Source organism: Myotis myotis, unplaced genomic scaffold, assembly GCF_014108235.1.
Source record: "Myotis myotis isolate mMyoMyo1 unplaced genomic scaffold, mMyoMyo1.p scaffold_m19_p_5, whole genome shotgun sequence".
Lineage (NCBI taxonomy): Eukaryota > Metazoa > Chordata > Mammalia > Chiroptera > Vespertilionidae > Myotis > Myotis myotis.
The window spans coordinates 89,059,174-89,347,531 of NW_023416357.1; the positions used below are offsets into that span (position 1 = coordinate 89,059,174).

Below are 288,358 nucleotides of genomic sequence, written 5' to 3' on the forward strand. Positions count from 1 at the left end.
CCGTGTTTAAATGTACAGTTCTCTGGTTTTTAGTATAGTCATCACCACTGTCTAATTCAGAACGTTTTCATGACACCCAAACAAATATCATCCCCATCGGTAGTCCTTCCCCGCTGCTCCCTCCCCCAGCCCTTGGCAACCACTAATCTACTTTGTGTCTCTATAGATTTGGCTCTTCTGGACATGTCATACATGTCACATACATGGAATCAAATATTCTGTGACTTCTTTGTGTCTGGCTTCTACCACTTAGCATGATATTTTCAAGATGCATCTATGTTGTACTGTAACTAGTACTTCATTCTTTCTTATGGGTGAACTAGAGGCCTGGTGCACAAAAATTTGTGCACTCGGGGTGGGGGGGTCCCTCAGCCCGGCCTGTGCCCTCTCGCAGTCTGGGACCCCTCAGGGGATGATGACCTGCTGGCTTAGGCGTGCTCCCCGGGGGATTGGGCCTAAGCTGGCAATCAGACATTCCTTTGGCAGCCCGGGAGCCCTCAGGGGATGTCCACTTGCCAGAGGGGAGCAGGCCTAAGCTGCAGTTGGACATCCTTAGCGCTGCTGAGGAAGCGGGAGAGGCTCCCACCACCACCACTGTGCTGGCAGCTGGCAGCCTGGCTTGTGGCTGAGCAGAGCTCCCCCTGTGGGAGCACACTGACCACCAGGGGGCAGCTCCTGCATTGAGCGTCTGCCCCTGGATGTCAGTGTGTGTCATAGTGACCAGTCATTCCCAGTCTTTCTGCTGTTAGGGTCAGTTTTAATATTACCCTTTTACTATATAGGATAGAGGCCTGGTGCACGGGTGGGGGCCGGCTGGTTTGCCCTGAAGGGTGTCCTGGATCAGGGTGGGGGTCCCGCTGGGGTGCCTGGCCAGCCTGGGTGAGGGGCTGATGGCTGTTTTCAGCCTGGCCACACCCCCTTCAGAGTGGGGGTCCCCACTGGGGTGCCTGGCCAGTCTGGGTGAGGGGCTGAGCACCATTTTCAGGCTGGCCGGTGACTGAAACTCCCAGCATCTCCTTTCTTTCTTTCTTTTTTTTAATTCTGGGATTTATTTACCTTCTATAATTGAAACTTTGTTGCCATCACTGGCGCTCCCAGCTCTGAGGCCGCGGTTGGCCGAAAGCAGGTGTCTGGGGTTTGTTTGACTTCTATAATTGAAACTTTGTTGCTTTTGGAGCTATTGCTTTCAGAGCTTAGAGCAGGCCGCGGCAGGCGGAGAATCTTGGCTTCCTCCATCACTGGAGCAAGCAAGCCTCCTGCTCGCTTCAGCTGCATGGCTGCCAGCCGCCATCTTTGTTGGCAGTTAATTTGCATATCTCGCTAATTAGCCAATGGGAAGCATAGCAGAGGTATGGTTAATTACCCCTTTTGTCTTTTATTAGATAGGATGATATACCATTGTATGGATACATCACATTTTGTTTATTCATCAGTTGAAGGACATTCGTGTTGTTTCCTTTTTTTGGCTATTACGAATAATGCTGCTATAAACATTTGTGTGCACGTTTTTATGTGGACATATGTTTCCATTTCTCTTGGGTATGTACCTAGAAGTGGATTTGCTGGGGCAAATGGTAACTCCATGTTTAACCACCAGGAGCACTGCTAGACTGGTCCTAACCTGGCTGTACCATTGTACAGCCTCACCAGCGGTATCCAAAGGTATCAGCTTCTCCACATCCTCACCAACACTTGGTATTGTCTTTTTCTAATTATGGGAAAATATTTATGAAATAAAATGTATCACTTTAACCACTTTTAAGTGTGTAGGTCAGTAGTATTGGTGCATTCATATTATTGTACAACCATCTCCACCATCCATCTCTAGATGTTTTCATCTTGCAAAACTGAAGCCCCGTCCCCATTAAATAATGCTCCATTTCACTCCTCTCTCCCCCTGGCAGCCACCAATCTACTTTCTGTCCCTATGATTTTGACTATGATAAGTTGTCATATTAGTGAAATTATACAGTATCTGTTTTTTGTGGTATGTGTGTCTGACATTTCATTTAGCATACTGATTTAAAGGCCCAGTTATCTTGTCGCATGAGTCAGAATTTACTTCCTTTTTACTGCTGAATAATATTACATTGTATGTGTCATACTACATTATGTTCATCCATTCATCCGTGGATAGAAACTTGAGCTGCATCCATGTTTTTGCTGTTGTGAATAATTCTGCTATGAATATGGGTGTGCAAAATATCTTAGAGACCCTGCTTTCAAATCTTTCAAAAAAATGAAATTTAGAATTTCAGAAGTAGAATTTCTGCATTATATGGTGATTTTGTCTTTAATTTTTGAGAAGCCAATGTACATGGCTGCTCCATTTCACCTGCCACCTTCCATGCACAAGTGTAACAATTTCACCTTATCTCCACCAACACTAGCTATTTTCTGGTTTGGTGTTGGTTTTTATTTATAACAGGCATTCTAATGAGTGTGAGCTCGTATCTCATTGAGGTTTTGATTTGCATTACCCAATGATTAGTAATGTTGAGCATCAGCATCTTTTCATGTGCTTATTACCATGTGTATATCATTTGGAGAAATGACTATCCAAGTCCTTTGTCCATTTTTAAAAAATATGTTTTTCTTGATTTTTAGAGAGAGAAGAAAGGAGAGGAATAGAGAGATAGAAACATCAATGATGAGAGAAAATCATTGATTGGCTGCCTCCTGCACGCCCCCTACTGAAGATGGAGCCAGCAACCTGGACGCGTGCCTTGACCCAAAATTGAACCTTGATCCTTGGTTCCTGGGTCAACTCTCAATCACTGAGTCACACCAGCCAGGCCTTTGTCCATTTTTTAATTGGGTTGTTTTGTTGTTGAGTTCTTTACATATTCTACATATTAATTCCTTATTAGATATTTGCTTCATAAATATCTTCTCCCATTCTGTGAATTGCCTTTTCACTGTATTGATAGTGAGGTTTTTTAAAAATATATTTTTATTGATTTCAGAGAGGAAGAGAGAGAGGGAGAGGGAGAGGGAGAGAGAAACATCGATGAAGAAAGAAAATCATTGATCGGCTGCCTCCTACACTCCCCCAACTGAGGATCGTGCCTGCAATCCAGGCATGTGCCCTGTCCGGGAATCGAACCATGACTTCCTGATTCATAGGTCGATGCTCAATCACTGAGCCACATCAGCAGGGTGATCCTTTTAATGTGTCATTGAACTTGGTTTGTTTATATTTTGAGGGCTTTACATCTATATTCATTGATATTGGCTTATAGTTGTCTTTTCTTGTAATGTCTTTGTCCAGCTTTGGTGTCAGAGTGATGCCAGGCTCATAAAATGAGTTTAGGAAGTGTTCCCTCTTCTTCTACTTTTTGGAAGAGTTTAAAAAAGATTGGTATTAAGTCTACAACACAGATGAACTTGGAGGACATTGTGCCAAGTGAAATAAGCCAGACACAGAAGAACATATACTACATGGTCTCATATCAGGAAGCTAAGACACTCAGACTCATAGAAGCAGAGGGTAGAATGGTGGTTTCCAGGGGCTGGATGAAGGGGGAATCCAGAGGTGTTAGTTAAAGGGTATATAGTTTCAGTTATGCAAGATTAATAAGTCCTAGAGATCTGCTGTATAGTGCATGTAGTGCCTAGTTAATGGTACTGTATTGTATTTTTAAAATTTTGTTCAGAGGGTAGATCTTAGGTTAAATATTCTTTTTTTTTTTTTTAAATATATTTTATTGAATTTTTACAGAGAAGAAGGGAGAGGGATAGAGAGCCAGAAACATCCATGAGAGAGATCGATCAGCTGCCTCCTGCACGCCCCCCAGTAGGGATGTGTCCGCAACCAAGGTACATGCCCTTGACCGGAATCGAACCTGGGACCCCTGAGTCCGCAGGCCGACGCTCTATCCACTGAGCCAAACCGGTTCGGCAGGTTAAATATTCTTATCACATACATACAAAGAGGGAGGGAAAAAACTTTTAAGGTGATGGTTATGTTTACAGCACTATTTATGGTGACAATTTCACAGGTGTGTTTACCTTCAAACTCATCAAGATGTATACATTAAATATGTTCATCTTTTTATATGTTTAAAAAAAAGTCCATGTCAGCCCTAGTCAGTTTGGCTCAGTGGATAGAGCATTGGCCTGTGGACTGAAGTGTCCCGGGTTCAATTCCTGGAAAGGGCACATGCCTGGGTTGCGGGCTCCATGGGCCATGCAGGAGGTAGCCGATCAGTGGTTCTCTCCCATCATTAATGTTTCTATCTCTCTTTCCCTCTTCCTTCCTCTCTGAAATCAATAAAAAACATATTTTTTAAAAGTCTATGTCATTCAAAAAGTAGATGACATGGACTTTTTTTAACATATAAAAAGCTGTACATATTTAATGTATACATCTTGATGAGTTTGAAGGTGGTGGTTGCCTGGGGCTGGGTGGAAAAGAAATAGGGAATTATTATTGTACTAGGGGCCCAGTGCACGAATTCATGCACCTTGAAAGGAACTGTGGGATGCGAGGTTGCAGTAGGCACAGGGGCGAGTCTCGGCTCATCATCTGCACCCCTGCCCGGCCCCTCCTGCTGCGGCCCCTGGTTCCATCTACTGGCAGCCCTGCTCCCGCCGCTCGCACGCACTGATGGTGCCACCACGCTCATACCCGCTGATGGCATGGAGCAATTGGAGCCGGCTCCCACAGCGGGTGCGAGTGGTCGCCACTGCCCTGATCACCCTTCAGTAGCAGGGGAAAGTAGAGAAGCCCTCAGGAGTGATCAGGGCCAGCAGCTGCCGCTTGCACTTACTGATGGCACCGAGTGATTGGGACCGGCACCGGGCACTGGCAGTGGGTGCGAGAAGCGGCTTCGGCACTGGCTGCAAGTGGGGCCGGTACCGGCAGTGGGTGCAACTGGTGGCTCCGGTGCCAGCAGAGGGTGTGAGCGCTGAGTGGGACCATGGCAAAGAATTTTCAGGAACCACCAGAGGTTGCCCCAATGACAGTGACCAGTGCCCCGCCTTGGTCTGGTGCCCCTGCTCACCTGTTCCACCAGCCAGCTGCAGCCAAGACCCACTACTTTCCACACACACCCCCTGGTGGTCATAGCACATCACAGCGACCAGTTCAGTTGTTTGGTTGTTCTGCTGTCCAGTCTATTTGCATATTAGCCTTTTATTAGATAGGATAATGGATAAAGGGTTTCAGTTCTGCAAGATGAAAAAGTTCTGGAGATGAGTGGTGGTGATGACTGGACAACAATGTGAATGTACTTGATACCACTAAACTGAATGAACACTTAGAGATGTTATGTATATCTTACATAATTAAAAAAAGTCAATGCCCCCCTCCCCCAAAAGATAGAAAAAGATGAGAGGTCTGTTCTGAATAAAAAGAGACAACCATACATGCCAAACATGAGTTTTAATGGTATCCTGGTACGAGAAAATGAAGCAGTCATGAAAGGCATTCTGAAATGTGAATGCGGGCTGGACCTTAGGCAACAGTATAGAATCATTGTGAATTTCCTCAGGTGTGATAATGGACTTGAGATTGTGCAGGAGCATGTCTTGAGTCCTACAAGACGCATGCTGAGTATCTAGGAATGAACTGTTCACAATGGCTGCAACTACTTTCAAATGGTTCAGAAAAATAAAATAAGTCAAATAAAGCAAAATCTATAGATATAAAACCCTAATATGCAAATAGATCAAATGGTGGAACAACCGAACAACTGGTTACTATGACGTGCGCTGACCACCAGGGGGCGCACATGAAACATGGTGGGCATTGGCTATGGCAGGATGGTGGAACAGGTGAGCAGGGGCACCAGACCAAGGTGGGGCACCACCAGTCGCTCTCATGGGGGCGAACCTCTGGTGGTTACTGAAAATTCTTTGCTCTCATGTACTGCGGTCCTGCCTGGCGCTCACACCCACTGCCAGCACAGGCCCCGTGCGCACCCGCAGCCGGCGCCAGAGCTGCCACTCGCACCCACTGCCCTGGTCCCAATCGCTCAACGCCATCAGTGGGTGCGAGCAGCGGCTGCTGGCCCCGATGGCCCCTGAGGGCTTCTCCACCTCCCCCTGCTCCTGAGGGGCGATTGGGGCAGCAGCCACCACTCACACCTGCTGACAGCACCAGCCCCATTTGCATCTGCTCCAATAGCTCCATGCTGTCAGCGGATGCGAGCAAGCGGGGCCTGCGCCATCAGCACTCGGGAGCAGTGGTGGCGGGAGCCGGGCTGCCAGGGGACCGGAGCCGTGGAGGGAGGGGCCAGGCCCGGACGTGGAGGATGGGCCAAGACTGGCCCCTGTGCCCACCACAGCCTTGTGGCCCACAGTTCCTATCAAGGTGCACAAATTTGTGCACTGGGCCCCTAGTAAATAAATAATAGAAGGCAAAAACAGCAAAATGTTAAAAATTGTTGAATATACATGGAAAGTGTCCTGGTGTTCATTATATCATTTTTCCAGCCTTTAAGGATGTTTGGAAGTTTTTATAAATAAGATGATAGGGTAGAATGATTTCTTTCTGTCATTTTCTTATGTAATTCATAATAGAAACAGAACTAAGTGCTGGGGACAGATATATAGGTGAATCACAGAGGATTTTTAGGGCAGTGAAACTATTCTGTGTGATACTGAAATAGTGGCTACATGGCATTATGCATTTGTCAAAACGCACAGATCTGTATACCACAAAGAGTGAACCCTAATATGTTATAAATTTTCAGTTAATAACAACATGTTGATATTGTATCATCAATTGTAACAAATTGGACCATGCCAATGCAAATTGTTAATAATAGGGGAAGTATATAGTGGAGGGAACATGTGGAAACTCCCTGTATTTTCTGCTCAATTTTTCTGTAAACGTATTTCTATAAAACAACTCTAACAGTCTATTAATTAAAAAAAATTTTTTTTAAACCATAGTATAGTTAAGCTTGGAAAAATGGCAAAAACATCAAAAGGAAAAATAAAGGTTAAATAATAACTTGTCAAGTTAGTGGTCAGAAGTGTATGCACTGTATTACTATATAATTATAAAATATGGGCTACAATTTTAGCTTCAAACTTTATGGAAATTAGGCAAAGAGGAAAACAAGATTAAAAAAACATAAAGTTACTCAATAGAGGTTAAGATGTTTTTTTAAAAGGAAGGGAAGAAATATGAAAGAGATTTTTCCCATGATCCCTAATTTTAAAAAGCTAATACAAGTTTACGTTGAGAACCAAGATGGCAGCATAGGTAAACACTAGTACTTGCCACCTCCCACAACCACATCAAAATTACAACTAAAATGCAGGACAATCATCATTTGGAACCATCTGAAATCTGGTTGAATGGAAGTCCTACAACTAGAGAAGTAAGGAAAAACGCACACTGAGACTAGTAGGAAGGGTATTGGGGAGGAAAGGGCTGGTCTGACATGCACCTGTAGTGTGTTTTTAATCAGGAGGGATACCTCAGCTGCGGAGGCCTCCTGTGAGGAGCAAGGGGCCCCGGCCCAGGGAAGAGAAACCCTCATAACTTCAGGCTGTAAAAACCAGCAGGGATTGTGGCTGAGTGACATGAAAGCTGCTGGAGTCCCAGGCAGTTCCTCTTGAAGCGCCAGAATGTGAACTGACATGGTCCCCGCTCCCTCTGAGCTCCAGCACTGGGGCAGCAGCTTGTGGGGATCATATGGGGAGGAACTGGATTGTTTGACATCAGAGCAAGCACTCAGGGGCAGCTTTCTCCCAGACAGGGGTGCTCACAGGGGTCATTGTTCCTATGCTGAGACCTCCCGCTTCGCAGAGCTGACTGGCAGCCATATCTGAGTTTCCATCAGCCTGGCTCACACTGTTTGCTCTGCCCTAATGATTCCCTGAGACTCCACCACATCCAATTTGCAGCCCCACCCAAGCTGTTTGCAGCAGCTTTCCCATATGAATGGCCTCGGGATTCAGACTTTCCTAAAATCTCTCAACCAAGCAGTAGCTGGCATTAGTGTGCCCCATATTTATCAATAAGAGGCCCAAGACCCAGCACTAGCACCAGCCTGCCTTGCTTCACCACTTGACCTCACCTGCACATTTTCAAGCTCATTGTAAGTTGCAGCCATCTGCAAATCACTCTGTAGCTCCTGCCAGGTAGCCCCAGAGCCAGTGCACCTGGTGTCCGCTTCAGACCATACCAGATTACGACTCTACACATTCACAAGCGTCACACTTAAGGGGCAGAATCAGTGAGCACCAAAGCCCCACTGAAACAAGTCCTTCTGCATAGGGGTAGCTCCTGCTCAGCAGCTCTTCCACTATAGTCGCAGCTGATCCTCACAGCCAATTGGCATGGAGGTCAATTCTTCCCAATGACACCAACAGCAATCAAGGCTCAACTACAACAAGACCATGCACACAGCCCACACAGGGGCACACCTAGAGTGCCCAGCTCAGGTGACTGGGGAGGCTGAGCCACTGGGCCCTACAGGACACCTACTACAGAAGGCCACTCTACCAATTCCAGGAGACATAGCGGCTCTACTCAATACATAGAAACAAATACAAGGAAGCATCCAAAATGTGGAGACAAAGAAAAATGAAAGAAATGGGAGCAAGCGAACTACTAGATACAGAGTTCAAAACAGTGGTTATAATGTTACTCAAGGATCTTAATAAGAACTTCAAGGGACTTAGTGACACTTTCAATTATGTTAGTGAGAATTTCAAGAACATCAAAGACATGAAAAAGGACCAGTCAGAAATTAAGCATACACGACTGAAATAAAGAACAGGGATTCAACAGTAAAATAGAGGATTCCGAGAATCAAATCAATGATTTGGAATATGAGGAAGCAAAAAACACTCAACCAGAAGAGCAAAAAGAAAAAGAATCCAAAAATATGTAGTGTAAGGAGCCTCTGGGACAACTTCAAATGGACTAGCAGTTGCATTATGGGGGTGCAAGAAGGAGAAGAGAGAGATCAAGATATTGAAAACCTATTTGAAGAAATAATGACAGAAAACTTCCCCTACTTGGTGAAAGAAATAGACTTACAAGTGCAGGAAGCACAGAGAGTCCCAAACAAGAGGAAGCCAAAAAGGCTCAAACCGAGGCACATCAAGATCAGGGGCCCAGACCACATGAATTAAAATGCCAAAGGTTAAAGACAAAGAGATAATCTTAAAAGCAGCAAGAGAAAAGCAATTACCTACAAGGGAGCACCCATATGACTGTCAGCTTATTTCTCAACAGAAACTTTGCAGGCCAGAAGGGAGTGGGAAGAAATATTCAAAGTGATGAACAGCAAAGACCTCCAACCAAGATTACTCTACCCAGCAAAGCTATAATTTAGAATTGAAGGTCAGAAGAAGAGCTTTACAAACAAGAAGAAGCTAAAAGAGTTCAACACTGCCAAACCAGTATTACATGAAATGTTGAAGGGTCTTCTTTAAGAAGAGGAAGAAGAAGAAAAAAAAAAGATAAAAAAATATGAATAAAATGGCAATAAATACATATCTGTCAACAATTGAATCTAAAAGTCAAAATAAATGAACAAGAAATCTAATAACCAAAATAAAACTGATGAATAAAATAGAACCAGAGGCATGGAAACATGGAACAGACTGATGCATCTCAGAGGGAAGCAGGGCTGGGCAGGAAGAGATTAACCAAAGAATTTATATGCATAAATGCATTGCTTATGGACTCAGACAATAGGGTGGTAAAGGCCTGGGTGGAGCAGGAACCAGGTGGAGGGGAGAAATGGGGAGGAAAAAGGGGGGCATCTGTAATACTCGCAACAATAAACATTTAAAAATAAAATTTTTATTTTATTTTGTTTTAGCCCTAGCCGGTTTTGCTCAGTGGATAGAGCGCTGGCCGGTGGACTGAAGGATCCCAGGTTCGACTCCAGTAAAGAGCACATGTCCGGGTTGTGGGCTCGACCCCCAGTGGGGGGCGTGCAGGAGGCAGCCGGTCAATGATTCTCTCTCATCATTGATGTTTCTATCTCTCTCTCCCTCTCCTCTTCTCTCTGAAATCAATGAAAAATAAAGGTTTCCTTTAAAAAGAATCTATAAAAATTAAATAGACAGAACTACCATAAACTACTAAAAAAGTTATGTAATTGTTCATATCCTCCATATTCCGAACATTTATTAAAAAACAAGTTTCATGGGTCAATTTTTACAAATAAAATTGAGAACATAACAATAGGGGGTAAAGCCTAGACAGCAAAAGGCATGAAAGGAAGCTCAATAAAGTTTTCATTTCCTCATTGTCTCAGAATGATGACTTCATTGCTTTTATCCAACTATCACATACCAAACCCTTTCCCAATAGTTTGGGGAGGAGGGTTTCCCTGTTTCACTACTGGCCCTAAACTGTGCTAGGAAATCTGCCCCGATGTAGCTTTTTTCTTTAGCAAATATTTATTTGCTCAACGAATACTGACATTTTTATTTCTGCCAAGTGCCAGGCATTACGCTTGGTTCTGAGATGACAATGGTTAAAAACTAAAACTCCTGTCCTCCAGGAATTTACATGATGGGGGAAGGTAGGGGGCTAAACAACAAATCTCATCCTAAGGCCATGGTCAGCAAACTGTGGCTCGCAAGCCACACGCGGCTCTTTGGCCCCTTGAGTGTGGCTCTTCCTAAGCCTTAGGAGTACCCTAATTAAGTTAATAACAGTGTACCTACCTAGATAGTTTACGTTTAAAAAATTTGGCTCTCAAAAGAAAATTCAATCGTTGTACTGTTGATATTTGGCTCTGTTGACTAATGAGTTTGCCAACCACTGTCCTAGTGTAATGAGCCCACAGCATCAAGTAGCAGGAGGATATGTGGCAGCAGCCAGGAGGCTCCGCTACCTAGGCAGTGACTCCGGAGGCTTGAAGAAGAGGAGCCACCTGCCAAGTAGGGAAGGGGAGGGAGGGAAGAAAGGAAGTGTGCCTGACAGAGGGCAGGGAGTACCATCGAGTGCTCAAGGTTAGAATGTAGGCTGCACTAGAATTAAGGCTGGAAAGGGGCCGGGACCAGGTCTGGGGTGCTCCAGAAAGCTTCTTAAATTTAGACTCTAACCTGATGGTGACCTGTTACAAAAGAGGTTGCTATGCAGGGAGGTCTCCTGGTCAGAAATGGGGTGTTTAGGGACATGTCCCCTGGCTGCTTTGGCGGCCAGACTGTAGGCAGTTAGACCAGTTCTGGGTTGTTGCCTGACCTAGGAATGGAGCCGGATGAAAGGGCGGATTCACCAGGCGTTCTGGAATAGAACCAAAAGGACTTACTGAAGGATTACAGGTTGGGGCAGATGAGAGGGAGTGTTGTAGGTGGTACCGGGTATCTGACGGGTGGGGTCAGACCAAACTTGGGTTCAGCAGCCTTGGTACTTGTGTTCTGGCTAGGAAAGAATTCAGAGCAAGACCCGAACTGTAAGAGAACATGTATTTGGTAAATTACAGAGGTAGAAAAAGTAATTCCTGGAAGAAATGGGCTTAGGAAACAAGTTATGGAGGTAAAGGAAGGGCCCTGGGGCTTGGGAAGCTAATGGTAACATGTGGAGGTGAGGGTCGGGGGAGTATGAGGTCGGGGAGGGGAGAAAGGGAAAGGCAGAAGGCAGCGGGGTGGGGAGCAGGCATGTTCCAGGGAGGGAGAGCACACTGGGTCCTCCATCCTAAGGATTTTACGGGCGGAGATTTTAGGGGAGGTCCCAGGGGAAGATCTCAATAGAGTATTCAGCAGTTTTCCAGGTGTGTCCATTCACTGATTGGTTGGCTGTGGCCAGGGCAGGAGGTCATTATTCAATGTCCCTGGTCCAGACTTCTGCTGTGGCTGGTTGCTTATCTGGGCCTGGAGCTGGAATACAACTGAGGCATAGATGTTATCTCTAGGGAGGAAAGGTCAGGGGTCCAAACCACGTGGCCAGCTATATGCTAGGGGAGGAAAGTCACCCTGGGGGCTCGGTCCCACCCTACAATTGATTGTCTATTGCTAGGCACCTGGGGCTTTCCACCCTGATTACCTTCTGTACCTGGCCCATGGTCCTTGCTATGCTCATGTCTGTCTAACTGCCTACAACATTCCAGCTGGGGCACTCGGTGGGGATCCTGGGTGAGAAAACCAGGCAAAGAGCTGCAGGAGAAAGGGAGGAAGTGACCAGTAGGTCTGGGACATGTTGAGTTCCAGGTGTTGCCAGAACAAATAGGATTCTTCCACAGCATCGCAGGAAATGCATTTCGGGGATATACCCAGAGGAGGATTTGAGGCATAGTGGCAAGATTTATTGGAGCAAAAACAAGGAAAGGGCTTAGGCGATGTCTCATCCGTGACCAGGTGGCTCAGCTGTCTCCCTGCAGAAGTCCAGCCTCTGGGGCCGCAGGCCCGCACTTGTCCCCACCAAGCCCAGGAGGAGGGGCAGGACCCAGAGCTACTGTGCCATCAGCCCAGCATCCGAGGCTCCAGTAGTCCAGCACCATCTCTGTTCCCATGCAGCCTGCGATAGGCATCGAGCTTCAGCCTGAATGGCTGCTGAAGAGAGAGAGATGGGCCTTTGTTAAGCTTTGATTATATTTCCTTGGGTTTGGGCGAGAGTAAGCTTCCTTTCAGACTATCCAATCTCTTTCCTGGCTCTTCCGGGGGCTAGGCTGGTGCCTCCCCCTATTCAATCCCTTTCCTAGCTCTTCTCCTCCCCTTTATGGTCACCATTTTTGCTCATAGTAAAAGGACCTCCCCCTGAGCCATCTAGGCTTCTACTGCGCATACCTCAGCAGAGAAATTTTCCCCCTCGCTGTTTACCCTTCCTTCTCCTCCCCGTTAATCTAGGGGAACTGGCCAGTTGTTCCCTGGGGTGATTGGAAAGCCGGTCTTTCCTGCCCACTTGGACGTTAATTCATTTGGCCGGTGATTCTGGTTATTCCCTGGAGTGTCTGTGAAACTGTAGTTTCCTGACTTAATCAGGCTTAGCCAGTTTTCTCCCTTCTCTTTGGTTAATACCTAACTATCTCACTACCTACTGTAGCTCAGGGACCTGGGGGTGTCCAGGTAGAGATAGTGAGTTGACCACTGTGTGGGCAGGTCTGGAGTTAGAGAGAGGATGGGGCTGTGATAAGACCAAAGAGTGTGCTGTGGGCTTGCGTGTCCTAGCAGGGGGCTGAGAAGACTGCGCCGGCCCCTCCTCAGCCGTGTGTGCTCACATCATCAACAGCGACTGTGCAGACACCCTCTGTGTGCAAGGCCTGCCCAGAGGATGGAGGTTGTAGAAACAGACAAAGACTATCCAAAGGAGAACAAATAGAAGCTATTGATTCAGAGGTTGCTATAGCAAGGACTCAGCCACCATCATTTGTGTTCTGGCAGCGACTCAAAAGCCGGCAGAAGAGTGGGAAAGTTTTATAATGGAAGAAAGGAAGGCTCCCCGTGTGCCCTGATTGAGGCTGTCAGCATGGGGTTTCTGCAGGCGCCTAACTAGAAGTGGGGCATCCCAGGTGACTTGTTTGGAGTGCACATTTGGCTTTCTCTGGTTGGTGCTAGGTTTCTGGCCATTTGGAGCTGATTGCTACAGGGGTTCCTAGGCTGGTTGTTAGAGATAGTGGTCTGCCTTCCTCTCGGTCTGGCTTGGAGATAGCAGCATGGCTCCCTGGGTTGGTTACTGTGGATAATGGGATGGTTTGCTGGGCTGGCTAATGTGGATTGTGGGTCAGAATTCTCTTTTTATGTGTGGTCAGGCCATTGTCTAGTTATGTATTCAGGCTCTCAAGGTGCAGCAGTGAACATACCAGATACAGTCCTGGTCCTCACGGCGCTTGCTTTCAGGGAGGTAAGACAGGCACTAAGCAAGCAAACAAGTGCGTTATCAAGACCCTTCCATCCAGGTCTGAGTCTTTTCCTGAACCATCAACCAGTTCATGTTTTTCTTTTCTTTTTTTTTTAATATATTTTATTGATTTTTTACAGAGAGGAAGGGAGAGAGATAGAGAGTTAGAAACATCGATGGGAGAGAAACATCGATCAACTGCCTCCCGCACATCTCCCACTGGGGATGTGCTCGCAACCCAGGTACATGCCCTTGACCGGAATCGAACCTGGGACCTTTCAGTCTGCAGGCCGACGCTCCATCCACTGAGCCAAACCGGTTTCGGCAGTTCATGTTTTTCAAAGAGACTTCGCACTGTCTGAAAGCCTCTCGATACTAGAGCTCCAACAGGTTTTCAAACAAAGTCATGTACCTGAATGTTCATCGCAGCACTATTCGCAATAGCCCCAAATGTCTATCAATGGGTGAATGAAAAAATAAAACATGGGCAATCCATACAATTAAATATTATTCAGCCACAACACAACATAGATGAACCTTAAAAATATGATGCTTAGTGAAAGAAGCCAGGCACGCAAGGCCCCATATTGTATGATTCCACTGAAATGAAATATTCAGAATAGGCAGACTCAGAGAAAGAGAAAACATATTAGCGGTTGCCAGGGACTCAAGAGGAAGGAAATGGAGAGTGACTACTTAATGGGTGCCAGCTTTCTTTTTGGGGTGATGAAAAAAATCTGGAACTAGATAGTGATTATGGCTGTACAACATTGTGGATATACCTAGTGCCACACAATTAAACACTTTAAAATGGTCCATTATATGTTATGTGTATTTTAAGTGCATGATAAGTTCTGATGCTTTAATTAGATTAAAATACTTCTAGCCAAGTCTCTTATTTGGCCAACTTTGATTAATCAGAGGAAATGAAAATTTTTTTTTATTGATTTCAGAGAGAGGAAGGGAGTGAGAGATAGAAACATCAGTGATGTAAAAGGATTATCAATCAGCCACCTCCTGCACCCCCCCTACTAGGGACCAAGCCTGCAACCCAGGCATGTGCCCTGACTGGGAATTAAACTGTGACCTCCTGGATCATGGGTTGACTGATGCTCAACTACTGAGCCACACTGGCTGGGCAAAAATTTATTTTTTAATGAGAATATCAGCTCCTGGATAATTAATAAACTTCAAATGTATAATATAAAGTGATATCATAGAAAAGACAGCTTTCACTCAGTTCACTCTCCAATTGTTGATGCTAAAGACAATGATTAATGATGAGTAAAAAGCTGATTTTGTATTTGGTAAGTATTACAGTTTTCACATTTAGAAGATATCTAATGTAGAATAATAATTCAACCTGAATTATTACAAAGAGACAGTTAAAGAGTCCTGGTTCTTTTTATATTATTCACTGAAAACCACTATCAATTTCAAAAAGAGTGATTTTTGGTCTCACTCTTCCATTGGGTACAATTTATTCTGCACTTTCTAGGCACTAAGCTGTGGGCCACACATAGTCATTTAATTTGCATCATCACAGTCCCCTGCATTTTTAAAAATATATTTTATTGATTTTTTACAGAGAGGAAGGGAGAGGGATAGAGAGTTAGAAACATCAATGAGAGAGAAACATCAATCAGCTGCCTCCTGCACACCCCCTACTGGGGATGTGCCCGCAACCAAGGTACATGCCCTTGGCCAGAATTGAACCTGGGACCCTTCGGTCCTCATGCCGACGCTCTATCCACTGAGCCAAACTGGTTAGGGCAGTCCCCTGAATTTTATAGAGAGGTGACATAATTTGCCCAAATGCTCTCAGATGTTAATAATGGATCTGAGGTTCAAACCTTTCTTCAATTCTAAATCCTATTGTCTTAGTTGACAAACTTGTTCTGTAAAGGTCCAGTTAGCAAATATTTGAGGCTTTGCTGGCCATGCCTTCTCTGTTGCAACTACTCAACTTTGCCCTTGTAGTACGAAAGCACCACAGACAATTCATAAACAAGCAAGCATGGTTATGACCCCTGTTTCAATATGGGCACTGAAATCTATCTAATTTTTCAAGTGTCACAAAATATCATTCTTCCACTTTTTCTTCCAGCAATTTCAAAATGTAAAAATGGTTCCTAGCTTGCAAGGCACACAAAACCAGGCAGTGAACCATATTTGGCCCAAGGGCTATCGTTCACTGACCCCCGCTTTTGACCCCGTGAGGCCCCCAAATCCAGTGTCTTCAGTGGATAGGCAGATAATAAAATGAGTGAAATGGGCTGGGCAAACATTAGGGGTTAGTGGAGACTGTGGCTAATGGAAGAGCCCATGGCTCCCTCAGGGAAGCGACTGCTCAAGCTCTTAACTGTTGTTGCCACATGAGAATGTGGGCCTGGGATTGCCAATCCTGCCAGGTTGTCAGAGAAGAGAAACTAGAAGTTCAGGTTTACATTTACAATCTCCCTGTTTCAATATTAGCTTTGGATTCAAATTTCTGGAAGAAACTACTGTCTATCAAAACAGTATTTATATCAGATGTGGCCCGTGGGTCCCCCTGCTTTGTAGCCTCTTCACTATGGTTGTATGGGTTCTCAACCCTGGCTACTTTGGGGGATCATTTTTGATGCTTAAAAAAAACACGAATATGTCTGGGCCTCACCCCTAGAAATCAGATTGAAATGGCCTGCAGTGGAGCGACGGTATATTTTTAAAGCCCTTGCTGATTCTGAATCATAGCCACAACTGCCTCCTTCAGCTGGAGCTGTGCACATACAAACTGAAGGAGGGCAGATTTCCAGCTGCTCTGGGTCCAGAAGTCAACTCATTCAACCTGTTCCTGTGCCTGCCCCAAAGCTTTTGCACATAAACACCGCCACAGAGGGCTGCAGTCTTTTACTCATTAATCCTACCTGTTAGATACAAACAACACCTCTTCTTGTCCAACTGAGAAGCAAACTCATAATGACCGCTTGCCAGTGAGGTAGGAATGCACCCGGAACCTGGGGCAGATTTGGGAAATAGTCTGATGGCATTTTTTTTCTGCCTAGTGTCCTGCCCTGTTCAGAATATGGGGGGGGAGGGGGTCTTGAATCCTGGTGGTATACTGAGGAGCCCCAATCATAGATATAGACCAAATCGCTGGTTTAGAGTCTTCAATAGCTTCCCCTGGCCTTCAACTTGGCCTATGTGGTATGGTCCACTGCCGTGGTCGGCAAACTGCGGCTCGCAAGCCACATGTGGCTCTTTGGCCCCTTGAGTGTGGCTCTTCCTAAGCCTTAGGAGTACCCTAATTAAGTTAATAACAATTACCTACCTATATAGATTAAGTTTTAAAAATTTGGCTCTCAAAAGAAATTTCAGTCATTGTACTGTTGATATTTGGCTCTGTTGACTAATGAGTTTGCCGACCACTGGTCCACTGTATCAGTCAGGGTTCAATGAAGAAACACTATGGGTTAGGGCAGTGGTTCTCAACCTTGGCTGCACATTAGAATCACCAGGTGATTCTAATGTGCAGCCAAGGTTGAGAACCACTGGGTTAGGGGATGAGAGATTTATTCTAGGAAGTAGATCTTGCAGAGCTGTAGGAAGAACCAGAGAATGGACAATCTGAGAGGGAAGCTGGAGGATCAAAGGAGGCACTAACCTGACCAACCAAGTATATTTGGCCACCAACATAATATTTGGCCAAGGAAAGGCTCTATGGTAAGCTGTGCCTTCATGTAGTCACTGCCACAAAGCATCTGGGGGTGGGACAGGGGCCACTGTTGGTCAACAGGGTCAGCAGTCAGGCAAAGAGCTGGACGCAGAGCAGAGGAGAGCAAGGACAGGTGGAACCTGCAGGTGTCTGACCATGATGATCTTTGGGGATGGCTGCTGCTGCACTCACCTTCCTGCTAATCTGACAGGGAAGAGGATTCTAGGAAACATTTCCAACTTAACCAGGCGCACTCCGTACACACCACACCTCCCTGCCCTCCTCTCTCGCCTCTTCTAGCTGTCATCCTCTGTGATGGTTCATTTCATGTCAACTTGGCTGGGCCACAAGATGCCCAGAAACCTAGTTAAACACGCTTCTAGGTGTTTGAACAGTAGACTGAGTAAAGTAGATCGCCCTCTCTAATGTGGGTGGGCCTTATCTATTCAGCTAAAGGCATGGGGAGAACAAAAGGAAAGGGGAGGGGAGAATTCCCACTTTCGAGCTGGGATGCAGTCTTCTCTGGTTCTCAGGCCTGCAGGCTTGAACTGGAATTACACCACCGGCTTTCCCGGGCTTCCAGCAGACTTGGAGACTCGGCCTTCATAATCACATGAGCCAATTCCTTGTAATGTCTTTCTCTCGAGAACTATGACTAATCCATCCTCTTTCCTCCAGGGTTCTTTCAGTTCCCAGAGGTTGCCAAGTTCTTTCCCACCCCAAGGACCTTTCACTTCTAGCTGAAATGTTCTTCCTCTCACCAACTCCTCACCCTCTAGGGCCCTGCTAAAGTCACTTTCCCTGGACTTCCAATATAAATGATCTCCTCTTAGTTTTCTCTTACATGTGCAACTAGGGGTTGTATCTCTGCAACAAAGCAAGCAGTCTCAGTGTCCTGCACGCAGTTGTATACTTGCTCGTACTCTCTCTTCTGCAGGCTCGGAAGCTCTTTGAGGACAGGGGTGATATCTATTATGCTCACCATTGTAAACCCAGTGCCTCCCATGTAGTAGGTTCCAAAATATGCCTATGAAATGAATGAACATAGTCATTTTCAAGGCCAATGTTTGGTTTATGTTTTTATTGATTTTTAAAGAGAGGGGAAGGGAGAAGGATAGAGAGATAGAAACATCGTTGATAGAGAAACATCATCGATCAGCTGCCTCCTGCATGCCCCCCACTGGGGATCGAGCCTGCCACCGTGCATGTGCCCTGGCTGGGAATTGAACCAGTGATCTCTTGGTTCCTGGGTTGAAGCTCAACCATTGAGCCATGCCTGCCCAGCTCAAAGCCAATGTTTGATACAGTATGTAGGGGAGGAGGGGGAGGAATTAGTCCCTCGCCTTATTCATGGCTTTATTTTGCTATATAATTTATGGTTTACGTGTAACAAAACAAAACAAAAAAATACTTACAGTCTCTGCCAGCAGGCAAAAATTAGCCTTACCACCCACCAACCCTTCCTGGGCCCCCCTAGGCCTGGGAACCCATTAAAAACAATTGCTAAAACTTTGTGGTGTCATTACATAACCAGCTCTCAGCAGGAGGCTTAATGGCTACCATGTGAGGCCCAGAAAATTTCTATGGCTTAATGGCCCACATACATTCCCGGCTCTTCATGCTTCTTCAATATCTGCATCATTTGCTCTGCGAGAATGTTTTATCTGAGTAGGCTATTTTGCTTAAAAATATATTTTTCCAAAAAAATCCAGACAGTCATACTTCCCAGTGATAACAGAGCTTTATACTGAATTCCTGATCTGATGAAGATGAAGAGGTTTGTCCCTGAGACATAGTAGGTGCTTAGTAAATGACACTTTCCACATCTCTGGGGTTATTTTCTCCTAAGGATTAGTCAAACTTGTAACAAACAGGAAATAAGTGCTAGAGATCTAATGCAACTGTAGTGAATATAGACAACAATATTGTATTATAATCATCAAACTTGTTAGAGACTAGATCTGAATTATTCCAGTCACTAAAAAGAAATGGTAATTATGTGACATGATAGAGGCGCTAATTATTACTACAGTGGGCATCATGTTACAATATATGGATATACTAATTACCATGTTATAGACCTCAAATTTATACAATGTTGTACATTAAATTATATTATTTTTAAAAATATATAACTTTATTGATTTCAGAGAGAAAAGGAGAAGGAGAAAGAGATAGAAACATCAATGATGAGAGAGAATCATTTGTGCTTCCTACACATCCTCCCAATGGGGATTGAGCCTACAACCTGGGCATGTGCCCCTGACCAGAATTGAACCCGGGACCCTTCAGTCCACAGGCCGATGCTCTATCCACTGAGCCAAACCGGCTAGGGCTACCTTTTTTTTTTAAGTGCAGTTTAACTTAGACCACTGATTATGAAAATATCCCTGAAAGAAAATAAATAGGTAAATAAAGAAATTTTCTTTGGGGAAGATAAAAATAGATATTTAAAAAGATCTGCTGGGCCTCACCTGTGCTTCATCTTGAAGCTTAGTTATAAATTTATCACATGCTCTTTGCTTATTTTTAATGTAAAACATGAATTAAAAGCTGGAGAAAAGATTACACCGATTCAGAAAATAACTCTTTGGAATAAAGAGCTCAGTGTTTCTTTTAGAGACAATTCTGATTCTTCCATCTGGCCTCCGTGAGAGACTTCTTACTCCTTCTATCATATCTCAGTGTCCCTGTGGTTACAGTGAAGCCCTTCTACCTTTTGCCTAGGGACCAGGGTAGTAAACCGTCTCTGTGGATGGAATCATGGGCTTTTCATGAAGCAAGGGTGGATGGATGTTCTACCACCATCCAGACATGGTAGGCGATCTCCAGCTTGCCCACGACAGACATTCACCCTCCCATCAGCACCACTTCTCGGGGGACAAGGCCACCACCCTCTATTGTAGAGGAGCTACAACTGGCCTGAACTATGGCAAAGGGGGTTGTCCACATGGAGTGGACAGGTGCAGAGCTGGCAAGTCTTATGGCTAAAGTAGGGGCCACCAGCTGGCTGTTGGTGGTGGGCAATCCTCTCCAGGTGGCAGGAGAGCAGCCAATATAGCTTCTTTGCACTGACAGTTCATGCTTATGTGAAGATCAGTGCCTCCCCTTGGTGACAGCGGCGGTCTGCATGGTTTCTCTTCTTCACCAGCCTACTGGCAGCGATTCTCCAAACACGATCCCTAGACCAGCAGCATCAGCACACCTGGTTGGAATGCAAATTCTCAGGTTGTGCACAGACCAACTGAAACCCTGCCAGGTGGGTCACAGCAATCTGTGTGTGTTTTTTGTCTGTTTTTTAATATATTTTTATTGATTTCAGAGAGGAAGGGAGAGGGAGATAGAGATAGAAACATCAATGATAAGAGAGAATCATTGATCGGCTGCCTCCTACATGCCCCTTACTGGGGATTGAGCCCACAACCTGGGTATATGCCCTTGATTGGACTCGAACCCAGGACCCTTCAGTCTGCAGGCCGACACTCTATCCACTGAGCCAAACTGGCTAGGGCGTAATCTGTGAGTTTTAACAGGCCGTGCAGGTGACTCCAATGTACACTACAGTTTGAGAACTACTGCTCTAAACAACTTTTTAAAAAATATTCACCTAAGGACATGCTTAGACAGAGGAGAGGGGGGAAGGAAGAGAGAGAGAGAGAGGGTGAGAGAGAGAAGGAGAGAGATTAGTTGCTTACCACATGCGCCCAAATGGGGGATTGAAAGGCAACTCAGCTAAGTGCCCTGACCGGGAATCGAACTGGCAACCTTTGGGTGCACAGGACAATGCTCAATCAACTGAGCCACTGCTGCTCTAGTGCTTCTCAAATTGTGTTTATTACTGGCATTTCCTGGGAAGCTTTGAAAAATCCCAATGCCCGGGCTTCACCCACACTTGTTAAATCAGAGTCTGGCGGTGAGGCCCAGGTATCAGTAGTTCTTAAAGATCCCCTAGGTCAGCGGTTCTCAACCTGTGGGTCACGACCCCTTTGGGGGTCGAACGACCCTTTCACAGGGGTCGCCTAAGACCATCGGAAAACACATATATAATTACATATTGTTTCTGTGATGAATCACTATGCTTTAATTATGTTCAATTTGTAACAATGAAAATACATCCTGCATATCAGATATTTACATTATGATTCATAACAGTAGCAAAATCACAGTTATGAAGTAGCAACGAAAATAATTTTATGGTTGGGGGTCACCACAACATGAGGAACTGTATTAAAGGGTCGCGGCATCAGGAAGGTTGAGAACCACTGCCCTAGGTGAGTCAGAGGGGCAGGCACGTTTGAGAACCAGTGCTTTGCTCTGGGGCCTGGCTACTCAACAGTGTGGCCTCTGGATCTGCAGCATCAGCATCCTCTGGGGGCTTGTTACAAATGCAGAATCTCAGGTCCCAGCTCAACCTGCTGAATCAATCTGCACTTGAGCAAGATCCCCAGGGACTCGTAAGCACAGTAAAATGTGACCAGCAGTGGCCTGGGTACAAGAAAACGCCATCTGAAGCATGTGTCTGAAACGTTCTGACTTAGAGATCAATGATTGACTGAATCGGGTCCAGAGGTTGCTGCTTTTGTTTTCCCGGTTTTCTGGTGATTCTCCCCCTCTTTCCATCAATGGAGGCTCTGGCTGGGGGAGGGGAGAATGATGAGAAAGAGGAATTAAGTTCAGTGAGCAAGTCTCAGGGGAGGGAGGTACAGACGAGTAAGGGAGGAGGAAACACTTTCATTCCCATTTGGATATATTCTGGACAATTCTGTTCACCATGTTAATTACCACATTGTCTAATAGCTGCTCCCAGGAGGCCTCCTTATAAACCAGCTCTTCTTCTTCTCTGTCTGCTCCACCCTCCCATTTCTTCTTTCATTCACTTCTCATCAGATCGCTGCCCGGTGATTTAGAAAGTGAAACCAAGGCCATCTCAGAATTGGAATATATATTAACTTGTGCTTGCTATTTTCTTAAGGAAGTGAAAAGAGCCTCAGATTAGAATAGGCCAACTTTGTGACGAAAGAAAATGGAATCTTTATTGCCTTGGGATTTGTTTAACTGACAAGATCTTTTTTTAAAAAATACCCATCCCCATAGTGTGTCTTTTTCCTCATACTGAGAATGAGATGTGGCTGCACACTCATCTCTGTACCTGTGTGTTTATGTGTAGTCTTGTCAAATAGGACTTTCAAGATGCCTGCGCAGGGGTGTGTGGAAAGGGCCACCTCTGGCAGTGAGAACACCTGGGTCCCGTGTGGCAGGTCACCTTGCTATGCTGGACCTCAATTTCCTCACTTCTATAATAAGGGAGTTTGACAGTTGAGGTTGCAAATTCAGATGCCTCTAGGAGCCAGGGAGGAGACATAAAAGGACTAAGGGCAGCCCCCATTCTGCTCTCCTCTCCCTGTTAACCTTGGGAATGTGGGTCCAGTGTTGCCAGATGTCAAGGGAAGCAAAAAAGAAAATCTGGATCTTTGTTTGTAATTTCACAATTTTTGAATGTTGAAAAGTAATACAACTTTTTGTTGTTATATATATATATTTTTTTTTTTTGCAGAATTTGAAAACCACACAAAACACTCCTGAGGCCATAGTTCACCTGGGGCCAGCCAGGTAATGACCCCTAGACTAAGTGATGTCCCAAGACTCTTTTAGAATTTGAATTCTACCCCTTTAATGAATCTGTTGCTTTTTTGTGTAATCATCTCTGTGTCTCCAGTTTATTCTTTCAGTAAATATTTGAGTGGTCATTATAAGCCAGAAACCATAGTTGGTTAAAAAAAAGAACGAAACAGCCTGGCCCGTGTTGCTCAGTGGTTGAGTGTCAACCTATGAACCAGGAGGTAACGGTTCTTCGGTTCCCCGTCAGGGTTCAGTCCCCATTGAGGAGCGTGCGGGAGGCAGCCCGATCGGTGATTCTCTCCCATCATTGATGTTTCTATCTCTCTCTTCCTCTCCCTTCCTTTTTAAAAGAAAATAAAACTATTTTCGTTTAAAGAATGAGATGGAATTTCTACTCTTAGGTGAACAAAGAGCTAAGTGAGATGCCCCAATAAATAATAAGGCTTCCTGAAAAAAATTGGACTTGTAGAAAAGCCTAAGGAAAGGCAGATCAGATTCTTTACCGCGACACATAATCTTTGTGATTTTTTGGTAGTTTCATCTGTGAAATAGGAAGAATAATACCTCCCATCAAGCCTATGTGAAGATCAGAATTCTGTCTATAAAGTACCAGGCATATAGTAAGTGCTCAATAAATAATGGTATCTAACACTATTACTTTTATTATTATACTAGAGGCCCGGTGCACAAAAATTTGTGCACTCGGGGGGAGGGAGGGCGTCCCCTCAGCCCAGCCTGTGCCCATTCACAGTCCAGGACCCTTTGGGGGATGTCCACCTGTCAACTTAGGCCTACTCCCCGGGGGATATCAGGCCTAAGCTTGCAGTCAGACATCCTTCTGGCAGCCAGGGAGCCCTCGGGGGATGTCCGACTAAAGGCTTAGGCCCCCAAGGGATTGGGTCTAAACCGTTAGTTGGACATTCTTAGTGCTGCCACGGAGGTGGGAGAGGCTCCTGCCACCACCACTGCGCTGGCCAGCCATGAGCCAGCTTTTGGCTGAGTGGCACTCCCCATATGGAAGTGCACTGACCACCAGGGGGCAGCTCCTGCATTGAGCATCTGCCCCCTGGTGGCCAGTGTGCATCATAGCAACCGGTCATTCTGCCGTTCAGTCAATGTGTATATTAGCCTTTTATTATTATTATATAGGATTATAAACTCTTTGGAGTTAGGGGTTGGGTCTGATTACAATCATGCAGTGGCACTGTGTAACTTGTAAGCAGCAAGCAGATTGTGTTCTCAAAGTGTACCCCTCAGAGTTTGTTTCCCATGGAGACGGCATCCGTTGGTTGCTTCCCCAAGGCAAATCTGGAAAAGCCTATGTAAACTATAGGATGGTCTAAATGTTGCACAATTGCAATTTTTTAAAAATAAAAAAAGCAGCACTGATGGGGAGGCAAGTACAACTGAAGAACTCTTTCAGGTTCCTTTTTTTTTTTTTTTTTTTTTTTTTGACAAATGATGTTACAAAGCTTTTTGCTTGTTATGAGTGGTGCTTGACATTCCAAGACAGGTTTATTTAGAAGACCAAGATCAAGAGTCACATACTTGATGATCCTGAAGGGGGCTTCTAGGGAAGTTCAAGGGCCTTTAGGATGGATGACTTTAGGGTTTTTAATTTGTCTAATTGCACTGAAAAAGGTATTCCTTTTCCTTGAGCCAATTATCTCTGACATTGTTTTCATACTTATCTTTCAAGTACCATCTTTAGGTTGATGACTCTCAAGTTTACATCTTTAGGCCACATTTTTTATATTCAGCTCTCAGCTTGGCGTCTCTACTCAGAGATCTCATCCACGTCTTGGACTTAACATGGTCAAAACAGAACTCTTGACCCAAATTTGACTCCTTTCAAGCCTTTCCTAGATCAGTAAAGGACACTGCCATACAATGGTTGCTCAGGTCAAACCCTGGGAAATAGTTTTATTTTTTTCTTATTCCCATCATACCCCACATCTAATCCCTCAAGTAGCCCTATGTACTTAGGCACCAATATTCCACGGCATTATATGCAAAATGTGATCACTTCTCACCACGTGCATACTCTCTCTGACAGAGACTTCTAGTTCTCCCTCTTTCCCTCAAAAAAAAAAAAAAAAATGGAACCTCTTATTTTTAGCTGAGTGCAAAATAGGCCAATCCCCCTTAAACTGTTTATGGATACATGGCTAAGTTCTGGCCAAGGCAATATAAACAGAAACATAATATGACAGCTTCCAAGAACCATCCTTAAAAGATAATTGGCATATACCCTTTGCCTCCCCCCACCTTCTATTCATTCTGCTGGCTGGAATGTGATGTGATGGCTGGAGCTGGAGCAGCCATCTAAGATCATGAGGTAACCTTGGAAATGGGGGCTGTGCAAAGCAGAGCAACAAAATAGGAGGAGCCTGGATCTCTGAGGACTTCATGGAGGATTACTTGCTTCTGGACTTCTATTTGTGAGAGAAAGAAACTTTTATCTTATTTAAGCCACTGTTATTTTGGATCCTGTTACCAACTAAATTCCAAATAATAGACTATTCTAGCTAAAGCATCCCTCTTTCTTTCTTTTTTTAAAAAATATATTTTTATTGATTTCAGAGAGGAAGGGAGAGGGAGAGAAAGATAGAAACATCAATGATGAGAAGGAATCATTGATTGGCTGCCTCCTGCACGTCCCCTACTGGGGATCAAGCCCACAACTTGGCAGGTGCCCTTGACCAGAATCAAACCGAGACCCTTCAGTCTGCAGGCCAACTCTCTATCCACTGAGCCAAACCAGCTAGGGCAAGCATCCCTCTTTCTTCAAAGCACTTAGCACCTGAAATTACCCTATATATTTACTTATGCTTTTGTTTATGTTTTTTATTATGTGTCTTCCCCCCTTTGGCATGTGAACTCCTTGAGGCCAGGGATTATCTGATGTTCACTGCTGTACTCCTATTCCCCGGAGGTGTGCATGGCACATAATAAGTGCTTAATAAATATTTTTGAAATGAAATTGATGAATGAACACTTATTATGTGCCAGGGAGGGAAGATAGATGATTAATACATGTTTCCTGAGAAGCTTACTGTCTAGTGGAAACTGACTCTCCAGTTAAAATAGCAGTCATCCTCAATGAATTCATCTAGAACAGTGGTTCTCAGCCAGGGGCAGAGTTGCTCCCCAACAGGCATTTGTCAATATCTAGAAATATTTTTAAAGTATATTTTTTATTGATTTCAGAGAGGAAGAGAGAGTCAGAGAGAAGTAGAAATATCAATGATGAGAAATGATGGGAGAGAATCATTGATTGGCTGCCTCTTGCACGCCCCCTACTGGGGATTGAGCCTGCAACCTGGGCATGTGCCCTGCCTGGGAATCAAACTATGACCTCCTGGTTCATAGGCTGATGCTCAACCAGCCCCACTGGCTGGTCTAGAAACATTTTTGACTATTGCAATCTGGGGGATGCTACTGGTGTCCAGTGAGTAGAGGCTAGGAATGCTACAAAACACCTACAAGGCACAAGACAGCCCCCACAACAGAGAATTATTCAGGCCCAAATGCCACTGTGTGGAGGTTGAGAAATCCTGACCTAGTGAAGGTCAGTGCCAATTAGCTTTGCCAGGGAGAAAGCTGCTTGGGCTATATGAGAGTAAACGTCATGGAGTAAGGGGGCACGTGCTATGTGGTCTCTACGATGGTATCAGCAAGAATATGGCATTAAGTCCCAAGTGGAGGTCTGCTGAGTTGTCCAAATTCTACTAAGCTTTCCATTGAGAGGCCAACCCCAACCATTAACCTTACGTGGCACAGGGCCCATGTTTTGAGGACAATGTGAAATATTATGTCCAGAACTCTAGAAACCAAGCTAGAGAAGCTCTTTGAGTGGTATCATCGTTAATATAAAGAGCTCCAACGTGAACTTTCACTTTGCCTGGTTTCCTCGGGAAGGCTGAGAGCGCTCCGAGGCTGCACTGCTCTCTGCTGTAATAAATCTCTTCTCTATATTTACAGCCCTCCTGCAAAATGTAATTTTCTCTTGCAAGTAAACAAATGATAGATGAGGGCAGTCTAGGGATAGGAGATTATGTAGGTGAGCCGCTTCATGTTTTAACTTCTTTTTTAGCCTTCCAATATCTTAGACACTGATACGCTTGGTGACTTTGGGCAGGATGCTTAATCTCCTCGAGCCGCAGTTTCCTCATCAGCAAACTCAGGGAGTTGGATCAGGCCGTGGCTGAGTTGCCTTTCACTCTAAATAATTATAATGATTCATCGCTCACGGGCTACCATCAGATAATTGATGGCAATAAATGCCTGGGTTTGAAGAAATAAATTTGAAAATAAAGACTACAATGATTCCTACCATCAATGTAACCCCCTCCCCATTTCAAAAAACAACAACAAACAAGCATTAGTCTTTGGAACAGTATTTACTAAGATATGTTTCTTAGAACATAGCTCCTTAAGATATGAAAATGGGACTCCATGTTGAAAAAATTGGGGAGCACACTAGATCCCTTTCTCAGAGAGTAACAATAAATCATTTTAAATTTTTATAAATAAATGAGAAACCTGATGTTTCTCATTTATTTGAATAGAGAATCCATTTTTTATTGAATATTTATTAATAGCCTACAGAACCAGTGTTCCTTGAAACTCACTCTTGGAGACCCTGCCTTGATGTATATAATGACATTACTCATTAGGAACATGGAATTACCCACATACCTGATATCAGACAATGATAACATACTTGGACACATTATTGATAAAATCTACTTATCAGCCTTATTTTGTTGTTACATAGCCTGTGATGCAGAGAGAAAAATTTAAACTTGTGCCTCTTTGCTAAATTTACTCTGTCAATCCTACCCACTAAGTGACTCTATTAAAAGGATGGCAAATAGGTTTGTTTTTTGTCTCATGGTAACTTTGATCAATGGGTAGTAGCTGCCTGGAGCTCTGTATTGAAATTGATAATAAGACCTTCAATGGGCTTGGAGGAAAAATATGCTGTGATCGATTCCTAAGTTCTGTCATGGGCATAGTGTGATTGATTATTGATATCAGTTGTGGTGGTAGACTAGCCAGAATGTATAGGATGCTTATTGTGTGTTTCCTCACCCCAAATCAGAGACTTCTTACAAACTACCCACATTGGTTTGCTTGGGGAATTAAGAACTAGTAATACACGTTAAGTGCCTTAAATGAGTGGTTAAGTTAATCCTATAGGGTCAGAAAAGGGGGAGTTTAGGTATGAAGGTAAAGATAAACTTTATGGAAGAGTTGACTTGGGCCTTGAAGGGTAGGAAGGTTAGGTCTTGTAAGGAGACCCTGGTTCATAATTGTCAGCAGAGACTATGAATGAGCCGCCCGTGCCTCAGGAACAGCTTGTAGCTCTGGAGCTGCCCAGACACAATGTAGGCATCACGCACACAAAGAGAAACAGGTGACATTGATTTTAATAATATATTTTATTTAACTCAATATATCCAAATATTATCACTTCATATACTCAGTATAAAACTTGTCAATTTTATCTTTGCACTCTGTGTTTGGTAATAAGTCCGACAGTGGATGTATATTTTATTGCAGCATATCTTGATGGGAACCAGCCACACTTTAGGTGCTCAGTAGCCACAGTGGCTAGTAGCTACTGTATGGGATAATGTCAGTCTAAACTGCAACTCTTGTTCATAAAGTTTAAATACAGTTAATGAGGTTCTCAGCAGTTTTTCCCAACTCTATTCTGTGAACAAACTTGTACTAGCAATAATTTTTAATCTAAAAATTATTTCTGTAAATAACATGTAAGAAAAAATATTAATTCATTATTTAAAAATGATTTTAAAATATTGTTATTGGGACGGAAAGGGGGCCGGGGTGGGGGAGCCGCGCGCGCGGCCCGCCGACCGTCGCCGCCTCTCCGGGCCTCGGGCTGGGACAGGAAAGTGGGGGGCCGGGGGGGGGGGTGGATGGATGGTGGCGGACGCGGCCCCTTTCCCAGGGGGGCTGAGGGCCCGCTCCCTGCCCATTTTATTTTTAAATATATTTTATCGATTTTTCACAGAGAGGAAGGGAGAGAGAGAGTTAGAAACATCGATGAGAGAGAAACATCGATCAGCTGCCTGGTGCACATCTCCCACTGGGGATGTGCCCGCAACCCAGATACAAGCCCTTGATTGGAATCGAACCTGGGACCCTTCAGTCCGCAGGCCGACGCCCCATCTACTGAGCCAAACCTGTTCCAGCCCTACCCATTTTTTCCCCCCGAAAATCCTGGTCGACCAGCACTCCCCAAAAGGGGCGGCCATGGGAGATGGTTGCTTGGTGGAGGGGGTCGACCAGATGGCCCGGCCCGGACTTGGTCTCTGAGTGGGGCCCTCACCATCCACAGAGAGAGAGTAGGGGTCGACCAGATGTCCCGCCGGGACTTAGTCTCTGGCTGTGGATCAGAGTGATTGGGTTGACTGGGAGTGGGGGTGGGGCCGAAGAGCAAATAAATGACAGAATACTTTTAAAAAATATATACAGTATTGTTATTGTTTCCTGGTATCATTAGGAAGGCAGTTATTAAGTAGAGAATAGTAATAGCTCCTATGACTTGTACTCTCTCTCCCTTTACCATTTTTCCCATTGTGGCAAACTATCTAAATATATAAAAAGGCAGCGACCCAAACACCATAAGGACCGGTCACTATGACGCCCACTGCGGCCTGTAAACCTGTCCAATGGGGAGGGGGGGTGTGCGGCCAGCCAGCCAACTCTCCTGTGGTCCTTCCCCCGGCCAGCCCCACCCCTGATCGCCCCCTCTACCCCAATAGGGGGTGGAGCAGGCCAGCCAACCTCCCCCCCCCCCACCCTGATCAGTGGCAGGGCCAGCCAACCGCCTGTGGCCCCTCCCTGCAAGCAGCTCCACCCTTGATCAGCCCCCCCAACTCTTATCAGGGGCAGGGCCTGCCGGCCAACAATCCATGGCCCCTCCCCCAGGCCGCTGGCCCCCAATCGACACCCCCCCCACCCCATTTGAGGGCAGGGCTGGCCAGCCCACCACCCACAGACCCTCCCCACAGCCAGCCCCACCCCCAGTCAGCCCCCACCACCTTGATCGGTCCATGGCCCCTCCCCCCAGCCAGCTCCACTCCTGATGGGTCCCCCACACACCAATCAGGGGTGGGGCTGGCCGGCCAACCTCCCACAGCCCCTCCCCTGGCCGCTGACCCCAGATCAGCTCCCCCACTCCATTCGGGGGTGGGGCCTGCTGGCCAATCACCTGCAGCCCCTCCCCCTATCCAGCCTGGCCCTAATTTGGGCCCTGATCAGGGCGGGCCAGCTAGCCAACCTCCCGCCATCTCCTCCTCCTGACAGGCCTGGCCTCCATCTGCCCTAATTGGGGCCGGGCCGGCCAGACCCCACCTGTGCACGAATTCATGCTCTGGGCCTCTAGTATATAATACAAAATTGACCATTTATGTATACAATTCAGTGGCACTAAGTACTTTCACGTGTTGTGCTACTAACACCACCAACCATCTCCAGAACCTTGTTCTCCTCCCAAACTGAAACTCTGTACCAGTTAAACAATAACTCCCCTCCAGTGGTTCTCAACCTGTGGGTCGCGACCCTTTCACAGGGGTCGTCTAAGACCATCGGAAAACACATATATAATTACATATTGTTTTTGTGATTAATCGCTATGCTTTAATTATGTTTAATTATGTTCAATTTGTAACAATGAAATTGGGGTCACCACAACATAAGGAACTGTATTAAAGGGTCGCAGCATTGGGAAGGTTGAGAACCACTGCCTAGGCCAGCCGTGGGCAAACTACGGCCCGCGGGCCGGATCCTGCCCGTTTGAAATGAATAAAACTAAAAAAAAAAAAAAGACCGTACCCTTTTATGTAATGATGTTTACTTTGAATTTATATTAGTTCACACAAACACTCCATCCATGCTTTTGTTCCAGCCCTCCGGTCCAGTTTAAGAACCCATTGTGGCCCTCGAGTCAAAAAGTTTGCCCACCCCTGGCCTAGGCCCTGGCAACCACCATTTTACTTTGTCTCTATGAATTTGACTACTCTAGGTTCCTCCTATAAGTGGAATCATACAGTATTTGTTCTTTATTATATGACTTATTTCACTTAGCATAATATCCTGAATATTCATCTATATTATAACATATCTCAGAATTTCCTTCCTTTTTAAGGCTGTATGACATTCCATTATATGGGTATGTCACGTTTTGTTTACCCATCCATCCATTTTTGGATACTTGGGTTGCTTCCATCTTTGGGCTTTGAAAATGCTGTTATGAACATGGGTATAAATATTTGCTGGAGTCCTTGCTTTCAATTCTTTTATCCCCAGAAATGGAATTCTAAATCATATGGTAATTCTATTTTTTAACTTTTTGAGGAACTTCCATAGTGTCTACACCATTTTACATGCCCACCAGAATGCACAAGGGCTCTAATTGCTCCACAAGCTCACCAACTCTTATTTTCTGTTTATTTATTTGCCTGTTTATTTATAATGGCTGTTCTAATGCATATAAAGTGGTATCTTATTGTGACTTTTATTTGAATTTCCCTAATGATTGGTAATGCTAAGCATCTTTTCATGTGCTTATTGGACATTTGTGTATCTTCTTTGAAGAAATGTCTATTCAAATCCTTTGCCCATTTTTAAAAAATATATATTTTATTGATTTTTTTACAGAGAGGAAGGGAGAAGGATAGAGAGTTAGAAACATCAGTGAGAAAGAAACATGAATTCATCTGCCTCCTGCACACTCCCTACTGGGGATGTGCCTGCAACCAAGGTACATGCCCTTGACCGGAATCAAACCTGGAACCCTTCAGTCTGCAGGCAAACGCTCTATCCACTGAGCCAAACCGGTCAGGGCCCTTTGCCCATTTTTTAAAAAAAACATGTTTTTATTGATTTTAAAGAGAGAGGGAGGGAGAGGAATAGAGAGAGGGAGGGAGAGGATGAGAGAAACATCAATGAGAAAGAAACATTGATCGGCTGCCTCCTGTACACTCCCCACTGAGGATGGAGCCCATAACCCGGGCATGTTCCCTGATTGGGAATTGAACTGGGGACCTCTTGGTTCATGGGTTAATGCTCAACCACTGAGCCATACTGGCTGGGCTTTTGCCCATTTTTCAATTGAGCTGTTTGTTTTGTTGTTGAATTGTAAGAGTTCTTGTATATTCTTGATATTAACCCCTTTTCTGGGATATGATTTGCAAATATTTTCTCTCTTCCGTGGGTTGCCTTTTCACTTGTGGATAGTGTCCTTTGATGTTCATAAGTTTGGTACATTAAAGGATGGTCAGAAAAATGTTCCTCCTCAGATGCCCCTCAGGTGGTTTTCAGGTAGGGGGTATCTTTGATATCAGAAACCGAAGGTTCAAAACCAGTTTCTGCCACTTATCAGGTGGGTGGCAAGTAACTCGCTAAATTTCCTGAGTGCCGTTTTCTCCTATGTGAAAATGAGGATTTGATAATATTTTCCTCCCAAAGTTTGAGGAATGGTAGTGGTTAGAAATTAAAATATTCATTAAATGTAATTAAAATTTTCAGTAAGTAGTCATTATTATTTTAACAAAATGGTGGAAAAGGTGTTATCTGCTTTTAAATTGGGCAGCACAAGGCCAGGCTTTGTCATTTATTAGCTCTCTTCCATCCTGGTATTTGCTGTGAATAAACACTTCCCAAACACTTGCTGATAATTTGGAGATTAGGCTATTATTTTTCTACAATCCTATTATTTTCATATTTCTGTTTCCCTGACCTGAGGTGATGTCATACTCGGCCATCTGCTTCCCCTGCATCCACAAGTCACCTCAAGTGTTTTTCCGAGAATCTTCTTCCAGGGCCCAGCGGGGAGGGTCCCCTGAGAGGTGGCATGCCTGGAGGGTGGTTCAAACACCATGCCAAGCGTGGTGACCTTCAAATAATTTTAGCATAAAAGACCTTCCAGAATAAGCCTTTATTTGCCTCCTTGGCATGGGGCAAAGGGATCATTTTAGTTATGACATATAGCAGATCACCAAAGAGGCCGGACATTTCTATTTTAGCAAGAAGCTCTGGAGGGAAATATTTACCTTTCCCTTACTTGGTGGGCTCTTCAACTCTTTAACTGTAATGAATTAAACTCGTGACAACTGATTGCTTTTAAGAACATGGGCTACTCATACCATTGGATAGATTGCTTGTTGGCTAAAGTAAATTATAGGGGCAGCGTGGAGACAGGCGAGACAACTGCATGTGAGTTTAAACTTCAGCTCTATTATTTACTGGTTATATCACCTTGGGCAAGTTGTGTCCTCTATAAGCCTCTACTTCATAATCTGTAAAATGGGAATAAGAGGAGCAACCAATTTTATGTAGTCAGTTTGAGGATTTAATTAGCAATGAGCTAGTTATGTAAAGCCCCTTAGCACCATGCCTGGCTGGTAACAAGAGCCCCGGAAATGTTAGCTATTGTTAATATGAATTGTGTCATCATCATCATCATCATCATCATCATCATCATCATCATCAGATTTGGGTGACTTCCAAGTAGTGACAGCAAATACTGAAGGCACCCCCCTCCTTTACCTGGCTTTAACTTCACTATGCATACTTCCTCTTTCCACCCCCACCACACATTAATATCTTTTCTCTTCAGCCCAATCCTGGAGGGCCCTGACTTTCAGCAAGATGTTTAAGGAACTAGAGTTGGGTAAGAACCCAGGGAAAGACACTAGAAGCCATAACTTAAAAGGACAGCATAGAGAATATAGTCAGCAATCCTGAATAATAAAAGCTTAATATGCAAATCGACCGAACCAGGAATGACTGGTAGGGGGGTTGGGGCTGGGGAGCAGGTGGTGCCAGGCCAGCCAAGGTGCATGCCAGCAGGCAGAGGGAGGGGACCACAAGGGGGGGCAGCAGCAACTAGTGGCAACAGAGGGGTGATGGCAGAGGGAGGTGGGAGGGGGGGGACTGGCCACTCACCAGCTGGCGCCATCCCCTGATCGGCCGGCCTGGTCACCTCCCCCATGGGAAGCGGGCCTAAGCCATCAGTTGGACATCCCCTGAGGGCTCCCAGACTGTGAAAGGGCACATGCTGGGCTGAGAGAACGCACCCCCCACCCCTCCCCGAGTGCACGAATTTTTGTGCACCGGGCCTCTAGTGTTGTAATAACTATGTATGGTGCCAGGTGGGTACTGGAAATATCAAAACACTTTGTAAAGTGTATGATTGTCTAACCACCACTGTACTCTGAAACTAATCTATAATAATAAAAGTGTAATATGCTAATTAGACCGGATGTCCTTCTGGATGTCCTTCCTTCTGGGCAAAGCTGCAGTGGGCGGGGGGCCAAGGCAGAGGCAGCAGAGGCCCCCCAGCCATGGCGGCAGGCAGGGGCTGGGGCCAACGCCCTTGCATGAATTTCGTTCATCGGGCCTCTAATACAAAATAATGTTGAATGAAAAATAATATTTTTAAGAAATGAGTTAAAAACCAAAGCTACACTGCTATATAAAAGCCAGATGGAAAGGAAGATGCACTCTCTCTGGCCAAACAGTGCTTGTCAGTTAGCATTCAAAGTAAAAAGTCTGGCCCTAGCTGGGTAGCTCTGTTGGTTAGAGCATCTTCCTGATACACCAAGGTTTTGGGTTCAATCCCTGGTCATGGCACGTACAAGAATCAACCAATGAATGCATAAATAAGTGGAACAACAAATCTGTTTCTCTCGCTCCCTGTGTCCCACCCCTTCTCTCTCTCTTCCTCTCAAATCAGTAAATTAAAATAAAACATTTATTTTTTTTAAAAAAAGTAAAAAGTCTAACCTCCATAAAATTCAATTATTCATAAAGACATTTACTAAGTAAAGAGATATGCATGTGTTAAAAGGTAACTACAAACAGTACATGGCAATGACTTGCTGTTGGAGCTGTCATTTACATAATCTGCATTTTATTTACACATGTCCCTGATATAGCTTTAATCCTGGGAAGCAAAGGAGGTGGCTTCTTTAGAACTGCCACGCAAATACTTGGGCATCACCGAGGCCAAGCCTGGGGGAATCTCACCCCTCTTTTTCTCCACATTATAAGTCTGAAATAACTTTGACTGGACGTCACCACCCTCCTATTTTATTGTTTGGAGAATGCATGAGCCACTGGGCAGCACGTCTTGCGTCCTGATTCATAGAAGCTTGGCCCTTGCCTCAAGCTGAGGCAGCCTGAGTGGAGGTTTCAAATGTGTCATGAGGTTTCCCAGCCAAATTCTTCCAGCACCGGCTTGAAAACTGGCTATAAAAATAGCCCTTACCAAGGGAGCCTGACTGTGACAACGATTTCCTATCTAGGAGCAGAAATAAGAGGACTGCTGTTTTTCTTCTTTTTAAATCTTCTGTAATGTCTCTCTGATGTAGATTTGCTTTTAAGATTGTGTTTTAAAGTCACTCTTGTACTCAAATCTCCTGTTGGAGGGTGAAGTTCCTCCATGCTTGGTGCCTAACTGGGGTTAATCCAGTGCCAGGCCTGGGGATTAAAGGGAACAAAAGAGAGAACCTTATCTTTTGTTTATAAGGATGTAAATTTGAATATTTATCTAGGAAATTTGGAAGATCTATCTGGGAAAATCCTGGTGGTTAAGGACTCTGGGTGCCAGGGTCTTTCAAAAGTTAAGAAAGGTTCAGGTCAACTCTTAGTGTTTGAGGCTCTGAGTATGTTAAAATTGTAAGAAATAGCAGACAGGGCACAAAATTTATGGTATATTTTAAGAATTTTCCTTTTTATAATTGAGCACTTTTTAAAAAATATATACTTTATTGATTTTTTACAGAGAGGAAGGGAGAGGAATAGAGAGTTAGAAACATCAATGAGAGAGAAACATCGATCAGCTGCCTCCTGCACACCCCCTACTGGGGATGTGCTCGCAACCAAGGTACATGCCCTTGACTGGAATGGAACCTGGGACCCTTTAGTCCACAGGCCAATGCTCCATCCACTGAGCCAAACCGGCTAGGGCACAACTGAGCACTTTTAACACAAGGTGGGGAACTACAGTGCAATATGATGATCTATTCACCAGGTAATAATATCTTTATTATGAAGCGTTCATGCAGAGCCTCTACAGGTGCGTGGGCCAATAAGGGGACACAATTTTTAAAATCCAGACTTCTTTCCTGTCACCATGCCCCTGGGACTCTGAATAACCTCATTAGGCAATAATGTCAAAGGTCTAGATCTGTGGCCTTTGACGAATGTGAGGTCCGGACCAAATGTCCCTTCTGTCCCTGCCTGTGACAGTTACTGCCTACTACCAGCAGGTGACCTTGGGCAGGCTGCTCAGTACCTCCTGGCATCAGAGGTACCCAGCTCATAGTGTGGTTTTGGAGAATTCCATGAAGTAGCCCACACAAATCATTTGGCTCAGTGCTTGGCATTAGTAAATGCTCAATAAATATTAGCTAGAGTTAGTCACTATTATTAGAGTTAAGACTCAATGCCTTGGCCAAAGTTTATTTAACTGGTTTATGTGGGTCAGTGCCACACCCTGTGAGTACTCATTCTTTGTCCACTCATTCAACACATATATACTGAATGCCTAATTTTAGTTAAGCTTTTTTTTGTTTTATAACTACTACTTCTGTATTAGAAAATTAGCAATAATCAGGAAAAAAGTCAACCATGATCCCACTTTTCACAGGACACCAATATTAGGTAAATTGAATATATTTTCTTCTAACCTTTTTTTCTATGAAACTTCCCCCTCCCATTTTTAACTCAGTTGAGGTTCTAGCACACGTTCATTTCTAAATCTCATGCTTTTTTTTTTAATAAGTTTACATAATATTTTCCTGATTTCATTAAAACTTCTTCATACATATAATTTTTAATGGTTGCATAAAATTCTAACTATGAGTGTACTATCTCCTAATTAGTTTCCTATTGTTGGACTTTTCTTTCTATTAATAAGTAAAACTGAGATGAACACGTTTGTATTAATCTTAGTCTATGTTTTCATTCATTTCCATTTCATTCCTCCCATTAACAATGATTTTTGAGTGCCTGCTCTGGGTCAGGTTGCTGTGCTATATACTGGGGATCGAAAGGATGGAGCTGGGACAGGTGTGGACTTTGCTTTCTCAGACAGAGCCCATTTCCTAAGGGTGTGACAGATGAATGGGGTGGGAGGAACCTTGTACTTGCAGCTGGTGGTGAGTGTTACCAATGAAAGAAGTAGGGTGTGTAGCAGAGTCCCTGGAAAGGGTACTGGCCAGCTTTCTTGGGCTGGGAGGTCAGGGAAAACCTCTTAGAAGAATTAAGATGGGCCCTGGAAAGGGTACTGGCCAGCTTTCTTGGGCTGGGAGGTCAGGGAAAACCTCTTAGAAGAATTAAGATGGGCCCTGGAAAGCTGCCATGAGCAGGGTGAGAAAGGGTTGGCACACACACAATCCTGAGAGTGAGTGCCTCCTTGAATTTGGCACCATAAGAACTTCACTCACTTTCACCCAGTCAAAATTAATGACAAAGACTTCAACCTGGACAGGAGTTGGGAGGTCTAGGAGGAGGAGCTCACACACCCGTTTCAAAAGCACTACAGGAAGAACTCTTTGGTTATAACAGCCGCCTCCGGCAACTTCCTCTTCCCCTCTACTAAAGAACTTCCTCTCCTTTGGTTTCCCAGGACTTGACTATGGCTTGCTAGAGCTAAGCATGCTGGATTGTAATCTACTACATGCCTTACCCCCTGAAAAAATCCTTTTTTGCTGAAGGAATATCTTGGCTGACTTTTTGTTGGCAGTCAACACAACTCTGATGGAAAAAACGTAGGAAGGGCATTGTAGGCAGAGGGAACAGCAAGTGCTAAAGCCCAGAGGCTCTGGCTTGGTGTGTTTCAGGAACAGAAAAGTGGTCCTATGGAGTGGAGTAGAGAAGTGCTAATGGAACCAGTGAAGCAGAACCACCAAAAGAAATGAAGAAAAAAAAATTTTTTTTAAGTTTTGAGACTTGACCATATTTGATATATACATTTCAAAGTGTACAAGTAGTTGCCATGGGAAAAACTGGGCTTTCAACTATTATTTTTTACTCAATGGTTTGGAATTGTCTTTGTAACCCACACTTGCTGGGATTTGAGGTTGGAGGAGGCACGGAGATCATTTTCAGTGCTTAGGGACTTGAAAGTGGTGTTTCTAAACCTTGAGTAGAATCCCTTGTGGAAGTCTTAAAAAAATACTGATGCCTGGGCCCACCCAGTGGTCTGGGGAGCAGCCTAGGCATAGTGAAGATAAAATTGAGACCCACCTTTAGGATCCTGATCTGGATATGAGCTGCTGTGGAATATTTGCAATGTAAAAGGAACCAGCTTTTATAGGCTCTTAGTGGCGACAAGTCTGAATTTTACTCTAAGAAGAATGGCAAGCCATTGATGGGTTTAAAGTAGGATGGTAACATCTGATTTTTATTTTAAGAAAATCACTTTGACTGCAGTGTGGCAAATTTTCTTAGGGTAGATTCCCAGAAGTGGAATTACTGGGGGATGCACACTGTTAAATTGCTTTCCAGGAAGTTGTGCCAAATGACACCTATCTTTGGTGTCCTTACACCGCCCCTTTGCCAACACTGAGTGTTTCTAATGATTTCTGTGGGAGAAGTACAAAAAGCAATGATAAATAAGAAGCAATTGTTTGAGCAACCTGCCAGTGACTTTTTTTTTCTCCTTCATTGGTCAAATATCCAAATAACCATGTGTTTCACCGAAGTTGTAGATCTGATATTTAGCTATCATTTATTGATTGCTTATTGTGTGGCAGGCACTGTGCAAAGAACTTTACAATCTCTATTAATTCTTTTTTTTAATTTATTTTTTATATTTCTTTATTGGTTTCAGAGAGGAAGGGAGAAGGAGAGAGAGATAGAAACATCAATGATGAGAGAGAATCATTGATCGGCTGCTTCCTGCACACCCCCACTGGGGATTGAGCCTGCAACCCAGGCATATGCCCTTGGCCAGAATCGAACCTGGGACCCTTCAGTCCGCAGGCCAACGCTCTATCCCCTGAGCCAAGCCAGCTAGGGCTTTATTAATTCTTAAGGGATTGGCACTACTGTTATCATCTCTATTTTACAGATGAAAAACTGGGGCACTGTGAGAGTCAGGAGGTTGCTGACATTCCCTCAGTTTCTAAGTGAAGGACTTGGAATTTGAATCCAGTTCAAATTTCTCAAATTACTCTGCTGTTGTTTTATAATTTGGAAAGGTTAGAAGACTCCTGGAATTTTTCTCAGGGGTCTAAGGTTCTAGCTATTCGGCTGCAAATCATTTTAGAACATGAGTAATTGACATAATTTGTTCGCTGTGTCATTATTGCAATCAACTATTTAAGGAAGTAAACAAGCTTTATCGGCCACATCAACCATTTGCTCATGGGTCTGAGCAAAGAGGAGGGAAGCATCAACTCACCTGGTGCATACAAAGTAAAGGATCTGAGGAAAACAGGTCCAAGGACATTTGGAATTTAAAATTAAGAAACGGCTTTGGGAGAGGGGGCATTGTAGTCAGAATGCAAGACAGGCTTGCAGGGTGGTGGAGAGAGGGCAAACCTAAATATTTCAGTCATTTCTTATAATAAATCTATCTTTCTGACCCTTACTTCCAGAGTTCTTTGAGGACAGGGATTAAGTCTTGACCACTGTCCATGTTCCCAACTACTTGGTTAACAGATGCTCAATAAATTTTGCTGAATGTTGAATGAAAGAATAAATCATGACTAGGCTGTACGTTTAAATCATACATGAGGATAATGTATTCCTTATTGCTTATGTAGTGAAACATTAACCACAAACATACAAAACCCAAATACCTTGTGGCAGAAATAACAGTCTCCCAGAGAGGACCACACTAATGAGGAGACCCTAATCTTGGGACTTGATTCAAGAGGGACTTTTTCTCGTCACAGAAGAACAGGGAAGAGGAAATAATAAATCAAGAAGAAAGGACACCTCTTGTAGGACCTTTTTTACAACTAATAGGACCCTTCTTCATATCCTCCCCTTAGCAAAAGGCGGTGGGCAAATGTGGAAGTAGGAGGGCAAATTTTAGGATGGAGTTGTACCTGTGGAACATATCTCTCTTAACTTGGGTGTATTATTACATTATTTTTTTACACATGTGGATGACGATGCTTGGGTCTGACCTAGGGGGAATTTCTGCATTGAGTCAGGTATCAGCTCCAGTTCAGAGCAGTTTTTTTTCCCCCTGAATGGGGAGATGGGTGTGGGGAGAGAGGGCTCATTTGAAAATCTAACTTTCCATCCTTTAGAATCAGCAGAATCATAGTTTAGTGAGGGGTTGGGGGGATAAGCAAATTGAAATGTGGAGATACCAACATTTCATAATCTTCAAGTGCTTTTGGTAATAATTTTAAATCACACAAAGACTTTTCCTTGCAGCATAAAACAATGGATTAAGATGCTCTGGACAGATAAGGTTAAGACCCTTTGACTATTCTTCCAAAGGTAACTCTGTTACTTGTTTGATGTGAATCTTTTTTTTTTTTTTTTTTTTAAATCCTATATGAGAATTTATTCCAATACTGCCGGCAGTATGGGAGAGCAGCAGGTCATCCACAAAAATCTGCCCTGCGGCCCCTCATAAGCCAGCTGCTTATATAGGGTAAGACAAAGATTACATGGGAAGTAAGGATTGATGTGAATCTTATCCACTTTTACTCTCTGAATCTGCAACCACAGGGTGCATTGGGTGCTTTAGGAAAGAAAGTCTTTAGGGGAGACTGTGGGAGGGGTTAGGGAGGGAGAGTTTGACACTCTTTAGCCAAACCCTTTCTGGTGGCGTAGGTGGGCAAGTGCTAGGGTGAGAGGACGTCAAAGCACAGTTCATGTTGTGAGGACGGGTTGGTGGTTGCTCGCCTTTCTCCCTCCATTTAGTTTAGTGCTTACCAATGTGAAGAAATGGTCAAGGTGTCAGGACTCCAGGGCACACTTCAGGTGGGGGTTGGCTAGGTGGATACCACGCCCTTTCTTTTATATTATTTTTACTTTTCCCCGGACAGGGTGAGGAAGGTGAGCGCGCGCGGGATCCGGAGTGGATGCCTGTTGACCGCTGACAGTCCGGCTCTCGAGGGTCAGGTGCCTTCCGGGGCGTGCTGGGAGGGGGTGCGGGCAGGGGTGGCAGACATGCCCTCTCCCAGGAGCCCAAGCTGCGGGCCCAGGGACCTTGGCGAGGTTCGCTGGGAGTGGAGGCGTGCCCCGGGCGGGGGAGCGCGGCCCTCTAGCCACGCCCTCCAGGCCCCGCCCCGCCCGCCAGGCCCCGCCCCTGTGCCCTGGCTGGGCTAGCGCCCGCCCCGCCTCCCGCTCCCAGCATGCCGTGCGGCAGCGGCGGGCGGAGTCGGGAGGCGGGGAAGCTGTGCCTGTGTGTGTGTGAGCGTGAGGAGCTGCCGCCACCGCCTCCTCCTCGCCGTCCTCCTCCTCCTCTTGGGTCCCGGCGTCGCGGGCCGCGCGCGGGCCTGGAAGAGACGTCGCCTCCCCTTCCTCCGCCTCCCGCTCGCCGCGCCGCTCCCTCCTCCTCCTACTGCGCTGTGAGCTCAGGCGGAACCCGGAACGGCCGTCTGCCTCCCCCGCCCTCCGCCGCCTCCTCCTCCCCGGCTTCCTCCTCATCCCCGGGCAGGAGCAGAGTCTCGGCAGCGATCAGTTCGGGCGGCGACTGGCGCTTCTTCGGGCGGCGGCGCCTGGCCATGTCGTGTCGGGGAAGGTAATGAGCCGCAGAGCCCCAGGGTCTCGGCTGAGCAGCGGCGGCGGCACCAGGTACCCGCGGAGCTGGAATGACTGGCAACCCAGGTGGGTGAGCGCAGTGCTGCCCGCCGCCGCGACCCCTGGGCCCGCCTCGGGCGCCGAGGCCTGAGGCTGCCGGGCTGGGAGGCGCGGCCTAGGCCCTCCACCCCCCGGGAACCGGGCGCGGCTTCCTGGGTCCCCTCCCGCCCCGGCTCCGGGAGGAAGGCCGCGGGCAGGCCAGGCCTAAATGCCTCTCCTCTCCCCGAGCTGGAGCCGAGACCCAGCGCGCCCGGCGGAGGCACCGGCCTAGGAGTTGGGGTCAAGGGTGGCGAAGAACGGGGCCTCGGTGGTGGGGACACATTTTAGTTCCCATCTTCTCCCCAATTTGGGGTGAGCGTGGGAGGACCCTGAGAGTCCAGGACCCTCTCTGTACTTCCTACTTCCTTGGCCCCTCGCCCTCTCAGCGCCCATAGGAAAGACCTCCTTAATTGTGAGCTCTTCTGTGACACCACCCCCCACACCCCACGTGTTAATAATTTAAGAACCACCACCCAACTCGAAGGCTTTGCTCTGACTTCAGGCAGGGTAGCTGTGGGGCATGGGACGAGACTGGGAGTGCGCTAGTGAGGCCCACCAACTCTGGTCCTGGGAGATGAAGTTTTGGTGGAGAGCAGTTCACACCTGACCACTCGCTCGGAGGAGCAGCGAACTGCCTCCTGTGTGGAGGATTCGCTCGCAAACCGCTTTGGGGCCTAGCTGATGCTGAATATGTTAAATAGGAGCATCCACTTCAATGTGGTGTCTTTCTGATTACTCGTGGGCCGTTGTGCTTAGTTTAGTTAATTTGGGACTGATTGGTTGTTACCTCTCTTATTGAATTAAGTGCCTGTAATATTCAGAGACCAGCACTTAAGAATTTAGCCCGGTGCCTGGAATTCCCTAAGTGTATGCAGTATTTAAGGATTAGTTGATTCATGGAGCTTTCATACTCTGAAGCACACTTACGTTATGATTGTCCAGGAACTGGCCAAACACATGTAAGTTACCCAGGTTGTTGGGACAACTTTTGCTTCCTGATGTGAATTCCAACAGTTTGGGAAGAAATAACTGAGTAAGATGTTAGCGTGTAACATCTTAAGACTTGATAGAAAAATAAAAATAATCTTTTGGCTAATGGGTGGTATGCATCCTATTCCATTTAATATGCCTTACTAAATTGGGTGTCTGTTGAGAACTGATGCATCTAACTAGATGACTTTAAAAGTCCATTTCTGAATCTGAAATTGAGATGTTATGTAGTTTTTAAAAAATTGGAAAAGTATAGCCAGGGAGGGTTTGTGAGTGCTTTAAATAAAATCAGTTGACTAAGTGTTTTTATCTGTAATTAACATTCTTAGTTGTTTTGTACTTTCATTGAAATGTGTGATTTTTTTTTTTTTTTTTTTTATCTAAGGAATTGGATGATAAAATTTGACGTTTGAGAGCTCTTTGACAATGGATTTTTCATTATTTTTCAGTATTGTGGTCAGCATATATAAAATAATGTAATATCCCTTTAGAAGACTATATAAAATGCCCTTCTCAAAGAGTCCTAGAGCTTTTGGAAAAGAATAAATTGTAGCTTGTAATTCTAAATAAATGGATGAGCAGAGTTGCATCCACCTGATGGGATCACCTGACTTTTATTTGACCAATATGAAGCAGAATAACTTACACAGTTATGGACTATGTACATGGATTATTAATATTATCCATGTTTTTTTTGTTTAAAGTGTTATTTCCTGGATATGTGGGGTGGGCGGGGGCAAGGCAGTATATGCTTGCTTTCGAGCTATGCTCTGTAATAAATCCTCAGAACTTAGGCCTAGGTGGACAGATACTGTGAGATATACTTGATTACACAGAGGAACAGTTGGTTAGATGTTGGAAATACTTGACTTTTATGTAGAGGAGGGAACAGAGAAGTATGGACAATACACTGTAGCTTTATTTGCATGGTCACCTCAGTTGTTTTGTTCAATAGCCAATAAAAAACCTCAGATGTTTGCCAGGTCATAAATTTTGGTAAGTTAAATTTGAGGTTGTCCTGTCCCCACTTCACTTCAGGAAAGGTGACAGTCTCCAGTTAACTGACAGAATGGAGCTTGATCCCCCCCCTATTTAAATGGGGTTTTCTTTTTTCAGTAAATTTTTTTTTAATATATTTTTTAATTGATTTTTTTACAGAGAGGAAGGGAGAGGGATAGCGTGTTAGAAACATCGATGAGAGAGAAACATGGATTCAGCTGCCTCTTGCACGCCCCCCACTGGGGATGTGCCCGCAACCCAGGTACATGCCCCTGACTGGAATCGAACCTGGGACCCCTGAGTCTGGAGGCCGACGCTCTATCCGCTGAGCCAAACCAGCTAGGGCTTCAGTAAATATTTTTTACTTTTTTATTTATTGATTGATTTTAGACACAGGGAGACATCCATTTGTCAGTTTGTTGTCCCACTTATTTAAGAATTCATTGGTTGCTTCTTGTATGTGCCCTGCCTGGAGATGGAACCCACAACCTTGGCATATCGGGATGACACTCTAACCAACTGAGCTACTGGGCCAGGGCTTATTTTTCTAAACATCTTCAAATGCATGCAGATTCCTGTGGTTCATCTGAGTCACTTTGGTTTTTTAAAACATTCTTTGCCTTTCTGTACCATTCCTCCTTTGCTTCATTTGGTTCTATTTCCCTAGATACAGGCTTTTGTCAGTCTGAAAACCGACTGTTGAGTCAATCATGGCCACACATGCTACTTCACACATATTGACAGGAAGTGTTCCAGATGGCTGAAGAGACAGACTAGTGACATAGGGCATCAGAGCAAGCCCACCTTTGCTAGAAGCATACCTTCAGCAGGAAGCATGTGTCTAGCACTATAGTCTTCCTTTCCACTCACTGTACTCTCAAATAAGAGTGATTAGGCAAATATTTGTTTTTTTTTAATCATTGCTGCTAGCCAAAGCTTTCACTTTTCTTCACTTTATTTTGGGAAGTAATCTAGTACCAATCAAGATAGAGATCAGCATGATTTGTTTTTAAAATTAAATATATAATTAGTTATTGTACATTTTAATATTCCAAGTGACATGATTAATTTGACATTGAAGTCAAAAATAGATTAGTTCAACAAGAGGAAGCACCCAGGTCAATGGAAAATAAATAGATTTTACTTCTATACTTGGAAATCTTAAGGCTTGATTCGTTTAACAGATAGATAACTAGGTGCCTTACAGTGTCCAGACTTGCGATCTTTCATAATTCTAAAAGGATGCAACTGTATATTAAAAATATCTTCAATTTTTGGTAAAATCTAGAAAGATTAAAGTTCTCAAAAGTACAAATACCTTTATTCTCCATTGTCACAGACCAAAAGACAAGGAAGAATGCTGGGAAGATAGAAAAGCCAGAAACCAGTATATCTGACATTGTGAGAAGTTGGATTTTTGAAGTCAGAGCTGTCTATTCAGCCTTTTATGAGTCTGTGCTGTCTAATATCCATAGATACATAATATAATAAACTACATAAGGGAAAAAATTAAGTTACGTATTTTATAACTATAGAGTATTAATAGGATTTAATGATTGCGAATTTTGTACCGCAGGTTTCCAGGTACACTGTTTTTCAGATAATTGTGTATGAGAGTTTAATTTTGGGAGGAAATATATTTTTTCCATTATAAAATAAAATATATGCCTTATGAAATAATTGGCAATTGTATGTTTAAATTGAACCTTAGTAGGTTAGTATGGCAGATAAGAAAGGAGTGTGTAAAAGGTAAAGCATTATATGGATATTAATTGTGATACAATTCTTGGTATAATTATTTCTATATGTGATTAACAGATTTTAAAACCTGGAGTCAGTGGAGGGAAAGCTATGGTTGAGTGGGGGGTGGGGAAGCAGTGGGGCTATGAAATTGATCTCTACTATTTTGACAGTAAATGGTGTGTGTGTCGGGGGGAAGGGGGGAGGAATCTTTAGATCCCAGAGTTCTCAGTGGCACTCCCCCCCCCCCCCCCCCCCCCACACACACACAGCTGAGGTATCTCTCCAGGACTTCAGTTGCTGTCTGTGGGTGCCCAGCCAGCCCTTTTGCGCCTCTGCCCCTAATACCAGTCTCTATGAGGTCTCCACCTTCGGTCCTCGGGTATCAGGGTTCTTTCCTGTGAGTTTTCTGGAAGCCTTTCCATATTTCAGTTGTAATTCCAGCTTGATCCTGAGAGCATGTCCGTGTAGCATCCACCTGCTCTGCCGCCATTTTTAATCTTGGGGGGCGGGAATCTTAAAACACACACACACACACACACACACACACACACACACACACACACACAAAGTAGGGAGATGGAAAAATGTAAGTTGTCCTTGCTAAAACATTTCTAGTTTGCTTAGGATAGTGTACTTGTGAGGAGTGATAGAATAAGAAATAAAGCTCAAGGGTTGGATTGGAGCTGGATTGTAGGCCTTGAATCGTAGTTTAAGTTTATTTGGGAAACCATTGACCTTCTACCAGCAGAAAAGTGGTGCAATTTAGGAAGATTAAAATTTGGGGGGGGGGGTGTGCTCTGACACTGAAGTAGGAGGTAATTAGAACAGTCTGGACAAGACACTGCTAAGGACCTCAATATTCTGTTAATAATTCATGATTTTAATTCAGACAAAAGTATTCAGCCCAATACTGTATATGGGCATTTCCAGTCTTTTGTTATCTGGTTTTGATTTTGAGGATGGTCACTAAAGTAGTACTTTTTTTCTGCTCACACTTCAGTTCAGGTTAGGACACTTACATTATATGGAATGGTCATACACATAAAATGGAATGTGATCCATGGTGTCTTTTGGGAACATTGACTTCTCACAACTTTTTAATTTCAGATGTCCTGCCTTCACTGCCTGGCATATAGTAGCACTTGCTTATTTGCTTTTCTTTTCCTATTCTAACCACCTAAGATAAATCCCTGGGGCTCCTTATAGTGTACTTCCCTTTATGAAGTCACACAAGCTGTTGTTTATTTGGTTTCTCATATTATTATTTTGGTTATTTGTCTTTGTCTATCTTAAAGTTTTCTCAGAACCCATTTTATTTTGGGGACTACAAAATAAAATGCACACACCCTCTTATATAGAGGCCTAAAAGTAAGGACTGCAGACAGTTTGTGGTTTAATTCCTATATGAAACACTCCAGCTTTTACTACATTTTAATTTTTTAAAATGTAGAGTGTTTCTCATTAAGTTCCTATAGTTTTAGTTTTTTGATGTAGAGATGTTTGTGGGTTTTTTTTTTATATTTTATTGATTTTTTACAGAGAGGAAGGGAGAGGGATAGAGAGACATCGATGAGAGAGAAACATCGATCAGCTGCCTCCTGCATACCCCCCACTGGGGATGTGCCCGCAACCAAGGTACATGCCCTTGACCGGAATTGAACCTGGGACCCTTCAGTCTGCAGGCCAACGCTATCCACTGAGCCAAACCAGTTAGGGCTACATACCTACTCTTGTTAGCTCTTGTTTTTTATACTCTCAGCAATATAACCCTTAAGACTCTTACCCTGCTACCTCTGCCCTCAGTGATCCCTCTACTTTCTGATCTTGGACAGATCTACAATGAAAGCTAACTGTGCTTATCACTTCAATGATTGATCTCATGTTCCCCAATTAGTTTAAGTCCATAAGGGCTGAGCCAGAGTCAATTCTCCCCTGCTTCTGTGTCTTCTTACCCAAAGCACTCCTCAAGCTCATTTCTGCCCTATGGCCTTCGCATGTGCTGTTCTTGCTGCATGCTATTGCACAGCTTGCTCTTAGCATACTTGACCCTGGAGTACTCTCGTGCTCTCTCGGCCTAAATGTCATTCTTCAGTGAGAAGCAGCAGCATTCTCTAACATTTCACTGTGTATTCTTCCCCAATAAAATAGAACCTTCATTTGTGCATGCATCTTGTATAATCATTTTACCTCTGTATTCTTTCGTCTCTACTGCAGTGCATCAAGTAGTTTACACTTTATTTTGTATATTTCTGTTTTCTTAAGTAAATACATGAAAATGGAATGCTGCAAGTTTGTTTCTGGAGAGTCAACTCTAGAGTTTATAACTCTTAATGTAGGAGGCACATTGAGAGGAACATTTTTTGTACAGCAGCCCAGTTAGCCAGAGACAGCAATTTAAATAAGCTGATGGAACAGGTTCAAAGGAACAGCGTTCTAGTGGACTGAGGTGGCTAGATCTTTTACAGAAGAAAGAACATGGTCCTTTAAGATTTACAAGCTTTACCCATCTTGAAAAAAATACCTTGCTCTCATATTTAAAGTTCTTTTACACATTGTCTTATCCTGTATCTATTGAATCTGCTTGTACATTCTTTAAGCTAATCATTTAAAAGTTAAGTGCTGAGTTGAGCTTTCTGGCTTTCTTTCAGAATTACTTGAAACAAAACTGGCCAGTTGTATGCCTGCTGAGTGGGGAAGGACTGAAACCCACAATTTTCAGATTCAACAGATTTCTAAACAGTGAATTACTTCCCTTATATTAATTTTTATATTCTTTCAAAAAAGGAAATTGTAGTCCTTTTAGAAATTATTGCTTTGGAGGTTATGGTTGTTATTCATATTATTATTCAGATAATGTCTAGGACCCTCATGTATAGTTGAAAACTTTTCACAGACTTTTTGTATTAATTATTTAAAAATATTTTTTTCAGAGGGGTTTCTGGTATCAGAATTGTAGATTTTTTTTTGGTATGGAACTTCCTAAGTTATGCTTTTTCTTTGTTTATATATAAGAGAGGCACTACTTTTTCCCTTTACCTTACCCTTTTTATTGTAATAAAGAACCAAAATTATTAATGGCTCTGCAGTGGCTTGAGGTAATTGTATACTAATGTATGTCTACAGATTTTTAAAAATTGTTAAACTACATATTTACTACATCTTTATTTACATTATTTATTTTTACTGTATCCAATATGTTAATGCCTTTTCTGTTGATTAGGAAAAAGGCTCCACTAGTACATACATATTGGATTTTATAACAAACATAGGTTAGTTTTTTCCTTCATATTTGATAGTATTGGTAACATTTTATTTTATTTTCTTACTGAATTAAAATTTTTCCTCTTTTAAATTTATTAATTGAAAATGTGTCTTTCTTCTTTAGCATTTTAATCTTGTGATTTTAAAAGAATTGTGTTATGTGCGTTTGAAATTTTAACTTTCATCTTGAAATATTTAGTTCTTTGAAGCAATCTATGACTCCTGCTATTCATCCTCTTCAGGGTCTCCTTGGTTTATATTCCTGATAATATGAACCCTGGAATGTCTTGTCTGAAATGTCACACTTTCTTTATTTCCAGATTCCTTGTTTTCATTCTAACCCTGGAAATTCGGATTCATTGCCCTAATGGCAGATTCTATGATAGTGTGCTGCTAAAAAAAAAATAATGCCTTTTCTTCCACCTTCTAAATTCTTCTAGCTGGGCTAATAACCAAATTAATAGAGACAGGATAACAGGAGAAAATCAAATTTCAGTGTATGCTCATGGAGAATTAACATGAGAATTCACATAAGCATGAAAATTCCTAAGACAGTTTGGCAAAATTGGGTGTATATATTTCTTTTTGGGCAAAGGAGAAGGGGATGGTTAGTGATGGGATTTTAAAGGAAGAAGGCAATTTATAGGTAGTTGAGAAAGAGCTGAACATACTGCAGGTAAATTCTTGCTTCAGTGGGACACAGGGGTATGTAGCTAACCCCTGCTTGGTGCCTTCTATCTGTCTTAACTCAAATTAAGCTAAGGTGAATAAGCTAAAGTTTCTTTCCTGGAGCAGATTTTTCCATCTGAATCTTTTGGGCAGGAAGGTGGGAGGGTCTTTTGTTTCCTAATAACCAACTTAAAATCAATATCCCAAAGGCAGGACTTTTGTCCCCTTCATTGGCTTCCTGAGATTTGCCAGAATTTAGATAGAAAATCCTATTAATTTGAGGAAAGATGTAAAACTTTGTTATCTCTATAGAATTGGACTGTTTTCTGATTAGATGATTAAAAAGATCCAAAGATGATCAGTATCACATAATGTGGCACAGTTGACTTAATATATATTTAATAGGAAAGAGAACACATCCTGGATTTTCTTTCCTAACACTCTGGTTGTTTTCCTTGCCTGTCCTTATATTCTTTGGATAAATGTGAAGAAAAGTGAAAATATAGCAGGTTTCCCAGAGCAGGACTATGTATACAACTTGAGATTTAGTGTTTATTTATTAGTTGGGTTTAAAAGAATCCGAAGACATGGTTTGTATTGTTTTGGAAGGGTTTGAGTTAGAATTCTGTTAAAAGTGATTAATTTTATCATTATTTGAAATATTGATAGCATTTTAATATGTGATATCTTGTCCCTTTTTGGAAAATATTGAAATTAAAAATTAATTTAGGCTTGCATATGGGCATAACCGATTGACACAGACAGTAGGGGAGTAGGGCATGTGCTGGGGGTGGGAGCAGCTGGGGAGAGTTGGGGGGAGGCGGGCGGGCAGGGGAAGGAGACTTATGTAATACTTTAAACAATAAAGAATTTAAATTTTAAAAATCCAATGTTCTAAAAAATTTAAAAAATTAATTAGGCTTAATGTGAAGGATTATCAGTTGATTGACTATAAGACAAAGCTTTGTAAAAGAAGCCTTTTATTTAAAGTGGCCCATCTTGTATAGTTACTATAATGCTAATATTTCCTGCATTTTTATTGTAATCTTACTAAGGATATAAAAATTACACCAACAGTGCTATTCTCCCCACTCCTTTAGTCCATTTAAAAATTTTCTGCTTGTTTTCTTAGTAGAATTGCATTGGAGAAGATAGAAACTAGGGTGTTTCAGATTCCTCAAGGTTTACTTATTTTTAAGAATGTGTGCATTTTTAATATTAATCCTTCACAAATATTTACCTTAGTAGAGGCTGGTGTCATGTAAATAGCAGTGGGCTAAGAATGGGATGACAAAGGTCTTTTGTACTGTCCCTGTGAGATCATTCTTGCCTTCCTAAGATGTAGGGTTAGAGCTGGTTAAAGAGAAGTTGGGGATCTTACTTTCGAAACTATTAAAGTGCTACACAGATGCTACTATAGTGCTATGTCTGAATCAAATGTTGGAACTTTTTCTCTTATCTCTTCCTCAAAAAGTTTTAGAATTATCTACACATGTACACATACTCTAGGTCAAATTTCATTTTTCTCTTCTAGAGTGATTGTGTATGGGTGTGTGTGTAGTAACTTATAAAAATGTCATAAAGGGCCTAGCTGGCATGGCTCAGTGGTTGAGCATTGACCTGTGCACCAGGTGAAGGGCACATGCCCGGGTTGCGGGCTCGATCCCCAGTGTGGGGCATGCAGGAGGCCGATCCATGATTCTCTCTCATCATAGACATTTCTCTCTCTCCCTTCTTCTCTGAAATCAATAAAAATTATTTAAAAAAGATTTCATAAAGGGTATTTATGTCAGAGTATATATGAGTGGAAGCTCATAATTGTTAAGTTTTTGTTAAGTATGGAATATGACATTTGTAACATTGTTCATATTCATACTTAAAAAGTATGTTGGTGGAGATGCAGTTAATTGCCCTCCAGTATAGTAGTGGTGTTCTTTCTACATTTTCTACTGTGCTTTCATTAGCCTAAAAAATCTGTTTCAAGTGGCCCATGAGGAATTTGACTATAGATCGCCATTATTCTTTTTTTTTCTGTATTTTTTTATTTATTCACATGTTAAGAACTTGATACCAATTGAAATTGTGACCTAGGAAACATGATCTTTGTGAGTACATATATTGGAGGGCAGGTACAAATGGAATTAAATAGAGAAAGGGTAGGTTAAAAGGTAGTTTGTATCTTTCCTTTTTTATATCATGGGAATTTTTTAAAAATAAATCTTTATTCAGATTATTACAGTTGTTCCTCTTTTCCCCTCCGTAGCTCCCCTCCAACCTGTTCCCACCCCACCTCCTTCCCTTACCCCCTGCACTGTCTTTGTCCATAGGTGTACGATTTTTGTCCAGTCTCCTCCTGCACCCCCCACACCTCCTTCCCCCGAGAATTGTCAGTCCACTCCCTTTCTATGCCCCTGATCCTATTCTATTCACCAGTTTATTCTGTTCAACAGATTTTTTATTCACTTGATTTTTAGATTTACTTGATGATAGATATGTATTTGTTATCACTTTGTTGTTCATAATTTTTATCTTTACCTTTTTCTTCTTCCTCTTCTTAAAGAATACCCTTCAGCATTTCATGTAATACTGGTTTGGCGGTGATGAACTCCTTTAGCTTTTTCTTATCTGTGAAGCTCTTTATCTGATCTTCAATTCTGAATGATAGCTTTGCTGGGTAGAGTAATCTTGGTTGTAGGTTCTTGCTATTCATCACTTTGAATATTTCTTGCCACTCCCTTCTGGCCTGCATAGTTTCTGTTGAGAAATCAGCTGACAGTCGTATGGGTATTCCCTTGTAGGTAACTGACTTTCTTTCTCTTGCTGCTTTTAAGATTCTCTCTTTGTCTTTTGCCCTTGGCATTTTAATTATGGTGTGTCTTGGTGTGGTCCTCTTTGGATTCCTTTTGTTTGGGGTTCTCTGTGCTTCCTGGACTTGTAAGTCTATTTCTTTGACCAGGTAGGGGAAGTTTTCTGTCATTATTTCTTCAAATAGGTTTTCAATATCTTGCTCTCTCTCTTCTTCTGGCACCCCTATAATTCGGATGTTGGTATGCTTGAAGTTGTCCCAGAGGCTCCTTGCACTCTCTTCATATTTTTGTATTCTTTTTTCCTTTTGCTTTTCCAATTGGATGTTTTTTGCTTCTTTGTATTTCAAATCTTTGACTTGATTTTTGGGATCCTCTAGTCTGCTGTAGGATCTCTGTATATTCTTCTTTATTTCAGTCAGTATATGCTTAATTTCTAATTGGTCCTTTTTCATATCCTTGAGTGTCTCACTATATTTCTCTGAGGTTTCTAGAAGATTCTTGAGTAACCTTAAAACCGTGGTTTTGAACTCTATATCCAGTAGTTTGCTCTCCTCCATTTCTTTTGTTTGTGACATGTTTCTTTGTCTCCGCATTTTTTATGCTTCCCTGTGTTGATAGAGTGGCTTGTGTGCCAGGTGTTGTATAGGGCCCAGTGGCTCAGTCTCCCTAATTACCTGAGGTGGACACTTTGGTGCACCCCTTTGTGGGCTGTGTGCACAGTTTTGTTGTAGTTAAGCCTTGATTGCTGTTGGTATCACTGATAGGAATTGATCTCCAGGCCAGTTGGCTGTGGGGACCAGTTGTGTCTACAATGAGAGAACTTCTGTGCTGGAGACACCCTTATGGGGCAGGACTTGCTTCAATGGGGCTTTGGCGCTCACTGAGTCTGCCCAGGTTTTTAGGTGGAGAAAGGCCAGGCCATTCATATGCAAAAGCCTCTGGGCACAGCTTGGGTGGGGTTGTAAATTGGGTGGGGCGGGGTCTCAGGGAATCACCACAATGGTTGCCAGTCTGCTCTGCCTCCTAAAGGTCCGGGGGTCTGTGTCCCACGCCCCGCCCGTGCAGGAATAATGACCGCTGCAAGCACCTCTGCTAGAAAGCCGCCCTTACGTTCAGGCCCGATGCCAGACAGTCCGGTTTCTCTTCATATGAGTCTGGGTCCCCAGATTCTCACCCGGAACTAGAGTTCAGAGCAGTTGGGAGCTTGTATCTCCCAATTGAAAAAGACAACAGCATACCCAGCTGCCAGCCTCCTTCGCACTCACCTCTGTACTTCCACACCTCTGCACCTCCTACTGGACTCAATGCGCTTTTCTCTTTCCTTCTTGTTGTAGAATTTCCACTCAACCAGCCTTCCCGTGGTTCTGGATGATATTCGTTTTTGTATTCTAATTGTAATTTTAATGTGGTTGTGCGCAGCAGCAAATTCAGGTGTTTACCTATGCTGCCATCTTGGTTCCCCGAAAACTAATTCTTATAAGAATACCACTTGAATGCTACATTGCTTTCCCCCAGCCTAGTATGTGTGTACGTTTGTTTTTAAAGGGAGTAAGTAGGGAGATGGATCCATGGGATCGTGGAAAAGGTATACTCTGCCAGTGCAATAGTTTGAAGTACTACTTAAAAAAAAAAAGCAAAACACCCCACATGTATCCTCTAAAGAAATAGGAATTAATGAGATTTCATATTATTATAAGAGTATATAGTAGTATATATAGTATTAAGCTATCATGAGATTTTGGTACTTTTTTATTTTAATCCTCACCTGAAGATATTTTTCGTATTGATTTATATATAGAGGGTGGGAGAGAGAGAGAGAGAGAGAGAGAGGGAGGGAGAGAGAGAAACAGATGTGAGAGAGACACATCTATTGGTTGCCTCCTGCATGTGCCCTGACTGGGGCCAGGATCAAATCTGCAACCCATGTAGTGCCCTTGACTGAGACTCAAACCTCGTTCCTTCAGTGCGAGGGTCGATGCTCTAACTAGCCAGCAACACTGGCCAGAGTGAGATTTTGGTGCTATTTTAAATTATGGCACTACAGATTGATTCAAGATGAGTAAATGATGTTTCCTAAGGAACTTTATATCTAGAAACTTTGATTGTTTTTCTCTTTTGTTGTAAAAGGAAATTTTAAAAGGTTCTTATTTTAAACCACATAAATCAATCTGATTAAACTGTGTTTTGTATATCGTATAACAAAAGAAAACGATAAGATTCATATAGATCTTGTGGGTTTAAAATGGCCTAAGTGATAATTTTGAAGTGATGATTTTGAACTGTTCCATAGCTTTCTTAAACTTAAGACTAATTACTTTAAATACCTCAGTATGTTTCTAGCTTCTGTTGAGCAGAGTGGGAGCATTGTTTCTTGGCTCTTGGTTGCTGCTTACTTGTATATTTCAATAACTACAGAAACTGTCTTCATTTATTACATTTTCCTATAGTTAGAATAGTGTGATTATTCTGAAAAGTATCTTTCCTATTAGATTTAGGAGACCGTATCTTCTGAGATTTACCTACGAGACATTTTTATTTCTTTATGTTTTAGTAGTAGGAAATGGTTATTTCAAGAGCACCTCTTAAAAGAAATTCCAATGCTTAAGTAGGAGGAATTACCATACATATTTTACCTTTGATTATAGATAGTATGTTTCTTTACCAGTTTGCTGTTTAACAGCATATTTCCTACCTCAAGATACCTAAGGACATAGGTCCTGTAGGAGTTATTGAGGATGTTGAAAGGAGTCAGAGTCCATTTAAAAATCCAATTATTGTCTTAGTATAAATACACTAATTAGTAGAGTTAGAAATAGAAACCCAGGTTGTTTTAGATTTTTTCCTAAGGTATATTTCTTTTTTAAGGAAGTTGTGGTGGGGGCCATGTGTAATTTGAGAATTCCCTAAAGATATTTCTAATAATGTACTCATCTTTGTTCAGAATCACTGTTATGGAATATGAGATTCAGTTAAATGTCTTTTCTATATTTGTCATTATTTAACATGTGTTACATGTTAAGGGATGCATGCTAGAATGTTGCTCTTATTAATGCCCCAAAACCTTGACTGTGCCCAAGATTTGTAGGGTGTACTATACCTTTGTGGCAATGTAGTGCCTAGCTTGCTATTAGTTTTCTTTAAAAGTGCCTATGTCTGAATTGCATGATATTTGTTTTTTCTTAATGTGCTATGAGTGATTTTTGGAACCACATTTTTCTGATCACTCTCACCTGTAAAAAAAAAGAAAAAAGAGGTAATATTATCTGTTACACAGTACATTTATTTTTAAAGGTGCACACAGTGCTTTTTAAGATTATCATTTACTATTATCATTTAATCCTCACCCGATAGAAACATCTATTGATTACTTCCCTCCCACACATGCCCTGAAACCATAACCTAAATGTGTGCCCTGACTGGAAATCGAACCAGCCACTTTTTGGTGCACAGGACCCAGCCAGGGCTTTAAGATTCTTTTTTAAGAGGAGATTTAAAATATGTAATTGTTAGGGAATCTCACATGCATGTCAGTCCCATGGGGATATGCTTGAGTCTGTTTTCTAGAGGAATTTTATCAGAATAACTCTATAGTCATTATTTGACTGTTTTCAGGGCTTTTTAAAGGTAGTTGTATACATCCTATCCTACATAATAAAAGCCTAATATACTAAGGCTGCTCAACCGCTCGCTATGATGTGCACAGGCCACCAGGGGGCAGAAAGTTGACAGGTCGGTCAGTTGCCATGACGTGCACTGACCACCAGAGGGCAGATGCTCCGACTGGTAGGTTAGCTTGCTGTTGGGGTCCAGCCAATCATGACTGAGCAGGATGGGCCAGAAACACCCGCAGGGGTGGGCAAACTTTTTGACTCGAGGGCCACAATGGGTTCTTAAACTGGACCGGAGGGCCGGAACAAAAGCATGGATGGAGTGTTTGTGTGAACTAATATAAATTCAAAGTAAACATCATTCCATAAAAGGGTACGGTCTTTTTTTTCAATAGTTTTATTCATTTCAGACGGGTCGGGCCGCGGGCTGTAGTTTGCCCACAGCTGCCCTAGAGCCCTCCCATGGTCTCTCCTGGCTGGCCAACCTCCTGCATTTCTCCCTGCCCTGATTGTGCACCAGTGGGGTCCCTTCGCCTGGCCTGTGCCCTCTCGCAATCTGGGACCCCTCGGAGGATGTCAGAGAGCCGGTTTTGGCCTGATCCTGCAGGCTAGGCCAAGGGACCCACTGGTGCACAGATTCATGCACCGGGCCTCTAGTTTCTTGCCTTTTCCTTGATTCTAGAGTCCCAGTCTGGTTTCAAGATTCATTCTTTTAGGATTCCAGTAGTGCAAGCATGTCAAACATGCTTGCTGTAGTGTATATAGCTCTTAGTCTTGATTTCCTCTGTCCTTAAGGTGTTTGGCTTTAACTGAAGAGCCTGGCTTTTGTCTTTTTATTCTTCCTGTGCTAGGAGGTCATGGAATAAGAAATTTCCTTTCAATCTTGGCCATTTCCCAGCTGAAGTGGATGTTTCTAAAGTACTTCCAGGACTTGCAGACAAAAGGGGAAGATAAGCAATGCGAAAGGGACCTTAAGCAAGGTTTCCTTTTGTTAAATACTTAACATTGAATTCACATTTGTATTGGAGATAAAAAGTGTACAAGATTTTATAACTACCAATATACTTGATACTTAGTAAGATACGAATTTATGCCAGTTGAGGTTCAGGACTTCAGAATACTTAAATTAGCAGTGGATTTCATGTCTCTGTCTTAGCCAATGATTTTCTGATTTTACCAGCCTTAGTGCTTTGACTCTAAATTTTTTGCATTGTCTCAGTCGTTAGTTAATAAGACTTCAGCTACAATTTTGAAAGCTTATCAAAATGGCTAAGCGATAAAATACGGTGCATTTCTTTTTTAAAAATTAAGTGCTAGCCCCGGCTGATGTGGCTTAGTTGGTTTGGTCTCTTCCTGTGCATCAATGGGTTGCCAGTTGATCTCCATTCCAGCCACTTGCCTGGTTTGTGGGCTTGATGCCCGTTGGGGGAATGCAGAAGGCAGCGGATCTATGTTTCACTCTCACGTCGATGTTTCTCTCCCCCCCCCCCCCCTTCCTTTCTCTAAAAATCAAATAAATAAAATTTAATTAAGAAAAATAAAATAAAATTAAGTCTTAAAAGACTGTGAGGTATTTTTTGGGCATTGATACAGAGTAAAATTTCTTCTTATGCTATAAATTTAAAACTTATTAAAAATATAGGTAAGAGTTGTCTTTCACTGTATACGTGCACTGTTTTGTTTCTTTGTCTTGGCTAAGATAATCCTTTTCAAGCTGTAAATTCTAGATCTTCTTATAACTGATTAATTAATTCAGACACTAACAGTCTTTAGTTTCATTGGAAAGCACAATGACTTTAAGCCAGTGCTATGCTACCTTTATGCTTTTCCATTTAGAATGGCTAAATATGGTAGGCAATACAAGACATGAAATACTGAATTATTAAAAATAAATCAAGTCTTTTATTTTTATACCTTTACTGTAAAGAAATGTATTTCCTTTAAAGTTAGGTTTATTGAGGTACAATTTATATGCTGTGTAGTTCTTTGAGTTTTAACAAATGTATATAGTATTGCCCTGGCCGGTCTGGTTCAGTGGATAGAGCATCAGCCTGTGGACTGAAGGGTCCCAGGTTTGATTCCAGTCAAGGGCACTTGTCTGGGTTGTGGGCTTGATCCCCAGTAGGGGCATGCAAGGGGCAGCCAATCAGTGATTCTCATCATTGATGTTTCTATCTCTCCCTCTCCCTTCCTCTCTGAAATCAATAAAAATAAGAAAATATATTTTAAAAAATGTATATAGTATTGTAACCATGACTACTACAATTAAGCTATAGCAGCAATTTTCAACCGGCGTGCCACAAGAATTTTTAAAACATGCAATACCTGGTTATTTAGTCAGGGGCACTGACCTCTTTCCCCTTAGACTGTCAACAATAGCCTTTCAATGTGAATGAATAAAAATTATGTCTTTTTGGGTATTTTTTTTTTCAGATTGACAAAAAGTATATTTTTTGGTGTGTTGCAGAATTTTAGTAATTAGTTTATGTGTGCCATAAAAGGGTGAAAATCGCTATAGAACAGTTCCATTATCCCCTCAAATTTCCTTGTGCCTCTTTGTAGTCAACTTGTACTCCCACCCCTTGGTAACCAATGGTCTTTTCTCCCCTATAATTTATCTTTTCAAGAGTATCATAAATAAAGTTCTTTAAATTGTGGTAAAATGAATGTAAAATTTGCTATTTTATAATTTAGTGTTATTGAGTACATTTATGATGTGCAACCATCACCACTATCGAGTTGCAGAACTTTCCATCACTCTAAATGGGAAACCTGTACCCATTAAACAGTCACTGCATTCTCCCCTTTTCCTAGCCCCTAGCAACCACAAGCCTACTTTCTTTATGGATTTGGCTGTTGTGTATATTTCATATAGCCTTTTGTGTCTGGCCTGTTGCTTAGCCTGATCTTTTCAAGGTTCATCCATATTGTAGCAGGTATCAGTGCTTTATTCATTTTTATGGTTGAATAATATTCCATTGCATAGATATACCACCTTTGTTCATCCATTCATCCTTTGATGACATTTAGGTTTCTGCCTTTTGGCTATTGTGAATAGTGTTTTGGTGACATTGGCATACAAGTTTTTGTTTGGACACCTGTTTTCAGTTCTTTTGGGCATATACCTACGAGTGGAATTGCTGGGTCATATGATAATTCTATATTTAACTTTTTGAGGAACTGCCAAACTTTTCTAGAGTGGTTGTGCCATTTTACATTCCCACCAGTAATGTATAAGGGTTCAATTTATGGTTATCCTAGTGGGTGTGGTTTGTCATTGTGGTTTTGATTTGCATTTCTCTAGTCACTAATAAAGTTGAACAACTTTTCATGTGCTTAGTGGCCTTTTGTATATTTTTGGAGAAGTATTTTTATTCAAGTATTTTGTCTATTTTTAGATTGGAGTGTTTGTCTTTTTTGTTGAATTATAGAAATTCTTTATATATACTAGAGTCTTATGAGATACATGATTTGCAAATATTTCCTCTGATTTTGTGAGTTGTCTTTTCACTCTCTTGATAATGTCCTTTGATGCACAAAAATAAATAAGGTTTAAAAAATGTATATTGAGTAGATAAATTCAGAATTTATAATAATAAAAGCATAATATGCTAATTAGGCTGGTCGACCTTCCAGATGAAGCTGGGGCTGCGAGGGAAGCCTGGGTCCCAGGTTCCTGCCGATGGCCGGAGGGAAGCCCAGGTCCTGGGGGCAGAGGGAAGCTGGTGCCAGCAGCCGGGGGAAGGAAGGCCTACTCTTGCACAAATTTCATGCATTTAGTCCTCTAGTTTAAATATATTGCTGAAGCCAGCCCCTTTTATTGCTGGCTTCTTTTTCTGTGTTCAGAAAAATTACTCTTAAGATCATATGCATAGACCAAATTTTAGTTAGGGAAATATTAACTTAGAAGACAAAATTTTTACTTAATGTAAACAATGACAATGGTCATCTTCTAATTGGTTGCCCTCCTCTCTGCATGTAGCAACCACTATTTGTTCTCTTTTCCCTGTGAAAGGTGTGTGGTATAAGTTAGTACCTCCTGCCTTCAATAGTAACATCTCAAACAAATGAGGAAATTAAAGCTAGTATACATCCAGTAAATTACAATCTAGTGTTGTACATGCTTTTTGAGTGCTATAAGAGTTTAAAGGATGAGCTGAACAATGGGCTTTTCCCGCCTAAAATCACAGCATTTTATACTCCTAACTAGAGGCCTGGTTCACGAAATTCGTGCACTCAGGGTAGGGGGGATCCCTCACCCCGGCCTGCACCCTCTCGCAGTCCTGAAGTCCCCGGGGGATGTTCGACTGATGGCTCATGGGGAGCGGGCCTAAGCCGTTAGTCAGGCATCCTTAGTACTGCTGTGGAGTACTGCATTGAGCATCTGCCCCCTGGTGGTCAGTGTGCATCATAGTGACAGGTCATTCTGCTGTTCGGTTGATTTGCATATTAGCCTTTTATTATATAGGATTGGAACTAATATTGACTTACAATTTTTTTCTTTCTAGATTGTAAATTAACAGAGGGTCGCAGTTCACCATTTGGAGTTGCTAACTCTTAATTAATGCCCTTGTAGAAATGATCAAGAAAGTATTGATTTTAATAAAACATTTTGGAGAGGAAGTGTGGGTTGCAGGTTGAATTGTGAAGAAAAGTTAGTATAATCTTGAAGAAATACAGAGTAAAACATCCCATAAGCCAAAGGGTTAGCTTAGGGGACTGCATTCCATGGTCAAGAGAAAAGCCTCAATTATGAGAATAGGCAATCATTTAGTCAACAAGTAATTTATGCCGAAGCCGGTTTGGCTCAGTGGATAGAGCGTCGGCCTGCGGACTGAAGGGTCCCAGGTTCGATTCCGGTCAAGGGCATGTACCTTGGTTGCGGGCACATCCCCAGTAGGAGATGTGCAGAAGGCGGCTGATCGATGTTTCTCTCTCATCGATGTTTCTAACTCTCTATCTCTCTCCCTTCCTCTCTGTAAAAAATCAATAAAATATATTAAAAAAAAACAAAAAAAAAACCAAAAAACAAAAAAACAAGTAATTTATATGCCATCTAGTCAATGGATATAGTGATAAGCAAAATTAATGGGCCCCTGCCCTTCTGGTATTTATAATCTCCTGGCAGAACATAGTTTTGTTTTGTTTTGTTAATCCTCGTCCGAGGATATTTTTCCATTGATTTTTAGGGATAGTGGAAGAGAGGGAAAGACAGAAGCATCAGTGTGAGAGAAACAAACCAATTGGTAGCCTCCTGCTAGAGCCCCGACCAGGGCCTGGGCCAGGGAGGAGCTTGTAACTGAGGTCCGTGCCCTTGTACGTGCCTTTTACGTGCCCTTGACACGAAACCGGGAATCAAAACCGGGACCCTTTGGTCCACAGGCCCACGCTCTATTCACTGAGCAAAACTGGGTAGGGCCAGAACATAGTTTTAAATAAGTTTTTCAAATGTTGTAAGAGCTAAGGAAACTATTAGGTTCTCTGCAGCACATGTATATAGGCAGGGACTCCTAGCCTGTTCCAGGGGAATCAGAAACTTTCCAAAGGATAGCTGAAGCTTGAAGGATAAAGAGAAATTAGGCAGGGTTTGCGAGGGACCAGGACAGGCTGTTCCAGGCAGACAGGGGCTGAGCAAGGTGGTTCTTTCCATGGCACTGAATGATTAGGATGATGGGGTATGGAGTGTACAGTATAAGGAGTGGTTGGTAGAAACTTAGCTTAAAAAGGAAGTGAGATACATAGGATAAGGGCATGGGGAGATAACAGATTTGTGTTTTACAAGAATTATTTTTGTTGCAATGTGGAGAAGAGATGGGATAGAGGTGAGACTTAGAATCGGGGACACATACCTGACTGATCAAGTAGTGCCGTTTATTAGAAAAATATTTATTACAATGGGGATTCTGGGAGGAAAGGAGCCAGTTGTGTTTGGGAGTTGATGGAATACAGGTAGGTGATAAATACTGCCACTGGCACGTATTGAGGGAGAGTACAAAGGAAGATGAATAGAGGGCCTAAGCTTGGAGAAACTCCAAGATTAGTGGATTGGTAGAAGAGACTGAGCAAACATTTAAAGGCTCCTGAAATAATAGGACCAGAGAGGTGGGGAGAAATAGAGTATAACATCCCATAAGCCAAAGAAAGGGAAGAGTCCAGTTACTTTAAATCCTCAGGATCTGAGCATAGAGGAATCTTGTAAGGATGTTTTAAAATGGTTTTTATTCGGCCCACCTCATTCCCCTCTGAAAGGCACCTTTGTGCAGGCCACAACCTGCTCAACTCTGCTCAGCAGCGCTGTGAAAGCTGCTGAGAGGATGAGTAAGATGATGCGTGGACGATATCTTGGATTTGGCAACCTGGAGGTCATAGATGGTTTTGCCAAAAGTGATGGAGTAGATTAGAAATTGGATCAGTGAGTATTGAGGAGCTAGTAGAAGTGAAGAAATGGGAGTGGAGAGTAGAGACAACTCGTTGTTTGCAGATTATTGGTGGAGGGATATGTGGGATTGATGAATTTTTTATGGTGTTTAAAAATTTTGGTTTTTGTTAATCTTCACTGGAGGAGTGAGGATATTTTTCCCATGGATTTTTTTTTTTTTTTTTTTTTTTAAGAGAAGGCTGGGGGGTAGAGGAAAGAGAGAAACATCAATGGGAGAGAGAGATACATTGATTGGTTGCCTCCCTCATGTGCCCTGACTTGGGGTGGGGATGGAATCTGCAACCCAGGTATGTGCCCTTGACTAGGAATTGAACCCACAACCTTCCAGTATGTTGGCCAGGGCTGTTTTTGTATTTTTAAAGAAAAGACATTAGAACGTTTTATATATTTAAGGAGAGGATTCAGTTTGGTGGGAAAACTTAAAAGATGGAAGTAGATGAAGTTGTAATCAAGGCCTCTAGAATTGGGTGCAGGTGAGAGTTTGTGAGTGTGTTTGAGACAGAATGTGTGGGGGCAGTTAGAGTATTTTGGAATCTGAAGAGAATGGGGAAGTTCTGGATAATGCATGTAGCAAATGGGAGATTAACATTGAAGTATCTAAGAATGTGGTGCTTACTGATGGATGATGGATAATTGATAATTGGGTTTATCCATGGTTGGATTTTGCCAAATTGGTGTGAGGAAAATATTAAAGGAGGTTTAGGGGATTGGCAAGAGTGTTATTGAAATGATACACTAGCCCTACCGGGTTTGGCTAAAGTGGATAGAGAATTGGCCTGCGGACCGAAGGGTCCCAGGTTTGATTCCTGTCAAGTGCACATGCTTGGGTTGTAGGCTCAATCCCCAGTAGGAGGTGTGCAGTAGGCAGCTAATCAATGATTCTCTCTCGTCATTGATGTTTCAGTCTCTCTCTCCCTCTCCCTTCCTTTCTGAAATCAATAAAAATATGAGAAAAAAAATGATAGACCATGAAATCTATGCTGTTTAAAAGGGAATGAAGAAGGAGCTTAGACTGGGAAAAAGTAGAAAGAACCCCTGGAATTAAAGTTACTAAAAAAAATTTTAGAGTGGTATTGAGAAACACTGTGAGTAGACAATTGTCTAAAGCAAGTCATTGGAGCATTGAGCAAGGTGAACTGAAAAGAATGTGTGGGATTTTTTTTTTTTTTTTTTTTGATTGGCTGATTGATTTTTTAGAGAGAGGGAGGTCGATGTGAGAGAGCAACATTGGCTGCCAACTGTATGTGCCCCGTGAATACACAACCTAGGCATGTGCCCTGACCAGGAATCGAACCTTCAGCCTTTCAGTGCATGGCATGACGGTCCAACCAACTGAGCAACACTGACCAGGGCGGGTGTATGGCATTTTCGAGACAAGTAGGCCATAAGTGAAAGTTCCTACTTTGGTAGGAACAGTTTCAGTGGAGTGCTGATAGTGGAACACAGATTACAGATAGTTGAAAAATGAGTGAAGGCAAAGAAGATAAATTTTTCTCAAGAGGTTTGTCTGTGAAGAGTCTAGACTAGAGACAAAGGAAAGACTAGAGAGTGCTTATTATATGCTGATGATGTGAGAAAGGAAAGTGGGAGATCCCAGGCATACCTTAGAAGATAGGGGGAATGTCTGGATCCAGAGGGTTGCTGTAGATACGAGGTGTACCTGTTCCATTATGTAAGGGTGATGGAAAGGCTGTGTGTGCAGATGTAGGTGAATTTGTGGAATATTGGAAAGAAGTTGGCAGCAATGGCAGAGTGTTGAAGAACTCTAAAGTTAGACAGACCTGAGTTTGAGTTCTTCCTCTGCCTTTTACAAGCTGTGCACCTTTTAGGTCAGTAATGGAATGATAGTTACCTCATCTGTAAGATGGTAACTGATAGGATTATGTTAAGGATTATAATAAATGTATGTAAACTGCTTGGGTAAGTTGCCTACCAGACTTGTAGGAGCTCAAAATTACTAGCTCTAATTGAGAATGCTATAGAATGGTTTGTTCACCAAGGGTTTTCTTATGAAGCAGGGATCTGTAAGTCCACTGGCAGTGCTGGGAAAAGGAGGAAGAAGGTACAGAAAGTTTGAAAGCTGTTTTGGAAAGGTGAGACCCCCTGAGTAGGGAAATGTGCACAGCATTGAAGACCCAGTTGTTAGAACTACATAGGAGTGGTGTGTTCACCAGCCTTTCACTGAAGACAATCGTGCACCAGAAGCAAAGGTTAAAATCCAATGTAGTACCCTCCTAGAGTTAACTTGCTTTGTTTCTCCCTCTGGTTAATTTGATTAAAGGTCTGCTAATAGAGGGTGCATGAGGTTCCTTGGAAGGGAAATAAACTACAGCAGGTCCTTGAATAATGTTTTGGTATAATGTCCATAAGACACCATAGGATCTTATCTCTTATTTATATCAATTAGGCAATATTGGTTTTGTTATACTAGTATGTCATTTCACTTAAAGTTGTAGAACTTATTGACAGTGTTAAATGAGGACTTACTGCACTGAAAGTCAGTTCTTTATTATGTTCACTAAAGATATTATTAAAAAACAAAATTTAGTCTTTTAAATTTTGGATTAGAATATATTTAGTGATTTTAAATATACTGGTAGGTGCAGAGTTAGAGGGGGCGTGATCCATAAGACCACCTATATTCTGACACCAGTTGCAAGTTGGGAGGACCCCAAGACTGTTTTTAGGTAGGATAATTCACCAGAAGAACTTAAAGAACTCATTGAAACCTTATACTCATGGTTACAGGTTTTTACAGCTAAAGGATATCGAGTAAAATCAGCCAAATGTAAAGGTGCATAGGACAGAGTATAGGAAAGTTGTAAATGTGGAGCATCCAGTTGTTTCCCTGTGGAGTTGTGAACAGTATTACTTTCCTGGTATGGATGCATTACAATAAGCATGGAGTATTAACCACCCATGGAAGCTTACCCCAGCTTTGGTGTCCAGAATTTTTATTGGGGCTCCATGATTGACTGCCCACATGGCTGAACTTAGTCTCCAGCCCTTCTGGAGATTGAGATGATTCATGTGACTGAAATCCTTTACTATAAAGTGACATTTTCTGGTGTGGCCCTAAACCCTGGTGAACAGTAACACTCTTATTAGGTATGACGTTCCAAGAGTTTAGAGATTACCTTCCAGGGTAAAGGCTAGACCTCTCTTTGGGAAAGGTAAAAAGTCTTACAAGTTTACAATAAATGTATTTTCATATTTTGAGTCCACAGTGGCTATTTAGTTGAGAGTTTGAGTAATACTTAAAAATTGGTAACAACCTATTTATAGACAGTTAATACTTAAGGAGCTAAGGAAATTTTATCAAGAATTTATATATACGTAATATTTTTTAATGTTGTAAAACTGATGTTTCATTTATAAGTTTGGCATGATGGTTCAATTCTGTTTCATTAAATTTGAACTTACTATTTTCTCCTACAAGAGGAGTTTCACATAATGAAATCCCTGAGTCTCCAAAATGAAATTTTTAGCCCTAGACTCATTTTAGAGTAGTGTTTCTAATGTGAAAGTGATGTACACAAGGCCCAAGGTTATGCATAGTTTCACCTTTTTTCTTATTCCTCATGAAAGCGTGTCTGAATCCAGGTGAGTAAGAGACATCACAGGGATATACTTGAATTTATTTCTAAAAAAGGTAAATCATTTTCAAGTGATATTAACTGTTAGTATGAAAAACTCGGCATATCCTACAACTGCTTTGTGACAGTGACACTATCTGAGTTATCACTGCTTTAGCTGGGGTGGGGAACCTTTTCTCTGACAAGGGCCATTTGGATATTTATAACATCATTCACTTAATATAATTCCCTTAATATAAATTTATGTTGCTATGAAAAAAGCTTCTAGATTTATTGAATTTTAAGTCACACCTGTGGTTGCTGTGGCAAGGCCAGACCAAATAATTTCTCGGGCCTTATATGGCCTGTGGGCTGCACCTTCCCCACCCCTGCTTTAGAGAACAAATGCATTCCCACCTCATTGGCTTTAGTATAATCTTATTTCCTGGTTGATACCCATTACAAATTAGATCTCACCATAAGAGCAAAATTCCTTAATAAGCCTACTTAAAAACAACTTGAAGCAATATGATGCTTATTCCCCTAGCACCACCAGGTGTGGTGTTTGCATCAAGTCATTTCAGGGTGCTTTATGGAAATGCTTCCTGATAGGGAATTCCCTGACTTCATACTTCCAGAAAGACTCTTTTTCTTTTCCTTCTTTTCTCTTTTCTATTCTTTTCTTTTTTTTTGTTATTTATAATGCTTATAAAACCATCTGGACCACAAGACCACATTTATCCAGGAGGTACTATCCTCTAATATATGGTAGATTGTTGATTTGAGGTCTAAGGATTTGGGTCATTCAAAAATGACTCCTCAGATTTGTTACATTTTCTATATACTAAGACCACTAAAATGAGCGGTAACTATATTTGCATGTGATTTGTATGTTATAAGGAACATTTAAACTTTTCTATATATTAAACTTTTTTTTTTTTTTGGTTGCCCCCTTAAGCCTCTCTATCCTCTAAGGCACAGAGTGGCTTTCCATTTCAGTTTTTGCTTCAACATATGAAACCTAGAGGGCCATAGTTTGACTAAAAGCACCTAATCCATGAATGATATTTGCTTCATGTGTGAACAACAAATGTTTTAACTCGCTGCCTTCACTAATATTGTAACTACTGTCTTACAGATTGACTTGATGCAAAACATCACAAAGGCTCCATATTATACAGTATGCGATTTTTGAGGTATGAGCTTTAGAAACTTACCTCTCGTGTGGCATGTACATCAGGCTTTAACTTCAGTTTAATCATTTTGGGGAAATTTATGCATTTCTTTTTTTCTCTCCATAATATTTTTAGAGTATTAAAGGGGCTATGGAGGTATTTTTGGATCCTTGCTCTAGAGTTCTTAGTCTCAACAGATACATTTTCTTTTATCACTAAATTGAGACACTAATTCTGGCAGATGATAGCTTTTTCAGCCCTTATAACTAGCTTAACATTTATGCCTGCCTCTTTGAGTTCAAATCTGCATTTCCTATTTTGTGCCTTTGATTGCCTCATTTTAAGTGTTCATTTCTGTTCTTTAACAGTTTTCTGTTTATTGGACTGGGATAATCTTGTTGGTGATTACAGCCTGATACTGACTTTTTTTTTTTTTTTTTTGAGACCTAAGCAGTCTAGAAATTATAAAATGGAGATCTTGTGTAAATGCTGAACCATTTGTGCTTTCTGTGTTCAGAATACCAGTATCTTGAATTCTGGTTGGAAATGTTTTAATCAGTTAGTATTAAAAGAACTTGGCAGTTAGGGAGTTTTTAGACAGTGGTTCTACCCTAGTGAAAATTTTGATTTTCATCTCTGAAAACCCAAATTATGGAGGTGGTGGGAATCTTGATGGTCCTAACTCATGGAATTTTAAAAAGCTGTATTTCTAACAAATTGGGAAGTCACTCCTGTTTCTTGTTGTGTTTTTTTGTGTTTTTTTTTTTTTTTTTCAATTTAGTTTGAAATCAGTACTCGCTAGTCAGAAATGTATTTGTTGGTAGGAATAGATTGCTTAATTTCTTCAATGAAGAACTTAGAATCTGCTATATATTGAGCATAAGAACTTATTTTGATTGTCTTCGTATGTTCATGAACTACTTATACATTATTTGTTAGACTGGAAACGAGTTAATTTAGTACTATGATAATGTACGCTATAAGCTGAGTATTTTTAAGAATTCATCATCTTATTTAAGCCTCACAACAACCGTTCATATTAGATAGATATTACCCCCATTTTAAGCCAGAGACAACCAAGGCTTGGAGATAAGTAACCTTGTGCAAAGTCATATGTACTTTTTCAGTGCTGGAGCTGCGATTTGAGACCAGATCTTTTTTTTAGATCTGTTTTTTCTGCTGCTTTAAGTCTACTGCTATGCTACCAGAAAATAATACAAATATTTAAAAGAGAAATATATGTGATATATAAACATAATGAAAAAGGAAATTTCGATATTTCAATATTAGTAGACTTCATTTCAACACCTAGATTCTAGGTGTTGCAGAATTATTTTACTTCACTCATTCATTCCTAACATCTTTCTTTCCCAGGTTGTGTTAGATGCCAAACATACAAAAAGTTCAAAACCTGTCAGGAAAGCTCATAAGCTCTTTTATTTTTCAATTCCCTTTAAATTAATGGTATGTTATGGATTATTATAGGTGAATATTTAATGTGCTATTTTTGGATACATGGGGAATATTTTTACATTAGTTTTTTTTTAAAGTCCTCATGCTCCACTTAGAGTTAATGGTACTTAAGTACTTATAGATTTAGTATACTTAGAAAATATCCTCATACATTTTTCTTGAAATTTCATTGATTTTATTTTCCCCTATGTTGAAAGTATTGAGCTTTGTCTATCAATTAGTGAACCCTGTATGTTTGAAGGAGATACTCCATTATGAAGTCTTAGTTCTTCTAGTATGCTAGGGTTACGGAATTTTATCAAGTTTCAAATTGAGAACCTTTAGGAATAATTTAGACTTGTGACACTTAGGGATCCAAGTTTAATTGGGCTTATTGTTTGTATTCTGTATCAACAGTGGCTACAGAAGTACAGATCAGGGTGTCTGACTGATTGAGCCTGTGCAAGGTTTCATGTTTAGTATTTTTGTGGGTGAGGGCAATGAAAGGATAACTAAATTAAATATACTTACAAACACTGTAGTCATTTTATATATGGGGTAGGGTCATGGGGGTTGAGGAATAGAGTAGCTTCTGCTCTTGCCAGTGTCCTTAAGTTTTCCAAATAATTATGCATTCAGAAGGTGTTTTCAGTAAGTATCATAAAAGTGATTTTTCAAAAGGCCGTTTTTCTCATAAGAAGTATCCGTAGGAGAGGAACTTTTAAAAATGTTGCCATATGGTATGTAGTGTTGTCTTATTTCTTGATACTTTATGATCAATGCTTGGAAGAATAAGGTTCATGAGAAATTATGAAGCTTAGCTCTCTATTTTACTGATGAGGACATTGAGGCATAGAGCTGCTCCTTGGATAAGGACACTAATTTTACCCTAGAACTGCACCCCTCATTTATTTATTTATTAATTAATTAAATATTTTATTGATTTTTTTACAGAGAGGAAGGGAGAGGGATAGAGAGCTAGAAACATAGATGAGCGAGAAACATCAATCAGCTGCCTCCTGCACACCTCGCACTGGGGATGTGCCTGCAGCCAAGGTACATGCCCTTGACCGGAATCGAACCTGGGACCCTTCAGTCCGCAGGCCGACGCTCTATCCACTGAGCCAAACTGGTTACGGCCCCTCATTTATTAATATTCAAGTGTCCAGGATTATCCTGAATAATGCTTGATTTAAAAAAAACATTTATTGATTAATTTTAGAGAGATATAGGGAGAGAGAGAGAGAACGAGAAACATTGATTTGCTGTTCCGCTCATTTATGCATTATTGGTGCCTGGCTGGGGATCAATCCTGCAGCCTTGGTGTATCAGGACGATGCTCTAACCAACTGAGCTACCCATCCAGAGCTGACAGTGTTTGATTTTTTAATAGATTATGAGCTGCAACCTTTAAACTGAGCTTTATTGGGTTCCTGATATCTTTCATTTTCCTCACTTTTTAGAACTTTAATAGATATTTTTTATAGTTAAGGAATCTTTGGTGTAACTTTCAGTATTGCAGTTCATTAGAATAATCTTACTTTGCAACTAATGTGTTCTTTCCTTATATCCCACTGAACTTGCTTTCAAATATCATTCTATAATTTATTTTCCATCAAATAAGTTACACATTCAAGTGAGAGAGAGAGAGAATGCTAGATTGCCATGAGGCAGTACATTAAAAGTAATTTGGGCCCAGCTGGCATGGCTCAGTGGTTGAGCATCGACCTATGAACCAGGAGGTCACTGTTCTGTTCCTGGTCAGGACACATGCCCAGGTTGTGGGCTCGATCCCCAGTGTGGTGCATGCAGGAGGCAGCCAATCAGTGATTCTCTCTCATCATTGTTGTTTCTCTCCCCCCCCCCCCCCACTCCTCTCTGAAATAAAAAAATATATATATTAAAAATAGTAATTTGGTAAAACTTTGAAACTGCCTCATATGTTGCCAGTGTTTTTTTACAACTGGGAAGATTAATTTTTCCCACTGATAAATCTCTCCTGGGAGAAAGAACTACTTCTTTTACCTCCTGCTCCTCCCTCTCCCTCTTCCTCTCTCTCTAGGTGGTACTCTATGGTTGACTTGGTATCACCTTGGCTTTCAGGGGCCATGTCTTCCACGGAGTTCATAATTTAGGGCTCTACTTCCAGCTATGCTCTCAGATTAGCTTTCCTCTCATCAAGTAGTCTTGAAAGCAGGATCACAGTCCTTTAAAGACTTAACAGGAAGTCCTGAGTCCTCTCCATGAAATGCAGGATCCAAAAGCTACTTGGAACACTAAACTCTGGCCCTCCTTCTGCCATATCACTCTGTGCCACTGTGTACAATTGACAGGGTCACTTCCCAGATAGGCAAAGGTAATGGGCAAATGAAGATAAATTCTTCCATATTCTAAACATGAATCAGACAAAAGCCTCTTTTTTAAGGCATTCTCCCTAAGGAACTTCTTTTATCAAGTCATGTGAAGAGAATCCTGGACCAGGCTGACGAAGTGTCCCAGTTTGCCTAGGGCTGAGGGACTTCCTAGGACAGTGATGGCGAACCTATGACACGCCTGTCAGAGGTGACATGCGAACTCATTTTTTTGGTTGATTTTTCTTTGCTAAATGGCATTTAAATATATAAAATAAATATCAAAAATATAAGTCTTTGTTTTACTGTGGTTACAAATATCAAAAAATTTCTATATGTGACACGGCACCAGAGTTAAGTTAGGGTTTTTCAAAATGCTGACACACCGAGCTCTAAAGGTTCGCCATCACTCTTCTAGGACATGGGACTTTAGTGCTAAAATCAGTTAAGTCTTGAACAAAGTGGGATAAGTTGGGAATCTTAATCCTGTAATTACTCATATTTCTAAATGGATCCTTAGAATAGTAGTAGAAGGAGCTGAAAAATGAGCATTTCATCCATTGAAACTTATTAGACACTGGAGTGCTTATTTATAAGAGTAATGATTTAAAAAATATAAAAGGTGGAGAGAAGAAAGAGAGGCTTATATAAAAGAAATATTTATTACTTGGGCCAGTGATTTTTTAATTTCAAGGAACACATAGACTAATTAGTAAAATTCTGTGGCACACCAATCTGACCAAAAAATAAGGTATAGCCCTGGCCAGTTTTGCTCAGTGGTTGGAGCGTCGGCCTGAGGACCAAAGGGTCATAGGTTTGATTCTCATTGAAGGTCATATACCTCAGTTGCAGGTTCCCAGCCCTGGTAGGAGTGTGTACAGGAGGCAACTAATTAATGTGTCTCTCTCCTGTCGATGTTTCTCCTTCCACTCTCTCTAGAAATCAATGGGAAATAAAAAAGATATTAATTTTTATCCATTCACACTGGACAGCTATTGTTGTATTGGCTGTTGCCATATTTTTTATTTGGTAATCTAAGAGAAAAGAGGTCAGTATTACTGACTAAATAGTCTGGCATTACATGTTTTAAAAATTCTTGTGGAACCACTAGTGTGCCCCTTGCAGCACACCGGTTGAAAATTACTATTGAAATATTTGTTTAAAGTTCTAATCTTATACTCTTCTCTCTTTACAGAACTGATAGTGCATCAGCCGACCCAGATAATTTAAAATATTCTTCATCCAGAGATAGGGGTGGGTCTTCCTCTTATGGACTGCAACCTTCGAATTCAGCTGTGGTGTCTCGGCAAAGGCACGATGATACCAGAGTCCACGTTGACATACAGAATGACGAAAAGGGTATATATATATATATTTCCTTATTGGTAGGGGCATGCTTTTTATGTTTTTAAACCTACCCATCCCTCCCTCCCCTTTCTCTCCCTTCTGCACCTCTTTCTTCTAATATGCTTAGAATATAGCTATTTTATATTTAATAAAATGTCAAAGCAAACAGCAGTTCATAATAGGCAGCACACCATGGTGCAGAGGCAAGAAACCCTGGGCTTTAGAGCTAGGTGGTTTAAAAAATATATGTATATAAAATACAGTGAGATTTTTGAAACTTCATAAGTTTATCCCCTTAACTTTAAAAAATTGAAACACTTTAACTATATATATATAATACAGAAATGCAGTTTCCTTGCCAAAAAAGAAAAATACAGTATCACTAAGGCTGAAGTCTCTGTCGACTACCATCTCTTCTCTAGACTTCTCCAAAGTGCGTTTTATTTCTATTTCTATTTCTATTTATTTATTTATTTATTTCTTTATTTATTTATGTTTAGAGAGGAAGGGAGAGGAGGGTGGAGAGAGACAGATTTGTTGTTCCACTTATTTATGCATTCATTGGTTGATTTTTAAAAAAATATATTTTATTGATTTCAGAGAGGAAGAGAGAGGGTGAGACTGATAGAAACATCAATGAGAGAAAATCATTGATTGGCTGCCTCCTGCACACCCCCTACTGGGGATTGAGGCTACAACCTGGGCATGTGCCCTTGACTGGAATTGAACCCAGAACCCTTCCTTCAGTCCACAGGCTGATGCTCTGTCCACTGAGCCAAACCAGCTAAGGCATTAGTTGATTCTTGTGCCCTGATTGGGGATCAAACTCACAACCTTGGCATATCGGGTTGACGCTCTAAACAACTGAGTTACCTGGCCAGGATTGTCCCAAAAGATTTTTTTGTTTTTGTTTTTAGGTATTTTTATTGATCTTTTTAGAGAGAGAGGAAGGAAGAGGTAGAGAGAGAGAAAAAAACAACAACAACATCAGAACATCTATTAGCTGCCTGCCCTCCTGCACTCGCCTGCAATGGGGTCAAGCCCGAAACCCAGGCATGTGCCCTGACTGGGAATTAAACCTGCAGGCTTTCAGTGCTTGGAATAATGCCCAACCAGCCAGGGCCTAAAAGTTTTTTTAAATTTATCTTTATTGTTGAAAGTATTACAGACCCCCCCTCCCCCATCCCCTTGACCTCCTCCACCCTGCTCCAGTCCCTTACCCAGGCCGTGGGTTATGCATATAAATTCATTTGTTAATCTCTTCCCGCCCTGAAAATCTGACTTTAGTTTGCATTTCTCTTATCTTCTATTGAAGTTATTAAAATGAAATTAAAAGATGGTTTCAAGGCCAGCAGCGCAGGGACAGGTAAGAGAAGCAAAGGCTGGTTGAACTGTAAAGTAGGTAATAAGATCCTGAACTCTCAGGAATTCATTGAGTGAAACAAAGAGCCTTATTTAAATAACGTAAATATTGCTATTTTTAGGTGGTTACAGTGTCAATGGAGGATCTGGGGAAAATACTTATGGTCGGAAGTCGTTGGGGCAAGAGCTGAGGGTTAACAATGTGACCATCCCTGAGTTCACCAGTGTTCAGCATGGCAGTCGTGCATTAGCCATCAAAGACATGAGGAAATCACAGGGTAAGACTGGGCACACTGCGGACCACACACGTGTTCCACAAAGACCTGTATCTCCTCTTTTCCTAGATACCTTATTTTGTACTAATACCTTGCATATGTGTGAATTGGTTAATTTACTCTGAGTTGAAAAACCTGTGCACGCAATAATATTTTTACATTCCTTTTCCTGTGAATTGTTTAAGAGTAAATTCCTGCCAGAAAGTTTTAATACTTTTTAGAAGAGAATTCTGTTAAAATAAGATTGGAAGACTGGGTAAGATTTTAAAGAAAGGGTTTTCCTGATTATTGTGGCTATTGAATGTGTACAGTGGGCTCTTATTGCTGCAAGTCTTTCCCTAATGCCTACGGGGGATATGAGTATACATGGAGTGGACCCTTTCTGAAGTTAAATGCAATCATGCCTCTTTCTGCCTTATAACACGAGCCTCAGTGAATATAGATAAAGTACCCTGAAAATTCAGGGGATTAGAGGTAAAAAAAATCTTTTTTTTCCTACAAGAGAAATTTATTGTATTGGTAAAACTGAGTGTGAAATCAAGATTTCTGATTTATATACTTTGTTGGAAAGAGTTACTCTTTGGACATTTAGTTTATGACTTGTTCCATTGGGGGGTGTGTATGTATGTGTTATGTGGATCTTGGTGCACATCTTTGTGCATATAGCTTTTGAAAAATGATTATTTTTGGATAAGTTTCCAGAAGTAGAATGCTAAATAGGAGGTTGTACTGTTTCTAAATAGTGTTTGAAGTCTTAGACTTACGTATGATAGAAATTGGAAAGCGACTCTAACGCTCTTAGTCTAATTTCTTTCTCCTCCCAGACTCTGAGTTAGGCAGTTGGCAGAATTGTAAATAGAATCTAGGTTTCCAGTCTGGTATCCTAATGACATATTCTGTATTCATCCTTACTGAAATATTCAATGGGCTAGGGATTTCAGAAATTCTTATTTCTTGTCTCATATGTTGTAATTTATTGTAGTTTTTCTTTTGTGCCTTAGAACTGAAACTGTCAGACCCTTCGATATGGTTTGTTAATGTACATTGGTTAATTATAATAAATAGCACAGCTGAAACTTCAAAAGAAAATTTTAGTATTTAAATGCATCTTTATTATTGTCAAACATTATTTGAGCATTCCCACTTGTTCTTGTCATTAAAAAGTAAAGGGAAGAAAGTTTCTGATTTGCCACTTTCTGACTGGCAGCATACCTTGCACATAGTAGGTAATAGTGTAACATGATTTCAATTCATCAAAACTTTGTGCTAGGAAAATGATCATAATGTGAACAAGTGGCTCTGAGCCTCCCAGTGGGATACCTAGGTGAGAAATAGAAGCATATAGCCTGTATTCTCCCTGGTTGAGAATTTACCCCTAACCTATTGAAGTCTTTTACCATACCCATGCTCTTTACTTGGAAGTTGAAATCAGTTTGGAACAGATCTGAAGAAAACAATTTCTAACCCTTTTTTAAAATCTTTAAAGTCTTACCCAGTCTCCTAATCTTATTTTAACAGAATTCTCAGTTAATCCTCTAGAACAGCGGTTCTCAACCTGTGGGTCGCAAACCCTTTGGTGCTCAAATGACCCTTTCACAGGGGTTGCCTAAGACCATCCTGCATATCAGATATTTACATTACGATTCATAACAGTAGCAACATTATAGTTATGAAGTAGCAACGAAAATAATTTTATGGTTGGGTCACAACATGAGGAACTGTATTTAAAGGGCCAGAAGGTTGAGAACCACTGCTCTAGAATGAGGTTTTTCTCTTCTGAGGGTCTGTCATGTTTACAGCTGTCTGCTGGGGCTTGGTTTATATAGTGATGAACAAAAGTGTGATGGGACCTGCTTTCATTGTCCAGCGGACTATAATTTTTTATGTACTTTAAAATATTTGGGATATAATTTTACCCTTATTTATACTCGATGGATAACAAAATGTTTATATTCACAGAGCGATCGATGTCTTACTCTGATGAGTCTCGACTGTCGAATCTTCTTCGGAGGATCACCCGGGAAGACGACAGAGACCGAAGACTGACTACTGTAAAGCAATTGAAGGAATTTATTCAGCAACCAGAAAATAAACTGGTAAGTATAGCGTGCTTGGAAATGTTGGTAATTTTTGTGTTTCCATAATAAACTAGGTAAATGCTATCCAGAGTGGTTTAAGAAGGGAAAAGGTTTGCTTCTAAGGAGCAATAACAGGGATTTCTTATTCCAGATAAATTTGGCCTGTATTATGATGATCTAGAATTTGATGCTCCTATTCTGTAATTTATCTACTGTTGTTGGATCCACATTGGTTCTGCAGTAAAGTGCTTTTTAATACATGTATTGTGTTGTCCTCGAATTTTTTTCTGTGTTTCAGAACAGAATATCTGTTGTTTTTCATATGTGAAATTGGGGTAGGGGTTACATATTTTGTTCATGGGTAAGTTTGGTCTGGTGACCAGGACCAAATAAATGGAAAAATTCTTTCAAGGACAAAATGTAGGAGCAGTTACATATTTCTCTCTACCTCAAGTAATTCTCCTAATGTTAAATTAAGAATTTGATATGAAGTAAGAGAAAAATTAATGAGAAATTGTATGGTGAATCAAATAATATTTGATTCAAAGCAAGCTTCTCCCCCAATCCCCAAATTTTATTAAATTTTATTATGAAAAATTATAAATATACAGAAAATTGAAAGAATTTTATAGTAAACATCATATGCCCATCATCTAAATTCTGTCATTAACATTTTACCATATTGCTTTATTATATACTCATCTCTCCCTTCTAATTCATTTAAAAAAAATGCATTTCAGAGTAAATTAAACAAGCCTTTTGAGTTTTTTACCCTCATTGATGATCATGGCTCTGTTTTATATGGATAAATTTTTTTCATAGTCTGAAAAGAAACTTGTAATATTCCTGAAATATGCTAATTGGGGACTGTGAGCTGTTGTCCAATTATAATTTGGAAGGGGACACAAGAAAAAGTACACAATGTTGTTCTTAAATGTACAGGAATTTGAAGTTTTTATAATTTTTTTTTAAGGTACTGGTTAAACAATTGGATAATATCTTGACTGCTGTACATGATGTGCTTAATGAAAGGTAAGTAACAATGGTTAAATTTAAAACGTAAGGTATATTTTTTTGAAATCATTAAAAAATAAACAAGATAAACCCATTGGTTTCATTTATGAACATCTGTTTAATGTTTCACTGGATTCTCTTGTCATCTTTATCTGTGTTAAAGTATTTATATGTTAATAACCATTGACTGACTACAAATGGAATACTTGAAAGGGAATATAATTTTTTAAAAATTTGTTAACTGAATAATTGAGGATTGACATATAGAGTGACATAAATTCTTAATGCAGGCATGAATGAATGAATGCAATTAACGTTTATAAACTAGAGAATTTTGAAATTGCTTAGAGAGTAAAGGTAAAATGGATCTTCCTTTTTTGGGCAGCTCAAACCTAGTCTATGAGGCTACTTGGGGTTCTCCAAAGGCATGCAATCATTTATTTGTATGGTGGCTTCCAAAGAATTGCAGTGTTGGAAAGCACCCACAATTTATCTCAGCAGGTCATGAACCTTACTGTTTTATTTTATATAGTTACCTATTATACTTAAATGAGTGTTGTTATTCTTTTAAGTTTATTATGTTTAACTTAGGAATTTCCTATTTTTATAGCCCTTACATAGTGAACATTATATAGTATATAGTGTGTTTTATCTAATCATTTTTTGCTGCCTTTTTCTGTGAATCATTTAGTGAAGCTTGAGATGGAATTGAAAGCATGAATTTTAGTATTTTTTGGTTTTTCCTTACTGTTTGTAAGTAATTGAATATGTAAAAGAAAGTCCAGTGTCTAATTAAGGTGCTTTTGGGTACTGCATGATAGAGAGAATAGAGAATATTTAAAGTGAATAAAATCTCAACCTTTTATGTAGTTTGAATAGAATTTTTAAAAAAATCATTTAAGACATTCTTTTGTAAGATATTGTCATTCTTATCATCCTTGAAAGCTTAAGCTTTTTGTGTATTTTGTTTTGTTTGCATAAAATAAATACAGTAGCAAATTGCTTCAGGAATTGAGACAAGAAGGCGCTTGCTGTCTTGGCCTTCTTTGTGCTTCTCTGAGCTATGAGGCTGAGAAGATCTTCAAATGGATTTTTAGCAAATTTAGCTCATCTGCAAAAGATGAAGTTAAACTCCTCTACTTATGTGCCACCTACAAAGCACTAGAGACTGTAGGAGAAAAGAAAGCCTTTTCATCTGTAATGCAGGTAAGATTGGGGGAAGGGGGTGTTTGATGATGTGCTTGGAAAGAAAATTGTCTTTAATACATGTCCTACGAAGGGGAGCTTGAAAAAAGGAAATTTAGAATAGAGCTATCTACTGATAGTAAATGTGATATAAGTAAAATTCCTCTTTTTGAATTTGAGTAAAGGACACATTAAAGATAGCCTTAAAATAAGTTAGGTTTCCCACTCCCCACCCCTCTGCTTTTTAGAAGCTTTCCTTTGAATTTGTTTAGTACTAGAATTATTTGCAGGTTTTAAAATAGGAACTTCATGGAATAGGAGGGGCTTCACATTTTTTTGAGGGAGACAAAAAAGTATGAACATCACAAGTCATACTAGGCTTTTTTAGGTTTGATAATATGTCAAATATTCTTATTCCAAGTGATGTAAAATAATTGTGTATAAATTAATATCAGTCCTACTTTATTCTGCCTTTTTAAAGGATGCATTTTTTTCCCTTGATTATAGAGGTCATGAAGAAAATTTTTGAAAAGATTAGAAAATTATCTGTAACTAAACAGCATAACACCAAAAGGGCTTATCCTACTTGTTTGTTTGTTTTAATTGATTTCAGAGAGATAGGGAAATGGAGAGAGAGATAGAAACATCAGTGATGAGAGAGAATCATGGATCTGCTGCCTCCTGCACACCCCCCAGTGGGGATCAAGCCTGCAACCCGGCATGTGCCCTGACTGGGAATCTAACTGTAACCTCCTGGTTCATAGGTCCATGTTCAACCACTGAGCCACGCTGGCCAGGCTATCGTATATAGTTTTTATATTATGAACTTTCCCCTAAATATTTATTTTGAAACTTTTAAAGTCCACAGGAAACTTCAGTATAGTGAACACTATACATCCTTTACTTAGATTTGTCACTTATTAACATTTTGCTACAGTTATTTTATTTTTATACATACACATATACTTTTTTGCTGAATCATTGGAAAATAAATTACACATATTATGACAATTTATCCCATAATGCTTTGACATGTATCGCCTAAGAATAAGGCTATTCGTATATAACAAAACTATAATTAATTTTATTACATAATACAACCTATATTCAGATTTCTACAGTTACCTCTGAGATGTCTTTTATATCTTTTGTCTTACCTGACCCAGAATCTCATCAAGATTCATGCGTTGTGTTTGGTTTGTGCCTCTTTAATCTTTCTCAGAACAGTTCTTTGTAACTTTTTGTCCCCCTTATTTTGTAGAATGATCTACTTTCTGGGCTTGTCTGATTATTTCTTTCTGATTAGATTTAGTTTAGACATTTTGGTCACCAATACTTCATAGAAAGTTTATACTTACTATTGCATCACACCAGTAGGCACATAACTTCAAGTTGTCTTATTCTCTGAGATGAAGAGTTTGATTACCTGGTTGAGATGAAGACTACTAGGTCTTTCCATTGTGAAGGTTTATTTTTCTCCCTTTGATTAATCTGGGCATGATGTTTTGAGACCTCCCGGGTATCCTGTTTTTTGGTAATATTTCAATGATTTTTTAGCATCCATTCATGTTCTGTCTATAGATTATATAACATTGGCTGTTGCATAATGTTTGTTTTCTAATTCTAGCATTTCTATATTTATAACATTCTTTTGTAAAGACAAGCTTTCATTTTTGGGGGAAAAAAGTGGCTTTAAATAGCTGCAAAATATTCTATGAGTAGTATGCCATCTATTTATTTAAAAGAAATATGTAGTGATAATATGAGCCTGTAAGTCACTCATGAATTGGGGCCATGTTAATCTCTAAGACATTCTAGTTTGAAGCATGTATTAATATTTTCAAGCATAAACTGCTCTCTTTTTTTAATTAGAAAGTAATTGTGGTATTTTTTAAATGTTCCTAAGCACATATTAGTTTTTGTATTTGAAATGTAATCACATCAATGCATTAAAGAGAGCACTTAGGAATAATGTAAATAGACGTTACTTAGAAATAATTTTAACAGACATCAAACAGGAGAAAACAGTATTTGTTTCCAGCCTAATACCTTAGTGGAATGAAATGTTTTCAACTTTTTTTGAGCTAAAACTATAGAACTTATTTTCTTTGGTATTATAGTCAGATTTGGATACAGTCACTATTAAATAATGAACCTAATTTGCTTGTTTTCTTCCTGTTTTGTTGAATGTTCATGGCTTGCAAATTTTTTTTTTTTTAGCTTGTAATGACCAGCCTGCAGTCCATTCTTGAAAATGTGGATACACCAGAATTACTTTGCAAATGTGTTAAGTGCATTCTTTTGGTAGCTCGATGCTACCCTCATATTTTCAGCACTAACTTTAGGGTGAGTATCCCAATCCCCTCTTTTTTGATGATGGAGTGAGAGATTGATTGCATGTATAAGGACCTGGGAACTCAAGTAGAATACAAAGTTTCTGCTCCTTTGAGTATAATTAAGTGATATTCAAGGATCCAGGATTGAATGGTGCAGCATTAATGTTTTTATAAAAAAATACTATCTATTTTCTGACACTCATGCCCTAAGATATTTAAAGAAAAATAATATTTTATCAGTGTCATAAACAAAGTTCCATTTTCCTCTGGCTGCCCTCTCCCTTTTTCACTTTAAATGTCAAGTAGGTAGACAGTAGATGTCCTTTCTAGGGCCACTTACTCTGAAATCATCCACAAGTGCAATAGTAGTAAGACCTTAAATTTAAATTGCTTGGTGCCCTTCTCTGTTTCCATCCAGGATACGGTTGATATATTAGTTGGATGGCATATAGATCATACTCAGAAACCTTCGCTCACACAGCAGGTGTCTGGTAAGTGGTGCAGCATATACCAATTATGTAACTATTGTGGGAAGGAGCACTGATCCCTCAAAGACTAGCTATTAATTGTTTCATAGGTACAGTTTGGCTATTATAAATGAACATTACTTGTTAGGTAATTTAGCTTTTTAAAAGAAAATTGTGTACTTTGTAGTAGATAGGGAGAGTCCAAGTAGAGATTATAATGCTCCAGTAAGAAATTGAAAGGACTTAACTAAATCCTTTGTGGCATGTGCTGGTAGGAGGGGATATAATAGTGGTCATATCCTGAAATATAGAACAGAAGGTCCTAGATATTTGTGACTTGTGTTGTTTTGTTGTTTTTTTTTTTAAATTAAAACACACACAAACATGGATTAATTTAGAAAATTGTCATAAATGATAAAGAAAAAAATTTTTTGAGTTTAAGTGAATGACTAGCAAGACTCACTTGGGCACTTTAGCCCATTCTAAATGCTATAGTTTCTCTTATTTGGTGCAGTAAAATTTTGAAAATAAGGTGCAGGTGAATCTGGTTCTGTGTCATTTATTCTGGGGAAATCAGTGCATACCTTTGGTGGCTAGCTGTGGCCCTAGGATAAATAACCAGGCTGGTTGTTGGTAGGTTGTGGCATTTTCGTCTAAGCCAGTGATAGCGAACCTATATGACATGCGTGTCAGAGGTGACACGCGAACTCATTTTTTTGGTTGATTTTTCTTTGTTAAATGGCATTTAAATATATAAAATAAATATCAAAAATATAAGTCTTTGTTTTACTATGGTTGCAAATATCAAAAAATTTCTATATGTGACACAGCACCAGAGTTAAGTTAGGGTTTTTCAAAATGCTGACACGCCGAGCTCAAAAGGTTCGCCATCACTGGTCTAAGCGATGTGTATAGTGACAATATGGTTATTAAATCTGCTGAAAAATAAGGACGTGAGATACATATTCTGGAGAACATTTATTTTTGCAGCATTTAAAAGATGTTGGTTAATCATGGTTAGCATGCTTAATAGTTAGTAGTCCTGGTTTTGTGATACAGGTCGTGTTTTAAGAGTTGGAAAGTTGAAAACCAGAAAATAAGGCTCTCAAATATATTTTTTATTTGGATTTTTTTTTTTAAACTTTCTTATATGATTCTTAGGGTGGTTGCAGAGTCTGGAGCCATTTTGGGTAGCTGATCTTGCTTTTTCTACTACTCTTCTTGGTCAGTTTCTAGAGGATATGGAGGCATATGCTGAGGTGGGTATAGACAAAGTTATTTCCTAAAATTTTGGTTAAAAAAAAAAAACATTAACCAATGTCACCCCAGTAAATTCAATAAAAAGGAAAAAAATAAATTGCTACCAAAACAAAAAAATCTTAAAGTGCTATATTTATTTTAAAATAAGTCAGACCACCTGACATTTGAACAGGAATTATAGGCCCATTGCCAATGTATTATTTTTCTTAGATGAGTTTTTAAGTTACCAGCAGAATTACTGAAAAGACTGAAAGAAGAATTGTAGGCCTGATTTTGCAAAGCTTGAAATCATCTTGGTAGCTGGTAGCTTTCTGAAGACATTTTCTGTAGTTCACTCTTATTTTTTGTTAACTAAAAGAGACTTAAAAAGTGAGGTGAGGCCTGGCTGGTGTGGCTCATTTGATTGGAGCGTTGTCCTGTGCACTGAAGGGTCACTGGTTTGATTCCCAGTTGAGCAAGTACTCAGGTTGTGTGTTCTTCCCTGGTGGGGGTATGTATGAGAAACCGATTGATCTTTCTCTCTTCTCTAAAATCAGTAAAAACATATCCTCTAGTGAGGATTTAAAAAAAAAAAAAAAAAAAAGGTGAGGTGAATTGTTAAAAGTATAAAAGCCCCTGAAGACTTTCCTCTTACATGATTGGAGATTGTAGATTATACTTTGGAGGACAAGACTTGGTTTCTTCCACCAACTTTTGCAGCTGTACAAGTGCTTGTAGCAGTTTTAAGGGTGCTGCTGAAGTCTCTGTTACTGGTTCTTGGCTTTCCTGGCCCTACTGTTACGGCTTAAACCTGCTGTTATTTGACTGAATCTTTCTGGGTTTCTTCCCTACTCAGATCTACAATAATTCTTTTTTTTTTTTTTTTTTTTTTTTTAAATATATTTTATTGAATTTTTACAGAGAGGCAGGGAGAGAGATAGAGAGCTAGAAACATCGATGAGAGAGAAACATCGATCAGCTGCCTCCTGCACATCTCCTACCGGGGATGTGCCCGCAACCCAGGTACATGCCCTTGACCGGAATCGAACCTGAGACCCTTCAGTCCATAGGCCGACGCTCTATCCACTGAGCCAAACCGGTTTCGGCAGATCTACAATAATTCTTGTTTGGTGTTCAAGCTTCCATTAAGATTTAGCTTCATATTTTTGTTATACCTTGGCTACTTCTAGCCAATAAGAATTCACTGCATTTTTTAAAAATATTTTTTTAATTGATTTCAGAAAGGAGGAGGGAGGGAGCAAGAGATAGAAACATCAATGATGAGAGAGAATCATTGACTGGCTGCCTCCTGCAAGCTCTACACTGGGGGTCAAGTCCGCAACCCCAGGCATATGCCCTGACCAGGAATCAAACCGAGACTTCCTGGTTCATACGTTGACACTCAACCACTGAGCCATGTTGGGCAGGCAAGAATTCACTACTTTTTTTTTTTTTTTAAATATATTTTATTGATTTTTCACAGAGAGGAAGGGAGAGAGATAGTTAGAAACATCGATGAGAGAGAAACATCGATCAGTTGCCTCCTACACATCTCCCACTGGGGATGTGCCCGCAACCCAGGTACATGCCCTTGACCGGAATCGAACCTGGGACCTTTCAGTCCACAGGCCGACGCTCTATCCACTGAGCCAAACCGGTTTCGGCGAATTCACTACTTTTAATGGCACCAGTCTACTTGCCCCCTTTCAGAGAAAAGCTAGGGAATATTTTGTTTCCACATGTTTCTTTGCCCCCCATACATTGGAAGTCTTTGTTCCTCTCCCACCTTTCAAACTGATCTGCCTCTCTGAAGCCACTTATTCTAGTTTGCAGAGACTCATCCCTTTAATATCCATAAAATCTAATTCTCTTTTATTATGTGATTGTTTAATTATCAGTAGTGCTATATTGGTTCTAGTATCCCATTTTTTACTAATCTTTTCCTTTTGAATATATCTTATTTCTGCAACTAGATTATAAATCTGGGAACCAGATTTTATACTTTTTACCCCCCCCCCCTCCTCCTTCTCTCCCCCCCCCCTTCTCTCTCTCTCTCTCTCTCTCTCTCTCTCTCTCTCTCTCTCTCTCTCTCTCGTGTGTGCATGCCTCGTGTGTGCATGCATAATGTTGGTGTGGGGTACTTATTATTTAGTTGAGTATTTTGAATACCTGGAATGAGATTTTACCAAAAAACAATTTAGGAATGGCAACAGTTTTGGCTTCATTTATACCAACATAAAACTATAATATATGTACTACAATTCATTTTTTATCAATACCTCTCTGAATTGGTACAGAGGTTATTTCCTTAATCTACTGAGGTTAATATTGGCTTATTTAATTAGAAGTAAAATCTACTTTTACAACTAGATTCATGTTTCCTTTTCTCATACCTCTTTATTTGTAAAAATCTATAAAGTGTCTTACTTAAATAAGAATGCTGTGAATTCACTTCTAGGACCTCAGCCATGTGGCCTCTGGGGAGTCAGTGGATGAAGACATACCTCCTCCTTCAGTGTCATTACCAAAGCTGGCAGCTCTTCTCAGGGTATTTAGTACTGTGGTGAGGAGCATTGGGGAACGCTTCAGCCCAATTCGGGGTCCTCCAATTACTGAGGCATATGTAACAGATGTAAGTGTCTTTAGGAGTTCTTAGTATTATTCAAGAATAAAATTGTTTTATATTATAAATGCTTCTGTTTACCTGGTATTCTGTTATTAACCCTTAATTTATTTAGCATGTATGTATTTGGCTGCTTTCTTAAATAGCCAGGAAAGTTGGGAATTCTACTATATTCCATCCTACTCCTACTTCCTCCTTTCTCCACATGAAAAAAAGGCCACTGTGAATTTTAAAATGTCCATGAACTTTTTTCTGTTAGGAGATCCTTCATTGATCCCATTTATTCTTGGTTTTGAACATATATTAAGATTTTTTGTTTTTTAATAATTATTATTTTACTTTTAAATTACTGAGTCTCCTTTTAGTTTTCAACATACTAAAAATAGCACACTATAGAGAAAGCCTCAAAAAATAATTTTCTGTGAATATGACAGGATGAAACGACTTGATAGGCTGACATTAAAGGATATAAAGATATAAGGACTTAAAATGTGTAGAAATCTGAGGCCAGTTATAAGATTGCCACACTTCTGCAGCCCCCAATATCAGCTGCACTATATAATGTCTGGTGAGTGGGTCAGCATAATAGACATAAGACATGAACCCCATCATTATACTCTACTTGAATAAGAAGGGAGAATTGTGTGATACAGCAAAAAAAGTTAAATAATTAAAATTTTACTGTTTGGACAGAACTCTAGTTTTTATGAGCATTTACTTTTGGTGAACATATTGCTAGATAAAATAGGACATTAATTATGTTTGTAATTCTTGGTAAGTTATTTGTGCATTTGAGCAGAAATGACTGATCTTGAAGATAATTAAAACGAGGATGTTGATAGTTTAAACCTGCTCAAAATGGTTTAATCTTTGTTTCTTTGTAGCTATCTCAAAGAGGTTGTTTGATGACTACTTCAGTGTTGAAATATGTTAACTCAAATAAAAAACAAAAGGAATATAATAGTATTCTAGGATAGTTATAGATTAAATGTATTATTTTATGAAGGTCTTTTAGTCCTTTTTAACCTATACATAGGTTTTAAAAACTTATGGGTAGTGGTTGTTGACTATTACAGAAATATTTTAGAGCTATCTTTGTGTCAATGTGTTGTTTTTCCCCCCAAAGTTATTCTTATTAGAAATTTAGTACATTAATATTGATTATTATAGTGGGGGTTTTGATTGTAAACTACACGATTTTCATAATCTTCATGTAGGTATCATATGCTATGAATGAGAATACTTTTCTTTCAAAAGAGACCATCAATACATGAACTTTCATAAGCTAAAGGTGACTTAAATGTTCCATTTTAAAAGGGTCTCTAGGAGTTCTAAGTATTGGTATTGATTGTCCAAAGCCCAGATGCTAAATTACAAAAAGTTATTCTCATGGCAGATTATTCCAATGCTGTTAATACTGTTCTAAGTTCTGGTGTGTTTTCATGATTATAAAGATTCTGAACTTCAGCCATTTAGTGATATTGGGTGCATAGGAAGCTGGTAGAATGGAAATAGAGGATGGCAAATTCCATTTCCTGTCACAATAGTACTATAGAATTTTTTGGGCAAGATCATTTTTGTGTATTGTACTAAAAATACCCTTATTATTATTCAATCTCTGAGAACTAGAATATTAAGAGACTACTGACAAGACAGGCAGTTAATTTTCAGTTGAAACTGCATTAAATAGAAAATATTTTTTTGCTCTGTGGAAGCATGTGAATTTTTTTAAAAAGCTGCTTGTTTTCCCCATTTGCAGGTTCTATACAGAGTAATGAGATGTGTGACGGCTGCAAATCAAGTGTTTTTTTCTGAGGCTGTGTTGACAGCTGCTAATGAGTGTGTTGGTGTTTTGCTCGGCAGCTTGGATCCTAGCATGACTATACATTGTGACATGGTCATTACATATGGATTAGATCAACTGGAGAATTGCCAGACTTGTGGCACAGATTATATCATCTCAGTCTTGAATTTACTCACATTGGTATGTGAATTCTTTTTTGTTGCTTTTTAATATGTTTTGGTGTATTCAGGCCCTAAAATTTAAATTGATATGGTTGTTTGGGGGCTTTTTTGAGCATATTAGTCTTATTTATATAATCTAGTTTGCTTTTGTCCCTAGTATCTATTTACTTTTGGTGTTTGATGGCTCATCTCAGTGTAGATATATTCCTTTTTTTTTTTTTTATGAAACATCATCCTTCACATGAGATTATCTATAATATCTTGATTAATACTATATAAGAGAAGGTACTTGGTAGCTATTTTGAAAGACCTTGGTATGTTTTGTTTCCCATATGAAACTTATAGTTTTAATTGTTAACCATAAATATTCCCCTTAACCTTTTATTGTTAATAATATAATGAATTTCTACATAACACTACTTACTTTCTGTCATTAGAAACACATGGCCCATCTAGTTTCATCTAGGCCTTTGACTTCCCCCTCTTCCTTGCTGTCCCTCCATCCCCAACTGGATTATTTTAAAAGCAAATTCTATATGATATTTTGCTGAACACATCTACCACAGCTGCACTTCCCTTTGCCAGTGTAAAAAAAAAGAGTCTTAATGTTAAATTGAAATTTAAAGTATAGGAGATAAAGCCTTGGCTGGTATGGCTCAGTTGGTTGAGCATTGGCCCATGAACCAAGAGATCGTTGGTTCGATTCCTGGTCAGGGCACAGGCCTGGGTGTGGCCTCAATCCCCAGTAGAGGGACGTGCAGGAGGCAGCCCATCAAATGTTTCTCTCTCCCTCTCGCCCTTCCTCTCTCTCTTAAAATTAATTTTAAATTTTTTTTTTTTTTTTTTTAATGTATACCATTGCCTGGCTGTTGTTGCTCAGTGGTTGAGCATTAAGTTATGAACCAGGAAGTTAAGGTTTGATTCCCGTTCAGGGCTTATGCCCCGGTTGTGGGCTCAATCCCCAGTAGCAGGTGTGCAGGAGGCAGCTGATCAGTGATTCTTTATTGATGTTTCTATCTCTCTCTCCTTCTCCCTTCCTCTCTGAAATCAATAAAAATATATTTTTAAAAATGTATAGCATAGCTAGATATAGATATATTATATGGTATTTTTTAATAAATGGATTTTTTTTCAGAGCAGTTTTTGGTTTACAGAAAATTTACTAACTAAATTTTATAGTTTAGGGTTCACTCTACATTCTGTGGGTTTTGACAAATGTGTAGTGCCATATATTTACCATTATAATATCATATAGAATAGTTTCACTGCTCTAAAAAATCCCATGTGCTCCACCTACTCCTCTCTTCTTCCTTCCTCTTAAGACCCCAACAACCACTGACATTTTTACTGTCTCCAGGGTTTTGTCATCTACAGAGTTGGAATCGTATAGTATATAACCTTTTCAGATTGGCTCCTTTCATTTAACAGTATGCATTTAAGGTTCCTCAGTGTCATTTTGTGACTTGATAGCTCGTTTCTTTTTATTTTATTCACTTAGATTGTTGAACAGATAAATACAAAACTACCATCATCATTTGTAGAAAAATTGTTTGTACCATCATCCAAACTACTGTTTTTGCGTTATCATAAAGAAAAAGAGGTAAGTAATACGTTCATAATTACTCTTTTTAATTTAGGTCATTAAAGAGTTTGGTTAATCTTGTTTATAGGCTATATAAATGAATTGACAAATATTTGATTTAGAATATAGTGATTATAATGATTGTTTTAACTTGGTATTTGTAGATTACAGTGCTATATACCTTGATGAATGATTGCCAGATATTCTTTTTAGATTTTCATTAGTTTTCATTAAATTGGTTGAGAACTATTGTGTAAAACTCCATTATTACTTTCTCAATTGACTCCATATCTAAACCACTATAGACTTTCTAAGTAGATGTAGTGAAACCAATCTTAATAAATTCTGTTTGTATATGTGCTTTGACACTGGCTGTTTTTTTTAAAATGTCCTTTTAAGAAATTTCATATGGCCAGTTTTAATTTAAAATTTCCTTTCTATATAGTAAAGACTTATTACAAAGAAACTTACTGAAGTGTGTAGGTTCCCAAAAGGTTGGGTTTTTTGAAATTAAGATCTTTAGTGTTCTGTATAGTAAATTTACCAATCTTAAATTGATTTGCATTATCACCATGTGTGGATAGTAATTTATTTTCTATATAATTATAGAAGATTTGTTTTCCGTTGAATCGTTACTTTCCTGAATTCTCTTTTTCAGGTTGTTGCTGCAGCCCATGCTGTTTATCAAGCAGTGCTCAGCCTGAAGAATATTCCTGTTTTGGAGACTGCCTATAAATTAATTTTGGGAGAAATGACTTGTGCCCTAAACAATCTGCTACATAGTCTACAACTTCCTGATGCCTGTTCTGAAATAAAGCACGAGGCTTTTAAGAATCATATATTCAATGTAGACAATGCAAAATTTGTAGTTATATTTGACCTCAGTGCCCTGACTACAATTGGAAATGCCAAAAATTCACTAATTGGGGTGAGTCTCTACTTGTAATCACTTTGTTTATCTACATTGAATTCTCTTCTTATTGCATATTTATGAATTTCATTTAATGTCATGTCAGTGCATCTACAGAATCCCTATGGAACAAATGGCCATATTTAGGACATGCCTGAATAATTTAAATTAACGGGAATATTTTTTTGCCATATTTTTAGCTCTCTCTCCTTCCTTTCCTTGACAACTTCTTGATAAGATTTCTAAAATATTTGTTATATTTCATAGAAAACTTTTTTTATGAATTTCTCCCATTTACTTTAACATGCTTATAGAAAAGTTGTCAACATTTTCCACAGCTCAAATTTATATAGTTCTTTTGTGTGCAGCCCTTTCCTCCCTTGGTACTTTTCTCCCCCTCTTGACTAAAATCAGTGCTTACATATGGCCTCACTTTTTGGCTGCTTTTTAGGAATATATATGATTTCTTTGGAGAAAGAATAACAGTTTCTTTCCTTTTAGTAATGTGAAGTAACCCTGTTTTTTCTTTGTAATTATTGCTACAGTTTATAGATTTTTTCTAGTGGACCTTGCAGGATTGAAAAACATTATTTCTAATAAAGAGTAATGGCATATAACTAAGATTATGCTTTCTAAGAGAAGGGAGGGAAAAAAAAAATCAAGATTTGGATGTTTATACTTGCATGCTGTTCATATTGTTAGGTCAGATTGCCTCATCTCTATCCTTCCATAGCTATTCCTTCCCTCACTGCCAGTTATGGCTTATGTTGGAAGGCTACAGTAGACTCTTCCTTTCTTTACACTTTAAAAATTTGTTGTGTAATTCACATTGTATACAGATTTGAGGAGGTTTATGTCCTGCTCTCTGGGAACAAGGAGAAGGGGATAGAGCAGTCAGGTGGAATGGAGCATTTTAGCATGTAAAACGCTTAGGGTGGCAGTATGTTTTTTCTCAGTGGGCAGGGCATTTTGCCATTTGCAATATATGAAAAATTGAGGAAATCCAGTGTATTACAGTAAAGGGTACAGAGGGCTTTGTTTAGGCCAGGATCGATAAACTATAGCCCATGGGCCAATTGTTTCCTCTTTGTAAAAAAAATCTTTATTGAAGCATAATTTACATACCATACAATTTCCATTTAAAATTTCAAGTCAATGAATTATAGTATATTTGCAGAATGCAGCTATCACCAAACACCTGTTTTTGTAAAGAAAGTTCTATTGAAACACAGCCACTCATTTGTTTTGTCTATGTATGTCTTCTTACTCCATTGGCAGAATTGAAGGGTTGGACATTGCAATGGAAGTGTCATATGGCCCCAGAGTCTAAGATGTTTACTCTCTTATCTTCACAAAAGGTGTTTGCTAACCCCTTCTTGAGTGTATTAGATTGTTTCCAAATTTAAATGTCATTTTAATTTTATAATATGTATAGACATATTTACCTTGGTACATGTATTCAATGAGTCAAACACTTTCTTTTGTACATCATCAGATGTGGGCGCTGTCTCCAACTGTCTTTGCACTCCTGAGTAAGAATCTGATGATTGTGCATGATGACCTGGCTGTTCACTTCCCTGCCATTCAGTATGCAGTGCTTTACACTTTGTATTCTCATTGTACCAGGTACTGTATGTACAAATATTCTTAAGAAGAAAAATTTTTTAAAGGGCTAGATAGGCCCTTTAAAGTACAGTTTTAAAAAAATATGTGCTGATTTAACTTTGGAATTGCTTGTTTAAAAAAAAATTTAGAGATGAAAAGATGATCCGAACTTTGTCTTCCAGGCACGATCACTTTATATCTAGTAGTCTTAGTTCGTCATCCCCGTCTTTGTTTGATGGAGCCGTGATTAGTACTGTAACTACAGCTACAAAGAAACATTTCTCAATTATATTAAATCTCCTGGGAATATTGCTTAAGAAAGATAATCTTAACCAGGACACAAGGTAACCGAGTAATATTTTATGTTAACACTTCCTAACTTTTTACTTATTTTTTAAAAATATATTTTTATGAATTTCAGAGAGGGGAGAGAGAGAGAAAAAAGAAAAACATCAATGATGACAGAGAATCATTGATGGGCTGCCTTCTGCACGCCCCCTACTGGGGATTGAGCCTGCAACCTGGGCATGTGCTCTGACCAGGAACCGAACCCAGGACCCTTCAGTCTGCAGGCCGGCGCTCTAGCCCCTTGAGCCAAACCGGCTAGGGCACTTTTTATTAATTTGACTTCATGATTTGAGAGTAAGGAATGAAAATTTTTGAGTTGGGGTAGAGCAACTTCTTCATTATGAAGCACTTCAAAATTTGGTATTATTGTTTAATCTGGGATTTCTTATTCTTTTTCAAAAGAATTATGTGAACCCCAACATTTTATGGATAAATATTTTAGATTTTTTAAAGGCATGCAATTTTTGACAAAGGGATTTCTAAAGTTTTAACTCCTGTTTCCTGTTGCTTGAGATATTTTAAAAAAACACAAAATAAAACTAACGTAAGAAGAGGAGATATTTAACATTGATTTTGTCTTTCGTAATGTAATATCACTGTATATTTTGTATTTCAGGAAACTGTTAATGACTTGGGCTTTGGAAGTGGCTGTTTTAATGAAGAAGTCTGAAACATATGCACCTTTATTCTCTCTTCCATCTTTTCATAAATTTTGCAAAGGCCTTTTAGCCAACAGTAAGTTTCTGTGCTTCTTTTAATTTTGTCAACACTTAACAAGGGATCATTGGTAATGGGAGAAAGATAGTCATTTAGTACTTCCATGTCCTGAAATGTATAATCCCTATTTTAGTGAGCGATGTATAATTTTTTTTCTTCATTCTTAATATGTCAAAAATAAGTAATTTTAGGTGTTTAAGTAGTTGTCACATTTTAAAACTTATGTGATGTTATGTTTCATGAACTTTTGAAATTTTCCTCAAAAAAACATTTGGGTAAAGACTAGCCACTTTACTAGTAAGTGGATTTTGTTGAACTATCATTTTCTCAAACGTTAGTGCCAGTGAGAATTCTAGGCAAGGGCAGAGCCTACTCCATAGTAGGCCCTCACTGTTTGTTGAATGTCAGAAAATTATGATATGCTGGCATAGAAATTCTTTTGGCAAGATGAAAATAACTATCTTTTAATTTTTAATAGCTCTTGTCGAAGATGTGAATATCTGTCTGCAAGCATGCAGCAGTCTCCACGCGTTGTCCTCTTCTTTGCCGGATGATCTTTTACAGAGGTATGGACTAAAGATCCTATCTTTTGACCCTAGCCCTAGTAACTTGGAAATATTGCCACACCTGTATCATCTGTTTCATTTTTTCATAGGTGTGTTGATGTTTGCCGTGTTCAGCTAGTCCACAGTGGGACTCGCATTCGACAAGCATTTGGAAAGCTGTTGAAGTCAATTCCTTTAGATGTTGTCCTGAGGTATAACAGTTTTGTTGGGGCAAAGACATTCCACTATGTTTTTACTGCCTAACATAGTTTAGGAAAAGATAAGTCACCTATTAGTGAATTAATGTCGTATCTTGTATGGCCCTTCTCAGTGATTGAAGAGAGATAAGCTCACGATAATTAGTGTAGAGTAATTCATGTAGTGCCAAAATGTGTTTCTTAGTATTTCAGTTACTTGAAAAAAACTAAACTGCGATCGTTTATTGTTTTGATTAAGTTAATTTGGGATGTTTAAGTACCAGAAATTTAATAGTTGTAATAGCATTCTGTGTTTTAAAGCCTCAATTTTATTTTTTTACTTACAAATTTAGTTATCAAAGAGATGGCCCATTTATAGTATGTACTAACCTTTTAACTAAACATTTTTCATGACAGTGACTTTATTTTCTGTTTACAGCAATAACAATCACACCGAAATTCAAGAAATTTCTTTAGCATTGAGAAGTCACATGAGTAAAGCACCGAGTAATACATTCCACCCGCAAGATTTCTCTGATGTTATTAGTTTTATTTTATATGGGAACTCTCATAGAACAGGGTGAGGTATTTCTTTGACTCTTTAACTGGGGAAAGTAACATATACTTGAATATCTTGGCCCTACGCCTACTTTTAAGGAGAAAATGTCAGGAGTGGTATAGAAAATGATATTATAAAATGGATTATTTTAGTTTTCAGTAGGAACCATTGCTTTGAAATTAGCATCTGGATAAAGAAAAATGGCCTTTGAAATTGAGAGATGAAATGTGGTTGACAGTTAACTGATCTAAACTTGTCATCAGTGCTTTGAGCAGGGTCTAGGGGAATAGACATTCTGGAGATGCTTAGTTGGAGAGAATGTTTTAGCCTGATAACCAGGTTGTCTTTGAGCCTTTTACCCTAATCATCCGTCCATACCATACCTCCATCCTGTTTTGACTGTAACAGACCTCTGCAAAATAAGAGGTGGGGGTATAATGCTTCTCAAACTTGCAGTTTTTGCCTTTTTGGATTAGGAAAAATTGTAGTTCCCTACTTCCATTCCCCTTGTAATTTTATTATTATTAAAATGAAGTTGTCATTGTCTGTTAAATATGAAACTACTTTTCCCAGGAAGGACAATTGGTTAGAAAGATTGTTCTATAGCTGCCAGAGACTGGATAAGCGTGACCAATCAACAATTCCCCGCAATCTTCTAAAGACAGATGCCGTCCTTTGGCAGTGGGCTATTTGGGAAGCAGCACAGTTCACTGTCCTTTCTAAGTTGAGAACCCCACTGGGCAGAGCTCAAGATACCTTCCAGACAATTGAAGGTAATTGACTAGTTCTTTGGCAAACATTGTGATGTAAATACTTTCAAGCCTTATATTAAGAAATTTGTCTTTGTTAAAACAAACATTTGAGAGTATGATATTTTTCCTTTTAAGTTTATTTTTTAGACTATTTTGTTAGAATAAGCTTTCATTGAATAATTGTGTTGGCAACAACATGGTTGTCTGTTTTTGTTTAAAAATTTAAGAGATTTGCCCTGGCTGGTTTGGCTCAGTGGATAGAGTGTCGGTCTGTTGTCTGAAGAGTCCTGATTCCAGTCAAGGGCACATGCCCCGGTTGTGGGCTCGATCCCCAGTTGGGGATGTGCAGGAGGCAGCCGATCAATGGTTCTCTCTCATCATTGATGTTTCTATCTCTCTCTCTACCTTCCTCTCTGAAATCAATAAAAATATATTTTTAAAAACAGTTAAGGGATTTGTATGGAGAAAACACTTTTCCCCAAAAATGAAAATTGTTTTATATTGAGAGTTTTGTTTTTAAATGATGGCTATACAGAGGAAACTTGATACATGTGAATTTGTGAAATTATCTCCAAGTACTTCTGCACTTTTTAAAGATTTCTTTTAAATATGGAATGTTGTCTTTGCTTTTAGGTATCATTAGAAGTCTCGCGGCTCACACATTAAATCCTGATCAAGATGTTAGTCAGTGGACAACTGCAGACAATGATGAAGGCCACAGTAGCAACCAGCTTAGACTTGTTCTTCTTCTGCAGTATTTGGAAAATTTGGAGAAGTTAATGTATAATGCATATGAGGGATGTGCTAATGCACTAACATCCCCTCCCAAGGTTGGTTTCAGTGGGCTAAGTGTTGCTCTGTAGCAGTTTCATGGTTAAACCTGGTGGTGGTGTGTAGAGCCGACTTCACAGTAGACTTATATATTTGTTGTATGTATGTTTGAGACATTTGAACCTATAATTTGAACCTGTTTTCTTTTTATTCTAAAGGTCATTAGAACTTTTTTCTATACCAATCGTCAAACTTGTCAAGACTGGCTGACTCGGATTCGACTCTCCATCATGAGGGTTGGATTGTTGGCAGGTCAGCCTGCTGTGACAGTGAGACATGGCTTTGACTTGCTTTCAGAAATGAAGACAAATCTATCTCAGGTAAAGTGGTGTGTTTGGAGTTAATTTTAAATCTGTTGGATAGAAAAACTTGGGTTTAATTCCTTTGCTATTATTTAATTAATCCATGGCTAAAATAAATGAACACTTTTATTCATTTTCAAAGTTTTTGATCTAATGTTTCATAAAAGCAGTAACTTCCAAAGTCACTTATTCATATTTTTAGACTTAGAACATGTCAAAATATGCATTACTTATACATAAGGTTGGAACATTAAAGATAATTAATTCTAAGAAATTTGTCTATAGAAGAAATGATTTTTATAAGTTATAATGATAATAGTATAATGTGTAGAAAAGTATATGTAAATTGTAATGTATGCAGAAGTATATATAATAATAATGTTGCAATATATGGGAAAAGTGCTGGGTTTTAAGTGGGCTCAATAAGTGGGATCCAAATATAACAAATGTTTGCTAATGAAGGTAATGTCAGGTAATATTCAGAGACATGAAATTAATCATCTTTTAATTCATGTTTACATTTAATTTGGCTTTTATTTATTTCATGTGTTACTCCTACAGACGCCATAGTTTAAATATTGGGGAACTTTTTATTTTGTAAAGATTAACACCCATGTGCTATTAAGGTTCTGTCAGTCACCTTTTGTAGCTACATTATATATTAAATTTTAAGAATTATACCCTAAATATTGTAATATCATGTTTGTTAAAATAATTAAGTACATTTGACCTTAAATAGGCTTTGATTATGACCAGTAGTTGTAAATTTAGAAGAGATTTTGAATTTAATGGTATTGATGCCTGAGTTTAATTTTTCTGAGTGCCATTTTCAGGGGAATGAATTGGAAGTTACCATCATGATGGTGGTAGAAGCACTGTGTGAACTTCATTGTCCTGAAGCAATACAGGGAATTGCTGTCTGGTCATCTTCCATTGTTGGGAAAAATCTTCTTTGGATTAACTCAGTGGCCCAACAGGCTGAAGGGAGGTAAGTTGGAAGGAAGGAAATGGGTGATAGAATTTCTTTATGTTTAAATCATTTGTATTACTGGCTAACATTGTATTTAAATGCTCAAACAACTTTGATCAATTTTAGCAGTTGGAACTTGCTTATAAATCATTTTACTAGGACACATCTTCATTCTGTCTGTAGTAGCAAAATTAAGTGTCTTTCTTATTTGTGAATTAATAATTCTTTCTTAAAACAAGATCTGCCAATTATTTGGTTTATAAATACTTTTGAACTTGATCCTTAATTAATAACCTTTCACATCAGTCTGGTACAAACTATCCTTTATGGCTGGAGTAATTGCTTATTAGCCCTGTACACTTAACATTCAGACTCATTCGATTTCTCTAGATAAATGAGAATGTACCATAATCTGTGTACATTGATGTAAGTTTTATCAAATCTGTAAAATGTAGGAAAAAAATAAAAGAACTGTTCATAATTCCATCTCCTAATGGTAACTGTAGTTTTCGAGTATATGCCTTTTTGTTCTTTTTTCTTTTCATGTCATTTTCTCACCTCTTTACACAGAAATAGCAGTGTTTTTGCTGGCCACATGTTTTTGCTTTTTCCACTGAGCAATATTTTAAAAAGTACTTTGCCATGTTAAAATATTCTACAATATGATTTTTAACATCACAGTTATATTTATATGTGAATATACCCGAATTTAACATCCCTGTTGTTGGGCAATAAGGTTGTTTCTGTTGTTTGTTTTTTACTACACCTTCATTTTTTAAAAAAATATATTTTTATTGATTTCAGAGAGGAAGGGAGAAGGAGAGAGAGATGGAAACATCAATGATGGAAAGAATCATTGATTGGCTGCCTCCTGCACGCCCCCTACTGGGGATCGAGCCCGCAACTCTGGCATGTGCCTTTGACTGGAATCGAACCCGGGACCCTTCAGTCCACAGACTGATGCTCTGTCCACTGAGCCAAACCAACTAGGACTTTACTACACCTTCTTCTTCTTCTTTTTTTTTTTTTTAAACAATATGTAATTAGCCCTAACCAGTTTGGCTCAGTGGATAGAGCATCGGCCTGCGGACTGAAAGGTCCCAGGTTCGATTCCGGTCAAGGGCATGTACTTTGGTTGTGGGCACATCCCCAGTAGGTGGTGTGCAGGAGGCAGCTGATTGATGTTTCTCTCTCATCAATGTTTCTAACTCTCTATCCCTCTCCCTTCCTCTCTGTAAGAAATCAATAAAATATATATAAAAAAAATAAACAATATGCAATTATATATGTGTTTTCCAATGGCCTTTTTTTTGTTATTAATATATTTTATTGACTTTTTACAGAGAGGAAGGGAGAGGGATAGAGAGTTAGAAACATCAATCAGCTGCCTCCTGCACACCCTCTACTGGGGATGTGCCCGCAACCAAGGTACATGCCCTTGACCGGAATCGAACCTGGGACCTTTCAGTCCGCAGGCCGATGCTCTATCCACTGAGCCAAACCAGTTAGAGCATTACTACACCTTCTTAATACACCTTGGCATTTAGCCATTTGCTCATAGTTTTGGTTATTTTCTTTGAATTCATTTCTACAAGCTGATTTACTAGAAGAAAGGCTATGGATCGAAGAAAGGCTATGATATATACTAAGTTACCCTACAGAAAAGTTTATTCCAATTTAAATCCCTAACAGTAGAGAATACCTTATCTTCACCTTTGTGAACACTGAGTGTCACCGAGAAACAAGAACCCGGTCACCATCATCATTGAAAATATTTGTTTTATTTTACATTGCTTTATTTTTTTTAATTAAAAAATATATTTTTTATTGATTTCAGAGAGGAAGTGGGCGGCGGGGGGAGACATCAGTGATGAGAGAGAATCATTGCCTGCCCCCTACTGGGATTCGAGTCCACAACCCAGGCATGTGCCCTCGAACTGTGACCTCCTGGTTCATGGGTGGACTCTCAACCACTGACCCACACTGCCCTGGCTACATTGCTTTATTAATGGTTAATAGTAAACCTTTTCTCTGTGTGCTATATTGATCATTTGTGATTTTTGAAAACCCAGATTAAGTTTTCATGGCCTCTCATTTTTTTCTTTATTGATCTGTGAAATTTTAATATACACCAAGATTATTGATGCTATATAATTCCTTGACTTGTAATTTGCTTTTAATGTTTATGGTGGGTTTTTTTTATACCCAAAAGTTTCAGGTTATTATGCCATTAGATCTGTTACTTTATGGATTCTTTTCTTGTATTTCTTTTTCTATTAGCCTTTGCACACATTGAGATCAGATATTTATCCAAATATTTTCTGTTATTTTTTGCTATCTTTTTTTCAACATTTAACAATGTAATTTATTTTCAGTTGTTGGGAGGAAGAGATCTAATTTTTTGCACGCCCCACGCAAAATAATCAACTAATTATCTAGCTCAGTTTATTGAGTGATTCATTCTTTCAAGTTGTTATGGAAATGAATATGTGGATAATTTAAAAATAAGGCTGTCTCAATTTGCATTGAAGGTTTGAAAAGGCCTCTGTGGAGTACCAGGAGCATCTGTGTGCCATGACAGGGGTTGATTGCTGCATCTCCAGTTTCGACAAATCTGTTCTTACATTGGCCAATGCTGGGCGAAATAGCGCCAGCCCGAAACATTCTCTAAACGGTGAGTATTCAACATTTAAATAAAAGTAGTCATCAAATAACTTATACTGATGATCTTACTGCATGCTTTTAAATTTCTGCACTCTGATATATTCATGACTGCTCTGGATCTCTCTATATGTATTATAAATACTTTCACTCAGGTGACTCCAGGAAATCTTTGTTGTCCAAACCACCTGACTCTTCCCCTGAGGTTATAAATTATTTGGGAAATAAAGCATGTGAGTGCTACATTTCAATTGCTGATTGGGCTGCTGTACAGGAATGGCAGAATGCTATCCATGACTTGAAAAAGAGTACCAGCAGTACTTCTCTCAACCTAAAAGCGGATTTCAACTATATAAAGTAAGGATTTTTTTTTTCAGTTGTAAATTATGATACTTAACCCCATTAAACAAATTTTCAGTAACTTTAAAGGCTTCCTCTGTGGCAGAAAAATGTTGAAATTGGTCATATCTATTATTGCAAGATGGTTGTAGCTCTAATGCTGCATTTTAAAAACGACTATAGTGAGAAACCAACATTAGAAGTGAGGAGGGCATTCATGCTATGCGAAAACAGACTCATAATTGTTGAAACAGTTATTTGGTGTGATTCTCAGCCTATTCCTATTCTAAAATAAAACTGAATATAGAGTAGTCCCCCCGCCTCCCACCTTATCCATAGGGGATACTTTCCAAGACCCCCCAGTAAATGCCTGAAACTGCAGATATTACCAAACCCTGTACATACTTTTTCCTATACATACATAACCAATGATAAAGATAAATTAAGCAGAGTAAGAGCTTAACAACAATAACTAATCAAATAGAACAGTTATAATATATTGTAATAAAGTTTATATGAATATGGTATGACTCTTGTCTCTCATCTGATAACTTACTGATAACTTAGATGGCTACTAAGTATACATGGGCAGGTAGTGTATACATGTGGATATCTGGACAAAGGGATGATTCCCGTCCCAAGTGGGATGGTGTGAGATTTCATCATGCTGCTGAGAACAGTGCACAATTTAAAACTCATGAATAGTTTATTTCTGTAATTTTCCGTTTAACATTTTCGGACCACTGTTGACCGTGGGTAAGTGAAACTGTGTCCTAGCTGGTTTGACTCAGCAGATAGAGCGTCTGCCTGCAGACTAAAGGGTCCTGGGTTCGATTCCAGTCAAAGGCACGTCCCTGGGTTGCGGGCTCGATCCCCAGTAGGGGGGCATGGAGGAGGCAACCAATCAATGATTCTCTCTCATTGATGTTTCTGTCTGTCTCTCCCTCTCCCTTCCTCTCTGAAATCAATAAAAAAATATATATATATTTTAAAAAAGTGAAACCATGAATAAGGGACTATTATAAAGATAAATTTGTCACTGCTTTAGAAAGGATCACATTTGATGGCATTGTTTCTAAATTAGATATGAATACAGTAAATCCTCACTGATACCATTGATAGGTTCTTAGAAATTGGCTTTTAAGTGAAGTGAAATAACATGTAAGGAAACTAATTTTATTATAGGCTAACTAGAGGCCTGGTTCACAGTCAGGGCTGGGAGGGACATGGGAGATTGGCCAGCTGGGGAGGGACCATGGGAGGGGTCCAGGGCGTGTCTGGCCCATTTCACTCAGTCCCGATTAGCCAGACCCCAGCAGGAAGCTAACCTACCGGTCAGAGTGTCTACCCGCTGGTGGTCAGTGCACGTCGTAGTGAGCGGTTGAGCTGCCTTAGTATATCATTAACATATTACACTGATTGTTTGAACGGACGACCAGACACTTAGCGTATTAGGCTTTTATTATATAGGATTTTAAGTTCCTATCACAAAAGCATCAAACTTCTAAGTCAAGATCCAAAACCCTTCTAATATTAAACATTGACATAAATGTGAGCTATAAATACATTTTTGAAAGGTTAATAAAAACAAATAACCAAGTAAAAATTAGTAATAAAAAGAAATGTGTGAAAAGGACTTTGACCCCTAATGAGCTAAAAAAAATCATATGGTGGAATTTGAACAGGAAAGGCATGTATGATCTGTGTTAGTGGTTCACTCTGCTGTGTTGTAAAGAGACAGGAGATGTGGGGGCAAGGATAGCATATAGACCATTAATTTGTGGCCTTAAAAGTAGAGGGAGGAGAAAACATACTATTGAAGTAGGAACGCACAAAGAGCAATGAGGCATGTTTAAGAAAAGTGTTTGTGAAACATGCAGATGAGATTAAGTATGCAGTTAAGAATTGGATTTGGAACTAAGGAGGAAAATCTAAGCTAGAGAGAGATGTGGGGATCGTGAGCATATAGGTAATAATTAAGGGCATGACTCTATACTCTGGAGCCCTTATAAACCACCAACCATAGGTAAAGCTCTGGAGAAGAGTGAGTAAAAATGAAAGTGTGCCAAGGGGGCTCAGAATCCTTTTGAGCATCTGTTAAGGGATGTGGAAGGAGCCATTAAAGAGAACACAAGGACATTGAGAAAGGAAGTGTGGGAGATGAGAGCCAGAGTGGAATAGTCAGCCTTGTCAGAAGCTCCAGGATGCAAGCAAGAAGAGTTTTATAGAGAGAGAAGGAGAAACAGCCAGGTTGAATACTGTTGGTGGAGAAATTTGAAAGTGAAAAGCATTAGGTAGGTTAATTGGGTAGTGAGTTTTTCTTCCTTTTTTTTGTTGTTAATCCTCACCCGAGGATATTTTTCCATTGCTTTTTAGAGAAAGTAGAAAGGTGAGGGAGAGACAGAGAGAAATATCGATGTGAGAGAGATACATCAATTGGTTGCCTTTTGCATGCATGCACCCTGACCAGGACCGGGAAACCTGCAACCAAGGTACGTGCCCTTGACCTGGATTGAAACCGGGACCCTTTAGTCTGCGGGCCGATGCTCTATCCACTGAGCCAAACTGGCTAGAGCAGTAGTGAGTTTTTCTTGAAGTCTAGGGGAAGAAGCTGTGGCTGAAGTAGAATATTATGTGTTTATTTTAAATACTAGAGGCCCAGTGCACAAAAATTTGTGTACGGGAGGGAGTGTAGGGGGGTGTCTCTTAGCCCCACTTGTGCCCTCTCATAGTCTGGGACCCCTCGGGTGATAACCACTTGCTGGCTTAGGCCCGCTCCCCAGGTGGCAGATGGCAGGCCCAATCCCTCAGTGCCTGCCCCGCCTCCCCGGGTCGCAGATAGCAGGCCCGGATGGCAGCAGGGCAGGCGAGATGGCGCTGTCCTGCCCTGCCTGCAGTATGCAAATTAGCCGCCATCTTTGTTGGTGGTTAATTTGCATATTGTGCTGATTAGCCAATGGGAGGCATAGCGAAGGTACGGTCAGTTACCATGTTTGTCTATTATTAGATAGGATATGATTGGTGAGATTAAGTGTTCTTTTAGACAAAGGGCAAGGAGACACTAGAAAGCAGAGGTTGAAGAAACAGGGTAAAGAACGTTGATTAAAGGAGTAACTGAACCCCACCTTTTCTGTGCCTTAAGGTAATCAGTTAAAGTTAGATACAGATAGTTTTGGGAGTAGGTGGTAGGTTGGGTAAGGTTAGAGGAAATTAAAGCCTGTGGTTTTTGTTCCTTCTTTTTTTTATTTTCCTAAGGAGCTGGTCATTAGCTGAAAGTGTGAGGGCATTGTAGAGTATAGTGGGCATAGGCGGAACTTGCCACTGGAGAAGACTTAGACCCTGTAGTGGCAGAAGGGTAAGTGTTTTGACAGTTCATCAGCCATACGGCTCACCTGAGAGGCTGGTGATTACGTTGAGCCAGGTGTGTGGCTTATTAAGGTAGAAGCAGGTACAGTCAAGTGATGTCTATTTGCAGTGCTGGATTCAGGCTGAGATGTAAGGGAAGCAACACAGCGAGGGGGATAGGAAAAGATGAGTGATTCACAGAGAAGAGATTAAGAAACTAAGTCATCTTGGTTAGAGAGCAGCTACAATAGGAATGGGAACAGGGTCAGGGATCTGAAAGTAGCAGTGAGGAGCTAGAAGGTGAGGCCTCTCATCTTGGCATTGATGCTCCAGGACTATAGGAGGATGTTTCAGAGGGTTCACCATTTTCAGGTAAGGGAAGGAGATGGAAAGGAAGACTTCCTTAAAAGAAGAGAAAACAGATTCAATGAAACATAGGAAAGGTAGAAAGGGACGGGGGAGGGGTGTCAGCAGTGAATGAAGGCAGGACTAGGATATAAGATTGAAATAGTAGAGACCTACAGGGTCTTGGGCTTTAGATGATGGGTGAGGCCCTATAGGATGTCTGGTGATAGCTTGGGGAGAACTAGATGTTGAAGTTGCCCTGCAGAAGTCCACTGCCAGTTTGTTGGAGGGGCTTCAATGAAAATAGGCGCATGCAAAAAGAGGAAGGTGACATGGAGGGGTGAGCATGCTAAACTGCGTAATATCTAAAGCTGTGACTTTCCGGTTTGCCAGTCCAATTTTAGTGCTAATTAAGATGGTAGTCACATCTTCAAAATAAAAATAAAATGGTGGCCTCTGTGGAAAGAGCTTCATCAAAAGAATGCTGAGTAATTTTGCTGTATTTTTTTGGAAAAAATTTTTTAATGGTTCCACAGGCTGGATAGGGTGTAATACAAGCTAACCTATATTTTAATTACAGATCACTAAGCAGTTTTGAGTCTGGAGAATTTGTTGAATGTACTGAGCAATTAGAACTGTTACCAGGAGAAAATATCAATCTACTTGCTGGAGGATCAAAAGAAAAAATAGGTATTTGAGATAACTTTTATTCACAAGTTGCTCAAAATGTTTGGCTTTTAGGATTTTACTGGGAAATCTGGGAAGTTATTGTATATGAACTTTGGGGCAGAGTTCCATGCAAATCAGCTTAAAATTTAGGACTGTTCTGTTTATTTGGCAAATAAATAGTTTAAAATTAAGCAAACTTTAAAAAGTAATACTTTGAAATTTACCTAGCCAATTTGCTTGAAAAAGCATGAGTAGTGTTTAAACTAAATATATTTTGTGCTTGACTTCTTGATGTGGTTCATTAATTAAGTTTTTTATCACAACTGAAAAATTTTGTATAATGTATACTATAGTATTGAGTAATTTGTGTGGTAGCATTGATTTGCTAGATTCAGTAAGATTTGCCAAAGTAGCTCTAGATTAACCCCTATGAATAGTGATGTACTGATTTCTAAGCCTTGAAATGAACTCATTTGGGGGAGTTCTAAATTAAAATTTTATATAAAGAATAATTTTCATAGGTATCAAAAATAGTATTTAGTTGTTTGAAACTAATATGAAAGGAGGTATTAATTGATAATTTCTTAACACTGTCAAAATATCTTATTATTTGTACATTAAAAGTGAATTAACTTTTAATGGAATCTATTTAACTTATGTAGATATGAAAAAACTGCTTCCTAACATGTTGAGTCCAGATCCAAGGGAACTCCAGAAAGCCATTGAAGTTCAGTTGTTAAGAAGCTCTGTTTGTTTGGCAACTGCTTTAAACCACTTAGAGCAAGATCAGAAGTGGCAGCCTGTCACTGAGTAAGTGGAATCCTAAGGAGGTGAATGTGCATTACATATGCGCTAGAGGCCCGGTGCACGGAATTTGTGTGCGCGGGATGGGGCGGGGCGGGTCCCCTCAGCCCACCTTGCACCCTCTCCAATCCGGGACTGCTGGCTCCTAACCGCTCACCTGCCTGCCTGCCTGATCGCCCCTCACTGCCGCGCGCCCCCCCCCCCCCCCCCCAAACCCACCTGGTTGCCCCACGCAGCCTTTTCTGTTGTCTGGTTGTTTTGGTTGCGACAGTCGCTTAGGCTTTTATATAGATAGATAATTCACAACAAATGTATGTACTCTGGTGGGGTGAGGCAGTTAACAGAGCACTACAGTGCTAGTTGTGAAAGCTTCATTTCGTTGTAGAAGTTGTATATGTGAATGCCACTTGCCAATATACACTGAAGTTGACAGTAAATAAAATATAACTCCCCCTCCCCCCAGAAGCAAATACCCTGACTTGCTTATATCATTTTACTAAAGAGCGGGCCAGATCCTCTTCCTTTCCTCACTTTGGATGCCAATATGGAAGCATCTTATCAAACTGCTTTATACCCTTTAGTGGTTACAAGTTGAGACATCTCATTAATTAATTAATAATAAATATTTTGTTTCAGAAACATGGTAAAGTACTTGAAGCAAACCTCACGTATAGCTATTGGACCACTGAGACTTTCTACTTTGACAGTCTCCCAATCTCTTCCAGTTCTGAGTACCTTACAGCTGTATTGCTCTTTTGCTTTGGAGAACACAGTTTCTAACAGACTTTCTACAGAGGTGTGTATATCTTTACCAGGATATTCTTTCAATCATCAATAGGCACTAGTGTAGAGCAAAGACTATTTTTCAGTTTAAATAGCTTTTGTGGGTTTTGTTTGGACAAGCTAGCAAATAGAGAAATCTGAAATGCCATTTTCAGGCAGATCTTAATTTGAGAAGTGTGTAAGGCAGATCGAAGAACCTAAGATTCATTATCTCAAGGATGCTAATTGCTTAATTTTTTTCTTTTTCTTTTTGGACAAGATGTTGGTGTACATAAACATATCTTCCTTGGGCAGATTATATAAATTTTAGATTTGACTAAAATGAAGACATTCTCTCCTTTTCCCAGATAGGTTAAAGTTTAGTCAGAGATAAGCTCTTCCCAAAGGAATTATAATCTTTGAAAATGTGTTTATGAAGAAATAGTTTTATATGTTTCTGTAATTTAGCCTCTGCTTTACAGTAAATATGCTGTTTATTTTTTATAAAAATTGTGTACTTTATTGATAAGTATATTGATAAGTTGGATTTACATTCTGAAAAACAATTTTTTTGGGGGGGGTAAAACAAAGTTTTCTCTTAGAGTGTCTTTTCCTCCTGTGATTAGAAGATACAATGAAGAAAGGGGAGAGTTTAATGTATATAAACCTGAAGTAGAGCTGAGGTAGCTGTCCTACCGGGGTGTAACTAAACTCAGTCTACAAACATGGAAGGAGCCTATTTCCATTAAGGAGTTTTGGTTTTTCCCTGGCAGGACTGTCTTATTCCACTCTTCAGTGAAGCTTTGCGTTCATGTAAACAACATGATGTGAGGCCGTGGATGCAGGCATTAAGATATACCATGTACCAGAGTCAGTTGTTGGAGAAAATAAAAGGTAACTAGGTTTATTTAAGAAATAGATTTATTGAGATATAATTTACACATTATAAGTGTATAGTTCTTTGACTTTTAGCACATCCTCACCTGTGTAAACACCAATAAAATAAAAACATAGAACATTTATCTACTCCAAAAGGTTTCTTTATGTCTTTTCCAGTTATCTCTCCCATCTGCCCATTCCAGGCAACCACTGATTTGCTTTCTATCACTATAGACTAGTCCTGTCTTTACTAAAGCTTTATATAAATGGAATCATAAAATATGCTCTCTTGTGTCTGACTTGCTTGCTTAGTATTTTATTTTTAAGGGTCACGCATAGTACAAGTATCAGTGTGGTCCTTCCTGTTGTTGAGTAGAATCCATTGTATGGATATACCACAATTTGTTTATCTGTTGACCCTTTAATGGATGTTTGAGTTCTCAAAATTGGGCTACTATGTACCAAACTGCTGTGAATTTCATGTACAAGTCTTTGGGTGGACATGTATTTGTATTTTTCTTGTAAATGTCTAGGAGTAGGGTTGTTGGGTCATATGGTTTTACTTTCAAAATAGTTTGGCAGATTCTTATAAACTGGTTGTACATATTGCATTCCTCTGGCATTGCATTGTTGGGGTTGTCAGTCTTTAATTTTAGTCCCTGGAGTGTGTATATAGTAGTATCTTGTGGTATTTACATTTTCCTGATGATTAGTGATGTTGAGTATCTTTTTATTTGCATAGTGGCCATTGTATATCTTATATTCTGTAAAGTGTTTAGATCTGGTCAATTTCTAATAGTCACAAGACTTGTTTATGTGTTTGGGGTATAGATTCTTTATCAGATATAATACACTATAAATGTTAAATTTAAACACTCCAAAGGAATAGGTAGAAAAATGTGTCATTTCTAAGAAAGAATGTCTGTCATGTTAAAGGGATGACAATAATTTACTTTTACTGCTCTAAAATGGAAAACTTGCCAGAAATCTGTTGAATTTTAGTTGGAAATGTCGTAGCTGGGATTACTGAGTAAATTTGAATGTTAAATTTCAACTATGCTAATGCTGGGGTATGTACTTGCATTGCAGGGTGATTATTGGTAAGTGTGACTCATACCCTTAATGTCATAGAGACCTGGGTTTGGATCTTTAGCCCAGCATTTGTAAATTGGGGACCTTAGGGCAAGTCACTCAACTTCTGAGTCACTTTCTTTTTTGGTGATAGCGATTGCCCCACTGATGTGATTCTTTGTAAGAATTTATAGGAGATGAGACAAGGCATATAAAAGCCCTCGCACAGAGCATGGCATATAATAGGACTCTAAATATCTCCTTTTCTATCCTTTTCTTATTGAACATGTTTTAAAGCTGGAAAAAGTCAGTAATGGCAATGGTTGTATTAATGAAAGATGCTTAGGCGACCTAATTTGCCTAAGGGAGAAAGGGGAGAGATGAAGCTGGATGAGGTTGAGATTGCTATGGAATGCAAAGCATCAGTGCCTTAAATGCCACATTCAGGAGTTTTGGCTTTGTCAAAAGGGCAGTGGGAGGCCATCAAAGGGAAGGGAAGTGTTCAAACTTCCTCTGTGTAAGATTGCTTCAGTTGCACGTTGGAGAATGGATTAGAAGAAGGTAAGACTGGGGGCAAAGGTACCAGTTTGGCTGAAGTCCTTTCCAAAGGTAACCAAAGGTAGTGGCATTAGGGACAGAAAAAAGCAGATGTGATAGGAGGATTGAAAGTAAAATTTAAGATGATTTCCGGGACCTGCTCAAGTAGTCAGGTTGATCATGTGCCTTTCCTTGAGAAAGGGAAAACAGGAGAAGTAAGTAAAAAGTTTAAAGATGGAAAATGGATTTCACTTGAGTTAACATGCCTTTGAAAAACCTGATTGTAGCTGCTGGTAAGCTGTTGGAACTGAGATGTCTGGTATGGCTAGGGATAAAGATTCAAGAGTCATCACCATTGGTATGGTAATTAAAGCCACAGGAGCAGGTACTATTGTTCAGGGAGAGTTTGTAGACTGAAGGGGAGAATGCCTTAGGACCGACCTGAAGAACACCAACTTGAATGGATGGGTAATGGAGGAGAAGGATTCTTCAGGAAGGTAGGAATAAACCAGGAGAGAATGGCAGGGGGTACTTATACAGGAAGGAGGAATGGTCTGGCCTTACCCTCATTCCCCACCCTTTGGCCTAGGTTCTTTACTTAAAAATTTCAGAAATTAAAAGACTGAATTTCTTATAGTGAATGGTTTTTACTTTTGTCTACTTTGTTGTGCATGTTAATTTCAACAAGTGTTTATTGTTTGTTGTATGCCAAGCACTATGCTGACTGCTAGAGATTTAAAGAAGGTGAAAAAAAAATGAGTTTTTGTTATTTATGAAGGCAAGAGTTGGGGAAGAATTTTTTGGTTGTGTTTCTGTGAAATCTGGGACTAGATCAATCAGGGACTAATAAAATGTTTTCTTCTCTCCAGAACAAACAGTTCCAATTAGAAGCCATCTCATGGAATTAGGTCTAACAGCAGCAAAATTTGCTAGAAAACGGGGGAATGTGTCACTTGCAACAAGACTGCTGGCACAGTGTAGTGAAGTTCATCTGGGAAAGACCACCACTGCACAGGATTTAGTCCAGCATTTTAAAAAACTGTCAACTCAAGGTCAAGTGGATGAAAAATGGGGGCCTGAACTTGACATTGAAAAAACCAAATTGCTACATACAGCAGGTTAGTAAAAATGAATTATGGTAAATACATATGATAGTGGTATCTAACACAACTACTATGTATGGTGTTAGTAGCAGAAATGTTAATTTTTTCCCCCCCAGCTGTTGCAGAACATTTTAGTCCTAAATAAGAATTTATGTGTATTGACTTATCTCTATAATTTAGTACTTTTAAAAGAAGTAATTTTGTTACTGGTTATTAAAATAAGGCCTGCTTTAAGAGATTATTAGTTATGATTGAATTTACATGTTTTTAAAAGTTCATTTACCCCCAAATTTCCATTGTTTGCTTTGAAGGCTTCTCAGGGCTTGTTTTTTGGTTTTCTATAGGCCAGTCAACACACGCAATGGAAATGTTGAGTTCCTGTGCCATATCTTTTTGCAAGTCTGCCAAAGCTGAATATGCAGTTGCCAAGTCAATTCTGACACTGGCTAAATGGATCCAGGCAGAATGGAAAGAAATTTCAGGGCAGCTAAAACAGGTTTACAGAGCTCAGCAACAGCAGAACTTTACAGGTCTTTCTACTTTGTCTAAAAACATACTTACTCTAATAGAACTGTCATCAGTTAATACACTGGATGAAGAGTATCCTCGGATTGAGAGTGAATCTACAGGTAGGATTTCTTTCTCTTACTAGCTTTAAAATATTAATTTTAAAAGTTATTGTGCCCCCTGTTTTAAAGTTTACAGTGTTAGTGGCCCAGCCTGTGTGGTTCGGTGGTTGAGGGTTGACCCATGAACCAAGAGGTTACCAGTTTGATTCCCGGTCAGGGCACATCCTCGGTTTGTGGGCTCGATCCCCAATAGTAGGTATGCAGGAGGTAGCTGATCGATTTTTCTGTCTCTATCTTCCTCCCTCTCTCTCTAAAATCAATAAAGTTTACAATGTTACGCTGACTGTAATTGGCCACAAAAAGTGTCTCTGGAAATTTAATATATTATATTACCTGGAAGTAACTAAAACACATTTCTTTAATATCTAATGCCGCTATGGAAGTCATTGAACTCTGCCCCCCCAGGCCATACTTCCCACCTTCCCAATTCACAGTGCTTTTATGGACTTAAATGTTTTTACTGGCAATCAGATTCTGCCCCAGATAACTAAAAATTTTTGTCACACAAGAAGAAGTAAAAAAAGATATAAAATAGTAGTTTGTGGTCCCCTTGACTGGTGGAACACAGAGATTACAGAAAGATTCAAGTTTTACATCCTGACACTAGTGTTAGTAACAGAAAGGTACAAGACAGATAGGATAGTTAATTCATTCAACATTTGAGTGGTACCGTTGTCCAGTTTTTACAGATTCGGAGGTAATTAATCTCTTTGCTGAACATGAGAATGTACTTTCATTTTGTTGCTGTAAAGCCTAGGATCTTAATTACTTAACAATAGTATTATATTTATAATGTGTGTTTTATAGGGTCTTGATATTCATAAGGGATATTTCTTTATAAATCTTCATATTGGCAAATGACACTAGAGCAGACGATATTTTTACTTTTAAACTGGGAATAAAGGTATTCATCTCACTTATATTCTTGAAATAGTGTTGAGAATTTGGGGGAGTTGAGGAATGTAAAGAAGTTGCATGAAGGTTCTAGAGAGATAGAACTATTCACGTTAACTGTTGCAGACACTTCATACTTCACTTAAAATGGATAATGACAGCTAACACTGTTAAAAGTGTTTTTTGTATAATGAATTTTTTATTTATAAAAATAAACGTAATTTTACTTACAGAAAAAGATACTCACCTCATGAATCTCTGAATGAGATTGTATACTCATCACCTTTATATTCATTTGCCAAAATGTTTAAGCTGAATCTAATCATTAGAAAATAGCCATTCAAATCCAGAATGCAAGACATTCTACAACATATCTGACACCTGAACTGTTTAAGGTGTTCAAGTTCAGCATCATGAAAGACATGAACATTTTTTACAGGGTTATAATTTTGGTGGGATTTTAAAAATAATGTATTTTTATTGATTCCAAAGAGAGGAAGGGAGAGGAGATAGAAACATCAATCATGAGAAAGAATCATTGATCAGTTGCCTCCTACTTGCCTACTACTGGGGATCGAGCCTGCAATCTGCAACCTGCAACCCAGGCACGTGCCCTGACTGGGAATTGAACCATGACCTCCTAGTTCATAAGTCAATGCTCAACCACTGAGCCATACCAGCCAGGTTACAGGGTTATAATTTAAGCTTACTTGCGAAGCTGAGTGATTCATCTCAACATATTAGCCTTTTAAAAAAATAATACAAATAAATGCTTTATCAAATTATGTACTACAGTATTGTGGAACTTATTGGTTTTAGTGTTAAAAAAAAAAGAAAAGAGAATCTATGAATGTAACATTGCTGATTGCTTTCATTATTTTTTTTCCTTCATGGCAGTACATATTGGAGTTGGAGAACCTGACTTCATTTTGGGACAGTTGTATCACCTATCTTCAGTACAGGCACCTGAAGTAGCCAAATCTTGGGCAGCCTTGGCTAGTTGGGCTTATAGGTGGGGCAGAAAGGTGGTTGACAATGCCAGGTATGTATGTTGAAATGTGTAATTTATTTAATGCATTGCAAAATAGAGGTTTAAAATGTCTGCTGACATGGCAAAGTTTTAGTAGCTGAAATACCGATTACTTGTTTATTTTTATAGTCAGGGAGAAGGTGTTCGTCTGCTGCCTAGAGAAAAATCTGAAGTTCAAAATCTGCTTCCAGACACTATAACTGAAGAAGAAAAAGAGAGAATATATGCTATTCTTGGTCAGGCTGTGTGTCGGCCAGCAGGGATTCAGGCAAGGAAACATGATACAGTGTTTGGGGGAAATAGTGTCAAGGTCACTGTTCTAATTCACTCGTTTTGAGGTTGATTACATATAGTTGATTCAGTGTTGTTTTGTTTCAAATAAATCTTTGGTTTTTAAGATGAAAGTGAGTTAATAGCTTTCTGATTTCTTGAGAAATCAAGTCAATTCCTTAGGGTCCTGTTTAAAAAGGGTGAAATTCATTTTATGTAAAGTAGATTACTCTTGAAATGCAGTTCTGATCAGAAATTAGGGTCTTAACATAGGCTTGGCAGCTTTTAAAATATGCTGGTGCCTGAGCCCCACCCCAGATATTCTGGATGGAGTGTGTGTATGCACATGTGTGCATGTGTAATCTTACTAGGTGATTTTAATGTATAGCCAGAGTTGAAAACCAGTGGACTAGATTATCTGTAGGATCTACCTCCCTCCCCCCTCAAAAGTTATGTTATGACTATTAAGTATTTAGTTGCAGACTTTAAAAGTTTGGATTTTATTGATTCTGTTCTTACTCTAGACCAGTGGTGGGGAATGTCCGGCTTGCATGCCACATCAGGCCCGCAAAATCATTTGGTCTTGCCCTGCCAAGGCATTGGGGATGAATTAAATGTTTGACCATATATAGCAGGCTGATTTTTAAGTTGATAATTTTGTATGACCCGAGAATGATGTTATAAATATTCAAATGGCCATTGGTAGAAAAAGATTCCCCACTCCTGCCTAGACTTTAGCAGATATCATTGTCTGCCAATGCCTGTGTTATGTGCGTGCACAGTACTGTAGGGAGTAAGGTCTGTTGTGACTTTATTCTGTGTACCTTCAGCCTTTTGAACAGATTGTTTTCTTTTCTGCAGGCAGAATATTATATTGTAACGTAGAACATTTAAAGTCTAAAAAATCAGTCTTTAATCTTTGAGAGATGCTTATATCTTCTTAGCTACATTAATATACCATAAGGAGAAGCATATTGACATTTAGCCTATATAATGCTAAATATGGAGTAGTTTGGTCTTTCATAATGAGAAAAATATTTTCATTTAACAGGAAAATCAGGTACCTTTCTCCCTTCTCAATTTGTATTATAAATAGCATTTTATGCCCAATTTTTATTTAGGATGAAGATATAACACTTCAGATAACAGAAAGTGAAGATAATGAGGAAGATGACATGGTTGATGTTATCTGGCGTCAGTTAATATCAAGCTGCCCATGGCTGTCAGAACTTGATGAAAATGCAACAGAAGGAGTTATTAAAGTGTGGAGGAAAGTTGTGGATAGAATCTTCAGCCTATACAAATTGTCTTGCAGTGCATATTTTACTTTCCTTAAACTCAATGCTGGTCAGGTAGGTCACACAGTCTTCTCTTTTAGCAAAATTTTTTTCCTAATAGACAAAAACATTCTGAATTATTTATTTCTTCCATTTGTCTCTTGCCCTAGATTCCTTTAGATGAAGATGATCCAAGGCTACATTTAAGTCACAGAGTAGAGCAGAGCACTGATGATGTGATCGTGATGGCCACCTTGCGATTGCTCAGGCTGCTCGTGAAGCATGCCGGCGAGCTTAGGCAATATCTGGAACATGGCTTGGAGACAACACCTACTGCTCCATGGAGAGGTGATGGTCTAAAAAATGTCTCAGAGCAAAAATTATTTCTGGGTATGATAGCTAAGGCAATAAAAAAGTAGAAGTTCCTTCTTTATATCTATTATTTACAGTATTACAGAATGGATACATTAGTTCTTATGACACCCTGAGCTACTGTTACACCACTTCCCTCTCACTTTTCAGAAGAATGGAAAGCTGAGAGGCAGAAGCTTTTTATATACAAAATGAATTTTGGAGAGAGTGGTTAAAATTAAGTTCCAAAAAATTTTGTATGCTCTGTGGAATCTAAAGAACAGGTAAATGAATAAAATAGAAATAGGCACATAGATAGAGAGCAGACCAGTGGTTGCCAGAGGGAAGCAGTGTCGGGGGCCTGGGTGTAAAAGATAAAGGGATTTAGAAGTACAAATTGGTAGTTACAAAATAGTCTTGGGGATGTATAGTCAATATCAATAATATTGCAGTAACTATGTATGGTGCCAGGTGGGTTCTGGAAATACTGGAGGGAATACTTTGTAGAGTATATGATTATCTAAACCACTGTGCTGTATACCTGAAACTAATACAAAACAATATTGAAAGTAGTAAACTATAATTGAAAAAACAATGTCATATACCCTTTGTAAAAATTATTTCTGCCTTCTTTTACAGTCATTCACAGAAAATATATTTCTTAGAACAATTTTGAATTGCTCTAGATTTTGATTATAGCTCTGTACCCTAACCACACTGGGAAAGCAAGAGTTATTGTGTATAGCCCTAGCCAGTCTGCTCAGTGGTTAGAGTACCAGCCTGAGGACTCAAGGGTTTGATTCTGGTCAAGGGCATGTACCTTGGTTGCAGGCTTGATACCTGGTGCTAGTCAAGGCGCGTGTGGGAGGCAACCATCGATGTTTCTCAGTCTCTCCCCCTCCCTTCCACTCTCTCTAAAAATCAATGGAAAAAAATATTCTTGGGTGAGGATTAAAAAAAAAACCAAAAGAACTATGTACAGGTCTTTGTTATCACAAGGAGAAATTGAGGCCATTAGAAGTGATGCTGGCACATTAGGTTCTCTCCGTTTGCATCCACTATGTTGACCCTTTTTAATAACTTTAAAATGTTTCTTCTTATCCTGAAGGAATTATTCCACAGCTTTTCTCACGCTTAAACCACCCTGAAGTATATGTGCGCCAGAGTATTTGTAACCTTCTCATCCGTGTGGCTCAAGATTCCCCACATCTCATATTGTATCCTGCAATAGTGGGTACCATATCGCTTAGTAGCGAGTCACAGGCTTCAGGTATGGAATATTAAAATGCTAATTTGAGTATAAATTATTTTGCAAATAATGTTTATTAGGTAAATTTTTTTGAGCTTTATATTCCAGAGTTGATGGAGTTTGCAAAATAATAATTGCCATTTATTGAGAGAATAACTGCTTTGTGCTGGCCCCTAGGACATATGCTTTACACATTCTCTTCAGTCTCACAGTAACCCACTGAGCATGGGAAATTGTTTGCTGAGCTGAGTAACCGGTGGATAAGGATTGAAACCACGTTCTAGAGCAGCCGTGGGCAAACTGCGGCCCGTTTGAAATGAATAAAACTAAAAAAAAAAAAAGGACCGTGCCCTTTTATGTAATGATGTTTACTTTGAATTTATATCAGTTCACACAAACACTCCATCCATGCTTTTGTTCCGGCCCTCCGGTCCAGTTTAAGAACCCATTGTGGCCCTCGAGTCAAAAAGTTTGCCCACCCCTGTTCTAGACTCTGGCTGGGAGAACACTTTATTTGTTGAGACTTATTTCTTACTTTCCCCCCATTGATATTCTGTTAGCTTGAAATATTAATAAATATAAAAGCTCAGTTTGTAAAAAGGCAGAATATTCATGATGTTTGGTCAGTTTAGTGCACAGAATGCCAGTTATTTAAATGAGTGCTCTGGAGTTGTTTTCCCTCACTTGACATATGCCCATGGGAGAAACATCCAAAGTCTACTTTATTCTCCCATTTTGTTATAGGAAATAAGTTTTCCTCTTCAATTCCAACCCTACTTGGTAATATTCAAGGAGAAGAATTGCTGGTTTCTGAATGTGAGGGAGGAAGCCCTCCTGCTTCTCAAGAGAGCAATAAAGATGAACCCAAAAGTGGATTAAATGAAGACCAAGCCATGATGCAGGATTGCTACAGCAAAATTGTAGATAAGCTATCCTCTGCAAATCCAACTATGGTGTTACAGGTACAGAAAACCCATGTTTTAAATCAATTTTTATTATAACCATTCTCCCCCAAAACACAACCTATAAACAAAACCCATTAGAAACCGTCATGGAAATATTTGAGGAACAAAGCTTTTAGAATAATCAAAATTGGTTTTACAAATATACATTGATAAGCAGAATCACTAGTGAAGGTTGTGATTATATCATGAACAAAAGATATTTAACCTGCAGTTTCCAGTGTTTGCAGAGCTGTGCTGTCTATGGACTTGTAGATGAGCATGTTTGCATGTGCTGTGTCTGCAGGTTCAGATGCTTGTGGCTGAGCTGCGCAGGGTCACTGTTCTCTGGGATGAGCTCTGGTTGGGAGTTCTATTACAGCAACACATGTACGTCCTGAGACGAATCCAGCAGCTTGAAGATGAGGTGAAGAGAGTCCAGAACAACAACACCTTACGCAAGTACGTTTTCATACATATACTCCAAAAATGAAGCTGCTTTTTTCTTAAAAATTTTTTTTAATTTAAAACAAATTTTAAAATTTAATTTAATTTTTTCCCATCACCATTTATCCCCCCTGTATACCCTCTTCCACCACCACCCACCACCTCCCCTTGTCCGTGTCCATGAGTTCTTTCCCTTTTTTTTCTTTTTTCGCTCAATCCCTCCACGTCTCCTCTCTCCCTCCACCCACCCCCAGAGTTGTCAGCCTGCTCTCTACCTATGAGTCTCTCTATTTTGCTTGTTAGTTCAGTTTGCTTTTTTTAAAAAAGTATACATAACATACAATTTTGCCCTTTTAACCAGTTTTAACTGTACAGTTCAGTAGCATTAAGTACATTTATAGTGTTGTACAATCGTCACCACTGCCCATTTCCAGAATTTATTCATCATCCCAAACAGAAAGAAGCTCTGTACCCATTAAACAGTACCTCCCCTCCGCCCCCAAGCCCTAGTTATCGCTCTTCTACTTTCTGTCTCTGAATTTGACTACTCTGAGTACCTCACATAAGTGGAATCATACAGTGTTTTTCCTTTTGTGTGTCTATGTTATTTCACTTAGCATAATGTTTTGAAGTTTTATTCATGTTGTAGTGTATGTATATCAAAATTTTTTTTCTTTTTGATGGCTGAATCTTTCCTTGTATGGATATGACACATTTTGTTTATGTACTCATCTGTCAGTTGACACTTGAGTTGCTCCTCCTACCTTTTGGCTCTTACAAACGATGCTTCTATGAACATTGGGGTACAGATAACTGTTTGAGTCCCTACTTTGAATTATTTTGTATATAATTCAGTGGATTTTCTGGGTCATATGGTAATTCTGTGTTTAACTTTTTGAGGAATTGCCAAATTGTTTCCCACTTTGGCTGCATCATTTTACGTTTCTACCAAAAGTGCACATGAATTCCAATTTCTCAGTATCCTGGGCAGTACTTGTTATTTCTTTTTGGATTTTATTCTTTTTTTAAAAAAATAGATATTTAATTGATTTCAGAGAGGGAGGGAGAAGGAGGAGAGAGAAACATCAGTGATGGGAGAGAATCATTGATTGGCTGATTCCTGCACAGCACACACTGGGGATGGAGCCTGCAACCCAGGCATGTGCCCTGACCGGGAATTGAACTATGACCTCCTGGTTCATAGGTCAGTGCTCAGCCATTGAGCCATGCTGGCTGGGTTTTGATAACAGCCATCCTAATGGGTGTGAAGTGGTATCTTACTGTGGTTTTGATTTACATTTCCCAGTGACTAACAATGTTGAGCAACTTTTCATGTGTCTGTTGACTATATGTATATCTTCTTTGGATAAATGCCTTATTCAGATCCTGTACCCATTTTTTAATTAGATTGTTTGTTGTCTTTTATTAGCTCTCTGCATATTCTGGATATTAATCACTCATCAGATACATGACTTGCAAAAAATAATTTTTTACTCTCTTGGTAATGTCTTTTGACATATGTATATGTTTTCTTTTACATTTTTAAAATTTTTTTAGAGAAAAGAGAGGAAGGGGGAGAGAAACATCAATTTATTGTTTCACTTATTTATGCATTTATTAGTTGCTTCTTGTATGTGCCCTGTCTGAGGATTGAACATGCAACCTTGGCTTATTGGGATGATGCTCTAACCAACTGAGCTACCTAGCCAGGACCTGATGTACATATAAGTTTTTAAATTTTTTTTTTTAATATATTTTACTGATTTTTTACAGAGAGGAAGGAAGAGAGATAGAGAGTTAGAAACATCAATGAGAGAGAAACATCGATCAGCTGCCTCCTGCACATCTTCCACTGGGGATATGCCCGCAACCCAGGTACATGCCCTTGACCGGAATCGAACCTGGGACCTTTCAGTCCGCAGGCCGACGCTCCATCCACTGAGCCAAACCGGTTTCGGCAAGTTTTTAATTTTGATGTAGTCAGTTTACCTATTATTTTCTTACCTGTGCTTTGTGCCATATCCAAGAAGTCATTGTCGAGTCCAGTGTCAAGAAACCTTTTCCCTTTGTTTTCTTTGAAAGTCTTAGCTCTAATAAAAATAAATAAATAAATAAACAAACAAACTAAATTACCTCAAAAAAAGTCTTAGCTCTTAAGGTAATTGATTCATTTTGAGGTTTTGTTTTGTTTGCATATAGTGTAAGATAAGGGTTCAGCTTCGTTCTTTTGCAAGTGGGAATCCAGTTTCCTAGCACCTATTGTTGCAAAGGGAAGCTGCCTTTTTTATGTGCTGATTTTTTTGTTAATGTGCTGGATTTGTTACAATGTCATGTGAAACATTACTTTGCATATATATATATATATATATATATATATATAAAATATGTTTTTATTGATTTTTAGAGAGAGAAGGGAGCGGGATAGAAACATCCATGAGAGAGGAACACATCAATCAGTTGCCTCCTGCACAACCCCCTAATGGGATCGAGCCCACAACCTGGGCTTGTTCCCTGATCGGGAATCGAACCATGATCTCTTACTTAGCTCCAGGGCTAGTGCTCAGCCACTGAGCCACATCTGCTGAGCACTTTGCTAATACTTTAATACTTTATTTTTTCTTATTCTTTTATACTGTTTACTTAAACTTGATATATTTAAATTGTTCCTTATTTGTATCAAACTCTGTTTCTTCCTGGTCAGAGAAGAGAAAATTGCCATCATGCGGGAGAAGCATACAGCTCTGATGAAGCCTATTGTGTTTGCTTTGGAGCATGTAAGGAGCATCACGGCGGCCCCTGCGGAAACACCTCATGAAAAGTGGTTTCAGGATAACTATGGTGATGCAATTGAAAATGCCCTAGAAAAACTGAAGACGCCATCGAACCCTGCAAAACCTGGAAGCAGCTGGATTCCATTTAAAGAGGTGCTGAAAAATCTCAAGAATGTTTCTAAAATGGGAAGTCCTCTATGTGAGATTCAGAATTTAAATAAGGGGACTTTTCTTACTGGGAACACAAGAGAAGATTTTGTAAGCGCATGGAAAGCAATCTGTGACCAGTTACTTATGAGAAATATAGAGAAAGGTGTTTTCTTCATTTTGAGTGGGCCTTGGGTGGTAGACTTTCATCAACAAAGGAAGAATTTACTCCAAAAGATTAGCCAAGGATAGGGCTCTGGCCTTAAGCTGAATATTGATTGCCTGCAGTATTCTCATGGAAGATTAAGAAATTTAATCTTGTACCTGTATAGTTTTTCAAAGTCACTGTTTTGAAATCAATTCTGTGTAGACCATTTGGAGATGATTAGTTTATTTAAATATTTGAGAATCCTTTTAAGTTTTGATCCCCTTAATTCTATATTTTCTTTGGTTTTTATCTTTTACAGCAATAGCACTGTCAATTGGGGGAGCCTATTTATTACCTTGTAGTGCTCTTGCTTCCCTTTCCCTTTCCTCACCTTTCCTCCCCTCCCTTCCGCTCCTTTTCTCCCCTCCCCTCCCTCCCTTCTCTCCTCACCCGAGGATTTTTTCCCATTGCTTTTTAGAGAGAGTGGAGTGGGGAGAGACAATGAGACATCGACTGGTTGCCTCTCACACGGGGATCGAACCTGCAACCTAAGTTGTGCTCTTGACCGGAATCCAACCTGGAACCCTTCAGTCCGCGGGCTGATGCTCTATCCACAGAGCTAAACTGGCTAGGGCACCTTGTAGCTTTTTCTTGTTTTTGTTTTTTTTTTCTTGTCCCTTCGTTCTGTGTGGCTTACCTTTATTGTCTCTATCTAATTTCCTTACTTTAGTAGTGAGAAAACTATTAAAAGGTACAGAGTAGAAACAAAAAGTGCACCTAATTTTAGTAAATGCAAGCTGCTAAATTGAAAGGGAATAGCTAGAAGCACCAACATGACAACACCAACATGAAAGATGGAGCTTGTTTTGTGTGGCCTAGCCAAACCTTGTGTCCTTGTTTTCCAATAGCGGTTTCTTGCTTCTTTGTACCATTCTCAGTAGATTAACCCTTTGAGTGCCAACAAGTATCCTAGGAACTATGCTAAAATTGCCAAGGGATTTTTGCTGATTTTATAGCAGTTTAGGAAAAAAATTATGAATCGCAAGTAAATGAAGTTATATATTCAAAAACTTAAGGAGATCTTTACTACATTGACATATTTAGCATTATCATCACTAATAAAAGCAGACTTGGAACTGGACGCCATTTCAAAGCTTTTTTTTTTTTTTTTTTTTTTAGCTTTTTTTTTTTTTAATATATTTTATTGATTTTTTTACAGAGAGGAAGGGAGAGAGATAGAGAGTTAGAAACATCGATGAGAGAGAAACATTGATCAGCTGCCTCCTGCACATCTCCTACTGGGGATATGCCTGCAACCAAGGTACATGCCCTTGACCGGAATCGAACCTGGGACCTTTCAGTCCGAAGACCGACGCTCTATCCACTGAGCCAAACCGGTTTTGGCCCATTTCAAAGCTTTGATAGCGCTCCCGGCACTTTTGGTGAAAGACAGGAGGAGTGTGATTGCGCTCCCCAGCACTCTAGGGGTTAACTAAGAAACTGACAGGAGGAGACGTGAGGATTGTTTTTTAAAAACAAGTGGGATGTATGTATATATATGAAATAAGTAAAAGAAATTTTTTATGATTGTCTTCATTTTAAAGAGTAGTTTTAAGAAATAAAATGAATACCTGTGTCTCCCTTTTTTCTGTAGTGCAGCTAAAAACATAGAATTAGCTAAAGAAATACAACTTTTTAGAAGTCTCACATGTCCCTCCCTAATTCTCTCTTCCTCTATGCAGCCACTATTCTGAATTTTTTTTTTTTTAAATATATTTTATTGATTTCTTACAGAGAGGAAGGGAGAGGGATAGAGAGCCAGAAACATCCATGAGAGAGAAACATGGATCAGCTGCCTCCTGCACGCCCCCACTGGGGATGTGCCCGCAACCAAGGTACTTGCCCTTGACCGGAATCGAACCCGGGACCCTTGAGTCCGCAGGCCGAAGCTTTATCCACTGAGCTAAACCGGTTCTGGCCACTATTCTGAATTTTTAAAAAAATATGTTTTTATTCATTTCAGAGAGGAAGGGAGAGGCAGAGAGAGAGAGAAACATCAGTGATAAGAATTATTGTTTGGCTGCCTCCTGCATGCCTCCTACTGGAGATCGAGCTCGCAACCTGGGCATGTGCCCTGACTGGGAATCGAACCGTGACCTCTTAGTTCATGGCTCGACATTCAACCATTGTGCCACACCAGCTGGGCTGTTCTGAACTTTTAATTAATTGATTCCCACTTTAAAAAAAATAGTTCTTGTTTATTGATGCATTTCTAAATGGTGTATAGTTTAGTTTTTGCCTGGTTTTGACTTTATATAAATGATATTATATGGCATATATGTGTCTATACTTACTACTTCCATTATTGATGAAATAGCCTTAGGGTTTTTGTTTTGTTTTCATCATGATTCATTCATGTTTTGTGTGCAGCTGAATATTGATCTATTATGGGGAAATACCACAGTTTATCCATTGTCCTGTCCGTGGGCACCTGAGAGTTTTCCAGTTGTCTTTTTTCTTTTATGAGCAACAACATGCTAAGGATTGATTTTAAAAGTTTTTTACATGAAAGCAGAGCCTGCAGTTCATTAATTTGGATGCAGATTATTGAGTTAGCTACAAGTAGGGACACAACTATTCATGTGACCCATTCCCTGTCATTTATTTGAAGGGATTACGGTATATTTCTGCATATTTCAAGCGATCAGAGCTCTGAATTGTTACCAACTTTTCAAGTGGCTTCCTAAAGATGTGTCCATCTGACAGCCAACACTGGCTACATCTTTTATTCTTTTGCAAGGACTAAATTGATTTGATTTGGCATTGACATAGCATAGCAGTGGAGAATGAGTCTACAGGCCCTTGTGATCACAGCAGTGGTTTCCTTCCATCTGCTGTGATTTCATTGCTTATTTGGATTGGAGGAGGAAGGGGTTTGAACAAAGTAAAAATCACCTAGAGCATACCATTACAGCAGTGTTTTCCCTCCTAGGAATACCCAACTATATAACAACAAATTAAATGTAGGAACTAGAGCAAGAGATATTTGAATTGGTATTTCAAAGTTACTTTTATGCCAGATTAAATGTGGAAGAAAATAGGGGTCATAATGATAATTTAAACTTGTTTTTCCCATCTTGTAGATAATGCTGAGTTTGCAACAGAGAGCACAGAAACGTGCAAGTTACATCTTGCGTCTTGAAGAAATCAGCCCGTGGCTGGCTGCCATGACTAACACTGAAATTGCTCTTCCTGGAGAAGTCTCAGCCAGAGACACTGTCACAATCCACAGTGTGGGCGGAACCATCACAATCTTACCTACCAAAACCAAGCCAAAGAAACTTCTCTTTCTGGGGTCAGATGGGAAGAGCTATCCTTATCTTTTCAAAGGTGAGATTTAAAAGAAGAGTTTGATTATTAATGCTTTCTGTGCATGTGTGGTAGAAGAAAGTTGTTTCAGGTGAATTTCTATGTCATAAATAACCAGGAGTATCCTGTCTCTTATGTGATTTTGAATGGAAGTAGTTGGGTGCTGAGGAGTAAAAATTTTCATTCCCACTCTCTCTGCTTATGAATTTATATAAGCAGAACAACTGAGGTGCAGCTAATAATGATAGTATCTAATACCTTATGACCAAACTGAATGTTCTCTAAAGCTCGCAGTGTGCCTCCTTGGCTACCTTTTTTCTTTTTCTTTTTCTAAAGTATATTTTATTGATCTTTTACAGAGAGGAAGGTAGAGGGATAGAGAGTTAAAAGCATCGATCAGCTGCCTCCTGCACACCCCCTACTGGGGATGTGCCCGCAACCAAGGTACATGCCCTTGACTGGAATCGAACCTGGGACTCTTCAGTCCACAGGCCGACGCTCTAGCCACTGAGCCAAACTGGTCAGGGCTGGCTATCATTTATTGAGTGCTATTGCTAATTGAGAAGGACACAAAAAAGTGGTATATTTCCACCCTGTCCCATTGTACTTTACCCCATTTGGTCACCTACACTAGCTGCTTTAATTTTGTTTCCGTAGGATTGGAGGATTTACATCTGGATGAGAGAATAATGCAATTCCTGTCTATCGTGAATACTATGTTTGCTACAATCAATCGCCAGGAAACACCTCGTTTCCACGCTCGGCACTATTCTGTAACACCACTAGGAACACGGTCAGGGCTGATCCAGTGGGTGGATGGAGCCACACCCTTGTTTGGTCTTTACAAACGATGGCAACAACGAGAAGCTGCCTTACAAGCACAAAAGGTTGATAAAAATTCAAGTATACGTCTCCTTTTATTTGAAATGCCTAAACAACTATATTAGTTGCTGCTGTTATATGTGAAATATTTCTAGGCTTTACTGCACTGGGGCATTTTTGTAAGTTTGTAAGTTAAAGAAAGAACAGATTTGAGGTACCTAGGAAAGTGTTTTTGAGAGACACTTTATAAAAATAAAGTTTTAATAGAAATAATGACATTGGGTTAATCTTTTAGACAAATATGGGGAGATAGGGTGGTAGTGTGGTTAATACTTAGTAACTTGGTAATTCACATCTTAAGTGCTTTTTGCTAGGCTTACTCTAGGTTTTTTCTAGGGTCTTTTAAATTAAATTTGTAAATAGTAGATAGCTTTGACCCAGGTTCTTTTAAATAGTAAATAAGAAACAGCTTTAGAGTTAGTCACTGTTTTGTACCTGTGAAATTTATACTTTGTTTAGACTAGGAATTTTATTTAGAATATATTTTAGCTAAGTATCTTATTGCTTAGTATATGCCAGGAACAGTAGTACTAAGTGCTATGGATATAAAGATAGATTTTATACAGTCTCAACCTCATGATTGGTAGGTATGGGAAGGAGCAAGATTTTGAAAGGAATCAAGCTATAAAGTAGGCATAGGAGGCTGCAGAACAATTATTGAAGGGTAACTTAGAGATGGGAACCAGAGATGTGCTATCTGAATATCAATTTTTTATTGATTGTCATACTGATGAAAATGAAATATGTATATAAATGATAAAGTCTAAACAGAATTATACGTTACAAAGAAGAATGTAAATAGGATGTTGAGCTTGACTTGAACTTGAAGAAAATAGAACAGTAGACCAACTTTTTAATAAAATAGTAGTAGTAGTAGTAGTAGTAGTAGTAGTAGTAGTAGGTGTAGTACCTAATTATGAGAAAGATATTAGATTGTAAGAAAGATGCATAGTCCAGAATAATTGGCTCTTTGGTGCATGAGATTCTCTTGGGTGGGTGGAGAATGCCACAGAAAAGAACAGTTTTAAAAATACTACTTTGCATTCAAAGTAATCTTTTACCTTTATTTAAATAGAGTTGATCTTTTCTTTTAAAATAATTTTTTTACAGGCCCAAGATTCCTACCAAACCCCTCAGAATCCTGGAATTGTGCCCCGTCCTAGTGAACTTTATTACAGTAAAATTGGCCCCGCTTTAAAAGCAGTTGGACTTAGTCTGGATGTGTCCCGACGGGATTGGCCTCTTCATGTGATGAAGGCAGTGTTAGAAGAGTTAATGGAAGCCACCCCCCCAAATCTCCTTGCTAAAGAGCTTTGGTCATCTTGCACTACACCTGATGAATGGTGGAGAGTCACACAGGTATGTTTTTGTTTTTTTATTTTGATCAGTATTTATTCTTTTGCCTTCTTCCTGTCTTGTCCTGTCTATCTGGTTCACCTTCCTCTTTCTCCCCACTTCCCTCCAGACTTAGTAGTTTGAGACCTATATTTGAATCTTATAAGATACTAGAGGCCCAGTGCATGACATTCGTGCACTGCAGGGGGGGAGGGGGGGGACGGGGGACGGGGGTGTGCCCTCAGCCCAGTCTGTGGGACCCCTCGGGGGATGTCCAACTGCTGGCTTAGGCCTGCTCCCCTAGCATTCTGATATCACTTAAGCAGGACCAATGAGGACCATCGTGTTATGTGCAGCTGCTCAGTACAGAGCCTTCTGTGACCATGCATAGCAGCCCTTAGGAGTGCTAGCTATTTACTTAGAAACAAAGGAGTAGGATCATGTAATTTTGTGAATTGTAGAGCATTGGTCCATGTTGGAAGGAAATTTGCTAATTCATTTTTCTTATTTCCCCACCCCTTCTTTAGTCTTATGCCAGATCTACTGCGGTCATGTCTATGGTCGGGTACATAATTGGCCTTGGAGATAGACATTTGGATAATGTTCTCATAGACATGACAACTGGAGAGGTTGTTCACATAGATTACAATGTTTGCTTTGAAAAAGGTAAATTTAACTTGGACTTTACATTTATTATGAGGGTCAAATGTTTTTTGGTGAAAGGACAAAAATACCATGATTTGTCTTTTCAAGGTAAAAGCCTTCGCGTTCCTGAGAAAGTACCTTTTCGGATGACACAGAACATTGAAACAGCACTGGGTGTAACTGGAGTAGAAGGTGTTTTTAGGCTTTCATGTGAGCAGGTATGTTGTTTTCTCTTATACCTCTTAAATTAAAAAATCATGTGGCATGAAAACTACATTTTCATGAGGAAACTTATGGCAAAACTTAAACTCTTCTGAAAACAGGTTTTACACATAATGCGGCGCGGCAGAGAGACTTTGCTGACGTTGCTGGAGGCCTTTGTGTATGACCCTCTGGTGGACTGGACAGCTGGGGGCGAGGCTGGGTTTGCCGGTGCTGTCTATGGTGGAGGTGGCCAGCAGGCCGAGAGCAAGCAGAGCAAGAGAGAGATGGAACGGGAGATCACCCGCAGCCTCTTTTCTTCCAGAGTAGCTGAAATTAAGGTGAAGCCAGTGATAAGTCATTGTCATCTTTTTGTTAATAGAGTTAACATATCCATTAAAAATTTGAGTAAAACTGTTTTTCTAAAAAAAATTTTGCAAGACTGTAATGTATAATATTGAAATGGCAGTGAAACAGGGCACCTCGATGTCTTTTTACTAGGAAATACATACAAAGACACACAATGATGTGAAAAATTGTATCTTTTTAAAGAGGTTGAAATGTGTTTGCCAATGCCTATTTTAAGTTTTCTTTAATTGGATAGCCTCCCTTTGGTCTTGGTTTTAATATCCTCGTAGCCAGTGATGCTCATCTTGTTTTGTGTGATGTGACAGTAACTGTATGGGATAGTAGAATTTAGTCTTACTTTGTGAACTTGGACAATTTTGTTACCGTTGTGAAATATGGGTGATGCTTTGTTGAGATTTAAATAGAATAATTTGTCCAAGATATCCTTCTAGCATGATTCTTAGTTGACCCTGTAAGAATCTTCCTAACCATAATACCTTTCACAGGTGAACTGGTTTAAGAATAGGGATGAGATGCTGATTGTGCTTCCCAAGCTGGACAGCAGCTTAGACGAATACCTAAGCTTGCAAGAGCAATTGACAGATGTGGAAAAACTGCAGGGCAAGCTGCTGGAAGAAATAGAGTTTCTGGAAGGAGCTGAAGGAGTGGATCATCCTTCTCACACTCTGCAGCACAGGTTTAAAACAGTGTTGAACTCATTTCTAAATATATGCCTTTAAGGAGAATTTGCATATTTGTGTAAATACTGTCAGCTTGAATTAGACTTACTGCAGCAACTTACCCAAATGACAAAAGCTTCTTCAAGGATTGCAATTTCAAAGTGTTAATAAACAAGAATTCACTTAAATTGTTTTGCTTTATTATATTTACTTTAAATGTTTGAATAATTGTTAAGGATAAGTGGGCATAGTGGTTAGAACACTGAACTGGGCTTCAGAAAAACCTGGGTTTTAGTTTTTTTCCTCTACACTTTGTATCTGAATCTTTATTCATTTATACATTGGCAATGATTTTGTCTACTGCTCTGAGTTTTTTAAGCATTAAATTAGAGTGATCTAAGTGTATGAACCTTGTAGAGAACAGGTGCTCAGTGTTGAATATGCAAGTTCCAAACACTGCACGCAGCTCATATGTGTGTGTGTGTGTGTGTGTGTGTGTGTAGACTCTCACACACACACACACACATATTATTGATTTCAGAGAGGAAGGAAGAGGGAGAGAGAGAGAAATATCAATGATGAGAGAGAATCATTGATTGGCTGCCTCCTGCATGACCCCTACTGGGGATGTAGCCCGCAACCAGGGACTGTGACCTCCTGGTTCATAGGTCAATATTGGCTCAACCACTGAGCCACACTGGCCAGGCACATCAGTCTTTTTTTAACCTTGAAATAACTCAGAACAGAACCTGGCTGGTGTGGTAGAATTTTGCTTAAAATGTTATGAGTATAGTTGGACAGAACTGTGGGGTAAGGATAAACCAGAGAAGTAGGCAACATTAGAGCAGTGCCCTCAAGATTGAAAAGGAGCTTATAAGGCAGTCCAAGTGTGAGCAAAGTCAGGGTTATGGAAGTACATAGAAGAAATAATAGAAAGTAATTTAAACATTTTCCCCCTTCTATTAGGTATTCTGAACACACCCAACTACAGACTCAGCAAAGGGCTGTCCAAGAAGCAATCCAGGTGAAGCTAAATGAGTTTGAACAGTGGATAACACACTATCAGGCTGCATTCAGTAATTTAGAGGCTACACAACTTGCAAGTTTGCTTCAGGAGATAAGCACACAGATGGACCTTGGTATGAGTTGACTTTTTTAGATAACACATGTGAGCATGTGAGTTTTGTAATTGTGTCTTTATGTGTGGGGTTCTGGTTTGTGCTCCCTTGGTAGTGACCGCTGATTTGAAATGGTTTCATCACGATTATTAATTACTTTTACTTCAAGGTCCTCCAAGCTATGTACCAGCGACAGCCTTTCTGCAGAATGCTGGCCAGGCCCACTTGATTAGCCAGTGCGAGCAGCTGGAGGGAGAGGTTGGCGCGCTGCTGCAGCAGAGGCGCTCAGTGCTCCGAGGCTGCCTGGAACAGCTGCATCACTATGCCACAGTGGCGCTGCAGTATCCAAAGGCCATATTTCAGAAACATCGAATTGAACAGTGGAAGACCTGGATGGAAGAGCTCATCTGCAACACCACAATAGAGCGCTGTCAAGAACTCTACAGGAAGTAAGTTTATAGCACTTCATTTTTTACTACTTGTTGGGTTTAGAAAAAAGTGTTCAATTATTTAATTGCAGAGTATTTAATTTTTCTTGAAAGAAAAGGTTGATAGATGGGATTTGTCTGGAGTCACTTTTGTCTTGATTTTAAGATGATTTGAGGTCATGTTTTCCCTCATAAGACAGTGGGTCTTTCTAATTTATTAAAATGTATCCCAGTGTAAGAGGGTTGTGACCAGGGTAAAGAGAGCTGAATCAAACATTGATTCTGTCACTTACCAATAAGTCATCTTGGGATGTTACTTTGGCTCTCGAGACTTTTTCTATCTGTAAAATGGAAGTAATGGTTCCTACTCTTCAAGGTTTGAGTATCAAATGTAATATTCAATATATAGTATTTGATAAACCATAAACTTGTTTATAAGCAGGGAGTGGTTATATAACAAGCACCTCTTTCTATTTTTATATAGATATGAAATGCAGTATGCTCCTCAACCACCCCCAACAGTGTGTCAGTTCATCACCGCCACTGAAATGACACTGCAGCGGTACGCAGCAGACATAAACAGCAGACTTATTAGACAAGTGGAACGCTTGAAACAGGAAGCTGTCACTGTGCCCGTTTGTGAAGATCAGTTGAAAGAAATTGAACGCTGCATTAAAGTGTTTCTTCATGAGAATGGGGAAGAAGGTTCTTTAAGTCTAGCAAGTGTTATTATTTCTGCCCTTTGTACCCTCACAAGGTGAGTAGCTAACCTCATGTCGAGATCATTTTGTTGTCTTGGACCCACTGATGCATATTGAGATTTCATGTCTTTTGTTTAGTCCCAAGCTTGAGGTATTTTTTTTTTATTTTCATTAGTCTTGCCCAGTGTTACAGCTGCTTATTTCCTTTTAGATTTTGAGTTATCTTCATTTATGGGTGAGTTTAGCTAAGTCAGTTTCACTATACAAATATTTATCACATTTAGGCGTAACCTGATGATGGAAGGTGCAGCTTCAAGTGCTGGAGAGCAGCTGGTCGACCTGACTTCTCGGGATGGAGCCTGGTTCTTAGAGGAGCTCTGCAGTATGAGCGGAAACGTCACCTGTCTGGTTCAGTTACTGAAGCAGTGCCACCTGGTGCCACAGGACTTAGACATTCCAAACCCCATGGAAGCATCTGAGGCAGTTCACTTAGCTAATGGAGTATACACCTCACTTCAGGTGAATACTTATATGAGCTAAAATTTTGGAATTTTGTTTTAGATGTTGAACATTGTACTTCTCATCTCTTTACTTCAGAAAAGCAATTTGACTTCCTCCCGTTTTAGTGTTGATTAAGCAGTCACTTAAAGATCAATGTGAGGTTATATCTGTAACTTAATTGCGTTTGCATCAAGTTTGTGCATAAATTATGGCATTAAGTCTCTAAGCGTGTCACCTAAACTCAGAAAATGTTAAATTATATTTCTTACATATTTATAGGAATTAAATTCAAATTTCCGGCAAATCATATTTCCAGAAGCACTGAGATGTTTAATGAAAGGAGAATACACATTAGAAAGTATGCTTCAGGAACTGGACAGTCTTATTGAACAGACAACTGATGGCGTTCCTCTGCAGACTCTAGTTGAATCTCTTCAAGCCTATTTAAGAAATGCAGCTATGGGGCTTGAGGAAGAAACACATGCTCATTACATCGATGTTGCAAGGCAAGTGCTCTGTTTTCTTCTGAAATAGATGGGGAAGCCAGATAAGCATTTTGAGCTCTTATTTTTCTGTAAGTTTACTTTTAATTTTTGGAGCAGATATAATTACTTATTAATGCTTATGTACATGTCATTTTAGAAACCTTTTATTTGAAAACTAGAGGCCCAGTGCACATTTCGTGTACAGGGAGATGGGGGTCCCCTTAGCCCAGCCAGCACCTTCTCCAATCCGGGACCCCTTCGGGGGGGTGTGACTGCCCGTTTAGGCCCGGGGATCAGTCATAAACCGGCAGTCGGACATCCTTCTCACAATCCTGGACTGCTGGCTCCTAATTGCTCGCCTGCCTGCCTGGTCGCCCATAACTGCCCCTTCCTGCCGGCCTGGTCGCTCCCAACTGCCCCACTCTGCTGGCCTGGTCACCCCCAACTGCTCCTCCTGCCGGCCTGGTTGCCCCACGCAGCCTGCTGTTCAGTCGTTTGGTCATCCCTCACTAACCCCCCTGTCGGCCTGGTCGTAGGCAGCCCTCTTGTGAGGGTGTGGTGGTCAATTTGCATATTACCTCTTTATTATATAGGATAATTACAGATTCACAGGAAGTTGTAAAAAAAATGTAGGTAGGGAGGTCTTGTGCATGCTTCATCCCTCCTCCTCCAATATTAGCATCTTGCATGCCTATAGTATAATAGTAACACCATGCATATGACATCGGTTCAGTCCACAGAACTAAGATTTCACCAGTAACATAAGCACTCATTTTTGTGTGTGTGCATGTGTGTAGCTCCTTGCCGTTTTTTAAAAATACATTTTTTTTTCTTGATTTCAGAGAGGGGGAGAGAGAGAGAGAGAGAGAGAAGCATCAATGATGAGAGAGAATCATTTATCAGCTGCCTCTTGCATGCCCCTTATTGGGGATGGAGCCTGCAACCTGGCCATGTGCCCTGACAGGGAATTGAACCCCAACCTCCTGGTTCATAGGTTGATGCTCAGCCTCTGAGCCACACTGGGCCGGGCTTCCATGCATTTTTATTGGATACCTGCATATATCCTTTTAGTGCTGTAGTTTCACCATACCTGCATGTACAGCACAAACTGGAGTGTGAATATTTTTTAAGCCAGCCCTTAGAACTCCATGGAAGCATCTGAGCCAGTTCACTTAGCTAATGGAGTATACACCTCAATTCAGAACAATACTTGTAAGTTAGCTTAAATTTTATAGATTTACTTTAGATATTGAATACTGTATTTCTTAGCTCTTAAATCCAGAAAAACAATTAGACTTTGGAATCTGTAGAGATTGGGCAGTATCTCTGTCCATGCACTATACCCATAGCTAAGCCCCAAGCCCCTTTATTCCTGGTGACTCAAAACCTCATTCTTTGGCATTCTGATGTTCATTTCAGAAAATATAATTGAGGGAATAGAAATTAGTTGTCCCATCACACTTCTTCCCAAAGGGAAATTCAAAGATATAAGATAGTTGAGAGAATAATATAATGAACCCCCATCTTACCACCATCAGTAATTATCTGTACCTGGTCAATCTTATTTAAGTTGTACCACCCCAATTTTTTTGAAGCAGATTTTTTTCATTCTTAAATTAACTGCAGGAAATATATATGTAAAACATAAACTTGTTTTTTCTTAATCTTGGTGCCATTATTTCAGAAAAAATAATAATTCTTTAATGTTTCCTGTTCTCCTGCATTCAAAATTTTTCTGTTTTCTCATGTTTCTTTGTAGTTGTTTTACTCTGCAGAAAAAAATGAACATAATTATTATAGCACAAACATGTCAGCTCAATAGTGATAAATGGCAGGTATTTCAGTTTACCGTCAATAGTTGGTTCTACTGTGTGACAGTAATATGAACATACTTGACAGTGTTTGCTAGTTCCACCAGCTTAGGAATTTTGGGCTTCTTGACTTTTTTTGTTTTAATATTGGGGGTTTGTATTATTTCACATTCTGTGTGCAATGTGAGGCTGTAATTTTTTTTATAGTTCTTTTTAAAATTGTCACAATTCAAGTTTACATAAAATTTAATCACATGAATAATTGTTAATACTGAATTGGAACCATTGACTTCACATTGTGATTAACACCAAATGCCATTTTATTGTAACACTCCTTCCTTAATGCAAAAGACTTTTTTTCTAGACTGCATGCTGCTGTGAGACTTGTTGACCATTTGTGCTTCCCCCAAATGTATTGCTCTTTACTGAGGGTTTTAACTTCCTGTTTTTTCTCTGTAGAGTACTTCATGCTCAATATGGTGAATTAATCCAACCAAGAAATGGTTCAGTTGATGAGACACCAAAAATGTCAGCTGGCCAGATGCTTTTGGTAGCATTTGATGGCATGTTTGCCCAAGTTGAGACTGCTTTTGGCTTATTAGTTGAAAAGGTAAATATTGACTTGGTATTATGAGTAATGCAAATGCAACAAAGTAGTTGTTCAGTGTGGGAAAAGTGGAGAGATGAACTTTTTTTTCTTCTCTTTTTTTCCATTTATATAGTTAAACAAGATGGAAATTCCTGTAGCTTGGCGAAAGATCGACATTATAAGGGAAGCCCGAAGTACCCAAGTCAATTTTTTTGATGATGATAATCACCGGCAGGTGCTAGAAGAGATTTTCTTTCTCAAAAGACTACAGACAATTAAGGAGTTTTTCAGGCTCTGTGGTACCTTTTCTAAAACTTTGTCAGGTAATATTTCACATTTAAACATGCTGGATTTATATGGTATTTTGGAAGGCAGTGGGATGGAGTAGGCTTAATTTAATGGTTTGCTCATAAAATCTTAAGTTTTTAAATAAGCAGCATTATTACCTTATTTTAGTATGGCATGAAATACTTTTAGACAATTTCCTTCTTTTAGGATCAAGTTCTCTGGAAGATCAGAACGCTGTCAATGGGCCGGTACAGATTGTTAATGTGAAAACCCTTTTTAGAAACTCCTGCTTCAGTGAAGACCAGATGGCCAAACCTATAAAGGCATTCACAGCTGACTTCGTGAGGCACCTCCTGATTGGACTGCCGAACCAAGCCCTGGGGCTCACGCTCTGCAGTTTCATCAGCGCGCTCGGTGTGGACATCATTGCTCAAGTGGAGGCAAAGGATTTTGGTGCTGAAAGCAAAGTTTCTGTCGATGATCTGTGTAAGAAAGCTGTGGAGCACAACATCCAGGTTGGAAAATTCTCTCAGTTGGTCATGAACAGGGCAACTGTATTAGCAAGTTCCTACGATACTGCCTGGAAGAAGCATGACTTGGTGCGCAGGTTGGAAACCAGTATCTCCTCTTGTAAGACAAGCCTGCAGCGTGTTCAGCTACATATTGCCATGTTTCAGGTAGGGTTTTTTGGTTTTTTTTATACTGCATTTTCCCTCAATGTAGGAATTTGAAAAACTGGGGAAGTTAACATAAAACAGTATAAACAGAGAACTTCTTAACCCCTGGAGTGCTGGGGAGTGCGATCGCGCTCCTCCTGTCTTTCGCCAAAAGTGCCGGGAGCGCTATGAAAGCTTCGAAATGGCGTCCAGTTCTAAGTCTGCTTTTATTAGTGATGATGATATTGCTAAATATGTCAACGTAGTAAAGGTTTCCTTAAGTTTTTGAACATGTAACTTCATTTACTTGTAATTGATAATTTTTTTCCTAAGCTGCTGTAAAATCAGCAAAAATACCTTGGCAATTTTAGCATAGTTCCTAGGATATTGGTTGGCACTCAAAGGGTTAAACCTCCTGAACTGTGCCAACCAAGAGCAAACCTAGCTTTAGTATTTTGGTTTTTTCAATTATCCTTATTTCTTTTTTATATATTGAGATAATTTTGCATTTACAGTTGTGTCCTTTGAATTGGTTTCTGTCAGTATTGTAAAGGTTAGTATTATCTATGTCATTATTATGTTTGTTATGTGGATATGCCTCCTGTATTGTTTAACATTTAAAGGTTCTTTCCAAAGTGACTTCCAATTCCATGATGCTCTGATGTGACAACAGCTTTGTGCATAAATCTGTCTCATCTGGGAATTGCTCTTAGAAGCCTGTGTTTGTCCTTGCTTATTTAGGGGCAGTATGACTAGAAAAGGCTTTAGGGGTGAAGTGGATTTGGATTCAGGTTATGAACTTGAATTTAGCATGTCTGGCTGGCGTGGCTCATTAGGTCACGGTTTGATTCCCAGTCAGCGCATGCCCAGGTTTTGGGCTCAGTCCTCAGTGGGGGGCATGCAGGAAGTAGCCAATCAATGATTCTATCTCATCATTGATTTTTCTATCTTTTTCTCCCTCTCCTTTTCTCTCTGAAATCAATAAAAATATATTTTTAAAAATCTATGTAAGACACCAAGCACAGTAAAATTGTAGGTACTTATTCCCCCCTCTCCCCCCGCTTTTTTTTTTCAAATGTAGTCTTCAATATTGTCAATAGCTTCAAACAAGTTGTGCATGGAGTAATATTGGGTAGTACATTGTCCTGGAATCTGTTTTGGCACAAATAATGTTTACTTTGTACCATTTATATTGAAGCTGTTTCCCAATAATGGAATTGGTGGTTTCAGCTACATGGAACCCCAGCGTATTTCCTTCTCTTCGCAGTTTTATTGTTGGCTGTTTCCTTAGTTCATAAGTTGAAGAAAAGTAATTATTCGAATTATGAAATTGCATTTATTTCAAATTAAGAAATTGCACTTATTAGCAGTCCCTGTAGCACATTCGGATGTGTTTTTGGGATGTTTTTTAACTTCTAAAAAATGTACTGCTGAAAAATTTTATTGTTTTATACATTTGGAGTTTATTCCCTTAAAAATTAACAACTGCATGAAAAACATTGTAAAAGTCCTTTCAGTTGTATCTGAACACAATTTAAACTCTAAGCATAATGCATAACTTTTGAATTGTTGCCCAAACATCTCTTGGGCCTTCTTGGGCCACCCTTACCACATATAGGATGTGTACTAGTCTTTTACATAGAATAGTAACTATCTTCAAAATTATTATTTCAGTGTTGCAAATCACTGATCCAAGAAATTTATCAGGCATTCTGTACCTGGTGTGGTCCTTTTGTAATGTTTCCTTTTATTACTCTTCCTGCCCAGCCCCCTTTGCTGCAGCTGGGTTTCTCTGTCTTCCCTTTCAGTCCCAACATTGCTCCCTTTACTTGTTTATCTAAATGTTTTTTTCCTCCTGAATTTATTACATTTCTTTTTCTTTGAACAGTGGCAGCATGAAGATCTCCTTATCAACAGACCACAAGCCATGTCAGTCACACCTCCCCCTCGGTCTGCCATCCTAACCAGCATGAAAAAGAAACTTCATACTCTGAGCCAAATTGAAACTTCCATTGCAGCAGTTCAGGTGTGTTTTTGTCAGATCTTCCTTCCAGCACATCTTACTTTTAGGAATAACCTAGACTGTGATGAAATGAAGTAATAGTGCTGTGTTGGTTAACATATCTACACTAGAGGCCCAGTGCACAAAAATTTGTGCACTCGGGGATCGGGGAAAGGGGTCCCTCAGCCCAACCTGTGCCCTCTCACAGTCTGGGACCCCTCGGGGGTTGACCACCTGCTGGCTTAGGCCTGCTCTCCGGGGATTGGGCCTAAGCTGGCAATCAGACATCCCTCTGGAAGCCCGGCAGCCCTCGGGGGATGTCCACTTGCCAGCGGGGAGCAGACCTAAGCTGCAGTCGGACATCCCTAGCGCTGCTGAGGAGGCGGGAGAGGCTCCCACCACCACCGCTGTACTGGCAGCTATCAGCCTGGCTTGTGGCTGAGCAGAGCTCCCCCATGTGGGAGTGCACTGACCACCAGAGGGCAGCTCCTGCATTGAGCATCTGCCCCCTGGTGGTCAGTGTGTGTCATAGTGACCAGTCATTCTCAGTCTTTCTGCTGTTAGGGTCAGCTTGCATATTACCCTTTTATTATATAGGATAGAGGCCTGGTGCACGGGTGGGGGCCGGCTGGTTTGCCCTGAAGGGTGTCCCGGATCAGAGTGGGGGTCCCGCTGGGGTGCCTGGCCAGCCTGGGTGAGGGACTGATGGCTGTTTTCAGGCTGGCCACATCTCCTTCAGGGTGGGGGTCCCCACTGGGGTGCCTGGCCAGTCTGAGTGAGGGGCTGAGGGCCGTTTTCCGGCTGGCCGGTGACTGAAGCTCCCAGCCTCTCCTTTTTTTCTTTTATTCTGGGATTTATTTACCTTCTGTAATTGAAACTTTGCTGCCGTCATTGGAGCTGAGAGCTGGCTCTTGCTCACTCCATCTCTGAGGCCATGGCCTGCTGAAAGCAGGTATCTGGGTTTGTTTAGCTTCTATAATTGAAACTTTGTTGCCATTACTGGAGCTAAGAGCCGGCTCCAGCTCCGTGGCCACGGCCGGCTAAAAGAAGGTATCTGGGGTTTGTTTAGCCACTATAATTGAAACTTTGTTGCTTTTGGAGCTCAGAGCTGGGCCACGGCAGGCAGGAAACCTTGGCTTCATCCATCACTGGAGCAATCAAGCCTCCTGCTCGCTTTAGCTGCGTGGCTGCCGGCCGCCATCTTTGGTGGCCGTTAATTTGCATATCACCCTGATTAGGCAATGGGAAGTGTAGTGAAGGTATGGTCAATTACCCTTTTTGTCTTTTATTAGATAGGAGGATGCTTGTTCTTGACTTCTAAGCCACAGAAGCATGACCCTCCCTTCTCACTTATATTTTTTTATTTCTTTTTAAAAATCTTTATTGTTGAAAGTATTATATATGTCCTCTTTTTTCTCCCATTGGCTCCTTATAGTTTGCCCCCACCCCCCACCCCAGGCCTCCACAACCCGATTGTCTGTGTCCATGGGTTATGCATGTGTCACTTTTATTTTTAGCTTATGTCTTGTCTTTTTTTTTTTTTTTTTTTTTTTTTACCCTCCAAGATAATTGAAGCTTATCGTAGTGGTATATTTTGGGGCAGAGACATCCTAAATGTTTCAGGTTTTTGGTGTTTTTTTTTTTTTTTTATTGTTTAAAGTATTATATATGTCTCCTTTTCTCCACACCCTCCTTGGGTACTCCTATTCCCCAGGACAAGCCCTCACTGCCCCAGTGTCCATGTCCATTGGTTATGCTAATATGTTTCAGTTTTTAATAAATTTGATGATTATTATGCATCTATATATTAAGGGAACTTTGGTGATTGGAAAAATTTGAATACCTAGTTTGTTTTCTGACCCACATAAGAAATTCTTTCTAGCTTATTATATCTAGCAGAACATTTTTCCAAACTATTATTGATTGTATTTCTTAGCTACATATTTAATCTCAACTCCCTTTTTTAAATACAAGAAACTGGTCTTGATGATAGTTATACACACACACACACACACACACGTTTTATTGTGTATCCTATACCTCATTTACTCAGTAGTAACTAACATTTTACTATTCTTTTTGTAAATTAATAAGATGAAATCAGTATAATCACTTCTGGATATTTTTAAAAATATTAATGAATATTTTCTGGAGCTCACTTCTTTGAAGACTAAAATACTTCCTCTTCTCTGGCATATTAGTCCTACTTTTCAACTTAGGAGAGTAAACTCTTGCCCCCCCCCCCCCCCCCCCCCCCGATTTTGGAGGTGTGTGTGTATGTGAGACAGAGAGGGGGTAGGAGGGGAGGGAGAGGGAGAGAAGCAGGTGAAAGAGAAAGAATGTGAATTCCTCCTCCTGAAATGTTGAATAAATAATGAAATAACTTTGTTATATAACACCTTCCTTGCCACAAATAATCTGGATAGATTTTTACCATTATTTTAAAACTTTAAAATTTGTGGAACAGAAAAATTTTCATTTTTCACAACCAAAAGTACAATGGATTTTCTTATAGAAAGTACAAATAGTGCAGTAGGAATTTGGAGTAGCAGGTGTTTTGTTTTAAAGACTGAAAATGAGTTCTAGCTGGTTTGGTTCAGTGAATAGAGTGTCGCCCTGGGGACTGAAGGGTCCCAGGTTTGATTCTAGTCAAGGGCACATGCCTGGGTTGCAGGCTAGATCTTCAGTAGGGGGTGTGCAGGGGATGGTTCTCTCTCATCATTGCTGTTTCTCTCTCTCCTTCTCTCTTCCTCTCTGAAATAAAAAAAAAAAGAATAATGGGTATATAACTATTTAAAATAAAATGAATGAAAATTTTAAAAAAAAGACTAAAAATGAAAATGAAACTGCCTTTTAAAAATTTTAAGCAATAAACTGAAAGCCAATTCTTACCTCTCCAGACTTGTTTAGCTTTAAACATTCAAAGTAAAATCAAGATTAATCCCAAAGGTGACTATTAAAGATGTTTTCTAAATTGCATATGCCTCATCTTGCTTGTTTTGAATCTCTGATCTATTATATAAAAAGCCTGTGATCATCACGCCATCACGCTGTAACAATCGATCAGCAGGAGGCTGTGGGCGGGGCTGCATGCACAGCAAAGCACATACGGGTGGGAGGGAACTTGACTCTGGAGGACCTAACTGGAGGCGCGGGTGTGTTTCTGGGTTCCACTGGGGCAGCGGGCAGGTTTCTGGGTCCCACCTCCTGCGGTGGTGGCCGCCGGATTCTTTCTGGGTCCCGCCGAGCCACAGGACTCTGGGTTCTGGGTCTCTCGTGATTTTGCGTGCTGGGCCCCTAGTATTTATATAAAATGCTCAACAGACAGGAAGTTGAGAGTGTCAAGTATTCACTGAGATTCTCCTGGCTTTTTATAGGAAAAACTAGCAGCACTTGAAGCAAGTATTGAACAGCGACTCAAGTGGGCGGGTGGTGCCAACCCTGCATTGGCACCTGTACTACAAGATTTTGAAGCAACAATAGCGGAAAGAAGAAATCTTGTCCTTAAGGAGAGCCAAAGAGCAAGTCAGGTATTGTGACTCATGTATGCCATCTTTGTTTTCAGTTGCAAGATGTTGTAACTGATTGGAAGTTAAGTGTTGGATAACTAGGGGTATCTTGAGAGCTCTACCTCTAGTGAAAGCTCTGGGAAGAAAGACCAATAAAGGCTATGGGTGGGGGCAATATTCCTTAGGCTGAGCTCACAACCAGTTATTTCCCAGGACCCTTACTGGAAGTATCCCAGCAGCCTCTGTTGAAAAATAAAGAGTTTAATTCCACATTTATCTAAGGTGCTCTAAAGATTTGAATATTGTATTTTCCAGATGGCAATAAAATGTCTTAGTGTTCTGCCAGGGGTGGTGGATTAACTTTGTTGGGGTGGGGGGGCAGAGAGGACCAAAAAAACCCCAAGTTAATGTAATTTTCAATCAGATTCAAAATTAGACTAATGTTGCATATACCCATCACCAAAATTTAAAAATTATCAATTTAAGGCCTACTTTAAAAAAATACATGTTTTTATTGATTTCAGAGAGAGAGGAATGGAAAGGGGGAGAGAGATAGAAACATTGATTGGCTGCCTCCTGCCCACCCCCTACTGGGATCAAGCCTGCAACTAGGCATGTGCCCTGACGGAATAGAACTGGTGACCTCTTGGTGCATGGGCCAACACTCAATTCACTAAGCCACACCAACGAGGCTACTTAAGGCCTATTTTATTTCTTCTTTCTTTCTTTAAAAAGAAAAAGAGAATCATTGATTGGGTGCCTCTTGCACGCCCCCCGCGGGGATTGATCTGGAAACCCGGGCATGTGGCCTGAATCAAAACATGATCTCCTGGTTCATAGGTTGATGCTCAACCACTGAGTCACACCAGCCGGGCTCCTCTCTATTTCTTACTACTCCTCCCCATCCCATAGTTAATGGAAATCCCACATATTTTATAATTTTATCTGTAAATATGTCAGTATGTGTCTGTAAAGATAATAACTATTTAAGAACACAATACTGTTATCTACCTTAAAAAATGTACTTATTTTTTTCAAATATCTAGTTAGCATTTTGTGCTCTTCATTGTAGTTAGGAGTAGAAAGGGAACATTCCAAATTGAAATCTGGACATAGTACAAATTGCAACTGAATATGATTAACAATTTTCTCTTGAAACAAATTTTTTTGTGTAAAAACAATCACGTAGGAGATACATATGCCTAATTATACTTAGGTGCTTTGGGCCATCTTAAACCTAACTGTATCAACAACCAAAAATGTACACTTACTTACAGCCATAATTTATACAGATTGGGTCTGTGTTTCAGAAGAGTCATAATTCATACATTCTCAGAACCTATTTTGGTCCTGAATTCTGGAAATTAATAGATAGTGTTGTTTCATATCATTAATTGCATTTTCCCTCCCTTCTTGTGGTGGTTCCTTTCCTTTTTTGCCTCTTCACAGGTCACTTTCCTCTGCAGCAATATCATCCATTTTGAAAGTTTACGAACTAGAACTGCTGAAGCCTTAAACCTGGATGCTGCATTATTTGAACTAATCAAACGGTGTCAGCAAATGTGTTCATTTGCATCACAGTTTAACAGTTCGGTTTCTGAGTTAGAGCTTCGTTTATTACAGAGAGTGGTGAGTCTTGAATCTTGGTGGGAGTATAGAGACTTAGTACTTAAAATGATAAGGCTGAGTTAAACCCTCAAAAATTAATATATTCACTCAATTTACATTTATTGAATGTGTACTTTATATGTGATGTTTTGAGGGGATACAGTGATGGTTGAGTCTTGTTCCTAGCCCTTAAGGAACTTATTTATACAAATAATACAGTGAATGAAAAAGTGGAAAGCATTCTCAGAATACTATAGAGGTTCAGAGGGGAGGAGAGAGATACTGTATAGCAAATGACTCAGATGCACTGACAATAGGGTAGCAAGCACGCAGTGCTGGTGAAAGATAAAAGCTGGACAGATGAGTTACGTACAGAAATACCAAGTTGATAAATTTGGTGTTTCTATTTTGTGGGGAGGCTTTAGGCTGTGTATCAGGACGTTCTAGATTGTTTGTTTGGTTTTTTGACTTTTTATTGTATTTTAGAGAGAGGGGAAGAGAGAGAAATATTGGTTCGTTGCTTCCTCTATGTATCTAGACCAGTGATCAAACCTGAGACTTTTTCAGTGTATGGGATGATGCTCCAATCAACTGAGTCACACCAGCCAGGGCCAGTTTCATTTTAAAGAGTGATTTGGGGTCCTGGATATGGATCATCTTGTTATTTCAGATACATGTCTTAGGTTTGAATAAACTTTAATAGTTTATTCCCTGTATGATTATGCTGAAAAGTTAAAAATCTTAGCCTGTTTAAACTAGTATTTTCTGGGTAATTAATTCATAACTTGACAACTGAAGTTCTTTGTGTCAACTTGAGTTACTAATGCCTTTTGATGATGATGATGAAGAAAAGAGTCTTATATTATTCCAGCTGATACTTAAAATCAAACAAATGCATGTTCTGTTTAGGACACTAGTCTTGAACATCCTATTGGCAGCTCTGAATGGCTTTTGTCAGCACACAAACAATTGACCCAGGATATGTCTGCTCAGAGAGCAATTCAGACAGAGAAAGAACAACAGATAGAAACGGTCTGTGAAACAATTCAGAATCTGGTTGATAATATAAAGACTGTGCTCACTGGCCATAATCGGCCACTTGGAGATGTCAAACACCTCCTGAAAGCAATGGCTAAGGTAAGACTAATAACATTAATATACAATCACTCCCCCCTTTTATAAAATTACATAGTGTTATTTATATAATATAAACAAAAACAATTTCTCTCAAGTCACATCTTCTAATTTGTATCTGAGTTAATTTGTGTTTTCATCAACTATTTTTTTTAAGCAGGTAGTAGTACCCTGATTTTGTACACTGAGAATGTGAATGCTAAGGAAATTGATTCACCAAAGTAACATACTTTATAATATAGCTGAAACTTGAACTTAGTTTCAGAATGTTTAGGTCTCCAATTTCTCTTCCCATCATTACCTCCAAACTCCAAAGTTTGCCTTCAAAATGATTGAAATACTGTCTCTTCTTTCTACTATCCTACATAATCTAAACAGTAAGGAAACTGAGCCCTGAGAAAAGGCTAGATTAGTCATCATTATAAAACAATAAATCATTTGATTTTAGGATTTATTTTTACTTGGAATTTTTATGTTGTGCTAGAAACAAAATTCCTATTGAAAGGGCATCTTAAATGGCAATAAGCAGATTAAACACATTGATATTTGAAAAACACTGTTATTCAAAAGGTGCTGTCAAGAGTAATTACTGAAACAAAAACCATTTTTTCTTGATCATTAATAAATGGATTCTAGGATGAAGAAGCTGCTTTGGCAGATGGTGATGATGTTCCCTATGAGAACAGTGTTAGGCAGTTCTTGGGTGAATATAAATCATGGCAGGATAACATTCAGACGGTGCTGTTTACATTAGTCCAAGCTATGGGTCAGGTCCGAAGTCAAGAACATGTTGAAATGCTCCAGGAAATAACACCCACCCTGAAAGAACTGAAAACACAAAGTCAGAGGTAAGGACACCTTCTGACCTAAATGTAAAATGTAAAGTTTAAACCTCTGGTGTTTATTTAAGTTTTGTTTATTTAATTCATTTAATGTTCTTTGTCTTATATATAAGTAGTAATCTGATAAAGCATCCCATAAGCCATTTTCTTTTGTATTTCAGTATCTATAATAATTTAGTGAGTTTTGCATCACCTTTAATCACCGATGCAACAAATGAATGTTCAAGTCCAACATCATCTACTACATATCAGCCTTCTTTTGCTGCAGGTAGGACTTTCCTACTTCAAAAAACACCTGAATGTTGATCTGTTAATCTGTATATAGAAGCTAAGATATTTAACTGTAAGTTATAAGTTTCTAAAGGGCTTCCCTAAATTTTGCCTTATCTCAAACTGAACAAATTTTGGCTTAATTTTAAAAGTACTAATATGAGAGTTTAAAAATATTTTGTGTTCAAATACCCTTTTATTCATTTATTTTATGATTATGAAACATATGCCCGTTAGGAAAAATCTAGAAAAATTTGTATTTCTGTTCTAATTAGAAGTAAAACGACTTTGTGTTTGTTCATTGACTTTTTTTGTATGTATGCATACACATACTCATAACTTGTTATCATTCTGTGAAGTAATTTTTATTGCCTTTTGTGATTTAATATTGATAATTTCCCTGTAGTTAAATAATCTTCTTTTGTAATGACTTAGTGGCCAAATTTATTTTTATTTTTTAGTGGCCATACTTAATATACCATTCTATATTAATCTTATTGGACAGTTAAGATATAGTATTTTGATGCCACAACAAGCTACAAATTTATATCTGGATGCTTAGCTATTTAGGCTGCTATTTTTAGGAGAACTACTTCTGTATCAAGGGATAAAGTCATCTATTTTCAAGGCTGTACATTGTAGTTGGTGATTGAGAGAGTGTCCCCCTGCTGTCTTCTTTGTCCCCCTTCATTTTCTGTTTACATGTAAATTGAGCTACCAACTCTTTCCCTATAGCAGTCCGAAGCAACACTGGCCAGAAGACCCAGCCTGATGTCATGTCACAGAATGCTAGAAAGCTGATTCAGAAAAATCTTGCTACATCAGCAGATACTCCACCAAGCACCATTCCTGGGACTGGCAAGAGTGTTGCTTGTAGTCCTAAAAAGGCCGTCAGAGACCCTAAAACTGGGAAAGGTAATTAGTTAGAATAACGATGCCTTACATATTCATACAAAGTGGTGGTTTGACTTACTTATGTTTCCATTGCTTCATAGCTGTGCAAGAGAGAAACTCGTATGCAGTCAGTGTGTGGAAGAGAGTAAAAGCCAAGTTAGAGGGTCGAGATGTTGATCCAAATAGGAGGATGTCAGTTGCTGAACAGGTAGGTGACCATTTTTTAAAATTGAATTACACATTTTAATGCTGCCAAGACAGCAGAGGTTTTAATATCCCCTCACCATTATACTTGGGGCTTCATCAAGAAATTAGAAACTTAAATCTATTTTTAGGATTCAGAAGGTTTTGAATAACAACTCTGGAATTAACAAATATTCACCACTTTATTCTGACTCTACTTTGTTAGCAATTTATTTTCTCCCCAGCCCTCTTGTAACAGAAATTTAGCGTGTTGACTTGACCCTCCCTCTCTCTCCACCAGAAGACAGTTAATTTGCACTTTAAAGAGGACTAACTGAAGGTTTTAAATGAACTGAGGCTGACATTTTGGGTGCAGGAATGCTATCTATAAGGTGTTCTTGGACATCAGTTTGTCTGAGGTCATCACTCTGAAATTTTCTCAGTAGTGTTATTAAATTTTATATATGAAATTTGAAAATGAATTCTTTTCCCCTCAGCTGTTTCTTTTGGAAGTTTTCAAACCTACAGAAATGTAGGGATGCTCATAAACTCTACCTAGAACTGGGAAACCAGTTAATGTTTTCCTGAGTCTGCTTCACATTTTCTGTCTGTGGATGCAGACACAGTTTTTCAGAACAATTTGATAGTTGTAGATATTATAACACTTCATGTTTAAATACTTCAGCATATCTACTAAACAAACCATTGTAATATATAGCTACAATATAATTATATAACTACCAAATCAGGAAACAACAGTGATGTTATAACATTTCACTATTTCATCTTGATAACATTGACTTTTGTCTAATATTCAGTCCATATTCAGATTTCTTAGTTATCCCTAAATGTCCTCTGATTAAACCATCCCCACACTCCCATATAAGATCTAATCAAGGTTCAGCCTGTATTTTATGTGCTTTTCCTATTTTTAGTCTCTTTTAATGTCTAGGATAGTTCCCCAGCCTTTTTTTCTTTTGACTTTGACATTTTTTATATGTCCATGCTATTTATTTTGCAGAATATGACTGTATTTGATTTTTTTTTTCTTATAATTAGATTCAGTATCACCATTTTGGCAGGAATGCTATGTCAGTGATGTGTCCTCAGAATTTCACATCTTTGACACAAGTTAGATCACTTGGTCAAGGGCAGTGCTCTCAATTCTCCATTACAGATGTAACTTTTTCTGTAAAAATTTGAGTCTTGAAAGTCTTTCTAACTAGAGGCCCGGCGCACGAATTCGTGCACCAGTGGGGCCCCTCAGTCTGGCCTGCGGGATGGGGCCAAAACCAGCTCTCTGACATCCCCTGAGGGGTCCTGTATTGTGAGAGGGCGCAGGCCAAGCCAAGGGACCCCACTGGTGCATGATCAGGCCAGGTAGGGACGTGGGAGGTTGGCCAGCTGGGGAGGGGCCGCGGGAGGGCTCCAGGGCATGTCCGGCCCATCTTGCTCAGTCCCGATTAACTGACCCCAGCAGCAAGCTAACCTACCTGTTGGCATCTTCCCCCTGGTGGTCAGTGCATGTCATAGCAAGTGGTTGAGTAGCCTTAGCATATCATTAGCATATTACACTTTGGTTGAACAGACCACTGGACACTTAGCACATTAGGCTTTTATTATATAGGATATTATATAGGATGTTTTGGCATCCTTAATTCAGTTTCAACAGCAGGGAAGTTTTTTATTTTAAACACTGTTAAATCACTGTATAGGACCTGAGCTTGCACTATTCATGGTCAAGAGTCACTCTTTAGAAGCAATTTATCAAGTTTGTAAAAACCTGTGGACAGTGTTCGTGGATAATAACCATGGGTTATTACCTTTACTTCTGATTTTCTCATAGGTTAATGGGTTGTATGCTTTCATGACTGTCCCATCATAGCTCTCTGTTCATCTTTTAGAGGAGGCTTGGCTATTGTACTTTTTACTCTGATAGTCATTTCATTTTGTATGAAAGTAAGTTAAGGGTTATAGGAATGGGGTAAGTATAGAGTTCTTTGCATACAATTTTTTCATAGGTTATGATTCAGTCATGTAGTGAGCATTTGCTATATAATTGAACCCTGATGGATGCTCTGGATATAGAGATGGTTGTATCTCTTATAATAAAAGAAAATTTAGCTGAGTCAGAATGCGGACATTGTTGAGCACCCAACTGTATTCCAGAATCTGCTGGGCACTTTTTTACATAGCATCTAAGCATTTTCCCAGTGACTATACATGTTAATTCTAAGAGCAACTGTGGGGTCAGTGGGGCTCTCTCTTCATCTAAGGATTTATAAATTTCAGAGGGGTTGTGAGGTTCCCGACACCCATCTTGTAAGCTGTGCAATTATGAGGGAAGCTCTGCTTACTTAACCTCTTTTCCACAACAGCAACTATATTTCCTTTGGGTAATTAATTTGGGTGATTATAAACTTAATATTAAATAATTCATATTACTCATATATGAACCATGTCATGTCTTAAATGTCTTTAAATACTGCCCTGCCCATTTTTACAGGTTGACTATGTCATTAAGGAAGCAACTAATCTAGATAACTTGGCTCAGCTGTATGAAGGTTGGACAGCCTGGGTGTGAATGGCAAGACAGTAGATGAGTCTGGTTAAGCGAGGTCAGACGTCCACCAGAATCAACTCAGCCTCAGGCATCCAAAGCCACACCACAGTCGGTGGTGATGCAACTGGGGGCTTACTCTGAGGAAACCTAGGAAATCTCGGTGCGCAAGGAGGGGAATCCTGCAGGGCAGCTGCACTCAGGGATACGCCCAACACCATGGCCTGCCACCCTAGGGTCAAGGGTGAAGGAAAGAAAGCTCACCGCCTGAACACGGAGATTGTCTTTCTGCCTCAGAACAGCTGCAAATGTGTCAGGAGGTTAGCTGCAGAAAGAAATCGGGATGCTGCGGAGCACAGAGTGATTTGGAACTCCATTCCACCTGACCCTGTGTGTACAATCCAGGAAAAAACAAACCCCGCTCAGAAACAGAGAACTGGGGCCGCAAAGAAATCACAGCCAAGGAAGATTTGATGCATTCAGATTCTCGTGTAACACTTGTTGCTTGGCAACAGTACTGGTTGGGTTGACCAGTAAGTACAAAAAGGCTATGTGATACGAATTTCAGAAATGGACTGAAAATGGAGAGCTATGTAACAGATACACTACATGGGAAGAACTTACTTCTGAAATAAAAGGAAAAAACCCCACTCATCATCCTCCTCCCCAGACCCTACCACCTACCCATCCCCCTTTTACCTGATCTAGTAGATTAGACATCTTTCAAATTCACTTTTTGCTCAATCCTTATATTTCATATACTTCCATCTTGATGCTGTTACACAACTTATATTTGGAGTGATAAACAGAAATTTCTCTAAAACCACTGATAACGTGGAAAATTCAAGGATTGTTTGAAGGTCTGATGATCACATATAAAATGTAATTCTGGTTAAGTCATTTCTGTGATTCTATCATGTACAGTTTCCAGAATTTTCACTGTGCATTCAAAAGTAATGAATCTAACAGACATTTGATTTCATGTACACTCCCCTTTGCTTATAGTGTGCATTTTTTGGAGGTCATTCAAATTTTCCCTCTTCTGTGATTGCTGTAGTTTCTTTCATAGGAAGTAGCTAAACCAATGTAATCTTTTTACCTTTTTAAAAACCAGGATAGAATACCTATTAGAGTTTTACATTGTTGATGACAGATTAAAAATAAAGTGATGTTCTCTTGAAGGTAGAGTGAAATGTTTTTTTAATTCAGTTTTCTCATTTGATACTTTTAATTTACAAGGTGTAAATTAGAAGTGCTTTAGTTTACCTGGTATTTTAGGACATGTACATGAAAACATCAGCAAAAGTGAGAACCACCAGTACCTTTTATTAAGTTCAATGAGTCTGTGAAGTACTTTTCTTTTTGCATAATTTTAATAGTTTGCTGTTTAGTAATACATTAATTATAGTGATTTCATGATCAAGTTAAATTGAGCATTGCATTTCAGTACTGACTTTGTAAACTCAATTGTTGATCCAAAATAAAATTCAGATTAGAATAGGATTCTTAAAATCACAACACGAAGAATACAGTTTAAAATCTTGAGTCTGTTTTTCCTACATCTTAGAGATTAGAACTGTGATCACTTTCTAGTTGCCAATCCTCACAGATAAACTTGAGAACTATTAAGGAAAAATTCCACATAGCTCTGGCGTTTTCTGTATTGATTGCTGCATTAATCTATAATTACCCATTAGACTGCATTTCAGTATCAGTGCTTTTTTAATAATTCAACATAGAGCAAGAAAGGTGGTATTTTTAAAATACCTGTGTGTGTCTAATTGCAAGATTAAGGAACCTAGTGCATCAAATTTTATTCATTCTTTTTTAACCTTACTTTCTCAGTCAAAACAACCTATCTGGAATAATAATGCCATATTGTGTTTTGCACACTGCTTTATTTCCTTGAGGCTGTGGGAGCTATTGCATTCATCACTTGATTACCTCTGCTCCTCAAGATTGACCAGTTTTTTCAGCAACATTGTCACAAGGAAAAATTTCCATCAAAATGATAAAACCAGTTCATACTAGTTTGTCCCTATAGGTAGTATTCAAAAATTGCTTCCTCTTTGGCAAAGAAGATAAATGAAGTAGGTGAACTTTATCACCTGTGAATTTTTGGCTTCAGAGGTACCTGGCACCTTATCTGAGCAAAAATGAAACAGCTTTATAGCAAAAACATGTGCCTCTGGTAAATTATCCATCATTTTCATTTTAAAATAATCCCTCAGAGAATAGTGTGGCATATATGTGTTTGGTTGTGGGCAGATATAACTGATGACTTCAAAGCTGCTCCTTACTGCACCCTGGACAAGACCCCAATCTACATAGTTTGGCTTCCTCTGGGAAGTGATTCTGTAAGTACGAGTAGCCTTGCCGTTTTAAACTGCTGTAAGGGAACTCAACAATTAGTTAATCAACAGTAAAAAGCCCTGGTGATAAAGCAGAATGAGAAGTCAGGGCTATATTTTGGGGATTGTCTTTTAACAATGTAAAGTTTAGAGTGCTGTGGTTATGAAGTCATACATTTTTAATGATGCAGAATACCTCTGGAAAACCAGGGGTCTGCTCCTCTCTTTTCTTTCTCGAATTCAGGGGGTACAGAATAACCTACAACCTATCATTCAAAGTACCCTTGGAAATTGAAGTTTACTGTCTTTGTTGTCTTTAATTTTCTAGAATTGCCTAAATATGATTTCTCTACAAAGCTGTGGAGGCTTAATGGTTTTATAGAGTGTATTTCTCTTTTACTGTTTCTTTGGTGTGTTTTAACAGTATTTCTGAGTTCTTAACAGTTGGCTAGGTGACAATAGATTTTGTGTCTTGACACTGTGGTGAGTTGTTTTTGAGATATGTAAGATTTCTTTGAGAACTGATAATCAAGCTCTTGATCTGTTTCCTTAAATTATTTTTATTAAGAGCCCAAACCCAGGTTCAGGGTGAGGGTTTGTAATACAAAGAAAAACTTTCATCACTTCTGCCCTTAACACTTGCCTTTATTAACTAAGTTTAGTATGTAGTTTTTTAAAATATTGTCCAATGTTTGGTGTTTCTGCATTGTTTTGTGGTTATTCTTGATGTGTGAAATTTAGGGAAAGAGCCATTTAAAAAATGCCACGCAGGGCAATGCAAGTACAGCCAAATATTAGACTTGATGTGCAATCTTAGGTTCTTTTAACTCTGGGGTATTATAGGCAGTACTTTAAACTGAAAAGTCTTCCTGGCCTATTTTCCTCCACATATTTGTGACTTCTCTGGGGGCTTACTTGTTTTGGCAGTAAGAAGCTGGTCCTTTTCTCCCAATTCTTTTCATATTAAAGAAAAACACCCTCAATTGGCCTGTTAGTCCTTTCATCTTACATCAAAAATCAGTGAATGCTTTTCTATTAGCATATTTAAATACCATTGTTTTACATAAAATTAGATGCATATGAAATCAGTGACCTTCTATATTCTTCCTGAGTTTGTAAAATGACAGTAGTTCAAAGTTAGAACTACCCCACCCTCCCTTAAATCAAGGAGGTAGGATATAGTAATGTAAGGTTCACTTAAAGAAGATAGATGTTTTCATTATTTGAGTTATTAGATTCTTCCTATGGAGAAAAACTAGCATTACAAAGTTTCCCAAACATTAGGAAGGGGAAATTCACTGTTTTTTGACCCTTAAGGGTTTGCTGCACTTTTCTTTTTAGGCCTGGGTAACCATATCACCATGCCTTTCTTCCAAATAGGCAAATGGACTCGTAGAGCAACTTTCTAGGTTCAAGGGTTAATTGTACAACATGAATTGTTTAGAGTCTTTTACTTTCTATGGGAATTAGACTGGGCTTAGTAGAGAAAAGCTGTTGGTTGTGCTAATGTAAAAATGTCATACAATTAGCTCTACTTTTGAAGACGGTAAACAAGGAATTGCATGTTGTTCTGAAATACAGACTTGTAGAATGTTTTCTTTCTTTAAAACAGGCTGATTTCCTCCCCCTCTTCTTTTTCTGATAGTCCCAGTTTCAGTTCCTATTTAAAGTTCTTGTGTCAGTTATTTTTCTGGTTTAAATTTCCACCTGTAATGTCAGTGGCAACATCATACTTGTTAATTTACTTTACCCTTCTTATAAGAGCAAATTGAGTTGAACTGAATCTTCCTTGTCCTAGTAAACATTGTATAAAATGAAGTGGCTTCTCTGTACAAAAGGTTGTAATGCCTCCTGATGGATATAATTTTGTGATTGTATTTAAGATTAAAAGTTGAACAAATCACACCAGCTTCCTGAAAATGTTCATAACGCATTGTTTGGAAAACAAAAATACATGCCTACTTTGTGCATATTTGCATTACCATGGCAGAGATTGTATGAAATACATGTTTTTCAAAAAATAAAGGTTAAAAAGATGTAGCATTTAAGCTCTGAATTTATTGGTCAAAGTAGTTTCCAGAAAACTTAATTTTGCTATATGGGTAGCTATTTTTTTTAATAGTCTATTTTTATGATTTCAGAGAGGAAGGAAGAGGGAGAAATAGAAACATCAATGATGAGAATCACTGATCGGCTGCCTCCTGCACGCCCCCCCACTGGGGATGGAGCCCACAACCTGGGAATGTGTCCTGACCTGGAATTGAAAGGTGACCTCCTGGTTCATAGGTCCATGCTCAACCACTGAGCGCACCAGCCAGGCAGGTAGCTTTTTTAAAAGCATGAATACCTCTAGAAATTAAAAAAATTTTTCTCCCCTCAAAGTTCTATAGTATTTTTGAACAGCAGTGGAAATTTTACTTCAGTGGGAAAGTTCTTATCAAGAAACTGTTAAGCTTCATTTTGTCAATATTTAAAAACGAATCTATAGCCTAGCTGGTTTGGCTCAGTGGTAAGAATCAGCCCGTGGACTGAAGGGTTGCAGCAGGTTCCATTCGGTCAAAGGCAAGTACCTGGGCTGCAAGTACCCTGGCCCTGGTTGTGGCACGGGAGGCAAACCAATTGATGCCTGTCTCACAAAGCTGTTTCTGTCTTCCCCCTCCACTCTAAAAAATCGACGGAAAAAATATCCTCAGGTGAGGATTAACAAAAAAATTCTCACACACAAAACAACATGCACATGTACATTCCCTGGGACATGAAAACCTGAAGGAAAATTTAAATGTCCGGCTTGTTTTATCCTCTGGAAGTCAGACTGCATTTGTTGCCGCTAGATAGTGTTAGCTGTTTAGTCATCTGGCACGTTTTGAAAGATCACATCCTGTTTTTGCAGTACAAAAACAAAGCTCAAAAGAAAGCTACACTAAGGGTAGGTGTTTTGTTTTTTAAGCCGTTGGGAAAGTTGGAAGACCTTATAGCAGTGCTCTTGGGTTGTGAAGTGGCAAATAGCTCTGGGAACACATTCCTCCAGGAGCAAAACACTCGTGAAGAACCTGTTGCTGCTTGAGCTGCTCCCATTTTTTTCCACCTACACAATTTCACAAGTGGGTGTTGAAAAGTCGTCTTTCTTAAGCTGTACATAGGGAAATGGGTGAAAACCAGAAGTAGCTACCCTAGTAGACATGGGTTTCTTGTTTTTAGAAATGTCACTTTTTAAAGCTAGTAACTGGCCTCTCTTTTGGAAGTGGGTGTTACAGTGCCTCTAGCAAAATTTTGCACTCGGTGCTCCATGTAATTATTGAGACTGATTATTGTCTGCTGACTTTCTTTTGAAGAGGGAGGGGAGGGCCTGGCTCTCAAACTTCAGCTTTAATATCTCCCAAAATGGGCTCTCTCGATCAGCTTGATGCACCTTACCTACATTTCCCATTTTCCACCCAATAATAGTCCCTAAAGTAGCGCTTTATTAAAGAGTCCCTTTCCCTTGCAAAGGCTTCCCTCCCACCCCGTCAAGTGTTTATATCTGAGCCAGATGATTTTCAAAAATCCTACCCTTTCTTGAAATACATAGTGCTTCTGTCCGCCTGGCTTTCTGTGATCTGTCGATACATTCTCTCACAGTTCTTTATGCCTTCTCTGAACTTTTAAAAAAGAACCTGGTAGTTGTAGACCTATATGTTTTAAAACATTTAAATTCCATAGCATAATACAGAATAAAAGGGTAAAAAGCTGTACGTTAAACACCCGGTAAGATTTCCTAAAACAGACATCTGACCAGGTCAACATTTGGTATGAGTTTGTTTGAAGGATGAAAAGCAAAGCGCTCTGTTAGTTCATTTTGAAATCCGGGGAGAGAAAAGAAGTGCCTCAAAAGTTCACCTAGTTCCTAAATTGCTTAAGAATCCCACGGTTCTCAACCTGTGGGTCACGACCCTTTCACAGGGGTCGCCTAAGACCATCCTGCATATCAGATATTTACATTACGATTCATAACAGTAGCAACATGACCGTTATGAAGTAGCAACGAAAGTAATTTCATGGTTGGGTCACAACATGAGGAACTGTATTTAAAGGGCCAGAAGGTTGAGAACCACTGGCTTGTGAAGTTTCCGTCTCCCCTTGGCAAGGTTTCTACTGTAAGGAAGGTTGTCAAAACCAGCCCTTTTGGAGAGGGAGGTCGTAGTTCCATAACAAGTGCCCCACAACGACCCCATAAGCCAGCTATACAAAGCGGTGCATTTTTCACGAGTTCTCTAAGCCCAGATGACCTCTCCCCTCCCCTACCAAGCGAAAGCCCTTTTGCTATGGAAGGAACAATGCAGAAATCTACATCAACAGCTCAAAACTTCAGTGGTGGGCGGGGCCCCCGCGTCACAAGCCTGGGCTAAACGGCTCACGGGCTTGGCCGGGGCGGGAGCAGGGACCAGCAGGCAGGGCCGCCTGGGGGCGTGGCAAGAGGACCGGCCGGGTTGGGAAGAGGGGCCCGGCCAGTCCGCCCTCGCCCCACCCCCCATCGTCCGAGGTTAGGGAGACATGCCGGATCCTGCCCTCCGCCTGACGCTTGCGCGGCTTCTTTCTTCGAGAACTACATTTCCGTCTCCTTAGCTGCTCTGAGGTTCAGCAGAAGGTCCGAGACAACCCGTGGCGGCCAATCCTGGGGCTCCAGAGGCCCGGCGTAGGCAGGAGCCGTTCAACCGCTTCCCGAAGGCCTGCGTGGGGCCGCGCACACCTCCTGGGCGCTGATTGGTCACCTTGTGGCCCCGCCCCCTCCGCCCTGCAACGCCTCGCTCTCCTTTGACCTCGATTTCAAGCCAAGCGCTGGGCAGCGGTTGGTCCGGCTCCCCTGAAGCCTGGGTTCGACGTGCCCAATGAGGAACGAGCCTTGCGGGGGCTGTCGGGAAAGGCCGCCGGCCTATATAAGGAGTTTGCTGGGCGTGTCGTCGCGCCGGGGTCGCCTTGCGGTTCTTGGACCGAGGCTGGTTGGGAGGTTGCCTTGCGCTCGCTGAAGCGGCACCTGGGAGACGATGGCGGAGGGAGATAATCGCAGCACCAACTTGCTGGTGAGTGCCGGCGTTCGTCACCCGGGAAACGGGCGGAGCTGCGGCACGTCGGTGGGCTCGACCCGGCGGTGCTGCGGCCTCGTGTTTATCACCCGCGGCGGCCCGGCCCTCTCCCGGATTCCTGGCGCTGGCGACGGGCTTGTTGGGTAGCTTCTGCTTGGCGGTGTCTAGTCCCCCGGGGGAGGGGAGAGGAGGGCGCGCGATCAGACATCGCGAATACGGGTTGAGGAAGAAGGGGGCTGTGGCAAGAGGGCCGCGAGGGGCCTGTCGAGCGCTGTTGGGACCTAGGCCCCAGTTGTATCGCATCTCCCCGCTTTGATCTTAACCGGGACGCCCCTTGGTTCCTTTTCCCCACGCTTGGGCAATGGGTGGAGGGTCAAAGGGCTGTGGCTGAACATTTCTGTTAGCGCTGGCAGAGCTGAAAACGGCCGAGAGGCAGCGAGTTCACCTAGAGAAAGAAGTTGGTGGGAGGGGATCCAGCTGGCAGGACAATGGGAGGGGAGGTCCAGGCGTTTGTCTGGAATTTGTACGTCTGGGGGTCGCAGGACGATTTCAGAATAAGCAGGGGTCCTAAGAACTGGAGTGAGGTTGCATCACGGGCGGACAAATATGACCTCACTGTGGAGTTCACGGCACGCTCTGGTCAAAAACGAGAGAAACCGGTGCATTTTCTCTGTTCCCTTTTCCCAGGGAAAGGCAGGCCACACACCACAGTGACTAGGAGGAGCAAATAATTTAATTTTTGGCTTTTGATTTTCCAATAGCCCAAGTGCTGTAAAGGATTAAGAGACTTTGCAGGGTAGTTTGTGTTCTAATAGCCCAGGTGCTGTAAGGGATTAAGAGACTTTGCAGGGTAGTTTGTGTGTGCACTTGTTTTTAGAAATGCATGACCACACCCACCCACACACCTCCCTCTACCTACCTACCTACCTACCTACCTACCTACCTCTATAGTCAGCCCCTGCCAGGTTCCTTTTAAGAGGATTGATCAAAGCACAGAGTTGAAATGACAGGTCCTGGACTGGAGCTCAAACACTCCTTCCAGCAGAGCAGTGTAACTTGAAGGAGAAAATGTTTTGCCACTTCACATTAGCTCATCCTAGAAGTTGACTTGTCAGATTTTCGGAGAAATTTGAAGTCTAACCAAAATGTCCTCATAAGTTTAAGAAGCACTGTAGAAGATATATACATTTATAATTTGGTAAAAGCAGTTTTCCTTATTTGTGCAAATGATGTCAACATCTAAATGATTCCATTACACAAAGAGCTACTTGAGAATTTTATTGAGCGCTGTTCAGGGAGAGGCTGCTATCCTAATGGACTTAGAAGTTGGGGTTTAAATCAATGAAATGACAAAACAGCAAATCAATTCTAACCACCTGAAATGAGCGAATAGAAAGATCTATTTTTATACTGTGGGTACTGTGCTTGGTAGTGCATGACTTTGGGAAAGTTGGTTAATCATTCTTTAATGTAAAATGGGTCTTAATTATCCCTACCTTATGTGAAGAGTAGCCCAGTTCTTAGACTTGGAAAAGTGACCATTAAATTATTTTTTTTCTCTCCACTGATTTTTGTCATTGGTACCAAAATTTTAGAGTTGTTTTTTTCTTTTAGAAACTAATTTGTTTAAAATAGTGATTTGGTTTACAGCTGTTTTATCTATTTGATGTCTTAGAAGAGTTTAATTCTCTAGGATTAATTCTCAGGAATGTTGAGAGTAGTAAATGATGGCTTTAAATATTGGTTGTATATAGGCTGCAGAGACTGCAAGTCTGGAAGAGCAGCTGCAAGGATGGGGAGAGGTGATGCTGATGGCCGATAAAGTCCTCCGATGGGAAAGAGCCTGGTTTCCGCCTGCCATCATGGGTGTGGTTTCCCTGGTGTTTCTGTAAGTGAGCGATTCAATTCCTTAAGGTTGTGTTTGTTATTAATAAGGAATCAGATACTACACAGCTTCCATTCTGGAAGTGTCTTAAGTCTTTTGTAATGCATAATCTGTAAAGAATGCCTTTTCTTAGTGCAGCTTGCCCAGTTTTTAGAACTTGTAGTACTTTGTGAACTCAGTAACATAATGCAGTTGAATAAATCAGTGATTCTCAAACTGTTTGGCCTTAGAACCCTTTACACTCCTTCACAGTATTGAAGACCATAGAGAGCCTTATTCTCTTGGTATTTACATCGCAGCTATAATGTCATCAATTCATGAAGCTTCCAGAAAACCACTTCTGAGAAAATTAGAATGAAAAGGGCAAATAACATCTGAGAACCAGAGGAATAAGTGAATAAACATCTTCACTTAGGAAAAGTGACTGTTTTTCTAACCTTTATTATTTTTTTTTTAAACAGGAATATCTATTATCTAGATCCATCTGTTCTATCCGGTGTTTCCTGTTTTGTTATGTTTTTGTGCTTGGCTGACTACCTTGTTCCCATCCTGGCGCCTAGAATTTTTGGCTCCAATAAATGGTAGGTGGCTTGATAATTTGGCATTCAAATTTCTAAGAAATTACCCTGTTGGCTGTGATTAGTATTCTGTAACTAATCACAGAGAAGTATCTAACCATCAGATACCTAGGGGTTAGATTTATTGCTTTTATATGAAGAGGTTTTTTTTTAGCTCATTCATATATAAATCACTAATTTCTAGTACTTATATAGCTCCACTAGAGGCCCAGTGCATGAAATTCGTGCACAGGTAGGGTCCCTAGGCCTGGCTGGCGATCAGGGCTGATCTGTGGGGGGACCGGCGGGGTGATTGGGGCCCCAGCTCTCACCCACCTTAGCTGGCCTGGTGCCACCCCTGCCACTGCTGCTGGTTGGGGCCTGTGGGCTGGGGGCAGCTCCTGCATTGAGCATCTGGCCCGTGGTGGTCAGTGCGCATCATAGTGACCAGTCATTCCTCCGGTCATTCTGCTGTTTGGTCAATTTGCATATTAGGTTTTATATAGATAGGTAGGTCTTTTTGTGGTCTGACATTTATTTTGACTTTCTTTGTAGACTTTTTTATTGAAGTGAAAGGGTTGTTTTTTTAGGTAAATATTGTACTTAAAATATTTTATCAAGAATTGTAGAACTCAAGAGCTTTCCATGAAAGTAATATCTTTACATTTTATATTTCCATTGATATTTAAGATAGTATATTAACTTCACAAGTTATTTTTGAATGAATACACAAACAGTAACTGGTAGGTTTTGTCCATTCGTTTAGCAACTATTGAATGTCTACTTTTATGTTAGGCACTGTTCTGGGTGCTATGAAATATTTTGATTTTTAAGATTGGTCTTGTGTTTAAGGTTGAGATGTTGAGGCAGTGCAGTGGTAGTTAGCTTAATGACTAGCAATTATTTCAGAGTAAGTTCAAGTTGTATATGCAAGTGGGTTGTTAATTTCATTTATACCATTTGAATTAGTCACGTACTGAGTTCTCAAGATATATATAGTTAAGTGGCTAGGGATCATATTAAAGAATTTCAACTTCTCTCTTCTCTGTAATGTTCAGTTCTCACTTTTTAAAAAATATATATTTTTATTGATTTCAGAGAGGAAGGGAGAGGGAGAGAGAAACATAAATGATGAGAAAATCATCGGTTGCCCTTGACCGGAATCAAACCTGGGACCCTTCAGTCCACAGGTCAATGCTCTTTCCACTGAGCTAACCAGCTAGGGCCAATTCTCACTTTTGACTGAAATAATGAGCAAAACTAGACATTGGAATATATTTTTTCTTCCTAGCTGCTATTCTCCTTCAGTTGTTTATTTAAATTTGATTAGTAGCCTACTTGTGCCTTTAGCTTTTTGTTCCCCTGGTAATAGCAAATTATTAAATAACTAGAAGCCCGGTGCACGAAATTCATGCACTGGGTGGGGGTGAGAGTAGGGGTGTCCCTCAGCCCAGCCTGCACCTTCTCCAATCTGGGATCCCTCTCACAATCCGGGACTGCTGGCTCCCACTGCTCGCCTGGCTTCCTGCCTGATCATTCCCTAACCACTCCCCTGCCACCTGATTGATGCCTAACTGCTCCCCTGCTGTTCTGATTGCCCCCACTCTGCCCTCTCCTGCAGGCCCTGTCCCCCCTTAACTGCCCTCCCCTGCCAGCCATCTTTGAGGGCGTGGCAGTCAATTAGCATATTCCCTCCTTATTGGCTGTGGGCGCTGCCATCTTTGCGACTGTGTGAGGGTCAAATAGCATATTCCCTCTTTGTTAGATAGGATTCTTAAAAGGAAGAATTTTAAATGTAAGCCTTTGGGTCTTTGAGAAAAATTGAGACATTGTTGAGGAAGTGTGCTTAAGTTATGGAATAATTAATTATGTTTATTTAAAGATGTTTCCCATAGCATTATGGATGAATATTAGGAAGTGTCCTTTGAATTGAATTGTTTTTCACATTCAGTAATGAATTATGCTGCTATGTTTTGGGCAAGTTTGTAATAATGCTGTATAAAAATTTAACAAGTGGAATCAGCTTCTGACCTTGACTTTATCAGCCAGAGGGCATTTTAATCTGCTAATTCATAATTCTGGGAGGAAAGTTTTCATAAATAAACACTGAGTTTCATGGTAAATCAGTTCGTGGCTCTCCCTTATCAACAGAGCAGTTTTATTGTTTGTTCTTTATGGGGAAGGAAGGACACTGTTGCATGGCCACAATCCAGCCTTGGCCATGGGCAACATATAAGGTCGAAATTGTTTCCAAGAAGTTCCAGGGCTCAGCAGAAATCCTCTTACTGTGTCTCTCACTGCAGTTTCACAGGAATGAGAACTAGAGGAGAGAAGATAATACATCCCCCAGCGTAGGGCCTGCTTTTTTGTTGTTGTTAATCCTCACCTGTGGATATTTTCTGTTGCTTTTTAGAGAGAGTGAAAGGGAGGGAGGGAGAGGAAGAGAGAGAGAGAGAGAGAGAGAAACAAACATCCATGTAAGTGACACACATCGACTGATTGCCTCCTGCATGTACCCCCTAATAGAGCCAGGGATTGAACCTGCAACCCAGATACATACTCAACCAGGAAATTGAACCCAAGACCCTTTGGTGTGCGGGCTCTAACCACTGAGCACACCAGCCAGGGCAGATCTGCTTTTTAATAGCAGCCATTGTATCTGTAATAACAAAGACAGTACAATGGCAATTTTTTGTTTTGTTTTTGTTAATTCTCACCTGAGGATATTTTTCCATTGATTTTTAGAGAGACTGGAAGGGAGAGGGAGAGACAAAGAGAGAAACATTGATATGAGAGAGACACATTGATTGGTTGCCTCCCACACAAGCCCTGACCAGGGATTGAGCCTGCAACCAAGGTCCATGCCCTTGACTAGAATTGAACCCAGGACCCTTCATTCCTTGGGCTGACGCTCTATTCACTGAGCCAAACTGGCTAGGGCTGAAAATTTTACATTATAAATAAAAAAGGGCTTTCTTGGAGGATCTTTCTGTATTTTTACTGCTGTTTTGTTTATGATTATATTATCCCCCAGTGGGACTAAACTTATATTTGAGTTGTGTGTTGCTACCTTGGCATCAAATGTATGAAGCCCAGTTGAAGGTATTGTGCTGTGAATGCTAGTAGTTACTGTCTCACTGAAAAGTTCTCAAATACAGTTGTTTGGTAGAAACTTCACATCTTCCTCAAAATAGTGGGACACTGGTGGGCTACAGCCTAGGAGTCACTGGGATCTGGAAAATAATAAAGGAATAACCCTAGCCAGTTTGGCTCAGTGCATAGAGCATTGGCCTGCAGACTGAAGGGTCCCAGGTTCGATTCTGATCAAGGGCACATGCCTGGGTTGCAGGCTCGGTCCCCAATGGGGAGCATGCAGGAGGCAGCCGATCAGTGATTCTCTCTCATCATTGTTGCTTCTATCTCTCTCTCTCTCCCTCTCCCTTCCTCTCAGAAATCAATAAAAATATTTTTTAAAAAATAAAGGAATAGAGAAATTAATTTGCACTATAGGCTGTGATTTCTGCACAGCCTATAGTAGTTTGAGTCTGTCATTAACCAAATGTGGCTTTAGAACCATAGAGTACCATTACTTTGTACATGCACACATACAAGTATGTTTATGTAAAAACTTATTCCTGTGCTATCAGTATCAGAGGTGTTTTAATGGTACAAAAACTTTTCACCTTTATAAGTAATGATGAATCATTGTTTTCTATTTAGAAGATAGCTTTTTAAATATGAGAGGATGGTGTATTTCTGTTTACTGTAGAGATATGCTTATAGTGAAGGGGGAAATCCTTTTTCTAGGACCACTGAGCAGCAGCAAAGATTCCATGAAATTTGCAGCAATCTAGTAAAAACTCGTCGCAGAACTGTGGGCTGGTGGAAACGCCTCTTCACACTAAAGGAAGAAAAGCCGAAAATGGTACTTTTTTAGTTTTGATTTATTCAAGTAAAGCAAAATTTTAAGGTTGAGTCAATTTTTACTTCAGTGTAATATAATGATAGCCTTTTTGTTTGAATAGTTATAGTTTGATATTTATCATCCATTGCTTTAATTTCTTTTGAGTGTATTCATAAATGCATATCTGTATTAGACTGAGTCACTAGAAGTTAAAATTACATTTAATTTGTATTCTAGTAGAGTGAAATCTTTCTCTTTTTTTTCTACTGAAATAAAGTAAGAGACATATACTTAGAAAGCATTTATTTTCTGTTTTTAAAATTTATTTATTGAGCCCTGGCCAGTTTTGCTCAGTGGATAGAGTGTCTGCCTGTGGACTGAAGGATCCTTGGTTCAATTCCAGTTAAGGGCACATTCCCAGGTTGCGGGCTCAATCCCCAGTAGGGAGCATGCTGTGGATGGCTGATAAATGATTCTCCATCATTAATTCTTCTATCTCTCCCATTCCCTTCATCTCTGAAATCAATAAAAATATATTAAAAAAACAAACAAAAAACGACCCTAGCTGATTTGGCTCAGTGGATAGAGCATCAGCCTGTGGACTGAAAGATCTTTAGGTTTGATTCCAGTCAAGAGCACATGCCCAGGTTGCTGGCTCGATCCCCAGTAGGGGGCGTGCAGGAGGCAGCTGATCAATGATTCTCTTTCATCATTGATGTTTCTATCTCTTCTCCCTTCCTCTCTGAAATCAATATATATATATATATATATATATATATATATATATATATATATAGAAAAACAAAGAAAAAGGATATGATTTCTTTAAAAAAGAGGTAATGGATGTTAACCTACAAAAAAAATTTATTGATTTGAGAGAGAGAGAAACATGGATTTGTTGTTTCAATTATTTATGCATCCATTGGCTGACTCTTGTGTACGCTCTGACAGGGGATTAAACCCACAACCTTGGAGTATCAGCGTGACACTCTAACCACCTGAGTACCTAGCTAGGGCTAGCATTTTTTTCCCTAATTCAACTTACTACGTGAAGTTATTAATTGTAAAAGTTGTATCATTTATATTATAAACTATTTAATTTAAATATAGAATTACAATAGTTCTATGATGGATCCAAATTCTATAAAGCGGGGCCTAATGGAGTTTTCTATGTTTTTTGTTTTGTGTTTTTTTTATGTGTGTGTGTGGGGGGGGGGGGTTGTTTGTTTGTTTTTTAATATGTTTTTATTGATTTCAGAGAGGAAGGGAGAGAAAGATAGCAACATCAGTGATGAGAGAGAATCATTGACCGGCTGCCTCCTGCACACCCGTCCTGCACTGGGGATCGAGCCTGCAACCCAGACATGTGCCCTGACTGGGAATCGAATCATGACTTCCTGGTTCCTAGGTTGACGCTCAACTACTGAGCCATGCTGGCCGGGCTCTATGGGTTTTATATACTATAGATAGATACCAAGCATTTTTAAAGAAAAGTGGTAATAAAAACTGAATCATTTTCCAACCTTTAAAACAACTTTCTTAGTCTGTTTCTAGGAGTTAATACATTCTTATTATTTTCTTTATTAGTACTTCATGACCATGATTATTTCTCTTGCTGCGGTTGCTTGGGTGGGACAGCAGGTCCACAACCTTCTTCTCACCTACCTGATAGGTAAGTCTTTGAGGGCACAGGCACATTCTGGGCAATGAAGTCTAAGGAACTTAAACAAACGTGTGTGCTTACCAAGTTTAAGGCACTGATCAAGGGACTGCGGGAGTCTAGAAAGATATCTAAAACCCAGGTCCTTGTTTGTAGGAAGTTTGTGGTCTTGCAGGAAGTTAAGACAAAGAACATAATAACCAGGTAGAAAGAAATGTACAGGAGGTAAAAATAAGCAGTGTGTGTCATCTGAGATTGGGAGGTATGATGGTTGAAGTTTCTGGGATATGAATATCAACAGAAGTAATGGATTTCATATTGCTTCCTCCCATTAGAATGCCTAATAGTCTGGGAAACTATCTTCTCTAGAATGTATTAACATTTAGGAAGTGAATTATTGCCTTCTTAACTTTGTTTGTTTGTTTATTTTTAAGTGACTTTCTTACTGTTGCTTCCTGGACTGAACCAACATGGAATCATTTCGAAGTACATTGGAATGGCTAAAAGGGAGATGAACAAGCTTCTTAAGCAAAAAGAAAAGAAAAACGAGTAACGCATCTTCTTTATTCAGTGTGATTAATGGAGTATACATTGTGCGTGGGAACAGTTTCTGTTACCTGGATACTAAAGTGTTACAGAAGTAGCTCTTTGCTCTCACGCATTCTGCCCTTAGTTACTAGAAATTCAGACTTGCCACACAAGGCTTTATACAGAGTCTTCATGTCAAGTGTATCTGGGTGCATTCTCATCAATTGGCCTTATGTGGACAACTCATGAATACAGCTTGTTTTGATTTTTCTCATACAGGGTTGATTACTTATAGGCAGCTTCCTTTAAAATAATATAGTGATGAACTTCAATCTTTAGTACAGTTAAATGACTTTGGATAATTGTTCAAGTTGATCTTTGCTTTAGCTAGATATAAGGTGTAGTGGTCTGTGGCTATAGGAAACTGGTTGTACCGTCTCCTTCCCAGCCTGCTTAAAAAAATGTCCAGCTTCAAGAATATAGAGACCAAGTTTACCACTTCAATGAAGAGACCAATTCTGTTTCTATACCATGGAGAAGCACCCTCATGAAATAAAATGAAACTAATTTCATGCCCTAGTATGTATTGGTTTCTCCCTTGTGCAAAACTGAGCAACTGATCCTCCGAAATGGGGAACCTGACAGTTTTAGAGCTCTTGTCCCGTTGCACTTAGCTTTCAAGTTAGTGGGTCCTAAAGGCTTTTTAATAGCAGGCTTCCAAAAGCTTGAATTTAGGATTTCTAGCATACTTTAGTTTCAGATTTTCAGCTGTCTAAAACTAAAGTACATAGAGATGAAGACTCGTGCCTATGACTTTTACTCTAAGACCAGCTAATAAAGGACAAAAGTCTTCTTCCTGTGTTTCATCAGGATTCAGTAGAAAATAATTTTCTCCCACTCATTTTTCAATTCTCATTTTATGGTAATGTTGGCTGCTTGGTCCCCATAGATTTGGTCTAGGAGGTGGTGACTATGCTGGCATCTGACTGTTTTTCCTAGATATTTCTCTAAAGATTATAAGGGCTGTTGGTGAGAGCAAACTTGTGTACATGATAGATGGCCTTAGGTCTATAGCAATGTTCTAACTCTTGGAAAGCGTTTTAGAATCATTTTCCCTCTCAGTAGCTAGATATTTAGAGTAGTTGAAATCTGTGGAATGAACCTTTTAAGGGCCGAAAATGTGACATATTTGGGAACAATTCTTTAACTCTGATTAACTAGCTGTAATATAGTTCTGTGAATTTATTGCACTGATGCTGTAAAACCTGGATCTTGTGGTATATCTGTCCCTACATAAGTGTTGTTTTCTCCCCTTCAATATTGCTGTCAACAGTGGCACCCATGTAACATATGTTTGAGTTTTTTGTTTCATACTACAAGCTACCTTAATTTACATGTGTTTCCTCATTGTAAATAAGCCTGTCTTCTTACCTGGATTTTTTGTGTGTATACATGTTCTACCAACTACTTTTGTGATTTTAATTCTGTATTACTTCTTCTACTTCGTTTTGTGAAAAGGGGAAAAATAAAAGCTGGTATCCCTTTTTGTGTCCTGTTTCTTTCTACCTTAGCCAGTACAATATTTACTTGAGTGGATTTATGGATCTGATTAATGTACTATCTTGTGTGATCAATACATGCCTATAAGGTACTCTTTAAGAACAAAATAAAAGGTTTAAATGTATTCATTCAGCAAACATCCAGGCAAAATGCTAGATGCAAAAGGAAATGAATAAGTGATAACCAAAGATGATGTGTGAGAAGGCCAACCAGGGAGAACAGGCAGGGAACAATGCAGGCTCAAGGGAGAGTGCCTGCCATGGGCACCTCTGTACCCCAGGGTACATGAGGTGCTCAGTAAGTAAGTGGTGGGTGACTTGTATGTACTTTACACTTTTTTTTTTTTTTTTTTTTACATTAGAGCTCAAATTGGATGTTTTATCATTGGACCGCACTGTCTACTTAGTGTATCCTGGGAACAGATTCAATCAAATTACATTCTGAGGCCTACATCCACCCCCCACACATACGCAAAAAATGTATGGATCCTTCTTTGGAGCCTCTTGGGGATTTGTTGTAATTCCAAACAGGGAGGTCTCAACACAAAATCACCATCGTTGGTTGCTCGATACTTGGGAATGCTGTATTTATACCATGCAGTTGTGATTACATCTCAGGCTGGCCAGTCACACTGGCTGACTTCCCACGCCAGTCTGGCTACGCCTGTGCCAGTTATGACCACAGCAAAAGTCCCGTTTTGACACTTGCTTTGGCATTACCTCCAGTGGTGGTCCTATCATCCCAAATTCACAAAATGTCGAGAGTGCTAAAAAGAGTAAAGATTTGGTAGTTTTTAGGTCAGGTGCTTTAATGCCAATTCATCTTCCACACAGTTGCCATTTACTTAGCCTCACCTGAGGATATGTCTATTGACTTTAGAGAGGAAGGAGGAGGGAGAGAAATATCGGTGTGAGAGAAACATTGATTGGTTGCCTTCCATATACGCCCCGACTGAGGATTGAACCTGCAACTTAGGTGTGTGCTCTGACCAGGAAAGGAACCTGCCACCTTTTGGTGTATGGGATGACTCCAACCAACTGAGCCACCCAGCCAGGTCTAGTTGTCATTTAACAATCAGATCATGATCAATCCTATTTGAAGCCCTCTCAGCAGGTTCCAGTTTGCCTACAGCATAAGTCACAAACTTGTAAGGCACTTTATACCTGGCCATCTGCTCCAATTCTGCTCCTCTACCCTACTTCCTAATTCCAACCCAGCCATTCTGAGACTTCTGTTCATCTTTATTCCATGCCTCCTAGTTCTTGGAGCTGTTGTAAAGCTAGAATATCTGCTGCCCATTCACCCTAACATTTTATGGTTCAGGTAGACCTAGATCCAATCCCCCCGCCCCCGCCCCTGCTTTTTTTTTTTTTACTTAAAACTAAAAAAATTAAGATTGAGTCAATTTAAGATTGAACTTTGTCTTCTCATTTGTGAAATGGGGGTGATAGTATAGATCTCATAGGTGCAGTATATGATCCCATTGGTTTTGTGGATTCAATAAATTAATCTACAGGAAGCACTGAGTGGCAGTCACGAATTAGAAGTTGTTAGACTTCACGACACATCAAATTGCACTTCCTCTGTGAAAGCTTTAGCAACATCCCAGGCCACCTCTGCATATCCACAGCACTTCATATTGGCAAACTAATGGCACATTGGCTGGTATTGTGTTAAGACTTCTCAAGGCAGGAACGTCCTTTTGTCCCCTCACTACCTGGTACATGATATTCTGTTAAGTGAATGGATGAATGAATTAAGTGTATAAAGAGTGGATATTGCTATTTTCCTATTTATGATAAAGCTCTTAAAGTGAATTTATTCACTTAACTCCCCACTATTGCTAAGGCTCTCAAAGTGAATTCCACATTTTTAGCAAACAAAACATGTAAGTGCAGAGGAACCAGTTCTTCAAGGAAATGTTCATTTAAAAAGCAAATGGCCCTTTTGTAATATATATTTAGCCAGAGAATTCTATATCCCTGAGATCTCCAAATTGGGAGCTTTGCTTTCCTGCGGTTCACTTAGGATTTGAGAAGTGGGGGTGTGTTAGGCAGAGGCTTTATACTAAGGAATGTTCATGTTGATGAGCACTCGCTCTGCCTTACCCTCACAAGAACTTTTTTTTTTTTTTTTTTTTTTATTGATTTTTTACAGAGAGGAAGGGAGAGAGAGAGAGAGTCAGAAACATCGATGAGAGAGAAACATCGATTAGCTGCCTCCTGCACATCTCCTACTGGGGATGTGCCCACAACCCAGGCACATGCCCTTGACCGGAATCGAACCTGGGACCTTTCAGTCCGCAGGCCGACGCTCCATCCACTGAGCCAAACCGGTTTGGGCAAGAACTTCTTTTAAATATATTTTTTTATTGATTTCAGAGAGGGAGAGAGAGAGAGAGAAACATCAGTGATGAGAGAGAATCATTGATAGGCTGCCTACTGGGCAATCAAGCCCGCAGCCCGGGCAAGTGCCCTGACCAGGAATCGAACCCGGGACCCTTCAGACCTCAGGCCCATGCTCTATCCACTGAGCAGAACAGGCTAGGGCTCCTCATAATAACTTTTTTTAAGAGGCAGGTATTATTACTATCCTCAGCTTGTATCTGGGGAAAGTTCAAAGAGGGTGAGATATACAAACTGGTTCTTGTCCTGGTGCAGACAGGCAGATAAAAGCCACTGCTTCGAATCCTGAGTGTTTATTTAGAAACATTTGTGACTTTCTTCCAAATGTTTTTTCCCAGAACTCACAAGAAACGCTTGGAGCCCTAGTAAATAATTTCTAAAATTTAGGGAGGGTCAAAGAGGAACAACAGATTACAAAAAATATTTTTGACTGCTTTGAAAATGTAATGTATACACACATTTCAAACAACAAAACAAACTTGTATAGGGAGAAAAGCAAGTCTTCCATCCCAATTCCTAATGCCTTTCCCCAGAGGTAATTACCGATTTCTGTGGGTCTTTCCAGAGACACTATAAACACGCAATATTAAAATTTATTCTAAATGGTGAAGTTATTGCAATAAAAATTAGCAAACATCTAGTCTCTTCTTGTCAATTTTTTATTTTACAGATTAAGTGCTAGAAGGGAATGGACCAGTGGTTCTCAACCTTCTGGCTCTTTAAATACAGTTCCTCATGTTGTGACCCCCAACCATAAAATTATTTCCGTTGCTACTTAATAACTATAATTTTGCTACTGTTATGAATCGTAATGTAAATGTCTGATATACAGGATGGTCTTAGGCGACCCCTGTGAAAGGGTCTTTTGACCGCCAAAGGGGTCGCGACCCACAGGTTGAGAACCGCTGGATGCCTTCCCTCTCTATCCTCTACCCATGGCCTCACCTGGTACGGTCGATGCTATCTGCTCTCTATTGCCCATGCCTGAGGAGGCTCCGCCCTTTACCCCTCCTTCCACAGTCTCCCCGCCGCCCCGGTGGTGCTCTGAAAATCTCGCGAGATCCTACCCGCTTCCCATAACTCCGTGCGCTCGCCCCTCCCGTTCTCTTTCCGCCATCGGTCCGTGCGGGTGAGTACCTCTGCCTGGGCAATCCAGCGTCATCCGTCGCCTATCGGCGCCATCCTGCAGTCTGAGACTCGACTTCTGTGACCTGCGAGGATGCTGGGCCGTATCTGGGCCGGGGATACGGGCCTCGAGGAGCCTGGGCAGGCGTAGGGGAGAGTCGTGCTCGGTGCCCCACGCTCAGTACCCGGGAGCTGCCTTACCGGGCCCAGGCCGCAGCGCGGGCGGGCACCGGAGAGGCGGGAGCCCCGCGCGGTCAGCGGCGCCGGGGTCTCCCCGAAGTGGCTGAGGCGGCGGGAAGCGTTGGGCACGGGGACTGTCGTGGGCCGCGCATTGCTGCGGTCGCGCTGGGCGCCAGCGAGGCTGGGGACTCGGCAGGAAGTACTGCTGGGGAGGCGGGCAGTTCGCTGGGAACTAACCTGGAGCTTCGGTGCCCGAGGGCTTCCCCTCCATCACTCGGTTGAGCTTTAGGAAGCAGGTTGGATCCCTGCCAACCTGCTTGGCGCTTGAAGCTTGATTGGGATTCCGTCCTCACTTTGCAGAAGTTGATCAGAGTGTCTTGCAGTTTGTGCCCGTGCGGAGAGAGTCCGCTCTGGTGCACTGTTCGCCACGTGAGACACTTGCTGTTGGACACAATGTTCTGTGGCGCAGAGACCGACGTTTTCTCTTTAACAGACACGGGCGTTGGGTGGAAAGTAGTATCTTTTTGCTAATTAGGACAAGACTACATTGGGTTAGTGCACCAATGGACAGTGTTAGTACAGGGGCTGCTGGGTTTCAGAAGTCAGGAGAACGTTGTCGGTGACTGTTGTCGGTGACTGCCGGCTCCCGTGCGGAATAGCAGACGGACCGTGCCTGACATTTTCGTGCAGGTAGCCGACATTCCGCTGGGGATCCTGGGGAACAGTCCTGCTGAGAAATAGGAAAACTTGGGTCATGATAGAGGCAGAAAAAGGGATGTGAAGGGACTGGGTGCCTGTTGACGTTAGCAGTGACGGTAAACTCTTGTTTTGTCTTCCTTGAACAGCCATCATGGTGCGCATGAATGTCCTGGCTGATGCTCTGAAGAGTATCAACAATGCCGAAAAGAGAGGCAAGCGCCAGGTTCTCATCCGGCCGTGCTCCAAAGTCATCGTCCGGTTTCTGACCGTGATGATGAAGCATGGTAGGTTGCTGTGTTCTGTGTGCCTGGGGGCCGCTGGCGATGGACCTGGGCTGTGCCTGGAACAGCCTGGAGAGATGATGCAGTTGAGGAAGCACTGAGGATGTTAGGACTGTTTGTAGGAGAGGTGAAGTTTGTGGCTTGCTCTGCTAGGTGTTTGGGGGTTAAAATGGCCCTTCACCTGCGATGAGGCATCGAAGGGGCTCCTGAGCTCATCCAAGAGCTCCTTGGGATGGAAAGCGTGGTTGCATGGCTTGCGCACAGGGCTGCCTTTGGAAGTGGGAAGGTCTGAAGGGGCAAGGGCACATAATCCGCTTGGAAGAATTGCAGGCTGGGTTTTGGGTGCTGTCCCCTGAATTTTCAATATTACTTATGCTGTAAAGATTAGTTGTGGTACAGAGCCCCTCTCTTTCCCTAAACTTCTTAGAGAAACGATAACTGAGATGAGGGAAAAGAATCTAGGAGGCAGACAGCAGGAATACTAGGAGAGTAAATACTTAGGTCTCCCAAATTGATAGCTGCCATTTAATACAGTTGGTTATGTTCTGTAGGTTACATTGGCGAATTTGAAATTATTGATGACCACAGAGCTGGGAAAATTGTTGTGAACCTCACAGGCAGGTTGAACAAGGTAAGAATTTAGTATTTTCCACCTTTAAGAATTATCTAACATGATGTTGATGTCTTGTAATTGCCCTTGTAAAGCTGAACAGTGGTGGTGTGCTTGTTTTACCTAGTTAGGTGAAGACTTTAGGAATTGATTAAAATCATTAAATTTTATATCACATTTTACTTGCATTTGTTCTCCAGGATTGCAGTTGCTGTAGAATTGTTGACCTAGGGATTGTGGAGTGTGGGCTGTCTAAAGGGAGATATGGGAGGGTTGGGGTGAACCTGGTGGTACTGGTAGTTGAATGTTACTGTAGTGCCTGCCTCACTGGCTTGAACTTGGGTGGCCAAGGGCACTAATGCTCTCAGTGTATAAACTTTAGTGCCTTCCTCTCATGGTGATTGTGTTGGGTTTTTAGACAGAATGGGGTTCTCTATCATTATTACTACTTCTCTATTTGCTGTGTGTGTCTCTGAGGTCTGTGTTCCCTTTCAGTTTGAGTTGTCAGCATAACCTAGTAGATCTATTTGATTTATTTGGCTTTGTGGTTTAACTGATTGCAGGTATTTTGGGAGCAGTTGTCTGTAAGCTAGTCAGGGTCCCTGAGCTGCTACCCTGTTTTCTGTTCATGTTTGTAGCTTTCAGATTTGCAGGGAGTCTGAACTCCTGTAGTCCAACATACATAGGGGCGGGGGCTCAGAAATTGAATCCTGGTTAGAGGCAGAGGTCAGGTTGATTGGTAAGGTTATTTCCTTATCCAGATTCTTTTACAAAGTTGCTCCCTGTAGAATGAACTTGCTTCATGTGTGGGTAGACACTTGGTGTTGGATGAAAACTTCTGGATATGAGGCCTTCATGAGAGATTTGGAAAGTTGTCTAGAGTAACTAAGTATGCTGTTTTATTCTAATTGTAATCATTAGACCACAGCCCCAAAGTAAGATTTAGATTCACTCTGTTCTTGAAGTAGAAGGTATGTCAGTGTTTTTCCTATTTTTTAGGAGTTAGGAAGCTGGGATCTGAGCTCTGTTAAGGTCTCTCGGTTACTTAGTAACCAGCCGGAGACAGTTTTATAGCATATCTTCAAACTGTCCTCAGAAGATTACGTTTCTATAAAATTAAAACATTTCTCTTTACATTGGAGAAATGCTGCGTACCAAATTCTTCTTGAACATTTCGCGGTGCATAATAGTTTGAGAAGTAAGTTTGAACAGAGCATTTCCCTAATGGAACTCATTTGTGGCATTCTTGTTCTGTGGTGTACTAGTTTCACAAATTCTGGCTAAAAGATAGGCTCTGCCACTTTGCTGTCTGACTGGGCAAAACCAGTATGAGTTTCTCAGGATTCATCTGTTAGGGAAGGGTGTGCTGGCAGTTTAATTCCACTAGTTGAAGGAGAGCAACTTTTCTGCTGGAATAAAAAACCTGGGTGGTGTGGAGTGGAGGCTCAGAAAGGTCTTAAGCTATAGGTTGCTTGGAGAACTGATTTTCTCTCTCACTGTATTTTTTTCAGTCCAGTGTGGGATCGCCCTTGGCAATCAGTGGCATCATAGCTGGTAGGATATGAAAGGAGTACTTGAGCAGGTTTCCTGAGAGGCCTGTTTTCTGTTTCTGTAGATTCAAATCTCTACCCGGGGAAGTGTAATTCCTCCAAAACTTGAATGCGCTCTAACCTCATAATCTCCTTTCGTTTTACTGTTAAGTATCTTAGAATTTTTTAATGGTTGTCTTGTGTGGGTGTGCACACAACTGTCTACCTGTTTTCTTAGTCCTCTGGAGTTTACACTTGGATGATACTAATCCTTTGATGATACTAATTCTCACATTGTTTCTTGTGTGTGAAATATTGAGGGTGTGCCTGCATTGATATTGTTAGGTGTTCTGGTGATTTATAGAGCACGGGGTCATATTGGGCTCTTATTAAAGACATTTTTTTTCCAGCTTCCATTTTCTCTTTTTTTTTTAAAATATATTTTTATTGATTTCAGAGAGGAAGGGAGAGGGAGAGAGAGATAGAAGCATCAATGATGAGAGAGAATCATTGATTGGCTGCCTCCTGCATGTCCCTCACTAGGGATCAAGCCCGCAACCTGGGCATATGCCCTGACCTGGAATCGAACCGGTGACCTCTTGGTTCCTAGGTCGACGCTCTACTGCTGAGCTACACCCAGCTGGGCATCCAGTTTCCATTTTCTAAACCCAGCTGGACGGGCAAACTCATGTAGCTTGTTAGTGGAGGTTTGAACATACGTTGTGTTTTAGGATTTGCGTGTTATTGCATAAAATCCTGTGCTTTGGCTCTTGGAGAGCTCGTACTGGTAGGACAGTTGGCTGTGTCTCAGTAGCAAACATGGGAGAGCATTAAGAACTGCTCTTTCTGATTCCCGTCCGTTTTGTCAGATTAGTTTGGGAAAGTTTGCCTGGGGTTGTAGGATAGTGTGCCTCAGAGATGTTTCGTGGTGCTTCATTGGTGAGGAGCAGTGAGTGTTCTTAGATTTTAGGATAGTGCCTGTGGAGTTTATTTCTTAGGAATTCTAATGTTTTGCATGTTTAGTATATAGATGAAGGTTTTGAGACCCTACACATTCATGCCTTACTATGAAAAAAAAAGTTTTGACTTTATTTTGTCTAAGAATTTGTTCTGTGACGGCCTTCCAGCCCATGGGGATGGTGCACAATGGTGACCTAACACTGCCATGTGTGTTGCCGTGTGTTCTTTTATTGACTTTCTCAATACTTTGTTTTTTCTTCCTGGGCTGGCATAGTCATAATTCTGTATATTTTTCAAGTGGCATTTATATCAAATATTGTACAGAATAGTTATCCATTAAATTTTGAGTTGATTGGTTTACATGACTGTTAAGCAATTATAAATACTGTTTTGTGTTACTATTTTTTTATTATTGATGAAGTATGAACAGTGTTTTATGTTATGTTTTTACAGTGTGGAGTAATCAGCCCCAGATTTGATGTGCAACTAAAAGATCTAGAAAAATGGCAGAACAACTTGCTTCCGTCCCGCCAATTTGGGTGAGTCGATTTTCCTCAGTTAAAATGAAGACTTAAGGATTGCTGTGATGAAGTTCGATGAGCTGAGTTTTTGTTGTTGTTGCAGCAGTAGAAATTGTCTACGTTCCCAACCAGCTTGACTCAAGGACTTGGCTCATGTGTAGCTGCATTACACGTGTTAGGGCTAGGATTCAGATTCTGAGAGGCATGTGAGAGCTGAGGCTGAGAGACTGCAGATTTGTGTCCCCATTAGTGTCTGCTCTTTTTGTTTATGTTTGATGTGATCCCCTCCTAAGGCCAAATTACTAAGTGGCAGAAACAAGTCCATCAAGTTTATAGCAATACTTTGATGCTTAAACTCCATGTCGCCTTTCCTGAGAGCAGAAAGTGACATTTTGAAAATAAGGAATGCAGTCTTTGCTTTCAATTAATCTTAATAGCATTGTTTCTCAGTGTTAGCTCAGGGCAGAGCTGTGTGGCTGAGGTCTCTGGATCAAAGTCTTTTATTCCTTTCTCTCTGAAATCAATATTTTTATTGATTTCAGAGAGAAAGGAAGAGGAGGGGGGAGAGAGAGAGAGAGAGAGAGAGAGCGAGCTAGAAACATCAGTGATGAGAGAGAATCATTGATCGGCTGCCTCCTGCACGCCCCACACTGAGGATCAAACCTACAACCTGGGCATGTGCCCTGACTGAGAAACAACCATGACCTCCTGGTTCATAGATCAATGTTCAACCACTGAGCCATGCCGGCCGGGCTGGATCTGAGTCTTTTGTTTCCTGTGCATGGCCAGCTTGTGGAGCCAGTGTTAGTTTCTGTGTCTTACAGGAAGATGACTTAAGCACTGATGAATGTTGGTGCCTTTCTGTACCAGAAATTGGCTTTATGTTGAACTATTTAGGAAAAACTCACCAGCATTTTTTTTTAACTCTCCATAGTTTCATTGTACTGACAACTTCAGCGGGCATCATGGACCATGAAGAAGCAAGACGAAAACACACAGGAGGGAAAATCCTGGGATTCTTTTTCTAGGGATGTGATACATATGTGGAAATAAAATGCCTCAAAGGACTCTGGTGCTTCACTCAGTCGTTTTGAACGTGACAGCAGAGTGGCAGGAGCTCCTGCGGCGGTCGCAGCCTTTGTTTTGTTTGGTGAATGCCGTTTCCCTGAAGTGACCAAGAAAGTTATGATAACTCACCCATCACGCTCATGCTCAGCAGAGCATGGCGTCTGGCCCTGGATGGTTGCATCTGGGTTGGGGTCCAGGCGGTGAAGCTGTCTCCCTTCCTGGAGTCTTATGTCAACCCTGGAAGGAGTGGTGCCTTTCCTGTTTTTACCTTGACAATAGTGCTCATTTCAGGCCCTGTTGTTAACTGTCCTGGTTAACTATACATGGTTAACTATGACAGCTAGAGCCCACAGCTCACTAAGACCCATCTCAAAGTAAATTTGGATGGCATGTCAGTAGCATTTTTGCAGTGTGTTTGTAAAATGGCATTTTAAAAACTAGTTTTACTGTAAACCTGTCACAACTGTATTCCTGGAGTTGAGTAAATGAGTTTGCTGGACCACTTTACCTGGGAAATGCTTATAGAGAGGGCAGGCTGGCTTCTGTGAAATAGATGAGGGCTCCGCTCCCCTTTTATAACATTTTGTGTTCAGAATGTTATAATTTTAACATGTAATTGATACGAAGTGAGTGGAATTTTACCCTTTGTAATAAGTCTTTGAAATCATGTATATTGTACATTTATTTACATTTAAAGCACACTTTAATCGGGATGAGCCACTTTTAACCACATGTGGCTGGTGGTTCCATATTGGACAGCCTAGATTAGCCTCAGTATTTTGGTAGTACTGTGGGTCTGCCAAGGAGAAAGGAGGCTTGGAAGAGAGCCCCAGTTACTGTTCACCTAGGCAGCTATTGCCTGGCATGGGAGTGGAATGGATGGGACAGCTCAGCCTTATAAAACAGGGTAGCAGCTACTTTTCCTTAACCCTTTGAGTGCCAACCAATATCCTAGGAACTATGCTAAAATTGCCAAGGCGTTTTTGCTGATTTTACAGCAGTTTAGGAAAAAAATTATGAATCGCAAGTAAATGAAGTTACATATTCAAAAACTTAAGGAGACCTTTACTACATTGACATATTTAGCAATATCATCACCACTAATAAAAGCAGACTTAGAACTGGACGCCATTTCAAAGCTTTGGTAGCGCTCCCGGCACTTTTAGCGAAAGACAGGAGGAGCGCGATTGCCGGCACTCAAGGGGTTGTCTTCTAGTCAAGGGAGCCGAAGTAGAACAATGGCTGCCACATTGCAGGTCTGGTTACAAAATATCCAGTAGTCCTAATAGGATGCTATGTTAAGTGCTAACAGCTGTTTGATGATGTATAAATTTTTTTTTCTCTTCAGAAAAGGATGTTTCACTATTAACCATTGGGATTATTTTGGTAACTATTCTGTAGGGCTGCTTTGTGACTAACATGGTTCAGGCAGTTCACACTGAGCACTCTGTTTCAGCCTGGATGAGGATGGTCAGTCATCACTGACCTGGTGGAAGGTGATCTCTCCTGCAAGTGACAGCTGAGTCCCCTTGTCAAAAGGGAGAACCTTCTTCATGGGGTTGGTAAATGAAAGTACGTAAAAAGGCCCAGGGCCAGCATTCAATAACAACTTCTGAAAGAAGGGCCTACTGGAAAATGTGGGGAATAGCTAGGGATGCCAAGACCAACAGACGTGGCAAGTAACCCCATTTTTAGGCTCCACCTTTTTAAATGTTAGGAGACAGGCATTGAGAGACAGTGTCTGGGTTTGAGGCTCTGATTGGAAGGCCCTCAATCACTTGACGCTCATAAATACAGTTGTGTTTGTCAGGTACAGAGGTGAATCCAGAAGAATCTTCAAAGAGCTGATTGTTGATTGTTTCTCTTAATGCCAGGATTGAATATGGAAGGATAGGTGCCATGTTTTTGTTAACTTATATCTGGTCCCTAGCATGATGCCTGGCCTAGAGCGGGTGCCTCAATAAGTACATGTTGAGTTGAAAGACTCCCCTTAATGGACACTGACTACGAATATTAAAATAGGCAAGAAAATGGAGCCATTTGTCATAAGATATAGTGGGGATCAATCCTAAGTCCTTTGATGTGGTTAGGGATGGAAAAATGGTAGGAAAAATTGGATGACCAGTTGATAAAATAACCCATGTTCTTTGTGTTAATGAGAAGGCAGATGGCCTTAGTCCATGTTTCTGAGACCCAGTAAGTAGAATTCTCACATGACATGGGGCTGGTTGGCTGGGGCTAGCTAGACCCAGGTTTTGAGGATCTGAAGACGGATTAGGTTCCTGCTGGCAGGATAGTTTGGCACAAGCCGGTTGTACCTACTGTGATGGGAATCCAGCCTTCCCTACAACATGCTGCTGCTGCAGACCTAGGGGTTGGGGTGGGTGTGACAGCATCTCGATCATCTGGGCCCGCCAGATGCACTTGAAGTCGGTGTTAAAGGAACATTAACACATACCAAGACCCTGGAATCTATAGGTAGATGTCAGGGAAACGACTTTCTGAAAATACATGCAAGATTAATACGCATGCATTTTTCTGGAGAGACATTCTATAATAGGGCCTTTGAACAGGCTGAAGGAAATCTAATTCAAAAGGCCAAACCACTGCCAAGGACACCACACAGCACATCAGGGCATGCTGTATTCTCATTTCGAGACTTGCATATTCCTGGTTACTGGTTGCCTCGGTTAGCAGTGCTGGATAGAAGAGCACTCTGTTCTCTGGGCAAGGTGAGGCTGCAACCTACATCTCGTTCCTTTTTCTTCATCCCAGGCCAGAAAGTTGACCCTGAAGACAAAATCTGATTCTCAAGTGGCTTTCCAGTTGCCTCCCAAAACATGCCTGCTAGTCCTAAATCCTCGACACCAAATGTGCCCCACCTCAGCTTTTGCTTACACTCACCACAACTGGAAATGCCTTTTCCTGAGAACTGTCCCTAAGAGCCAGGTTAAAGGTCACTTCCACCATAAATCTTCAAAAGGAATATGTTTTATACTTTTTTTCCTCCTAAACATACAAATGCCTTGCAGTGGTTCTCACCCTTCCTAATGCTGCGACCCTTTAATACAGTTCCTCATGTGGTGACCCCCAACCATGAAGTTATTTTCGTTGCTACTGTTATGAATCTTAATGTAAATATCTGATGCAGGCTGTATTTTCATTGTTAGCGACCCACAGGTTGAGAACCGCTGCGTAGTGCTTGTAAAATGTTTACTATATGCCAGGCATGGAACTTGGTAAGCTTTATAGTATCTCATTAATCTTAACAATTCTATATCATGGCTACTGTTACTGATTACGGTTTCTCAGGTAAATAATGAAGCACTGCTGCGAAGTTGGTTCAAGATGCTAGAAAGTGGCAGTCAGGATTTAAATGCGTTTAAACACCAGCCCTTAATATGTCCTATCATGCATTATTGTTTTCACTAGTGTTAGCTATGTCCAGATACTAGGGGTGGGTACAAGTGCAAAAACATCTGTCCTGGTTGGAGTTTGTTACATGGAGTCCTACACAGGGAACCCTGTTACTCATCTCTGTCCACAGCATTTAGCCTATCTAAGGGGATATCTGCAGGCTTAAAGTCCTCTCTGACCCTCATTGTGGGAGAGCAAGCTTTTTAAAGCAGAGTCCTATCCAGTGCTATATATAGTGTTCTGCCCACAGAATTCACGGACCCAAAAATCCGAGTGGGCAACATGGAGTTGAGTGGAATGTGGGCAGGATTCAGTTTAAGGTCACAGTTCTGGCACCCAGTTTCCCCTTTTTATGTTTTAACTGATCGAATAGGCAGTGGAAGTGCTGACGATGCTGGCTTAATTCATTAGTCTCTAACTGTGATTTGGGGCCAGTTGCGTTGCCTGCGTCAGTTTCCTCACCTTTAATGTAGGGATGATAGTAGTGCTTCCTGTAGTAGTTGTGAAGATGAGGTGTAATGATTTCGAAGTGCTGGAGTGGTAACTAAAGTAGAGCTGCTTGCAAAATACTCCCTGCCAGGCACATGCACTTTCCATGTAATTCCGGCCAGTGAATGAGCCGAGAAGTGAGATGTGTTACTTCCAGGCGGAAGCATTGAGTGACTGGTGTGAGATGTACTTGTCTTTCTCCCGTGGTGATGGGCTCTGTGCCAGAGAATAGCTGCCCTGTTAGCCCAGGCCTGGCGGTCAGGGTGACCATGCAGAGATCCAGCCACCCACCAGTGGGAATGTAGGAAGAGCAAGAAGTCACCGTGGATTTGGGTTTGTTATTAACCTGATACAAATGCTTAGAGCAGTCTCTGAAATTAGTAATGGCTTAAGTTACAAAAAGGAAATGGGTGGGATATGAAGTAAAAGGAATTGGCCTTTGAGTGGATATCAGGAGACTATCCATCACACCCACACTGAGAAGGCTTTCTCCATTACCTCCCATTTTCCTTCTCTTCCATGCATCCACAAGGTTCTCAAACACTCCAAACTCCCAGCCCTCTGGCACAGATACTCAGTCCTTGGATGGGGCACCTGCATCAAACCCTGTTGAAGATACCTTAGGATGTTTTGAACCGGGGAGAGGTGAGGGTTATTTCTTTAAAATGGTGGAAATTCTAAGATAACAACCTTGAGGTCTATTGATTGTCATAATTGCCATGTGGACAGCCAGCTGGATGTTTTATGAACAGCACAGAAGAGACGGATCAGGTCCTCATGGTGCTGGAGTTTGGGCTTCCAGTTGTTCCTGCGGAGCATCTATACCCTTGCCCTTCCCATGTCTGTATTTTGTGAGCAAGGAATAACAAACACCCTCTTTAAAAAGTACTAGTTTGAGCCAAATTTAAATTTAAAATAAATTAATGAAGCTGAATTCAAATTTACTAGTTTGAGCTATATTATAGTTAATTGCAAACTAACACGACTCTTAAAACTCACTGATTTACTCTGGGACTTCTTGGGGATCAGTCTCATCATCACCTGTCAGATGGGGGCTGGGATATTGGTCCTATCCTGCTTTATTAGAGTTCTTAGTTGTAAAAAAAAACCAAACCATTCTAGCTAGTTTAATTTATTGAAGGATATAAGATAACAAAATTAGAAAGGGCCAGAGAATTAGTTCAGAGGCTTTGTAGCTGGAAATGGTATTTCCATTATCCCCCTGGCCCATTCATTGGAGAACCCTGCTGCCAGTTAGGTCTGGACTCCACAACTCCCCCTGTGATCCTATGTCACTAACATGCTCCTGAGCATTAGCCCCTGCTGTTTCTGGAGGCTTGAGGTTTCTCTACTGCCTTTACTAGGATAATTTTGCTGCTGTTGACATTGTGGGTTGGATAATTCTTTGTTGGGGTGGGGGCTATCCTGTGCATTGTAGGATGTTTAGCAACTTTCTTGGCCTTCCCCACATTAGATGCAAGGTGAGACAAAATGTCTCCAGATATCTCCAAATTTCCCTGCTGGACAAAATCGAGAAGCACTGTTCTCTTGGATTAAAGGTTTATACTCTAACTGCAAGCTGACAGTGCCAGGGCAAGAGATCAGTGCCATATATCTATATATTTAAGGGTTAAAAATCAAACTAATAAGCTGATTAATAAAATGTTTTAGTTTTCTACCTGACAACTTCATAACAACAACAAACCCCCAAACAAACCTGGTTTTGAAGTTGGCAAAATATCAAAAGAAAATGGAATTTGATTATATCTGAGCAAGCTGATGATGGGCCAGCAGTATTTGGGTGAGAAATAAACATGTTTATGATTCATGAGCTATTACATATTTATTATCCATAAACTTATTTCTCTTGCCTTTATTCTCATAAAACCACTAAATATGTTGTTACGATAAAAGTTTCTGCATAATTTACATTCATTCTATTGGCAGTAATGATTCAAAGGACAAATAAAAGGTAATTATGTAGTTTCAGAATACAAAAATTTGAATATGTTTTTATAGGAAATACTAGAGGCCCAGTGCACGACTTCATGCACCAGTGGGTCCCTTAGCCTGGCCTGCGGGATCAGGCCGAAACCAGCTCTCTGCCATCCCCCAAGGGATCCCGGATTGCGAGAGGGTACAGGCCAGGCAGAGGGACCCCACTGGTGCACGATTGGGGCCAGGGAGGGACACGGGAGGTTGGCCAGCCGGGGAGGGACCGCGGGAGGGCTCCAGGGCGTGTCTGGCCTGTCTTGCTTGGTCCCGATTGGCCAGACCCCAGCAGCAAGCTAACATACCAGTTGGAGCATCTGTTCCCTGGTGGTCAGTGCATGTCATAATGACTGGTTGACTGGCCAACTGTCTGCCTCCTGGTGGTCAGTGCATGTCATAGTGAGCAGTTGAGGGGCCTTAGTATATCATTAGCATATTTTGCTTTGATTGGTTGACCAGATGACCAGACACTTAGCATATTAGGCTTTTATTATATAGGATAAATGAAAGTAAAATTTGAAATTCAGAAAACTGCAAAGTTGCTTTCTAAATATCTTAAAGTATTTATTAAAATTATAGGGCAGAGTGCAAATATAAGTAATGAATATTAAAGTTTTAAATAAAAATTGATTAAAGCTGAAATTTTTAAATTTAATATTTTAAAAACAATCTTATGTAATATTTTTATGACATGATTTTGCAATTCTAGTTTTCAGAGTTAATGTAGTTGCTAATATAAAGAATTGGTATCACTTGTGTCTAGATCTCATATACAAATTAGAGAGTGATATGAATTAAATTGCAAAATGTTTCTTAGCTACAATAATCAGGAGTATGAAAAGAATCAGAAAAATGGGGATCAGCGCTGCTGCAAAATGGTACTTGTTAGGCTGGAACCTATTGCATGCATGCTACTTGAGAAGAGGAAGTTAATTAAGAAGTTAATTTGTTCTTTCTCGCGCCTAAGTGTTTTCACACTCAAGTTCTTCACATGCTCTGAAGCACAGTGTCTGTCTGCAGCATTGGCAGAGGCCACAACCCCCACCCCTTTGTGCCATTCAGATATAATTGCCTTTTGTTTGGAGATTTTCGGACAAGAAGTGAGGAGAACATCGTTTGGCCTGAGCACTGTTAGTTATGAAATGGGTTGTTTAGGGTTACAGATCATGCTGAGTCAGTGCTAAGCATATGATCCTGAGTGACAAGAGCACGCTTGTGTTCCTTAATGAATTTATTTCTTGATGTATTTCTAAGTTGCAGGGCAACCTTCGCTGTGCACTACTGGCTGCAAGGCAGACTGGGCAAACAAGTCCTGGGCCTCCCATCGGGATCTTCAGACTCATAAAATAAGAATTTCTCTCTATTCAGGAAGAGTGCATAAAGGGTGCTGGGCAACCAAAAATGGTGGAATAGGGGACTAATGAGCTGGCAAAAGTCTGTCAGAATCAGCTTTTGAGTCTGGAATCTGGTAAAAACTTACAATAACCAAGGGAAAACTTGATGAAGAGAAAAACTGCTGCTTTATGGTAGGAGTGTTGTGGCATTTTATATTTGAACCCACCATTCCTCGCATTCCATGTGGTGGCCCAGACTTCTGGTGCTGGTTGCTAGTGCCAGGAATTTATTCTCAAAGATGTGGTTGTGGATGTCAACCTGTCTGGTGGCTCCTTCAGGGACAAGTGGAAAGGCTTCCTGTTTTTTCATTCAGGGGTGAGGTGGCTTTTGCTGAAAGCATTTACTGGCCTCAGCAGCGTGGGGCAAGAGGCAACACTTACGACAAGTAATTGAGCAAGAAGCCCGGAAAAGAAGAGTTTGGAAAGAAATATGTGTGGGAATAGAGCTTTTCAAAGCTTCCATGTGTGCCAGGAGATCAAGAAAGCCAAGCTTGAGACATATACTTGGAAAAGGTTTGAGAAGACTACGCTTTCATCTCTTGCTGGCCTTCAGGCTCTGCAAGTAGGAATGAAGCTAAGGCAGAGTTGTCAATAGCCTGGCTAAGTGTTCAAGGAGTGCCCTGACAGATCCAATTCGCAAAGACCAGGAGAATATGATTTCTTACTTAAAAAAAAATTCTTCCTGGTTTCCTTTGTTGGCTCCTAGCATTTAAGGTAACTGTCAAAATATCAGCTGTCCAATAAGCTAAAGGAACATAGACATCAGTGGCAAAGACTAGGGATTTTACAAGAAGTCACTAAACATGCAAACAGCAATCTACATAGACAGTAACAACAAACCCTGGAGAGGAAGGAAAATCTGAATTCCAGAGCTACCACATATTCTAAATTAAGTATTCAACAACAGCAACAACAAAAACACAAGCCATGCAAAGAAACGAATTATGGCCATTCACAGAAAAAAAAAGATTAATAGAAACTACATGAGACAGCCTAGGTATTGGTCCTACTGACCAAGACTTTAAATACACCGTCTTAAATATGCTCAAAGAACTAAAGAAAACCATGGACAAAGAACCAAAGGAAACCAAGAGAATGTTGTCTCAACATTTAGAGAATATCAATAAAGAGATAGACCTACTTAAAAATATATTTTTATTGATTTCAGAGTGAAATGGAGAGGGAGGGAGAGACAGAAAGATCAGTGATGAGAAAGAGTCACTGATTAGCTGCTTCCTGCACACCCCACACTGGGGACTGAGCCCACAACCTGGGCATGTGCCCTGACCGGGAATTGAACCCTGACCTGCTGGTTCATAGATTGATGCTCAACCACTGAGCCATGCTGGCTGGGTTAATGAGATAGATATATTTTAAAAGGAACCAAAATAGAAATTCTGGGGCTGAAGAGTATAAAAACAAATGAAAAAATTCACTAGAGGGGTTCAAAATCAGATTTGCACAGGCAGAAGAAAGACTCAGTGAACTTAAAGCCAGGTCAATTTAGATTATTCAGTCTGAGAAGCAGAAAGAGAAAAGAATGAAGAAAAAAACAAATAGCCTAAGAGTACTGTAGTCCACAGGGGAGAATACTAACATCCATAAAGGATGTAAGGACAAGCATAGATCAGTAGAACAGAATGAGAGTCTAGAAATGAACCCTTACATCTATGGTCAGTTAATTTTTTACAAGGATTCTAAGACCATTTAATGGAGGAAGAATAGTTTCTTCAACAAATGATGCCAGGACAACTGAATATTCACATGCAGAAAATGAAGTTGGGCCACTGCCTCATACCATATATAGAAATTAAATCAAAATGGATTAAAGTCCTAAAGGTTAAGAGTAAAACTATAAAACTCTTCGAAGAAAACGAGTAAAATTTCATGACCTTGGATTTGGCTTGGCTATGAGTCTTAAATATGACACTAAAAGCATAGGCAACAATAACAAGAAAATAAATTGGACTACACCAAAATTTAATCCTTTTATGCATCAAAGGACACTCACAAGAAAATGAGAAGACAATCTATAGAATGGGAGAAAATATTGTAAATCATGTATCTGGTTAGGATCCAGTATCCAGAATATAGAATGGACTCTTAGAACTCAACAACAAAAAGACCAGGTACTTATAAATTTGCAGCGGGGCCCTGGTCAGATAGCTCAGTTGATCAGAGCATTATCCTGATACACTAAGGATGTGGGTTTGATCCTGTCAGGGCACATACAAGAATCAACCCATGAGTGCATAAACAAGTGGAACAACAAATCAATGTTTCTCTCTCCAATCAATAAATGAAAAAAAAAAGGATAATTTGAATAGACATATCTCTAAAGGTGATATACAAATGGCCAGCATGCACATATTGACAAGATACTCAATATCATTAGTTGTAAGGGAAATGCCAATCAAAACCATAAGATAACCACTTCACAGTATGATGGCTGTAATAGAAAAGTGGATAATAAGTGTTGGTGAGAATGTGGAGAAATTGGAACCCTTATACATTGCTAGTGTGAATGTAAAACGATGCAGCCACTACAGGAAACAGTCTGGCAGTTGCTTAACAAATTAAACTGAATCCAATCTGAGATATATACTCAAAAGAATTGAACACATGCACGCAAACAAATACTTGTACACTTATGTTCATAGTAGCACTATTCACAATGGAGCCAAAGTGCAGGAACAACTCAAATGTCCATCACGTGAGAAATGAATAACCAAATGTGATGTATCCATACAATGGAGTATCATTCATCTATAAAAAGGGGGGAGTATGCTGATGCATGCTATATGTGGGTGACTTTCAAAACATTAAGCTAAGTGCCCTGGCCAGTGTGGCTTAGTTGGTTTGACGTCATCCTGTGCACCAAGGGGTTGCCGGTTTGATTCCCAGTCAGGGCACATACCTGGGTGGTGGCTCCATCCCCAGTGGGGGGCGTGCAGGAGGCAGCTGAACAATGATTCTCTCTCACATCAATGTTTCCCTCTCCCCCTCCCTTTCTCTCTGAAAAAAAAAAAAATCAATAATAATAATAAAAAAATCTTAAAAAACACACACACACAACATTAAGCTAAGTGAAAGAAACTAGACACAAAAGGTCACATTTTATTCCACTTGTATAAGATGTCCCGAATAGGTAAATCCATAGAGATAGAAAGCAGGGGCTGGGAAGACAGGGGAATGGAGATGCCTCCTTAATGGGTATGGGATTTCCTTTTTGGAATGATGAAAATGTTTTGGAACTCAATAGAGGTGATGGTTTCACAACATTGTAAATGTGCTAAATGCCACTGAATTTTACACTTTAAAATGGCTAATTTTATGCCGAAACCGGTTTGGCTCAGTGGATAGAGCGTCGGCCTGCGGACTGAAAGGTCCCAGGTTCGATTCCGGTCAAGGGCATGTACCTGGGTTGCGGGCATATCCCCAGTAGGAGATGTGCAGGAGGCAGCTGATCGATGTTTCTCTCTCATCGATGTTTCTAACTCTCTATCTCTCTCCCTTCCTCTCTGTAAAAAATCAATAAAATATATTTTTAAAAAAATGGCTAATTTTATGTTATGTGAATTTACCTCAATTTAAAAAAAAGGTATTTATGCAGCCCGAAAATGTGATGGATGACCTCCACCTGTCTCAAAGAGGGGTGAGAGGTGTTGAACCCTTGGAAGTAAAGTTCTTTACAGGTGTAGATGGGGGTCCCAGTGGGATTTAACATGTCTTGGTGTGTCTCACAAATGGAGGGTGGGTGGGACCATCAGAGGCCCCAGAACGAGCCAGAGAGCCCTGGCTAATCCAGGAAGAGGAGTGTTTCTGAGTATGTTCCTGTCATTTGGTGCAACCCCTTTTGGAGACATACCCAGATCTGTTGCTGAGCAGAGGAGCTGAGCGTAAACATTGGAAATCTGCTCTCTAAAATTCGTAAGACACGAAGGGCCCCGCAGTCCCATTGGGAGCCCTCTCAAGAGTGTAAGGCGAAAGAGAAGAGTCATCTCACTCCCAGGCATGGACGGGAAGGCCTCAGGCATGGGGGCGGCGCGGGAGGCGTGTTGGAGCAGATGCTTCCCGAAGGGACCGGGCTCCTGAATGACTGTGTGGGAGGCCCCACATGGGGACTCCCGTTCTAAGCACTTTACAGAAAGTCTACTTAGGGCCATGGCCAGTAAGATGATGAGTTATTATTGTTAAGGTTAATTCAAATTACATGGACAGCAGGGCCTCTGGTAACAAGAAATCTTTGTTGTATTACAAGGATTATTTCAAACCGTGCAGAAGCCACTCCTGTCAGCAGAGGGGGAGCCCTGGCCTTGGCACGTGTCTGGCACATAGAAGGTTCTCAAGACATATTTTTTGAATAAATGAACGCCATTAAGTTGTGTAATATCTAACAGCCAAAATGTCTCTGATTTCCTCCTTTGTGGCTGGAAGTAGGAAGAATGGCATGAGAAAACCAAAATAGTCAAATCACCTGCTGTCTTCCTCCATCTCCTTTCTTCATTAAAAAATAAAGGCCTGTTTGGGGGCCAAGAGGTTGGGAATGTGTCTAGAATAGATTCACACATGTGTGGCGACACCGAGGTACCACTGTTTGATATGTTTTTCTCTTGCTGTTAAAGTGACAACACAGGCTGGAGTGGGATGGGGTTGCATGTCTTGTAGAAAAGCGTACAGTATGGCAAGGGAGAGGTGGGGAGAGCACCCAGGAGTGCGTGGTTCTAGCCCAGGAGGTGGTGGTGTGGGCGGTGGGAAGGTGCCCAGGGACAGGATGTCATGCCCAGCGACTGCTCCCAAAGCAGGGAGTAGATGCGTCCGAAGGACAGCGGCTTGTAACCTCGCTGCTGTGTGAGTGGGACTGTGGGCAATTAGCTTGGCCTTCTTGCCTTTGAGCTGCAGTTACCTCATCTGTGAAAAGGGATGATGGTAGCCATACCTGTACTGTGCATTCTGTGTCCCAGAACATGTTCAGATAACAACTCATCTAATTTTTACGTCTGCATCACTAGGTGGGTTCTGTTGTTATACGAATTTTACAGATGAGGAAGCTGAGCATAGAGAAGCCAAGTCACTTGGTCATACAGTTAGTATTTGGAGGAGACCAATTCACACCCTGGGCTCTGTCTTAACCACTGCCCTGGCCTCATGGGCTTATCATGAGAATGGACATGGACAATGAATGGACATGTTAAGAACTTAGTCCAGCTATGCTGGCGTGGCTCAGTGGGTAAGCGTCGACCTAGGAACCAGGAGGTCACGGTTCAATTCCTGGTCAGGGCACATGCTCGGGTTGTGGGCTTGATCCCCAGTGTGGGGCCTGCAAGAGGCAGCGGATCCATGATTCTCTGTCATCATGGATGTTTCTCTCTCTCTTCTCTCTCTCTCTCTCTCTCTCTCTCTCTCTCTCTCTCTCTCTCTCTCTCTTTCTCTCCCCCCCCTCCCTCCCTTTCCCTTCCTCTCTGAAATCAATAAAAACATATTTTTAAAAAAGAACTCAGTCCAGCGTCTGGCACAGGACAAGTGTTCAGAACATCATAGCAGCTGTTAATAGTGTCAGAGTCCAAACGCACAGGTGAGGCTTCTTCCAACTCGAGCGGCAGATGTGTTGGCGCAATCAGCCACCTTCTCCAGGGGAGTGGGGAACAACACGTTCTGTTGGATCTTTACTTAGAGCAAATACAAACACCTGTGTGCTGTGTGGAAGGTCAGATCTGCTCGTCTTCCTTCATTTGGACCCAGCCCCCGGCTCCACTCGGCTAGGACTAGGTGAGTTGACCCCTCTCTCTGTTCCTCAGCCCCTGGGCTCTCGCCCACCGGGCATTGACCACATATTTGTGTAACTTCCCAGTCAAGAGCCAGCCTCTCCAAGGATCTGAGAGGTGCACAGGGGAACACACAGGATATGGCTGGTTGTCTGCGGTGATCCCTGGGGCGCTGGTGTAGAGACTGGGAATATGTGGGCAGCCCCCTCCCAGCCTGTTTTGGCAGTCTGCTTGTTAGAGCAAAATCCAGGTGTCAGAGAATTTGATTTTCTCTGTTTTCTTCCTGTGAAATATATATAATGTAGTTCTGTGTGTGAGGAAGAATCCGGTGATTCATATTTTCTGCTTATTTGGCTCCTGGCTGAATGGGAATTTGCATTACTTAACGTCTGGTTTCTTCCTTGGGAACCAAAATAAGTTTCCTATTATTAAGTAGATTTCAGAGCCCAATAATCCTTATTTTAACAGGTGGGATTTTCCTGTGTGGAGGGTGTCTGTGTTCTCTGAGGAGTTGATCCCGCTCTCATGTCCTCTGTCTCCACTGTCCTTGTCTGTTTGTGCAGGAAGTTAAACTCTCTCATTCTTAGGGTAGGAGCTTCTAAATGGCAGCTTGGGAGACTTCGACCTTGCAAACCAGGAGTAAATTCTTCATGCTCATCAGCTGTGGGGGAAGAGTTTGCGCTCCCTCCCTGCTCTTCCATCCATCAGCTTCAGACATGGCCACACAAACCACATGTTCAGCAGGACTTGGGTCTGGGGTCCATGGAGACACAATGTGTAGGGAACAGAATGGCACAGAGGCTCTAGTGTGCCCTGTCTGGGCTGATCAGGAAAATACAAAAACACCCCAAACCCCAAAACTCCTGCCCTTGAGGTGGAGCTTCTCCTAGGCTTGTTGAGGGGCTGTGTCTGGGAGCCCACAGGGTAGGTTCAATTAATTTTCTTTCTGATTGGTCCCATTTGTCCCCCAGACTGTAGGCTTCTTGAGGGCAGCTTCTCTCTTTCCCTTCCTCTCTCCTCTATGCCCTCATGTATGTGATGCCATTTGATATATGTGTACATTGTGAAAGGATTCCTACAATCGAGGTAGCTAACACATTCATCACCTTCCATAATTGTGTGTGTGAGAATGCTTAAGATCTATCAGAAATTTCAAGGTTATAATATTATTAACTGTAATCACCATGCTGAACATCAGAGCCCCAGAATTTATTCATCTTGTAACCAAAGGTTTGTATATGCTTTGACTAACATCTCCCCATTTCCCCGACCTCTGAGACCCTGGCAACCACCACTTTACTTTCTGTTTCTATGTGTTTGACTTGTGTGTGTGTGTGTGTGTGTGTGTGTGTGTGTGTTTTAAGGTTCCACATATAAGTGATACCATGCAGTGTTTGTCTTTCTCTGTCTGGCTTATTCACCTAACATAATTCTCTCCAGGTTCATCCATGTTGTTGCAAATGGCAGGATAATATTCTATTAAATATATATATATATATATATATATATATATATATATATATATATATGATATTTCCTTTATCCATTCATCCACCGATGGACACTTAGATTATTTTCATACCTTGGCTATTGTGAATATTTTCATATCTTGGCTGCAGTGAACATGGGCGTGCAGATATCTCTCCCGGATACTGATTTCCTTTCCTTTGGATATAAACTCGGAAGTGCAATGGCTGCTACTTGTGTGGGGTTTAGAGGTGCCAGGGGAGATCAAGCTGTGAACCAAGGTGAGCTGCCGCTAGTGCTGGGCCTGGGGCCACTTAGTGAGCGATATGGGGCACACTGGGGCCAGCTGCTGCTTGTTGGAGAGACTTTAGGAAAGTCTGAAGCATGAGACTAGACAGGCCCCAGGCCATTCCTATGGAAATCCCCTGGAAGTGGCTTGGGTGGGCCAGAAAGTTGAGTGGAGCAGGGTCTCAGGGAATCCAGGGTGTGGCAAACAATGTGAGCCAGGTTGATGAAGACTCAGGTGTGCTGCCCACCTGCCAACTCTGAGGGTCGAGGGCTCAGCAAAGGAACAGTGGCCTCTGCCTGCACTTCCGTCTGGGAGAAAGCTGCCCCTCCAGCCCTCACCCTAATGCTAGACAATTCAGTTCTCCATATGGAGCTTTTCAAGCTGCTGCCCCAATGCTGGAGGTCAGAGAGTGAGTCTGAGTAAGTCTGCGGTTGGGCCCTTAAAGAAGAATAACTGGGACTCCAGCAGCCTCTGTGTCACAGCCACAATCCCTGTTGGTTTTCACAGCCAGAAGTTATGGGACCTCTCTTCCTGGCACTGGAACCCTGGGCGGGGGAACCTGGTGTGGGGCTGGGAATGCTTGCTCCTCAGGAGGGACCTCCACAGGGGAGATATCCCTCCCATGGATGTGGGACCAGCCCCTTCCGAGTCTCTGCCCCTCCTACCAGTCTTGGTTCCTGGGTTGTTGCTCAACCACTGAGCCACATAGGCCAGGCTTTAGTTGTAATTTTGATGTGGTTATGGGAGGATGTGAGAACCACATTTACCTGCTCTGTCATCTTGACAGCCCTGCGCTCTTTCAGTCATGGGGGATGTATAGCTGTGTGTGGGTTCATGTAGGGAAGCTGTAGCTCTCAGGTTCAGGGTGTGCTGAGGTTGGGGGCACTGGCACACAGCCACTCCTTCTTGGGGGGAGGTGCCCAGCAGCGCCTCCCTCTCCAGGTTTTACAGTGGTGATGACATTGCTTCCCTCAATGGTGAAAGCTGCTGGTGGTCCCTGTAGAGCAGGCTGCTGGGGTCCATGCCGATGACCACCACAAGGTCCTCTGCTATGAAAGCTGTGGGAGCCTGTGGCTATTGCAGGGGCTGCTGAGGTCCTCTGTGGCAAGAGCTGCCAAGGTCCTTTGCAGAGCTGGCTTCTGGGACTGCAATGGCACCCACTGAGGAGCTGATCCAGAGAGCCCCTTCCCGTCTTAGTTCCCAGCCATCTCCAGATGTCTCGGCCCAGTCCTTCTCCCAAGCAATCCTTTCTGTGTGGTTATTCTCCTTTTTTGCTCCACTCTGTTGCTGCAGGTTCTTTTAAAATATATTTTTACTAGAGGCCTGGTGCACAAAATTAGTGCACTTGGGGAGGGTCTCTCAGCCTGGCCTGCGCCCTCTTACAGTCTGGGACCCCTCAGGGGGGATCGGGCCTTAGCCAGCAGTCAGAAATCCTTCTCGCAGTCCGGGACCCCTCGCTCCTTACCGCCTGCCTGCAGCGGAGGCGGGAGAGGCTCCCACCACTGCCATTGTGCTCACCAACCATGAGCTGGGCTTCTGGCTGAGCTACGCTCCCGCTGTGGGAGTGCACTGACCACCAGGGAGCAGCTCTTGTGTTGAGTGTCTGCCCCTTGATGGTCAGTGTGCATCATAGTGACTGGTCGTTCCGCAGGTCATTCCCCTGTTTGGTCGATTTGCATATTAGGGTTTTATTATATAGGATTGATTTCAGAGAGGAAAGGAGAGGGAGAGAGATAGAACCATCAATGATGAGAGAGAATCATTGATTGGCTGCCTCCTGCATACCCCACACTGGGAATCGAGCCTGCAACCCAGGCATGTGCCCTGAATGGGAATTGAACCGTGACCTCCTGTTCATAGGTTGTCCCTCAACCACTGAGCCATGCTGGCCAGCCTGTAGGTTCTTAATTGGACTCTTGAACCTTCCAATTATTTTCCTTTGTGCATAGTTTTCTAATAGTTGTTTTTTTGTCAGGGGATGAAGGCATCTCCTACTCTGCTGTCTTACTAATGCCACTCCAAACTATCTTGTCAATGGCCATTGTCTGCTGCTCTGTTGGCCTCACCATATTTGAAAAATAATAAAATTACTTTTAAAAACATGTGTAGAGTGGTGCAGTGATAGGAGAGTTTCATTCATTCTGACAGCAGCACCTAAGTGAGCCGGCCTAGAGCAGGAATTGGCAAACCTTTTCTGTAAGAGACAGATACATTTTTTCTGCTTTACAGGTCACATATGAGTTATATTGTTGGATCCCTGGAATTGTTGAGATTTCTTGGCAGGCCCTGGACTGATGGAAACTGCCTCAGCTCTATGCCAGCCCACATGCATCCTGGGAGCCAGTCAGCTTTGGTGGGGAGGAGCCTGAGTTATCAGGGGGCAGGTCCCCTGTAGTGGAATATTTATTGGTTGGTGTATTTTCACATTTATCAGAACCAGGGGGGAAGATCTAGGCCTGTGTTCTCCAATGGAAATATGTCAGCCATGTGTGTAGTTAAAATCTTTCTGGTAACCCTATTTAGGAAAATAAAAAGACCAAGAGAAATGAAAACATATGTCTCCCACGACTGTTTATCCACAACAGCTAACTGTGGAAACAACCCAGATGAATGGAAACAACTGATGAATGGATGAACAAATGTGGTCCATCCACACGATGGACTATTACTTGGCAATAAAAGGAAATGAAGCTAGTCACAAAAGACCACCTATTGTATGATTTCATGGCTATGAAATGTCCAGAAGAGGCAAATCCATAGAGACAGAAAGGAGGTTAGTGGTTGCCAAGGGCTGGGGGGAAATAGGAAATGGGGAGTGACTGCTAATGGGCACGAGGTTTCATTTGAAGGTGATGAAAATGTTCTAAAATCGATTGTGGTGATGGTTGCACAGCTTTGTGAATATACCAAAAGCCAGTGAGTCAGTGAGTTTTACACTTTAATTGAGTGAGTTAATTGTATGGTACGTGAATTATATATCAACAAAACCAGTTTCAAAAGTAAAAAGAGCCCTGGCCGATGTGGCTCAGCTGGTTGGAATGTTGCCCCGTGCCCTGAAAGGTTGCCAGTTTGATTCCCAGTCAGAGCACATACCTAGGTTGGGGTTTGTATGAGAAGCAACCAATTGATGATGTTTTTCTCTCACACCTCTCTCTCTCTCTCTCTCTCTCTCTCTCTCTCTCTCTCTCTCTCTCTCTCTCCTTTCTCCTCTTCTAAAAAATCATTAAAAAGAAAAGTAAAAAGGAAGAAGTAAATTAATTTTCATAATTTAACTCAAGGTATCCATGAGCGTACGATGCAGTATGCAGATGATGTTTTACTGAGTTGTACATTTGAACCCTTATGGTTTTATTAACCCATGTCACCCCAATAAGTTTAATTTAAAAATATCCAAAATAGTATCATTTTAAGATGTAATCAATGCAAGACATTAATGAGACATTTCACATTCTTTCGTAGGGGTAACAATCCTCGGACCAGCCACATATCAAGTGCTCAATAGTCACATTTGATTACTGGCTTCCATATTGGAAGGTGCAAATCCAGGCAATTCATAGCTTTAACCAATAAAAGTCTCTCTGTGTCTTCCTCTCCTCCTCCTTTACTAGTTCACACAGGCCTGGGTTCAGATCACTTTCTGCCACTTACTCAGAATGTAACCTTGAGCTTATATTTGCTCTTTCTAAATGAGTTTTCTGGAAATGGGCACAATTAAAGAGGAATGTGATGGGGGTGAGTTGAGCTACTCACTGTGAAGCTAGAATGGTGCCTGGCATCTAATGTTAATCAGTGTTAGTTGCTATTGTTTCTTGATCCCAGAGGGCAGGGCCGCCTCTGTACTCGGGGAAAGACTTGGAACCAGAGAACCAGGCTCCAACCCTCGTCCTGTCACGTACACGACGGCTGTAGAAGAGCCCATTATGTCTACATATCTGCCACACCCACAGCCCCTGTGGAGGGGTTCTTTACTCTGAGTCTCCCCACTTTGCACGTTAGGGCTCAGGATACAGCTGATTGGAAAGGAGTGGACACTCACCCTAAGGTCAGACGTCTGGGCTGGTCAGGGGACTGAGGCGGCCCCATGTGAGAAATCCAACCCACAGGGATACGGGGGACCAACTGGACAATTTAGATGCTTTCATTTGGTGAATTTGAATATGAGACTTGGAGAAAAGATTAGTGTCAGTATCAGGGGCAGAAGCAGAGAGATAGAAGGAAAGTTCTAAGCAGAAGCCCTACATCAATACAAGCTATGGTGGCCCGCCCAGCGTGGCTCAGTGTTTGAGTGTCGACCTATAAACCAGGAGGTCACAGTTCAATTCCTGGTCAGGGCACATGCCCAGGTTGTGGGTTCGATTCTCAGTGGGGGGTGTTCAGGAGGCAGCCGATTGATGATGCTCTCTCATCATTGATATTTCTCTCTCTCTCTCTTCCTCTCTGAAATCAATTTAAAAAAATATTTTTAAAAATACAAGCTATGGTGAGTAGGAGCCATGAATGAATAGGAACTGTGAGTCAGCAGAAACTGAGATAGAGAATGAGTGGGGACAGCAGAGGAATAGCCAAGACCCAGAGGTGCTGAGTCACGTGAGGGAGCTAGGATCCCCTGGTGAGGGCATCTGAGAGGGTTCTCACGGAGTTTCAGAGCTGCGGACAGGCCCACTGCATAACCTGAGGCTGATCCGGCCTCTGGGAGGAGCCTGGTTGGGTGGCTAACACTGGCCTTCCCCTTCTTGAAATGAATCTGAGCATGTTTCTCTTCCTTGCACCCAGCAAGAACCCGACCGCCACAGCAGCCACATTAAAACTCCTTTTCCACTCAGGCGCCTCACCTGTGAAGCGGGGACCTTGCTGCTTTGGGTTGTTCTGCAGGTCTGCTTTGGGTGATGACTTTTATTTGACACTTTGCAGTTCTGGGCCTGCTGGGAGGTGGCCATGTGACCCAGGCTGTCCCAGTCAGACTCTCCATTGCAGGATTGGCCTCTTCTCTAGAAACACCTCTGGGGCAAGGGGTTGAGACCCTTGGAGCTCCTGGCTTCCTCTTGTCCGGATCTCCTGCACTTTCCTGGTTCCTGATTTTCAAGGACTCTTTATTCTGCTCTTCTGTTCTGGGAGTTTCCTAATTGCCGCGAGAGACCCCCTTTCTTGTTTAAGCAATAACGCTAACTGGACACACACCTTGCAGGGTTTGAAGTGAAATAATGCGTCCTAGACGGATGCGCCTCCCGCCTCCGGTTGTGCCCTCCCCCTGCCCTCCCCCTGCCCTCCAGCTCTGCCTGCACGGCTGCAGTATCTGCCTGATATTTCAGGACTTAGTGTATGTGACGTAGCCCAGTGTTTTCTTCCTTTGAAAGAAACTTCTAAGACTAAACCCACCTCCGATTTACTGTGGGCTTTGCCAAATCCTTGCCGAGTGTCTCTTCATGCCTCAGTTTCTCTTTCTGAATAATATGAGACTATGAGATGGCTCCTTGGGATCTAAGTCAATCGGGGTGGGTGGGGCAGAGGGACTCCTCTCTGCAGTACCACATAACTCCCTGTAGGTGGCAGCACACAACCACAAATGTCCTGGAATATTGGTTGCAAAGCTCTAGACCAGACTGAGCTTGTGAGAGTTTGGGGCAGGGTGGGGCGGGAGGGAGAGGAGAATGCAGGAAGGAGGAAGAAGGAGGAAGGAAAGAGGGGATGCCACTGGACTTGAAGCAGAGACTTGGCCTGAGATGTGGAAGACAGGAGTAGTGGTGTACCCAATCCATCCACCCTTCCATCTAGCCAACAAATGTTTTTAGTACCTGTGCTAGGCTGTGGAGATGCTGCAGTGAACAAGACAGGCACAGGCAGTCCCTCTCTTCACTGGGCTGGCACCCCAGCTTAGAAGCCACCTTTCCCCCAACATCCATATGTAGCATATCCCTTTGCCTATTGGGCTCGCTCCCCCATTTGCAAAATGGGGTAATAAATCATGTACCCACAGGCTATGTGGTGAGTCTGAGGTGCTGGCACCCAGTCTGTGTGTCTTCCCAGTCTCTCAGCCCCACCCCTCCCTTCACAAGAGCTGCAAACCCTGCTGAACTCTGTGGTTTCTGAGTGAGGGCTTGGGGTCCTGTCTGGGTCTGAGGGAAGCACCAGCCCGTCCACCCATCCGCAGCGTGCGGTGAAGCCTTAAACTGGAAGGAAAGTCCCTCAGGCCTGTGAGAAACCTCACAAACCTCAGAGGTCTGCACTTGATGATTTGTATCTGTTCTAAATTTCAGTGGGAGAACGTTTCTAAGGAAACAAGTTGGAGATGTTATTCTACTGATATGTATCATACAGGGTGGGGCAGAAGTAAGTTTACAGTTGTGAGTACGCAAAACACAGTTTATTCTAGTATTATTCATTAATTATTGTATTATTTTCTATATGAACAACTGTAAACCTACTTTTGCCCCACCCTGTATATGCTGATATACATATATATATACATACTTATATGCACTGATATATATCATGCATGCTGATATACATATAAATATATTCACATCCATCCATACACACACTGATACATATCGTATATACATACACGTACGCATTGAAGTAATTATTCACATGATTCCCACTAGGCCTTTGTGAATTTAGCAGACTCTAAGGAGGCGTTCGGGAGGTGTCCTGGGAGGGATCATACTTCATATCATATACATATATGCACACGAATATATCACACGTGCTGATATACAATAAATGTATACACATCCATACACACTCTGATACATATCACATATACATAAATGTACACACTGAAATGTCATATACATCTATACTCACTGATATATATGCTGATATACGTGCACATGTGCTAGTATACATATACACATATACGTATATACACGCACACATACACATGAGAATAACTGGCACTACCTTTTATTGAGTATAAAGGTTACTTTTATCTTTTCAGCTGATTGCAGTAGTGGCCTCTGTTACTAGCATTTCTAATGTTAATACCCTATTTCTAATATTATTATTCCTGCCCCATTGCTTCTTAATGTAAGCCAGATGTCATCTGGGGGCCTTTTTGTGCCTTCTGATCTCAGTAAAATTTCTGTCCCTTCCTCCGCCCTGCTTTCATCCCATTTCTGGGGTCCCAGGCCTCTCTAGGATTTCTGCTCACTCCTGGCTTTTTCCGCCCTGAGGGCTCTGTTTTCCGTTGGGGTGCCTCCTACCTGCAGCACAGCACGGTCTTTGTTTTAGTTTTAACAGCAATAAAAACCACGGAGAATTATTCACACGAGGCCTCTGAGGTTAGCAGACTCTCAGGAGGCTTTTGGGAGGTGTCTGGGAAGGATCACATCTCAGACTCCTGACCCCGTCATCCCTCCTGTTGTTCACCTTCCCCCCGTTGTTCACCTTCCCCCCGTTGGCTGCTCTGCTCCAGGCACCCCACGCCCTTCCCTGTCCATTATGCCAGCCCTACCCCTGGAGGACTGGGGAGTTTTTGAGGCTGGGGTGCCAGCTGGCAGCAAACCTCTGGAAACTCACCAGGGGTGATTAAACGCACAGACAAGGCCAGATGAGAAAGTGGGGAAGGAACATGGTGAGGGGAGACTTGGCTTTGACCACTTTGAGTTCGTGATGCCCAGTGAGACATCCTCTGTCTGCAATTCGGGGGAGAGGCCAGGAGGCAGCACAGGGTCAGGAGTCTGCCATCGAGATCTGCGAGGGTGGTTAGCAGGTGCCTGCAGCCCTGCAAACCGACCCATCTCTTAGGAAGTGCGTGCCCTCTGACCCCCAGGTGCTGGCACTGCTCATGCCCCTTCCTCCCTTTGCGTGGCAGCTTCTAGCCTCCTGGGGAAGGCTTGCTGCATCTGCCTGCAGGGAACTGGGTGCTTTTGTTGGCATCCAAGGATCTAAGGCCTCAGGGAAGTGCTCTTCCTTTTCTCAGATGCCTCCGAGGCCAGTGGGCTTGAGGGCCAAGCATCCCAATGCAACACGGCTCTGCTCCTCCCCTCACGTGATAGACTGAGCCCTGTGTGCAGGGACCCTGCCTGCAGGTGCTGGAGCTGTTAGGAACGCTCTTCAACAAGGGGGCGTAAAACAGATAAAGGCTATTTATTTGCCCTCACCTGGCGTGTAAGACCTAGGACATCTCAAATGTTGTGTTCCGACCTGGGACACCAAGGAGCCTTTCCCGGCCTATTGGAGTATCAGCAACAAAATCCAGTCATGAATACGCAGCAGTGGTTGAGGGCAGACTCAGAGAGGCGAAGTGACTGCTGGAGGCCACACCGCTCACTGGGTCAGAGCTGAGATTCAAGCCGGGTGTCTCGCCTGGTGTTGGGTTCTCTCCAGTACAGGAGTCACCCAGTCTAGAAGGGAGGGTGGGGTTGGGGGCGCCACAGGGGAAACACTGCTTGTTGGGTGGGGGCGCCACAGGGGAAACACTGCTTGTTGGGTGGGGCCGCAAGCCGGTGCTGGTCTTGGGGTGAGGAAGTGGCAGGGGACATTCCCAGATGGAGATGCAGGCCTGAGACCGGAGGAGGGAGGAACTGATGAGAGGCCCTGGTCAGGGCGGCCCTCTGTGGCCTGTACAAAGGGGCAGGGGCCGGGGCAGGCGGGAGAAGGGGAGTGGCGTCCACTCAGGACCACAGGAAGTTACAGATTTTGGTTAGAAGTTGGAAAGCACCAGCAATTCCTGTTTTAACTGAAAACCAGAAGGAGGTAAGGTTTTTCTTTGTAAAATAGAGACAAACGCAGAATTTGCAAAGGAAGCCGTGCTCTGCAGAGTGGGGCCGAAAGTCACTGAATAACTGGAATGTTCCCTATGAAAAGGTCTTAAAATTCATTTGGAGTAAGGCAGAGCTCAAAGGTACTTTAATGGGGGGCGGGGGCTCCCAGGGGAACTACCAGGATACAAGAGGAAGAGATTAGATGCTGGATAAAACAAACAAAATAAAAAAGAAAGAAAATAAAGTAAAAACTCCAACACAACCAGAAAGTCCATCACCACCATCACCACCACCACCACCAACAGCAGCAGCAGTAGCAGCAGCAGCAGCCAAAGTTACCTTTTAAACCTCTAATGACTTCCCATCTCCTTCAGAGTCAGAGCCATATTTTCTCACTGGCCTGAGAGGCCCCTGCCCTCTGGCTCTTCACCTCTCTGACCTCACCTCCCATTGCCCCCCTCCCCCTCTCCTGCTGTCCTGCCAACACACCAGACCCCTCTTGCCCCAGGACACTCGCACTTGCTCTCTCCCTGCCTGGAATGCTCTCTCCAGACATTCTCCTGGCTTCCTCCTTCATGTCCTTCAGGCTGTTCTCAAAGGTCACCTGTCAACAAGCCTGTCCCTGATGGCGCTACTCACATTTGCAACTCCCCTCCTTGCTCCCCTGCTCCCGGGCGTCCCTACCTGCTTCTTTATCTAAAATTCCCTCCGGGACTTCATACTACATATTTTTGTTTCTTGTGTATGTCTCTCCACATGCATGTAAGCTCCATGAGGGCGGGGGATTCTGGAACTGTGCCTGGCATGGAGCAGGCACTCAGTACTCGTTCTTCAATGAGGGAAACATGGGTGAGAGTTCCTGCCTCAGGTTTGGGGCCGAAGCAGCTGTCTAATATGGCTGATGCTTGGGAGCTCTGTTCTGAGAGGGTCTGGCTTTGTGGGCCCCTGGGACCCACGGTGGCACACTCCACTGCTTGGACAGTGTCTGGGACCAATACCTGGGGGTTGGGACCCTTCATCTCAACCCAGTCCTGTCCCTGTGCAAATCGCCTGTGACTCACTGCTAATGGGGTGAGCAGACCCGCTTTTGAGCCACTAATGAAAATATCCTGGTTCCTATAAACAAACAGCTCACAATTGATTCAGTGAGAAGGAAGTATATGTGGAAGGAAGGAGGCGGAGTGTCAAGGTGTTAAAGTTGAGTTGCTCAGAGTAATTGATTCATGATGATCCCTGTCAGAGAAATTAGGTCCAATCAGGGGCTGTCTATACAATGTCCCACTAATTGTCATTGGGTGCCATGTAGGATAATGTGTTTTGGGGCCATTTATTTATCCTTATTGAGTCAGACTTATTGATCCGGAGGGTGCGGGACCAGGGAAAATGTGGAGGGATAGAGACCTGGGAAGGGGCCACCAGCCTGGACCCCAGAGGGCTAGGAGCTGCTTAGTTGAAGGGGCATATTCTTAGACCCCTACTCCTCAGGTAGAATCTGTCACCTGGTCCATCAGTTTTGCCTCCAAAGCATCTCTTGGCTCTGTCCACTTCTCCCCACCTCCCCTGACTGTCACTCTCACAGGTGACTGCAGCGGCTGCCCGCCTGGCTTCTGCTTCCTCTGTTACTCCCCTCCTTCACCCCCACCCTAGAGGATACAGTGTGATGGTGACAGTCCCCTGCTCAACGTAATTCAATGGCTCCCATTGCCCTGAGGGTCAAGACCCAAATCCTTAACATGGCCTAAGAGGTCCCTCTCCATCCGGCCCCTGCCCACTTCTCAGCCTCATCTTTCATCATTTCCTCCAGCCCAACTCAAAGACCCGTTTTCTAAGTCTGCCATAAGCCATGCCCTCATTTTCACCCCAGGACTTTGACCTTGATGCTTGGGAGCTTTGTCCTGAGAGGCTCTGACTTGAAATCCATTCACATACGTCTGTATGCATCTTTGGTATTCTTTAAAAACCCAAAGCCATACCATGCTGCAGTGTGTATTTTGCTACTTGATTTTTTTCCCCCAACAGTGTGTTTCTGAGACTGACCCTGGCTGACAAGCATTTAGAGGTAGTTAACTTCTCAGCTTTTGTGGAGCATTTCATCAGTCCTTGTCTCTTTTCAGCTGATTCCCGGGTTGATGAACATTCAGTTGTGTCCTCTTCTTTGCTCCACTTGCAAACAGTGCTCCAGGGAGCGTACCATACGGGCCTCCCTCGCGCCCCCATGGAGGGATCCCCGAGGCCAGTGGTCAGCATCCGGAAGCTTTAATAATCACACCAATGCCCCGCACCCAAAGAGCCTATTTTTAAAATTTGTTTTGTTTATCCTCACCTGAGGGTATTTTCCCCACTGATTTTTTAGAGAGAGTGGAAGGCAGGGGGAGAGACACAGAGAGAGAAACATTGATGTGAGAGATACACATCGATTGGTTGCTTCCTGCGTGTGCCCTCACCAGGGCCGGGGATTGAGCCTGCAAGCGAGGAATGTGCCCTTGACTGTAACTGAATCTTTGATCCTTCAATCCTAGGGCCAACGCTCTAACCACTCAGCCAAACTGGGTAGGGCCAAAGAGTCTTAACTGATTGGTCTGGAGGTAAACACAGCAGTTTTAGAAGCTTCCCAGGTAGTTCGAATGTGCATCCAGGGTTGAGACCCAGTGTCCCCGGTGTACACGTGTGTGCATGTGTGTATGCGTGTATGCGTGTGTGTCTAGGTGATGGAGTCAGCCTGCCAAATGGGCTGCACAACCCCACTGTTACAAGGCACAGCCCAATTGCCTTTCAGGTGGCGGGACTGATTCGCACCCCCCCCCCCCGCCCCCCCAGCAGTGTGTGAGTGAATAATGACTGTTTTGCAAGAACGAGTGAGCAGGAGTCACTGCAGTTCCGTGAACCGGAGCCCAGGCGCGCTGGGGCTGCGGCAGGTTTGAAACGCTTTTGCCCCTAGGTGGCAGTGTGGTCCTGCTGCAAAGGCACTGGCTGGAAACTGGAAAGCTGGGATTCTGCTTGAGAACCAGACCCCGCCTCCCTGTGTGCCTGCCAGGTCAGTCCCCGTGCTGGGCCTCGGTGTCCCACCCTTGTGGGGAGAACAGCTGCCATCCTGTGCAGGGTTCCTTCTAACCCTCACCTCCAGGCGAAGTCACAAGCTATTTCCAGCCAGATAGTCAGAGAGCCTGGTGCTTAATCTTCTTTATTTTTTTTAAAGAAATCCTCACCCAAGGATATGTTTAGAGAGAAGGAGGGAGAGAGAGGGAGAGAGAGAAACATTGATGTGAGAAACATCAGTAGGTTGCCTCTCATATGCGCCCCGACCAGGGATCGAACCTAAAGTCGGGGTGTGTGCTCTGCCCGGGAATCGAACCCGCAACATTTTGGTGAGCAGGATGAGGCTCCAACTAACTGAGTCCAACTAACGGGCCAGGGCTGGTTCTTAATAGTTTTGGTGCCTGGGCCCCTTCTCAGAGTTATGTTTTTAGATATAAGATCCAGAGGATTACAAAGGCAACCAAATATACATAATTCTCTCTCTATAGTCATCTTTATTGAGGCATACCCGACTAATAAAATTATAATATGGTTAAAGTGTACAATGTGAAGAACTGATTTATGTTTACAGTGTGAAAGGTTCCCCCCATCAAGTTAATGTACACTTCCATCACCTCACATTTCACCTTTCTTTTTTGGTGAGGGCATTTAAGTTATACTCTCTCAGCAAATTTCCTTCTACAATCCGGAGTTACCGCCTGTAGTCACCATGTTTTACATTAGACCCTCAGACTTTATTCATCTTACAGCTGAAAGTTTGTACCTTTTTACTGACCTCTCACTATTTTCCCCTCCCCCAGCCCCTGGCAACTACTTTTCCACTGGCTGTTTCTATGAGTGTGTCTTACTTATTCATGTGGATTCTACATATAAGGAATACTGCGGTACCGGATCTTTCTCTGTCTGGCTTATTTCAGGCCGCCCACTACACTGCAGTCCAGCGAACCAAACGTTACAAAGCCACACTGTGGCACAGCAACACATGCGGGTCTTTATTCACACACTGTGTACCGAGATCTGGTGGTGAGGAGGCTGCGTTATTGTGACTGTAATTTCAAGGCAGTGATGAGTGTAGATGATATTCCAGGATATTTGCAGCAAAGGTAATGGGACATGAAAACGTTTCTGACTCCAATTGGTGACGGCATCCCGGGGGCTGCTGACATGACTGCAGCTCGTTGTCTACATTCAGGAGGGAGGGAAATGCTGCATTTCAGTTAGACTTTCGGGTAGTTAGGAGAGAATTCGTTTTCCCACCCGAGTTCACCGCCCCTGGTTTACACGCTCGTGGCTCCCAGGCCCAGAGCCTGTGCTGGAGTTCGATAGGTTTGGGTTTCAGTCCCTGCCCCACAGCTTCCTGTGCGGGTACGCTTGTGTGAACTGCTTTTCCTCCCCTCGTCTCAGTTTCCTCATCTATAAAATGGGTGTAAGACTAGTGAGTTCAAAGAGCTGCTGGGAGGAATAAAGGCCATAAGCCAAATTCAGCACACATTTAGTTATTTAAAATTGTATTTTTTGTGTGTGTGTGGTTGGTAAGTACATTTAACATGAGATTTACTCTCTGACAAAAAAGAAGCTGACAAGTTTGGCCAGGATGTGGAGAAATTGGAACCCTTGTACACCTTTGTTGAGAATGCAACAATGGTGCAGTCACTATGGAAAACAGGATGGAAATTCTTCAAAGAATTAAAGACAGAACCACCATATGGTCCAGCAGTCCCATTTTTGGGTATTTATCTCAAAGACTCAAAATCAGGATTTTAAAGAGATGTCGGTACTCCCATGTTCATTGCAGCGCTGTCCCCCGTAACCAAGATGTGGAAACAACCTAAGTGTCCACTGGCAGATGATTGGATACAGATGTAGTTCACACACACAATGGAATACTATCAGCCGTGAAGAAGGCAATCCTGTAAAATGCAGCAACACAGATGCACCTTCTCAGCCTCTACTGAGAACTTTGTATCGTCCTGTTTTAGACGCTGGGGACTCTACTGAATGAGAGCAGCAAACTCCTGCCCTCATGGCGTTCACAATCCAGGGCTGAGACAGTGGACAAGTAGGCAAAGAAATGTGTGCTTCCGCAATAGTAAGGGCTGTGGAGGAAACAGACAGGCGACATGACAGAGAACACATGCCTGGCGCAGGCAACATGAGATCCGGCCACCGGGGAATCATCACACACAGGAGAAACTTAATATATTGGAATGCACAGTGCCTGGCACTCGGCGTGGGCTCAATATTGACCATGTGATGATGATGATGATGATGATGATGCCACCTCTCTGGTGCGGTGGGGAGTTCCCTGGGGCACAGACCCCCTCATCTCGCTGTGGCTGCCGCTGCTGCACTGGGGCTGGCTGAGTGTGGGCGACCGAAGCGGGCGAGGAGCAGCTGTCAGAACTGGATGTGAGGGAGGCAGGTCTGATTAAGGAAAGATAAAGTCTTCTCTCTGCTGTGTCTGCGGGGAGAGCCAAGCAATCAACGGGTCTCACAGATCAGTGGAGGGTGCTTGGAGTCTGGCAGCATGGGGCTTTTTAATTAAACCTATAGCTGCGAGAAAAGGTAACTGCCTCATTCGGGAGCTTGTGTTTCTGTCCGCCTGCCAGACACTGAACAAACCAGCGCCCTTCCAGAGGCTCCGAGGGTCTCAGGGAGGAGGCCTCTGGTTCCCGGAGGGCCAGGCCCTGCTGGTGAACACCTGGATGGCCAGGGTGTCAGGGACCAGTTCTGGAGGCTCAGGTATCGCCTTGGCATTTAAACACCCGCAGCCGGTGTGATTATCCATTGCACTTCCTGGGAAGGTGACAGCCCTTCTCAGCCAGCACCGATTTCTTTCCCAAATCGCTGGCTCTGCCCAAAGATGTAACATTACTTAAAACAATCCTTTTATTATAAAACAGAGCGTTGACACTTCAGGTGTGGCCCACGGACCAGCAGCCTGAGCATCACCTGCTGGGTCTGGGTCAGAAGTGGGGACTGGCCGGTCCTGCCCCAGACCTCCTCAGCTAGAACCCGCATTTAAACTAGGTCCCCAGGGAGTCCACACGCATGCTGAAGTGCGAGAAGCACTGAAATAGGAGACCTGGAGGACAAACCAGCCCATCGCCAAATGCAGATCTTAATTTAAATCCTGGAAAAAGGTTGAAGTATGACATGCATGAGGCAATTTGGACACACTGGCGATTTGAGGACAATAAGCAGTTATGACGTTGTTAGGTGTTCTGTTGGTAGGGCCATTGTATTAAAAAGAGCTCTTACCTTTTTGAGTTCCCCCTGGAAAGTTTGCAGAGGGAATGACTTCTTGTCTGGCATTGGCTTCAGGATACTAGTGTAGGTGGAGCGTGGGGTGGCCAGGGCAGGGCTGACCGTGGGTCAATGGTGGGAGATCTGGTGGTGGCACAGGAACTTGCATTGTGCTGGTTTGTTTACTTAGGGCATGTTTGCAACTCTCCGGAATAAAGAGTTAAGACTATGAGATGTGACATTCATATGGAAGCGTGTACAACAGGAAGTGTTGTGAATGAGCAATTAATCAAGTGAACATCCATGTAACTGTTACTAGATCAGCGACAGCCACGCCTCCATCTGCCAGAACCTTTTCCCCAAAGTAGCCCCTGCACCCCCGCCCCCCTCAGGTTCTCACCCCGCCGCCCATGGGATCACCTGGGAAGACTTTACAAGGTAAAGATGCTGAGTCCCTGCAGAACAATGACTCACAGTCCCCGGGGGTGGGGCACGGGCAATTCTAATGGGGATCAGAGCTGCGAATCAGTGAGCAGGTCATGCTGTCTCTGCCTGGAGTCCTTCCGTGAACTCACTGCTCCATGTTGTCCAGCAGCTGGATTGTTTCGTCAACACAGGTTCCATTTGGCCGTGGACACTGCACCCATTAAAAAAAATAATGACAGTGGTTACCACTTACTGAGTGCTTAGTCCACTCCTGGCACTGCCCTGGGAACTTTGTATACATTTATTACATTTAATCCCACAGCCCTGGGGTTGGCATCACCACCCCATTTTATGGATGAAGAAACAGGCTCAGGGAGATGGCGGCTTGCCCAACGTCACCCCATTTAGAAAGTACAGAGTGTCTGACTCAACGCTTTTCATCTTCGTATCACGCTGCCCCTGGAGGACCTTGAGGAGAGAGCATGGGTAACCCCGGGAGAACGGAAAGTGACCTACGTTACGTGCCTTTGAGCTGCTTCTGTGTATGTCAAATGGGACATGGCTGCTTGTGTTCTCATCTCACTCAGCTCTCAAAGGGGCGTCAGTTGTCGAAGGAGGGGGAGCAGCGACTGCCTCTGAATTTCAAGTGCCCTTGTGGCTGCCGCGTCTGTCCGCCCTCCTCCAGCCTCACCGAGTGCCTGTCCAGCCTCTAGCAGCGGTCGCATCAGCACCAGCACCAGCACCAGCTCCAGCACCAGCACCAGAATCAGCATCAGCACCAGCATCAGCACCAGCACCAGAATCAGCACCAGCACCAGCACCAGCACCAGCACCAGAATCAACACCAGCACCAGCACCAGCACCAGCACCGCACCAGCACCAGCACCAGCACCAGCACCAGAATCAACACCAGCACCAGCACCAGCACCAGCACCAGAATCAACACCAGCACCAGCACCAGCACCAGCACCAGAATCAACACCAGCACCAGCACCAGCACCAGAATCAACACCAGCACCAGCATCAGCACCAGCACCAGCACCAGCCCCCGCACACACTCATGGTGCAGGCCCAGTCCTGAAGGACAGGCTCTGCTTTGCAGTCATTTCTGTGTCTGCAGAAGCCAGCCTGGGGGTGGCATGTGTCTGTGTTGGGACTGAGCGAGGCTCTGCTCAGCCACCAAAGCTTTGGCCAGAGCAGTGATCTGATGATGTGATATCCAGTGGGCAGAGCTGTGCCACAGACAGGGTGGTGGTCTGGAGCTAGGCCTTTAATCAGACTGTCTGGGTCCCCGTCTCAGCTCTGCCCGTAGGAGTGAGCTACCTGGGCAAGTGCCTCACCTGCCCGGCCTCCTTTCCCTCATCTGAAAGCGGAGGGCGACCAGAGCAGTCATCTCAGGGTTATGGTAAGGACGGAGTGGGTCAGCAGGTGAGGTGCTTACTCCACAGGCTTGTTATAGGGATGGGATGGGTTAAATCTTGAACAGCACTTAGATATGCCAGCAGCACCATGTGCAGCTGGTGGCACAAGGAAAAATGGGCAATACCAGGCCTGTCTTTATTCAAAACTTTGATTTTTTTGTTCATCATAGGTATTTTTGCATTTATTTTGATTTTTTTCAACTATTGCAGCAAACTATTATTTATCTTAATAACTGGGTGTTTGGTGCCCCCTTAAATTTTGCACCCAAGGAGGGCGCCTCACCAGCCTCCCCCACCTCCTGGCCCTGGTACTTAGGCAGCAACACATGTTTCCTTGGTCTCGGGCTAGGGGTGGCTCAGTATTGTTATATTAAATACTAGAGGCCCAGTGCACGAAATTTGTGCACAGGTAGGGTCCCTAGTGGCTGCCAGCTGCCAGCCAGGGCCTCCCTTCCCCAGCTGCCTGCTGCTGGCTGGGGCCTCCCTTCCCTGGCTGCCGGCCAGGGCCTTCCTTCATTCCAGGCCACCCCGTGGTGGTCAGTGCATGCCATAGTGAGCGATCAAACTCCCAGTCAGTCAAACTCCTAGGGGACACTTTGCATATTAGGCTTTTCTATATACAGATCTATATTTACATATATACATACATACAGTGCTGCCCCGGCTTGGGGATGGAGCTGTGAGGTACTCACAGCCGTGGTTCTTGCCTCCAAGGAGCTGGCTGCCCAGTGATAAGTCACTTACTGAGCACTTACTATATGCTGGGCAAGGCACGGGTGATGCTTCACCGGTCTTTACAGTGATCTCTCAGGAGGGGATCGTTGTGCTCATTTTACAGACGAAGAAACTAGACTCAGAGCGACTGTACAACTTGCCCAAGGCCATGAAGCTAAGACAGGGAGCCCAGGCTTTCAGACCGCAACATCCAAGCTCTTTCCACCCTGACCTTCGGGCGAGGCAGGAACTCTGTGCCCACCTTCTGCAAGATCATCTTAGAAGCCGAGGAGATCAGTTGGAATTTTCTGTGCATTCCATTGCCTGGTTTCTCTCATTACTCATGTCTCAGGAAGCTGGAGTCTAGACTAGGAGGGGCCCATGGGAGGCGGCCCTCCCCCTTTAAGAGTGGGTTTGAGCCGCCATCTGCCGTCACCCGTTCCCCGTGGGGAGAAAAGCACTGTGGGAAAATCTCGAGACAAGGCTCTGTGTGCTCTAAGCACACTGGAGAAGCAGCCCAGGATCTTCTGACAAAGGAGAGAGAGCTCCCGGGGGGGAGGGAGGGAGGAGGAGAGAATGGGGCTTAGGGAGGGAAGAGGGGCCGAAGGAGAGTGGAAGGACCAATAGACAGCCTTTAAAAAAAAATCTTTATTGATTTCAGGGAGAGGGAGAGAGAGATAGAAACATCAATGATGAGAGAGAATCATCGCCCCTCCCTCCCCCGCCCCCCACTGGGGATTGAGCCCACAACCTGGGCACATTTGTGCCCTAACAGGGAATCGAACCGTGACCTCCTGGTTCTTAGGTCAATGCTCAACCACTTGAAGGTAACTGAATGGCACAGAGGCATTTCCCCAGAGGGTGCCTGCTAGACAGCCACCCTCCCACCCGCTGCAGGGAGACTGGCCATCGCCTGGGAGAGGCAGTTCAGGGGGATGGGCCAGGTGGGGGTGGCAACTCCATGGTGAAGCCTTGCTGGCAAGTTTGCGATGGAACAGCTGGAGTTCAGGGCTGGCACAAGTGGGTGCTCCATCTTTCTACCAGGGCCTTCCTCGGAAAGATAAGAAATTGCCCCAGAGTAACAATAGCCACAACTCATAAAACGTTTACTGTGTGCCAGTTACTTTCCCCCCATGACTTCACTTTACCCACAAAAATAGCTGGTATGACCACGGCCTGTTCTGCAGATGAAGGAGGGAGGTTCAGACAGCTTACATATGTGCACGAGGTCGCAGCCTACGAGTGCTCGCACGGCGGGGCCCTGCTCCCCAGAGCGGTGGCCACTGGCCACAGGTGGCTGCTGGGCACTGCAAGTGGGCCAAGTGTGACGAAGGGAGTGAATTTTAAATTTTACTTAGCTTTAACCAATTTACGTTTAATTTAGAAACTGAAGCAGTAACATTATTTTTCTGTGAAAACAGCTTGATTGTTTCAGTGGGATCCCATTTCTCTTTAACTGTTGAAAATTTAATGTCCAAATTGAAACTGTTATAAAATCCACAGGCCCGTTTAAAGACGTAGCAGATAGAAAAAAGAAAATATCTCATTAATAAATTTTTTATTGTACGTGTTGAAATTAAAATGTCTTGGAAATATTAAGCCAAATAAAACATCATTAACATTAATTTTACCTTTTCACAATGCTTTTATTTTTTAATTTTAAAATTAAATTTATTGGGATAACATTGGTTAATAACATTATGTAAGTTTCAGGTGTGTAACTTTATAATACAGCACCTGTATACTCTACTGTGTGCTCACCAATCAAAGTCCAGTCTCCTTCCAGCACCATATATTTGACCCCCTTTATCTCTTTTCCTCCCCCCACCCTCTTCCCCTCTGGTAACCACATTCTGTCGTCTGTGTTTATGTGTTTGCTTTATGTTTGTTGGATTTGTGTGTTGCTTTCTGTTTCATGTCCCACACACAGGTAAATGGTATAGTTGTTGTCCCTTTCTGCCTGACTTATTTCACGTAGCATAATACTCTCAAGATGCATCCGTGTTGTCACAAATGGCAATATTTACTTCATCTTTTTTATGGCTGAGTAGTATTCCATTGTATACATGTACCACATCTTCTTCATCTCATCATATATAGAAGTGTACTTTGATTGTTTCTATGTCTTGGCCACCGTGAATAATACTACAATGAACGTAGGGGTACATACCTTATATCTTATGAAGGAATGTTTTCAAATTTCTCAAGTAGATACCCAGAAGAGGGATTGCTGGGTCATACGGTAACTCTATTCTTCATCTTTTGAGGAACCTCCATACTGTTTTCCATAGTGGCTGTATCCATGTACCTTCCCACCAACAGTGTATGAGGGTTCCCTTTTCTTCACATCCATCCACACTTGTTATTTTTGTCTCGTTGATAGTAGCCATTTTAATGGTGATATCTAATTATGGTGTTGATTTGCATTTTCTTTATAGCTAGTGAAATTGGGCATTTTTCATATGTCTGTTGGGCATTGGTATGTCTTTTTGGAAAAAGTGTCTATTCAGTGTCTAAAAAAGTGCCATTTTTAAATCAAATTATTTTTGTTGTTGAGTTGCATGAGTTCTTGCTATATTTTGGATATTAGCACCTTATTAGAGGTATCATTTGCAAATATCTTTTCTCATTTGGTTGGTTGCCTTTTCATTTTGTTGCTGGTTTCTTTGTTTAAAATATATTTTTATTAATTTCAGAGAGGAAGGAAGAGGGAAAGAGAGATAGAAACATCAATGATGAGAGAGAATCATTGATTGGCTGCCTCTTGCACGCTCCCCGCTGGGGATCGATCCTGCAACCCAGGCATATGCCCTTGACTGGATTCGAACCTGGGACCCTTTAGCCGCAGGTTGACGCTCTATCCATTGAGCCCAACCAGGTAGGGCTGTTGCTGGTTTCTTTTGCTGTGCAGAAACTTTTTAATTTGATGTACTCCCATTCATTTATTTTGCTTTTACTTCCTTTGTTTTTGGGGCCAAGTTCATAAAGACCCCTCTGAGATCAAGGTCTGTATGTTTAGTGCCTATGTTTTTTCTATGTATTTTGTTTCACCAGCATTCATATATATATATAATTGATTTGAGAGCTAGAAGAAGGGAGAGGGAGGGAGAGAGAAATAGAAACATTAACCAGAAACATTAATCGGTTGCCTTCTGCACACGCTCTCCCCCCAACTGGGGACTGAGCCCACAAACCAGGCATGTGCCCTGACCAGGCGACCTCTCAGTGCATGGGATGAAGTTCAACCAATGGACACACTGGCCAGGACATTAACAATACTTTTTAAGCCAGAACATTGAAAATGACATAACTGGTTTGCAGTATATTTCTGTGGGACAGCACTGAGCTGGAACATGAACCCAGGGAGTCTGCGTCTGGAGCTCAGGCTTTTGACCACTGCTTTCTACCGGCTGCCCCTTGAGGGCAGAGGTGTGTCATCCACGCCTGTTGGAGGGTGGAGGATGGAGCGAGCTGGGAGTTCCCTAGAATATCAGACTCATCCTCCTCCAGTGCCTCCTCCTAGACCTTCTTCTACCGGAGTGGCCCTTTGGATGTAATACCTTCCAGCAACCTCAGCCGACCAAGGGTCTCTATGGTTGACAGGGGAACAAAGGCTCCTTCGTTCCCATTCCTGTGTCCATTCATTCCAAAGCTGATAGAATTCCTGATGTGTGCCAGGCACTGTTCTACTGAGGATACAACAGTGAACCAAGCAGACAACTGCTGTCCTCATGGAGTTTATATTCCATTGCAGGAGGCAAAAAGAAAAAAGTATAAAATTATAGAAGCTTAGCCAGTGATGCATGCCAAGAAAAAACAAAAAAGGAGGAAGTGAATGGGAGGTGCTGGGAGCGGTATTCGTTTCTCATGGCTGCTGTAACAAATGACTACAATTGTAAGTTCTTGAAACAACCCATGTTTATTATCTCACAGTTTGGGAGGTCAGAAGCTAGAGTGGGTCACGGGGCCGCCATCCTCTGGAGGCTCGGGGGGAGAATCCATCCCGTGCCTTGTCCAGTGTCTGCAGCTGCCCACATCCCTTCGTTCCTGGCTGCATCACTTCCGCCTCTGCTCTGCTGTCACATCTTCTCTGACCGTCCTGCCTCCCTCTTATAAGGATCCTTGTCATTCCAGTGGGCCCACCCAGACAATCCCCTCATCTCAAAATCTTTAACCACATCTGCAACATCGGCAATCCCCCCTTTTGTGATGTGAGGCGACATATTCACAGGTTCTGGGATGAGGATGTGGACGACTTTGCGGAGGAGGGGGTGCCATTATTCTGTCTACCACAGAGACTGAACTTTTAGGTGAGGTGACCAGGGAGGGACTCATTGAGGTGACATTTCAGTAAAGTTCTGAAGGAAGTGAGGGAGAGAGTCATGCAGATACCTGGGGAAAGAGCCTTCCAGGCAGAGGGAAAAGCATGTGCAAAGGTCCTGAGGTGGAAGTGTGGCTGGTGTCTTTGAAGATCAGCAGAGCCCTAGCCGGTTTGGCTCAGTGGATAGAGCGTCGGCCTGCGGAGTGAAGGGTCCTGGGTTTGATTCCTGTCAAGGGCACATGCCCGGGTTGTGAGCTCGATCCCCAGTAGGGGGCATGCAGGAGGCAGCTGATCAATGATTCTCTCTCATCTTTGCTATTTCTATCTCTCTCTCCCTCTCCCTTCCTCTCTGAAATCAATAAAATATATTTAAAAAAAAAGATAAGCAGAGAAGTCAGAATGTCTGCAGCAGAGAAATCTGGGGGCACAATGGTAGGGCCTGAGGCCAGAGAGGAAATATGGGGGTGGGGGGTGGGAGAGGCAGATGATGGAGGGTCTTGGAGATGAGCTTACGAAATGTATCTGTACCCTGAGTGAGATGGGGAGCACTTAGAGGCTTTTTCTAAGTACTTATTCAATAATTAATCGGGGGGAGGGATATCTAAAACCGAGTAAAAAGAGAAATGCAAAATGGAGTGTAAGCATATAAAAAGAGAATAAAGAAATAGGAAAGCGCCGAAACCGGTTTGGCTCAGTGGATAGAGCGTTGGTCTGGGGACTGAAGGGTCCCGGGTTCGATTCCGGTCAAGGGCATGTACCTGGGTTGCGGGCACATCCCCAGTGGGAGATGTGCTGGGAGATGTGCAGGAGGCAGCTGGTCGATGTTTCTCTCTCATCGATGTTTCTAACTCTCTATCTCTCTCCCTTCCTCTCTGTGAAGAATCAATAAAATATATTAAAAAAAAAAAGAAATAGGAAAGGGACACAATTGGATGCAGAAATCAGGAAATGCAAAGATTTAAGCCTTTAACATATGAGGGGAAAGGGCTAATATCTTTGTTTTTTAATTACTTCAAACAAGTCAATATGAAAAGTCCTGAAACTGGGTAGAAAAACAAGCGAAGAGGTGTGAGCAGACAACTGGAAAAGATGAAGTGCAATTACCCAAGCACACGGGGAAATGATCAGCCTAATTAGAAATAGAAGACATGCAAATTAAAAAAAAGAAATGCACATTAAAACAACAAACAGCTACATTTCCACATAGTAAGGATCTTAACAATGGCAGTGCTGGCTTGGCCAGGGTGGATGAGGTGGGCACAGGAACCCTGGCACCGTGGGAGTTAGGGGTCTCACCCTTTTGGAAAACAGTTTGGCATCAAAAACCTTAAACATGGGCATTCTCGTTGGCCCAATAAATCCATTTCTGGTAATTTAGCCCAAGGACATAATTCAAAATCTGGAAAAATCTTTACTCATTGCAGCCAAACAGTAGAGACAACTAAACTGTAAGCAACAGATTAATGGGGCCATGAGGGTCATTGCTCTGATATTTTTGTCAGATGATATTAATTAAATGACAGTTCCATGCCAGGCACTGTTCTAGGTGCCAGGAAAACAGCCGGGAATCAAATATCTCCAACTCCCTGTCCTCGTGGGACTCATGTTCCAGGGAAGGAGAAGAAAGACACAAAAGCAAAGATATGAGCATGTCATGACACGAAGAAGGAAGCAGGATTACTTCCTTGGGGAAGATGGGGACTCCAGGGGGAGCAGCTGTCAGTTTGCTGGGTGTCTGAGGAGGTCCTCAGCACAGATTTTCAGTTTTGGGCAAACTGGGAGGAGGTGGCCACCCTGAGAGGGGAACCTTTTGATGGGGTGGCCAGGGCCTCGCTAGGGAGGTGGCACTTGATGAGGGACTGAGTGAGGCTGTCAGGGGAGCCCTGGGTCCTCCAGGTGGCGATGAGGATTTCATACATGGAGGGAGCTTAGAACAAGGTGGGAACAGCGTAAGGCTGCATAAGGGTTGATATTATTCTGGTTCCTGTGCTGTCATTGGTGGGGGCCATGGATTTCACATCTGGCAGGTGCATTCTCACAGCCAGCAAGCACTTACCCTCTCACAGGACGGCTGCTGCGACCCAGAGACAAGGCATGTAAAGCAGTTCATACAAGAGCTGGCCTAGTGCGACCACTGTCACATTTTAACTGTCATTATTACCCAACTGCTCTTTTGAAGCCAACAAAATAAAACTTCCTTTTCCTTTTTAGAAAATTTTTATTGACCTCAGAGAGGAAAGGAGAGGGAGAGAGAGATAGAAACATCAATGGTGAGAGAGAATCATTGATCAGCTGTCTCCTGCACGCCCCACACTGGGGACTGAGCCCACAACCTGGGCATGTGCCCTGATGACCCAGAATTGAACTGTGATCTCCTGGTTCATAGGTTGTTGCTCAACCCGTGAGCCAAGCCCATGGGGCTCTTTTCCTTTTGATCCCAAGCATTCCTTATCCCAGACTGTGAACTCAGATTCCTGTAAATGAGTCTAGTGGACCAGGTGTCAGACACCTAGGGAGTGGTGGGGGCTGTGGTAACTCAGACAGCACATGCCCCACCTAAACAGTGTTGAAAACTAACATGTTCCAGCCACAGCAAATGCATCCGAGGCCTGAACTGGGTGGATGGCCCTCCAGTCTGAACCCTCTGCCTTATATGCACAACATTGTCTAATAATTCCTGATAGTCTGGGTTTGTAAAAGCTGGGAAGTCAATCTAACAAAAACCAAAACCAAACCAAATCAAAACAAAAACAGCTGGGTTGATTATTTCCCCCTCACCGAGTAATTTACAGTGTATCTGACCAACCGAGAGCTGACTGGTTGATTTTTTTTTTTAAATATATTTTATTGATTTTTACAGAGAGGAAGGGAGAGAGATAGAGAGTTAGAAACATCGATGAGAGAGAAACATCGATCAGCTGCCTCCTGCACATCTCCTACTGGGGATATGCCTGCAACCCAGGTACATGCCCTTGACCGGAATCGAACCTGGGACCTTTCAGTCCACAGGCTGACGCTCTAACCACTGAGCCAAACCGGTTTCGGCAACTGGTTGATTTTTGATTTTGCATGTGGCTCTGGTGTTGGCTTATCTGAGAGGTTTAGCATGTGGACGTGGGGAGCTGAACAGCAGGGGTTGGCATCTTGGCTCTCCCACCTTCGAGCTATGGGATCTTGGGCAAGTTATGCAGTCTTTCTGTAACTCAGTCTCCCCATCTGTAAAATGGGCATAATAATGACACTCCCCTCGTGGGGTTGCTGTGAGGATTTAATATATGGAAGGAGCTTAGAACAGGGGATCACAGTAAGGCTGGACAAGTGTTGGTATTGTTCTGGGGCTGGTGAGGGAGGGAGGACATGGCTTTTCTTCATCATTTAGTTCCTGTGAGCCCCAAACTTAATGAGCAGTTTAACACCCAGTAGGGGTGAGGTTCTCTTACCCCGGCAATATAATCACATGTAATAATGCCACTTGCACAGGCTTCCTTACCTCCTTGTTAAATCCACCCACTCTGTTCTGTTTCCTGCCGTTAAATAATTTTTTTCTCCCAGAGGGAAAAAGACACCCAACTTTATATTAATTATCACTTTAAAGCAGGGACCAGCGGGGGGGAGGTGATGGGAAAGGTGTATTTGGCAGTGTTCCTGAGTGAAGTCTTTCGTGGGAGGTGGTGAGTCAGGCCCGGAGACCTCAGAGGGACCAGCAAGACCATGGAGCCAGAGGCAGCCCACAGCCGCCGCCAGGCCAGGCAGGCCCCGCCCACGCCCCAGAGAAAAGGTGTCCACGAGCCAGACCTCTGCAGACAAACGCTGATCTGCGGTTTCCTTTCCTTTCCTTTCCTTTTCTTTTGTCTTTTTTTTTTTTTAAATCTGAAACATGTTCTACATGTGATACAGGCTCATTGTGGAAAGTGTAGACAATAGAGGGGAACAAAACAGAAGTGTTAAAGTCAGAACTTGTGTAGCTGTAAGAGTCAGAAGTCAACCTCAGGCTGGCCGAGGCGATTGGAGAGAATATATAGGCTCACACCACAAGGACATTCCAGGGCGCGGTCAGGCATGGCTGCACCCCGGCCCCAGCACCACTGACAAGACACCATCCTGCTCTCTCTCCATCCGTTTCTGCAATGGGCCTTCTCCAGGTGGGGAAGGTGGACACTGTCAACACCAGACTAATCCCCATCAATTCATCCAACCAATGGGAAGGAAAGGCCTTTTCTCAGTGGTCGGGTAGAAAAGCCTCCGGGACGGACTTGATTGGTTGGGTGTGTATTACATGTGAATTTTGTAGCCAATCCCTGTGGTTATGAATGAAGTACTGTGATTGGTCAGGTTAGTGAGCGACAGGCTTCCCATAGGAAGGAGGGACTTTGTACCAGAAGAGGAGGAGGAAAGGAATTGATGAAAACAATGGGTGTCACTGTAAGAAGCAAACACACATTTCTCATACTCCCACTGCCCAGAAATAAGGACCACTGACTTCTTCATGCAGATCCTTCCAGAGTTCCCCACCCCTCCCTCATCTTATCGAATCCTCCCCAGCCTCCAGGACCTAGGCTCCACCTTGGGATCATGGAGGAAGTGTGGCGGTCACACAGCTAGTGAGTGACAGCTGGGCTCACACTCAGGTCTCTCCAACCCCAATGTCTTGTGTGGTTTTTTTGTTTTTGTTTTTTTTTTAGCGAATCCTCACCCCAAAATATTTTTCCATTGATTTTTAGAGAAAGTGGAAGGGTGAGGGAGAGACAAAAAGAAACATCTATGTGAGAGAGACACATCGATTGGTTGCCTCCTGCCTGCACCCCAACCAGGGCCGGGGAAGCTGCAACCGAGGTACGTGCCCTTGACTGGAATCGAACCCGGGACCTTTCAGTCCATGGGCTGATGCTCTATTTACTCGGACAAACCAGCTAGGGCTCCAATGTCTTGTTATTTACTACCCCCACATATCGTACTTCTGTGGGTCTCAGTTTCCTTATTCATTCTTTCACCAAATATTTACTGAGCACCTACTAGGTGCTAAGGCCTCTGCTGTGGGCAAACAAGACAGACAAGATCCCTGCTATTATGGTGGTTACAATCTCCTATTATTTTCTAATCTATAAAAGGAGGTGATATAATCCCTCTGTCCGGGTTGCTGTAGGGATTAGGGAAATGTGTGCTTGGTACATAGTGGGCGCTCATTAAACGTCAGCTCCTGATGTCTTTTACTGCCAAGAGCTGGCAGCTTCCTGTTCACATATGCGGGGGGCCACTTCCAAGAGGTGGGCCAGGTTCTCCTAGAACAGTGGTTCTCAACCTTCCTAATGCCACGACCCTTTAATACAGTTCCTCATGTTGTGGTGACCCCCAATTTCATTGTTACAAATTGAACATAATGAAAGCATAGTGATTAATCACAAAAACAATATGTAATTATATATGTGTTTTCCGATGGTCTTAGGCGACCCCTGTGAAAGGGTCGTTCGACCACCAAAGGGGTCGCGACCCACAGGTTGAGAACCGCTGTCCTAGAACGAGGCATTGCTGCACGGCCCTTAAAATTCCTGCAACCCACACCCCTGACCCACCTGAGCAGATGCCCATTTTCCTGGTCTCTGTGGGCAACTCAGGCTCTTGCTCCCTTCTGCCTTCTTCCCCTCTCACCTCCTTCCCCGGTCTAGCCAGCATCTCAAACTCTACATGAGCAAAGGCAGCAGGCAATGCCTTGGGAAACTCTAGGTGCAATTTTGAGAGATGAAAAATGGAGGAATATGGGCTCCAGGCAATTGATGTGATGGAGAATTGAGAACGGAGATAAGAGAAACGTGTCGCTGAGGAGGATGAGTTTGCAGGGCAACGAGAGAAAGATAAGTAACAAATGTCTATTTAGGGGTATTTTCCTCCAAGCATCTGGAGCTTTTGAGGAACCTGGATAGGAGAAATCTACATTTTAGGAATCTAGGCTGCTATTTGTGTAATTTCCGTCTTTGAAGCCTTCAGCTCCAAATTCGCTGCCTGCATGCTCATCATTTCTTTTTCAGGCTCAATTTTAATGATGTCTCTCCCCCCCAGTCCCTCCTCCACGGAAGAGGGTTTAACTTTGCAACGTAACTGATGTACCGACACCCACATTGGAAGTCTCTTTCACTACAGACAAAATCGTTTGGAAGGGAAATGTCACAGAAAAATTGTACATTTCTTTCCATAGACTCAGCGGAAGCAACTCCTGAGTCCCAGTAGCTGAACAGTCGTGACTGGCATTTGGCCTCTGGACTCCTCCATCCCACGTCCCCCTGTGGTGGGTTGAGAGCTCAGGTAGTTTTCCTCGTCAACCTTGACTTTGGGCAATCTCCCTGACACATCACGGCCTCCGCTTTCTTAACTGTGGAAAGATGACCATGAAAACATGGATACTCTGGGGCAGTTTTAGTTGGGAGGAGTCAATGCAATGCGGTTTAGAAATTCTTAGCATGGTATCGCAAGTGTCTCTACCTTTTATAAGTAAGGGCGAGCATTTCTTGCTATCAAAACTTTCTTGTGAAAGGCCTGAAACTCACACAGCGGAGTAGGGGAGGCAGAGTTACCTCTGGGCTTTGGGAGGGCTGTTTCCCTCTCTGAGACTCAGTTTTCTCTACTTTGGCACGGGAGAGAAACGAGGGGGGAGGCTGAGGGACTTTCAAGTCCCAAAGGATAGTAAATAATAAATTTATATATAACATACTGTATGGTTAATATACTAGGCAATATGTACTATTTTATATATTTTATGTGCACTATATAATATCCTATATAATAAAAGGCTAATATGAAAATTGTCCCCACGGGCAGGAGCTCGACCAACCAGGAGTTAGACGTGCACTGACCACCAGGGGGCAGTGCGGAACATGGCAGGTGTCAGTGTTGCAGCACTGGCAGCAAGTGGCAGTGGAGGTGCTGCCGGCCCCAATGGGCCCCTGGACAAGAGTGGGACCACGGCAGGATGGTGGAGCAGGTGAGGGGGCAGCACCAGGCCAAGGCGGGTGTGAGCAGGGGCCCTGATCGCCCCACCCGTTGCCCCACAGATAGGTCCTGATCACCAGCCAGGCCTAGGGACCCTACCCATGCGTGAATTTCATGCACTGGGCCTCTAATATACTAATATTTAAGAAACGCTCACTTACTATATTATATGCAACACATTATAGAATACACACTAGGTAGTGTATGTAATATATATGCCCTATTTATCATCTCTACTATGTAACATATATGCTATATAGTGTTTATATTCTTTTAAAAATTACTTATTGATACTAGAGGGAGAGGAAGGGAGTGAGAGAGAAACATCGATTTGCTGTTCCACTTATTTATGCATTCATTGGTTGATTCTTGTATGTGCCCACAACCTTGGCATATCAAGATGACACTCTGACCAACTGAGCTACTCGGCTAGGACTTATAGTATTTAATTCTATATTAATACTTTATAATATAATATATAACATATGATATATAAATCATACAATATACACCCTTATATAGATTCTATATACTACTAGAGGCCTGATGCATGAAATTTGTGCAAGAGTAGGCCTTCACAGCCCCAGGTGCCTCATGGCCCCACAGCCCCGCCTCCTGGCCCCCCCAGCCCCCCCCCCACTGGTCATTCTGGAAGGTCATTCCAGAAGGTTGTTCTGCTGTCTGGTCTAATTAGCATATTAGCACTTTATTATATAGGATATTGAGTATAATATATTATGCTGGGACAATATGTAATATGCTATATATTATAGGTCTATATAATACAGACACTATGCTAATATAATATGATATTATATTACTATATATATAGTATATGTAATATAGTATAGTCTATAACAGCGGTCGCCAACCTTTCAGACCTCACGGACCACCAGTGGTCCATGGACCACCAGTTGGCATCTGCTGGTCTATAATATATACAGTTTATAAGCAGCTTTCATCTATATTATATACATATATCATGTATATCTAATACATAATACTATAATACTATATACTAGGTACTGTGCCATCCTATATAATAAAAGCCTAATATGCTAAGTGTCCAACCGTTTGTTTGACCAGTTGCTATGATGCACACTGACCACCAGGGGGCAGATGCTCCGACTGGTAGGTTAGCTTGCTGCTGGGGACCGGCCTATTGGGACTGGGTGAGATGGGCTGGACACACCCTGGAGCGCTCCAGCAGTCCCTCCCCGGCCCCGATTGTGCACTGGTGGGGTCCCTCAGCCTGGCCTGCACCCTCTTGCAACTTGGGACCCCTCAGGGGATGTCGGAGAGCCAGTGACAGCCTGATCCTGCAGGCCAGCCTGAGGGACCCCACCAGTGCACGAATCCATGCACTGGGCCTCTAGTATATAATATAGTAGAGATGAGAGTTTCTTGAGAACTGAAAAGCCATAATTATTAGGAGATGCCATTATTCACATACAGATGTAAATGACTGATAAGGTTTAAAGTGTGACCCAAACTCATAATATTTTACATTTTACAATTTTGTCCCCAAAATATTTCTCTGTGTCTTTAACGATCAGTGAAAGGTACCATGCTCCTCTCAGGGTGCTTGTCAAAGAGCCAGGAGTCACCATGTTTCTCTTTTCCTTTCTTCTACCCCCACCCACCATCCAATCCTTGGCTGCCTCTATTGGTTTCAGTGGTTCTGCCTCCACAGCATGGCCCAGACCCACCCACTTCTCTCTGTCTGTGATCACGGCCCTAACCCAGGCCCCCATCATCGCCTGTCTAGACTGTAGTAGCCTCTTAGCTGTTCTCCCTGCTTCCTCCCTCGCCTCTCCATAACCCACCCTTCACCGGAGAACATGTTCATTGACCCTAGAGAAAGGAAGGGAGAGTGAGAGAGACATTGACCGGTTGCCTCCCGTCCCTGCCCCTACCGGGGATCGAACCCATAACCTAGGTATGCACAACTTTTTGGTGCAAGGGGCAACTCTCCAACCAATGACCACACCGGTCAGGGCTAGCCTGAGTGATCTTTAAGGGAGTAAATCAGATCCTGTTCCTTCTCAGCTGAAAACCCTTCATTGGCTTTTCTACCACATTTGGGACAAAATCCAAACTCTTTCTTTTGGCCGAGGAGGCCCTGTGGGAGCTGGCTTCTGACGTTTGGCTGTCTGGTGTTACCCCCCCGGCTGCTCTGCGCACTCAGCTCCCACACACTGGTGACCGTTCAGCTCTCAAGTATCCGGTGCTGGTTCCCAGCTCGGGGCCTCGCACTTACTGTTTCCATGACCTGGGATGCCCCTCCCCCAGAGAGCCACAGGGCCCACTCCTCCCTTCACTCAGGACTCCCCTCAGATCTCGTTTATCAGGGAGGACTTTCCCGACCACCCACAGCCCATTACCACTGTCCCCTTACCATGTACCCTGTACCAGATACAGAGTGGGGCAAAGTAGGTTTCCTGTTGTGAGTACAAGAAACAGAGTTTATGTTGTATTATCATTTGTTAAATTGTATTATTTTCCATAAAAACAACTATACACCTACTTTTGCCCCACCCCTTACATATAACATATACAACCTACATAAATATAGCATCTACATCTAAATATTATCTATACTAATAAAAGGATAATATGCTAATTAGACTGGACATCTTACGGACACCCTTCCAGACAAAGCCATGGTGGCAGGGGCCTAGGCAGAGGTGGTTAGGGGTGATCAAGTCGGCATGGGAGCAGTTAGGGGCATCAGGCTGGCAGGCAGAGGTGGTTAGGGGTGATCAGGCAGGCAGGCAGGCAGGCAAGCAGTTAGGAGCCAGCGGTCCCAGATTGCGAGAAGGATGTACCCCAAGGGGTCCTGGATTGGAGAGGGTGCAGACTGGGCTGAGGGACCTCCCCCTTCCCATGCACAATTTTGTGCACCGGACCTCTAGTATAATGTAAAATACATATAATCTATGTCCTACCTCCTCAGATGTGGGAAAGGCCCCAGAACTTCTAGAACTGTGTGTGGCACAAAACAGGTTAATAATTGTGATTAATAATTGTGTGGCTTATTATAATGAAAATAATAATAATAATAACACATGTGTGAGTTTTAAATCCTTTATGTGGAAGGGTTTAGATAGTGAGAAATCAAATACCTACAGCTTTGGAGGATTACCATGTGCCGGGCATGTGCTGCGGTTGGTTTATTTTTAATTCTTCCTCATTTAACACTCTCCATCATAGCAGTGCCCTGAAGCTTGTATTACTTCAGGAGGGGACGTGAGCTCAGGATCAGTTTTGCAAATATTCCTATTGGAAATATTTAACTAATTATCTATTTAACTAAATATCTAAATATTATCTATACTAATAAAAGGATAATATGCTAATTAGACTGGACATCTTACTGACATCCTTCTGGACAAAGCCATGGTGGCAGGGGCCTAGGCAGAGGCGGTTAGGGGCGATCAGGTCCGCAGAGGGGAGCAGTTAGGGGCAATCAGGCTGGCAGGCAGAGGTGGTTAGGGGCGATCAGGTCCGCAGAGGGGAGCAGTTAGGGGCAATCAGGCTGGCAGGCAGAGGTGGTTAGGGGCGATCAGGTCGGCAGAGAGGAGCAGTTAGGGGCAATCAGGCTGGCAGGCAGAGGCGGTTAGGGGCGATCTAATGAAGACCCAGCATCCAGTGTCAAGTGTGGACTGAATGGTGGGAAGTCAGGCAGTTTAGAAGGTGAGACATCCAGTCGCCCTGGCCGGTGTGGCTCGGTTGGTTGGAGAGTCTTCAGACACGGTCAACCTTAGAGGCACCGCAGTTCATCGTAGGAGGGGCGGCAGCCTTCCCTCACCCACTGCCCAGGGACCTGCGGCCCGGGAGTCTGAGCGGCGGCCGCCCCGGTCCCGAGGCTCAGTCTACGTATGTCCCCCTGACGACAAGCATCCTTGGCACACGGGGTCCGTAGCCTTCACCTCGTGGGCGATAAACCTTGAGCCACAGCGCAGTTGCCGACCTTGTGTTCCGCCCTCTGGGACCTGCCGACTCGGTGCGGTGCCCTCACACCCACGTGCCCTCTTATTTATGACTTTTATTGAGTCTTCTGTGAAGTTGTAAATTGACCAGCCCTCCAGCCGGTTGGAGCCCTCATCAGGAAGCTGTCAGAGGAGTGAATCACTTCTCGGCGGCTCCTTCCCTCAAGGTTCATTGCCAAGGCTGGCGCGTGTCCAGCAGCTTACTTAGAGAACCCATCAGTTCCTGCAGCTTCACCAGCTACGCCGCGGTGTTTGTTTGTCTCAAAAAAAAAAAAAAAAAAAAAAGTAAAATAAAAAGTGGAGAATAAATACCTGTATTTGGTCAGGAGCTCTTCATTTCAGTACCTGATTCTGGAAAAGCCTCAGTGTTTGGAGCTGGGAAGTAGGTGAAGTTGAAGTACTTTTATTTCTGCCCCCAAAATGTTCTGAGTGATTCTTGTATCAGAGATCTAGGAACAAGGCAGGGACTGACATATTTCCAAGAGTATCTGGACACCTATTAATTAAATAGGTTAAATAAAAATGGGGATCAGGCCTTGGATTTGGATGGAGGTGATTTCCCTGAAAGCATGGGGTGCTGGAGAGTTCATAACAGCTTCTCAGACACCCATCAGGGCCTGTGCTGAGGCCACAATATGCATTATCTCACCGATCCCTCAACAGTCCTCTGTTTTGTTCCCATTTTACAAATGGCAACGTTAAGGCTCACAGAGATTACATCACTCACTATATGACTTACTCTAAGTGACATGGGCAGTAAGTGGTAGAGTCAGGATTTGAACCCAGATCCTCTTTAATTGTATCAAAATACTCTCATTTAAATGTACATTTGATGGGTGTTTAGTGAATTTTAAAAGTTGTGCATCCATCAGTACAATCCAGTTTTAGAAATTTCCAACACCCTCAAAAAGTCCCTTGTGCTCATTTGAATTCAATCTTCATTTCCATCGTCAGCTCCAGGCAGCCCAGTAATCTACTCTCTCTCTCTCTAAACTTACTTTTTTCCTAGACATTTCGTATAAATGAACCATACAATATGTAGCCTTTTCGTCTGATTTCTTTTATCTAGCCAGAGGTACGTCTATGCTGTGTATATTTGTAGTTCACTCGTGTTTGTTGCTGTATAGTGTTCCATTGTACATGTATACTGCATTTTGTTTATCCATTTTCCAATGGATAGACATTTGGATTATTTCCATTTCCTGGATGTTTTGAACAATTCTGCTGTGACCATTCATGTGCAAGTCTTTGTGTGGGTGTGTTTTTATTTCTTTTGGGTAGGTTCCTAGGAGGGGAACTGCTGGCTTTAGTGATAGGTTTATGTTGATAAGAAACTACCAACCTTTTAAAACTGGCTCCGCCATTTCACACTGAGCTCAGGTCCTTGTGAGTCTCGAGCCCGTGTTCTTAACCGCTGTGTTGTCTATATCAGCGATGGCGAACCTTTTGAGCTCGGCGTGTCAGCATTTTGAAAAACCCTAACTTAACTCTGGTGCCGTGTCACATATAGAAATTTTTTGATATTTGCAACCATAGTAAAACGAAGATGTATATTTTTGATATTTATTTTATATATTTAAATGCCATTGAACAAAGAAAAATCAACCAAAAAATGAGTTCGCGTGCCACCTCTGACACGCGTGTCATAGGTTCGCCATCACTGGTCTATATGTCTCAGAGCACTCTAGGCCATTACTCATCAATGAACTTCAAAAGTCACTGGTTGATGTTTGTTCTGTTCTGGTCCTGGTACTAGATGGTAGGAATAGAGAGATAAAAGAGATGGTTTGTTTTCTGCCTTCTGTGGTAGCTGGATTATTACTCACAATTCTTCTGCCATACGACCTTGCAGTGCATGAGGTAAGCAGAGTGTACTTCCCCAAGATGTTGGGGTTGGGAGAGGCGGTCTTCTGCAGGCAGCCTTGTGACCCCGGCTTGGCCACATGAGCGTGGGCCTGGGCCTGGAGTATTTCCTCACTGGGAGATAAAGAGCTCCCACAGGCTGGGCTGGGCTTCTCGCCTTGTGCAGGAGTATCTTTCTTCGTTCTGGGCTTGCTGTGTACTCGGTTGTTCTCCTCAAGTGCATGCAGCAATGGCCCTGACACACGGCCCCAGCGTTCTGTATTTCAGACCCCGGAGGGAAGGGTTGGGGTCTTCCTGCTGAAGCAAAAGTGGGTATGTGCTGCATCAGCTGTGGGACGGACCCGCTGGCCAGGGGGGACCGGTGCCTTGCACAGCAATGGCTCTGTGCACTCTCTCTCCTCTCTTTCTGCAAGTAAATGCCGGACCACTTGAGCCCCTTGTGTGTATGTGTGTGCGTGTGTGCGTGTGCGTGTGTGTGTGTGTGTGTGGGGGGAGGGGTCAGTTTTCAGTGACATCAAATCAGGCTGGTCTCTTCCTTGGGTGATCCTTACCTGCCTTTTAACTTTGCCCTCACTCATGTTATATTCTAACTTGCAGCAGAGCCTGACACCCAGTGAATGGTGAGATATTGTTGGTCCTGTGACATGTGGCCAATGGAACAGTTGTGGATCTGATGCAAATGGACGCCTCAAATTGTGCTTTGGTTCACCTTCCTGCGCTCTTATAAACCGCTACAGAAAAGCACACCTTGGGTAGCTGCTGCTTCTTCAGCCTGAGGCTCAGAACGCATGTGGATCAGATCTGAATCCAACTCTGAGCTTAGAGCTAAGTGCAGGTTACCGCTCTCTCCTTTTACCTGAAGAGAAAGAAAAAAGGTGGCGGGTCATGTTGTTTCCAGTACTGGCCACCAGGCGGCGCTGTCAACCGAGGACAGCTCTGCTGCTGTGCCAGCGTAAGCACCTGTCCTTCTGTAATCTCTGTACTGCTGGGGCTGGGAATTTCCACACCCCATTTCCCATGCTCCTCTGCCATCTGGCTTCCTCTTGGGTTGCAATGACTGGAAATCAGAAGGTGGGAGAAGAGGGAAATTTCTGTAGTCGTAGCAGCAGCAGGAGTGGAAGGACTCCAGACTCCAGGACCCCAGACAGAGGCAGTGCCTGTGTCAGTGCCAGCCCCGTGGAGGGGCCCCTATTAGGTAAACTCAGGACTGGCTGCAGTGGCAGCTCCAGCTGTATATCAGGGTGCAGCCTCGTGGATCCAACCTGGGGCGTCAGCTGCTTCTGGTCTCTGATTATCAGTCCTTCTTCCTCTTGCTCTCAGACTCCCTTTTCTATTTGCTCTTCCATTCATCCCCCAAAACCTTGTATCTAACTCCTTTGTTTGAAATACCTAGAGTGATATCTGCTTTGCTGATCCTATTGATTTCTGAAACACAAGCATAGGAAGCCATTGATCTTGGGGTGGGTGTAAGGGAGGGAAACAATGAGAAATTGTCCACTTTGATGTATGAGAAGAACACGGACCCATCTTAGTTCTGCCGGCCCAGGTACACTTCCAAGTTATATTTATTAATTCTTCTTTTTTGGTATCACAATGCATTGAACATAGCTAGTCAATGACCGGGTGCCAGGTAATGGAGCTAAGCCTTTTCTTGAGGTTTCAGCTTTCCTGTTTACCGTGAAGATAGGTTGAAATGAACCAGTGCTTCTTTCTCTCCTCCCCTGGCCTCCCACATGAAGTCAGTGTCTTCAGGAGGCAGACAAGCGAGTGCTAAGCTACGCTGCCTGCAAAATAGCAATCTTCCTACGCATGCCCATAGCTCCCAGCCTCGCCCCAGCTGACCTGTTTCTTAGAATTGCATGGCCCTTTTATGGAAGCCCACCAGGATCCAGCATTTTATAGACGAAGGCAGGAGTTGTGCACAGGGCTGGAGAACCAGGTACCCAGGCGCCGCTGCTAAACCACCTCCGCGGCCTGCAGCAGCCCCAGGGTCTCTGCCGATCCCTTGAAGCAAATCTCTTCAGTCTCTCTGAGGGGAACGTCTCTCTAAGTGACTACAATCAGGTTAGGCAGGTGGCTGAGGGAACAAGGCTGAACAATGGGTCTTCCGTTCAAGTTGGTTTCTATCAGCAAGAAGCCCTAAATCTGTGTTTTTTCCCCCAACCTCACTTGGAGAGGAAGGAAAGAGTTCGGTCACCCTGCTGAGCAGAAAAATAGGCCATTATCACCCAAGGAAGGCACCTGTCCTAGTTTTGAGGGCTGCTCCCCTCTGGAGGGTTTCTGGGTCTCAGTGGGGTGGCCTGTTGACATCCTCTCACCTGGGACCGAGGAAGGATATGAGTGTGAAGGTAGATTCTCCGTGGAGCAGACACCTGGGACTTGATATCTGAAGCTTCCAGCATCATGTCAGCTTATCTGCTTCTCCCCACTCCCCACTCCCCACTGCCCACTCCCCACTAGAGAAATCCTGTTTTCTTACAAGTGTAAGTCACACAGATTTTATCTCCGTCCCACAGCCAGCGCGGTCCTTATCAGATGGTTCAGAAGCAGCCGTAGAAGGAACCCCTTCCTGGAACCAAGCAGTCTGTGATCAAATCCCAGTTGGGCCTCACCAGAGCCCCTTCGCTTCAGAGGACCTCAGTTTTTCTACCTGTGAAATGGGGCTGGCCCCAGAGCCTGTCCGACTTACTTGGCAGGGTTGTGGTGACTACCAAAGGGGCTGTCATGGAAGTGTAGGGCTCACTAATTCTCAGCTGTCCTTGTTTGCATCAGAAACTGTGGCAGCTCATAGGAGAGGGTTTGAACCCATCTACCACTATTCAACCCTCTCTACGGATCATTGGGTAAAACCCTTGGATGTCTCTTGGCTTGTTTAATGTCGGGACTGAATTTTCTCACACATTCATGGAGAAAGGTCTCCCATGTTCTAAGTTACTGCATTTCAAATGTTCATATGCACACGAATCACCAGGAATGATGTTAAGATGCAGATTCTGATGCTGTAGGTCGGGGGGGCGGGGAGGGCAGAGAGCCTGCATTTCCCAAAGCCCGGGGTCAGACGCATGCTGCTGCTGTGGCAATCACATTTTGAGTAGCAAGAATCCGGGAAATGGGATGGCTTTTCTTGGTGCTCCTTGTATTATGCTCTACATACTAGTACTTACTGTCTCAAGTTCAACTCCACTTTCTACAGTCTCGCATGATCCACTCAGTTCAACACAAATCACACAGAAATCACTGCAACAGTAAGTACCCCAGGTGTCGGGGGGAAAGCACCCATCGTGTTGGCACAAGGCCCAGAACCTGGCCGTGCCCGGGGAGGGTGTGGAGCACACCGCTGGCTGTGAACAGTATAGAGCACCGGCAGGAGTTACCACCTTGGTGAGGGCAGGGACGGCCTCTTCCCCGGCTCGTTTATGAGCAGAAACTTGAGGGCTTGCGCATTTTTGCCTCCTAGATGGCACTGACCCTCGATAAATCATTGATGAGCTGAAAATGTCTTCAGTGAGGGGACATTAAGCAACCTCCCTCCCCTGTTGGAAGCCTGTCTGTGATTCCAAACTTCAGAAAAATGGCTGGTAATGTCTAGGGACCCCCCCCCCCCCACCCATGCTGTTTTCTTTCCACTGTGCACTCGTCACCCCGGCACCGAACCTCCTCCCATCTTGTCCTGTAAGCTCAGACTTTAAGGGCGGGGCAGAGAGCGGGAGCTCGGGCTCTGGCACTTGGTATAACCCTGAAATAACCACCTTGGTCACTCCCCCCGCCCCCTCCAAGGTTCATATTGAAATCCACGTCTCCTGCTACTCATTTGGAGGAGGCAGTGGCCCCCACAGCTCAGCACCCTTGCATCTCTGCCTCCCCACGTCCCCCAGGGCGGTGGTATGGCACAATGATCAAGTCCTTCTCACACAAACAGGTGCAGTGTCGAAGCGCTGGGTGCCTCACAAAGCCTAGGCATCAAAACAGAGGAAATGCGTGGTGGGCGGTTTGTTGTTTTTACATTACGAAGGATTGGAGAGCGTGAGACTCTTCCTTTGGTCCCTTCCGCACTTCTCTCGCTTTCTTCCTCCCGCCTCCCTCCGTCCCTTCTTTTCACTTATATCTGCTATGTTGTGTAACACCCATATGGTGGACATTAGGAGAACAACAAGGAAAAGAAGGGGGAAAGGGTTTAAAAAAAAGGGGGGGAGAATGGAGATGAACAGATTTTGTAATACCCGAAGGTGTAAATACCAAGATGCCAGGATTTTCTTTTTTTCTCGCCACAAAACAAGCAAGCAGGCAAATACAGAAACCCCGCAGGGACTGACACGGATGAGCCACGTTTGAGAAGCTTTTCCTCAGGAAAAAATAAAACACACGCCGGCTGATAAGCAGGGTATCGGTTGCGAGGCGTGGGAGGAGATGGAAATGTATCACTAGCCATCTGGACATTTGTCAAAACAACAGAATTCTCTGAAGTGGAGCGGACGAAGGGAAGAACCGATATCAAGGAGAGAAGTTCCAAATGGGCCCTGTGGTGTGAGGATTTTTTACAAAGACAGGGAAGCTCTCGGCCGTGCGGGATAAAGGCTCCCGCTAAATGAGAAACCGGCCGACCTCGGAAAGGGATGCTCCGTGTCACCTCGGAGGCCACGTGGCTTTGCCAACGCTGGATGCGTGGTCACGCCTCCTAGGCTCATACCCATCTCAGGATCCCCAGCATCCTCCTGGGCCCCGGGCACCCGTCTGATTTAGGGACTTACTGCCCACCTCCTGGATATGGGGAGGGGTTCATGACACTATGATCTACACTCCGCCCTCACTGTTCACAGAGGGGAGAGGTGGTTTCCCCAAAAGAAAATGGGGTGCTGTGACCAGAACAACGAGGAGTGGGTGCTAGTCAGCTGAAAACAAGTGCCTCCTGCACTTTGAGAATAATACTCAGTTCCAATGTTGAACTCGGCCTGTTTTAAAGAGTCTTTTTAAAATTTTGTTATTGCCCTAACCGGTTTGGCTCAGTGGATAGAGCGTCAGCCTGCGGATGAAAGGTCCCAGATTCGATTCCGGTCAAGGGCATGTACTCTCCCTTCCTCTCCCTTCCACTCTGTAAAAAAATCAATAAAATATATTTAAAAAAGTAAATAAAATGTTTTTATTGATTTTATGTTTAGAGAGAGAGGAAGGGAGAGGGATAGAGAGATAGAAACATCAAGGAGAGAAGAACATCATTGATTGGCTGCCTCCTGCACACCTGGGGGTCGAGCCTGCAACTCAGGCATGTTCCCTGATTGAGAATCGAACCGGTGACCTCTTGGTTCCTGGGTCAACGCTCAAGTGCTGAGCCATCCGGCTGAATTCGGCCTGTGTTGATGTCACAGCTGTCCAGGTGACTCTGGACTTGGAGTTGCTAAAAGTGCTGAAGTGTGATACCCCAGGAGCAGTGAGCACCCCTAATGCTCAGGTCTCAGTTTTTACGTAGCATTGTCCACTGAACATTACCAGGGCTCCTTGGAGAAATGGCTGATGCCAGGGCTGGGGCAGCAAAGGTACAAGGTATACCTGAAATGTCTTTTTCATAGGATAGCATGGTTTGCTAAAAACCCCAAAAAAACACAAATGATGAAGGCTTGGCACAGTGATACAGGAGCCAGCTTGAAGGGGCTCCCACTGGCCAAATCTGGGATAACCTGCACATCAAAATTAATAATGATAGTAATGGGTTATAAGACATGGAATTAAAGGTGAATGCATGCGTCCATACTGATCTTAAGAAGGAAAAAGACATGAGAAGGAAGAGAGAAAGTGCTTATCTACCAAAGAATGTCAGCTAATAAATGTAGGAAGAATGTAGACTTAGAAACTCACATTTTGCAGCTGCTGTGGGAATAATGAGTTCATGCAAGAATCATCAACCTAGGTTAAAACCTGTGAGATGAGATATTATGGGGAAGAGTATAGCACTAGTCTCAAAACCTCTCCCCACAGATCATTTATTAATTCACAGAAAAGGTACGTTTACAGCAAAGAAATGTGCAGACACCACTTTAGCCAAATAATCAACATTATTATGCGCCCTGATCTGAGCACGGGGACTGTCACAGCAGTACTGATGCAGTATTCTTGCAAATACATTTAAAAAAAAATTACCATGAGGAGACAATCCGATAAATCCAAATTGAGGGCGCTGTGCAAGACCATTGACTTGGACTTTCCAAAAATATCAATGCCATAAAAACAAACAAATGTTTGGCAGCTATTCTAGATGAAAGGAGAATAAAAGGACAAGACAATTAAATGGGATATGTGATCTGTGATTGCATCCTGGACTAAAAGGAAAAAAAATCTAGCTTTAAAGGACATTATAGGGATAACTGGGAAAGTTAGCATATGAATCGATCATCAGATAACAGTATTGTACTGATAGTAAATCTCCAGAATGGGACATTGTAACTATAACTTTTATGTTCTAGAAGAGTATTTGTTGATATGGAAACATATTCATAGTATATTGTTTGATGAAAAAAAGCAGAATTTTGATTGGAATGATATTAAATCTGTAGATCATTTTTGGGGAAAGTGCCATCTTTCCTATGTTGGGTCTTCTAAGAGATGAACATAGTATGTCTCGCTGTAGTTTCATAGCACAGTCTCCTTGTTCTCAGGAGATAAATGGCAAGCTCTCTGGGATCAAAGGGTCTACAATCAACTCATATGATTCAGCATAATATACATATATGCACATATGTTTATTTACATGTGTGTGAAGAGAGTAATTGAAAAAAGTGACAAAATGTTCACAATTATTCAAATCTAAATGATGAATGTATGGTCCCCTATTGTACCATTCTTAGAACTTGTCCATAAAGTGGAAGTTTTAAAATATTAAAAGTTGGGGGGAAAGTGCATCTGTGGGGCCTGCTCGTAGCAAGGAAGTTCCAGTTCACTCTCACACTTTCTTAATACCCATCTCTTTTCCTGCAAACAGTGGTATTGGTGACAGTTACTTTTTCAGATTTTGTATTTTTTTAATTCTCACCTGGAGATATGTTTTTATTGATTTTTTAGAGAGAGAAGAAGGGAAAAAGAGAGAGAGAGAAACATTGATGTGAGAGAGAAACATGGATTGGTTGCCTTCCGCATGCGCCCCAATCGGGAATTGAACCTGCAACCTAGGTATACAGATGATGTTCATAGGGATGATGTTCCAACTAACTGATGCACTCAGACAGGGCCTTTTTAGACTTTCATGGCTAAAGGTGTTGGCATAGTTGACCATTGACCAAAGGATGTGTCTCCAAGTTCAACTGGAGAGAGAAGTAGACAGAGACACATAGAGCAGATGGATTCTGCAGTGGCTGGTGGTGAATTTACAGCTCATGCCCTAAGGGGTGTGTGGGACTTGCCAAGTGAGCTCTCTGAGTTGTGCAGGTCAGTCTTGGAATCGAAAGTCAATGTATATCAGCAAGATGGGAACCCCAGAACTCCCAGAAGAAAAAAACTGACAGACTTAACCATGCACTAATAAAAATTCTGAGGCATAAGACAGAGTGAACTATAAATAACTAGAGGCCTGGTGCATGAAAATTCATGCACTGGAGGGGTTGTCCCTCAGCCCGGCCTGCCCCCTCTCACAGTACAGGAGCCCTCAGGGTCGGGAGGTGACCCAGCGATCGGGGAAGGTGGCGCCCCATCACACCTCTGCTGCTGCCACTGCCGGCAGCCCAAGCCTCGGCTGGCCCTGGTTACCTGAGCCTCAGGAGGCTCTGGGCAGCTGGGCAGCCACCATCTGAGGCTTGCCTGCACCTCGGGCCAGCCCTGGGCGGCTGGGCTGCTGAGGGGACTGGGGGACTCTGGAGGCAGGTGCGCGGAGCAGCTGGGCCTGCCTGGGGATGGGCCTGGCCTTGCTGTGTACCTGCCGCCCCGGTAGAGCTGAGGGGACTGGGCACCACCATCTTGTGGCTGTGGGCACCGCCATCTTTGAGGGCATGACAGTCAATTAGCGTACTCCTGCTTTATTGGCTGTGGGCACTGCCATCTTAGAGGGTGGGCAGTCAATTAGCATAGCCCCTCCTTATTGGCAGTGGGTGCTGCCATCTTTGCGACAGAGTGAGGGTCAATTAGCATATTCCCTCTTTATTAGATAGGATGAGAACATAATTGACATGCATGGCAAAGAGTTACTAATTTTTTACTTTGGGTTATAATCCAATAGAGCACTATTTATTTTGTTGCTCAAATTGTTCCAGCTTTGCCCATGGCAGGCACTTTCAAATTGGCTCCTGTGTTTCTTTGACATGCTTTTCTCTTCCTTTTTTGGAGCATTTCCTTACTTTTTATTACCAGAAGATGTTTCAGTTTATCTTGTGTTTTCTATTTTCCCTGCCCCAGCCCTAGAATCAGCCATTTCTCCGAGGAGCTCTGTTCCTTTGATAAGAGCATGGCATTGAGAAACTAAGACTGGCAGGTAGGTGACGGATTTTATTTTTATTGCTCTTTAAACTTTTTCATGTTCCCCGTTAGGCGATAAGCCTCCTGTTGGGTAGTAGCCTGGCTGTCTTTCTTAACATTCATCATCATTTTACATCATCTTATACCTAAAATGTCCATTATTTGTTGGATGAATGAAGTTTATTGGAACATGTTTTAGCTTTTTCTTTTTATCTTTCAATATTGCCACTAAATTTACTTTCATGTAATGCTGTCATAGCTAGTTCAAAAAATGCACGATGCCTTAACTTTCTGTCATCATGAATTAAATGATATCTATAATATTAAAAGGGTAATATGCTAATTAGACTGGATGTCCTTTCGGATGTCCTTCCAGATGTCCTTCCGGACGAAGCCAGGGCCGGAGGGAAGCCCCCCGGGTCCCAGGTGCCTGCCCGTGGGGCCGGAGCAAAGCCGCCCAGGTCCTGGGTGCCTGCCAGTGGCTGGAGGAGGGAAGCCCGGGTCCCGGATGCCAGGGGGAAGCCACTGCCAGCAGCCGGGAGAAGGAAGGCCTACTCTTGCATGAATTTTTGTGCATTGGGCCTCTAGTCTTACATAATAAAGACATGCATAATACATAGTACCACCAAACAAGCATTTCACCAAAGTCACCCACAGTCAATGCATATTTGCAGTTCAAGGTTACTTGTTTGTATTCCTGGCCAGGGATTGGAAAAGAAAGATACATGGTTGCCCCCTTCTCCAGTTCTTTCTACCACCCATTTCCATATGTCAAAATTGGACCTGAGCCTCAACGCCTAACTCTAATGTCATTCCTTCAAGTTGCCTTTCTGTCTAAACCAAAATCTCCCCATGAGCGTGGCGTTCATACTTACACAGTGGTATTTACATTTTATGAATTGTACTTATTTACATATGCCATAATGCTCCTGTAAGACTGTTAATCACTGTCAGGGCCCATATCATATTGAACTCCTTGCCTATAGATAACAAGAAATCAATTGTTCAAAGGGAATTGGAAATTTTAGAAATTGAATTCTGGCTCTTTAATGATAGCTAAATCCCAGGAGGAAATAAAAAGGAGCCAATAAATCAGTTGATCAAAGGGAATGGGAAAGTATAAAAATTAAATTCTAGCTGTAAAATTACAAGTGATCTCTATGTGAAAGGTAACTAAAGAATCTACTACTACAATGAAATTCTCTTTTCATTATTGACCCCTCAGATTTTATAAAAAACAAAACAAAACAGAAACCCAACAGTCAATAATATCTGGTGCTAAAGAAGGTATGGTGAAAAGGTTAAATATATATATTTGGAGGGAAGAAGAATCTGACCTAAAATTTAAAAAGCTACACATACAAAAAACTTAGTGCTGTTTGTAACAATGAGATGTAAAACAAATTGGAAACAACCTGCATGTCCATCAATAGCAAATGACTGGATAAAAGTTGGCACATGTATGCTATGGAATGTTATGTAGCTATTAAAAATAAATTAGCTCTCTAGCTATTGACCTGGAGAGCTGCCCGTGGTGTGCCGGAATGTGAGAAAAGGAAGGGACAGAGTAGAGCTCTCTCTCTCTCTCTTTTTTTTTTTTTTAAAAAAAAATATTTTTATTGATTTCAGACAGGAAGGGAGAGAAAGATAGAAACATCAATGATGAGAGAGAATCATTGATCGGCTGCCTCCTACACGCCCCCTACTGGGGATCAAGCCCACAAACTGGGCATGTGCCCTTGACTGGAATCGAACCTGGGACCCTTGAGTTCACAGGCTGGTGCTCTATCCACTAAGCCAAGCCAGCTAGGGCTAGAGTAGAGCTCTTACAGAAACACCAACCCCTGCAAGCTGATACTGACAAGGAGAAAGGTGTGGGAAGAGACCAGCCAGCTGAGCGGGACGGGGTGTCAGCTACCCCACAGGGGAGAGGCAGCCTCTTACTCAGGAAAGGACACATTCATCTGGTGTCTCAGTCAGTTCAGACTGCTGTAACAGAACTCCACAGACTGGGTGGCTCATAAACAAGGATTTTATTTCTCACAGTGCTCGAGGCTGGAAGTTCAAGATCAAGTTGCTGGCAGGTTTGGTGTCTGCTGAGGACTTCCTGGTTCATAGACAGCCATCTTCTCCCTGTGTCCTCACATTGCAGAAGGGAGAAGGGAGTTCTCTGGGCTCTCTTATCAGAACACTAATCTCATTCATGAGGGCTCCACTCTCATGACATAATCACCCCCAAAGTCCCCATCTCCTAACATCATCACCTTGGGGGTTATGAATTCTACATATGCATTTTGGGGGACACAGACATTCGGTCCATGGCACCTTGGCAGTGGCCATAAAGTTAGTCTCTTGGATTCCCATGTGAAGGTTACATTTATGTCTAGTGTCTCAGGGGTCTTGGGGATCATTTGGGGATTTCCTGTAGGTTGTGCATGTCATGATGGCATTTAGAACTTTAGATGAGAGCGAACCCATTCATGTTCATTCATTATTTTGTTTGTGGTTTTTGAACATTCTGAGCTTGCTAATTTAGAGGGGTGAGACCACAAGGCCTGTGTATCAGTCTTCCCCTTTTTACTTAATGAGAAAGGGTTTGTAGATAATTTAAAATGACATTTATATCCATTCAAATGGATGTCCATTCAAATGATGACAAAGGTCTGAAAAGATGATCAAACTTACCAGTGTCAGAGAAATGCAAATTAAGGTAACAAAGAGATATAGATATTTTTTTCTCAGGCTGTGAAAAAAATGGGAAAGACAAATCACATCTATTACTGGTGAGGAAGCATGGAAAGAATTACTCTCCTATTTGTTGGTGAAGATAAGAATCCCTTCAGTTTTTTGGGCTACATTTATTCAAATTAAAATATGCAGATTAGTTAAAATCTATATATATAAAAGCCTAAGCAACCATTAAGACCGAACAACTGGTTGACATGAAGTGCACTGACCACCAGGGGGCAGACGCTCAATTCAGGAGCTGCCCCCTAGTGGTCAGTGCGCTCCCATAGCCAACCTCCCGCGGCCAGCCAACCTCCCATGGTCCTTCCCCCTGGCTGGCCAACCTCCCACAGTCCCTCCCCCCATTCTGGGAAAGATGGCCCAGATTGGCCCCGATAGCCAGCTAGGCCTAGGGACCCCACCCATGCACAAATTCTGTGCACCAGGCCTCTAGTATATAATAACTAGAGGCCTGGTGCACGGAATTTGTGCACTTGGGGGAGGGTACCTCAGCCCAGCCTGTGCCCTCTTGCAGTCCGGGAGCCCTCAGGGGATGTCTGACTGACGGCTCAACCATAAGCCATCAGTTGGACATCCTTAGTGCTGCTGTGGAAGGGGGAGAGGCTCCTGCCACCACTGCTGTGCTTGCCAGCTGTGAACCTGGCTTATGGCTGAGAGGCACTCCCCCTGTGGGAGCGCACTGACCACCAAGGGGCAGCTCCTGCGTTGAGCCTCTGCCCCCTGGTGGTCAGTGAGTGTCATAGTGACCGATTGTTCCACTGTTCAGTCGATTAGCATATTAGCCTTTTATTATATAGGATTTTATATACATAAAAAAATCATAGGTAATAACATACATGCAAGTTAAAAAATAATAAGATAAGCATCTGTGAACCCACTTGTAGCCTAAGAATTGGATCATCACCAATACCATTGAAGCCCCCTGCAAACTCCTTTCTAGATAGCCACACTCCTATTCTCTTGCTTGGTTCTATTGAAAATAGTTAAAAAGACAAACACATACCTTTTGATCCAGAGGTCTCACTCCTGGGACTCCATCTCAGAGAAATAGAAGCCACAGTACATAAAAGGACATTTGTAGAGAGATATTTATTGCTACATTGTTTGTAGTTGAAAAAGAGTCAAATGCTGGTTAGTGATTGACTAAATCATAGTACACCCACACCATGGAATTTTGTGCAGCCATTAAAATACCACGAATTAGGGTAATGCCGATGCCTTGAAGGGCCTTCCGTGGCGTATTGTAGAACGAGAAAGAGGGAGGCAGAATGACACATGCCTGTGTGTTGCGTAGGGTCTGTAAATCCATATACTTGTGTGTGACTTTATGAATACCGAGACTCATTTGGAAAAATCTATTCAAGATATCAAAAGGGATTTCCAGGGAGAGGAGGGGTGGTGTGATGTGAGGGAGAGAGGATTGGGGATGTGAGTGAAAGGGAAGAAAACAAAACACTTACCTGGCCCTCAGTTGCTTCATTAGAGAAACAGGGATAAAAATTTCTGCCGGCACCCCCCCTCCCAAAAGTTTCATTTGGCCCAGTGCATGGGAGAGGGCTCCAGGGTGGCTAAGAATGGCTAGTAGTTTCGGGGAGAGGCTCAGATAAAAGCCAGACACCAAGGGGGTGCAGAGGGGCCCCTCAAAGGCCTCTGGGCTCCCAGGCTCCCGGTCGTGCTTGCGGGTGAGCCTTTTGAAGAGATACTCGCCCACCAGCCGGCCCGGCCGCCCGCGGAGGTGAGTCAGGTGTCGCCCATGTGCCTGAGGAGGCTCACCTGCTCACCCGGAAGTGGTTCCCAGGGGGTCACGGAGCGGAGGGTCTGCGCGGGCGGAACCCGGGGCAGCTCCACCAGGGCCTCCGGCTCAGGCTCCTCTCCAAGGCCAGGCGGCCCCGTGGCGTCCTGAGCTTCACCCTCTCCCCGTGGGGAGGCTTCCGCCCGTCCTGGAGGAGGAAGCGGCCGCCGCGCTGGCTGCGCCGCTTTGAGGGCCGCTCGGCGCCTGGCGCTTCTTCTCCGCCGACTCGAGGGGAAGCGGCCTCGCCCTCCAGGCCACGGCGTCGGGGGATAGAACCCCGAGAGAGGTAGGTGGGAGCCCCCCTCGGTGGGTCATCCCGAGGAATCCGGAGCCCGTGGCTGTCGGCATAAGGAGCTCAGGTAGGAAAGACAAACGGCGTGTTGGCCGGTCCTGGAGGTGGTGCTGGAGGTGGTTCTGGATGGGACGCTGGAGAGGCCGGAGGCGGGAAGAAGCGGCGGCCCTGGGTCTGTTCCCCAAACACTGTGGAAGCAAGAGGCAGATGCGGGGTGCTAAGGGCACTGCCTCCTGTCATATTTTTGTCCCAGGGTCTCCGTGAGGATTTCCCAAGATGATGCAAAAGCTTTTAATGAAAATGTTCACGACTCTGCCCAAATGCGTGATGGTGGAATTCATTATAATGTGCAAATGATACATACTTTTAATAGGGATGTGATTTTGAGCAAATACTTTTTTGTTATTCCAGGTCTAATATGGTTTCATCTATTAGACAGGGACATTGGTAACCATCCTAATTAATGGCGGGTGTCCTAGGTAAACTATTAAAATCACGCTGCCTGGATGGTTTTAGGTCTGTACATCACTGAATTCACACTCCTCAGTCACGATAAAGTTCAAAGTATAACCCTTTGGCCCCGTCGCTAAACCATCCCCTGCTTTTGCATTCCATGTGAGCTTAAAACCACTCTTGTGGGGTGTGCCAAAACTGGAGATGTGTATTTTCTCAGGGCCACACGACCCTTGGGCCAGGCACGCAGCATATACACACTGTGTTAGTTTCCTGTGGCTGCTGCAACCACACACACAGACTGGTGGCCCAAAACAATAGACATTTATTCCTTCTAGTTCTGGAGGCCAGAAGTCAGAAATCGAGGCGTGGGCAGGACTATTCTCCCTCTGAAGGTTTTAGGGGAAGGTCCTTTTTGGCCTCTTTTTAGCATCTGGGGTTGCCAGCAATCCTTTGAGCTCTTTGGCTTGGAGACACACCGCTGATCTCCGCCTTCAACGTCTGTGACATGGCCTTACCCCCATGTCTCTGTATCTGAATCTTTGTTATATGGACACCAGGCATTGGATTTAGCACCCCTACCCCTTTCCAGGATGACATCTTGACTTAACTGATTACATCTGCAAAGACCCCAGTTTCAAATGCTGAGGTTCTGGGTGGACATGAAGTTTGAGCAACCCTATTCAATCCAGGACAGACACAAGAAGGGGTTTCACTGTCTCTTTCTCCCTGCTTCCTGTCTTCTGCCAGAAAGGGAGCCTGAGCTGTCATGGCCCATTTTGAGATAAATCTCAGTGGGTTTTACAAGAGATTTGTAGCTGAGCCTCTTCAAGCATGACCAAGTCCCAAAATATTCTGAGACCTATGCATCTAATCACCATTTTTCTTTCTTTTTAAATCATTTTTTTAAATTTTTCAATTACAGTTGACATACAGTGTTATATTAATTTCAGGTGTACAACCCAGTGATTAGACATTATATAGCTTACTAAATGATCACCCTGATAAATCTTGTACCCATCTGACACCATACATAGTTATTAGAATATTAACTATATTCTCTATGCTGTGCTTTACATCCCCATGACTGTTCTGTAACTGCCAATTTGTACTTCTTAATCCCTTCACTTTTTTCACCCATCCCCCAAGGCCCCTCCCATCTGGTAACCGTCAAAATGTTTTCTGTATCTATGAGTCTGATTCTGTTCTGCTTGTTCATTTATTTTGTTTTTTTAGATTCAATTGTAGATATGTGTTTATTACCATTTTATTGTTCATATGTTTTATCTTTTTTTCTTCTTCTTCTTCAAGAAGACCCTTGAACATTTCATACAATATTGGTTTAGTGATGATGAACCCTTTTAGCTTTTTCTTGTCTTAGAAAGCTCTTGATCTGTCTTTTGATTCTATTTATTTAAGTGTATTTTTATTGATTTCAGAGAGGAAGGGAGAGGACAAGAGAGATAGAAACATCAATGATGAAAGAGAATCATTGATTGGCTGCCTCCTGCATGCTCCACACTGGGGATCAAGCCTGCAACCTGGGCATATGCCTTGACCGAGAATTGAACCATAACCTCATGGTTCATAGGTTGTCGCTCAACCACTGAGCCATGCTGGCTGGGTGATTCTATTTTATTTATTGACTTTAGAGAGAAAGAGAGAAACATGAAGTTGTTGTTCTACCCATCTATGCATTCATTGGTTGACTCTTGTATGTACTGGATCGAGATTGAACCCACAACCTTGGTATATTGAGACAACGTCCCAACCACCTGACCTACCTGATCAGGAATAGCTCTCCTTTAATTCTAAATGATAGCTTTGGTGGGTAGAGTAATCTTGGTTGTAGGTCCTTGGTTTTCATCACTTTGAATATTTCTTGCCACTCCCTTATTTTGAGAAATCAGCTGACAGTCTTATGGGAGCTCCCTTGTAGGTAACTAACTGCTTTTCTCTTGCTGCTTTTATTTTTTTTTTATTTTTTATTTTTTCATTTTTAAATATATTTTATTGATTTTTCACAGAGAGGAAGGGAGAGAGACAGAGAGAGAGCCAGAAACATCGATGAGAGAGAAACATCGATCAGCCGCCTCTTGCACATCCCCCATCGGGGATGTGCCCGCAACCCAGGTACATGCCCCTGACCAGAATCGAACCCGGGACCTCTCAGTCCGCAGGCTGACGCTCTATCCACTGAGCCAAACCGGTCTCGGCTATTTTTTTTTAATAAAATATATTTTTATTGATTTCAGAGAGGAAGGGAAAGGGAGAGAGATAGAAACATCATTGATGAGAGAGAACCATGGATCTGCTGCCTCCTGCATGCCCCCTAGTGGGGATCAAGCCCACAACCTGGGCATGTGCCCTTGACTGGAATTGAACATGGGAGCCTTCAGTCTGCAGGTCGACACTCTATCCACTGAGCAAAACCGGCCAGGGCTCTCTTGTTGTTTTTAGATTCTTTCTTTGTCTTTAACCTTTTGCATTTTAATTGTGATGTGTCTTGGTGTGGGCCTTTTGGGGTTCATCTTGAAGCATCTATCTTATATAAAAACTGCTGTTTGAAATTTTAACCCTGCATTTTGGCTTCTGTAATGCTTGCTGGCTTAAATAATAAGGAAAATAAGACTACTCCCATTTCAGAGAGGCCATTAAACCTTCCCCAGATGAAGTTATCAGTGCTGGTGTCAGGCCAAGCCTTTGGTCAAGGTCTCAAAGCCCCAGCACATAGGGCCCTTTAAGAACTTGCAAAGGGAACTGGAAAAACCCCATATTGGGGAGACAAAGAGGGTAAGATAGTATAAATACAGGAAACTTCCTGTGTGATTTCACCCAGAACTTGAAAGACATTTTCCTCTGGGCCCGCGTGTAATGTAACTCCATCTCTTTAAGCATTGCTTGGTTCTTCTCCGGTTTTTCTGTAACAATCTTGCTTGGGACTCTCTGCACATCCTGGACTTGCATGCCTATTTCCCTCACCAGGTTAGGGAAGTTTTCTGTCATTATTTTTTCAAATGGGTTATCAATTTCTTGCGCTCTCTCCTCTCCTTCTGGAACCCCCCTGATGTAAATGTTGGTATGGTTGAAGTTGTCCCAGAGGTTCCTTACACATCCCTTATTTATTTATTTATTTTTTATATTTTATTGATTTTTTACAGAGAGGAAGGGAGAGAGAGATAGAGAGTTAGAAATATCGATGGGAGAGAAACATTGATCAGCCGCCTCCTGCACATCTCCTACTGGGGATGTGCCCGCAACCCAGGTACATGCCCCTGACCGGAATCAAACCTGGGACCCTTCAGTCCGCAGGCCGACGCTCTATCCACTGAGCCAAACTGGTTTCGGCGTCCCTTAATATATATATATATATTTTTGCATTCTTCTTTCTTTTGCTGTTCTCATTGGTGTTTTTTGCTTCTTTATATTTCAAATCACGGATTTGATTCTTGGCTTCATTTACTCTACTATTGATTCTCTGTAAATTAGTCTTCATTTCAGTTAGTGTATCCTTCATTTCTGACTGGTTCTTTTTAATGGTTTCCATGTCCTTTTTTATACTGTTGAACTTTTCACTAAGTTCATCTACTCTTCCCCTAAGTTTCTTGGGCATCTTTATAACCAGTGTTTTTTTTTTTTTTCCCTTTTTTCTTAAAAAAAAAAATATGGAACGCTTCACGAATTTGTGTGTCATCCTTGCGCAGGGGCCATGCTAATCTTCTCTGTATCATTCTAATTTTAGTATATGTGCTGCCGAAGCGAGCACTATAACCAGTGTTTTAAACTCTGCATCTAGTAGATTGCTTGTCTTCATTTTGTTTAGTTCTTTTTCTGACTTTTGTTCTGTTCTTTTATTTGGAACATGTTTCTTTGTCTCATTTTGGCAGCCTGTGCTTGTTTCTGTGTAGGGCTGCTACATCTTCTGGGCTTACTAGAGTCGTAGGTGTTCTTACTAGCGGCACAGACTCCCTGTTTTGGGAATTCCAGGTATTACCCACCCCCTCCCCCTGTGTAGGCTGTGTACACCCTCCAGTTGTAGTTGAAACTTGATTGCTGTTGGCACGTCTGTAGAGGGATTTACCCCTAGGCCAGCGGTCGGCAAACCGCAGCTCTCGAGCCACATGTGGCTCATTGGCCCCTTGAGTGTGGCCCTTCCACAGAATACCATGTACGGGCGCGCACGTACAGTGCGAAGTTGACCTAAAACTTTAAGTAAAGTTTATTAAGTTAATTTTAGGGAACATTGTGGAGTGAAAGAAGATGTAGTGTTGAGGATTGAGAAAGGTATGTTGAAATGGTTTGGACATATAGAGAGGATGAACGAAAGGAGATAGACGAAACAAGTATACAAGACGAGTGTGGATGGGAGAGTTGGAAGGAGATGACCTCAGCGAACATACCTCAATCAGATTGAGGGCGTTTTTAGCAAAGGCCAGCTTAGGAGTACCCTAATTAGGTTAATAACAATGTTCCTACCTATATAGTTTAAGTTTAAAAAATTTGACTCTCAAAAGAAATTTCAATCGTTGTACTGTTGATATTTTGCTCTGTTGACTAATGAGTTTGCCCACCACTGCCCTAGGCCATTCAGCTGCAAGGGCTTGTGGAGGTGGTTGGGTGGTGTTTCAAAGTGGTCTGAAACTGTCCACCTGGTGTGCTGGCTTTGGGACCTCCCAGGAGGTGCAGGTCAAGTTCAGCTGCTGCCTGTGTTCTTCTGAGGGCCACTGGGAATGAGCTACAAAGTGATCTGCAGAAAGCTGTGACTTGTGCTGGGCTTGGAGGTGCCCAGGATAGGGCCAAGCTGCCAACCAAGACTGGCTGCTACTAGTGCTGGGCCTGGGGCCACTTAGTGAGAGGAACAGGGCACACTGTGGCCAAATGCTGCTTGTTAGAGATTTTAGGAAAGCCTGAAGCATGAGCCAAGACAGGCCATTCATATGGAAAAGTCACTGGAAACAGCTTCAGTGGGCCAACACGTTGGGTGGAGCAGAGTCTCAGAGAACCACCAGGGCCAGAGTGGGGGCAAAAAGTGATAACCAGGTTGATGGAGACTCAGATGTGGCACCTGCCTGCTGTCTCTGTGGGGGGAGGGCTCAGCAAAGGAACAGTGGCCTCTCCCTGCACTTCTGTCTGGGAGAAAGCTGCCCCTCCATCTCTCACCCTGATGCCAGACACTTCGGTTGCTCCCACACGTTCCAGGTACCTTTCAAGCTGCTGTCTCTGTGCTGGGGCTCAGAGGGGGTAAGTCTGAGTAAGTCTGTGGGTTCTTTAAGAGGAACTGCCTGGGACTCCAGCCACCACCATGTGACTCAGCCAAAGTGTCTGCTGGTTTTCACAGCCAGAAGTTATGGGGACTTCTCTTCTTATCATTGGAATCCTGGTCTGGGGGGCCTCGTGTGGGGCTGGGACCCTTCACTCCTCAGGGGGAACCTCTGCAGCTGAGACAACCCTCCCTATTTTTATCCACCACACGTGGGTGTGGGACCAGCCTGTTCCACGTCTCCACCCCTCCTGCCAGTCTCCACGAGGCTTCTTCTCTATATCCTTAGTTGTAGGGCTTCTGTTCAGCTAGATCTCAGGCGGTTGTGAATGATGGTTGTTCTCTAGTATAATTGTAATTTTGATGTGGTCTGGGAGGATGCAGGTATTGCATTTACCTACGCTGTCATCTTGACCAGAACGAATCACTATTTTTCTTGATTTTACTTGGTACTCTGATGAACCAGGTTTTCCTTAACTCTTATAAAATGTGAAAAACAAACAGGCATGAATTCTAAAACTAAGAGAGACCTTGGGGACAAAGAACCTTTAGACAGAGCATAGTAATTAAGCAAATTTAAATATTCAGCCAGGGACCTCCAGATAGTGTGCAGTCCTTGCGCACTAAGGAGCAGCCAGCTGCTCCATGGAAGTGGGTTGAATTCTGTGATGGGCTCTGCCTGGAGCCAGTGTCTGTTAGTCTCCTTTCCTTCCCACCAGACAGAAGTACAGTTCCCTGTTGGGACCTGCTGAGATGTACTCAAGTCTCTCCTGTATCAAAAAGTGAGGCTTCACAATGAAGAGCTGGAGGGAAGGTCCTTAAAGTTGTGGCAATTATGTCTAAAATAAAAAATAAGTTTGTCATAATTAATGGCATAATTAATCTTGACAAACTTATTTTTTATTTTAATTTTTTATTGTGGTAAAATACTCATAACATAAAGCTCTGTTTTAATCATTTTAAAATATACAATTTGGTGACATTTAGTACAACCCCAATGTCGGGCAACCATCCCCTCAGTCTAGTTCCAGAATATTGTCATCACCTCAAAGAAAACCGAGTGCTCATTAAGCACTGCCCCCCCCCCCCATTTCCCTCTCTGCCCCAGTCACTGGGTGTTTCATGTAAATGCAATTGTATAACATGTGATCTTTGTCTGGCTTCTGTCACTTCACATGTGATTAAGGTTCACCCAGGTTGCAGCAGGTGTCAGTGCTTCATTCCTTTTTTATGGCTGAATAATATTCCATCGTGTGGATGGACCACGTTTTTCTTACCAGTTGGACAAACCTACTTTGAAGCTCCTCTTATCCATCAGGCAAGCAGTATTTAAAACTTTTTTATTTTGGAAAAATTTTAGATTAAAGAAATTTATAAGGATAGTACAGAGTGTTTCCTTATATTATCCTCCCCGCTCGCAGCTCCCTGCCCCAGTTTCCCTCTTCGTTAACATCTGACATTACCATAGTATATTTGCCCACATCAGAAACAGACATTGCCACATATTAACTAAACTCCAGACTTAACTTGGATTTCCCCATTTCCCCCCATTAATGTTTTCTTTCTGATCTAGGATCCAATCCAGGGAATCACATTGCATTTAATTGTCATGAATTCTCAGTCACCTCTGGTCTGTGACAGTTTTTTTAAAAAAAATATTTTATTATTTTTTTACAGAGAGAAAGGGAGAGGGATAGAGAGTTAGAAAAATCGATGAGAGAGAAACATTGATCAGCTGCCTCCTGCATACCTCCTACTGGGTATGTGCCACAACCAAGATACACGCCCTTGACCGGAATTGAACCTGGGGCCCTTGAGTCCACAGGCCGATGCTCTATCCACTGAGCAAAACCAGTTAGGGCTGTGACAGTTTTTTACTCTTTATTTTTATGACCTCTCAAGATGTTCCATAGAAAGTTCCCCAGTTTGGGTTTACCTGATGCTTTTCTCATGATTATGTTTTTTGTGTGCTTGCTCGTTAGTCCCACGGAATAATTTTGCCTGTGAAGATGTGACCCCCATAGGAGTTCAAAGAGGGTATTAACTAGTCTTTTTCTTCGTTAAGTGATTGCAAATGCGATCCAATCTACCCCCTGTAGGCTCTGCAGGGAGTTAGGTCCTCATTTCACAGGTGAGGCAGCAGGCGCCTTGTGAGTGGCAGAGGAAACCCTGGCCCTGATGCCAGTGCCGTGATCTGGCCGAGACTCCACACTGCACATCGCTGATGAGCTGCCAACAACAAATTGGTTTGTCCAAGGGCACGTTCAACTGTACCCTCCGTTCCCCTTTGGAAGAAATTTCAATATCACCTAATTAGGTAATGTGGTAACTGGGCAACCATTACTTATAATAGATGTGGAGTTGTAAATTATTCTATTTAATTAAGAACTGCACATTTCCTATTAAAGAAAAGCTTATCATAGGTTAGTAAATTTATGGGGAACACTTAACTTTAGCTAATTAAGCTGTTTGAACTCAAGGCAAGGGCATTCATTAATAATCAAGCCCAAGCAGTTAAGGGCAATTAGTGAAACAGCTGGTCTTTATCTCACTGATAAAAGATGGTTAATAGAGATCTTTACAGCTGTTATAAGCTTCCCCAAAGCAAGATTGTCTTTAAAAATTTGCATTAGTAAAGAATATGGAAGAGGAAACTAAATTCAAAAGAACTGAGTTGGTAGCAGTGTTGGGCTCCCTGTCCCAAGTTGAGGGCCAGAGGGAAAGGGGACTCTACCAGCCGAGGCCCCACTCCAGCTGTGGCCTCACTCCAGCCATCTCCGTTTCCCAGGCAGAGTCTGATCTCAAGTCAGCATCCCTGTTCTAGTTCCACTGGAATCCTGGCTACCCTAGGAGCAAAGGGCAAGGATTGGTCACCTACATCTGCAGAGATTATGTTTTTTGAAAGAAAAATGGAGGAATGTGGTCTGACCAGCTGTGGGGGTGGGGATGGGGGCAGACAACGCTGGCATCCACACCTGGAGAGAAACCAAGAGGAGAGGACTAATAGCAGGAACTCCACCCAGCCGGGAAATCCACAGTGGGCTGGCGCGCAAGGCGTGGCTTCTGGAAATGTAAAAAGCTGGTGTTTACAAAGATCACACATTAGCTTAGAGAACAATATCTCACTTTTACTGTCTCTTTCTAATCTGCGGGAGATGAGATGGTGGGCTAGGTTTAATGCTCACACACACATTTCAAGTTAGTTGTCTATTAAATTGTGGTGAAGGTTAGAGTGAAATTTCACCTCTCTTTCTAGGGTGGTGAGGTGATGGCGCGGGGCAGCGAGCCAGCGATGGGGACAGGCAAGGACACAGTTGGAAGGCACAGGCCACACAAAGACAGAGCCAGTTGATTGACCTTGTTTCTCTTACTGATGCTTGCCTTAAAAAAAAATAAAAAATAAGGTGTTTTTTTTTTTTTTAAAAAAATTGATTTGTAGAGAGGAAGGGAGAGGGATAAAGAGATAGAAACATCCATGAGAGAGGAACGTGATCAATTGGTTGCTTCCCGCAAGGCCCCTCCCCTTCCCCCCCGCCCCCAGGGAAAGAGCCTTCAACCTCTTGGTTCCTGGGTTGACGCTGAACCACTGAGCCACACCAACCGGGCTGTGTCTGCCTTTTAGTTTTTGTCTTTTTTTCAGTGTTGTGATATAATTTACATAGCATGCAATTTGCCCATTTAAAGTGTACAATCCAGTGGTTTTCGAATATCTATAGTTATACAACCGTCACCACAATCAATTTTAAAACAGTTCATCCCTAAAACGAAATCCCATACCTAGTAGCAGTTACTCCCTATTTCTCACCAATCTTCCAACCCTAGGCAACCACTACTCTACTTTCTGTTCCGGACATTCCATACAACTGAAATGATATAATGTATGGCTGTTGGTGACTGGCTTTTTTACTCAGTATAATATTTTCAAAGTTCATTCATGTTGGAGCATGCCTCAGCACTTCATTCCTTTTTATTGCCAAATAACGTCCCATGGCATGGACGTAGCTCATTTTACTTATCCATTCGTCTGTTGGTGGGCATTTGGATCATTTCCACGTTTTGGCTATTGTAAGCATTTGTGTACAAGGTTTGTGTAGACATATTTTCATTTATCTTGGGATATGTACCTAGGAATGTAATTGCTGGGTCATATGATAGCTCTGTTTTTAACCTTTTGAGGACTGCCAGACTGTTTTTCAAAGTAGCTGCACCATTTTACATTCCTGCCAGTACCGTGTTTCTCTATATCCTCACAGACATTTGTTATTGCCTCTGTCTCTCTCTTTTTTTAAATTTTGTTTTATTGCTTAAAGTATTACAAATAGTATTACATAGGTCTCCTTTTCTTTTTCTCCCCTTGACCTTCCCCTGGCCTTCCTTACCCCCCAGTGACTTGTGTCCATTGGTTATGCTTATATGCATGAATACAAGTCCTTTGATCTCTTACCGCCCTCACTCAACCCTCCCCGGCCTTCCCGCTGTAGTTTGACAGTCTATTCGATGTTGTTCTGCTTCTGTATCTGTTTTTGTTCATCAGTTTATAATGGTCTTAATTATTCATATCTGTCTCTTTATTTTATTATTATAGCCACTCTTCGTGACTATGAAGTGATATCTTATTGTAGTTTTTTAAATTTTTATTTAAAAAAATATATTTTATTGATTTTTACAGGGAGGAAGGGAGAGGGATAGAGAGTTAGAAACATTGATGAGTGAGAAACATCAATCAGCTGCCTCTTGCACACCCCCTACTGGGGATGTGCCTGCAGCCAAAGTACATGCCCTTGACCGGAATTGAACCTGGGACCCTTCAATCCACAGGACAACGCTCTATCCACTGAGCCAAACTGGTTAGGTCTCTTATTATAGTTTTGACTTGCATTTCCCTAATGACTAATGATGTTGAGCACCTTTTCATGTGCTTATGCGTCATGTATATCTTCTATGAAGAAATGTCTATTTCTAGTCTTCTCATTTTTGTAATTGGTTTTTTGTCATTTTATTTTTGAGTTGTAAGTATATTCTGGATGCAAGTGTCTTGTTAGATGTATGGTTTGCAAATATTTTCCCATTCTGTAGGTTGTTTTTCAATTTCTTGATGGTACCATTATTAGCACAAAAGTTTTCAATTTTTTTAAAAAATAATTCTTTATTGTTGAAAGTATTACATATGTCAAAAGTTTTCAATTTTGATGTAGTCTAATTACCTATCTTTTCTTTGGTCATGTATGCTTTTGGGGACATATCTAGTAAGACTTTGCTTAGTGAACATTTACTCCTATGTTTTCTTCTAAGAGTTTTACTAGTTTAGCTCATTTAGGTCAATGACTCTTTTGGAGTTAATTTTTTTTTGTAGTAGTGTGAGGTAGGAGTCAAGTTTATTCTTCTGCATGTAGAATCCTACTTGTTACAGTGCTACTTATTGAAAGTGATGTTTCAGTCTTTTGTGGCCATCTCAGTTGTTCAGGCCAAAATCCATGCTTGACTCTTTTATCTCCCATTCTCAGATCTTGTAGAATCAAAACAGATGTAGAATCTAACTGCTTCCTACCACCTTCACTGCTACCACTCTGGTTCCAGTAACCATAGGCTTTGTCTGGATAATTGCAGACATCTCCTAACTAGTCTGCCTGCTTCTGCCATTGATATCCCTATAGTCTGTTCTGCACACCCATCAGGTAGAGAGAAATATGCTTACAACTTTAAAACAGATTATGTCCTTGCTGTGTTCAAACCCTTCGGTGGCTTTCCCCCTCAAACAGAGTGATTCCAAAGTTGTTTCTATGATCTATAGACCCTACAGGATACGCCCTCTGTCCCCACCAATTTCTTTCTTTGATCTCATCTTCTACTCTTTTCCCCACCTATACACTGCATCAGCTATACTGAATTCCTCCTTGCTGTTCCTCAAGCATATCAAGCCTACTCCCTCTTAGGGGCCTTTGTATGAGGTATTTCCTCTGCCTTGGAATCTCACCCTCCCCCAGATACCCTCATGGCTCCTCCCTTACTTCCTTCTGGTCTTTACCCCACAGTCATCTTATCCATATGGGAATCTTTGCACATCTTACCTAAAATTTCACCTCACCAACTCTTCCTATACGCTTTCCTTGCATTGTATTTTCTCCTAAACATTTTTTTCATTATCCAACATTTTCCTCATTTATCTTGTTTTGTTTTGTTTTTGCCTTCCCAACTCAAATACCTTCCATTAGGGCAGAAGTTGTGTTTACTTCACTATTGTATTCCCAGAATGTAAATCAGTGTCTGGCACATAGTAAATGCTCAATAAACACATATCTGGCCTTCCCAGAATATCTGTCATAGTCTTAATGATAATTCCATCTACATAGTACCTAAGAGGAGCACTTTTGGGAAATGTGCTCAGGGATGCAACCATTACTCTGTCTCTCTCAGCTGTGCTACAGGTCCAGATGTGCAGGCCCTCACCTACTATTTTCAAGGTATGGGTTAAGAATACAAATAGAGGCTCACATACTTTGTTTTTACGTATTTAAATGTAATCCAATATATGTTCTATCCTCCCACCTTGGTAAATAAGCCTTCATAATGATAAAATTAAAAATTCAAAGAAAGGTAAGATGTTTATATGACTGAAAGTTGGCACAATATTGAAGACTACTCACTAGTTATTGGTTACTTTCTATATTCTATTGGTGGACTGGCTATCAATGTTTGGATGAGTAAAAAAAAGATATATATAATTCATAAATTATATATTTCATAAAATTTCTTTTTCTTGCCTTAATCTTAGCGAAGTCACTAATTTTTTTATAATCAAGATTTTTACTAACATTTACATTACTAATTTAGTGATTAAAGCTAAAGTTTAATTGGATTAAAATACTCAACATTTAGATACAGTTTCACCAAGGAAATGTATTGTAGTAAAGGTAAAAACTGAAAAATTAGAAGATTATTTTTGATGTTTGTTTATTTATTTATTATTTTTAAAATATATTTTTATTGATTTCAGAGAAGAAGGGAGAGGAAGAGAGAGAAACATCAATGATGAGAGGGAATCATTGATTGGCTGCCTCCTGCATGCCCCCTCCTGGGGACCAAGCCCACAACCTAGGCATGTGCCCTTGACTGGAATCGAACCCAGGACCCTTCAGTCCGCAGGCTGATGCTCTATCCACTGAGCCAAACTGGCTAGGGCGATACGTTTTTTTATTTTTTTAAATTTTTTATTTATTTTTTAAAATATATTTTATTGATTTTTTACAGAGAGGAAAGGAGAGAGATAGAGAGTTAGAAACATCGATGAGAGAGAAACATCGATCAGCCGCCTCCTGCACACCTCCCACTGAGGATGTGCCCGCAACTAAGGTACATACCCTTGACCGGAACCGAACCTGGGACCCTTCAGTTCGCAGGCCGATGCTCTATCCACTGAGCCAGACTGGTTACGGCGCGAGATGTTTTTTTAAAAAGCTATTTCTTCCTAAGGTAGTCAGAATTATTTATTTAAACTAATAGGTATCCCGGCTGGTGTGGCTCAATGGTTGAGCATTAACCTATGAACCAGTAGGTCACTGTTCTATTCCCGGTTAGAGCACATGTCCTAGGGGGAGGGGCTCTGCAGGAAACAGCCAATCAATGATTCTTTCTCATCATTGATGTTTCTATCTTTCTCTTCCTCTCTGAAATCAATAAAAATATATTAAAAGATGACTAACAGGTAAAATACAAATTATGAGTATACATGAATAATTTATATACTCAAATATTAAAAATTAAATAATGCTGAAATTTATTTTGTGAAATTTTAATTAGATGTTATTGAATATTTCTATTTAAAAACTATCCATAATTCTAATTTTCTATGTCCATTCAGTTGTCAAGATCAAGAATCAATATTATGAGTCCTGTGTGAGGCCCAGACTTCGGTGTACACAAAATTAAGAGTAATATGAATTGTTTAATACAGCATTTTCTTCAGTCACAGTATGCAACTATTGCAGATGCCATCCTGCTCCCTGCAAAAGTGCAGAGCCACAAACTGGAGCACAAAGAGAAGCAAGAAGTAGGCGATCAGCCTGTGGGGAAATGGTTCCATACTAAGAAGAAGCGATTGCATTCACTCGATCTGAGAGGGAGTATTTGACAAGTCGTTAGTTTGTCTTTCCTCTTACCTAAGTGCTCCTGCCCCTGGGGTCATCCTGACACTCTATAGCAGTGAAAATTTCCGTCTTTAGCCCTGGCACCCCACAGAAACCTCGAGGCTGTCAGACACAGTTGTTTGTTTTGACAGAGGTCAAAATCAGGGGGAAGTGTTTCTCTGAGGCCCGAACAGTAGTAGATATTCCTGAGGATGGGTGTTTGGAGCAATGGGTTGTGCTTGGACAGTGTTAGGTGCCAGATGCCACGTGACAGAGGTGCCCAGGACAGGGCCCCCGTTGCCCAGGTCTGAGGGTGGTCCTACACATGTGTGCGGGTGAGAAGGGGGTTGAGGACGAGCCTCAGGGCCTTTTAAACACCTGTATAGCTTCTTGGAGCGCGTAACCCATTTTCTTTTGAGGTGTGTGGGAACTTCTTTCCACATTTCTTACCTGGATGGCATGTTCTCATTTCTGATTTCAGACTGTTCTGTGAATAATCCTAAGGGCTGAGACTCGTGGGTCAAAGAGTGGTAGGCCTTTCCATTTTATTTGAGGGTGCAAGTATTATTTTCCTATTAATAGTTGGTGTTGGTTTTGCGGGCCCAAAGCATTGCCACAGATATATATTCTCAAATATTCTTATCCACAGATGAAGACTGAGGCAAATGCTGTGGTGTTGGATAAAAAAGTCAACAGAAAACCACTCGCATCACATGATCCATTTTATTTGAGCTATTAGCAGAGAATATTTTGCACCAGAGACTTCTTACATCAAGCAATAACTGAATGTTAAGCAAACAAATCATCAATTATTTAAATGTAGCTGCTATTAATGCAATCCTTTACATTTCAGTAGCACCAGCATTTGGAGGGGGATGAGAAGCTAGTTAAAGGAATCTGATGCGCAAAACAAGAATACAAACATGTTCCCTTGGCTAAAATGTTTTGGAGGATTTATTTCTACATTTTACATGTAGGATCGGGCGGTGTGATTCTGAGAGGTGTAAAATCCAATCTGATGCAAAAATAGCTGATGCGGGTGTCAGCCAAAGCAGTGTTTTAGGGGCTTAGGGCTCTTGCAAAACCAAAATGTACCTTTAATACCGGATCTAGGTGCTTTTCTTTTGTGGCCAAACTCAGGACAACCTATTTTGGTGAACACATTTTCTTTTATCTTATCTTTTGGAATATAGATAATACATTCAAATGGCTAAAAAGCTAAAAAGTAAAACAAATTTCAGTGAAAACTCTTTCTCCCATCTCCGTCTCTACCTACACTGCCCCCCGACCCCAGCAAGTAATCACTGCCATCATTTTTATGTATGTCTAGAGTTTCTTTACATATATCAGCAAATACTAATTTCAGCTCTTATTTCACACATCTGTGGCCCTTGGTATTCATGGTTGCTTACTTACTAATATACACTGAAGATCTTACCATCTCATCACATGGAGAGTTTCCTCATTCTTTATTTTCAACTGCAGAGGGCCCTACTGTAGGCTGTGCCATACTTAATTCAACCCGTCTACTCGAATGGACTTTGGGTTGTCTCCAACTATGTTAGACTAAACACACTGCAATGAGTAACCTTAGGCATGCATGATTTTACATATATTTAAGGAGAATGTCCACAAGCGGCAGTGCTGGGTCAAACTGTGCATGCGTTTGTAATTCTGATAGCTGTTGCCAAATTGCCCCCCACGGGGGTGGGAAGCCAACTGGGCTCCCACTAGCAATGAATGAGAGTGCCTGCTGCCCCAAGGCCAGTTTGTGTTTTGAAGAACGCTCCAGCAGAGACCATCCTGTTCAGCATCAGCCTTGTAGGAGAGACTAGCACTGTTTTACCCCTTATTTCCCCAGCACTCTGCAACCGTTCACTCCTTGCCTCTTGCTTGCTGCAGGACTGCAGCCAAATTATTTAAGCACTTGTGCCTTAGTCTGTATAATGGTATATAAGAGTACCTATATACAGCCTGTGGTAGTTAGGAGATTCCCATGAGCTAATTCTCACACATCAGTAAGTGCAGTTCAGCATAGTGAGTGTTTAAAAAGCTATCTAGTATTATGTAGCTCAAATAAATTATGCCACTTAGAGAATGTTACATCTTTGCCTCTATTAGGCCACAATATCTATCTCAAAAAACTATGAAGTTACTGAACATGCTCTTGGAAGAAGAGGAATCTTGGGTGTAGGTACATGAAGGTGAGCCACCTCTGTTAATTGTAATTGGAGGAGGAAGCAGGAGGTGGCGAGTGGAAGGCAGAGGTGATGAGGATGGTAGAGCAGGAGCAGGAATTCTGCAGTGAGTCTTGGAAAGGGAAAGCAAACCTTCTGGTGCGTTGGCACCAAAAGCCCTGTCTCCAGGAGGAGGTTCTAAACTGTGTATCCCAGGTGCCAAGGGCCCCAGGGTACGGCCTGGCCTGAGGTTTTTTTCCAGGATGGCCAAGGTTCTAGAATCCTGAGTATTCCGGAGGGGTTGGAGGTACTCCCCTGGGCCAGGAGGAGTTAGTAGCACAGCTGTATGGTTGAAGGCTCTTTCTCTGGAGTCAGACAGCCCTGGGTTCAAATCCTGCCTCTACCACTTGCTACCTGGATGCCTTAGGGCAGTGGTCGGCAAACTCATTAGTCAACAGAGCCAAATATCAACAGTACAACGATTGAAATTTCTTTTGAGAGCCAATTTTTTTAAACTTAAACTATATAGGTAGGTACATTGTTATTAACTTAATTAGGATACTCCTAAACTGGCCTTTGCTAAAAACGTCCTCAATCTGATTGAGGTACGTTCGCTGAGGTCGACCTCTTCCAACTCTCCCATCCACACTCGTCTTGTATACTTGTTTCATCTATCTCCTTTCGTTCATCCTCTCTATATGTCCAAACCATCTCAACATACCTTTCTCAATCCTCAACACTACATCTTCTTTCACTCCACAACATTCCCTAAAATTAACTTAATAAACGTTACTTAAAGTTTTAAGTCAACTTTGCACTGTAGGTGCGCGCCCGCACGTGGTATTTTGTGGAAGAGCCACAAGAGGCCAAAGAGCCGCGGTTTGCTGACCACTGCCTTAGGGTGCATTCATATTTATGATCCTCACTTTCCTCCTCTATCATCTGAGGATAAATCCCAGGCTGTTTGTATGTTCACAGGGAGGGTGTGAGGATTATATGATGTAATAGATCTAAGGCACTTAATACCATGTCTGGCCCATATTAAGCACTTGATAAATGTCCAAATTACAAGGGACATCAGCCCAGCTGGTGTGGCTCAATGGATGAGCATAGGCCAATGAACCAGGAAACCTATGAACCAGGAGGTCGCGGTTCGATTCAGGGGCAGGGCACATGCCTAGTTTTCGGGTTTGATTCCCAATAGGGAGTGTGCAGGAGGCAGCTGATCGATGATTCTCTCTCTTCATTGATGTTTCTATCTCTCTCTGACTCTTCCCTTCCTCTTTGAAATCAATAAAAAAAATATTTTTTTTTTAAAAAAGAGGACATCAAATGAATAGGGCTTTACATACTCTGTGTCTCTGGGACTCAAGAGGCCCCCCAGGGAGTGAATATTAACAAATTCAAGTGCTAACATCAGAAAAGACCCATTTGGGTGGATGCACAGTTATATAGAGAAAAAAAATGCCTCTGAGCCAGCATGTTATTTGCAACAAAACAAAATGAATTTGTAAGCGTCTTATTGCAGATGCCGGGGAGGTGGTCCTGAAAACATTTCCTGCTGTCTTGAGGCAGCAAATGGAAAATGTCTTGTATAGTACTGATTGCTGCTAATTCAAGGCATGTAAAACGCCCTGGTAATCTCTTTGGTGTCCTCTGCCTTTTTACGCTATTCACCAAAGGTAAAATAGACATACTTTTCAACACATTATCTTTATCCCTTTATCTTATTTTCATGTTGAGGACATATGCTCTTTAAACACTTCTGGTGCTTCTACTTATTTTTTTCAACTCACCATCTTCTGTAAGAATGTAATCCCTGTGCTTGGGAATCAGCACTGGGCCACTCTCCTTGCCCGAAATGTCCCAATCTGTCTGCTCTGCTTGGCGAGCTCCTCCTCAGCCAGGCTTCACCTTTGTCAGTATTTCTTGGGTTCACTAGATGCCGATGGCCCTTTCTCCTTTGAGTCTAGGGGATTCTGTAACATTTCATTTATAGTATTTTTCATATTGGGCTCTAGTTATTTGCATACACATCTGTCTCTCTCTTTACACTGGGACATCTTTGAGCCAAGGATTGCATCCATCCTTCCCTTTCTTCCTTCGAAGTTTGTCAAACATGTGTTAAGTGTCAGGTCCTATGGCAGGGTCTGGGGATACAGAAATGAATTAGACACAGTTCCTGGTCTGGAGGGGGATCTTAACACAGTGCGAGATTAAAAAAGGGGCCAGGCACTCAGCTACACACCTCACACACGTATGCTCGTTTCTCCTCTAACTGACCCCAGATGCCCCTCTTTGTATTCCCATTTTACATTTGAAAAGCCTGAACCAGACAGGAAATATAACTTGCCAAAGAACAAAGGGCTGTCAAGGTGAAGGTCAGGAGATACCCCTCTCTGCCCTGGAGGAGGCAATGTCCAGCAGCCTCATGACTGTGAGAAGGACTTGGCCACTCTCTAAAATTAATGGGGAAAAAATATCCTCGGGTGAGGATTAAAAAAAAAAGATACAAATAAGTGGAAACATGTGCTGTATTTATGGATAAGAAGAATTAACATTATTAAAATGTCAATACTACTCAAAGCAATCTATAGATCTAACACAATTCCTATCAAGATACCAATGGTGTATTTCAAATAATTAGAATAAATATTCAAAAATTGATATGGAACCACAGAAGACTCTGAATAGCCACAGCAATCTTGAGAAAGAAGAACAAAGTTGGAGGAATCATGCTATCTGATAGCAAACTATATTATGTAATACAAATTGTATAGCACCAGCATAAAAACAGACATATAGATCAATGGAACAGGATAAAGAGCCCATAAATAAACCCATGCCATTTTGTTCTGTTAAGATTTGACAAAGGAGGCAAAAACATACAATGGGGTAAAGATAGTCTATTCAATAAATGATGTTGAGAAAATTGAACAGTTATGTGCAAAAAATGAAATTAGTCCACCATCTTATACCATACACAAGAATAAACTCAAAATGGATTAAAGACTTACATGTAAGACTCAAAACCATAAAAATCCTAGAAGAAAACATAGGAAGTAATATCTTGAACATTTCTTGCAGCAATATTTTTTTCTGATATATCTCCTCAGGCAAGGGAAACAAGAGAAAAAACCAAAACAGTACTGCATCAAACTAAAAACTTTTTGCACAGGAAAGGAAACCATCAACAAAATGGAAAGGTAACCACTGAATGGGAGAGCATATTTGCAAAATTACATTTGAGAAGGGGTTAATATCCAAAATTTATAAAGAACTTATACAACTCAACACCAAAAAAACAATCCAATTAAAAATGGGCAAAGGACCTGAATAGACACTTCTCCAAGAGGACATATAGATGGCTAATATACATGTGAAAAGATGCTCAATGTCACTAATCATCAGAGAAATGCACATTAAAACCATAATTTGCACCTCACACCTGTCAGAATGGTTATCAATAAATCAACAAAACAAGTGTTCTGTTGGAGAGGATTTGGAGAAAAGGGAAGCCTTGCGCATTCTTGGTGGGAATGTAGATTGGTGTAGCCACTGTGAAAACCAGTATGGAGTTTCCTTAAAAAGTTAAAAATGGAACTGCCTTATGACCCAGTGTTTCCACTTCTGGGAATATATCTGAGGAAACCTGAAACACCAATCAGGTGTTCATAGCAGCATTATTTACAATAGCCAAGATCTGAAAACAGCTCAAGTGCCCAGTGGTAGATGAGTGGATAAAGAAGCTGTGGTACATTAATACTGTGCAGCCGTAAAAAGAAGGAACTCTTACCTTTTGTCACAGCATGGATGGACCTGGAGTGAAATAAGCGTCAGAGGAAGACAAATATCACATGATTTCACTTATACGTGAAATCTAATGAACAAAACAAACATAGAAACAGACTTATAGATACAGAAAACAGGCTGACCGCTGTCAGAGGGGAGGAGGTTTGGGGAACTGGGCGAAAAGGTGGAGAGAGTAAGCAAAAAGAATAGAGTTGGCAGTTTTTCTACATTAACAAATGAACTTAAGAGAGAGATTCAGTAAAGTGGTATCGGTTACAATGGCATTCCTAGTACAACTTACCAGCAACTCCAAATAAAAGGTCAAATTTTATCTATCTATGTGACTCAATTAATTTTAATCTGCAGCATGAGAATTATCCACTTTGCTCCAAGATATTAACTTGCTTTATTAGGATATCAAGAAATAAGCTGAAAGAAGAGAAAATGTGTTTACAGATGCTTTGCTTTCATTTGAAGAAATCAGTCCACAGTTAATTAGGGAAAAACTTAGTGGCCACAGGCAGGTTAGCAGAGTGAGGTTTAGTAATTATCAGTTAAGTGTACAGTTAAGAAAATGCCACAAAAAAGTCTTTCCAGGAGGTTACATAGTTGCCTGAATCTTTTGAGATTGTTGTGATAGGGAGTATATTAATTATCCGTTGTTGCTTAATAATTATACCCACATTTAGCAGCTTAAAACAACACACACATCATTTTACAGTTTTTGTGATCAGGAATTCAGTTACAGCTTAGCTGCCTCCTCACGTCAGGATCTCTCACAAGCTATAATTTACTAGTAGGTGTGGGCCAGGACTGCGGTTTCATCTGAAGGTTCAACTGGGGAAGAATCCCCTTCTAAGCTCTAATGGTTCTTGGCAGGATTCAGCTCCCTGGGAGTTGTTGGACTGTGGACTTCAGTTCTTAGTTGGCTATTGCCATAGGGGCATTTCCTGTATGGCAGCTTGCTTCATCAAAGCATGCAAGCCAAGAAGGCAGTAAAGTCTACCAGTAAGATGGAAGTCACAATCTCATGTAAGCTACTTATGGAAATGACATCCCATCAGCTTTGCCATATTCTGTGGATTAGAAGAAAGTCACAGATCTTGCCCATCCTGAAGGGAGAGGATTACACAAGGACACAAAAAGCAAGAGGTGGGACGATTGGGGGACACTTTACAGTCTACCTGTTACATGGAGGGAGAAGCAGCGGAACTCAGCCTGTAATGACAGCAAGACCTCCTATGTTGGGAAGGTCTGAAGCCATATTTCCTATGAAGGATGAGTGATGGTTAATGAACATCATGGGCGGAGAGGGGGAATGGGAGCACATATGGCACACTTTCCATTTCTAACTAAACACTCTGGTTTCTGGGAAATTTGAACTATGGGGAGACCATTTAGCCTCATTAAATCTAAGTGCTCGATGGCAATCAATAGAAAATCTTAACCCAGGTGGTTTATGATAAGAGGCAGTTTATTTGCTTACATAACCTGAGTGTCCAAGAAGTAATCTCACTTCAAGCTTAAAGCAGTGTATTTTATTTGTTTATTTTTTGATTAGGGCTATTGAGGTATAATTATGTGTGGCAAAAGCCATCCTTTTTAGTGTACAGTTCAGTGGTTTTAACAACACCTCTAGTCATGTAACTATCACCACAGTCAGTATATAGAACCTCTCCCCTTCCCCTAAAATCCCCCCTTTTCCCTTTGCAGTCAACTCCTCCTGTTACCCTTTGCTCTGACAAACACTAATCTCTTTTCAGTACCTATCATTTTACTTTTGTTCTCAGAACACCTTTTCAATGAAATATTAGAGTATGATGCTTCTTTCACTCAGCATCATGCCTTTGAGATGCACCTATGTTCTTGCATGTATCATAGATCACCCCTTTTTAATACTGAGTAGTAGGCCACTGGGTAGATGTGTGCAGCAATTTATCCATTAACCAATTGAAGGAAATTTGGCTTGTTACCATTTTTTGGTAACTATAAATAGAACTACTATAAACATTTGTGCATAGGCTTTTTTAGGAATATAACTTTTCATTTTCTGGTAAATATCTAGTAGTTGAATTGCTGGATCATATAGTACATCCGTGATTAACTTTGTGAGACACTACCAAGTTGTTTTCCATAGTGGCTGTACCATTTGGCATTCTCATCAGCAGTGAATGACAGTCTTGATTGCTCTATATACTCACCATTACCTTGGTATCATTGATTTTTAATTTTAGCCATTCTGATAGGTGTGCAGTGGTATCTCAAGGTGGCTTTAGTTTGCATTTTCCTAATAATTATGCTGATCACTTTTTTTATGTGTTTATTTGTTCTCTGTATCACCTCTTGGTGAAGTGTCTGTTCATATCTTCTGCTATTAAAAAATCTACTTATGTTTATTTGGAAAATAAACCTCATTCTTGGATAGAATCCTAATAGGTCAAGTATGAGTGAATAGACCCAACTAAAATAACTATATAATAGAGCCTATTTTGAAAAAAAATAAAAAGTATGAAAAAGAACACAGAATACAGAGGCAATAAAATAAAGTAAAACCATATAAAAATTATATTGTTGGTTTATTATTATTAAGTTTTCAGAGTTCTCTATATATTCTGGATGCCAATGCTTTACCAGAAATGTCTTTTGCAAATACTTTATCCCAGTCTGTGTCTTACATTTTCATCATCTTGACAGTCCTTTGAAGTTTAAAATGTTAATGAAGTTCAAGCTTTCAGATTTTTTTTTCTTTTATGAATCATGTTTTCGGTGTCATGTCTAAGAAATCTTGGCTTAACTCGTGATTACAAAAAATTCCTTCCATGTCTTATTCTAGGAGGTTTATAGTTTTCCATCTTACTTTCAGGTCTCTGATCCATTTCAAGCTAATTTTTCTTTAAGGTACACGGGTTTATTTAATTGTTTTTGCAAATCGCTACCCAATTATTTCAGAACTATGTTTTGAAAAGAATATTGTTTTTCTACGAGATTGACTTCATGCATTTGTAAATGCAATTGACCATACCGGTGGGGGTCTCTCTCTGGGTTCTCTATCTTGTTCCTTTGAACAAGGCTTTGCTTCCTTGGAGCTGGCTCCATTTTCAGGTGACCTCTTCTTCATGGTTACAGGATGGCTGACGTAGCTCTTGGAACCCCATTCTTCAGCTTCATGTTCAGTGAAAGACGAGCTTCATCGGTCTGGTACTCTCCAAGGAATACTGAGACTGATAGAGTTGGACTAGCTCGATTTAGGTCGGGTGCTGTGCACTGACTGTTCTGGACCTGAGTTACTTCCTCCACCTGTAAGACTAGGAACTAAGCCCTACTTAGGCCATTCAGACTAAGAGCTGAGGAACAGTGATCCTCAAAACACAACCTGAGCACTGTCAGATGGAAAATGTAGGCTGAATGGCCAAGCAGCAACCAATTGATAGCAACTAGACATCCCCAACCAATACCCATTTTTGTTCCTGACTCAAGGATTTTATAGTGCAGTGATTTTCAACTAGTGCGCTGTGGCACAGTGGTGTGCCCCAAGACTTTTTTAAAAAATATATTTTTATTGATTTCAGAGAGGAAGGGAGCGGGAGAGAGAAAGAAACATCAATGATGAGAGAGAATCATTGATCGGCTGCCTCCTGAATACCCCACACTGGGGATCGAGCCCGCAACCCAGACATGTGCCCTTAATGGGATCTGAACCCGAGACTTGTCAGTCCGTAGGCTGACACTCTATCCACTGTGCCAAACCAGCTAGGGCCCCCGCGACTTCTTAAAACATGCACTACCTGACTATTTAGTCAGGGGCACTGACCTCTTTTCCCTTAGGTTGTCCAATAAAATGACAACAGTGCCCTAGCCGGTTTGCCTCAGTGGACAGAGTGTCACTCAGGCTGAAGGGTCCCAGATTCGGTTCCAGGTAAGAGCACACACCTCAGTTGCAGGCTCTGGTTGGGGTTCGTGCAGGAGGCAACCAATTGATGTGTCTCTCTCGCATCGATGTTTCTCTCTCTCTGTCTTTCTCCCTCCCTTCTACTCTCTCTAAAAATCAATGGAAAAATATCCTCAGGTGAGGATTAACAACAACAACAAAAAGACAGCTGTCAACACTATAGCCGTCCAGTGTGAATGAATCAAAATTATACCTATTTTTTTGGGGTCATATCAGCAAAAAATATATTTTTTTCTGTGTCACAGAATCTTAGTAATTAGTTTATGTGTGCCATGAGATGAAAAAGGTTGAAAATCGCTGTTTTAGTGTGACAGGGATGCAAGCATGGAAGAAAACAAATTGTAATAGATTGTGAGAATGTAACAATTGAAATGAGTTTGAGGTACAGGTGAGGAGGTAATTAAAACTATCTCAGTGTTCTGGGAAGAATCTGGTAAGACATCTGAAATGGGTTTTTTAAAATTGTTTTTGAAACTTGAATGAAATATAACCTGTTTAAAGAAAAGTGCACAGACTGTAAGTGTATGGCTCAATATATTATTACAATGTGAAGACACACCTGAATCACGAACACTTCCAAGACACCATTTGTCCCGTCTCTACAAAAGTATTCTATATGTTGAGTTCCAACACCATAGATTAGTTTTTACCACTTAAAAGATATATAAATGGAATCAAGCAATGTGAGGTTAATCATGCAATTGCATGTAGCTATGGTTCGTTAATCTTCATTATTGTATAGTATTTCATCGTATGACTATACCACCACTTATTTATATACTAGAGGCCTGGTGCACGAGTTCATGCACGGGTGGGGTCCCTGGGGTGGCCTGTGGGGATCGGCCCCAGTTCACACCCTCAGGCTCGCAGCCCTGCAGCCCTGCCTGGCACCCCTCCTTGGCCTGGCACTGCCCCCTCACCCGCTCCACCATCCTGCCTGCGGGGCAATCAATCGGGGCTGGACCCCCCGCCCGGCTCCCTCAGTGCCTGGGAGCCAGGTGGCGGCCCTGCCCCCTGCTGCCACTGCTGGTCATATTAGGCTTTTATTATATAGGAGGATTTCTTTTTTGTTGGACACTTGTGGTTAGTTCCAGTTTTTGACATTGAAAACAAGTGTTATTATAAACATTTCTGTACTTGATTTTTGATTCACATGTTCTGTGGGGAATAGACCTTGGAGTAAAACTTCTGGGTTATAGAATAAGCATACGTTAGAATTTAGTAGATTCTGGTAAACAATTTTCTAAAGTTTATGCAAATTTAAACTCCCTCTTGCAGTGATCGAGAGTTTGGTTGGTGGACATTGTCAATAACAGTTGATATTGTTAGTCTTTTTAATTTTAGCCATTGTGGTGGGTATGTAGTGGTATCTCATGATTTTATTTTGCATTTACCTAATGACTAATAATGTTGAACATCTTTTCATCTGTCCATTTGCCAATTTTATACATATATATGTGTGTGTGTGAGAAGTGCCTGTTTAAGTCTTTTATCCATTTTCTACAGCCATACCTCCCTTTGTTGTGCTTCTCTCTATTGTGCCTGGAGATACGGTGTTTTCATCAACATTGAGGCAAGACCCTCCACCAGCAAAAAGATTACAACTCGCTGAAGGCTCAGATGATGGTTAGCATTAATAACCAAAACATATTTTTAAATTAAGGTATATACATTTTTTAGACACAATGGTGTTGCATAGATAATAGACTACAGTAATGTGTAAACATCATTTTTATATTCACTGGGAAACCAAAAATTTCATGTGACTCACTTTATTGTGCTAGTCACTTGGTCGTGTTGGTTTGGAATCGTATACACTTCCAATATCTCTGAGGTATGCTTGTTGAAGGTTACTATAGTTATTATTTTTGGCATTGATTTTTAGAAATTCTTTTATGCTTTGGATATGATTTAATTTTCAGTTATCTGTGCTGCAACTTTCTTCTCCCACTGTGAGGCTCGCCTTTCCACTCTCTCAATAGTGTCTTTTTATTCATAGGTGCTCTTATTTGAATAAAGTCTAATTCATTCATCTTATGGTAAGTGCTTTCTAGGGCCTGTCCAAGAAATCTTTTCCCACCTGAAAGTAATGAGGATACACTCCTATGTTATCTTGTAGAAGCAGGTTATTTTACTTTTAACATTTAGAGTTCAAACCATTTGGGATTTATTTTTTATATATGGTGTGAGGCAGGTCATGCTTTTTTTTTTTTCATGTGGCTATCCAATTGACTTGGCACCATTTACTGAAGAAAGATTTCTTCACTATCCTGCCGTTTTATCATAAACCAAGTGTTTTTATTTATTTATTTAATGCATTTATTTATTAAGATATGTTTTGATTGATTTTAGTTTGAGAGGAAGGGAGAAGGAAAGGGAGAGAAACAGCAATGATGCAACCCAGGCATGTGCCCTGACTGGGAATTGAACCGGCAACCTCTCGGTGCATGGGACGATGCTCAACCAAATGAGCCACACCGGCCAGGGCATGAACCATGTGTTTTTAGATACATGGTCCTGTTTCTGGACTCAATTCTCTTTCATTTGTTTGTTTATGTATTTCTGTGCTAACATAACTCTCTTAATTCCTGTCATTATAATAATTTGAGCTGGTAGGAAATACCCTTCTACTGCATGATTGTCCTAGATTCTTGACCCTTTGTATTTACTTAAAACTTTTAGAATCAGTTTCTCAATTTGCGTAAAAACACCAAATGGGAATTCAGCTGGAATTGGTTAAATCCAGCCGTCAGTTTGCAGGGCATTGACGTTACTGCAGTGTGGAGTCCTCCAACCCATGACATGACTTATCCCTCCACGTATTTAGGTGTTTAAAAATTTTTGTCCATGACACTTAGAGGTTTCAGTGTACCAGTCTTTCATCTTTTTCTAGATTTACTCCCAGGTATTTGGTTTTTAAAAAACATTGTAAGCAGGCATTTTTGTTGTCTAAATGTTTGCTGGCATATAAAAATACATTTATTGATTTTATATTTATCTTGATGGACTGGGTTGTGAAAGCTTTTTTTTTTTCTGAGAAGGTAGGTTGCAATGTGCCCGGTGTGCTCTCTGAGCCTCCCAGATGCATTGCACATGGGACTCGAGGCTGCCTCCTTGCACAACCCCAGATGGCAGCATTCACACCGTAGTCAAGGATGGCAATGTTTACACAGAGTAGCAGGTGACTGCTGCTCCATACATTGTGCAACCTTGCCCGCCCAGTTAGAAGTGTGCGGAAGGTGGCAGACATTGATCGCATTACCCTGCTTTGGGTGGGAAAATCCCTGTCTTTAATGGCTAGTCTATTTCTCACTAAAAGGAAAGACTTTTTCCTCCTCCAGCTTGCTGAGGGTTTTTTGAGAAAGAAAACAGCATCACCACACGAGGGAGCTCCTCCCTCCTCTTCTCTAGACTCACTCCTCATATTAAATTATAGCCAATTCCACTTCTCTTACCTCTGGATCCAAGGTTAACAAACTTGGTTCTCCACTTAGAAGGGAAGGATGGGAGGCCGATATTATGAAGGATGAGGAAGTGGGGAGTGATCTGGATCAGCTGCGCCACACAGCTGTACAGTTTGTGCACTGCACAACAGCTTTTGGCTGTAGCATGAGTTTGCAGAAGAGGGCTGAGATCCAATTCTCTGATCAGGGTGTGTGCCCTAGTGTAGTGTTGCATCCATCCACAGGGGCGCTCTCTCCTAGTTCACCTGTCCAGCGGTGCACCTTTGCCCATGTTACACAAAGGCACCTTACAGGCCAGTGGATGCCATGGTCTAGGCCATCCCTAAGTTGACCATCAGTATTTATCAGCTTCTCCTGGCACCGATTAGCGGTGCTGCCAGGGTGCCAACAAAATGTTTCTGGAGAACTCCATGCCCGCTTCCACCCTTTCTGTTCGCCTTTTATTGATTCTTCTCTCCTGCGTTTCTAAGCCTGAGCCAGGAACCCTCCTGTTATGAAAAGCAGTCCCAGTTGCCCATACCTTTCATTTCCTTTGAATTACATTAATTGCCTGACAGCTAAAAAGTGAGCTGGTATTTTCAGATTTCAGCTGCTGGTCGGCAAGAAATATTTACCAGCTCCTGCAGATTTATAAAGATGCCACGGAGATGCCTGGAGACTAACAATCAGAAAATACAGCAGCAAAACAACACTATTTTTCAAGGTTAAATGCTCAGAATGCTAAAAAGAGATTGTCCACAAAGCAAAATGGGGATTCGGAAGGAAGTGGCCTGCACCCTGGACAAAAGAAAGGAGCTGGGGGTTTAAAATAAGATGTCACAGCTTCCCAGTAATTATGAATATAATAAGGGAGCTTTACTTTTAATTTAGTGCCAGTCTGGCAGCCTGTCTTCTCCCTCCTGCCTCCTCTCCACGCCATGGTAATGCTCTCTAATGTGGTCCCGAGGCCCGGGTCACAGTGAGAGCCAGGAAAGCCCCGAGCCACACGCCTTCTGATGAAGAAGAATTGAGACAGACGATGTTCCTGCCTCTCTGCAGGCAGAGGGGGCTAACTCCCGCTGGCTTTCTTCCGCCCTGGCAGTCGGAAATGCCTTGTGCTATGAAGGAAGGCAGCAGTTTCTGAAAATTCCAAGGCAGGAAGATTTTTCCCCCCTGATAGGACCAAAGCTTTGTCTTCTGATCTCGATGAGCTGAGTAATAAAACTCAACTGAGGCCACCAGGCATGGTCAGAGACACCTCCCCCACCCCCAAGGCTGACACCTGCTCCGATGCTTGCTTACCCCCCAAATAGCGTGATTTAAATGTGGTTGGTAGCCCTGGCCGGTGTGGTTCAGTGAATAGAGGGTCAGACCACACACTGAAGGGTCTCGGGTTTGATTCCTGTCAAGGGCACGTACTTGGGTTGCAGGTTCAATCCCCAGCCCTGGTCTGGGCACATGCGGGAGGCAACCAAGTGATATGTCTCTCTCACATTGATGTTTCTTTCTCGATTTCTCTCTCTCTCTCTCTCTCTCTCTCTCTCTCTCTCTCTCCCTCCCTCCCTCCCTCCCTCCCTCCCTCCCTCCCTCCCTCGTTTCCTTGTTTCCTCCCTCCCTCCCTTCCACTCTATTTAAAAATCATGGAAAAATATCCTCTGATGAGGATTAACTAAATATATAAGTAAATAAATGTGGTTGGTAAAGGGCCCCCAATTTTCCAAAAATGCTTTTCCATGGACGATGTTTTAGTGTGAACTGTTTTCAGGGCCATTCATACACATTTGTTCAACGAATATTTATTGAGGGCCTATTTTTTGAGGTACTCTTTTCAGTAGAGGTTAAATTCACTTAACACAAAATGAATCATTTAAAAGTGAACAAATCAGTGGCATTTAGTTCATTCACAATGTTGTGCAACCACCACCTCTATTTCCAAAACATTTCATCACCCCCAAATAAAAACACACCCCCATTATACAGTTACTTCCTCAATCCCCCACCCCAGCCTCCAGCCCCTGGCAACCACCAACCTGCTTTCTGTCTCTGTGGATATGCCTCCTTGGGATATTTCTTATAAATGGAATGATTGTATGTCTGGCTTCTTACACTTAACATGATGTTTTCTTTTTTATTTCAGAGAGAGAGAGGGAGAGAGAGAGAGAGAGAGAGAGAGAGACAGACAGACATTGACCAGCTGCCTTCTGCACATACCCTACTTGGGACTGAACCTGCAACCCTGGGTATGTGCCCTAACTGGGAAGTGAACTGGCGACCTTTTAGTATATGGGACGACGCTCAACCAACTGAGCCACATCAGCCAAGGCTAGCATGATGTTTTTGAGGTTCATCCACATTGTAACATGTATCGACACTTCATTCTTTTTCGTGGCTGAATAATATTCCATTGTATGAATATGCCATAATTTGTTTATCTACTCACCCTTTGGTGGACATTTGAATTGTTTCCATCTTTTGGGCTAATGTCAAGAGTGTTGCTGTGAACATTCACGCACCATTTGCTTGAGTATCTGTTTTTAATTTTGGGAGACGTGGAATTTCTGGGTCATAGGGTAATTCTATGCTCAGCTTGTTGAGAAACTGCCAAAGTGCTTCCCACAGGGCTGCCCCATTTTGCATTCCCATTTCAAGTGCTTTTTCACAGGCTTGGATACATCAATGAACAAAACTGGCTCTTACACTCTAGAGGGCAAGGGAGGCAATAGATAAATATGTGCAGTGTGGAAAGTGATCTGTTCTAGGCAAAAAAGTGCAGCAGGGTAAGAGGAGGACTGGGAGTGTCCCAGGGCAGTGGGTAGTGGGCTATGATGTTAAGTAGGACGGTCATTACAGGCTTCCTTTGGAAAGGGAGATTGGAACAAAGAATTGAAGGAGGTGAGGGAGTGAGTCATGTAGATACCTGGGGAGGAGTGTCACAGGCAGAGGAAACAGTAAGTGCAAAGGCCCTGGGGGTACCGGCTTATTTGAGGAACAACAAGAAAGCCAGTGTGGCAGGAGCAGAGTGAGCAGGGCCTGGGGAGAGGGGTAAGAGAAGAGAGCAGGAAGGCGATGGATGGCAAGATCATGTGGAGCCTTTGAGGCCATTTAAGGGCTTTGATTTTGAACTGAAGAAAGTAAGATCTGGGAAGGCTTTGGCCCTAGGACTAATGTTTTAAAAGGAGGCAATGGTAGTAATACAGGTGAGACGCGATGCTGGATTATACCACAGTGCCAGCAGTGGGGGTGGAGAGAAGGGCCAGATTCTGGTCTGAAGATAGAGATGTAACTTCCTTCCTTTCTTTCTTTCTTTCTTTCTTTCTTTCTTTCTTTCTTTCTTTCTTTCTTTCTTCTTTCTTTCTTCCTACTCATTTTTTTAAAAATTGATTTTAGAGAGGAAGGGAGAGGGAGAGAGAGATACTGGTAGAAACATCAATGATGAAAGAGAATCATTGATTGGTTGCCTCCTGCACGCAGCCTAGGCATGTGCCCTTGACCGGAATCGAACCTGGGACCCTTCAGTCTGCAGGCTGACACACTATCCACTGAGCCAAACTGGCTAGGGCCCAATGTAATTTCTTTATGGTTGTGTGTGAGAGAGATAGGAGTCATGGATAACTCCACACAGTAGAGGACAGGCTGTGGATGGGATGGGGTTTCTGGGGAGAGACAAGATCAGCTTGGGGCATGCTGTGTTTGACATTTTGAATCAACATTAGATGCCTATTAAATTCTAGTCTTTGGTGTTTGTGACAGAGGGGTTGGCCTGGATGAATTTGGCACGGAAGCTTGCTCCACTGTGACCTCAGGGAAAGCCCCTTCTCAGGGATCACAGAGATTTCCACAGGGGCCAGTGATGCCCGGTGAAAATGATGAGTGATGGAGATGGTGGCGAAACGAAGACCATAGATCTTGTCTAAAGGGGACTCAATTCTAACTAATATTTTTTCATGTGAGAATCCAGGCTTAGTGTCAGATCTTCAGATGTTTCAAGGAAAACTGAAAGTCTCGATTCTTATGTGAAGTCTCCAAATTTCAAAAAAATGAACTAGCCAACAGTTTTATAATACACTTTTTGTCAGTTGGAGAAATTTGCATATGGACTATGCATCTCATGATACTATGGTTTAATTGTTTATTTTTTTAGATGTGATAATGGTATTGTGGATATATGGAGAATGTCCTTATTATTAAGAAATTCACACAGAAGTATTCCAGAGTGAAGTATTCTGTTGTCTTCAAGTTATTTTCATATAGTTCAGAAAAAAAGTGAGTGAGTGTGTGTGTGTGTGTGCACGCACATGTGTATGTTAGGGATAGCTGAATATTGATACTGTTATTTGAACTTTTCTTTAGATTGAGAATTTTCAAAATAAGAAGGTGAGTAGGGTGTGGAGGGGGCGGGAGGGGGGGACATAGACCCAACAAAAGTGTCTACAGGCAGGAGTTGACCTATAGGGATTGCCAACTTTCTATCTCTGCCCTAATAAAATATTTTTTGATCTGACCTTTGCTAAGGAAGTAACCGTTTCATACATCTGCAGTCTACTCAGGACTGTTAATATCCACAAGGTAGGGGAAATACCTTCTTCCTTGAATAACTTTGGCCCCATCTAGATAGGAGAAGCTCAAAAGCCAAATGGTGGCTCCTAGAGGTACACAGACAAATGAGGCTGGACCAAAGGAGAGGAATTTAGTCACTGCGGTTCCCACAGAATGGGTCGGAATGAGATTCATAACTGGCTCCCAGGAAAACGCCATCTTGAAAGGTTGCTGTGAGGAATTCATTCGATGGTATGTGACAGAAATATGACAAATGCCTTCCTTTATTTCCTTTACCACTCATCCTTCTGTTTGCATAAATGACTCCAGAAATCCCTTGTAGAGGACCCACCTGATCTGTAAACCCTCCTCAAGGTATTAATTTTCAGAACCCAGGACCATGCCCAGCAGGCAACAGTCACTCAGAAGTAACTGTGGAAAGAATGAGCAAATGTTTATCTACCGATGTCCATTGCTCGACAAAGGAATCTACATTTTACATCATCTTTATTAATGATTGGGAAGGGGCTTGTCTGAGATTTCCAGCATGAGTTGGGGAGATGCTGAAAGATTTTATTTTTGGTATTCAGTCCCAGGCTCTGATCCCCATTGGGCCACAGGACTGGTTCATCCTGAGGAATATAAAAAAGCAATGCTCAGGTTTCACGTTGGTCATAAATCTGCTTTCCCGAGTTATCATTTTTATCTGCCTACTTCTGTTTCCCCCGGGTTCGAAGGAAGTGCTTTACCTTCGAGATGATTCACTGCTCCGGGCCACCAAGGGCTTTGAAAGCCACACAATAGAAGTTCCATTTCACCCCCCCCCCCCCAATTTATAATCATGGGGGAAGCTGGGTGTTGTCTGGGGGTTATCAATGATTTCCCAAAATTCAACCTTTGTTCCCCAGGTGTCCATTTTTCAAAGCCTCGCCCTGAAGTCCCTGAAAGTCGTTGCCCCCGAGGAAGCATTTGTCTTTGGTTTGACATCTGTGGCGCTGTGTCCCTTTTCAATTCCCCTTTCTAATGTGGGATAAATGGCTCTGTGGGGTTTGGAATGAAGAGTTACATCTTGCAGTACGTTGTGAGTGTGTAGAAACCCTGCTCCCCGCCCCACACCCCTGGGTCAGAAGATGGGAGAATAACCAGTTCGGACAAATAAGCTTGTGTCCCCCACAAATTCACATGTTGAAGTCCTAACCCCCAAACTTCAGCCTGTGACTTATTTGGTGACAGGGCTGGTGCATATGCAGTTAAGATGAGGCCATCCTGGAGTAGGGGGTGGGCTCCCAGTGGAATATGACTGGTGTCCCTATAAAAACAGGAGGTTTAGAGCTAGACATGCACAAAGGAATAGCACCAGGGATAGATGACGGCAGGATCTACAAGTCAAGAAATGCCAGAGATTTTCACTGAGAAGCTGGGGGAGAGGCGTGGGAGAGCTGTCCCCCCACAGCCCTCAGGCACTTGATCTCAGACTTCCAGCCTCCAGAACTGGGAGACAATACATTTCTGTTGTTTAAGCCACTCCACTGGCGGTCCTTGGTCCTTGGTTACAGCAGCCCCAGGGAACTACTACAGACATGTACCTATGACATCTGTCTAAGGGTCTGTATTTGCTTGGGAGACGATATGTATAGTGGTTACATACTTGGGTTTTTAGAACTAGATACCTTGAGTTTGAATTCCCAATCGGGCAGTCTGGGAAAATCACTTCTCTCCAGGCTTCCAGTTTCCTCAAAATAAAATGAGGAATAATAGGGATGTAGACATGGTAGTACCGCCGTGAGGATTAAATGAGGTAATGTATTTAAACACTAGACACATAGTAAGCACTTGCAGAGTGGTGATTATTATGGTTATTGTTAGTAATAATGGGTAACATTTTCTGAGTCCAGAAGAGACCTCTGTTACCTAGAGTTTTAAAGTTTCTCCTTAGACCACACTTAGCCGATGGTTGAAACTTCCCTTCTCTCTGACCCTGGCTCTTAAGGTTAATGGTCTGGGCTCTATGCCGGCTCTGTTCCCTTCCAAGGACTTAATATTTCGGTCAAACAGGGCTTGTTATAATGGACACACAAGAAGATCCACTTAAACAAGTGAGAGATGGCCCTAGAAGCTGGGTGAGAACTAGGAGTGACCAGTTACCGGGACCATGTATTCATTCGCATTCAAACAGATTTACTGACAGTCAGTGGGTATGGTGCAGGATTGACTCAGGAGTGGTGTTTCTTCTCTCTCCGTGAGCTGGGTAAGGAACACGGCACAATAATCATTCCACAACAGCTGCCACTTACTGAAACGTCTGCCAGGCGCTGGGCATTGCCTTAGAACCATTACCCCTTCAAATTCTGTAAGTTAGATAGTGTATTACCCCCATTTTACAGACAAGGAAACTGAGGCACAGAGTGATAGAGTAAGTTGCTCAAGGCCATGTGTATGTACTTCATGGCAGAATCAGGATTTGAACTTGTATCTCTCATACTCAGAAGATTCTAGTTCCTACAAGCTACTGCCTCAGGGCCACCAGGAGTCCAGTGCCCTCAGGTGCGTATTTGAAATAGATTGTAAGGAGACCCATTGTAGAATCAATTGCTGGCGTTTAACAAGCCAAAACAAAACCCAAAGCCTGCCATGAATTGTGGCTGGAGCAAAATGAGCATTTCCCCAACATTTCAACTCTGTGACTGAACCTGAGATTGGTTTTATTTTTGTAATTGTCTGGAAGCCGTTAATCTGCCAGACATTATGGTGCAGGTGCATTTTGCCAAGTTGTTCCTCGGGAGCATTTTGTTATGACAGTAATCACAAGTGTGACCCCAATCCTTTTATTCTGTTTATTCTCCCTCATTTCCAGTGATGAGCAGTATTTCTGTAGTTCTCTAACCTGCTCCATCCTTATTTGTTTAGAGAGAGAATATTAATTAGTGATGCTAAGGAGGCTATGAGGTGCAAATAAATTAAAACATTTTTATTAACTCTATTGGGGTGACGTTGGCTAATAAAAGTGTGTAATTCTGTAATACACCACCTGTTCACTACCCAAAGTCTAGTGTCCTTTCGTCACTATATATTTGACCCCAGTTACCCTTTTCTACCTCCCTCTACCCCCTTCCCTCTGGTGACTACCGTACTGTTGTTTTTGACTATGAATTTTTATTTATCTTGTTTATTTGTTGCTTTTATATCTCACATATGAGTGAAATCAGATGGTTTTTGACTTTTTCATTCTGACTTATTTAGCGTATCATGGTATTCTCAAGTTCTATTCCTGTTGCTGCAAATGGCAGTATTCCATCTATTCTGATGGCTGAGTAGTATTCCAATGTATTCTAGTATATGTACCACATCTTCTTTATCCAATCATCTATTGAAGGACATTTTACTTGTTTTCATGTCTTGACCACCACGAATAATGCTGCAATGAACATAGGGGTAATATATAGCTTTATAAGTAATTGCTTTAAAATTTTCCAGGTAGATACCCAGAAGAGGCATGGCTGGGTCATGTGGTAACTCTATTCTTGATTTTCTGAGGAACTGTTTTCCATAGTGCTGTACCAATTTCTATGTCCGCCAGCAGTGTGCGAGGGTTCCTTTGTCTCCACAACCTTCCCAACACTTACTACTTGTCTTGTGGATAATGGCCATTCTAACAGGTGTGAGGTGATAGCTCATTGTGGTTTTGATTTGCATTTTCCTCATAGCTAATGAGGTTGCGCATCTTTTATCTGTTGGCCAGTTGGATGTCTTCTTGGGAGCGGCGTCTGTCCATTTTTTAGAAGTTGGATTGCTTTTGTTGTTGTTGCTGAACTGTATGAGATCTTTGCATATATTTTGTATATTAGCCCCTCATTGTTTGTGAATATCTTCTCCCACTTGGATGGTTGTCTTTTTGTTTTGTTGGTTTCTTTTGCTGTTCAGAAGCTTTTTAGTTTGATACAGTCCCATTCAGTTAGTTTTGCTTTTACTTTCCTTGCCGTTGAGGTCAAATTCGTAAACTCCTCGGTAAGGCTGTGCTCCATAAGTTTTGTATTTATGTTTTCCTCTATGTATTTTATTGTTTCAGGTCTCATATTTAGGCCTTTGCTGCTGCAAATGAAATTTTGGTAATGAATTCCTGAGACTATTCCCCCAAGGAATCTTCTATTTAAGTCGTCCAATTGATCTGATTATTAACACAAATAATAACAGTAACAACATACATGCTGCTACCTGCTTCCGTTGTTACTCGTGGCAAACGGTAAACTTCTTTCCGTCTATTGGCCTCAGTTAAAAGTGAAAAATGATTCTCATTTTACATCTTACTTTCCTATCGCTTTGCTTTGCTTGGCTCATTCTAAGCTTGGCAGCTGGACCCTTACGATGGTCCTTGTTGGACTTTTGGAAAAATAAAAAAGTTTCTTGTTTCTACCTGAGAGAGGAGTCCGTCTGATGTGGGAAACGTCAGTTGGCCAACTTGTCTTTTCTATGATACACTGTCTATCTGTGTGCTGTAAACCATTCAATTTTCTTGTGTAACCTCTCCTGATGTCTAGTATCCCTCTCTCCCAATCCATCATCTGGACACACTGAGAGTCACATTTCCAAAAATACCAAATCTGGTTTTCTAATATCGTTGCTGAAAAACCTTGATGGGCCTCCCACTACCCTCAGGATCAAGCCCAGCTCTCATCTCAGGCCCTGATGGTGTGACTCTTGTCTCCCTGTCCAGCCTTGTCCCTCCCCTCCATCTCCTTCCTTAGTTCAGTCATATTGGACGCCTTTTGGTTTTGCAGAGAAACTAAGCCATATCACTTTGGCCTTAGTGTGTGCTGCGAGCAGAATACCCTTTCCTCCCCAATTCCAGACTTGATTTAGGCGCCAAGTCCTCCTAGTAGCTTTTCCATCTTCACAGGCCATGTGGTGCCAGATACTAGTGTTCGGGAAGCGTGAGACTGCACAGTCCCCCTCCCCAGCTCTGCAGGATGGCTTTGCGTGTTCTCCGCGTGGGTGACACTATGCTTCCGGCCCTCCCCTTCTCGGCTGATAGGCTGAGAACAAGGATTGGCAAACTATGCCTCCTTCCTTTTTTACTTTTTTTTAATTGAGGAAAAATTCACATAAAGTTAACCATTTTATTTATTTTGTCTTTTTTTAATTGAATGCATTGGGGTGGCATTGGTTAATACAATTATACAGGTTTAGGTGTACAATTCTGTAGCACTTCATCTATAAACGGCATTGTGTGTTCACCACCCAAAGTCAAGTCTCTTTCCATCACCATTTGTCCCCCCTTTACCCTCTTCTATCACCCTAACGCCCCTTCTCCTCTGGGAATCACCATACTGTTGTCTATGAGTGGTTCTTTTTTTTTTTTTTTTTTTTTTTTGCTTAATCCCTTCACCTTTTCACCCAGCTCCACCACCCCTGCCACCACCCCCCCCCGCATACTCCCCTCTGACAGCTGTCAGTCTGTACTCTGTATCGATGAGTCTGTTTCTATTTTGTTTGTTAGTTTATTTGGTTCATTAGATTCCACATATAAGTGTACAATTCAGTGGCATTTGGCACATTTACAATGTTGGGCAACTATCGCCTCTATCTAGTTCCAAAACATTTTCATCAACCCAAAAGGAAACCCCTTTCTCCTCAGACCCTGTCAGCCACCATTCTACTTTCTGTCTGTCTGGATTTGCCTGTTCTGGATATTTCAGATAAATGGAATCATATGATATATGCAACCTTTTGTCACTTCTTTCACTGGCATAATGTTTTTGAGGTTCATCCACGTTGTTGCATGAATTGATACTTTATTCCTTTTCATGGCTGAATACTATCCCATTGTATGGATATACCACATTTTGCTTATCCATTCTTCAGTTGAATGACATTTAAGTTGTCCCACTGTTTAGCCCTTATGAATAGGGCTGTATGAACATTCGTGTGTAACTTTTTATTCTTTTGGGAATATGCTTAGCAGTGGAGGTGCTGGGTCATATGGTAATTCTATGTTTAACTTTTTGCTAAACCCACCACCGTTTTTGTAAATAAAGTTTTATTGGAGCATAGCCATACTACTCTCAGAAAATTTACATATTTTCTATAGCTGCTTTGGTACTACAGTGGCAGAGCTGGGGGTTGTCACAGTGTAGCCCATAAGGCCTCAGATATTAACTATCTGGAACTTTACAGAACTTTGCTGAGCAGTGACTTAGAATATCTGTGTTATGCTACTTGCTACGTAGCCTGCAGGCCTCGAAGCCAGATATCCCCCCTTTTTAAACAAGGATGAGGTGAATATAGCAAATATATATGTATTTCTTAAGCTAGAAATATTTAAGATGTTTGAGGTTGGCCTGTGGTTTGAAGGGGTCTGTATTGAATATCATAGGGGTCTATGTTGAGACTAGGTTTTGTACAAAAACTGGTCCAGAAAATTGGGCAAGAGAGAAGTGATGTCAGCAACATGACAGAATAAAATAGCCCTTGTTGTATTCCCTCTCCCAACAACAATTTGACATCTATCCTTGGGTAAGAGTTCCTTTTGGGAGCTGAGACACCCAGCAAGCATACGCTGAGGGGAGCAGGAGGTGTCTTGCCCCCCTGGGCATTGGGTAATAGGCACATAGGCCTCGATCCTGGCTGTGGAGCCTGCAGGGGCCCATGAACTGGCTCCGGCCCCGCTCAGCCATGGCCTGGGAGCCTGGGAGAACACTGATATGGACAATCGTCTATGGATGAGAGAGCCTTTGTAGAATCCAAGAAGTTCCAGCACAACGCTGGAGCAAAAACTCTGAGTTTGGATAAATTGGAGAGGGTATAAGGAACAGTTTGACTTTACCCACGTCACCCCTCCCCCAATGTGGCACAGCTCAGTGCCAGGTGACACCTTCTCAGCCCATGATTTCTCCAGTGGGTAAAGTGAGAGCATGTGAGTAAGTGCTGGGCTTTCCTGGCTTGGGAGCGGGGGCATTGCCAAGGAGGCCCAATCCTCTTTTGCCCCAAGCAGACTCCTGAGTTGTGAGCTGCCACTTAGGGTGGGAAGAGGCTGGAGAAGAGCAGATCGGACCCGCAGAGGGCATTAAAGGGATGAAGATCCTACTAACTGTGGTGTAGACTCCATCGAGAAGCCCACCCATGAGCCTCTGAGAAAGCCTTGCCCATGGACTCCCCCCAGCTGGCACATGGGTATCCCAGTGCTCTGTGTGCCTCACTCTTCCCTCCTCCTCCCCCCCCCCCCCCCCACACACACATCCTGTGGCAGGGTCTCTGTGTGCACTCCCTTTGGTGGCAAGAGAGAGCTTTGGCGGACAGCTAGTGAGCATGCACAGAAATCCAGCCATAATCTGCAGGCCAGGGAAAGACCATAAACTTGAGCTTTAGCTCTGCCCTTGGGAAAGCAAAAAGGAGGCTGCATGGACTTGGCCTGGTGCTTTGTAGGATCAAGAGAAGGCATAAAAGCTTAAGAATTCTGCCACAAGAGGGAGCAAGAAAAGTGTGGAGCAGGTGTATCCGTAGAAGGTCTGAGAAAGATGGGCACTTAGGGACTGGGATCTGAATGAGGGGGAGCCAGTGCAGGCAGAAGAGACTAAAAGTGCAAGAGCCTGCAGGACAACATGTTGGTCCTGCTGTGGGAACACAGGTGGTTGGAGTGGAGTGAATCCCATTGTGCCTGGCACGGTCCTGGGAGGGAGTTTGGACTTCATTCCTAATGGGATTGGAACCGGTGGAGGGTTTTCAGCGGTAGAGTGATGTGATTGTCTTAGCTGGCTGCTATAGGAAAAGATGCTTCTGCTATTCAAACATTGGCTTTGTAAAGTGGTTTTCTAGACTTCGAGACTACTTGTATTGCTGTTTAGGGGTGGACAAACGTAGGTCTATAGTCATAATACAAATAAATAATACAATGATTAATAAATAATACAAGAACAAATTCTGTCCGCAAGATTTTTTAAAGTACGATTTCAGTATAAACAAGTACACATTATAATCTATACCACCAGGCAAAGCACTCCCCATGGCCATAAAAACGGTGCCAACCTATAAAATGGAAATGCCGTCTTCTGATCTTTGCACATAACTGGAGAATGTCCAAAATAAAATATTAAAGATATGCGAGTCACATCAATTGCCTTCAGAGGCCCTTGACACTACCATATAGTGTGACATTTCCCTGGGGTGACAAGCTATAGGTGTGGATGAGTTTGTGGGGAAATGTTTTGAGGATAAGAATACAGGCCTGGGCCTTCTGAGAAGTTCCCCAAAGATATTTTTTAATGCCGGTGATGCAGAGACAATGGTGTAACTGACCTCCAGACCAGACATGTTGAGTATTGGTTTCTGAAGCAAAATTAGATGAGGCAGTTCTTAATGTGCTCAAATGCTTTTGTGTAGTCTTGAGTTTATTGGCGTTATGCTAAAAAGGCTGCTGTCCCAAACTAAAGATGTGAGTAAGATGGAAAGATGTTTCCAATGCTAGTCCATGCGCTATTGAGTCAACAAAATCTATATAAGCTGAAGGTTAGAAAAGAGTAGCAATTCTTGTTTTATTTACAGATTAAGAACCGAACACGTCAATATGAAAGCCTTTAATACCTTTCTGCCATGAAACCTCCAATGAGAACATCACATAATGCACTGGTGATTCCAGATAACCCAAATAATATATATATATATATCTCATGTTCAGAGGCTTTTAAATCGCATTGTTTACCCATATCTTCAGAAAAAAATCACTTCTGTCGTGGTAAACAGCCTGCTTCCCTATTTATAATGGTCTGGCCCTCTAGCAACTTCAGCGTGAAATTATAGCTAAGTTGCCTACAAACATCAGGTGGTCATAATAATCTGGCCACTCAGTGTGTGTGTGTGTGTGTGTATGTGTGTATGAATAAATTCTGTGCTTTGTGTACTCACAACTGTAAACCTACTTTTGCCCACCCCTGTGGTAAGGTGGATTTGACAGCGGCCAACCTGGTAACGGATGTTCTGTTTCAGGTGCCATAAATGGGGCCATACATCAAGCCCGTTGACTTCCTACTTCTGAGAAAAGCAGCACAACCCTAACCTCAGCAACCCCACATTAGGTTGGCCAGGCATTGTTTATTGGGGTTACAGGCAACGGAACAGTTGTCTAAATCCTGCCCAGTTCTTTTCTGCAAGCAGAGAGCCCCTGGGACTCCTTGCTTCTGCTAACATTTCTTAACTAGCAAGAACTTACTAGAGATGAGGGGTGCACTGGGATTTGGAGTGAAGTCTCTATCTGAAGACCCCTCTTTTCCAAAAGGCCATTGCTGCTTCTGACTTTCAATGGATAACTTGGTCCTTTGATTAACCCCTGGCATGGAGCCAGTTAGATGGGTATTGTGAGCTTCCTAGATGATGGGTGGGTTTGTGACCACAGGCAGCCCCTGTACCATTATCTCAGATTTTCAGAGACCTCCCTGTGACCAAGCATTGTGAGCCAAGAGCTTGAGTGTCCAACGAAAGTTGGTAGGGACCTAACCTTCTCTTTGAAAGCAATGAGCTATGCAGCTCCATTGGCTTGAAAAAACATTTAAATCACCATTTCATAGCCAATCCCTGATTTGGTTAGAAAGACTACAAACGTATGATACAGTTATCTGAATGTGTATGAGCCTCTTAGCAAGCATGTGGTTGACCTGATAAAGTACAGGCTCTACAGAGCTATGCATACAATGTACTTGTAGCATTCATCAATTCATTTGTCATCAATTCATTCATTCATTCATTCATTCATTCATTCATTCATTCATTCATTCATTCATTTTGCACTGTGCCTGGTAATAGACATGCAGACAAGGTTGCTGTTCTCATGGAGAATACATTCCAGAGGGGAGGATGGAGTGAAGTGGTGCATAAAGAAAGACAAAATGAAGCAAATGAGTAGAGGAACATGATCTTAGAAAGTGAGAGTGCCGTGAAGATTGTGACAGGGCAGTGGGATGGAGAGAGCCTGGGATCTCTGCTTATATTGGGTGGTGAGTTGAGGCCCCTTGGAGAATTCTGGCAAGTTCTGTAGGATTGTGTTTCGGGTGGAGAAGCCGTTTAGTAATGGACAGACGCCTGGATTAGAGGTCTGTGCATTGCCTTACATAAAGTGGTAATTACATGGTTTCACACATACGCTGAGACTTACAAAAATGAAACAAGGGAGAATGCGATCATGAGAAAACCCATGAAATTTCAAGTCTGCGAGCACTTAAAAGTGGTCAGCTCTGTATAACTTAGAAGTTGTAGAAGAGCCTCCCCTGGCAGTCTTTTCTAGAACATTTGAAGAGGATGGTCCAAGAGAAGGATTAGCTAACAGAGAAGACTTTAAAAGTAAGTACTCTAAAAATTTATTAGGGGACATTCCAAATGGATATGAAAGTCAAGAGAATAGTGTAATGGATTCCCAGGTACCCCTCACCTGGCTTCAACAATGATCAGCTCAGGAAGTTACTATCAAGCTGTTAGCCATGGCTGCAGCCTTGTCCATTAGGGTAGGGTCCGCATCCAAGTTCACTCTCATGGCGACTTGAGGCCTCAGTTCCTCCACCCGCCTCTCTATTGGCTGCCTGAGTGTCCTCACAACCTGGCAACTGGAATCCCCAGAGTGAGTGATTCCAGAGGAAGTGAGAGAGTGCACCCATGGCCTACTTACTACACAGACCAACTCTGGTACTGGGGATGGGAGATACCACGCAGGGGTGTGCATAGAGACACACCTTGCTTCAACGCACTTCACTTTATTGCACTCCACAGATGTTGCATTTCTTACAAATTGAAGGTAACACCCTCCACCAGCAAGAGGTTATGACTCACTTTATTGCAATACTCACCCTATTGTAGTGGTCTGGAACTGAACCCATGATGTCTCCCAGGTATGCTTGTGCCAGGAGATGGGGATCTTTGGGGCCAATCTAAAGGTTGGCTGCCACCAATGGCCTCGTCGTGCCTCCAAATGCCCTCCAACTTTTCCCTCTTTCTTCTACTTTAATTCAGTCCCAGAAGACATCTCCAATCTCTCTGAATGGAGCTTGAGAGACAAATAGGAAATGGGTGTGAGTCAAGCCGGGGCAGGGCGGGGCCCACATGTGTTGGAGCAGCAGAGGGTTTCATGCTGTGTGTTGACATGTGCCAATGTCTCCAGGGCCAGGTTCCCAGGAGACTCCCCATCAGCTGCATTTCCACAGAGGGAGGTGGTTCTCTCCCTCTTCCCCTCTCTACAGCAAGAGCCTTGTATCTCTGACTGACAGTGATAGTTTATCTTATCAAAACATGGGCCCAGCCCACACTGGGATTGGCTGGAGAGTTCTTCTCTGAGGGAAACGATTATAAGGCATTTTAAGAACAGCAAGCTGAACGCTACTCACAGCTGGCAGTTCTTGTTTATGACAAGTAATAATTGCCTCAGGTGCAAGGGAAAGGGGTGGGGAGCTCGGCGAGTTTATTTTGAGAGGATGCTCTGTGCACAGGGTTGAGCTCCTGACAAAAAGGATGAGTGGGAGAGAGTGGGCTGTGCGGGGGGCAGGGGGGTGCCTCAGACTGACCCAATTTGGGGCTGGGGAAACATCATGGGGTGGCCCTGAGTGACAGTATGTTTCCTTTTCTGCCTCTGGGAATACCATCTAAGTGGGAAGATGGGGTGACTTGCAACTGTGAGAGGTCCCAGATGCTCTGCATTTGGGCTCAGCCCCTGTGAGTGTGGGGGATGAGGGCCCACCACACAGGTGTTGGTGCAGGGGTGCCCTGGAGCTCCCACAGCCTTCACCTAGGCCCTTGCTCCCCAAAGTGTGGTCCTCGGGTAGAGCATCAGCATCCCTGGGAGCCTGTGAGGAATGCAGAGTCTCAGGCCCCACCCAGGACCTACTAAATCAGAATCTGCATTTTGACAAGATGATTCATGTGCACATCGAAGTCCTAGAGCCCTGCTCTAAAGTCAAAGTAAATGCCTGAGGGTGGACCCGCAGCTCTCTCCTCCCAGGTGGAGGTTCTCAACCTTGGCAGCGCCTTTGAATCACCTGAGAGCTTGGAGAAATCCCTCTGCCCTGGATATCCTTCCAAACCAATGAAATCAGGACCGCTGGCGCTGGGCACAGGCACCAGAATGCTTTACAGCTGCCCAGGTGATTCAAGTAGAAGCACAGTGTGGACTCGGCGTTTCCTCCAGAGCCTGGGAATGTGACTAGACCAGTGTGCTCCCTGGTCCAGGAGCGGGCGGAGAGGATGGGGAAGCCACAGCGTGGCTGAGTCTGTCTCCTTTCCTCTCTGTTACTCTCTGTTGACCTTCCTGTCTCTGAAAATAGCCACCTTCCCCACAAATCTCATTCTTGCTTAGTCGAACACACTTTCTCTGCTCAGAGGAAATAGGCAGACATATCAGTGGGGTGTTTTAGCTTCAAGTAGAAGACACCTACTCTGGTAAACTGAAACAAAGAGAGAATGAATTGGAAGAAATAACAACAACAACCTTTTATTGAGGGTTTACTATGTGCCAGGCACTGTCCTGACCCCATAAGGTGTACTAACTCTTGATTCTCAAACAACTCCATGGAATTGGCGTTATTGTTATTACTGTTATTATTTTCCCCAACCCCCCATTTTATTGATGAGGAAACTGAGCCCCAGTAAGTTTGTATGATTTACCCATAACTACACATGTAGAGACAAACCCAGGATTTAAGTGGCTACTCTGGTTCTGTGGTGTTTGAAATGCCCCACCTCTCTGCTCTAGCACTTGTCTAGCACAAAAATACCTCCCACACAGGCATGTGTGTGCATGGTGTCTTTCCTAACCAGCTGAATACATCACTCCAATCGGGCGTCAAATAACTCAATTCAATTCTGACATTTTCTACCCAGAGTTAGCAAAGAACCACAGGTTAATGCCTCTACTTCAACCATAAGTGGGTCCACAGGATATTGGCACTTCTGTCCAACCAACTACAAATTCAAGGGTTCCCACGATACCCCCGCCAGGTTCAGTAGTGTGCTAGATGGACTCAAAGAACACAGGAAGGTGCTATCCTCATTCTTACAGGATATGATAAAGGACATGGATGGACAGCAAATGAAGGGCAAGGTCTGAGGGTCTCGAGTACAGGGGTCTTGTCTCTGTCCCCATGGAATTGGAGTGTGCCATCACTCTGTCACATGGCTGTGTTCACCAACTTGGGGCACCCCAAACCCTATTGTCTAGGGGTTTATATCAAGGTTCCATTCCATAAGCATGGTTCATTAAGTCATTGGCCATTGCTGATTAAACTCCATCTACAGCCCGTCTGCCCTATCAAGAGCTAGCCAAGACCCAAAGAGCCAAGTGTAGCCCCAAGAAGCTGAGCTAACCCCAAAGAGCCGAACCTAGCCCCGAAGGGCTGAGCCTAGTCCTAACAGCTAAAGCTAGTCCCAAAGGGATGACCCAAGTGCCTAAGAGCTGAGCCTAGCCCAGCCCCAAAGAGCCCAGACTAGTCCCAAAGGGCTGAGCCCAGTCCAGAACGTCAGAGCGTAGCCTCTAGGAGCCTCGCGTAGCCCCAAGGAGTGGAGTCGAGGCCTGAAGAGGTAAAGCTAGTCCCCAATGCATGACCCTAGCCCCGAAGATCCCAACCTAGCCCAGAAGAGGTGAGCCCAGCCCTGAAGGGCAGAGCCATGCCCCTCAGAGACGAACCTAGTCCAAAAGGGCTGAGCCCAGTCCCGAAGGGCGGAGTCTGCCTGTAAAGCCTGGTGCTTGGTTAAGGAAAGTTTTACTTCATTTGATTACTTACAGGAGTAGAGCGGTAGGCTCGACTCTTCAGGGCTAAGCTCAGCTCTCAAGAGGCCTGGGGGTGGGGGGGCCGAAAGCTTGGCCTTTCTGGGGGCCCAGCCATCATCACGGCCAATCGCCTCATTAGCAAACATTCAGGGATGGTCACAGGGCCTCATTGTGAATAACAGAAGATGCTCCTACCTCTCAGGGAATTCCAAGGGTGTTAAGAGCTCTGTGCCAGGAAGCAAGGCCAAAGAGCAAATCGGTGTTTTTCATGGAACCCCAGCATGAAAGGTGGAGACAGGACACACCTGGAAAGGTCAGTGGTTCTCAGTAGCAGGGGCCATTGTCTCCCTCAGCACAATGCCGGAAGGAGAGGACCCAGCTGTTTTCACTCCTTTCTCCTCTCTGCCTGAGTTCAGATTTCAGGACAGAGCACAGGTCCCTTCTTTTGCTCTGCGGTTCACCACAGTCCCAAACAGTGGCCTTCGATGGGGAGAAAAGGAAGTGGTAACTCTAACAGGGCCACACGAAGGAATACCTCAGAGTGACAGACCTGTTCCGTGTCTCAGTGACGGCACTGCTCACCCACAGACCGTACAGCACCAAGAGTGAATTTTACCGCATGCCAACTAAAAATATTTTTTAAAAGCTTCAAAAAGAGAAGATTCTGGAATGGATGCTGGGCAGTCAAAAGCCAATGAGTGTCTGTTATAGAGTGAGCCTTCTTTCTTTGCATGGATTTGTGTGTATTTGGCGATATTCAACAAAGACATTGGATTTCTATGAGACTTTGCATTGTTCCGTTTTAATTTTTACAAGGTTGATGCTACCTCTATTAGGGTGTTCCAGGTCATGAAGGTAGACACGCATCCTGGGTAGATTGTTGTGGATGGGGAGCTTCTAGGTCAGCCGTGGGCAAACTACGGCCCGCGGGCCGGATCCGGCCTGTTTGAAATGAATAAAACTAAAAAAAAAAAAAAAAAAAAAAAAAAAAGACCGTACCCTTTTATGTAATGATGTTTACTTTGAATTTATATTAGTTCACACAAACACTCCATCCATGCTTTTGTTCCGGCCCTCCGGTCCAGTTTAAGAACCCATTGTGGCCCTTGAGTCAAAAAGTTTGCCCACCCCTGTTCTAGGTCATTCCTGTGGCTGAAAGGATCAAGGACTCTGTCCCAGTACTGGACTGATTCCACCAGAGTGACATGATGTGACAAAGAGTCCAAGGGCTTTTGAGGCATAAAGCTGGGTATAAAACCAGGCTTCCACACTCACCAGGTGTGTGACATTGGGCAAGACACTATCCCCCCAAGAACAGCAGCCTCTGCCCAACGTGCCTTGTAGAGCTGTTGCAAGGGAATAAAAGATGATGATGTGTAACTGCTTAGCACGGAGATTGACACATTTCAGGAAGTGCTGAGCAAAGGCTAGCTATATCATTACTGTGTTGACTAATTATTTTATATGCTTTTATTGATTTTAGAAAGAGAGGAAAGGCAAGGGAGAGAGAGAGACAGAGAGAAACATTGATTTGAGAGAGAAACATCAATCCTCCGCCTCTTGCATGCCCTCTGCTAGGGATTAAGCCAGAAACCTCTGTACCTGGCTGGACTGGGAATTGAACCAGTGACCCTTTGGTGCATGGTGCATCGCTCAACCAACTGAGCCACACCGGCCAGGGCTTATATGCTTTTAAAAGATATGCTGAGGTGATGTCAGGAGGGAGTGAGGATAGGACACACATGATTTCAGGAGTTCAAGGAAGGATTCTTAGAAAGAGGCTGGTGGTGATGTCACAACATCTGTAGGACCCTTACAACGTTTTCAGGTGTTTCTTCTCTCAGTTGTACTCTTCCCTGCCAGCAATAAATCTGGGAGACAGTAATCCCTAGAGGCAAAATGAGGGTGACACAGCGTATTTACAAAAGGGTTGAATATTTCAGGGAAAACTGCTAACATTGCCTTAATAAACAAACAAATAACCATGTGACCTCAAATAAATAATGCTTGCTTCCCAGCTTTAATTCCCCCTTCTCTAAAATGAGGGAATGGACCCTTTTCCTCTCTGAGCCAAGAAATAATTGAAAAATATATAGGTATTTCATCGTCATCAATATAAGAGTTTTCTTCTGGTGCATCTGCATTGGAAAACTCACAAACTAAACTGTAGTAACAAATTGAAGAAAAAGTATTGTGACAACCCAGTGCAAACCTGGATTAGACACAGGAACCGGGGAAATAACATGTAAGCTCTGTTCTGAAAGAGTAGCTGGAGGTGAGAGCATCCCAGCAAAGGTCCTGTGGCCGGGCGGAGAGCCTCATGTTTGAGGAACTGAAAGAGAGTCAGTGTGGCTGGAGGGAGGGAAGGAGAGCAGGTGTGGACCACCTTACATTGGCTCTTAGGGGACCTATTAAAGGCTGTTCATTTTGTACCGAGATTGAAGGGTTTTAACAAAGGAGCCACATCAGCACCTTTGCAGAAGCTGTTTGTCTGCAGTGTGGAAAATGAATAAGAATTCTTCTTTTTGGAAAGGACTTCACCCTAACCCTCCCCTCTGCAAGTAGTCCTTCCAGTTATGGCCACTCTTGTGTGTGGGATCCAGAAGAGAAAGGACAGTCCGGTGGCAGAAGGGGGTGGGCAGCAGCTCTGATAGGATGGCAGGGCATTTGAGAAGTGGTGTAATTAAAAGAAGAAAAGGTGGAAAGACCTGGCTTGGTCCCCCTGCCAGTAGTGATTATACCACACATTCTTGCTTTAATATTAACTTGGTATAAAAGATATATTGGTCCCCAGTGTGAGTTCTCAGCCCAGAGGTGGTACAAGCATGTGAAAAGCAAATAGCTTCTCCAGGAGATAAAATTCTAGTGGACTTTTTAAGTTGTCTCTGGTCCCTTGACATGAATTGGCCCTATCCAGCTGTCAGACAGATCCCAGTGCAACCATTATTTGTAGTGGCCTTGGCTGATGGGTGAAGGTATTCTTTTGTAGCTCAAAACCTCAACAGTGATGTCCTTCCTCCTCCAAACTGATAATTAAACCTGGTTAGATGTGACCCTTGCCAGCCGAGTTGTGCTCAGTACTGTTGAGTTGTGCTGGGGAAGGTTCCTGAATGAGAGATGATGATTATAAAATTTTATAGGATGTAAGTTCTGCTTTGTGTATAGAGACACCATATATAGAGATAAAAATTGTGTTCTAGTTATGAGTAGTGCATCCAACAATATATTTATTTATTTTTAAATATATTTTTATTGATTTCAGAGAGGAAGGGAGAGAGAGAGAGAGAGAGAGAGAGAGAGAGAGAGACATCAATGATGAGAGAGAATCATTGATTGGTTGACTCCTGCATGCCTCCCACTGGGGATCGAGCCGCAACCTGGGCATGTGCCCTGACTGGAATCGAACCCGGGACCTTTCCGACCGCAGGCTGATGATGCTCTATCCACTGAGCCAAACCTACTAGGGCTATATTTATTTATTTATTTTTTAAAATTTGTTATCTTTATTGTTTTTTTTTTTAAATTAAATCTTTATTGTTCAGATTATTACAGTTGTTCCTCTTTTTTCCCCCCATAGCTCCCCTCCGCCCAGTTCCCACCCCACCCTCCACCGTCACCCCCCTCCCACTGTCCTCATCCATAGGTGCACGATTATTGTCCAGTCTCTTCCCGCATCCCCCACACCCCTTTCCCCCCCAAGAATAGTCAGTCCACTCCCTTTCTATGCCCCTGATTCTATTATAATCACCAGTTTATTCTGTTCATCAGATTATTTATTCACTTGATTTTTAGATTCACTTGTTGATAGATGTGTATTTGTTGTTCATAATTTGTATCTTTACCTTTTTCTTCTTCTTCCTCTTCTTAAACGATACTTTTCAGCATTTCATATAATACTGGTTTGGTGGTGATGAACTCCTTTAGCTTTTCCTTATCTGTGAAGTTCTTTATCTGACCTTCAATTCTAAATGATAGCTTTGCTGGATAAAGTAATCTTGGTTGTAGGTTCTTGGCATTCATCACTTTGAATATTTCTTGCCACTCCCTTCTGGCCTGCAAAGTTTCTGTTGAGAAATCAGCTGACAGTCGTATGGGTATTCCCTTGTAGGTAACTGACTGTCTTTCTCTTGCTGCTTTTAGGATTCTCTCTCTGTCTTTTGCCCTTGGCATTTTAATTATGATGTGTCTTGGTGTGGTCCACTTTAGATTCCTTTTGTTTGGGGTTCTCTGTGCTTCCTGGACTTGTAAGTCTATTTCTTTCACCAGGTAGGGGAAGTTTTCTGTCATGATTTCTTCAAATAGGTTTTCAATATCTTGCTCTCTCTCTTCTTCTGGCACCCCTATAATTCTGATGTTGGTGCACTTGAAGCTGTCCCAGAGGCTCCTTATGCTATCTTCGTATTTTTGGATTCTTTTTTCATTTTGCTTTTCCGGTTGGGTGTTTTTTACTTCTTCGTATTTCAAATCTTTGACTTGATTCTTGCGATCCTCTAGTCTACTATTGGAACTCTGCAGAATATCCTTTATTTCAGTCAGTGTATGCTTAATTTCTAGTTGGTCCTTTTTCATAACCTTGAGGGTCTCACTAGATTTCTTGAGGGTCTCACTACATTTATCGGCGGTCTCACCAGACTTTTTGAGGGTCTTACTAAATTTATCGACGGTTTCTAGAAAGTTCTTGAAAAACCTTAAAAGTGTGGTTTTGAACTCTATATCCAGTCGTTTGCTTTCCTCCATTTCTGTCATTTGTGACCTGTTTCTTTGTCTCCACATTTTTTATGCTTCCCTGTGTTGGTAGAGTGGCTTTGTGTGCTAGGTGTCCTATAGGGCCCAGTGGCTCAGCCTCCCCAATTACCTGAGGTGGACACTCTTGGTGCACCCCTTTGTGAGCTTTGTGCACAGCCTTGTTGTAGTTAAGCCTTGATTATTGTAGGTATCACTGGGAGGAATTGACCTCCAGGCTAATTGGCTGTGAGAATCAGCTGTGTCTACAGTGGGAGAACTTCTGTGCTGAAGACACCCTTATGGGGCAAGACTTGCTTCAGTGGGGCTTTGGTGCTCACTGAGTCTGCCCCCTGAGTGTGTACCGTATGGATCTGAGGAGTTGTAATCTGGATGGTCCCACTCTGACCACTGGGTACACTGGCTCTTGGATCTAAGGAGGTGCTAATTTAGCCTCTGCCTGAGGCTACCCAGCAGGAGCTACTAAGAGATCTGTAGATTCCCCTTCCTTGTTTGGGGTTTGGAGGTGCCCAAATGAGGCCCAGCTGGGAAGCAATGCAAGCTGCTGTGGGGCCTTGGGCCTTCTCTTGGAAGTTCTGGGTCTGTCTGGCCCAGCTGCAGTTTGTTAGGTAATTTTCAGATTGCAAAGGGCCAGGGCATTCATATGCAAAAGCCTCTGCTGCAGCTTGGGTGGGGCGGGGTCTCAGGGGATCAACAGGGTGGAGCAAGCAGCTATGGCTGATCCTCAGCCTTGCCCTAAGGGGCCCCGAGTCTCAGTGTCCTGGTAATTGCTGCAAGCACCTCTGAGAGAAAGCTGCCCTCAAGTTCCGAGTTCTGCCCACTGCCAGACCGTCCAGTCTCTCCCCACACGAGTCCGGGTCCCCTGAGACTTCCTGGAACCAGAGTCCAGAGCAGTTGGGGGCTTGTGACTCCCTCCGGATTCTAAAAGACAGCCGCGTCCTCAGTTGCCAGCCCTTGCTGCGTGTGTGCCTCTGTACCTCTGCACTTCACCTCCGCAGCTCCTCTGAGTCTCAGTGTGCTTTTCTCTTTCCTTCTAATTGTAGAATTTCCACTCAGCCAGCCTTCCTGTAGTTCTGGATGATGTCCATTTTGTCTTTTAGTTGTATTTTTGAATTTGTTGTGGGAGGCAGCAATTTCTAGTGTTTACCTATGCCACCATCTTGGTTTCTCCGGACTATATTTATTTTTTAAAATAATTTTTATTTTTAAATTATAGTTGACACACAATATTATATCAGTTGCAGGTGTATAACATAGTGATTATACATTTATATAATTTACTAAGTGATCACCCCAATAAGTCTAGTACCCACCTGACACCATACATAGTTATTACAATATTATTGACTATATTCCCTGGGCTGTACTTTATATCCCTTGACAATTCTGTAATTACCAATTTGTACTTCTTTTTTTTTTATTGATTTTTTACAGAGAGGAAGGGAGAGAGAGAGTTAGAAACATCGATGAGAGAGAAACATCGATCAGCCCCCTCCTGCACATCTCCTACTGTGGATGTGCCTGCAACTCAGGTACATGCCCTTGACTGGAACCAAACCCGGGACCTTTCAGTCCACAGGCCGACGCTCTATCCACTGAGCCAAACCGGTTTCGGCCAATTTGTACTTCTTAATCCCTTTTCCTTTTTCACCATCCCCCAACCTGACAACCATCAAAATGTTTTCTGTATCTGAATTTGTTTCTGTGTTGTTTATTTTGTTTTTTAGATTTCACACATAAGTGAAATCATATGGCATTTGTCTTTCTCTGTATGACTTCTTTCACTCAACAAAATACCCTCTAGGCCAGCCGTGGCCAAACTATGGCCTGTGGGCCGGATCCGGCCCGTTTGAAATGAATAAAACTAAAAAAAAAAAAAAAGACCGTACCCTTTTATGTAATGATGTTTACTTTGAATTTATATTAGTTCACACAAACACTCCATCCATGCTTTTGTTCCGGCCCTCTGGTCCAGTTTAAGAACCCATTGTGGCCCTCGAGTCAAAAAGTTTGCCCACCCCTGCTCTAGGCCCACCCATTTTCTTGGGCCAAGATATAAAAATATCTTGGCTATTGTAAATAATGCTGCAATGAATATGTCTTCGTAGAATTGCCTTACATAGTAGGTGTCCTCTGGGGCCCAGTGGCACAGTCTCCTTGGTCTCTGAACAGGGCTCTAGGTGTATCTCATATGTGGGTTCTATGTGCCCTCTTATTGCAGTTGAAGCTTGATTGCCGTTGGCATGCCATTTGGAGAGATTGACCTTCAGGCTGAGTGGTTGTGAAGATGGCCATGACTACAGTACCGGAGCTGCTGTGCAGGGGCTGACCCTATGGAACAGGATTCACTTTAGCGAGGCTCTGGTGCCTGCTGAGTCTGTCCATTGAGTGTGTCAATTTTGAGGTGGTTGAGTGGCGCTCTGGTATGGGCTGAAGCTGGCCATTGGGTGTGTTGGTTCTGGGGCCTCTTGGGAGGTAGAGGCCTGGTCAGCCTGTGGTGCCCTGCCTGAGGCCACTTAGTATGAGCTACAAAGTGATCTGCAGATGGTTGCCACTTATGCTGGGCTT

At 42.2% G+C, this 288,358-nt stretch overlaps 3 protein-coding genes, 1 long non-coding RNA gene and 1 other non-coding gene across 17 annotated transcripts; 4 read left to right on the top strand and 1 right to left on the bottom strand.

The window, feature by feature from the left end:
• Nucleotides 1-41,471: 41,471 nt before the first annotated feature.
• On the top strand, nt 41,472-150,305 carry SMG1 (SMG1 nonsense mediated mRNA decay associated PI3K related kinase). Of its 11 annotated transcripts, none has more exons than XM_036309653.1 (64): nt 41,476-41,918; nt 67,160-67,217; nt 72,195-72,358; nt 73,831-73,986; nt 75,943-76,079; nt 77,035-77,093; nt 78,068-78,281; nt 80,481-80,606; nt 81,015-81,087; nt 82,225-82,322; nt 84,761-84,934; nt 86,685-86,909; nt 88,389-88,490; nt 89,131-89,400; nt 90,878-91,008; nt 91,170-91,331; nt 91,952-92,070; nt 92,531-92,618; nt 92,708-92,809; nt 93,234-93,374; nt 93,927-94,126; nt 94,739-94,935; nt 95,095-95,256; nt 96,072-96,226; nt 98,740-98,882; nt 99,025-99,226; nt 103,479-103,588; nt 104,230-104,377; nt 105,008-105,167; nt 105,907-106,027; nt 108,490-108,738; nt 109,068-109,352; nt 111,144-111,288; nt 111,406-111,544; nt 112,668-112,898; nt 112,994-113,171; nt 114,283-114,444; nt 115,168-115,385; nt 115,672-115,826; nt 118,513-118,735; nt 122,021-122,267; nt 122,904-123,133; nt 124,239-124,487; nt 124,991-125,129; nt 125,217-125,326; nt 125,432-125,650; nt 126,164-126,354; nt 127,304-127,476; nt 127,625-127,904; nt 128,368-128,640; nt 128,869-129,103; nt 129,365-129,591; nt 131,841-131,991; nt 132,104-132,293; nt 132,466-132,935; nt 134,803-134,940; nt 138,294-138,446; nt 139,875-140,054; nt 140,943-141,170; nt 141,804-142,015; nt 142,171-142,277; nt 143,015-143,194; nt 143,275-143,381; nt 145,863-150,305. In XM_036309653.1, the coding sequence occupies exons 2-64, from the start codon at nt 67,204-67,206 to the stop codon at nt 145,938-145,940; spliced, it is 10,905 nt and encodes a 3,634-aa protein (XP_036165546.1). In that variant the 5' UTR covers nt 41,476-41,918; nt 67,160-67,203; the 3' UTR covers nt 145,941-150,305. The 11 variants fall into 11 exon arrangements, with proteins under 11 accessions (XP_036165553.1, XP_036165550.1, XP_036165546.1 ...); XM_036309655.1 differs by lacking the exon at nt 41,476-41,918 and adding an exon at nt 63,641-64,539; XM_036309654.1 differs by lacking the exon at nt 41,476-41,918 and adding an exon at nt 65,024-65,325.
• Nucleotides 150,306-153,127: 2,822 nt separating this feature from the next.
• ARL6IP1 (ADP ribosylation factor like GTPase 6 interacting protein 1) lies at nt 153,128-163,405 on the top strand. Of its 2 annotated transcripts, XM_036309312.1 has the most exons (6): nt 153,149-153,324; nt 155,082-155,215; nt 155,674-155,793; nt 159,577-159,694; nt 161,261-161,345; nt 161,768-163,405. In XM_036309312.1, exons 1-6 carry the CDS (start codon nt 153,289-153,291, stop codon nt 161,884-161,886), a joined length of 612 nt encoding a protein of 203 aa, XP_036165205.1. In that variant the 5' UTR covers nt 153,149-153,288; the 3' UTR covers nt 161,887-163,405. The 2 variants fall into 2 exon arrangements, with proteins under 2 accessions (XP_036165206.1, XP_036165205.1); XM_036309313.1 differs by lacking the exon at nt 155,674-155,793 and having other exon boundaries at nt 153,128-153,324.
• A 3,435-nt stretch (nt 163,406-166,840) lies between these two features.
• On the top strand, nt 166,841-172,799 carry RPS15A (ribosomal protein S15a). 2 transcript variants are annotated; one of them, XM_036308890.1, is made up of 5 exons: nt 166,841-166,955; nt 167,977-168,114; nt 168,663-168,742; nt 171,664-171,749; nt 172,666-172,799. In XM_036308890.1, the coding sequence occupies exons 2-5, from the start codon at nt 167,982-167,984 to the stop codon at nt 172,757-172,759; spliced, it is 393 nt and encodes a 130-aa protein (XP_036164783.1). In that variant the 5' UTR covers nt 166,841-166,955; nt 167,977-167,981; the 3' UTR covers nt 172,760-172,799. The 2 variants fall into 2 exon arrangements, with proteins under 2 accessions (XP_036164783.1, XP_036164784.1); XM_036308891.1 differs by lacking the exon at nt 166,841-166,955 and adding an exon at nt 166,972-167,821.
• Nucleotides 172,800-185,610: 12,811 nt separating this feature from the next.
• LOC118655662 lies at nt 185,611-185,861 on the top strand. The gene is made up of 2 exons (XR_004967332.1): nt 185,611-185,666; nt 185,766-185,861. It is a non-coding gene; the product is annotated as an uncharacterized LOC118655662 (long non-coding RNA).
• Nucleotides 185,862-239,694: 53,833 nt separating this feature from the next.
• On the bottom strand, nt 239,695-239,801 carry LOC118657271. Its single transcript, XR_004967966.1, has one exon. It is a non-coding gene; the product is annotated as a U6 spliceosomal RNA (small nuclear RNA).
• Nucleotides 239,802-288,358: the final 48,557 nt, after the last annotated feature.

Bases quoted from the DNA above. Each gene is read 5' to 3' on its own strand.
- SMG1 (XM_036309651.1), top strand. From the start codon at position 41,836: ATGAGCCGCAGAGCCCCAGGGTCTCGGCTGAGCAGCGGCGGCGGCACC. The intron at 111,289-111,405 runs GTATGTATGTTG...TTATTTTTATAG, and splicing joins AAGGTGGTTGACAATGCCAG to TCAGGGAGAAGGTGTTCGTC. The intron at 129,592-131,840 runs GCAAGTGCTCTG...TTTTCTCTGTAG, and splicing joins CATTACATCGATGTTGCAAG to AGTACTTCATGCTCAATATG.
- RPS15A (XM_036308890.1), top strand. From the start codon at position 167,982: ATGGTGCGCATGAATGTCCTGGCTGATGCTCTGAAGAGTATCAACAAT. The intron at 168,115-168,662 runs GTAGGTTGCTGT...TATGTTCTGTAG, and splicing joins GACCGTGATGATGAAGCATG to GTTACATTGGCGAATTTGAA. The intron at 168,743-171,663 runs GTAAGAATTTAG...ATGTTTTTACAG, and splicing joins TCACAGGCAGGTTGAACAAG to TGTGGAGTAATCAGCCCCAG.
- ARL6IP1 (XM_036309312.1), top strand. From the start codon at position 153,289: ATGGCGGAGGGAGATAATCGCAGCACCAACTTGCTG. The intron at 153,325-155,081 runs GTGAGTGCCGGC...GGTTGTATATAG, and splicing joins ATCGCAGCACCAACTTGCTG to GCTGCAGAGACTGCAAGTCT. The intron at 155,794-159,576 runs GTAGGTGGCTTG...TCCTTTTTCTAG, and splicing joins ATTTTTGGCTCCAATAAATG to GACCACTGAGCAGCAGCAAA.